The following is a 288,358-nucleotide window of genomic DNA, read 5'->3' on the forward strand; positions in this document are numbered from 1 at the left end:
GCATAATTTGTGTTTTAACATAACCTCTTCATTCCAGCGAGCAGAACAGTGGGAGCCTGGAAATTCAGTAGTGAGTGCAGTTACCCATCTACACATAATACTGCATGTCTACCCTGTTGGTCAAAAGGCAGACAACCCTCTTCAGAGTATTACAGGTATCAATGCCTTGAAAGAAACACACATCATTTGACTTAACTGGATCATAGTCACTGTTTTGAGAGTATGGAATTGAGTGATGGATACAGGTGACAGGTGAGCTAATCTTTCAATATGACCTTTCTGCCTTATTTCAGCTAGGCTTCTCCACCCCCGGAACCATCTACTGTATGGGATCCGGTCTCTATGTCGACAGTAACTAGGTCGACAATGTCTAGGTCGACCACTATTGGTCGACAGTAACTAGGTCGACAGGGTTTCTAGGTCGACAGGGTATCTAGGGCAACATGTTCTAGGTCAACAGGTCAAAAGGTCGACATGAGTTTTTCAAATTTTTTTTATTTTTTTGAACCTTTTCATACTTAACGATCCACGTGGACTACAATTGAACGAATCGAGCCATGCGAGGGGACACGGTGCACTAATTGGGTTTCCCGGTCACTCTACGAAGAAAATGACACCAAAGATGACCTTCGGCTTTTGCTGTATAAATGTACCCCTATGTCTTGTCTCCCAAATTTGATTATAGTGAGTACACAGATTATTTTAAAATAATTTCAACTACACCAACTGTGATATTAAATTGAATGAAAAAAACTAAATGTGATTATAAGAGAAATCAATTTTGAAGCATGGTTGGGTTGGCATACAGCTGAGGGGTACAAACTGTGGATTGGGGCCAAAACTGGGATTCCAGAATCTGTTATCGGGTCCATGACATCTGCAGATAGGGAACTGGCTCTTTTGAGGTCCAAGAAAGATGTAAAAAAAAAAAAAAAGGATGAGCACCAGGTTCAAGGAATAGTAAATGAAGTTCAGCCATACCTACTCTGCTTTTTGAGTGAATAGGAGTATTTTTAAACAGATAATTTCCCTCCTTTCGCAGCTACAAGAAGCATAATAAAAATATATTAGAATTACCAGTAGTGCAATATTTATGCAAATGAAAATTCTTACCATTTGTGCTTGCTCTGGGAAGTTTGCCATTGGCAATTTATCATTGTCAGTTTTAAACCGTTTACAGGCTAATGATTTTCTCATTGCCATGCGCAAGCATTGATGGTGTTTTTTTGAAATATGCATGTGGTGAAAGATGGACAGATATTTGTCATTTCTTTAATTTTTTCTTCCATTTAGTTAATTTTCTAGCTTCTGGACCTTTAGAAATTATACCTGAACCAATACACCTTACTGCAGACGTTCCCAAATGTGGTCCTCAAGTATATCCATGCTTGAGCACAGGTGACTTACTTGATACCTCAGACTTCTGTAATACCACAGGAAGGGACCGTTTAGGAAAGGTAACGGAGTGTCAGCAAAAAACACAGGTGTTGTTCAGCTGCGATCATATATGTAGGGAAACATGGTACCAGCAGACAAACGGTGGCAGTTGCTCAATCATTCCTGGAGATAATTATATATCAGGTGATAGAAAGGGGGAGGGGTCACAGACAAACAGCAGATAGAGAGGGGAGTGCTTTTCCCCCCTTGGTATCCCCCCAGCACACTAAAAAATTTCCTGTAACCATACCTGAACCTATCTGGTAATAGAAATTCCGAGAACTGGTCACACGTGTTTGCAAAGGCATGTTTAGCTGCTGAGCCACTTCACAGCTTCTCTGATATCAGCAGTCCTAACACTACATAATAGCAGTGCCCACATAGGGCCATGTGATTTGTCTACAGTAAGGCCTCATTATAAAGGCTATTACTAAAACACATCCAGACAGAGCGCTAACTTACCCGGGAGCCACCCCCAGGATCTCCCATTAGCACTACAAGGAACAGCATGCCTTCCAAATACTGCTCCCAATCAATACCTTTCTCACACATGCAGACAAACAGTGGCAGTTGCTCAATCATTCCTGGAGATAATTATATATCAGGTGCTAGAAAGGGGGAGGGGTCACAGACAAATAGCAGACAGAGAGGGGGTGCTTTCCCCTTCCCCTGGTATCAACCAGCACACTAAAAAATTACCCGTAACCATACCTTAACCTATCTGGTAATAGAAATACAGAGAATTGGTCACATGTGTTTGCAAAGACATGTTTAGCTGTTGAGCCACTTCATGGCTTCTCCGATATCAGCAGTCCTAACACTACATAATAGCAGTGCCCACATAGGGCCATGTGATTTGTCTACAGTAAGGCCTCATTATAAAGGCTATTACTAAAACACATCCAGACAGAGCGCTAACTTACCCGGGAGCCACCCCCAGGATCTCCCATTAGCACTACAAGGAACAGCATGCCTTCCAAATACTGCTCCCAATCAATACCTTTCTCACACATGCAGACAAACAGTGGCAGTTGCTCAATCATTCCTGGAGATAATTATATATCAGGTGCTAGAAAGGGGGAGGGGTCACAGACAAATAGCAGACAGAGAGGGGGTGCTTTCCCCTTCCCCTGGTATCAACCAGCACACTAAAAAATTACCCGTAACCATACCTTAACCTATCTGGTAATAGAAATACAGAGAATTGGTCACATGTGTTTGCAAAGACATGTTTAGCTGTTGAGCCACTTCATGGCTTCTCCGATATCAGCAGTCCTAACACTACATAATAGCAGTGCCCACATAGGGCCATGTGATTTGTCTACAGTAAGGCCTCATGATAAAGGCTATTACTAAAACACATCCAGACAGAGAGCTAACTTACCCGGGAGCCAACCCCAGAATCTCCCATTAGCACTACAAGGAACAGCATGCCTTCCAAATACTGCTCCCATTCAATGCCTTTCTCACACATGCAGACAAACAGTGGCAGTTGCTCAATCATTCCTGGAGATAATTATATATCAGGTGCTAGAAAGGGGGAGGGGTCACAGACAAACATCAGACAGAGAGGGGGTGCTTTTCCCCGCTGGTATCCCCCCACCACACTAAAAAATGTCCTGTAACCATACCTGAACTTATCTGGGAATAGAAATTCAGAGAATTGGTCACATGTGTTTGCAAAGACATGTTTAGCTGCTGAGCCACTTCACGGCTTCTCTGATATCAGCAGTCCTAACACTACATAATAGCAGTGCCCACATAGGGCCATGTGATTTGTCTACAGTAAGGCCTCATTATAAAGGCTATTACTAAAACACATCCAGACAGAGAGCTAACTTACCTGGGAGCCACTCCCAGGATCTCCCATTAGCACTACAGGGACTAGCATACCTCCCAAATACTGCTCCCAATCAATGCCTTTCTCACACATGCAGACAGTGGCAGTTGCTCAATCATTCCTGGAGATAATTATATATCAGGTGCTAGAAAGGGGGAGGGGTCACAGACAAACAGCAGACTGAGAGCAGGGGTGCTTTTTCCCCCCACATGATGTCAGTGTTGCTACTACTGCAGCCACTCACCAGTGCCATTTTCTCCCTGCAGAACGCTGAGACACGCTGACAGGGAGCGCTGACCCTCCACATAACTCCAGTTACTGCGGTACCAGGGTTTTATAGACAGGGGGGGGGAGTGTAGTTCAGGGGTGGGCAATTATTTCAGCTGGGGGGCCGCTTAACACTTCCAGTGGATATTCGAGGGCCACACACAAAGTATCTTGTATATACAATACAAGACAATTTTACACATTACAGTAGCAGAGTCCCCTTTTTACACATTACGGCAGCAGTCCCCCTTTTTACACATTACGGCAGCAGAGTCCCCCTTTTTACACATTACGGCAGCAGAGTCCCCCTTTTTACACATTACGGCAGCAAAGTCCCCCTTTTTTACACATTATGGCAACAGAGCCCCCCTTTTTTTTTTACACATTACGGTAGCAGAGTCCCCCTTTTTTATACATTACGGCAGCAGAGTCCCCCTTTTTTATACATTAGGCAAGCAGAGTCCGAGAGAGAGAGAGCGAGCAAGCAAGCAGTTCAAGGCTGGTGACATCCACAGCCACACTAATATAATGTACAAAATACCAATCATTTTTAACCAAAGCAACAATACATCACTTGTCCCCCACACACTCATGCCCATGACATGAGTGTGTGATTTTTCACCTTGCAGGATCCTGTTTCCCCGTAGAAGGAGGAGGTGGTGGCGCCAAGCTGCCTGAGGAGGAGGCAGCACTGATCAGTGAGCCGGGGAAGGGAGGCGGAGCATGTGCCCATGCAGCTGCATCGCCTCCCCGCTAATGTCACCTGTGGAGTGCGGACATCTGATGACCCAGCGAAGAGGGGGCAGACAATGAGTGCTGGCCACACCGATGTAATGCGGGGTAATGTATGTAGAGGTGTGCTCAGCAGACACAGAGCTGAGCGCACAGCTACATACACTGCCAGCGCATTCAAGCAAAGACAAGACAGTGCGGCCCCGCTGCTGCTGCCGCTGATGCAGAGGGCACATATCAACAATCCTGCCGTGGCTCCACCCCCAGCGCCGCCCAGCACCTGATGTCACAGAGGAAATACCAGTCAGCAGTCCCTGTGACGTGACCGGGTCTTTCCTCAGCGGCGCCGCGTCTCAGAGCTCTGTAGCGCAATGACAAGCGGCTCAGCCAGTCGGGCCGCTTGTCATTGTACACTGGTGGGGGACAGCGGGCCAGGCAGCACCGGTTCGCGGGCCGCATCCGGCCCGCGGGCCGCATGTTGCCCACCCCTGGTGTAGTTAGTACTATTTAACCTATTAAGGTTATTTAGTCTGTGCCGGGCTGTTATCATAATAACTGCTCAATGGGACGCTGTGTGGCTGGCTCCTTATACTCTGTGACTCTCTGAAGGTACTCTGGGGGAAACTGTGTCTGACATTTTCCTGTATGTGTGTGTGTATGTGTATATATCCACATTACCATGTCTAAGGACTCTGTATCTTGTGCTGCAGAGTGTGTATCTTTATGTACTAAGGACTGCAAAATGCTTTCCCAACCTATCGAATCTGAACCCCCATGGGTGGATTCTTTAAGGGGAATGATATCACAGATTTCATCAAGGATGTCACATAATGAGAAAGAAACGCAGTTTTTGAGAAAGTCTGTAGAGGGTTTGCGGCATTCAGCTTCTACTCCCTCAAATACCCCACCTACATAACCTAAAAAACATATACTTGCCCAAATAATGCAAGTTGACACTGATACCAACTCTGATACAGGGGACGGTGATGGGGATATGCAGGGGGGGTGACGCATCCCTTGCTAAGGGGGTGCAGTTGATGATTGAAGCCATTAGGGATGTTTTGCATATTACTGCGAAGGTTCCTGAGCCGGAAGAGGAATCTTATTTTACGGAAAATAAGAAATCCTCCCTCACCTTCCCTGCTTCTAAAGAGCTGAACTCTTTATTTGAAAAATCCTGGGAAAACCCAGAGAAAAAATTCCAGATCCCTAAAAGAATTCTCATTGCTATTCCTTTCCATGAAGAGGATAGAAAGAAATGGGAAAACCCACCTATAGTAGACGCTTCTGTATCTAGGTTGTCTAAAACGGTGGTTTTACCTGTCCCTGGTTCAACTGCCCTAAAGGACCGCAAGATTGGGACTACGCTCTAATCTCTATACACTGCTACAGGCGTGTCTTTAAGACCCACTATTGCTTGTGCGTGGATTTCTAAAGCCATAGTAAAGTGGTCAGGCACATTACTAGAGGACTTAGATACTATGGATAGGTGTGACATTGATTTGTTTTTGCGTCACATACAGGATTCTGCTGGGTTCATGGTGGAGGCCATGAAAGACCTTGGAATGCTGAATGCAAGGGCTACTTCCATGGCAGTCTCAGCACGCAGAGGACTCTGGCTATGCCAATGGACTGCGGATGCAGAATCTAAGAAAAGTGTGGAGAACCTACCCTTCACAGGTCAGGCTCTGTTTGGGGATGCATTGGATGCGTGGATTTCCACGGCAACTGCGGCTAAGTCAACCTTTCTCCCCTCAGCAGCTCCACCGACTAGGAAATCTTATCCTACGTCCACACTGCAGTCCTTTTGGACTGCAAAATTTAAAAAATCCAAATCCCCTTCCACCTTCTTTAGGGGTGGTCGGGGAAAATACAAAAAACCTGCACCAACAGGTTCTCAGGAACAGAATTCTGTTTCCTCAAAATCTTCAGCATGACGGTGGACCTCTCAGCCTGGAGATCGGGCAGGTGGGAGCAAGACTAAAAAAATTTCAGTCACATCTGGGCATCATCAGGCCTAGACCCCTGGGTGACAGACATTGTTACCCAGGGCTACAGTTTGGAGTTTCAGGAACTCCCACCTCACAGATTCTTCAAATCAGGCTTACCAGTTTCGCTGACAGAAAGTGCTATCCTACAGGAAGCCATTAAAAAATTGGTCTGAACAGATGTTATTGTCCCTCATCTACACCACAAGGGTTATTACTCAAACCTGTTTGTGGTACCGAAACCGGATGGTTCAGTAAGTCCGATTTTAAACCTAAAGTCATTGAACCCCTACTTAAGGGAATTCAAATTCAAGATGGAGTCTCTGAGAGTGGTGATCTCAGGTCTGGAGGAGGGGGAATTCCTAGTATCCCTCGATATCAAGGATGCATACCTTCTCATTCCGATCTGGCCGCCTCACCAGGCTTATCTCAGATTTGCGCTGCTAGATTGTCACTATCAGTTCCAGGCACTGCCTTTTGTTTTGGTCTCTCCACAGCACCTAGGGTGTTCACCAAGGTCATGGCGGAGATGATGCTACTCCTCCGCAGACAAGGAGTGAACATAATTCCATATCTGGATGATCTGCTGATAACAGCATCGTCCAGGGAGAGGTTGTTTCAGAGTATTGCTCTCTCCACTCGACTACTCCAGGATCATGGATGGATCCTGAACCTTCCAAAGTCAAATTTCGAGCCGACAAGGAGAATACCCTTCCTGGGGATGATACTCGACACGGGAGTGCAGAGTGCAACGGTGTTTCTACCGTTGGAGAAAGCGTTGGTGATTCATTCAATGGTTCGGGATGTCCTGAAGCCAACCCAGATTTCGGTTCATCAGTGCATTCACCTTCTGGGGAAGATGGTAGCCTCCGACGAGGCTCTTCAGTATGGAAGGTTCCATGCACGGTCATTCCAGCTAGATCTCCTAGACAAATGGTCGGGATCACACCTTCACATGCACCAGCGGATACGCCTGTCACCGAAAGCCAGAATTTCGCTCCTCTGGTGGCTAAAAATTTCTCACCTACTGGAAGGCCGCAGGCTCGGGATTCAGAATTGGATCCTTCTAACCACGGATGCAAGTCTCAGAGGTTAGGGAGCGGACACCCAAGGGGAAAAGTTCCAAGGAAGTGGTCAAGTCTGGAGTCCATACTTCCGATAAACATTCTGGAACTAAGGGCCATATACAATGGCCTTCTACAAGCGGCACATCTTCTGCAAGATCGGGCCATACAGGTCCAGTCGGACAATGTCACAGCTCGGTCTTACATAAACCATCAGGGCGGAACAAAAAGCAGAGCGGCAATGTCAGAGGTAACAAGAATTATCCTCTGGGCAGAAAAGCACACGCTGGCGCTATCAGCAATCTTCATTCCGGGAGTGGACAACTTGGGAGCGGACTACCTCAGAAGACATGATCTCCATCCAGGAGAATGGGGCCTCCACCCGGAGGTGTTCACAGAAGTGACAAGCTAATGGGGTGTTCCTCATGTAGACATGATGGCCTCTCGTCTCAACAAGAAGCTTCGGAGGTACTGTTCCAGGTCGAGAGACCCACAGGCAGTGGTGGTGGATGCACTGGTAACTCCATGGGTGTTCCAGTCGGTGTATGTGTTCCCTCCACTTCCACTCATCCCAAGGGTTCTCAAACTCATAAAAAGAACAAGAGTTCAGGTGATCCTCATTGCTCCGGACTGGCCAAGGAGGGCTTGGTACGCCGATCTTCTGGAATTACTCCTGGAGGATCCGTGGCCTCTTCCTCTTCGAGCGGACCTCCTGCAACAGGGGCTGTTCGCCTATCAAGACTTACTGCGGCTACGTTTGACGGCTTGGAGGTTGAACGCCTGACCTTAGCTCGGAAGGACATTCCGAAAAAGGAAATTCCTACCCTGATACAAGCTTGGAAGGGAGTTACGTCTAAACGTTACCATCGGATTTGGAAAAAGTATGTGTCTTGGTGTGACTCCAAGAAGTTTCCAGCGGTGGAGTTTCAACTGGGACGGTTTCTCCTCTTTCTGCAAGCAGGTATGAATGTGGGCCTACGCTTGGGCTCCATAAAAGTCCAGATTTCGGCCTTGTCCATTTTCTTCCAGAAACAATTGGCTGCCCTCCCTGAGGTTCAGACATTCTTGAAAGGGGTTCTGCACATCCAACCACCCTTTGTGCCTCCTACGGTACCTTGGGAATGTGGTGCCACAGTTCCTGCAATCGGATTGGTTCAAACCTTTGCAGGAGGTGGATGTCAAATTTCTTACTTGGAAGGCGGTCACATTGTTGGCATTGGCATCTGCTAGACGTGTGTCAGAATTGGGGGCATTGTCATGCAAGAGCCCCTAGTTGATTTTCCATGAAGATAGAGCTGTGCTCAGAACGCGTCAGCAATTTCTTCCGAAGGTTGCGTCAGCTTTTCATATCAACCAACCTATTGTGGTGCCGGTGGCTACTGACTCCTCAATTACCTCAAAGTCCTTGGATGTGGTAAGGGCTTTGAAAATTTATGTGCAAAGAACTTCTCGTCACAGGAAGTCAGATGCTTTATTTGTCCTTTATGATCCCAAGGTTGGGTGTCCTGCTTCTAAGCAAACTATTTCTCACTGGATCAGGTTCACTATCCAGCATGCTTATTCTACGGCAGGCTGCCATGTCCAATATCTGTTAAGGCATACTCTACTCGTAATGTGGGTTCTTCCTGGGAGGCTGCCCGGGGTGTCTCGGCTTTACAGCTTTGCCAAGCAGCTACTTGGTCTGGATTCTACAAGTTCGATACTTCGGCCTCCGAGGACCTAAAGTTTGGTCAAACTGTTCTGCAGGAACCTCAGCACTCTCCCTCCCATACTGGGAGCTTTGGTACATCCCCATGGTACTAAATGGACCCCAGCATACTCTAGGACGTAAGAGAAAATAGGATTTTAATTACCTACCGGTAAATCCTTTTCTTGTAGTCCGTAGAGAATTCTGGGTGCCCGCCCAGTGCTTCGTATTCCTGCATTGTTACTTTGTTCAGTATTGTTGTTTCAGCCGTTGCTGAATTGTTCCAGGTTGGTTAGCTTGGCTTTCCATTTTGTTATGTGTGAGCTGGTGGGAATCTCACCACTATCTGTATATTTCCTTCTCTCAAAGTATGTACGTCTCCTCGGGCACAGTTTCTAGAGTCTGGTAGGAGGTGCATATGTGATAGCCCACTAGTATTAGGTATGCAAGATCTGCAGTCACTGTGTATAGTACATCACCCTTACCTTGCCCCGGCTGGTCATGGGTTCAGGCACAGTTACCAGAGGGTCCCCTGAAGAATCAGGTCTTTAACTACAAGTACATTGTGGGTGTGGACTACAGATGTCGGTGCAGCGCATAAAGAATTGGGCGCCAGGCCATCTCAGATAAACAGCATAAAGTTTATTCAAACATCAAACGGATATTGCAGGGATAACTTGTGAACACTCCTCCAGCACAAAGCATAAGTTACAGTGGATCACACATCAGGGCACCTCCTCCAGCGCATCTACATGGCAAACAGCATTACGTACCAGGGCATTCTGTGACCAGTAGTGCTACACATCAGGTGACCGTCTCTCTCTCTCTTACTTAGCGAGGATTCTTTTCCTTGGGGGGCGCTTGCTCACGCCGCGTGGCTTTCCGAACCACTTCACCCAGATACCTCTCGAGATACTTTTCCATGGGGGCGCTTACTCACGCCGCGTGGCTTCCGACCACTTCACCCAGATACCTCTTGAGACTCACACCATTAGCACACTTTTCTCCTGGCATCACCCTTTTCACTGGATTCTGCATACTGCTGCTCTTACACTGCGATGTCTCCCTCTGTCATCAAGTGCTTTGCTGTGGCTGGCATCACTCCCCACCTAAACATGTGGGGAGCCCTCACTGGGGCTACATCTTTCTGGCTAAATCCACCTCACTGTCTGCTCACTCTCCTCACTGACTGTCCTCTCCTAGGCTGCTGCAGGACAACCTTTTTATAACCCTGCATTCCCAGGTACACATTCTATCTGGGATTTCCCGCTCTGTGTTTCCCGCTCTGAGTCTGCAAATGAGTGAGTCATGCCCTTTGCATTTTGCAGACTAATCTGTATAGCTATGAGCTGTGCTGTTAACTCCTTCTGTGCTGCAAGCCGTAGGCTGCTGGCACAGTGCTATGCAACTCCAGCAAACATTTTACTTTTATTAAAGTCATGCTGGCACCTGTAGTGCCACAGTTGATTTGGGCTGCAGTTTCAGGGTATCACATGCACCCCTGCTGAAATCTTGCGTGTCCTCACGCAACAGCAGTTTTCAACATAACATATAATGACAGTACATGTGACAAAAAAACAACAATCACATATTCAGGAAAACATGGCATGTCAAACATCACATTACATACAAATCACATATTCTGTTGCGGTTTTCAAACGAGTTACAGTCCAGAGTCACATGTGATAGTAAAATGTTCCAGACATCTTGTGGCAATTGCGCCAAACACAGAGAACCTGCCCTCGCCTGCCCTTGTCTCCCCCCACGTCTGGGTCAAAAGAGACAGGTGGCTCTCGTGGGCCCCTCCCATTAAACAAGTTTCTCCAACTTTAGGAAAATAGATATAGGGGACTACATTCCCCTTGCGATCCTTGGCTCTTTCGGACACTCAGAAATGGGCAAACACAGTGCCCCCAAGGGTGTTGCTCCGACCGGGTGCACTGCATAGTCCCGATGTCCTGTTACCTGAGTTCCACCTCCACAAATATTGCCCTTAGAGCCCCACGTTGGTAACCATGGTTGCTCGTATCCTGTTCGCGGACGCCAAATGTGATAGCCCACTAGTATTAGGTATGCAAGATCTGCAGTCACTGTGTATAGTACATCACCCTTACCTTGCCCCGGCTGGTCATGGGTTCAGGCACAGTTACCAGAGGGTCCCCTGAAGAATCGGGTCTTTAACTACAAGTACATTGTAGGTGTGGACTACAGGTGTCGGTGCAGCGCATAAAGAATTGGGTGCCAGGCCATCTCAGATAAACAGCATAAAGTTTATTTAAACATCAAACAGGGAGATTGCAGGGATAACTTGTGAACACTCCTCCAGCACAAAGCATAAGTTACAGTGGATCACACATCAGGGCACCTCCTCCAGCGCATCGCTTAGTCGCAGCGGCATATACATGGCAAACAGCATTACGTACCAGGGCATTCTGTGACCAGTAGTGCTACACATCAGGTGACCGTCTCTCTCTCTCTCTTACTTAGCGAGGATTCTTTTCCTTGGGGGGCGCTTACTCACGCCGCGTGGCTTTCCGAACCACTTCACCCAGATACCTCTCGAGATACTTTTCCATGGGGGCGCTTACTCACGCCGCGTGGCTTCCGACCACTTCACCCAGATACCTCTTGAGACTCACACCATTAGCACACTTTTCTCCTGGCATCACCCTTTTCACTGGATTCTGCATACTGCTGCTCTTACACTGCGATGTCTCCCTCTGTCATCAAGTGCTTTGCTGTGGCTGGCATCACTCCCCACCTAAACATGTGGGGAGCCCTCACTGGGGCTACATCTTTCTGGCTAAATCCACCTCACTGTCTGCTCACTCTCCTCACTGACTGTCCTCTCCTAGGCTGCTGCAGGACAACCTTTTTATAACCCTGCATTCCCAGGTACACATTCTATCTGGGATTTCCCGCTCTGTGTTTCCCGCTCTGAGTCTGCAAATGAGTGAGTCATGCCCTTTGCATTTTGCAGACTAATCTGTATAGCTATGAGCTGTGCTGTTAACTCCTTCTGTGCTGCAAGCCGTAGGCTGCTGGCACAGTGCTATGCAACTCCAGCAAACATTTTACTTTTATTAAAGTCATGCTGGCACCTGTAGTGCCACAGTTGATTTGGGCTGCAGTTTCAGGGTATCACATGCACCCCTGCTGAAATCTAGCGTGTCCTCACGCAACAGCAGTTTTCAACATAACATATAATGACAGTACATGTGACAAAAAAACAAAAATCACATATTCAGGAAAACATGGCATGTCAAACATCACATTACATACAAATCACATATTCTGTTGCGGTTTTCAAACGAGTTACAGTCCAGAGTCACATGTGATAGTAAAATGTTCCAGACATCTTGTGGCAATTGCGCCAAACACAGAGAACCTGCCCTCGCCTGCCCTTGTCTCCCCCCACGTCTGGGTCAAAAGAGACAGGTGGCTCTCGTGGGCCCCTCCCATTAAACAAGTTTCTCCAACTTTAGGAAAATAGATATAGGGGACTACATTCCCCTTGCGATCCTTGGCTCTTTCGGACACTCAGAAATGGGCAAACACAGTGCCCCCAAGGGTGTTGCTCCGACCGGGTGCACTGCATAGTCCCGATGTCCTGTTACATGAGTTCCACCTCCACAAATATTGCCCTTAGAGCCCCACGTTGGTAACCATGGTTGCTCGTATCCTGTTCGCGGACGCCAAATGTGATAGCCCACTAGTATTAGGTATGCAAGATCTGAAGTCACTGTGTATAGTACATCACCCTAACCTTGCCCCGGCTGGTCATGGGTTCAGGCACAGTTACCAGTGGGTCCCCTGAAGAATCAGGTCTTTAACTACAAGTACATTGTGGGTGTGGACTACAGGTGTCGGTGCAGCACATAAAGAATTGGGCGCCAGGCCATCTCAGATAAACAGCATAAAGTTTATTTAAACATCAAACAGGGAGATTGCAGGGATAACTTGTGAACACTCCTCCAGCACAAAGCATAAGTTACAGTGGATCACACATCAGGGCACCTCCTCCAGCGCATCGCTTAGTCGCAGCGGCATATACATGGCAAACAGCATTACGTACCAGGGCATTCTGTGACCAGTAGTGCTACACATCAGGTGACCGTCTCTCTCTCTCTTACTTAGCGAGGATTCTTTTCCTTGGGGGCGCTTAATCACGCCGCGTGGCTTTCCGAACCACTTCACCCAGATACCTCTCGAGATACTTTTCCATGGGGGCGCTTACTCACGCCGCGTGGCTTCCGACCACTTCACCCAGATACCTCTTGAGACTCACACCATTAGCACACTTTTCTCCTGGCATCACCCTTTTCACTGGATTCTGCATACTGCTGCTCTTACACTGCGATGTCTCCCTCTGTCATCAAGTGCTTTGCTGTGGCTGGCATCACTCCCCACCTAAACATGTGGGGAGCCCTCACTGGGGCTACATCTTTCTGGCTAAATCCACCTCACTGTCTGCTCACTCTCCTCACTGATTGTCCTCTCCTAGGCTGCTGCAGGACAACCTTTTTATAACCCTGCATTCCCAGGTACACATTCTATCTGGGATTTCCCGCTCTGTGTTTCCCGCTCTGTGTTTCCCGCTCTGAGTCTGCAAATGAGTGAGTCATGCCCTTTGCATTTTGCAGACTAATCTGTATAGCTATGAGCTGTGCTGTTAACTCCTTCTGTGCTGCAAGCCGTAGGCTGCTGGCACAGTGCTATGCAACTCCAGCAAACATTTTACTTTTATTAAAGTCATGCTGGCACCTGTAGTGCCACAGTTGATTTGGGCTGCAGTTTCAGGGTATCACACATAGAGGGAGAAGCCAGCCCACACTATTAAACTCTTAAAATGCCAGTGGCTCCCAAAGGACCTGTCTATACCCCGTGGTACTAAATGGACCCCAGAATCTACAGATTACGAGAAAAGGATTTACCGGTAGGTAATTAAAACCCTATTATTTGTTGGCACCATTGCTAATGCATTATTTAACTGAGAACACAGGAGACTCCAACACCGGTACAAAACTGTGCATTCCGCTACATTGAATCTTCCTCTCTCATCCTGATATTTGCTTGATGATGAACAAAGGCTATATCCAAAGTACCCACTTAGCTGTCAGATTTGCAGTAAAGTATAATATCTGAATAAGTGATACTGCATTTCAACAAAAAATAAGATTTTAAACCTACCGGTAAATCTTTTTCTCGTAGTCCGTAGAGGATGCTGGGGACTCTGTAAGGATCATGGGATAGACGGGCTCCGCAGGAGACATGGGCACTTTAAGAAAGACTTTAGGTCTGGGTGTGCACTGGCTCCACCCTCTATGCCCCTCCTCTAGACCTCAGTTAGAGAAACTGTGCCCAGAGGAGATGGACAGTACGAGGAAAGGATTTTTGTTAATCCAAGGGCAAGATTCATACCAGCCACACCAATCACACCGTATAACTTGTGTATCAAGTAAACAGTTAACAGCATGAAAAAATAACGTAGCATCAGTCCAACCTGATGGAACTATAACATAACCCTTATGTGAGCAAAACTATATACAAGTCTCGCAGAAGTAGTCCGCACTTGGGACGGGCGCCCAGCATCCTCTACGGACTACGAGAAAAAGATTTACCGGTAGGTTTAAAATCTTATTTTCTCTAACGTCCTAGAGGATGCTGGGGACTCCGTAAGGACCATGGGGATTATACCAAAGCTCCCAAACGGGCGGGAGAGTGCGGATGACTCTGCAGCACAGATTGAGCAAACAGGAGGTCCTTCTCAGCCAGGGTATCAAACTTATAGAACTTTGCAAAGGTGTTTGACCCCGACCAAGTAGCAGCTCGGCACAGCTGTAGTGCCGAGACCCCTAGGGCAGCCGCCCAAGACGAGCCCACCTTCCTAGTGGAATGGGCCTTAAGCGATTTTGGTAACGGCAATCCTGCCGTAGAATGCACCTGCTGAATCGTGTTACAGATCCAGCGAGCAATAGTCTGCTTTGAAGCAGGGCCGCCAACCTTGTTGGCTGCATACAGGACAAACAGTGCTTCTGTTTTTCTGATCCTAGCCGTTCTGGCCACGTAAATTTTCAAAGCCCTGACCACATCCAGGGACTCGGAATCCTCCAAGTCACGTGTAGCCACAGGCACGACAATAGGTTGGTCCATATGAAAGGATGAGACCACCTTAGGTAGGAATTGAGGACGGGTCCGCAATTCCGCTCTATCCTTATGGAAAACCAGACAGGGGCTTTAATGTGATAAAGTCGCCAATTCCAAAACTCGCCTAGCCGAAACCAAGGCTAACAACATGACCACCTTCCAAGTGAGATATTTCAACTCCACTGTTTTAAGTGGTTCAAACCAATGTGACTTAAGGAAACTTAACACCACGTTAAGGTCCCAAGGCGCCACTGGAGGTACAAAAGGAGGCTGAATATGCAGTACTCCCTTCACAAAAGTCTGTACTTCAGGTAAAGAGGCCAATTCCTTTTGAAAGAAAATGGATAAGGCCGAAATCTGAACTTAATGGAGCCTAATTTTAGGCCCAAATCCACTCCAGTTTGTAGGAAGTGAAGAAAACGGCCTAGATGGAATTCCTCAGTAGGAGCATTCCTGGCCTCACACCAAGAAACATATTTACGCCATATTCGGTGATAATGTTTAGATGTCACGTCCTTCCTAGCCTTTATCAGCGTAGGAATGACCTCATCCGGAATTCCTTTTTCCACTAGGATCCGGCGTTCAACCGCCATGCCGTCAAACGCAGCCGCGGTAAGTCTTGGAATAGACATGGCCCCTGTTGTAACAGGTCCTGTCGTAGAGGAAGAGGCCACGGATCTTCTGTGAGCATTTCCAGCAGATCTGGATACCAGGTCCTTCTTGGCCAATCTGGAACAATGAGAATTGTTCTCACTCATCTTTTTCTTATTATTCTCAATACCTTGGGTATGAGAGGAAGAGGAGGAAACACATAAACCGACTGGAACACCTACGGTGTCACCAGGGCGTCTACTGCTACCGCCTGAGGATCTTTTGATCTGGCGCAATACCTCTGTAGCTTTTTGTTGAGACGGGATGCCATCATGTCTATCTGGGGCAGTCCCCACTGACTTGCAATCTGTGCGAATACTTCCCGATGAAGTTGATAAAGCTGATTATCTTTACAGGAATGAAAGCTATACCTTAAACATACCTTAAATACACTTTAAACCTTTAGCCGCTGCGGCCGCTATACTTAATTCACACTTTACGCACCTTTTACGCTATTAGCGTACAGAGTCCCGTACAGTGTACGGACTTTGCGTACACACGCTGCGCTGACGGTACAAAGTACTCACAGCGCGTACACACCCAGAGATACACTTTAAACCTTCTACAGCAATTCAATGCAATAATAATACACTTTAAACCTTAGCAGGGCAATGAGCACACGACACCAATTGTGATTTTACCGCTGGGTTCCGACACCACAGTGGATTATTTCTGAAAGGGGGTTTACAATACAAATTATACACTACAATACAAGACAATATAACAGAATAATGGCTACAGTCAATGTACATACGTGATTGGAATCGCTTGCGCTACCCGGCCGGTCCCCGGTCATCTGATAGATAACTTTGTGAGTCTTGTGTGTGGCCAGGCTGCAGCAGGTTTTATTTATACAATTCTTCCAAAAGCAATACAATGGATACTGTAATCCCTTTGTCCATTGGACACAGGAATGCACTTTTACAGTACAGGAGAGGTCATAGGTTGATTTGAAAAGGTAGGCGATGTCTTTCTCAACTGCTCCTGTGGGTGGTCTCCTCTGGATTCCCGCCGCATACATAATATACAGTAAATACAGTTTATATCTATATTCTGCTTCTGCACATAACTATCCGCAGGAACATGCGATCTTCCGCAAACCAAAACCAGAATGTTACCCTTAAAATACCCTACAGCTGGATACCAAAAACCACCTTATAACCTTAGTCTGTCCCCTCTTATCCTTTAAAGGTGAATCCCCCCGTTTCTGAAACCATTTAAACTGTTGTTATTTTCTGGTGGGGTGCAGGGGGACTATGTGTACATTGTGCTTTATTTGGATTAAATATGTAATGTGTTTTGATGGCTCTCCATGCGTACACAAACTCTGCCGTAAATACCCACACCACACTCCGATGCGCAGGACCGCGGGAGCGACCATACACAAATTGCGGATATGTGCACGCACGGCAGAACAAGTGCACGCGCAGTGGGCATGTGTGTGCAGTTTGTACGTGATGTGTGTTCTGCAATATTTTTCGACTTTGACAGTCCACCCTTTGGCAGTCACCAATAACTGCCACTATCTAATCACTAAACAGAAAAATATCAATACAATATCTACAGACGATTGGATGGTCGGAGGAGAGTTGTAGGCGGGAAATGTATGACCTAGTGGGATAGTAAAAAGCATGTATGTATGAATCCATGTCTGAGGGGCATGTATCATCGTGCCGTATATGTTTTAGATAAGCTTCGAGGTATTGCGAAGTATACATTAAATCCTTCTTATCCCGTATTAAGGGTCTGTAAGTGGGCCGACAAACACTACCGAGCTCTTTTCGGCTTCTTGTTCCAACAAATGGGGTGCACATTTAGTTGATGATACATGGAGGGGGAACATATGTGAGTGCTAGTATATGTGGATATCACCTGTCGACTATGTGTGTCATTAACTGAAGGTTGTAGAGATGAAGATAAGACACATATCTAAAATACATTCACATAACATTTACATAAACATTCTTGGGTAGGGCTGATGTCTTTTCCGGATGGGTGTATCTGGGCAGTGGGGGAGACAAAGGAAAAACGGGTGAAAGAAACAGGCCATGGAATTCATTTGCAATCCTTTTCATAACACTGTCTCTATGGATGGGTCGTAAATTAAATCTGCTGCTATGACAATGCTCTCGCTCATTAAACTCATCAAATTTGTGCTGTGCTAGCGCCGCGTCAGAATTCGAACACACCTAAATATTAAGCCAATAATTATGACGACTCCCAGGATACAAAGGAGAAACTTACCTACACTCATAATAACATTTTGAGCCCACTCTCCTAATCCTGAGAACCAATTTCGTGGGTTCAAACATGAGACCCAGCCGGTCAGCTCATTACCCACAGCGGTCAGTGTAAGGTTGTGTCTCCTCCGGAACTCCCACTTCAATTGCAAGATATCATCCATCTTTTGATCGATAATCTCCGTGGGGTCGTCAGTGTTGTTTGTAATATACGTACAGCACTTCACATCATATTGAGTTGCCAAAGTGACACAGTACCCACCCGTCACGGCTGTGATATAATTAAGGACCATCCTGTGCTGGATCAATTCCGTCTTGTAAGCTTGTAACTCCCTTCCCGTATACCTGAAGGTGTCGTCATACATCTCAGTGATATTATCTATCAAGTTCGCTAGCGCATGGATATACCTATAATTTATAATTCCTATGGCAGTATGGGTGATGTCTAATGTGAGAAGGAATTGAATCCCGGTGGATTCGTGGATCAAATCAGAGGCTACGTGCTCTGTCCTCTCTATGAGGTGTCTCTTAACGATGTGTTCATAGTGAGTATGAGTATAAGGAGCCTGAGCACTGCAGTGAACATCTTTCATCTTATCATGGGTTATGGTCATGACCTCTGGCAACACTCTTCCAACATAACACAATACCTCTGAGCTCGGGGCAAGCCACTTGTTCGCCTTCCTCCCACATATGAAATAGGCATCATCGGGGAGAACATAGGGGACAGAATATGACATTACCATATTACATACTTTCCAAGTGAAAAACCCAATCCCTAGTTCTCCCATCTGCTCAGTACAAGTATCGGGCTGGATGATATGAGCACAGTACCCTGGTGATACTTCTCCAACCCACATGGTCTTGCTTCCTCGAGTATACCTATACCGAAAATACCTTCCACTGTTGGCTATTTGGCGTACAAGTTCAGAGTCTATGGGTATTCTATCAGCTCTGTGCGAAAAGACCATTGTCTGGTTATTCCATGTCACTTCCCAAATTCCCGGTTTTCGGTAATTGGAAATATTGAAACATAATAAGGATCTATCTACATGATACTGGTGGAGCTTCAAACTAGGGGGCCTAGAAATATTGAATTTCTTGTCCACCGGTCTCCCACCCCTTAATTCGAGTACCTCATCTATTGCTAAAGGGTACGGTACTAATCCTGACTTGCTCTGATCTTGAGGTACTTGTGAGCACACCCAGCATTCTGTCTGGTTTAAGACCTTACCCACTAGTGAGTGGTAATCACTCAATGGATGACGGTCCATGTTGATATTAAGGCTGGACTGACATCTCTGGATGCACCCATCCTCGACTATGTTCTCACAATTCCTACAAATGCAATTTTCCTCAGACAATAACCCTTCACAGTGCCTCCGAGCTCCCTGACTACCAGATCGCTTTCTGATACTCGCCTTTGCTCGAGTGATGTGTTGCTCTTGAGATTCTACAAATACATCCTCGTCATCAGAACCCATTCCAGATCCCTTCTCGACTTCTCTGGGACCCTCACCGAAACAGACTGTCCTGGTCAACAACAGGATTAACAGGAAAACCCGAAACGCAGTCTCTTGCGGTAGATCCATCTTGTTAAGGGAAGAGAAGGGAGACAAGAAGGGGGGGGAGAAAGAGAAGAAGAGAAGGAGGGTAGTGGGAGATGGAGAGAAAAAAAAGAAAAACTGGTGCGACAACCACCTCTGGTCTTGTTGTTCTACACGCTCAGGTGCCGTCTCAACAGTCCTGCTTCTCAACCTTCCCGGAACAGACACTCCAGTGATACGATGTTCTCTACACTCTACACTCTGCTCTTTGTCACGGGTTCTCTCCGGGACAGCGACCTTCTTACAGTGGGACGAGTGGACCCAAGTCTGTCTTTCGGCAACCTTTAATGCTGTCGTGCTTGTTAGCAAGACTTGGTACGGTCCTTCCCACCTGTCAATGAGGCAACCTGAGCGCAGAAAATTTAGAATCATTACATAATCCCCAGGTTCAATGTCATGACAATTACTGTTCGGTAGGTCAGGAATCACCAGCTTTCTATTTTGATTCCTCAGCTGCTGGCTCATCCTAACCAAATATTTTACAGTCACTTCGTTATTGCATTTCATATCATCCTGGGGGTCTATCATTACATGAGGTTGTCGGCCAAAAAGAATCTCAAAGGGTGATAGGTTAAGGGGGGACCTGGGAGTGGTTCTGATGCTGTACAATACTAGTGGCAAAGCTTCTGGCCACAACAATCCAGTCTCAGCCATCACTTTGCTCAGCTTGTTCTTAATAGTGCTGTTCATTCTCTCCACCTTCGCACTCGCCTGTGGTCGGTACGGAGTATGCAGCTTGCTATTAATTCCCATCAGTTTGCACATTACCTGAAAGACTTCACCTGTAAAATGGGTACCCCTATCGCTTTCAATTATTCTAGGGATACCATATCTACACACAAATTCCTGCACAATTTTCTTTGCAGTGAACGTAGCAGTATTTGTGGCAGCAGGGAACGCTTCTACCCAATTGGAAAATACATCAATACAGACTAACACATATTTTAAATTCCTACAGGGTGGTAACTGTATGAAATCAATTTGTATTACCTGAAAAGGGCCGTCTGTCGGAGGGATATGGGATGGCTCTGTTGGTATTGACTTTCCAATATTCTTCCTCAAGCAAGTAAGACATGTCATTGCTCTCTTACCCGCATGAGAAGAGAATCCTGGCGCACACCAGTAGGCTCTCACCAGCTTACACAAACCCTCATTACCCAGATGAGTCAGACCGTGTGCCGCCTCAGCTAAGCTTGGAAGATATGCTCTGGGGGCTACTGGCTTACCGTGTCCACCTGTCCAGAGTCCTGAGGACTCCTGGTCATACCCCTTTGACCTACATACCGCCTTTTCCTGGAGAGAACACAAATTTTGCATTTCAATTAATTTTTGTGTGTTGATTGTGTTGAATGTCATCAGTGATGTGATGTTCGTTTGTATGGGGGTGCTGGCTGCTGATTTAGCAGCTTTGTCTGCCCGGCTGTTACCAAGTGAAATTGGGTCTTGGTTGTAAGTGTGTGCTTTGCACTTGATAACAGCCACTCTGTCTGGTTCTTGTATCGCTGTTAGAAGCCTTTTTATGTGGGATGCATGCGCTACAGGTGTGCCAGCTGCCGTCATGAAATTTCTGAGGCACCATAGGGCCCCGAAATCATGCGCTACTCCAAAGGCATACCTAGAATCTGTGTATATATTGGCTGACTTACCCTTGGCCAATTCACACACTCTGGTTAGGGCGACCAGCTCAGCAACTTGTGCTGAGTGCGGTGGGCCCAGGGGTTCAGCTTCTATGATACCTCTGTCGTCTACAACTGCGTATCCAGTACACAAGTCTCCTGAGTCCGTCTGTCTGTGGCAACTACCGTCAGTGTAAAAGGTAAAGTCTACGCCTTCCAGTGGGTTGTCACTGATGTCAGGTCTCGCAGTGAAAGTCTGATTCAGGTATTCCATACAATCATGCGTATCAGTATCTGCACTAAATCCTCCTTCACCATCATTCTCATCCTCCACCCTTTGTGCCTGTCCAGGCATACTTGGCAGATAAGTTGCAGGATATAGTGTGTTGCATCTTTTGATGGTGATGTTTACAGGGGCCATCAGTGATAATTCCCACTTTGTAAACCGTGCCGATGAGACATGTCTGGTTTGGGCGGAGTTCAGTAAGGCTGATACTGCATGAGGTGTATGGATGGTCAGGTTGTGTCCTAACACCACGTCTTCGCTTTTACTTACTAGCAAAGCTATCGCTGCAACACTTCGCAAGCATGTGGGGAGAGACCACGCTACGGTGTCCAACTGTGCACTGTAGTAAGCTACCGGCCTGCTGGCATCACCATGTCTCTGGGTTAAAACTCCTGCTGCGCACCCTGCACTTTCTGTACCGTATAATTCAAAGGGCTTCCCATAATCTGGCATACCTAATGCAGGTGCCTGTGATAGGCACTGTTTGAGTCTCTCAAAGGCCAGTTCGGACTCATCTGTGTGCGAGATCCGATCTGGTTTGTTCGAGGAGACCATTTCTTGCAAAGGTAAATCCAGTATGGAGAATCCTGGGATCCAGTTTCGGCAGTACCCACACATTCCAAGGAAAGTGCGGATCTGTTGCTGGGTTTGTGGCAGAGTCATGTCGCGAATCACCTGTATTCTATCAGCGGTGAGATGTCTAAGTCCTTGAGTCAAGCAATGTCCCAAATATTTTACCCTGGTCTGGCACAGCTGTAACTTATCCTTTGAAACCTTGTGTCCCGTATGGGAAAGATGAAACAGAAGCTGTTTCGTGTCTTTCAAGGATGATTCGAGTGAATCAGAATATAGCAATAAGTCATCGACATACTGTATTAATACTGATCCGCTCTCAGGTTGAAAGGGTTGTAAACAGTCATACTTGGGCTGTCAATGAAACCTTGGGGGCGACGAGTCCAGGTGTACTGTACTCCCCTGTATGTAAATGCAAAGAGGTATTGGCTGTCAGGGTGCAGAGGGACAGAAAAGAAAGCAGAACAGAGGTCAATGACAGTGGAATTTGAATGAGGATGACAGCTGGATTGGGCACTACGGGGAATTGGCTCTCAACTATCTTGTTTATCCCCCTTAGATCCTGCACTAGCCTGTAACCCCTCCCCCCACTCTTTTTCACAGGGAAGATGGGACTATTCGCAATGCTGGACGTCCTGACTAGTATGCCCTGTTGTAGCAACCGCTCTATGACGGGGTACACTCCTAATTCTACCTCTGGCTTCATAGGATACTGAGGGATTTTTGGAGCTATCCTACCGTCTTTTACTTGCCCTACTACCGGAGCTACATTCGCCATCAATCCAGTGTCTTGTCCATCTTTGGTCCAAAGGGAACCCGGTATTTGTGAGATCATTTCCTCTACCTTTGATGGACACTTGTCTATAACGGCAGAATGCGACATTAGCCTTTGAGGGGTGTCTAATATATCTTGCACTTCCTGAACGTGATTCTCAGGTATATCCAAGAAGACACCCTCAGGAGTACAGTATATGACACACCGCATTTTACACAATAAATCTCTTCCAAGCAGGTTAGTCGGAGCTGCTGCAGCCAGCAAAAAAGAATGTTTGGTTTGCAAGGGCCCTATCGTAATCTCTGCAGGTCTACTCAAAGGGTAGTGTTGCACTATTCCTGTTACTCCCATTGCCGAAATTGTTTTACCCGTGGTTTTCATACCTACAGTTGAATTTAACACTGACCTGGCCGCCCCTGTGTCTACAAGAAAAGGTAATGGTACACCAGCTACATCAACCGTGACCTCAGGTCCACTACCAAGGCTAGCAATCAACTTCACTGGCTGCAGACTACAGGTGTGGCCCAACCCCTATTGTGTGGTGAGACCCTCCCGCAGCGCGTTGGCAGCTACGATATGTGGGGGAGGTAGCTAAGAATTTCCGGAGGTCTGCCCATCTCTCCTTGGGGGGTACCTCCTTGTTTCCCCTGCATGTGGCTCGTAACTTCTCCTATGTGGTCCCTGATCCAAATTATGTGAGTAGTAGTGTGGTTCGTATTCTCTGTCTAGGGTTCTATCTTGGCTATGCGCTCTACCCCTCCTACAGTCTTTGGCAAAATGCCCTTCCTTCCTACAGATGAAACATGTTCTAGGTCTGTCCCAAACAACAGGGGTCCGGGTTTTCGGCTGATGGGGTTTTGCCATAAGGGCCTGTATACTTACCGTCATCAGTTTTTCCCCCTGTGACTCCCTGTGTTTAATGATGTTCCTATCATGCTCGACAGCGGACTCTCTCAATGCAGCCACTGAGATACCTCTCCAGTTTGGTAGAGAGGTCTGTACCCTTGTTCTGAGTGCCTCCTTCAACCCGTCCATTAATACTGAAACAGCTACCTCCCTATGATGTGCATTGTCTCTAATGTCCTCGATCCCAGTGTATCTAGTCATTTCCTACAGTGCTCGATGGAAATATTCTGATGCCGTTTCACCTTCCTTTTGTCTTATGGAAAAGATTTTATTCCATTTGACAACAGTAGGGAAATATATTCCTAATTGCAGATTGATTTGTCGTACCTTCTCCTGAGTGTACTCATCAGTGATAGGTACTTCTTCATCTAAATTGCAATCAGTTATGGACTTCGCGGGGTCAATATTGGAGGGTAAACATAACCGTAGCACTGTTCGCCAATCTTTGTTTGTGGGTTCGGTGGTGTTACCTAACTCTTTAATGAACCTCTGGCATGCGACTAGATCCTTTCTGGGATCTGGAAATTCTGACATAATTGACCTCAATTCTGTCCGGGACCAGGAACAATGCATGGCAATGTTCCTGATGGGAGTGACTCCCTGAGCGTCAGTCTTCCCATTGGGGACTGCAATCACCCTGACAGGATTTAATTAAATTACATCATTCTGGTTTGATTCTACAATGTGGGGTGCTATGGTTTCTGCATAATGTACGGTACCGTACTTACCTGTGGACACGACCTCACTTATCCCTCCGCTAGGGGGCCTGACTACTGCTCTTGTTGGTTGGGCCGTGCCCACCTGAGTGTCTTGTATGGTGGCTGCTAGAGAGAGTGCCGATATCGTGCTGGGCTCATCTTCTTGTTCGCAGTCCTGGGGAAAATGTAAAACAGGGTACAACTGACAAGGGTTAGGGTTAGTACATTTTGCAATTACACTCTTATTCTGTACCAATGTATCATTGCCTGTAGCCATTTTCTCCCCAACAATATATGGTGGTGGTGGTGCCGTCGCCATTGTTTAACCGCTAGGTTTGGAACCTGCTGCGCGAGCTAATTCCTTTTGCATATCCCCCTCCTGTTGCCATAAATTTAAAGTCTGTATGTTTAATTCTTTGTTTCTTGGATTTTATCAGACATATCCTTAACCTTAAGTTCTGTAATACCTCTGGTTCAAAGCTGCCCACTCTAGGGAATGGTACCCTATCATTGTTGGTCATACATATCCACTCAATGCATAAACCTTCTGTGTGTGAACCATATTTTTCACACATGATAAACGTTGCTGAGCCTTTTGGCCACAATTCTGCCTGAACCCTGTCTAAACGCCTCTTACTTGAGCAACTGGCTCCCATATTTGTGGGTCTCTTCTAATACCTTTAAAAAAATTCCCACAAACACCAAAATACTCAATATAAGTAGACGGTGGAAGCATACCTGAGCGCCTTCCACTCGCTCGCGCCCACGCTGGCCAATACAACGATACGCTGTTGATAGCGGATCGCAATGTACCCAACTTAGGGCTCCTATCAGACCTTACACTGTGATTTCTTTCGGTGGAAGTTCTGTTTGGAATATTTTCGTGAGAGAGGCAGTGAAAATTTCCTTTTCGGTATCTTTCAACTGGAATTGTTTGTAGGGTGAAAAACAGAGAAATTAGATAACTATCCTTCACCCTTTCCAGTGAAGCCCACCAGGGAGATTTCCCGAAGTTATCAAAGAAAAACCCCTTTGTCTATACAATCACGTCTGCGTATGCTCTTCCACAGCAAATGTGACACAATAATATCACGTTGCGCTATGCAGAACAAACGGACATGTGATGCAATAGCACAGTCTATAGATACTAGTTATCTATATGCCCTACGATTGCTGTACACCTAGTAGACCACCTAGAGTTGTATGGGATACCACTCAGTCCACCAAGATCACCTAGTTAATAATGCAGGGTTGCGAACCTTACGCCACCGGGCCTCTACTAACCCAGTGTGTCCACCTAGACCACCTAGCAATCCACCTAGTCCACCTAGTTCTTGGGTTCAGTATCCACTCACTCCTGCACTCGCTCACTCAAATACACTTTATTTTTCTGTACAGAAAATTATCATTCAGACAAGCAGCTTTACTCCCAGGGGCAATACAGTAAATAAGGGTTTTATACTAAACTTTGGAAACTGGGCAATCTTGTGTTATTGTAGCGTGGCTACTATCCCACCTTTAAACTAAACGAACTATCGTGTGGTTTTATTATGCGCACACAACGCTACGCAAGCTTGCGTAATTACGCAACCGTGCGTACCTTTATGCCACGTGTGCGGCCTTGCGCTACGTGCACGTTTTGTGTACGCTGTCCTCACGTTCCATACCACGTGTACCAATGTGCGGACGCAATAAAACAACTCACACAATTTCTAAAAATGTTAGCAATATTAACTATAATCGTTCACTTAACACGCCACACAGTTTCTTTTCTGTATAAACCTTTATAACTAGGCCAGACTGCGTTTGTGTTTTAGACTTCCTTCCTTAATATTTATATTATGAATCTAGTAATCTAAATGTTATGGCAACAATGTGGGAGAGTATGCACAGAGTATGGGTGTACGCTTTTGTTGTGTACGCATTTGGCGCCAAAAATAAATTCACAGATTTTAAATAGAGATGAGCGCCTGAAATTTTTCGGGTTTTGTGTTTTGGTTTTGGGTTCGGTTCCGCGGCCGTGTTTTGGGTTCGAACGCGTTTTGGCAAAACCTCACTGAATTTTTTTTGTCGGATTCGGGTGTGTTTTGGATTCGGGTGTTTTTTTCAAAAAACACTAAAAAACAGCTTAAATCATAGAATTTGGGGGTCATTTTGATCCCAAAGTATTATTAACCTCAAAAACCATAATTTACACTCATTTTCAGTCTATTCTGAATACCTCACACCTCACAATATTATTTTTAGTCCTAAAATTTGCACCGAGGTCGCTGTGTGAGTAAGATAAGCGACCCTAGTGGCCGACACAAACACCGGGCCCATCTAGGAGTGTCACTGCAGTGTCACGCAGGATGTCCCTTCCAAAAAACCCTCCCCAAACAGCACATGACGCAAAGAAAAAAAGAGGCGCAATGAGGTAGCTGTGTGAGTAAGATTAGCGACCCTAGTGGCCGACACAAACACCGGGCCCATCTAGGAGTGGCACTGCAGTGTCACGCAGGATGGCCCTTCCAAAAAACCCTCCCCAAACAGCACATGACGCAAAGAAAAAAAGAGGCGCAATGAGGTAGCTGACTGTGTGAGTAAGATTAGCGACCCTAGTGGCCGACACAAACACCGGGCCCATCTAGGAGTGGCACTGCAGTGTCACGCAGGATGTCCCTTCCAAAAAACCCTCCCCAAACAGCACATGACGCAAAGAAAAAAAGAAGCGCAATGAGGTAGCTGTGTGAGTAAGATTAGCGACCCTAGTGGCCGACACAAACACCGGGCCCATCTAGGAGTGGCACTGCAGTGTCACGCAGGATGTCCCTTCCAAAAAACCCTCCCCAAACAGCACATGACGCAAAGAAAAAAAGAGGCGCAATGAGGTAGCTGACTGTGTGAGTAAGATTAGCGACCCTAGTGGCCGACACAAACACCGGGCCCATCTAGGAGTGGCACTGCAGTGTCACGCAGGATGTCCCTTCCAAAAAACCCTCCCCAATCAGCACATGATGCAAAGAAAAAGAAAAGAAAAAAGAGGTGCAAGATGGAATTGTCCTTGGGCCCTCCCACCCACCCTTATGTTGTATAAACAAAACAGGACATGCACACTTTAACCAACCCATCATTTCAGTGACAGGGTCTGCCACACGACTGTGACTGATATGACGGGTTGGTTTGGACCCCCCCCAAAAAAGAAGCAATTAATCTCTCCTTGCACAAACTGGCTCTACAGAGGCAAGATGTCCACCTCATCTTCACCCTCCGATATATCACCGTGTACATCCCCCTCCTCACAGATTATCAATTCGTCCCCACTGGAATCCACCATCTCAGCTCCCTGTGTACTTTGTGGAGGCAATTGCTGCTGGTCAATGTCTCCGCGGAGGAATTGATTATAATTCATTTTAATGAACATCATCTTCTCCACATTTTCTGGATGTAACCTCGTACGCCGATTGCTGACAAGGTGAGCGGCGGCACTAAACACTCTTTCGGAGTACACACTTGTGGGAGGGCAACTTAGGTAGAATAAAGCCAGTTTGTGCAAGGGCCTCCAAATTGCCTCTTTTTCCTGCCAGTATAAGTACGGACTGTGTGACGTGCCTACTTGGATGCGGTCACTCATATAATCCTCCACCATTCTATCAATGTTGAGAGAATCATATGCAGTGACAGTAGACGACATGTCCGTAATCGTTGTCAGGTCCTTCAGTCCGGACCAGATGTCAGCATCAGCAGTCGCTCCAGACTGCCCTGCATCACCGCCAGCGGGTGGGCTCGGAATTCTGAGCCTTTTCCTCGCACCCCCAGTTGCGGGAGAATGTGAAGGAGGAGATGTTGACAGGTCGCGTTCCGCTTGACTTGACAATTTTGTCACCAGCAGGTCTTTCAACCCCAGCAGACCTGTGTCTGCCGGAAAGAGAGATCCAAGGTAGGCTTTAAATCTAGGATCGAGCACGGTGGCCAAAATGTAGTGCTCTGATTTCAACAGATTGACCACCCGTGAATCCTTGTTAAGCGAATTAAGGGCTGCATCCACAAGTCCCACATGCCTAGCGGAATCGCTCCCTTTTAGCTCCTTCTTCAATGCCTCCAGCTTCTTCTGCAAAAGCCTGATGAGGGGAATGACCTGACTCAGGCTGGCAGTGTCTGAACTGACTTCACGTGTGGCAAGTTCAAAGGGCATCAGAACCTTGCACAACGTTGAAATCATTCTCCACTGCGCCTGAGACAGGTGCATTCCACCTACTATATCGTGCTCAATTGTATAGGCTTGAATGGCCTTTTGCTGCTCCTCCAACCTCTGAAGCATATAGAGGGTTGAATTCCACCTCGTTAACACTTCTTGCTTCAGATGATGGCAGGGCAGGATCAGTAGTTTTTGGTGGTGCTCCAGTCTTCTGTACGTGGTGCCTGTACGCCGAAAGTGTCCCGCAATTCTTCTGGCCACCGACAGCATCTCTTGCACGCCCCTGTCGTTTTTAAAAAAATTCTGCACCACCAAATTCAAGGTATGTGCAAAACATGGGACGTGCTGGAATTTGCCCATATTTAATGCACACACAATATTGCTGGCGTTGTCCGATGCCACAAATCCACAGGAGAGTCCAATTGGGGTAAGCCATTCCGCGATGATCTTCCTCAGTTGCCGTAAGAGGTTTTCAGCTGTGTGCGTATTCTGGAAACCGGTGATACAAAGCGTAGCCTGCCTAGGAAAGAGTTGGCGTTTGCGAGATGCTGCTACTGGTGCCGCCGCTGCTGTTCTTGCGGCGGGAGTCCATACATCTACCCAGTGGGCTGTCACAGTCATATAGTCCTGACCCTGCCCTGCTCCACTTGTCCACATGTCCGTGGTTAAGTGGACATTGGGTACAGCTGCATTTTTTAGGACACTGGTGACTCTTTTTCTGAGGTCTGTGTACATTTTCGGTATCGCCTGCCTAGAGAAATGGAACCTAGATGGTATTTGGTACCGGGGACACAGTACCTCCAACAAGTCTCTAGTTGGCTCTGCAGTAATGATGGATACCGGAACCACGTTTCTCACCACCCAGGATGCCAAGGCCTCAGTTATCCGCTTTGCAGTAGGATGACTGCTGTGATATTTCATCTTCCTCGCAAAGGACTGTTGAACAGTCAATTGCTTACTGGAAGTAGTACAAGTGGGCTTACGACTTCCCCTCTGGGATGACCATCGACTCCCAGCGGCAACAACAGCAGCGCCAGCAGCAGTAGGCGTTACACGCAAGGATGCATCGGAGGAATCCCAGGCAGGAGAGGACTCGTCAGAATTGCCAGTGACATGGCCTGCAGGACTATTGGCATTCCTGGGGAAGGAGGAAATTGACACTGAGGGAGTTGGTGGGGTGGTTTGCGTGAGCTTGGTTACAAGAGGAAGGGATTTACTGGTCAGTGGACTGCTTCCGCTGTCACCCAAAGTTTTTGAACTTGTCACTGACTTATTATGAATGCGCTGCAGGTGACGTATAAGGGAGGATGTTCCGAGGTGGTTAACGTCCTTGCCCCTACTTATTACAGCTTGACAAAGGGAACACACGGCTTGACACCTGTTGTCCGCATTTCTGGTGAAATACCTCCACACCGAAGAGCTGATTTTTTTGGTATTTTCACCTGGCATGTCAACGGCCATATTCCTCCCACGGACAACAGGTGTCTCCCCGGGTGCCTGACTTAAACAAACCACCTCACCATCAGAATCCTCCTGGTCAATTTCCTCCCCAGCGCCAGCAACACCCATATCCTCATCCTGGTGTACTTCAACACTGAAATCTTCAATCTGACTATCAGGAACTGGACTGCGGGTGCTCCTTCCAGCACTTGCAGGGGGCGTGCAAATGGTGGAAGGCGCATGCTCTTCACGTCCAGTGTTGGGAAGGTCAGGCATCGCAACCGACACAATTGGACTCTCCTTGTGGATTTGGGATTTCGAAGAATGCACAGTTCTTTGCTGTGCTGCTTTTGCCAGCTTGAGTCTTTTCATTTTTCTAGCGAGAGGCTGAGTGCTTCCATCCTCATGTGAAGCTGAACCACTAGCCATGAACATAGGCCAGGGCCTCAGCCGTTCCTTGCCACTCCGTGTGGTAAATGGCATATTGGCAAGTTTACGCTTCTCCTCCGACAATTTTATTTTAGGTTTTGGAGTCCTTTTTTTACTGATATTTGGTGTTTTGGATTTGACATGCTCTGTACTATGACATTGGGCATCGGCCTTGGCAGACGACGTTGCTGGCATTTCATCGTCTCGGCCATGACTAGTGGCAGCAGCTTCAGCACGAGGTGGAAGTGGATCTTGATCTTTCCCTAATTTTGGAACCTCAACATTTTTGTTCTCCATATTTTAATAGGCACAACTAAAAGGCACCTCAGGTAAACAATGGAGATGGATGGATTGGATACTAGTATACAATTATGGACGGGCTGCCGAGTGCCGACACAGAGGTAGCCACAGCCGTGAACTACCGCACTGTACTGTGTCTGCTGCTAATATATAGACTGGTTGATAAAGAGATAGTATACTCGTAACTAGTATGTATGTATAAAGAAAGAAAAAAAAACCACGGTTAGGTGGTATATACAATTATGGACGGGCTGCCGAGTGCCGACACAGAGGTAGCCACAGCCGTGAACTACCGCACTGTACTGTGTCTGCTGCTAATATATAGACTGGTTGATAAAGAGATAGTATACTCGTAACTAGTATGTATGTATAAAGAAAGAAAAAAAAACCACGGTTAGGTGGTATATACAATTATGGACGGGCTGCCGAGTGCCGACACAGAGGTAGCCACAGCCGTGAACTACCGCACTGTACTGTGTCTGCTGCTAATATAGACTGGTTGATAAAGAGATAGTATACTCGTAACTAGTATGTATGTATAAAGAAAGAAAAAAAAACCACGGTTAGGTGGTATATACAATTATGGACGGGCTGCCGAGTGCCGACACAGAGGTAGCCACAGCCGTGAACTACCGCACTGTACTGTGTCTGCTGCTAATATATAGACTGGTTGATAAAGAGATAGTATACTCGTAACTAGTATGTATGTATAAAGAAAGAAAAAAAAACCACGGTTAGGTGGTATATACAATTATGGACGGGCTGCCGAGTGCCGACACAGAGGTAGCCACAGCCGTGAACTACCGCACTGTACTGTGTCTGCTGCTAATATATAGACTGGTTGATAAAGAGATAGTATACTCGTAACTAGTATGTATGTATAAAGAAAGAAAAAAAAACCACGGTTAGGTGGTATATACAATTATGGACGGGCTGCCGAGTGCCGACACAGAGGTAGCCACAGCCGTGAACTACCGCACTGTACTGTGTCTGCTGCTAATATAGACTGGTTGATAAAGAGATAGTATACTCGTAACTAGTATGTATGTATAAAGAAAGAAAAAAAAACCACGGTTAGGTGGTATATACAATTATGGACGGGCTGCCGAGTGCCGACACAGAGGTAGCCACAGCCGTGAACTACCGCACTGTACTGTGTCTGCTGCTAATATATAGACTGGTTGATAAAGAGATAGTATACTCGTAACTAGTATGTATGTATAAAGAAAGAAAAAAAAACCACGGTTAGGTGGTATATACAATTATGGACGGGCTGCCGAGTGCCGACACAGAGGTAGCCACAGCCGTGAACTACCGCACTGTACTGTGTCTGCTGCTAATATAGACTGGTTGATAAAGAGATAGTATACTCGTAACTAGTATGTATGTATAAAGAAAGAAAAAAAAACCACGGTTAGGTGGTATATACAATTATGGACGGGCTGCCGAGTGCCGACACAGAGGTAGCCACAGCCGTGAACTACCGCACTGTACTGTGTCTGCTGCTAATATAGACTGGTTGATAAAGAGATAGTATACTCGTAACTAGTATGTATGTATAAAGAAAGAAAAAAAAACCACGGTTAGGTGGTATATACAATTATGGACGGGCTGCCGAGTGCCGACACAGAGGTAGCCACAGCCGTGAACTACCGCACTGTACTGTGTCTGCTGCTAATATATAGACTGGTTGATAAAGAGATAGTATACTCGTAACTAGTATGTATGTATAAAGAAAGAAAAAAAAACCACGGTTAGGTGGTATATACAATTATGGACGGGCTGCCGAGTGCCGACACAGAGGTAGCCACAGCCGTGAACTACCGCACTGTACTGTGTCTGCTGCTAATATAGACTGGTTGATAAAGAGATAGTATACTCGTAACTAGTATGTATGTATAAAGAAAGAAAAAAAAACCACGGTTAGGTGGTATATACAATTATGGACGGGCTGCCGAGTGCCGACACAGAGGTAGCCACAGCCGTGAACTACCGCACTGTACTGTGTCTGCTGCTAATATATAGACTGGTTGATAAAGAGATAGTATACTACTAATATTATATATACTGGTGGTCAGGTCACTGGTCACTAGTCACACTGGCAGTGGCACTCCTGCAGCAAAAGTGTGCACTGTTTAATTTTAATATAATATTATGTACTCCTGGCTCCTGCTTTAACCTATAACTGGCACTGCAGTAGTGCTCCCCAGTCTCCCCCACAATTATAAGCTGTGTGAGCTGAGCAGTCAGACAGATATATAATATATATAGATGATGCAGCACACTGGCCTGAGCCTGAGCAGTGCACACAGATATGGTATGTGACTGACTGAGTCACTGTGTGTATCGCTTTTTTCAGGCAGAGAACGGATATATTAAATAAACTGCACTGTGTGTCTGGTGGTCACTCACTATATAATATATTATGTACTCCTGGCTCCTGCTATAACCTATAACTGGCACTGCAGTAGTGCTCCCCAGTCTCCCCCACAATTATAAGCTGTGTGAGCTGAGCAGTCAGACAGATATATATAATATTATATATAGATAATAGATGATGCAGCACACTGGCCTGAGCCTGAGCAGTGCACACAGATATGGTATGTGACTGAGTCACTGTGTGCTGTGTATCGCTTTTTTCAGGCAGAGAACGGATTATAAATAAAACTGGTGGTCACTGGTCACTATCAGCAAAACTCTGCACTGTACTGAGTACTCCTAATGCTCCCCAAAATTAGTAAATCAAGTGTCTCTCTAATCTATTCTAAACGGAGAGGACGCCAGCCACGTCCTCTCCCTATCAATCTCAATGCACGTGTGAAAATGGCGGCGACGCGCGGCTCCTTATATAGAATCCGAGTCTCGCGATAGAATCCGAGCCTCGCGAGAATCCGACAGCGTCATGATGACGTTCGGGCGCGCTCGGGTTAACCGAGCAAGGCGGGAAGATCCGAGTCGCTCGGACCCGTGAAAAAAAACATGAAGTTCTGGCGGGTTCGGATTCAGAGAAACCGAACCCGCTCATCTCTAATTTTAAATAGCTTTTTTCCTGCTTACCTTACGAGTTCTACCAGCATCCCTACAAACCATACAGAGCAGACACCATCTAATCAGCAATTAAGTAGGGTTTTCAGTGCATCCACCGACCAAGAAAAGGTTACGTAGGATCCCTGTCCACCCTTATGCTGATAGATTAAGTCTGCTTGTGACCTGTTAAGCAGTAAAAATGTGGAAAACCAGAGAGCCCCCAATTGATAAAGCTGATTATCTTTACAGGAATGAAAGCTATACCTTAAACATACCTTAAATACACTTTAAACCTTTAGCCGCTGCAGCCGCTATACTTAATTCACACTCTACGCACCTTTTACGCTATTAGCGTACAGAGTCCCGTACAGTGTACGGACTTTGCGTACACACGCCGCGCTGATGGTACAAAGTACTCACAGCGCGTACACACCCAGAGATACACTTTAAACCTTCTACAGCAATGCAATGCAATAACAGTACACTTTAAACCTTAGCAGGGCAATGAGGACACAACACCAATTGTGATTAACCGCTGGGTTCCGACACCACAGTGGATTATTTCTGAAAGGGGGTTTACAATACAAATTATACACTACAATACAAGACAATATAACAGAATAATGGCTACAGTCAATGTACATACGTGATTGGAATCGCTTGCGCTACCCGGCCGGTCCCCGGTCATCTGATAGATAACTTTGTGAGTCTTGTGTGTGGCCAGGCTGCAGCGGGCTTTATTTATACAATTCTTCCAAAAGCAATACAATGGATACTGTAATCCCTTTGTCCATTGGACACAGGAATGCACTTTTACAGTACAGGAGAGGTCATAGGTTGATTTGAAAAGGTAGGCGATGTCTTTCTCAACTGCTCTTGTGGGTGGTCTCCTCTGGATTCCCGCCGCATACATAATATACAGTAAATACAGTTTATATCTATATTCTGCTTCTGCACATAACTATCCACAGGAACATGCGATCTTCTGCAGACCAACACCGGAATGTTACCCTTAAAATACCCTACAGCTGGATACCAAACACCACCTTATAACCTTAGTCTGTCCATTCTTATCCTGTAAAGGTGAATCCCCCCGTTTCTGAAACCATTTAAACTGTTGTTATTTTCTGGTGTGGTGCAGGGGGACTATGTGTACATTGTGCACTATTTGGATTAAATATGTAATGTGTTTTGATGGCTCTCCATGCGTACACAAACTCTGCCGTAAATACCCACACCACACGCTGATGCGCAGGACCGCGGGAGCGACCATACGTAAATTGCGGATATGTGCACGCATGGCAGAACAAGTGCACGCGCAGTGGGCATGTGTGTGCAGTTTGTACGTGATGTGTGTTCTGCAATATTTTTCGACTTTGACAAAGTCCCCACTCCCCTGGATGCAGGTCGTGTCTGCTGAGGAAGTCTGCTTCCCAGTTGTCCACTCCCGGAATGAACACAGCTGACAGTGTGCTTACATGATTTTCCGCCCAGCGAAGAATCTTGGTGACTTCCGCCATTGTCACCCTGCTCCTTGTGCCGCCTTGGCGGTTTACATGAGCCACTGCGGTGATGTTGTCTGACTGGATCAGAACTGGTTGGTTCGCGAAGTAAGTTCTCCGCCTGACATAGGGCGTTGTATATGGCCCTCAGTTCCAGGATGTTGATGTGAAGACAAGTCTCTTGACTTGTCCAGAGTCCTTGGAAGTTTCTTCCCCTTGTGACTGCTCCCCACCCTCTGAGGCTCGCATCCGTGGTCACCAGGATCCAATCCTGAATGCCGAACCTGCGTCCTTCCAAAAGGTGAGCACTCTGCAGCTACCACAGGAGAGATACCCTTGCCCTGGGGGACAGGGTGATCTGCTGATGAATTTGTAGATGTGATCCGGACCACTTGTCCAATAGGTCCCATTGGAAAGTCCTTGCATGGAACCTGCCGAAGGGAATGGCCTCGTATGTTGTCACCATTTTTCCCAGGACTTGAGTGCAATGATGCACAGACACTTGGTTTGGCTTCAATAGGTTCTTGACTAGAATCATGAGTTCCTGAGCCTTTTCTATCGGGAGAAAAACCTTTTTCTGGTCTGTGTCCAGAACCATGCCCAAGAAGCTCAGACGAGTCGTAGAAACCAGCTGCGACTTCGGGATATTGAGAATCCAGCCGTGTTGCTGTAACACCTTCACTGAAAGTGACACACTATTCAGTAACTTCTCTCGTGATCTCGCTTTTATGAGGAGATCGTCCAAGTACGGGATAATTGTGACACCCTTCTTGCACAGGAGCACCATCATTTCCGCCATTACCTTTGTGAAAATCCTCGGGGCCGTGGAAAGCCCAAACGGCAACGTCTGAAATTGGTAATGACAATCCTGTACCGCAAATCTCAGGTACGCCTGATTAGGTGGATATATGGGAACATGAAGGTATGCATCCTTTATGTCCACGGATACCATAAAATCCCCCCCTTCCAGGCTGGCGATGACCGCTCTGAGCGATTCCATTTTGAACTTGAACCGTTTTAAGTATAGGTTCAGGGATTTTAAATTCAATATGGGTCTGACCGAACCGTCCGGTTTCGGAACTACAAACAGGGTGGAGTAGTATCCCTTCCCTCTCAGAAGTAGGGGAACTTCGACCACCACTTGTTGAAGACACAATTTGTGAATAGCATTTAACACTATCTCCCTTTCCAGGGGAGAAGTCGGTAGAGCCGATTTGAAAAACCGGCGAGGAGGCACCTCTTCGAATTCCAGCTTGTATCCCTGAGAAACAATTTCTATTGCCCAGGGATCCACCTGTGAGTGAACCCAGATGTGGCTGAAAAGTCGAAGACGTGCCCCCACTGGGGCGGACTCCCCCAGCGGAGCCCCACCGTCATGCGGTGGATTTTGCAGAGGCCGGGGAGGATTTCTGTTCCTGGGAACTAGCTGTGCTGTGCAGCTTTTTACCTCTGCCCTTACCTCTGGCAAGATAGGACGATCCACGCACTCTTTTGCTTTTATTTGAACAAAAGGACTGCATTTGATAATGTGGCGCTTTCTTAGGTTGTGAGGGAACATAAGGCAAAAAATTCGATTTACCTGCCGTAGCTGTGGAGACCAGATCCGAGAGACCTTCCCCAAACAATTCCTCCCCCTTGTAAGGTAAAACCTCCATATGTCTTTTTGAGTCGGCATCACCTGTCCACTGCCGGGTCCAGAGGACTCGTCTAGCAGAGATTGACATAGCGTTTATTCTGGAACCCAGTAAACTAATGTCTCTTTGAGCATCCCTCATATATAAGACAGCATCCTTTATATGGCCTAGGGTCAATAAAATGGTATCCTTATCTAGGGTTTCAATCTCCGCCGATAAGGAATCTGTCCATGCTGCAACCGCGCTACAAACCCAGGCCGACGCAATTGCCGGTATGAGTAATGTACCAGAATGTGTGTAAATGGATTTCAAGGTAATCTCCTGCTTGCGGTCTGCAGGATCCTTGAGGGTAGCCGTATCTTGTGATGGCAGCGCTATCTTTTTTGACAAGCGTGTCAACGCTTTGTCCACCTTAGGGGATGATTCCCACCGTACCCTGTCCGTTGGCAGGAAAGGATACGCCATAAGAATCCTTTTGGGAATCTGCAGTTTTTTGTCTGGAGATTCCCAAGCTTTTTCACATAATTCGTTCAACTCATGTGAGGAGGGAAAGGTTACCTCGGGCTTTTTTCCCTTATACATGTGTACCCTCGTGTCAGGGACAGGGGGCTCCTCTGTGATATGCAACACTTCTTTTATTGCAATAATCATATATCGAATACATTTAGCCACTTTCGGCTGTAACTATACATCATCGTAGTCGACACTGGAGTCCGAATCCGTGTCTGTATCAGTGTCTGCTATTTGGGATAGTGGGCGCTTCTGAGACCCTGAAGGTCCCGGCGACATAGGGACAGACATGGGTTCACTCCCTGACTGTTCCTTAGCCTCAGCTTTGTCTAATCTCTTGTGCAATAAGTTCACACTAGCACTTAAAACATTCCACATATCCACCCAGTCAGGTGTCGGCACCGCCGACGGAGACCTCACATTCATACGCTCCCCCTCCTCTCTAGGTGAGCCTTCTACCTCAGACATGTCGACACACGCGTACCGACACACCACACACACAGGGAACCTCTTATCTGAAGACAGTTTCCCCACCAGGCCCTTTGGAGAGACAGAGAGAGAGTATGCCAGCACACACCCCAGCGCTGTATGACCCAGGACAAAAACACAGTAATATTATGTTTACCCAGATAGCGCTGTTTACATATACAATATGCGCCAATTTTGTGTCCCCCCCTCCTCTTTAAAACCCTCTGTCTACCGTGGTATAAGCAGGGGAGAGTCCGGGGAGCTTCCTCTCAGCGGTGCTGTGGAGAAAAAATGGCGCTGTGAGTGCTGAGGGAGAAGCCCCGCCCCCTCGGCGGCGGGCTTCTGTCCCGCTGAAAATCTAAAAATTTGGCGGGGGCTCTTATATATGTACAGTGCCCAGCTGTACATATACTTATTTTTGCCAAAAGAGGTCTATATGCTGCCCAGGGCGCCCCCCCTGCGCCCTGCACCCTTACAGTGACTGCCATGTGTGCAGCACTGTGCGTTACCTCAGTGAAGATCATGAAGTCTTCTGCCGCCTCTGAAGTCTTCTTTTCTTCTCATACTCACCCGGCTTCTATCTTCCGGCTCTGCGAGGGGGACGGCGGCGCGGCTCTGGGACGGACGGCGAGGGTGAGACCTGCGTACCAATCCCTCTGGAGCTAATGGTGTCCAGTAGCCTAAGAAGCAGTGCCTTGAAACTCACAGAAGTAGGTCTGCTTCTCTCCCCTCAGTCCCTCGATGCAGGGAGTCTGTTGCCAGCAGGCTCCCTGAAAATAAAAAACCTAACAAATATACTTTCTGTCAGGAAGCTCAGGAGAGCTCCCTGAAGTGCACCCATCTCCTCTGGGCACAGTATCAAACTGAGGTCTAGAGGAGGGGCATAGAGGGAGGAGCCAGTGCACACCCAGACCTAAAGTCTTTCTTAAAGTGCCCATGTCTCCTGCGGAGCCCATCTATCCCATGGTCCTTACGGAGTCCCCAGCATCCTCTAGGACGTTAGAGAAAATGTATTTACTACAGACAAGTTTTGTGTACACAGGGCCGGCTCTAGACCTTGTGGCGCACAGGGCGAAAGTTTCCTTTAGCGCCTGCTGCAGCCGGGGTGCGGGTGGTTGGCGGGCGCCTCCGAGGTGACTGCGGCCGCGCCCTCAGGCCAAAGCGCTACGGGTGCAGACCCGGCTTGCCCGCGCCTAGAATTGCTTCTTTGTGTATAATACAGTATATTACACCATCTGCGTGATTTACTATTTTGACTAAGAATATTTATTTGTTTATTTCCTACTATTTACTGTTGATGTGACACTGGTCAAACAGCTGAGCATGGAAACCCAGTCACTGTAGATGGTCATACAGAGCTCTTCCATCTAGCTTACAAAGCATTGTGCCTTTGTAAGGTTCCGGTTATGTAACAGTAACTTTTTTGGATATTAGCTTCCCTTCCGTTCTGTTAACTGTAGCATGAAATTCCAAATTCTACAAGTTAATTTACCATTTAATTTGCCAAATCCCATCCAAATAAAACCTGATACATTTAGAATACATTTCAAACATGAGAATTTATGACATTTGTATGAATTTCAGGTTCGGGCAAATCAATTCACATTTCTAGTGATAGGATTAGTTGATGCTATAAAAGGAGGAGCAAGAATGGTATGCAGATGCAAACAGTTTTTACTGCACATGGTATTTGATTTTAATCTTAACCCTTTAACTATTAAGAGCAAGTTGGACTCGTCCTGCAGACTTACCCCATGACGGTGAACCCCTCTCACCTCTCAACCTAAACAGTGCAAAGACTTTCAGGTAGAAATATAATACTTACTGATGACTTAACAGTGTTTTTAACATAGTAACATAGTAACATAGTAACTAAGGTTGAAAAGACAATTGTCCATCGAGTTCAACCTATTTGTGGTCTCCTATGCAGTCTTATTATAGGACTAGTTATTTTTATGTTAGTTCTAGTTATATTAACTATAATGCGTGCCTACGCACCATAACCCTGAATATCTTAATCCAATAGGAATTTATCTAACCCATTCTTAAAGGTGTTGACTGAGTCCGCAGTTACTACTCTCTGAGGCAGGGAATTCCAAACACGTATTGTCCTTACTGTGAAAAAACCTTTGGGCCTCAATGTGCAGAATCTCCTCTCCTCTAACCTAAGCAAGTGACCACGTGTCCTCTGTGCTGATCTTATAGAAAACAGGTCCCTCCCGAGCTCTGTGTATTGACCCCTTATATATTTGTAGATGTTGATTATGTTCCCTCTTAGTCTCCTCTTTTCCAATGTAAACATGCCTAGTCTTGCAAGCCTTTCCTCGTATTCCAGCGTCTCCATGCCCTTGATTAGTTTGGTCGCCCGCCTCCGAACCTTTTCTAGCTCCAGGATATCCTTTTTGTAATATGGTGCCTAAAATTGCACACAGTATTCAAGATGTGGCCTCACTAGTGATTTATATAATGGGAGTATAATACTCTCGTCCCTTGCATCAATTCCCCATTTTATGCATGCTAATATCTTATTAGCCTTCTTTGCTGCACTCCTACTTTGGGTACTGCTGCTTAATTTGTTATATATGTGAACCCCTAAGTCTTTTTTCCAGTACAGAATCCCCTAGTATTACTCCATTTAGTATGTAGGTGTAATTTTTGGTCTTGCCCCCACAGTGCATTACCTTACACTTGTCTGTTTTGAATCTCATTCTCCATTTTGCTGCCCATGCTTCCAGTTTAGTTAAGTCGTTCTGAAGAGACTCAGCATCACCCTCCGTATTTATAACCTAACACAATTTGGTATCGTCTACAAAAATTTACACCATGCTCTCTAGACCTACTGTTAGGTCGTTGATGAAAATGTTGAACAAAAGTGGTAAAAGTACAGACCCTTGTGGCACACCACTTAGTACTTTAGTCCAATTTGAAAATGATCCATTGACCACAACGCGCTGCTCCCTATTATCTAACCAATTACTGACCCAAGTGCATATTGTGCTCCCTAGCCCTATTTCTTGTAGCTTATAGATAAGATGCATGTGTGGTACAGTGTCGAAAGCTTTGGCAAAGTCTAAAAAGATTACATCCACCTCCTTACCCTGATCAAGGTTCGCACTTACTGTTTCATAAAAGCCAAGTAAGTTGGTTTGACATGATCTGTCCTTCACAAATCCATGTTGGTTCCTTTTAATTACCTTATTTGCTTCAAGGAACTTTTGAATACTGTCCCTTAGAATACCTTTCAATACTTTCCCCACTAAAGATGTAAGACTAACTGGTCTATAATTACCTGGTTCAGCTTTTCTCCCCTTTTTGAATATCGGCACTACCTCCGCTATACGCGTCTTTGGGAACCATACCCGATTTAACCGAATCCATGAAGATCAAAAATAGAGGTCTTGCTAGTTCAGCGTGCAACTCCATAAGAACTCTCAGGTGAATTCCATCTGGACCAGGTAACTTATTAATCTTTAACTTTTTTAATCAGTCACAGACTATCTCCTCACATAAATAAGCATTTAGCAGTGGGACATTATCTTTGTTGAGATTTTGTGTTAGACCCAGCATTTGGTCCCCTCTGGTAAATACTGTTGAAAAAATCTTGTTTAGTTTGTTTGCTATGTCATTATCATTTTTTATTAAGACTCCTCTCTTGTCCTTTAAAGGGCCTATACTCTCCTTCTTTAGTCTCTTGCTGTTGATGTACTTAAAACATTTTTGGGGATTCGCTTTGCTTTCCTTTGCTACTAATTTTTCAGTTTCTACTTTAGCCACTCTTATTCCTTTTTTGCATATTTTGTTACAGTCCTTATAGTGATGGAATGACTCCGCATCCCCCTCAGATTTGTATTTTTTAAATGCTCGTCTTTTTTTGTCCATTAATTCCTTTATATTTTTGTTAAACCACATTGGTTTGGGATTTATTCCTCTTTTTGCTGCTGGTGGGACTAAATTTACGAGTATTATTAATTAGCAGTGATTTTAATACATCCCATTTCTCTGTAGTATTTTTTCCTTGAAACAGAATTTCCCATTCAATGTCCCTTAATGCTTCCTTCATCATGTCAAAGTTGGCTTTGCTAAAGTTTAGAGTCCTAGTTGAGCCAGTATAGGTCGGCTTATGAAAACTGATATTGAATGTGACCATATTGTGGTCGCTGTTACCTATGGGCTCTCCTACTTCAATATTTGATACCAAATATCAGAGGAACCACTTGCATTATCACATGGGCACACAATGGCACCACCCACAGCATCAATGGGACTAGGGAAAGAGAGTCACAGGTGCCTGGCCTTGTGGCCCGTCCCCATCTCTCTGTATGCCAGAGCTGTTCGGCCAGGCTTTGAGGCTGGACTGGGCTATCAGGCCATCAGTGAATTTGGCTTTTGCCAGAAGTACCAGATGCTCAATTGGGCTCTGGAGTCCAGGGATGGAAAAATCATCCCTTTTAAAAAGTGGTACCCACATGTACCACACTCACTTGTGATCACAAATAATATAACCATTACACTGCAGAAGATAAATAACCTAAGGATGGGCAGAGGCTCTTTCAAAGTCTTGATCTCCCTATTCATGTCTCCTACAGAAATAGGTTTATTTTTGTTTGTGTGGGTATTCAACCAATTGAGGGGCTCAATCTTTTTTATTGCTATCAAGTAACTTCTGCCATCTAGCGTCTACTCCACTAACATCCAACATAGTGGCATGTGCCTATTTCTCACCAGCAGCATAATACAAATCCCTGGTATTAGATTTAAGGACATATCTAGTTGAATAGGGGCCCATGCTACTTGTGGCATATGTCTCTTTTTCACTGAGCTATTCACTATTGTAAAGACCAATAGATTAAGCTGGCGCAATATAAATAAATGTTAATAATATTGTACATAAAATTTCCAAACCTTAATGTTCAGAATATTACAAATCTAAAAAGTGCCAAATATAGATCTACACTGTCGTGATAATAACCTCAGCAGCAAAGTACCTAATAGTAAAAGTAAGACTCCATAGATCATGTCCCCTAGCAATAATAAAAATAAATCACTACAGGAAACTATTACTTAACATTGCGCTACCATATAGACTTCCTCTAGTCCAAGTCACCAGGTCTCAGCTGGCAACACACTCTGCAATATGTATGCAATGTTTGCAGTCAGCAGGCATGATATTTCTGGTTGTGGCTCCAAAATGGTGGCAATACCTGATAATAAAATTACAGTAAATTGATCAGCTCATTATTCAGAATAGAGGTTATGCTGGACATACACAATATCGGCACAGTCAGCCGATGATCATCTGATTGGGCCAATAATTGAACAGTGTATTGCCGTGACCGATCAGTAATTATCGATTTGTATGATATACAGTACAGCACAGGTTCTCAAACTCAGTCCTCAGGAAGGAACCCACACAGTGCATGTTTTGCAGGTAACCCAGCAGGTGCACAGGTGTATTAATTACTCACTGACACATTTTAAAAGGTCCACAGGTGGAGCTAATTATTTCACTTGTGATTCTGTGAGGAGACCTGCAAAACATGCACTGTGTGGGGTAATGAGGACCGCGTTTGAGAACCACTGCAGTAGAGTATATGATAATTGGTTAGACGCATCTGGCAATGTATGTGTTGCCCCGTGCCGACCGCCTGACATTTCGTCTGTTCTTTCAGAGGAGAGGAACAGGGAAATGTTTCCTCCCCGGAGGACGAATACAGATACTGTATGTGGCTATGGATGTAGTATGGTTTGCCGGCGGTCGGGGTCCCAGCGACCAGCATACCGGCACCGGAATCCCGACCACTGGCATATCGACAGCTGGTGCAAATGAGCCCCCTGCGGGCTTGCTGTGCTCACCATGCTGCGGGTACGGTGGCGCGCTAAGCGCGCCACGCTATCTATTCTCCCTCCAGAGGGGTCGTGGACCCCCAAGAGGGAGAAAAGATGTAGGTATAGTATGCCAGCGGTCGGGATTCTGGCGCCGGTATGGTGGTCACCGGGAGGCCGGCCGCCGGCAACCTGAAGACCACCCTGTGGCTATACACTGTGAAATACCTCACAGTGTATAATGGGTTTCAGCTTGTCAGATTAGGGGCGGGATGTTCTAAAGGGAAAATGCAGCCCAAACCCCTTTTTCGGACTTTGGCTCTCATTCAGCTATAGGTGGTCATTCCGAGTTGTTCGCTCGTTGCCGTTTTTCGCAACGCAGCGATTAGGTGGAAAATGCGCATGCGCATGGTACGCAGCGTGCATGCGCTAAGTTATTTAACACAAAACTTTGTAGATTTGCTGGTGTTCCTGCAACGCTTTTTAGTCGCATGGCTGATCGGTGAGTGATTGACAGGAAAGAGGCGTTTCTGGGAGGTAACTGAGCATTTTCCGGGAGTGTGCTAAAAAATGCAGGCGTGTCAGGGAAAAACGCGGGAGTGTCTGGAGAAATGGGGAAGTGGCTGGCCGAACGCAGGACGTGTTTGTGACGTCAAACCAGGAACTAAACGGACTGAGGTGATCGCAATCTAGGAGTAGGTCTGGAGCTACTCAGAAACTAAGTAATTGTGAAACATGCAATATCACAAGAGAGCGCTAGATACTAGTGATGAGCGGGTTCGGTTTCTCGGAAACCGAACTCCCCCGAACTTCACCCTTTTTACATGGGTCCGAGCCATACTCGGATTCTCCCGTATGGCTCGGTTAACCCGAGCGCGCCCGAACGTCATCATCCCGCTGTCGGATTCTCGCGAGATTCGGATTCTATATAAGCAGCCGCGCGTCGCCGCCATTTTCACTCGTCCATTGGAAATGTTAGGGAGAGGACGTGGCTGGCGTCCTCTCCGTTATTGTTGAACTTGATTGTGCACTATTGCTTAATTGTGGGGAGGGCTGGGGAGCAGCTGTATAATATAGGAGGAGTACAGTGCAGAGTTTTGCTGTTCAGTGACCACCAGTTATCCGTTCTCTGCCTGAAAAACACGCTCCATATCTGTGCTCAGTGTGCTGCATGTATCTGTGCTCACACTGCTTAATTGTAGGGACTGGGGAGCAGCTGTATTATATAGCAGGAGTACAGTGCAGAGTTTTGCTGACAGTGACCACCAGTATACGTTGTCTGCCTGAAAAACACTCCATATCTGTGCTCAGTGTGCTGCTTTATTGTGGGGACTGGGGACCACCAGTATAATATTACATAGGAGGAGTACAGTGCAGAGTTTTGCTGACCAGTGACCACCAGTATATAATATATAGCATTACGGTACAGTAGGCCACTGCTGTACCTACCTCTGTGTCGTCATTAAGTATACTATCCATCTAGATTCTATACCTGTGGTGCATTTTAGTTTTGCAGTTTGCTGACACAGTGACCACCAGTATACTATATATAGCAGTACGGTACGGAAGGCCACTGCTGTACCTACCTCTGTGTCGTCATTAAGTATACTATCCATCTACATTCTATACCTGTGGTGCATTTTAGTTTTGCAGTTTGCTGACACAGTGACCACCAGTATACTATATATGGCAGTACGGTACGGAAGGCCACTGCTGTACCTACCTCTGTGTCGTCATTAAGTATACTATCCATCTATATTCTATACCTGTGGTGCATTTTAGCTTTGCAGTTTGCTGACACAGTGACCACCAGTATACTATATATAGCAGTACGGTACGGAAGGCCACTGCTGTACCTACCTCTGTGTAGTCATTAAGTATACTATCCATCTACATTCTATACCTGTGGTGCATTTTAGTTTTTCAGTTTGCTGACACAGTGACCACCAGTATACTATATATAGCAGTACAGAAGGCCACTGCTGTACCTACCTCTGTGTCGTCATTAAGTATACTATCCATCTACATTCTATACCTGTGGTGCATTTTAGTTTTGCAGTTTGCTGACACAGTGACCACCAGTATACTATATATAGCAGTACGGAAGGCCACTGCTGTACCTACCTCTGTGTCGTCATTAAGTATACTATCATCTACATTCTATACCTGTGGTGCATTTTAGTTTTGCAGTTTGCTGACACAGTGACCACCAGTATACTATATAGCAGTACGGTACGGAAGGCCACTGCTGTACCTACCTCTGTATCGTCATTAAGTATACTATCCATCTACATTCTATACCTGTGGTGCATTTTAGTTTTGCAGTTTGCTGACACAGTGACCACCAGTATACTATATATAGCAGTACGGTACGGAAGGCCACTGCTGTACCTACCTCTGTGTCGTCATTAAGTATACTATCCATCTACATTCTATACCTGTGGTGCATTTTAATTTTGCAGATTGCTGACAGTGACCACCAGTATATATAGCAGTACGGTACGGAAGGCCACTGCTCTACCTACCTCTGTGTCGTCAAGTATACTATCCATCCATACCTGTGGTGCATTTCAGTTGTGCGCAGTATATATAGTAGTAGGCCATTGCTATTGATAGTTACTGGCATATAATTCCACACATTAAAAAATGGAGAACAAAAATGTGGAGGTTAAAATAGGGAAAGATCAAGATCCACTTCCACCTCGTGCTGAAGCTGCTGCCACTAGTCATGGCCGAGACGATGAAATGCCATCAACGTCGTCTGCCAAGGCCAATGCCCAATGTCATAGTAGAGAGCATGTAAAATCCAAAAAACAAAAGTTCAGTAAAATGACCCAAAAATCAAAATTAAAAGCGTCTGAGGAGAAGCATATACTTGCCAATATGCCATTTACGACACGGAGTGGCAAGGAACGGCTGAGGCCCTGGCCTATGTTCATGGCTAGTGGTTCAGCTTCACATGAGGATGGAAGCACTCATCCTCTCGCTAGAAAAATGAAAAGACTTAAGCTGGCAAAAGCACAGCAAAGAACTGTGCGTTCTTCTAAATCACAAATACCCAAGGAGAGTCCAATTGTGTCGGTTGCGATGCCTGACCTTCCCAACACTGGACGGGAAGAGCTTGCGCCTTCCACCATTTGCACGCCCCCTGCAAGTGCTGGAATGAGCACCTGCAGTCCAGTTCCTGATAGTCAAATTGAAGATGTCACTGTTGAAGTACACCAGGATGAGGATATGGGTGTTGCTGGCGCTGGGGAGGAAATTGACAAGGAGGATTCTGATGGTGAGGTGGTTTGTTTAAGTCAGGCACCCGGGGAGACACCTGTTGTCCGTGGGACGAATATGGCCATTAACATGCCTGGTCAAAATGCCAAAAAAATCAGTTCTTCGGTGTGGAATTATTTCAACACAAATGCGGACAACAGGTGTCAAGCCATGTGTTGCCTTTGTCAAGCTGTAATAAGTAGGGGTAAGGACGTTAACCACCTCGGAACATCCTCCCTTATACGTCACCTGCAGCGCATTCACCATAAGTCAGTGACAAGTTCAAAAACTTTGGGTGACAGCGGAAGCAGTCCACTGACCACTAAATCCCTTCCTCTTGTAACCAAGCTCCTACAAACCACACCACCAACTCCCTCAGTGTCAATTTCCTCCTTACCCAGGAAAGCCAATAGTCCTGCAGGCCATGTCACTGGCAAGTCTGACGAGTCCTCTCCTGCCTGGGATTCCTCCGATGCATCCTTGAGTGTAACGCCTACTGCTGCTGGCGCTGCTGTTGTAGCTGCTGGGAGTCGATCGTCATCCCAGAGAGGAAGTCGGAAGACCACTTGTACTACTTCCAGTAAGCAATTGACTGTCCAACAGTCCTTTGCGAGGAAGATGAAATATCACAGCAGTCATCCTGCTGCAAAGCAGATAACTCAGGCCTTGGCAGCCTGGGCGGTTAGAAACGTGGTTCCGGTATCCACCGTTAATTCAGAGGCAACTAGAGACTTGATTGAGGTACTGTGTCCCCGGTACCAAATACCATCTAGGTTCCATTTCTCTAGGCAGGCGATACCGAAAATGTACACAGACCTCAGAAAAAGAGTCACCAGTGTCCTAAAAAATGCAGTTGTACCCAATGTCCACTTAACCACGGACATGTGGACAAGTGCAGCAGGGCAGAATCAGGACTATATGACTGTGACAGCCCACTGGGTAGATGTATTGCCTCCCGCAGCAAGAACAGCAGCGGCGGCACCAGTAGCAGCATCTCGCAAACGCCAACTCGTTCCTAGGCAGGCTACACTTTGTCACTAAACAAATCCCCTCTTGCGCTATAAATAATATGGTATGGCTCAAATGTTCAAAATAAAAACAAATTAATAATTTCATATAATCTATATTTTTTATTATTTAGTGAAAAATAGACATATGTATCTATATATATATATATACTCTCAAATAAACTATTAGACCGGTCAATAAAATCACTAACAATATCTTTGCATATCTAAAGGAGGTGGATCTAGGTAAACTCTGTGCACAGAGAATAAAAAATTTTTATCAAAAAATGTAAAAAACTCAGTCCATATGTTGAAATAAAAAACAAATTGCCAACTGTGATTTGCACCCTTGCTGTGTATTGAATTTCCTCTATAAGCTGCCACTCGTTATAAGGAAATGTTATTGTGCAGAAATGATCGCTCCACACTGGAGCCTTACGTGTGATGGGCCAGGTGTTTGTGTCGGCCACTTGTGTCGCTTAGCTTAGTTACACAGCGACCTTGGTGCACCTCTTTTTTTCTTTGCATCATGTGTTGTTTGGGGACAATTTTTTTGAAGTGCCATCCTGCCTGACACTTCAGTGCCACTCCTAGATGGGCCAGGTGTTTGTGTCGGCCACTTGTGTCGCTTAGCTTAGTCACACAGCGACCTTGGTGCGCCTCTTTTTTTCTTTGCATCATGTGCTGTTTGGGGACAATTTTTTTGAAGTGCCATCCTGCCTGACACTGCAGTGCCACTCCTAGATGGGCCAGGTGTTTGTGTCGGCCACTTGTGTCGCTTAGCTTAGCCATCCAGCGACCTCGGTGCAAATTTTAGGACTAAAAATAATATTGTGAGGTGTGAGTTGTTCAGAATAGACTGGAAATGAGTGGAAATTATGGTTATTGAGGTTAATAAAACTATGGGATCAAAATGACCCCCAAATTCTATGATTTAAGCTGTTTTTTAGGGTTTTTTGTAAAAAACAACCGACTCCAAAACACACCCGAATCCGACAAAAAATTTTCGGTGAGGTTTTGCCAAAACGCGTCCGAATCCAAAACACGGCCGCGGAACCGAATCCAAAACCAAAACACAAAACCCGAAAAATGTCCGGTGCACATCACTACTAGATACTGATCATTACTATATAAACATTTTATTCAATCACATAAAATAAAAGCATAAAAAATTTAATGCATATTTTCATAAAAGAATTATTCTCACTGCTGATATTATTTACACGCTGCCATATACTGTATCCCAATTGTATATTGCACAGATGTCCACATCCAAAAGTGGCGGTGTTCTATTGAGTTCACCGGGGAGGGAGGGCGCCATTCGTAGTTGCAGAATTCAGGCAGTTTCTGATGAAACCGTGGTTTGATTTTCACGGAGAAACATGTTAAGGACATTTCACGCTGCTGTTTTTCCCTGAGATCTACACAAGCATAGCACCACAGTCCGGACTCCAGCACACGGCAAACTGCCTGAATTCTGTAGCTACGAACGGCGCCCTCCCTCCCCGGTGAACTGAATAGAACACCGCCGCTCCCACCAACCACAACGGATTCCGCATGCTGACAGCCAGCCTCACATGAGACTCTAAGGAATAAGTGGTGAGCACAAAATTATTTGGCGGTCGGGGGAGGTAGTAGCATAGCGCCCATCGTTTATACAGCTGAACATTCACCATCTAGTGAACACCATTCACATTCCCTAAAACAAATTGGGACTTTATAATTTGCTTTGTAGCGAACCAGCCACACTGGTCTTTTGGATGTGGACATCTGTGCAATATACAATTGGGATACAGTATATGGCAGCGTGTAAATAATATCAGCAGTGAGAATAATTCTTTTATGAAAATATGCATTGCATTTGTTATGCTTTTATTTTATGTGATTGAATAAAATGTTTATATAGTAATGATCAGTATCTAGCGCTCTCTTGTGATATTGCATGTTTCATAATTACTTTGTATCTATTTGAGTATCGCAGAATACTCATGTGGGAGCAGCTATAAGTATATAGATATCAGTATATCAATTCTATTATATAAATTGGGTGACCAACAGCTATATTTTGTGCCTTATATCAGAGCGCCTGATTTGATAATTTTAGGAGTCATAATTATCAAGCACTATACTACTCAGAAACTGCATGAAAATTTTTAGTAGCAGTTCTGCTACTCTTTCGGTCGCACTTCTGCTAAGCTAAGATACACTCCCAGAGGGCGGCAACCTAGCGATTGCAATGCTGCTAAAAGCAGCTAGCAAGCAAACAACTCGGAATGACCACCATAGTTACAGTTTGGCTATTTTAGCAAAACTGCAACTGGCTGTGATCACATGCTTGGTTCTACATAGCACAGGGCAAGGCCGGCCAGCATGCAAATACCCGGCAGCAATCTGATCTGTGGATGCCCCCCTGCCTCTGCAGTCAGGCTGCGAAGGCAGTCGCAGGGCGGCCATTTTCCGGGTCTCAGCGTCTGCATGTGAAGTCACGCGGCTGGCCCAAACATGCCCCCGTTTTTTTTGCCACACCCGCCCATCACCGCGCCACTTCTCCCACAACGCCGGGTCACTGTCAATCAGGCAGAGGCGTTCATATAACTGAGATGCGATTGCATCTCTCCGCACAGAGGCAGAACTCTGGGAGGCAACGGAGTCAGCTGCCTCCGGGCTCCTGCTTTGAAGGGGGGCACCTCTCCTCCTGTTACATGTGTTCAGTGACATTAATCAATTAAGTTAAATGACAGCAGCCGGTATCTCTTCCGTAGCCGACTTCCCCACTAGTCACTACACCTAAGGGGCCCTACTCACTTGGCGATTCGCCGCCGAGGTGCCCGACGGCCGATACGGCCGACGAGCAACCCGGCGGCGGGGGGGCAGTGACGGGGGGAGTGAAGTTTCTTCACTCCCCCCGTCACGCGGCTGCATTGAAGTGCAGGCAAATATGGACGAGATCGTCCATATTGGCCTGCATGCACAGCCGACGGGAGACCAGCGATGAACGAGCGCGGGGACGCGCATCGTTCATCGCTTATGTCTCCACACTGAAAGATATGAACGAGTTCTCGTTCATTTATGAACGAGATCGTTCATATCTTTCAGAATATCGCCAAGTGTGTAGGGCCTATAACAAATCACACCCTCTTTATTATAGATACACTGGAAGCAGATACCTTACTGATGAAGCTATTTGGTATAAAGGAAGCATGAGAATTCTAACTGTATGAAGTTATTTCTCAGACAATTACAAATAACTTCATATACTGTAGTTAGAATTCTCATACTTCCTATGCAAGAGCAGATATCTCCATCAGTAAGGTGCATGTTTCCAGTGTAATAGGTTGTAGGTTCTAATCCTGGATATGACACTTGCAAATTAATTGTCAGAGAAATAATCAGCATTGTGAGTGACTGAGCAGATCTATGTAGTGTGTGGCTGGACCCCTACATAGATCTGCCTAGTTGCAACGATTTTGTAGTAGCTTCATATAGGGGGTCATTCCGAGTTGTTCGCTCGCAAGCTGCTTTTAGCAGCTTTGCACACACTAAGCCGCCGCCTACTGGGAGTGAATCTTAGCTTATCAAAATTGCGAACGAAAGATTAGCAGAATTGCGAATAGACACTTCTTAGCAGTTTCTGAGTAGCTCCAGACTTACTCGGCATCTGCGATCAGTTCAGTCAGTTTCGTTCCTGGTTTGACGTCACAAACACACCCAGCGTTCGCTCAGACACTCCTCCGTTTCTCCAGCCACTCCCGCGTTTTTCCCAGAAACGGTAGCGTTTTTTCACACACTCCCATAAAATGGCCAGTTTCCGCCCAGAAACACCACTTCCTGTCAATCACACTACGATCACCAGAACGAAGAAAAAACCTCGTAATGCCGTGAGTAAATTCCTAACTGCATAGCAAATTTACTTGGCGCAGTCGCACTGCGGACATTGCGCATGCGCATTAGCGACTAATCGCTCCGTTGCGAGAAAAAAAATAACGAGCGAACATCTCGGAATGACCCCCATAGTTAGAATCTGCAGGCTTGCTATGCAGGAGCAAATATGTGTATGTATATATATATATATATATATATATATATATATATATATATGGTATCCGTTCAGATGGTCGACCATGTTATGGTAAACAGTCATTAGGTCGACCACTATTGGTCGACATTGACATGGTCGACACATGAAAATGGTCGACACGTGAAAGGTCGACACATGAAAAGGTCGACATGAGTTTTTAAACTTTTTTTTCTTTTGGGGAACTTTTCCATACTTTCCGATCCACGTGGACTACGATTGGAACGGTAATCTGTGCCGAGCGAAGCGGTAGCGGAGCGAAGGCACCATGCGAGGGGATGCGGTGCACTAATTGGGGTTCCCAGTCACTTTACGCAAAAAACGGCACCAAAAAAAGTTAAAAAACTCATGTCGACCTTTTCATATGTCGACCTTTCATGTGTCGACCATTTTCATGTGTCAACCATGTGTCCATGTCGACCATGTCAATGTCGACCAATAGTGGTCGACATAATGACTGTCGACCATAACATGGTCGACCATTCATACCGGAACCATATATATATATGGGGGGCACCAATATTTTTCTTGCCTCCGGGCAACTTTGGACAAACTTACGCCACTGTCTCCGCACATGCATGCGCAGATCGGGTCCTGCACGTGTGCATTGCGTGGTTGAGCGGGAAGATGTGATCTCATCTCAGTAGCAACTGCTACTGAATACCCCTCTTTGCATGTATTTTCCATATGTACTAAGTCCTGGACACCGGGGCTTCAGTGGGTACCATTTAAGATTAGAAATGAGTAATAAAAAGAATATCACTCGTTATTAAATATGTCCCTAAGTGTGAAGTCAGCAGTGCTAGCCCAATATGAAATGAGTCTGATCATTAGAACATCAGAACAACAGAGATGTCAGTAAACAGGCAACTGCCGAATGTATTAGCATGAAGCAAACAAAAATGTGGCGTTCTCTGTAAAGGCGCTTATACTGTACCTTCCCCCCAGAAAACAAATATTTACAAATACTTTAACTGGTCCCAACATTAATATTCAAGCAAGTTTGCTGTTAAATCAGTTACATCACTTACACTTATCAGTTATCAGCTATATAAGATAGTTCCCTTAGAACATAAGCTCTCATGAGCAGGGCCCTCTTCCCTCATGTGCTTATCCTTTCTTTAATAATCTTCAACTGCACCAAATCCAGCAGTCTTCTGCCACCTGATACTTATTCCAGTGTCATCTGCTGATGTAACTATGTTTATTTACCCTGTACTTGTCCTATACTGTCATCAACTGTTTGATAAATTGTTTATGTACTCTGTAATTGGGCACTGAGGAACCCTTGTGGCGCCATATAAATAAAGGATAATAATAATAATAATAATAATAATAATAATAATAATAGTATATAGCACATTAAATTTGCAGCCCAAAAGATGTTTTACATATCTATCTATCTATCTATCTATCTATCTATCTATCTATCTATCTATCTATCTATCTATCTATCTATCTAATCCAGTATACAGTACCTCCATATATTCAGATATATAGCAGAAATCCTGCTGCCAAAGCAAAATTACCTATGATATAAAAATAAGATGAATGTATACCTTCCATAAATACATAAATGTAAATACAGATCATGTGTTACTGCAAGTTGTATTTCTTTTAAAAGTCAGTGCAAGGGTTAATTCCTTTCTTTTTCTACTCCACCCCTCATTCCCTCCCTTAGCAATAATCCCAGCATCGATAAAATGTATTTCCCCACATGCCGAGAGATATCCTATCAGTGGGAGGCACTGGCAGCAGGCAGCTCCCTCTCCGCTCACCTGGTCCACAATGGAGGGGCGTGAAACTGCCGGAGATGATATATAACCAGTGGGATGAGGGCAGGTGCACGGCATTTACCAGCTGCATACCACACAAGATGCTGAGAGCGGGCATAATTGCCATGTACCTTGCCGCAGCAGGTGAGTCCCTGCCTGTCACTTCCAGGCTGTAATCTCACACTACACCACATTCCCACTGCGTTACGGTCAGTGTAAGCGCTACTGATCGCAAAAAGTGCATTTTACAGGTAGCCTTGTAGTATTATCCAGTGAGATTTGTACTTTATACTGTAGTAGTTCTTCTCATTGCTGATTACCGTCTACTACATTGTCCTAGGACGTATTTTTGTTACTTATCTAGGACTATGATTGCTAGCTATAAAGAAATATACTTAAATATACTAGTTTCCGATTGTCAGTTCTTGTGGAAGACCCATCTTTTCTGATCGCTTTGTGTGTGGGCTGTAATTTTGTTCTGCTGTTCTAGCATGCTGTCAGTCACCATTATATTGTCATTACCAATCATATATAATCTCATGACACTGCTGCCAAATAAAAGTTGCAGAGCTGGAAGAAAGAGTACCGCAGACAGCTACTGTAGGTACAGTCACTGGCAGTGATGGGGAACCTTTGGCACTGTTGTTGAACTACACATAACAGCATGTCCTGCTACAGTTTTGCTATTTGTCCATGTTAAAACTGTAGCAGGGCATGCTGGGATGTGTAGTTCAACAACAGCTGGAGTGCCAAAGGTTCCCCATCACTGGTAGGGTTTCTGAGGTCAGATCGCGGCTCCCATCGGTTGCACTGGGTATAATTGTTGCACAGCAGAGAATCAGACGCAGTGCTCCCTACCTGTGACTCCCTGTAGAAGAGCTCACACTCACTTGCATGTCACTCACATATTAGCATGCTGTGCTGCACATATATGGGGTATTTCTCAGGAATCCCTTACATAAGACTTGCTGTCGTGTCTGTGCTGGAAGATTATCAGCAAGTTGTTTACCTGAGATTATCTACTGCGAGCTATAACCAGTTTCCGATGATACAGTGATAAGCTGCTGTAAGGGACAATATTCCACTTTTTAGCTTTTTTTTAATTACTCATTAGTCTACCTGAGAACATTGTTACACAATGACTCCCAGCTCTGCCGCGCACCGGTGCAGCTCAGTGACCCAGCTAATACCTGTATGAAAGATTATGATGTCATGTCTGTGGAGTGGTGCACTTCAGGTGTTAGGTAACCTTATTTTTAAATCCATTATGTGTCAGGTCTCTGGAATGCAAAGCATACACTGGTCTGGCAGATGAACAGCCCTGCCAGGCGCTGGCTGGGGAAATGCAGATCAACAGCAAGGGACAAAGGCCCTTACAATACCTGTTTGCTAATATGTAATATGCTGCTAGCGCTAACGTTTATTATATACTTGAGTGTAATCTCTTCTGCACAAGTTGAAGAACTGTTTGGTTTTGCAACTTATGTAAATAGGAAGATCAGCTACCTACTTACTGTCGACCAATAGTGGTCGACCTAGACAGTGTCGACCTACTTACTGCCGACCCGGATCCCCAGCTGTATACCACCGCATAAGGAGCCATGTCAGCCTTATCAGGTGTTGTAACTTAATTGCCAGTTGTCCCTGATTCACTGTACTTGGTTTTCAGTTTCACATGGCTATCAGGATTAGGTATAGACAGCTAGAACTGTTCCTGCACTTAGCACCCACAATGATACAAACAGTCACAGCTCATTTAACATAATAATGTGGTATAGTAGTTTATGATGGTTGTAAACACTCTCTTTACAAGAGATCATTTATTGACTCGACAAGTCCACAATGAAGAGAAGCAGATTTTTTGGGAGTTTTGTAGTATAAACCTGTTCACAGGCTTGTCTGAAGCTCTGTGTCTGGTTACATTGGTGTGAGGTCTCCGGCCATTCAGAACAAATGCACCTCTCCGCAAAGCAAGTGGCTGTGCCTCCGATGTGTCATTATATTTGCCATAGATTATATGCAGTATTTATTCTGGCAAAGCTATCAAGTACACCACCCCTTTATACTGTACATCTCAAATCTCATATCAAAGTGATCAGCTCTCGTCCTCTTATATAAACCACCCGGTGGTGGGCATTATGCAAGCGTGCAGCAGTATGATCTGTGTTACCCTATGGATCCAGTGCACATTGCACAGAATAACCAGTGTATGACCCTATGGCTCCAGTGATAAATATGTTATTTGGATTATTATAATAATTTTTATAGCCAAAACTCTGGAGTATGACAGGTGAGGCTCTGCCTTACATGTCCGCCCATCACTGCTACCCATACCATTGCACCATCACAACTATCTGAATCTCTCAGTCACACGTGCTCCAATTGTTTCCACTCTTGTACCCTCTTCCAATTAGAATGTAAGCTCTCTCATTTAGAATGTAAGCCCTCTCATGACAGCATTTGTGTCCACAATGTATGTATGTCCTGTTTGCCTCACAGTCCAGTGCTAATAATAATAATATTTAGTTATATAGCATGCGTAGAACTCCTGTCCAGTATAATGTTGCTGGAAATTGTAGTCCCATGTTCTCAGCTACAGTGTGCAGTATTAACAGACAATTTGATATGTAAAGTCAGAATATTTCTGTCAGTTACATGAATTATTAATAAATAACCGCATGTTGTGAGATAACTGCATTAATCCATAAACATTTATTCATATCAACAGCTACAACTGTTATCCCACTAGTTTACGTATTGCATGTTTTCACCAACTCTTAAGGTACCCTCACACTACAACGGTTTTAGGGAACATGGAATGATTTGGACGCATCTTAACAATAAATTGTTCAGAAAAGTACATATTGTCCAGTGTTCCTGAACGATCTGATCCGCTGCTCGTTTTCTTCTGATCTTCCATCCTGCAGGGAAGATATGAAGGGTGGGGGGGTGGGGGGTGGGGGGGGGGGGGGGAATTATGTAACAAAATCAACCTGGTTTTGCCATGTAAATGATTGCCACTTTTAAAAAAGTAGGAGAAATCTCCCAAAATCTCTCTCACACCTTATTAAATTCCCCCGTAGGTGTCATATCGAATTATTTTTGCACATCAAATGTATCTAATGATTCATTGTCATTCTAGTGTGCGGGCACCTTTAGATTGTAAGCTCTTTTGAGGATCATCTTTACCTTCTACTTTATGTCATTGGATGTTATTTCTTTTTCTCACAATCCTGTAAATATGGGGTGCTCTGTTCTATGCTGGCATTTTATAAATAAAACTATATTAACCAAGCAAGCCATTATGAGTAACAATTGAATATTATTTATATGAAATTGAAACATATTTATGGAGGAGAAATAACTACAGATCTCTTTATTTTTACCTAGTTACCAGCACCTTGTCTTTCCCTGATATCTCATCTACTATACCACCAAACAGTCACACACGGATTAAGAGATGTTCCTGCAATAACTGGATGGACAAGGAGTGTATATATTTTTGTCATCTGGATATTATTTGGATAAATACAGGAAGGTGAGTATGGCTGACTACTGTAGACAATGAGGATAGTGTAGACGTTATACCCTGGTTCAATGGGACAATAAGGCTATATTCACATGGGTCCTAAAGCATGACAAATAAAGAAAAGAAGCCTGGTAGAAAAACCTTGGTTATCTAGGTATTCTTTTCTTTTTATAAAGAGAGAATCCCTGAAATAGTCCTTTCTTCTTATAGGGTTACCTGCACTATATACAGTATGTCTACAGCTCATAACTTGCAAAATATGTCAGCCATTATAAATATAGTATTTTTCTTATTCAAAGCCCAAAAATGATAACTAATGGTAATTTTGTTGATGATAAATGATCTACTGTAGTAGAAATAATATGGATGTGTCATGGGGAAAATAAAACAATGTACAAGATATATCATGGGAAGATAGGATCAGTTTTAAATTAAAATACTCTTATCAAATGAGAGGCTGAATTGATTGGTTAATGATAATTACATTAGCTGAGAGGAACAAGAGTTTTATTGGCCAAGGGCTCGTTAGTTTGCATTGTTAAGTCACATACTGTATACAGTCTTCTCCATTAAATTATCCAACTTTTTAGCCTGACTTGTGAGAGGATTTACTTTTAAGCCACATGGTGTTTTCCTGATAAATCTGCTTTACATGAGTGGAAGTCTTTCATATTCTAAAGCATTTTTTATTTGACCAATCTTTATTTACAGTCAAACCCTGCCTTATGGACTAGGGAGCCCAAGAAGGCGTCGGCGAAGAGCAACTGCACGGTGTCGGTGTGCTGACATAAAGGACAGGAACTGTGTCAGCTTCTGCCACCAGAATGAGGCACAGTAAGTACGAGGATTCTGTTATATCTGTATTTGTGACCTCAGTACTTCGTATTGTAGTGTACTAGAACCTTGTGAATAGACTCTGAAGGTGCAAATCAACAGTAACCTTCCTCTTATTTCATTTATACCAGACAGCTAAATGCTAATTTCTGGTTGCTATAGTTTTAGTGTAGTATTGCACATTTGAGCAGCATTACTAATTAAAATTTTCTGTGTATTTATATATAAGTATGAAGATAATATGAGAACTAATTAAACAGCTTTTTCTAATTGATGCTTAAGTCCCTTCTATTTGTATTGCTGTGCCATTATGCTGTTAGACAATGGTCAGTGGGTGGTCTTCAGTATGCCGACTGTCGGGATCCCGGCGCACAGTATACCAGCGCCGGAATCCCGACAGCCGACATACCAACACTTTTTCTTCCTTGTGGGGGTCCACGACCCCCCTGGAGGGAGAATAAAATAGCGTGCCCGCAGCGTGGCGAGCGCAGCGAGCCCGCAAGAAGCTCATTTGCGCTCGCCACGCTGTCGGTATGCCGGCGGTTGGGCTCCCGGCGCCGGTATGCTGGTCGCTGGGAGCCCGGCCGCCGGCATACCATACTACACCCTGGTCAGCTGCTCTTCCTAATCAATAACACAGATAAACCTTAAGTGCTAGAGCTCACAATATACATAGGTGGAAATAGTTAATCAATAACACAGATAAACCTTAAGTGCTAGAGCTCACAATATACATAGGTGGAAATAGTTAATGGTCTGCCCCCCCCCCCCCCCCCACACACTCCTTCAATTTAATTTGTTTGGTGTTCCTTTTGAGAAAAAAAAAATTCTGCTTCAGTTAATTATTTTATTGCTTGTAATTCCATGTACGGGATGGATATTGCACAGTGAGTGTATTATCAGCCTTCTGTTAACTTAGCAAAATGTAGAGGTAAACCAGAGGAAGGGAACGCAATTCTTTGTTCTCTTCGGGCGATTTTGAAACTGCTTTTTAATTTCACTTATACCCCTATTACACCAAGTTTTTGACCTGGGTTATTGCCGGGTCTACCCAGGTTACCGAGTGGTGTAAAAGGGTCCTTGAAAAATAACCCAGGTCGAGTGACCAGGGAACTGGACCCTGGTAGCTACCAGGGTTGGACCCAGGTAATGATGCAGTGTAAACAGCTCGACCCAGGTTATCAGACCCGGGTTATGCTTAAAAGCTGCTGATTGGCTTTGTATGCAGAGGTCCGCCTTAAGGGAGGGTGTGTGAGTGACATGTAGGGCAGACCCGGGTTCAGTGTAATACCCCTTTCACACTGCCAATGCCGGATCCCACCCAGGAATTGGAAACTGGTCCTTCCTGGGTGGGATCCGGCATTGGACCCTAACAGGATTCTAACCATCCAGGCACTATGCCGGGCCGGTTGCCATAGCAGCGGGAGGGTGGAGCCGGCATCTCCATGCCACCTCTCCCTATCTAGTGAACGGGTCCCGGGTTGTATCAACCTGGGAACCCGTTTATGCTGCCACTGACCTGGTATTCATCCCGGGAATAACACTGCTTTATTCCCGGGTTGAATTACCATGTCAGGCAACCCAGGATTTCGACCATGTCCCTTTCACACCACACACTGACCGATACCGTGTTATTTGTGCGTTGTGAAAGGGGTATAAATGAGTCTGACCCTGGAATAATCCGGGTCCAATGTGCAGTGTAAACAGGGTCTGACTCTGGTCTGACCCAGGTTGGAACTGTGCCTGGAAATTAGGGTCGAACCTGGGTTCTTGGTGTAACAGTGGTATACGGATACACCACAATTTTTCAAAACCTCACACATCACCATCCTATTTTTTCACCTGTTAAACTTAAGAATAGAAACCATCAAATTTATCAATCAGCAGTTTTACAAACTGCTGAAATGTGGTGGTTCTGATAGGTGAGATAGGCCAAACAGCATAATTTATCATCTGGCCAAACGGCAGATGAGGAGGCTCAATACGTTTATTAGGAATAATGATATTTGTTAATATATTAAATTAGACATTTTAATTGTTTGCAAATGGGGGCCAAAATGATTCACAACTGACAATTGAAACATTTATTTTATTATGATGTTGGTATCCTTTTTATTGGCTCAAAAAATAGTTTCCACTGTCATAAATACATTTTATGGCTCCAAATAATTAATATTTCCAATTTAATAAATATTATTGTTGTTTGTCAAAATAATTAAACATTAATTTGGACCCTTAATATAGTCATTAAATAATGATGCCCTCTTAAGATAATTCTTAATGGTTTTTTTACCTCTTATTCAATACATAATAATTGTACTCATAATTAAACTGGCGAGACCTGCTGTACTTCCGGCACACAAAACAAGAGAAGCTGTATTGCATAGTTGCTCCATGCAACTGCTCAACTGCTCAGTGTTTGAAAGTGGGATAGAAAAGACTGTCTAAAACTGAGCCACCCATATATAATAATTAAGTAAAAAAGAGACTTTTCTTGAACCACTTAGAAACAAAAATGTTATAATAAATCACTGAACCTATTAATGCACAGTATATTTATTTGCTGCAAATAGTAAACAAGCACACTTAACATATTAATTTATATTTCCCATTACATTATTTTGAATGAGTTATTTTGCTTACTTAGTATAATAATTTTGCACTGTAGTTATTATACCATGATCCCAAGCAGGATGTAGTTATGTGACCGGCGGTCAGGAGACCAGCGGTCACAATACCGCCACCTACATCCTGACCCCTGCAAATACCGACAGTCGGCATGCCAACTACAAGGGACTACTCCCACTCATGGGTGTCCACGGCGCCCATAGAGTAGGAATAGAACCTGTGGTGAGCGCAGATCACCACCGCCCCGCAAGGGGCTACGTTGCTCGGCTTCATTGCTGACCGCCGGGATCCCAGCTGCCGGGAACGCCTACCCAACCTTCCCAAGCATATATGAACATTGAACAGTGACCTGTAGTAACATGGATTTAACTGGGAGAGAATCTGTAGGATCTCCTGCTACTTCAACTTCAACTACACCACCTCACAGCCATCTCCTTGTGGTTAGTAACGTCATACAGCCATGATCCTATTCCTGAAGTGATCACCAGATATATAGTGTCGGCACCATATTTCAAAAGAAGTGTATATAAATATGCAGCAGACAGCCAGTGCAGCTTTTTCCGGAGGCACCGGACCCACAGGCATCTGTACATGGGTCCCCTCCTTCCTTAAAACATCCCTGAAAGAATGTGACCTCTGTCCAGGGCTAGCTTATACAAGTGTGTATATATAGGAACTGTAATGGCAGATGCACATTCTGCTTTAATATAAATGAAACAAGTATTCTCTGTTAAGGTAACGCACCATTTAATGATTACAGTATGTTATACTGGGTTTCCATCACAGAAATGGATTTATAACAACAGAATAGCCACATTCAGCCAAGCAGTATGCCATAGAGTATACCTTTTTATGCTCCAATGTATTTTACCACAGTATCTTTTAAACCTATCTTTAGCCATTCTGAGGATTACATGTGCATTTTATAGAACCAGCAGTGCTCCAGGAGATAGTATATAGCTCATTCCCATGCATGTAATGAGAAATGGTATTGGCTATGGAACATACACCATGGTATTTTAAGTCTGCTGTACTTACAGTAGGCAGTATTATTTGTATCTTTCCATCACTAGTAACTAGACAATTGTTTTACAACTTCAGCCCCAAACATGTTCCTTTATGAAGAAGCACTGTTTGCTTTTACCCTGATTTCTCATAGCATATTTGTTTAAAAGTATATTTAAGTTTTCCTTCCGCTCACTTTAACAGTAAGCATAAACTGCATACCTTAGTAGTGCTTATATCATAGACAAAGGTAGGACAAAAGTCTCAAATAGCAAAGCTTAGCATATCAGTTAGAGTGGCAGTGATATTACAGGGAATTGTCCTGTGTGTGAAGCCAGCAATTTTTGAGTCCCTACAGAACTTTCCCTTTTCCTAGGAGACTTCAAAATGTTCCCTCTCCCTTCTTTTTCCTGAGCGAATACCACTGACCAACTTGTTGTACAATAACTCATTCTACTACATAGAGGAACAGGCAAAGACTGCCAGTTTCAGCATAAATGGAAGTTTTATTATAGGACAACGGAGCAAAAAAATGTAGGGGGAAACTAAATAAGTAGAAAATTTGTATGAGTGCAGATTTTTAGGCATTTATGCTACTCCATTAAAAACTTCATGACCACATACTTGTCCTTTGCTAATACAGCATAAGCCTGAGTGGCGTCGGTGAAAAGTGACCAACAATGCCAGCTTTCTTGTATTGCTCCAATAAAACACGTGTAATAAACCAATAAAAAATAGATGTGTTTAACCTTATCATTATAGTGATAGAGAAATGTGTAACCAGTCCCATACAATCTTTTTACAGTATTACATAAGCAAAAGTGTGCTGTAACCATGAGATAGCAGACAGGGGAAGCAAAGCTCGTGTCCTATCTCTAACATATCCACTAAGAAAGGGAGCAAGTAAAGTACATTTTTCTGTATCTATTCTATAGGAGCATTGCTGATCAGAAACCAAGAGCAGCGGAGGAAATGTTACCACTGAACTACGTCCTAAACCTGAAGAAGTCTCAAGTCCACCTTTTGCATGTTCTCCGGTAAGATGCACAAGGTGTAATTACTAATACCCTGCAATAAAGCGGAACTATGTCCAATATGTAATAAATTGTATGCTTATAAGCAGGGCCTTCTTACCTCTTTGTCTCTTATTACCCTAATTGTAAAGCTCAATGAATTATACTGGAGCTATATAAATAAATGTTAAAAATAATGAAAATAAATAATGTATATTGCATACAAACTGCTTAATTACTGCTGTCTCCGGGCCATGTTTCTGCATATTTGCATTAAAGACCTAAAAACGGATTTTTTTTTATTGCTGCGTATTGCACCAATTAGTTTTTGAGGAAACATATAATCTTCCTGTCGCCAGGACATAGGCTACAATAAGAGCCCATACTGGCGAAAACTAAATAATAAAGCAAAGGCTTACAGCAACTCTTAACTTCAGGGTTTGGACTGATGCACAATTGTGTGGCCTTCTGGTCTTGCATGGACATTGTGAAAGAGTTGCAATGGCATTGCAGTCATCTGCTCCATTGAGGTAAGCAGTCTGATGCTATCTAAAGATTGCTAATATTGGAAAGCTCAGCGTAACAGCCAATCTGAAACTTCCATGTCAAACCTTTATTAGAAAGAGAAGAGCAAGCTAGTGACCGGTTGATGTGACTCAGTGCAAACTTTGGCAATAATGACAAGTTAGAAAAGGAGCCCTTATGTCTATACTTTCTGTGCCCTCATATTTACCGTCATCTACACAAACCCATTAATATACTTTAAATCACCATGAGAAATGTAGTGATACATTTACATTGCATGTAAATCATTATTACATTACTTAGCACCCTCTAGAGGGAGTAGAGTTTAAGGTATTACATAAGCCATATTTTTTTCTTTAGCAACAAGCACATTATGGGTACACTTTTTTTTGACAAACATAATAGAGGTAATGTAGATGCATCGACTGCAAAGGAAAGTGACTGACTCCTTCTGTTTACTTTTGTGGCCTCACCTCAAACTTAACTTTTACCTTCTATACCTCCCCCAGTTTATAGGCACTGGAAGGGTAGAGCGCCACAAATTGCTCTATAAAAATTGCAGAGATAAGAGGTATAAACAAATGTGAAATTGAATTCCTTTAGAGTGGATTTCAAGGACTTCAGTATTGCCGAGAAGAACTGAGCAGTCTTGCACTATGCCTGTACAAGAAGGGCACTCTGTTATTGCTTGGCTGCTAAAGATGTCCAGAATAATATCCGATATCCTGACTAAAGGTTAGCAACGTAACAGAGGATATGAAAGATAGCACTATTATTGTGAGCAATTAAATAATATTTATAACTACTTAAGACGCAAGCAGGGTTAACTCTATACCCTTCTTATGCCCACATTTATCAAGCGATAAAGGGGGTCATTCCGAGTTGATCGGTTGCTAGCTGTTTTTAGCAGCAGTGCAAACGCTAAGCCGCCGCCCTCTGGGAGTGTATCTTTGCTTAGCAGAAGTGCGAAGGAAAGGATCGCAGAGCGGCTACAAAAAAATATTGTGCCGTTTCTGAGTAGCTTCAGACCTACTCAGCGCTTGCGATCACTTCAGACCATTCAGTTCCGGATTTGACGTCACAAACACACCCTGCGTTCGGCCAGCCATGCCTGCGTTTTTCCTGGCACGCCTGCGGTTTTTCAAACACTCCCTGAAAACGGTCAGTTGACACCCAGAAACGCCCACTTCATGTCAATCACTCTGCGGTCAGCAGTGCGACTGAAAAGCTTCGCTAGACCTTGTGTGAAAATACATTGGCCATTGTGAAAGTACGTCTCACGTGCGCACTGCGCTGCATACGCAGAAGTGCCAGTTTTTTCCTTAATCGCAGCGCAGCGAACATTTTCAGCTAGCGATCAACTCGGAATGACCCCCAAAGTACCAACCAGTCAGTTCCTAACTGCCATGTTACAAGCTAGGTTTGAAAATTGAACGTTATGAACTGATTGGTTGGAACTTTATCACTGTGCAATTTATCACTTTCCAAGGCTTGATAAATCTGGGCCTACAAACTGGTTTACAAAATATAGAGGGATTTGTGATGATCACCTGTGTTAATACTTTCTTCTTCCACAGAGATATTGCCACAAACAGGGGAATCATGTATGCCAGAAAACTCTTCCCATCCACTTCCTCTAAACTGCCCTCAGACTCTGTATGGAAGAGAAAAAGATAAGAAGCTGCAAAACATTGAGCTACAGTAGAAGGAGAGATGATGGAAAGAGTGAGGTCTTGCAAAGCTTATGGAGCTTTTCGATGCATCTGGTAAAACCTGTACTATACCGGGAATCTTGGTGTAGAAGACCAACTAAGGCTGTTCAGCCATTTGGGAAGAGCAAAGGAACAGTTTTCTATGATACTAGAGAACATTAAGCCTCCAAATAATGATGTACTAGACTAAGGAAATACAGTACCAGCATCTACTGAGTGTGGAGGAGCGATGACTGACATATATGTCAGCATGTGGAATTTAGACTCTTATTTTATGCTTCTGTTTTCATGAGGCGCACAAACAAACTGCATTCAGCTCCTGGTGGAGTAGAAAGTATTTGATTACTGTTGATCAAGTGGCATCATAAATTGGGTTGACGAGGGAGGACTTTATAAGGAGATGCATGCAGTTGTCAAAAAGTGATATAAAGGTAATGCAGATGGACAAGAATAAGAAAAATAGCACTGCCATCTCTGTATATTGGGTATGATGAACTGTGCCTTACAAAATACCCTGCCTTACATACAGTATATACAGCTTAGGTTGGGGTATGTAAGGGTTTATAAACTCTATTCTTATTATTTCATTTCAAAATTTAGGGACTTGGTTCAGGGCTTTGTGAATCCCTATTTTAGGTGTAAATGAACTGTGATGACTGCTGTGTGGGTGTGGCCAGTGCCATGTACATCCCCTACACTATCAGCCCCAATGACACCCTAAATGTGTAAAAGTAGAAAAATTGTATCATTTTGTGAGGAAAACAGAAATACAATTTTAATACTTATGATTTATTGCCGACTGTGTGGCCAGCTAGGTGGCCGGTCATCAACAGTGGGCGCTAAGTGTTTTCACAGATACATTTATTTAGCACAATAGGTTGAATGGATGACACAATATAAAAAAAGAGAATAATGCATACAATAAAACTCTTTGTCTGTCTGTTATTACCCAGTCTTGTTTTATTACTGTTTGTTCCCAATTGTAAAGCATTATGGAAGGGTAGTGAACAGTTGGAATAGCCTACCATCTCAGGTGGTAGAAACCAATACAGGGGGGTGAACAAGTGGTATGGTAGTAGACAAGTGGAATATCCTCCCATCAGAGGTGGTAGAGGCTAAGATAGTAGAGCAATTTAAACATGGTTGGGACGGACATAAGGATATCTTTCAAAGAAATAAGGATCAAATAAGGTTTGAGGTAACAATATGGTTAAAAAAGGAGCAGACTAGATGGGCCAAGTGGTTCTTATCTGCTGTCAAAATCTGTGTTTCTATGGAATATGCTATCGCTATATGAGTAACTGTTAATAATATTATCAACAGATTATGCATTTCTTCAGGGATTTATACTATATTGTTAACAAATATGTAGCTAAAACATGTACAGCAAAATTATAATAATACCCGTGGACCACGGCTATGTTTACTTCTTACAGACTTTTGGTTTTCTTAACAGAGGGAAAGTTAAGCTTTACCTCTAACGCAGTGTAACTTTTATAAATCAAACTATCAGCTTTTGGGGCCAGAGGGCATTTCCCGCTACACACCCTTCTAAGGCTATGACACCTGATGTACTGTAGGAGTGTTGATAAGATATCTCACCTGACGTATATGAAGTGACATCTCCGCCTGATAATTTATGAAATAGCAATTATTATCAGCATATAAAGGTATCTGATGTATATTGTATTTATTGATGACCATACTTTCATGTATGTATAGACGTGTGGAGATTGAGTTATTTAATTTATGATTGAATTATTCATTATATGTACTTAAGACATCAATTATATTCAGTAATAAACATACTGTATACATATTTTCCTGTGTTCGGTACCTGTCACTCTTCTTGCGCAGTACTGGTTGACTGATTGCAACATAATACTGGAGAAGGGCAATAGACTGTCTTTCCTCTGAAACAAAACTTTTATATCTGGTGCTCAAAGACCCTGGACAGGCAGAAGGCAAGCCAGAGGTCAACTGAAGATAGTAATTGGAATAACAGTGGAGAGACTAATTAATAACAGACCAAACTGGAGTAGGACTGGTAGATAGACAGTAGTAGTTGGGCTATGCTGGGTCAAAGGCAATAATGGTTAACTATGTTGGGTCATGGCTGGTGGCAGACATTGAACAGGAACATGTTGGTCAGTTCTGGAGAAGATGAAGAAATCCAAGATCATAATAACTGAATCAGCAAAAAGTAATCAAGCTTCAGATTAGCAGTGAAGAGGCAAGGCAGCTATTTAAACCTACCAGGACCAATAGCTATCATCTGAGAAGTTGCCAATCCATAATAATTACCCCCTCTCCCTTCACATTCACATGATGCATGAACAAATAGTTGAAATAAGGTTGATCAACACATTTAAGTTTTATTTTCTCTTCAAAGAACATTGGAACAAATCTTTTGATGAATAATTGATCTTAATTTGGGACTTTATTTTACTTTCCATCAATTGCAAAGTAGAGCTGTGCGCAGGGCCATTTTTGCTGGATTTGGTTCTAATTCGTCGGCCAGATTTGGATTTGCCAAATCGCTGTGACTGGCTTTGGATTTGGATTTTTTTCTAAAATTAACAAAAAATAGCTAAAATCACTTAATTTGAGCCTTTTTTTGTCCCTAGAGTATTAATGACCTCAATGACATTCATTTCCAGTCATTTCACAACAAATTTGACCACCTTACAGTGTTAGGCGCGGCGGTCTTCGGCCGTGCCCTGACTGAGCAGCGGTCACGGCCGCCGCGCCTCTCTCCTTCCCTGTCCCCCGCACGGCGCCTAGCAACGCCATGACGCCGTGCGCACGATAGCCGCCAGGTCCCTGGCAACGCAGGACGCCGTGCGTGCAGCGCCGCCGGGTGCATAGCAACGGGGACGCCACAGGTGAACCACGTTCCCCATTGCTAAGAATAGTTAATTAGGTTGCTCGTGCAGCAGGGCAGCTGCACGGCAACTAGTAATTAGGGTCTGGGGGCTGGTCCTGCTGGCCCTCCTGTTATTGGCCAGCAGGGCCTTTTTATGTGAGCCAGCACACTGCAGCCCCGCCGGTGATAGCTTCTTGTATGCTGTTCCTGCCTTGCAGAACTCTGTTCCTGTCAGCCGTGTTTGGTGGATCTTGCTCCCTGCCCTTTGGTACTTTGGAGGTCCGAAGCCGGTCCTGGGAATCCTTCTAGTCCTTGCGAACCTGTTTGTCATCTGGGGTTCTCGCCCGGTTTCGTGAGTAGCGGCTTCTGCCGCGTGTTGCGGCCTATGCCGCTTAGTGTTGGCTTTACTGTGAATTGGTGCATTTGCGGAGGTTTACGCTTTCACTGTCCTCCCCGGAACTCGGCGGTGCCGTGTAGGGGAGTGGACAGTGGTTTCTTTGTAGTTCTTTTCCTTTGGCGGCGTGCCGCACATACGTTTAGTTTTTAGGTAGTTTATAGCCCCTAGCGTGGTTGTTTCAGTTTGAGGTCCCCTTGTTGTTACCCTGTCTCAGTTCACACCTTGTCTCTCTTTAAGACCTGAGGGGGCATCGGAGTTGGGCAGACCTAATCCGCCCTTCAAACGCGGCTGCCATGGGCCCAAGAAACCATAGTCGTTCAGGCGTGAATTGATAACACGGGTAAGACAACGGAGGTAAGGTGCTAGGGGCTATTTCCTTCCCATTTCCCAATCCCAGCATTCCGTCTTGGTGCTCAGGACTCACTACATAAGGTCTCCCTTGTCCTGAGCATCAGGATCGTAACATTATCACCGGCCCACAAAAAAAAGAAAAGAAAAAAAAGGGGGTTTCATTTTTTCCGTTGTATTGGTGGGCCTAGAAATTCGTCCTCATGAATCCGGCAGGTGTAGGGCCAAACCCCAGTCAGCTTTTGGTTAACCAAATACAGGAATTAACTCAGATGGTTCAGGACCTTACTCTTCGGGTGAGATCACAGGAAGATCTTTTGCGAGCCTCCCCGAGTATGGTTCCAGAACCAAAGATGCATTTACCTGACCGTTTTTCGGGTAACCGAAAAGATTTTTTTAATTTTAAGGAAGCTTGTAAGCTTTATTTTCGTTTAAGGCCCCGTTCCTCTGGTACTGAGTCTCAGCGGGTCGGGATTGTGATGTCTCTACTTCAGGGTGATCCACAGACCTGGGCGTTTGGGCTAAGAGCGGATGATGCTGCTTTGTTATCAGTAGACGCCTTTTTTTAAATCCTTAGGCCTCTTATATGACGACCCAGATAGAGAAGCATCAGCTGAGAGTCACCTACGTGCCCTTAAGCAAGGCAAAAATCCAGCAGAGGTGTATTGTACCGAATTTCGCCGTTCGTCGAACGACTGTGGCTGGAATGACCCGGCCCTGCGCAGTCAGTTTCGCCTCGGTCTGTCGGAAGTGATTAAAGACAGTCTCCTTCAGTACCCCGCTCCTGAGACTCTAGACAAACACATGGAGCTCGCTATTAAAATTGATCGTCGTCTCCGAGAGCGGAGGGCTGAAAGAGGAACAACTTTTAGACCTAATCCATGTGTATATACTTTTCCTGAGGACGTCGAGGAGCCCATGCAAATGGGTCTCTCCCGGCTGTCCCCAGAGGAAAGAACCAGCAGGTTAAGTTCTGGTCTTTGTTTGTATTGTGGTGGTAAGGGACATATCGCACGTAACTGCCCGAACAAGCCGGGAAACGCTCTGACCAAGTGAATTGTGAGGGGGTTCACTTGGGTCTGCAGTTAATCTCCTCTAATAATTCTCTATTAGTTACGGTAAAGATTTCCTTTGGCAGCCTCAGTTCGTTGGTGTCGGCCTTCGTCGACAGTGGAGCTGCAGGAAATTTTATGGATTTAACTTGGGCTAAGGCTTTAGGCGTTCCACTGATACCCTTAGATAGACGTATCACCATGCACGGCTTGGATGGGGGTCCGCTTTCCAATGGGGTTTTTACTCACCGCACACCTCCAGTGTTGCTGACAGTGGGGGCCCTACATTCAGAAGAAATAGACTTTTACCTTACACATTGTCCGGCAGTTCCAGTAGTTTTGGGTCACCCCTGGCTTGCCTTTCATAATCCCATCATAGATTGGCGGTCTGGGGAGATTTCCCAATGGGGTCCTTTTTGTGTTAAGGAGTGTATTTCCCATCCTGTCCGGGTTGCGGCACTTACCCCAGAACTTATTCCTCTGGAATATCAGGATTTTGCTGATGTGTTCTCCAAGGGAAATGCGGACGTTCTGCCTCCCCATCGGTCCTATGACTGTGCTAAAGATTGAGTTCCCGGGGCCACTTTACCTAAAGGGAGATTATATGCCCTCTCTGGGCCAGAAACCACGGCTATGGATAATTATATCCAGGAAAGCCTGAAAAAAGGCTTCATTAGGCCTTCGAAATCTCCTTTGAGTGCAGGATTCTTTTTTGTTGAGAAAAAAGATGGGTCGCTCAGACCATGTATTGATTTTCGGGCTCTGAATAAAATTTCTGTTAAAAACACCTACCCTTTGCCTTTGATTTCAGTACTTTTTGATCAGTTACGCTCTGCCGTTATCTTCTCAAAAATCGATCTTAGAGGAGCTTACAATCTCATCCGAATAAGATCTGGGGATGAGTGGAAGACGGCTTTCAGCACACAGTCGGGTCATTATGAATACCTGGTGATGCCCTTTGGGCTGTCAAATGCTCCTGCGGTATTTCAAGACCTCATCAATGATGTTCTTCGTGACTTTCTTGGAAAGTTCGTTGTCGTTTATTTAGACGACATTTTGATTTATTCTGAGTCTATGGAACAACATATTCGCCCCTAGTTATGCCAACCATTTCATGGCCCATTGGGAAGAAAAAACAGTCTTTGGTGACCATGAATTTGGGGCGAACCTGGTGCTATGGAAACGTTATATAGATGATATCCTCTTCATTTGGAAAGGGGACCCAACCCTGTTGGATGTCTTCTGCGACTTTCTGAATACTAACGACCGAAACATAAAGCTCACATACCAGAAGAGCACTGAATCTGTCAATTTCCTTGACTTATCCATATTTATAGAAGAAGGCGTGATACACACTAAAACATATACTAAGCCAACGGATTGTAACTCATTCATCCCCATAAATAGCAATCACCATCCCAACTGGTTATCATCAGTACCTGGAAGCCAGTTTCATAGGATAAGAAAAAACTGCTCTAAGCTACAGGACTATCATAATCAGGGCACTTTAATGAAAAAACAATTCCAGAGAAAGGGATATGGAACCAAACTACTGGATGTGCCATATGAAAAATACCAGCAAGCTGATAGGGAACTGATGATACAACCCACCACATCTACGGAAGACCAAAGACGGCAAGGTGATTCAAATACTGTTACTTTTATCACCAAATATTGCAGCCAATATAAGGGGCTGGAACATATCGTAAGAAAAAATTGGGGACTACTACTTCAGGATCCCATACTCAAACAATATATATCGGATAAACCAAGATTTATATACCGAAAGGCTGACAATTTACGCAAACATCTTGTAAAAAGTGCACTAGAGATCCCCAAGAGAACCACCACCATTAAGAACAAAGGCTTCTATAGGTGCGGCCAGTGTCAAATGTGCCGCAACTGTAAAAGCAACACATCCACCATAACCAGCTATACATCCACCAGCAATCAGAAAAAATACGACATTAAAGAATTCATCACGTGCGACAGCAAAAATGTTGTATATTTAGTACAATGCAAATGCAATAAACAATACGTAGGAAGAACAACCAGGAAATTGAAGGAAAGAATGAGCGAGCACCTCAGGAACATAAAGAAAGGTCTCCCCACTCATGGAATTTCGGCCCACTTCAAAGAGAAACATGATTGCAAACCATCAGAGATAACACTCTTCTGCGGCATTCAGGCTGTGGCAGGAAATTGGAGAAAAGGAAATACTGAAGAAAGACTTGCCCAAACTGAAATGCGGAGCATCTTCAATCTAGGTACCTTGAAACCCAAAGGCCTCAATTTGGAATTTGAAACCAAATGGTTCCTTTAAGGGCACCGGACCAGTTGCCTACCCTCACATAGTATTTAAATCCCTCAACCGGAGGCGTGGCCTAGCTGGCATCAGGGAAGGTCGGGGTTTTTGTGCAGCTCAAGCTAGTTAACCAAAAAAAACCCATTACCGACCCAAATCTAAGAGCCCACCTGCAGGAACACCAACCCCTCACCCTGCTGCACTACCCCACACCCGGAGGTTGAAGCTGCGGAATCGGGGGGGCCCTGCGTTGCCCCCTGCGGATTGCGGCCTACCTCCGTCTCAGAAGCCGGGGCCTCGATTTTAAAACAGACCCGTCGACGCATTGGAGCCGGTACGACGGCTCTACAAACTCCCTCTTCCACCTGAGGGGCACCCCCTGACACCTGGCAGCCTGCCCATCGAGCGCTGGCCAGCGCGGGAGACAGAGAAACAGGCGGCCGGCGGGAGGTGAAGGCTGGGCCGCGTGTGGCTGGCAGCCGGCGGCCATCTTGTGGTTGGCGCCGCCCGAACCCTGCGCCGGGCCTCACTAATACCTGGCTCCACTGAGCGCTCACCTTCTGGCCCCCGCCTCACATGTCCACTCATATGCAGGATTTCCCCCCTCACCGATGAAAATTGACGGCTGGGTGACCTCCGGAGGGACCAGGCCACACCAACAAGCGGCGGCCATCTTACGACTGGCACAGCAACTTCTGACAAGCGGCGGCCATCTTGCGATTGGCACAGTCCACACTTCATGGCTGGAAATAGCCATGACCACAGCTCCCTCTTGTGGCGACTTCTAAATTAGACAACCTGCAGCCACTATACAGCTAATCCCATCATTTTACCTATTCTCATATCTCCTATTTGGTGGCTGGAGAGGAACCATTATATCACGCCTTACAACAACAGATGTGATACTTTATCGGCCCGATCGTCACCTGCCGCACCCGGGAATTACAGACTCATAGCGGTGGATGCCTGGCTCCCGCTACCTTACCCCGAACCTTTTGACATATACATCACGTCGCTGAGGTACCCAGCGGTGCCACGCTCTGACGCCTCTGCAACGTTGCTGCCGGCAACCCTGATCCGTAACGTCCTGACATGCCTGCTATCTTCATAGCAATGTAACTTTCTAGTACCCTCCCAACGCTGATGTGACCATCATTAAACCACTCGCTGTGCCCTACATTGCTTCTACTCTACATATTTAATTCTAGCGACCTCTTATGGAAAAGTTCCTGGTATCCACCCCAATGTCCTCGACTGGTCCTATTTCAGGCACACGCGAAGACACGTCCCGCAGAAATTCATCTGACTCCGATTGCTCCACCACCCGATCTCGATCCCAAAGAAAACGTACTGGCGCTTCAACTACCAAACAGCCTAAAATGAAACCCACTGACATCGCTGCGGTTCTTGGACCTCTGCTAGACGAGAAACTGGCGGGCATCAAAGAAGCCATCGATTCCACCTTAGCCCAGCTGACTCATCACAGTAACCGTTTAGATGAAGTCGAGCAGAGGGTCTCAACATTGGAAGACGATCTACAAGCCGCACAGTCTACCATAAAGACCCAAACCACAGAAATCAAAGGCCTCACGGAAAAACTCGATGATTTGGAGAATCGGAGCCGTCGAAACAACCTGCGGGTGGTGGGCATCCCGGAATCGGTGAGAGGCCACGCACTACTGGACCTTCTATCCAACTGGCTACCCGACAAATTAGGTATGGATCTTCAGGGCTCACCATTAGCCATTGAAAGGGCACACAGGATTGGCCCCGAACGCAGAGAATCCGCGGGACGCCCTAGACCTGTTATCCTACGGATTTTAAACTACGCGGATAAAGCTAAGCTCTTGGACCACTACCGGCAATCAGCGAACCTCCTTTATAAGGGAGAAAGGCTGCTTATATTCCAGGACTTCTCCACCCATGTCGCCAACAAGCGCAGAGAGTTCGCTCCGATATGCAAGCGACTGTTTGAAGAAAACGTCAAGTTCTCATTGTTATACCCTGCCCGCCTCCGGGTCTTGGTCAATGGAAAACCGTGCTTTTTTGACGATCCGATGGCGGCAAAGACCCATTTGGCACACCCTGACGCTTGACTGTCCACCCTTACTTATAGCTTGCCTATCTTCACAACTGCTTTCATCTACAGGTCACACAGTGTTCGGGATATGATCAAGGCATGCTACTCATGCATGCTGGAGGCTTAGCCTCCCATTGTTCTCTATTTGTTAGTTTGATATTTTTGTATGTTTATGTGTCTGTTTGTTTTGCCTGCTGGGATAATGTGTCTCGATCCTCCATAGGTTGGCCCCTCCTTGCTCACTGGGACGGGGGGGGGCACCGTCTTACCTGTACAATTTTGATATTCTATTCTCCATCTACGGGGGTAGGATAGCATGGCTAACCACACTGTTTCCCAGACCTCAACCCCGGTGACAACCCCACTTTTAGACTTTAATATAGTTTCCTGGAATGTGGAGGGTCTAAATAGCCCCATTAAGCGCAAGAAGGTAGTTGCTCATCTCTCTCGCTTGTCCCCTCAAGTAGTGTTCCTGCAAGAAACGCACTGGGAGCATAACTCCCCTGTGTCATTGAGAGCCCCTTGGATCGGAGAATGCGTGTCTGCTCCTTACACCAATAAAACCAGAGGTGTGGCCATCCTTTTTCATAAGAATCTTCAATTCTCTATTCTTAAAAAGTATGTCGACCCTGAGGGCAGATTTATATTTTTAGATGTATTAATCGACAATGTGATATATACCTTTCTAAACGTGTATGCACCTACTGGATCTAACAATCTCTTTTTTGCAGATATTCTTCAAAGAGTTTTATCCTGGGGTAGCCAGAACTTAATCCTAGGGGGAGACTTCAACACGGTAGTCGATCCATCCATGGACAGGTCGGGGGTAAGTACCAAAAAACCCGGACCCTCCTCTACTCTACTCTCCTCGTTTTGTTCTCAACTCACCTTATTAGACCCCTGGCGTCTACATAACCCCCTTCAACGAGATTATTCTTTCTATTCCCACCCACATTCTACTCACTCTCGCATTGACTATCTATTTCTATCCAAACACCTCTTTTCTAAAGTTACCCACACCTCAATTAAAGACATCATTATTTCGGACCACGCCCCCATTACCTTGTCCCTACACCTGTCCCTACCTCAAAACATATCTAAATGTTGGAGATTCCCAGCATATCTCACACACTCAGAGGACTTCTTATTACATCTTAAACACACCTGGCAGAATTATACTACTGACAACCTAGATCAAGAATCTAACACTCCACTTTTTTGGGGAGCCTCTAAAGCAGTCCTCCGTGGCCATATCATCTCCTACGTCAATTCTAAGCGCAAGAAATTTAATATAAAATTACAGGAACTCAGCGCGGCTCTCACACTTGCATATCGCACATATAAACAAAACGATAGCCCTACCCACAAGGAGGCGTACCTCATGGCAAAACAAATCTATGATACTTTTCTCACCGAGCAGGCCCAGATCAGCTATGACTACGGCAGGAACAGGTTTCATAGGTGGGGGAATAAATCCGGTAAGCTCCTGGCCAACCTGGTTAGGGGACCCCGAAACAAAACATGGGTTGACTCGTTGCACAGCTCTGGAAGTGTTCTTTCTGATCCCACTGACATCTGCTCGGCTTTCATGCGCTTCTATAAGTCTCTATATACTGCCGACGTTGATAATGCAACTGATGGTCAATCATTCCTAGATGAGGCGCAGTTACCGAAGCTGGAATTAGAGGAGAGGGAATCGTTGGATGCCCCCATAACTGAGGAGGAGGTGCGGGCCACCATTAAGTCCCTCCCTAATGGAAAAAGCCCTGGCCCTGATGGCTTCAGCGCTGAATTTTACAAGGTGCTAGAGGCCGACATACTCCCCATATTAACACGATTATATAACCATATACTAACAACAGGGGAGACTCCCCTTCGTTTCAATGAAGCCAAACTCATAGTGCTAGCAAAACCTGGTAAAGACCCTACTCAGGTTGGGTCATACCGCCCCATCTCACTCCTCAATCAGGATTTTAAAATCTTGACTAAAATCATAGCTAACAGGTTGCAAGTATACTTACCCCATCTCATTTCACCTGCACAGATGGGATTCGTCAAAGGTAGACAATCCACACGGGGAGTGCGGGCGGCCCTAACTGCAATATCCTACACCCGCCTTAACCAGGCCAAAAATAACATCATTATAAATTTAGACGCAGAGAAGGCATTTGATAAAATTGCCTGGCCTCACTTATCCCGAGTGCTCGCCCACCAGGGGTTTGGCACAGTGTTTTGCAACCTAGTGCAAACCTTATATACCAACCCAGTGGCGCAGGTCTTAGTCAATAATGTGACATCTTCATTTTTCACGTTAGAAAGAGGCACTAGGCAAGGATGCCCCCTGTCCCCCCTCCTTTTTGACCTGGCACTGGAACCCCTTATACGCCATATCCTGTCACACAAGAACTATAAGGGCATTGCTGTGGGAACACAGGAATTAAGGGCGGTGGCATTCGCAGATGATCTCCTCCTTTTTATGTCAGACCCTCACCATACAATCCCGCAACTAATTGCCATGACTGATCGCTTCTCCTCTTTTGCAGGGTTTACCATCAATTATAGTAAGTCAGAAGCGTTGGCCATATATGGACAGGCGAAACTGGGTTGGGGAACCACCTTTCCCTTTAAATGGGCGAACACACATATTACCTTTCTAGGCGTTGCACTCCCTGCTCAACCATGCCACCTATATAGGCTCAATATCACTCCAGTCCTGCATAGGATTAGAACCGAACTTGGCCTCTGGCAATCCCTCCCCCTTAATATGCTAGGAAGATGTAACTTATTTAAGATGGCCAGTTTCCCAAAGCTCCTCTATGTTCTACAGATGACCCCCCTATTGTTATCTAAATCAGACCTATCCTCTTTGAACGCTTCTATCTCCAAATACATCTGGGCTGGTAAACGCCCGAGGATTAGCATGAAAAAATTAACCCAGACGGTACCTAGAGGGGGAATCAATCTACCTGATATTAAACAATACAACCTTGCGTGCCTCTTACGCATTGCTATGGATTGGCTTGGAAATAATAATTATTACACAGATTCTAGACTAGATTCTCAACTATGTGCTCCCTTATCCCTCAGTTATCTTTTACATGCCAAGCCCTCCAAATTGGCCTTACATATCACCACTAATTTACTACTATTCCCCATAATGCAGGCGTGGAAAATGGCAAGGAAATCTCTCAAACTCCAATATCTATACTCACTTTCACTGCCCCTTATCGGCAACTTAGAGTTTCAGGAGGGGGGAGCTTTACAACCTTTTACTACCTGGCACTCTCTTGGCGTTCGCAACCTGCGCAACCTGCTTAACCCCTCCCGCGCCCCGCTGTCTTTCGTGGAGGCGCGAGAGAAATACGGCCTACTTCCTCACCACGAGTTTGCCTATTTCCAAGCAACACACTATCTTAAAACTGTACTATCTAAACTGACAGGGATCGACTTTCTTAACTCTCTGGACACACTAATCCAGTCGACCTGCTACTCCATATCAATCATTTATTCACGTATCCGTCTTGAACTTATCCCAGATGCGGACCTTCCGGAGCTGTCCCAATGGTCCTCCCACATCTCAACGGCCACCCCTGAATCCCTCTTAAATCACTTTCAGTTGACCTTGAAGCTTATTCCTGCAAGTTCTTACCAAGAAATGGCCTATAAAATGCTCCATAGGGCATACATTTCCCCTAAACGCCGATCACTGATGGGCATCTCAGAGGATAGTAAATGCACTAAATGCCTAATGGAGGGGGCCGACCTCTTCCATTGCTTCTGGGAATGCGCTCTGGTGTCACAGTTTTGGCATGAGGTACATCACTATGGAACTATATCCTTGGGCATATCCTTTAGCTGCACCACTTCCTGGGCACTGTTCGGATGTCTAACCGATCAACCTGACATCCCCAAGGCTATCAAAAAACTGCTTATGATATTATCAGCAGCTGGCAGGAAGGCAATCCTGCAACAATGGATTCATAATATACCTCCTAATATTTCGATGGTGACCTCTAGACTATTTTTTCTATTCACCATGGACTGGCTGGAGACCTCTATCCATAAGGAGAGGCTCACCCCTGCTTTGTTCCAATGTTGGAACCCTTACATTTTGACACTCCCCCTACATACTAAACAAGCCATAGACAAATGCTTTCAATCCACCTCATGGTACCTCCTCCACGCTATAGACCACCCTAACCCCTTAAATATCTGACTTATCCTTTCTCTCCTTCTCTGGACCCTTCTCCACTCCCTTCTATTTTCAACCATATACCGGGCTGCTTGGAAATATAGACCCCCGATTTGGGAAAATTGTGCTGTGGATGGATCGACGACCCGTGTCCCATAGTAGGCATTACATGTTGGGTTATTTTTCTTTATGTTTTAGGTATTTTATATAAGTTTAGGGATTTTCTGGATACCCTGTTTTACTAGTGGAGAATCGGTGTTTGATACATTTTGTTCCATCTATAATCTTCTCCGCTCTTGTGATTAAAGCACACCATAAATTCCCTGATACCATTAGTTCTACACATGTTCCCTTTCTTGGAAGGGTATAAAAGTTATTATAAGAAGAAAAGTTTGAAAATATGTTTGGATCTCTACCTGAGATTATATGAGACTGAATAATATGTGACTCCTTATCTCCTGCTAGGAGGACTTTGCATGATGTATTTTATGTTATACACTGTTAACTATATACTATATTTCATGTCTCGAAATGCTGCTTACTTATCCTGTACGATGTGAGATTGCAATAAAAATAATTTGAAAAAAAAAAAATCCCTCAACCGATTCATCTTTAAACCCCTTTTTGTACCAACCATACTACCAGTGAACAGATCTATTCCATCTCCACTCTTGAACTGTATTAAGACACCATATTTACTGTTTTACAGCCCCATGGCTGTCATCATATATTTGTCTATATACATTTCTACGCTAGTCTTGGCCACTGTTATTTTCGTTTATTCAATTGCATATAATGGCATATAATTTATTACCTATGAATGTTTACATTGCCCGATACCTTTTATAGAAGGAGACACATCTGCATTTGATGAATCTCCTTATATATTTCGTTTTATTTGTGTATTTCTTAAACCATTTTGAATACCCGATTTTTATTATTGCCCCATGACCATAGCTCCTTGCATGGGCCTTAACGCAACATAATTAACTTTGTTGTGCTCCTCCCTTAAGGTAGAACGCACGCGATACCCCCGTTACTTCAGGGACCGCGTGCGTTCCATTCTAAACATTTGACACGCATCAACCTCTTCCTGCACCGGAAGTGTACGTCTCCTTTTCGGGTGGAACGCATGACCGTCACTTCCGGTATATGCGTTCCACCGCCGTAATCAGCGGCGCAGCGAACCCGGACGATGAGCAACTCTTTCAGCAACACTTAGTTGCTCACAAATGCTGCCCCCTCCTGTCTCCATTCTATTTATGGTTTTAAGAAAGAAAAAACATTACCACTGGGAATCCTTACACTCGCGCCACTTCCGGAACCATATGCGTTCCAAATACCGGAAGTGACGCGACGAGCTCTCCTAAACATGAGTTTTACTGTGCTTATTACATTCGTTTCTGTGTTAATCACATTTTATTACTTATATTGTTTTTCCACTATCTTCCTAAAACCCTATTGTATTATTTTGATCTGTATATTACAATCTACTGTTACATTTTGTAATTGGTAACCACATCCCCATCACATGACTTCCTGTTAGGGGGTAGAAATAGTGGCACCAGTGCCCTCATTACACACCTTGAAAAAGACTTCTCCAGTCGAAACGCGTTGGTGTGAGGGCCAGAACTACCAGGGACTGATTGGGACGGTACCCACTAAGGTGAGAACAATCCAGACTTCAACATCTTTTTATTCACCCGTGCATACCCCCCTCTCTTACCTGGAGTCCATTGGCAGTTTTTATGTTATTTTAGAAGTTTTTTGTACAATAAATTATTTTATGTGTCACCCCATGACACCATGCTTCATTTCTCTTCATGTATAATACGAGGGGAACGGACTTTGGAATAAGGAGCATCTGGAACCAGTAGGACCACTCTAAAGATACCCTTATATACAAGTTCCCGCATTGTACAGTGTGAGTTGGGTACGCCCACCATTCCTCTCATCTATTTTATCTGCATGAGTGTTACCGTGTATGACAACATATCGATCTAAAGATACCTTTATGTGTGTTTCACCCTCCCATATGGATGTGAGTACGGTACGCACTCCCCCATTATAAGTCATAGAGGAGTGAATTACCTTTCAACATTTATTCACTACACTTTAAGACTTACTACACTGTCAATTGTCCTATCTCCTTTCTTACTCCCGAGGATAAGAACTATAAAGGATCCTGTCTGGAGGAGGAGAAAACCATAAGAAAACCAAAGATACCTTTACGTAAGGGTACATCACGTCTTTCACGTGAGTACTGGTACGCAATCAGCAGCTACCACCTTTTTTAAAGATCCCCAATAAGATACTCCCTTTACTTGTAATACGCTTATTACACTATCAGCGGCTATCTCTGTCTCTTTGTCTCCAACCATTGAGGATAAGAACTATCTTGATACCCTGGACGGAAGTACAGGAGAAAATCCGGAGAACGAATATTTGAGACACCTCTAATGAGAAACACACCACGGTCCCATGCGACCGAGGAGATAAATCTATTCAAGATTCAACTTGGAGAATTAGAAATAAGGACACACAAAGAAAGGTTTAATACGTTTAACGACACCACGTGATATATTAATTAGAACAACTTTGAAAACTATCTATTTATTAGATACTGTGCACTGTTAACCTCATCTCTATAAGTATTGTAATTCTTGACGAGCGCAGACGTGATCTCTCATTTTTTCTGTATATTACCCATGTGCGTCTGGTTCTTCAAAAACTACGGGAGAATCATTTATACGCAAAACTAGAGAAATGTGATTTTCACATCACGGAAGTGTCCTTCTTGGGGTATATTATTTCTCCCCAGGGATTTTTCATGGAACCGAAAAAACTCCAGGCCATCCTTAATTGGGCGCAACCCACAAATTTAAAAGCAATTCAGCGCTTTTTAGGGTTTGCAAACTATTATAGGCGGTTCATTCATACCTTTTCTGATTTGGTCGCTCCTATAGTAGCATTGACTAAAAAAGGAGCGGACCCTTCCAATTGGTCGCCTGCAGCCGAGTCTGCCTTTCGGGCCTTAAAGCAGGCCTTTGTCTCGGCTCCTGTTCTCAGGCACCCTAACCCGGAGCTCCCCTTTATAGTCGAGGTAGATGCCTCAGAGGTTGGAGTGGGGGCTATCCTATCTCAGGAAGATCCGGAGTCTCAGGAATTACACCCTTGTGCCTTCATGTCCAGGAAATTCTCCTCCGCAGAATCCAACTATGACGTTGGTAATCGAGAATTGCTGGCAGTTAAATGGGCTTTCGAGGAGTGGAGGCATTGGCTGGAGGGAGCTAGGCATACTATTACAGTGTTTACTGACCATAATAACCTGCAATATATTGAGTCAGCTAAACGGCTTAATGCTCGGCAGGCACGTTGGGCATTGTTTTTTACTCGTTTCAGGTTTATTATCACTTTCAGGCCCGGTTCCAAAAATACTAAAGCTGATGCCCTGTCACGTTGTTTTCTTCCGGTTCACAATAACCAACCTGCTACTACCCCCATAGTTCCATCATCTGTCATCCGGGCAGGCCTCACACAGGATTTATTTACTCAGTTAGTCCAGCTTCAACAGCAGGCTCCTAAACCGACTCCTGCTGATCGTCTCTTTGTCCCTGAATTTCTGAGACGCACTGTTTTAGCTGAGTTTCATGACAACAAAGTCTCTGGTCATCCAGGTATCACTAAGACCTTGGAGTTAGTGTCTCGCTCGGTGTGGTGGCCTAGTCTTTCTAAAGATGTAAGGGAATTTGTCCATTCCTGTCAGGTTTGTGCACGGCATAAGGTTCCTCGTTCATTGCCGATCGGGCAACTCGTACCTTTAGCCGTTCCTCTCAGGCCATGGTCACATATATCCATGGATTTCGTGGTGGACCTTCCTCTTTCAGCCGGATTTCGAGTCATTTGGGTGGTAGTAGATCGTTTTAGTAAGATGGCTCATTTCATTGCTCTTCCCTGATTACCCTCTGCTCAAGGGTTGGCAGTCTTGTTTCTCGGTCATGTGTTCAGGCTCCATGGGTTGCCCAGGGATATTGTCTCTGATCGGGGTCCGCAATTCATTGCTCGTTTCTGGAAACGTTTTTGTGCCTCATTAAATATGAAACTCTCTTTAACATCTGGGTACCATCCACAATCTAACGGACAAACCGAACGAGTTAACCAGTCATTAAAACAGTATTTACGGTTGTATTCGGCCAAACTCCAGAATGATTGGTCTGAATTTCTTCCGTTAGCCGAATTTGCTTGTAATAACTCTTGTCATTCTTCCACCAAGGAGTCCCCATTCTTTTCAGTCTTTGGCTTTCATCCTAGAGCCAACTCTTTTTTTCCTCATTCTCCAGTCTCCTCGTTGACCTTAACCTCTCATCTCAGAACAATTTGGAGAAAGGTGCACCTTGCCTTGAGAAAAGCTGCCTTCCGAGAAAAGAAATTTTCTGATAGGCTCCGACGTCCTTGCACTTTTAAGGTGGGAGATAAGGTATGGTTGTCAACTCGCAACATCAAGCTCCGACAACCTTCGGCTAGACTGGGACCCAAATTTATTGGACCATTCCTTATCATTAAGAAGGTCAACCCAGTTGCTTTTCGGCTACGCTTGCCAAGAGCTCTCAAAATTGGCAATACTTTTCACTGTTCTCTTTTGAAACAGTATTTTTCTTCCAGGAGATTTCCTCGGAGGACTTCCCAGGGTAGATCTCCGGTGGATGTTCAGGGGCAACAAGAGTTCTTGGTGGAGAAAGTTTTAGATTCTAAGCTTTCTCGGGGTCGGCTCTATTTTTTGGTCCACTGGAAAGGTTATGGCCCTGAAGAAAGATCTTGGGTGTTGGATAAAGATTTACATGCTCCCAAGCTGAAGAGGATTTTCTTTCAGGAGTTTCCTCAGAAACCTGGCTCTAGGGGTTCTTTAACCCCTCCTCAAGGGGGGGGGTACTGTTAGGCGCGGCGGTCTTCGGCCGTGCCCTGACTGAGCAGCGGTCACGGCCGCCGCGCCTCTCTCCTTCCCTGTCCCCCGCACGGCGCCTAGCAACACCAGGACGCCGTGCGCACGATAGCCGCCGGGTCCCTGGCAACGCAGGACGCCGTGCGTGCAGGGCCGCCGGGTGCTTAGCAACAGGGACGCCACAGGTGAACCGCGTTCCCCATTGCTAAGAATAGTTAATTAGGTTGCTCGTGCAGCAGGGCAGCTGCACGGCAACTAGTAATTAGGGTCTGAGGGCTGGTCCTGCTGGCTCTCCTGTTATTGGCCAGCAGGGCCTTTTTATGTGAGCCAGTACACTGCAGCCCCGCCGGTGATAGCTTCTTGTATGCTGTTCCTGCCTTGCAGAACTCTGTTCCTGTCAGCCGTGTTTGGTGGATCTTGCTCCCTGCCCTCTGGTACTTTGGAGGTCCGAAGCCGGTCCTGGGAATCCTTCTAGTCCTTGCGAACCTGTTTGTCAGCTGGGGTTCTCGCCCGATTTCGTGAGTAGCGGCTTCTGCCGCGTGTTGCGGCCTATGCCGCTTAGTGTTGGCTTTACTGTGAATTGGTGCATTTGCGGAGGTTTCCGCTTTCACTGTCCTCCCCGGAACTCGGCGGTGCCGTGTAGGGGAGTGGACAGTGGTTTATTTGTAGTTCTTTTCCTTTGGCGGCGTGCCGCACATACGTTTAGTTTTTAGGTAGTTTATAGCCCCTAGCGTGGTTGTTTCAGTTAGAGGTCCCCTTGTTATTACCCTGTCTCAGTTCACGCCTTGTCTCTCTTTAAGACCTGAGGGGGCATCGGAGTTGGGCAGACCTAATCCACCCTTCAAACGCGGCTGCCATGGGCCCAAGAAACCATAGTCGTTCAGGCGTGAATTGATAACACGGGTAAGACAACGGAGGTAGGGTGCTAGGGGCTATTTCCTTCCCATTTCCCAATCCCAGCATTCCGTCTTGGTGCTCAGGACTCACTACATAAGATCTCCCCTGTCCTGAGCATCAGGATCGTAACATACAGCTCACAATGTTGTTTTCATCTACTTTAGTCCAAAGTCTACAGTGAGCTGGCTGGTTTACTAAGAGACAGATCAGCGGCACAAACAAACTCTGCTCTGTGTACAGGCACCTCCATTCCCCTGCGGCGGTCCTTCATTAACAGTCTGAGAACGGCCATTATAAGGTGCATTTCAATAGCTAAAACAAAACAACCAAATGGAGATAGGGCGCAAAATTGGGTCGTTGTTCTAATGCTGCTGCTCTAAAAAACAGGATAACGAGTCCTGTTATACCACAACAGAAAAATATATATACAAAGGAGCAGCGCTAATGTATGCACAATCAGATAGTGATGGATAGGAAAAAAGGTGGGTTTATTAAAACAATTGATAAAACATGTTAAAATTCAAAGATATCACCGACATGTGCTGTTATGTTGATAAGTGTCCGTTCCTTTGGAAATTACTGGACTGCGAGTGTAAATGGTTTCTATAATACGGACAAATGGCACATCCACGGATGGAGAGTTCACATACACATTGCTGGAGGCAGGGTCCCTTAAGGAATTTCCATAAGGAGGAAGTTAACCTGGGTCCTGAGTCCTCAACAGAATGCGGAGCCTTGTAAGTGGGTTGTTTATGGAAAGGGGTGCCAAATTGACAAGTCCATTCACCAAGCAAGGTGTAAATAGCAGGACCTGCAGCGAAATGCGTCAGGTGTTGCTGCACCATCACTGACTGTCTGCTGTTTATTTTGTGCCCGGACCAACTGGACTACAAAAGCTGCCATTTACACCTTGCTTGGTGAATGGACTTGTAAATTTGGCACCCCTTTCCACAAACAACCCACTTACAAGGCTCCGCATTCTGTTGAGGACTCGGGACCCAGGTTAACTTCCTCCATATGGAAATTCCTTAAGGGACTCTGCCTCCAGCGGTGCGTATGTGAACTCTCCATCCGTGGATGTGCCATTTGTCCGTATTATAGAAACCATTTCCACTCGCAGTCCAGTAATTTCCAAAGGAACGGACACTTATCAACATGACAGCACATGTCGGTGATATCTTTGAATTTTAACATGTTTTATCAATTGTTTTAATAAAACCACCTTTTTTCCTATCCATCACTATCTGATTATGCATACATTAGCACTGCTCCTTTGCATATATGCATTTCAATAGCTGCAAGGGGGAAGCATGAAAAGGGGCGGAGCCTCACGGTGGTGCTTTTTTTCTCTGAGTAGAAACAGAGGAATAACTGTATGTTAACTTTAGCAGTTCATTCACATCTGTCCCTCTCCTTGCACAGGCTGAGCACAGAGTTCCACAATATTACAGATTACACTGTATGGCTGTGTACTACACATCTACAGAGAAGAACTGCAAGAGATCCATACTGCTTCTGCAGTTGCAGTTACCTTCCCATTTCCTACCAACAGTGTTACCCCATCAAGGTCGTGAGTACGCTGGGGTGTTGGGTTAGTTGGTTGAGAGACAGGTGAATTAAGGGTGGGTTGTGTTACTCCCCTCCTGCTCCCTTATCATTATCTGGTCTTCTAAGCTATTTTCATATTCTTCACTGAAGTGACTGCTTTTACCTGTATGGGTGTCTGCAACATGACTGGCAGGTCAAGCACAAAAGCTTCTCAGAAGCTATTTTCATGTTTACAGTGCAAACAAAGTTTAATTTTACAGATTCTCACAGTAGTTCCACGTTGTGTGAACAATGTAACACAGACGTGGCAGATAAGGCTGATGACACTACTGATACTCCAGCCTGGGCATCGGCACTGGCTGGGTCTGTTGCAGCTTTATCGGCAGAGTTGGCTAAATCTCGTAAAATGGAGCCAACCTGGGCCAAGAAATTAACAAACGCAATGGAGGGTCTTGTGACCGCCATAGGTTCTTCTAACAGACCCACCCATGATCCTTCTCCATCTTCTTCCCAAAGACAGAAACAACCTCTTCCGGCTGTTCTCCAGTCTGATGAATCAGACAATGAACAATTACAGGAAGAAGTGTAGGAGGGTGAATGGGAATAACTTCCGTTTGAGCCGATACAGGATACCGACGACATTGGACAGGGAGTAGAGGGTCTGATCCTAGCGGTTAAACGGGTCCTTAATTTTCCTGAGGAACCTATACCTGAAGCCAAGGAGTTCCAGTTGTTGGGAGAACAACATGTTACTCTAGTGTTCTACCCATTTTCTCCACAGCTTCATGATCACCTGGCTACTGTATGAAAACATCCAGACAAATGGTTCCAAATGCCAAAGAAGTTACTTTCCCACTATCCATTCCAGCCTACTATGACAAGTAAGTGTGAAACTCCTCCACCTGTGGATGCGTCGGTGTCACGTTTATCAAAGAAGACCACGCTTCCGATACCAGGGGCTATGTCTCTCAAGGATGCTTCGGACCATAGAATTGAGTCCACTTTAAAGTCCATATACATGGCGGCAGGAGCCTAGCTTAGGCCTACTCTGGTAAGTGCATGGGTCAATTCTGCCATTGTCAAATGGGCAGAAGAATTGAGTATTGGCTTGGACTCCAGGGTATCTAGAGCAGAGCTTAAGATTACCGCGGAGCACATACGTGAATCGGCCAATTACTTGGCATCTGCCATTAAGGACACAAGTCTCATTAGTTCCAGAATTTCTGCGTTGGCGGTTTCAGCTCGCAGAGCTCTCTGGCTAAGATCTTGGCATTCGGCTACTGAATCCAAGAAGGTGGCTGAAGCCATCCCTTTTATAGGTGAAACTTTATTTGGACCAGAATTAGACAGATGGATTTCTCAATCCACAGGAGGGAAATACACGTTTTTGGCATCTGCACCTCCACCGGCCAGACCACCCTATGCGGGTACGTCCTTTCAACCCTTTCATCCTCAACAGTCCTTTTGCGGCAGAGGCAGAAGATCTTTCTCTCAGACAAGAGGAGGCAGAGGCAGAGGTCGTGCTCAGACAGCAGTACGTCGTCCAGAAGCCAAGACAACTGAGAAACAGGTGGCATGACGGTCTTCCAACCCACCTGGGAGCTCCACAGGTGGGTGCTCGGCTCCTGGCTTTTCGTCAGGTTTGGGAATAAACACCTTCAGATCCTTGGATTCCCTGTTTGATCTCGTCGAGTTTAAAAATAGATTTTGCATCTTCTCCCCTGCATCGATTCTTTACAACTGGTCTCCCTCTGTCCCCAGACAGAGCCATTGTGTTACAAGAAGCTATTAGACATCTTCTTGTATCACAGGTGTTGGTGCCTGTCCCATTGAATCAAAGGAGTCAGGGTTTCTACTCAAATCTTTTCGTGGTCCCCAAACCGAACCAATCTGTCAGGCCGATCCTGAATCTGAAGTCACTAAACGAGTACCTCTCAATTTATCGATTCAAGATGGAGTCCATTCAATCGGTCATAGCGAACTTAGAACCAGCGGAGTTTCTACTCTCTATGGATATAAAGGATGCGTACCTGCACATTCCAATTTGGAAACCGCATCAGGCTTACCTACGCTTTGCCATTTTAAAGGAACATTATCAATTTCAGGCCCCCAGAAATTTCACCAAGGTCATGTCGGTGATGGTTGCACACCTCAGATCGTTGCGCATTACCATTATCCCTTATCTGGACGATTTGTTAATCAAAGCACCACTGGAAACGACACTTTTAGAGCAAGCACATTTAACGTATCAGACTCTTATTCAATACGGCTAGATTATCAATTTTGATAAGTCACAACTGATACCATCGCAGCATTTTCGATTTCTAGGTCTGATTCTCAACACAAAGCAACAGAAGGTGTTTCTTCCAGTCGACAAAGTGCAGGACATTCGGCAGATGGTCCAGTTAGTCCTAAAGCCAAAATGGGTTTCCTTGCACCTCTGTATCCATCTGTTAGGGAAGATGGTAGCAGCTTTCGAGACTCTACAGCTAGGTCGTTGCCACTCAAGAGTGTTTCAATTGAACCTTCTATCACAGTGGTCGGGTTCCCATCTGCAACTGCACCGACAGGTCCACCTATCTCCCCAGATGCGGATGTCACTTCTCTGGTGGCTCCACCTGAACAGTCTTCTGGCGGGATGCTGTTTCAGGATTTGGAACTGGATTGTCCTGACGACTGACGCAAGTCTCAGAGGTTGGGGTGAAGTGGTGTTGGATTCTCACTTTCAGGGACGGTGGTCGACACAGGAAAGCCAGTTGCCAATAAACGCTCTGGAACAAAGAGCAATTTTCAATGCGCTGAGGGAGGCATCTCACCTTCTCCGGTTCCATCCTGTTCGAGTTCAATCCAACAATGCAACAGCGGTGGCATACATCAACAGGCAGGGCAGAACTTGCAGTCGCTTGGCAATGTGAGAGGTCTCTCTGATACCTCAGTGGTCAGAGAGAAATCAGGTGATTCTGCCTGCGGTCTTTATCCCGGGAGTAGAAAATTGGCAGGCAGACTACCTCAGTCACCAAGATATTCACCCAGGGGAGAGGGCTCTTCATCAGGAGGTGTTTCAGGCCCTAATACACAAATGGGGTTGTCCGCAGATCGATCTCATGGCATCAAGATTAAATCACAAGTTGCCAAAATACATGTCAAGAACAAGGGATCCAACAGCAGAGGCGGTGGATGCTCTCACAACTCCCTGGAATTACAATCTAGTATATCTGTTTCCACCTATTCCACTCCTGCCTCGGGTCTTAAAGAGTATAAAGCGAGAGTCGGCCGCGGTGATTCTCATAGCGTCAAATTGGCCTTGAAGAAGTTGGTTCTCGGACCTTCAGCTTCTTCTACTGGACAAACCTTGGACTCTACCTCTTCGACCAGATCTTCTACAGCAAGGTCCGTTTCTACATCCCAATTTGACACAGCTGCGTTTGACGGGGTGGCGGTTGAGACCACTATCCTAAAAGATAAGGGGATTCCTGACTCAGTCATCCTTACTATGTTGAGAGCTACGAAGCCGGTGACATCGGCTCACTATCACTGTATCTGGCGTTCCTATGTGGTTTGGTGTCAGGGTCATCAAATTCCTTCAAATTCCTTCTAAGTCCTTTCGTCTCTCCAGATTACTACTGTTTCTGCAAGAGGGTTTAAATGCAGGTTTGCGGGTAGGGTCTCTAAAAGTTCAAATTTCTGCGCTCTCAATCTTTTTCTGAAGAAGGTTGGCCACAATTCCGGAAATACAGACTTTTCTTCAGGGTGCGCTTCAACTTCAGCCTCCAATTGTCCCGCCTACAGCTCCATGGGATTTAAATTTTGTGTTGTCCTTTCTTCAATCTTCTACATTTGAACTATTAGAGGACGCCGACTTCAGACTTCTTACTTGGAAAATGGTCCTTTTGTTGGCTCTAGCCTCGGCGAGTTTCGGATTTAGGGGCTCTTTCGTATAAACCGACATATCTGATCTTCCACAATGACAAAATGGAACTTCGTACTCAACCGTCTTTTCTTCCAAAGGTGGTATCTGCGTTTCATATAAATCAACCGATTGTTGTACCTGCCTTTCGGGATACATCCGGAAGTTCATCTACTCTGGACGTAGTTAGAGCGTTATGTATCTATGTCGACAGGACGGCTTCGATGAGGAAATCGGACACATTGTTTGTCTTGTATGATGCTAGCCAAAGAGAATATCCGGCCTACAAGCAGACTCTAGCTCGTTGGATTCATCTAACCATTCTACAAGCTTATGTCAGTAAGTGGCTGCAGCCTCCAGCTTCTCTTAGAGCGCATTCCACTAGGTCGGTGAGTACATCCTGGGCAGCACGCCGAGGTGCTTCCACATCGCAACATTGCCGGGCAGCCATTTGGTTGTCGGCAAGCACTTTTATTAAGTTCTATTGATACATTCGTGGCTTCGGCCTCCAATTTCGGTAAGTTGGTACTGCAGGTACCTCAGAGCTCTCCCGCACAGGGAGGAAACTTTGGGACATCCCCAGCGTAAGCTTCAGTGTCCCCTAGTGGAATGTAAGAGAAAATAGGATTTTGGTACCTACCGGTAAATCTGTTTCTCTGATTCCACAGGGGACACTGGACGCCCACCTCAGCTCAGGTTACCTGCTTTTGTGTATAGTGTTTGGGTTTGACCTGTTAGTTATGTTCTGTGTGTATGTTCTCTATCTTTTGTATCTCCTCTGTTTCATCTCCTCTTGCCTACATTTTCCAAACTGGGGAATGGTGGGTAGTAGAGGGGGAGGAGCCTTACACATTTTTTACTTAGATGTGCCAGTTCCCACTAGCTAACCCCTCAATACACCAGCGTAAGCTCCAGTGTTCCCTGTGGAATCAGAGAAATGGATTTACCGGTAGGTACTAAAATCATGTTTTTGAGAAATATTAAAAAAATTAAAAAACCTCAGACAATTAATAAAAATAGCAACCAATACCCTTTGAAAGCACGATACACTATATTAGTTTGCACTATCCAGCAGTTAATAAGGTTAGTATAGATATAATCCTTCCATGCTGATATTATCATTTTTCTTTCATGGTGTTAGTCATGTCGCTCATATTAGAGGAACAGATAAAGTGCAGGCTTTAATAGCAAAAAACTAAGTCCACCTTTCGAATTGGAAGGAATAGTCCTCCTACCTCCCTTTAGAGCAAATATAAGGGGGCTATACATACATGCAGGGCCGTAACTACGTGTGTACCAAGTGGGCTTGGCACACAGCGCAGTTGCCCTGAGGGCGCACGGCCAGCGGCATGTAATGAGTCAAATTGACTCATTACATGCCGCCTCTGAAGTCCGCGCCGTGCGCCGCCATACACGCACGCAGGGGGGTTTCCGAGTACCTGGAAACCCCCCTGCCTGCCGATCCATCAGCGCAGCAAAAGGTGGGTACACACTATTAGATATATCTGCAGATCAATTGATCTGCAGATATATCTATGTACGGATCGGGCAGTGTGCTGTGCATACACACAGCCCGATCCGTCGGGGGACTGACGTCATGAACTGGGCGGGCCCAGTTCACCTGTCAATCACCGCCGGCCGCCGCAGCATGTGTACGGGCGGTCGGACGACCGCCCCGTACACACACAACGACGCGCCAATATATCGTTAGATATATTGGCTGTCGGCTGTGCTGCGCAGCCGACGCGATACGTCTGTGAACGACGGAGTTCACAGACGTATCGCCCGTACACACTGGCCGACGGTCCCGCGATGTATCGGCCGTTCAAGAGAACGGCCGATACATCGACCAGTGTGTACGGGCCTTAACCGATGTGTCTGTGTTTTGTAATACTCTCCTCGGGCTCTCTGTAACGCTGCAGCAGCATCCGTCCTTATAGAGGACGGATGCTGCTGATTGAACAGTAGGGGGAGCCGGAGAGCACAGCTCCTCTCAGGCAGTCTCCATGTGGCTTTGTGACGGAGAGCTGGTCGGGTGAGGCAGTGACTGTCTCTCTACTGACTGCAACATCTAGAAGGTGTGTCTCGCATGTGGGTGCCAGCAGAGGTGGGTTTGGGGAGCGGTGTATTTATAAATGACAGTGGCTGGGTCAGCACTTACTCTACAGGTGTGTGGCGGACTTGGGGGGGGGGGGGGGGGGGGGGCGTTTTTAATGATGGTGACCTGTTTGCTTTACTTGCTGTAAAAAATGATGCTGGCTGTGTTTTATTTTAATGTGAAAGAGGTGTATGTTTGTGTCCTATCTATCTAGCTATCTGTTTGTGTTTGTGACATACATGTGTTCTATAGAGTATGGTGTGTGTGTGTGTGTGTGTGTGTGTGTGTGTAGCCATGAGTGTGTGTTTGTGACATACATGTGTGCTATAGATATAGCTTTGTGTGTGTTTGGATATACATGTGTGCTATACAGTATAATATATATATATATATATATATATACACACACTGTGCGTGTTTGTATGTGTGTGTATATATATATATATATATGTGTGTGTGTTTGTGACATACAGTACATGTGTACAGTAGCTGTGTTTGTATGTACAGTATTTGTATATATATATATATATATATATATATATATATATAATATATATATGCGGCACACCTCAATACTTAAAACATGCAGTTGAACAAACAAAAAAAGTGGTACCCTCCAGTTCAGGCTGTACTGATGTGTACAGCATAATACAATGTCAATATGCAGCGGCACTCGAAATAAATAGACCAGGCAGGTTTTAGTTAACTAACGTTTCAATGCTCAGACAGCGGCATTTTCGTCAGGGTGCAAAACCTTGCACCCTGACGAAAATGCCGCTGTCTGAGCATTGAAACGTTGGTTAACTAAAACCTGCCTGGTCTATTTATTTCGAGTGCCGCTGCATATGGACCACACACACACACACACACACACACACACACACACACACACACACACACACACACGAGTGCCAACATTAAACATTACTGTGTGTGTGAAAATATATATATATATGTGTGTGTGTGTGTGTGTGTATGCATATTGTGTGTATATATATATATATATATATATATATATATATAAAATTTGTTATGGAAACCCCCCCGGATAAATCCTGCGTTTGCCCCTGGCCGCAGCCGCGCTGGAGGAGAGAGAAGCGCCAGAGGCAGCTGAGAAGGAGGAGGAGGGAGGGGGACTGGAGCAGCAGCAGCGCTATTTCATTGGTAGTAAGCGCCGCTGCAGCAGCCCCCTCTCCTTCCGTATAGGCTGCCCAGCGCTGCTGTGGATGCTGGGATGCGGTTCCTCCATCCCAGCATCCACAGCAGCGCCAGGCAACCAATACGGAAGGAGAGGGGCATGCTGCAGCGGCGCTTACTACCAATGACATAGCGCTGCTGCGGCTCCAGTCCCCCTCCCTCCTCCTCCTTGTCCGATGCCTGCACACTGCACAGAGGGAGATGCCAGCACGAGGAGCCTGTCAGCGGGGAGAAGGTAAGTATATTCCTCTCTCTCTCTCTCTCTCTGGGGGACACCGTCTACCATAATGTGTAAAAAGGGGTCCTGGCTGCCGCAATGTGTAAAAAGGGGGCCTGTCTGCCGCAATGTGTAAAAAGGGGGTCTGGCTGCCGCAATGTGTAAAAAGGGGTCCTGGCTGCCGCAATGTGTAAAAAGGGGTCCTGCCTGCCGCAATGTGTAAAAAGGGGGCCTGGCTGCCGCAATGTGTAAAAAGGGGGCCTGGCTGCCGCAATGTGTAAAAAGGGGGACTGGCTGCCGCAATGTGTAAAAGGGGGCCTGGCTGCCGCAATGTGTAAAAAGGGGGACTGGCTGCCGCAATGTGTAAAAAGGGGTCCTGTCTGCCGCAATGTGTAAAAAGAGGGCCTGGCTGCCGCAATGTGTAAAAAGGGGGCCTGGCTGCCGCAATGTGTAAAAAGGGGGCCTGGCTGCCGCAATGTGTAAAAAGGGGGACTGGCTGCCGCAATGTGTAAAAAGGGGGCCTGGCTGCTGCAATGTGTAAAAAGTGGGACTGGCTGCCGCAATGTGTAAAAAGGGGGACTGTCTGCTGTAATGTGTAAAAAGGGGGACGCTGTCTGCTGTAATGTATAAAAGGGGCTCTACCTGGTGTAGTGGTGCTACTGTGCAGCGTAATGTCAATAATGGAGACTACTGTGCACCGTAGTATGAATTGCTATTATTTTGTGGCCACGCCCCTTCCCCATGAAGCCACGCCCCTATATATTTTTCGCGCACCTGCGGCACGCACTGCCCCTATCTTGCATGGCGGGGGGGGCGCCAATGCCGTTTCTTGCACACAGCGCTAAAATGCCTAGGTACGGCACTGCATACATGGAGCCCTGGTTGGATTTTCGTAGATTCCCTCTAAAGCAAGGTGACCAGTGGTTAGATGGATAGAGATAGTTGGAATCCCTTCTTAGAGTAGAAAAGCCTTTATGCTCACTGGAACGTCCCACCGACGATGCCCAGCATTTAGGATATAAATAAAGTTCTCAGCATAGGATTTTGGAGTGGTACTGAACCACGTGTGATGCGATTCCCCACCTTTCCACTCAGGACAATCAGCGGCTTCCTCAGACGTATAATAAAAAGGACAAGCACACTTTAACAAACCAAGCCCTCCAGCAACAGGGACTACAGCTTTTGTGGCTGAAGTGCTTAAGCTATTGTACCAATCGGGTTAACGCAACAGCTCTACAGTGGCCAGATATCATCGTCATTGCCATCCTCACCCTCATCAGTGTGTACATCCTCCTCACACAATATTAATTCATCCCCACTGGAATCCATTACATTAGAGAAGTCTCTGTACTTTGATGTAATGGCCGGGAAAGGTCTTCCTTGTGGAATTTCAAGTTCATTTTGATGAACATCATCTTTTCCTCATTTTCACAAAGTAGCCTCCTTCGCCGATCGCTGATAAGGTTCCCGGCTGTGCTGAACACTCTCTCTGAGTACATACTGGAGGGTGGGCAGCTTAAGAATTGCGAAGCCAGTTTGTACAAGGCCTCCAAATGGCCTTTTTATCCTTCCAGTACTCGAAGTAACTTTGTGACATGCCTATTTTTCTGATGTCATGAAAATAATCCTCCACCATTCTTTGGATGGTGACCGTATTAGATGGAGTTACGGTAGAGGTGTCACAAATGCTGGGCAATTCATTTAGAACTGACCAGATGTCAAGATGTTGTGTTGACTTATCTGCATCATCACTAGGTCTTTTGGGAAAGGTATGTTGTTTTCTGGTTGCTGCTGAAGAACTGAAGGAGACGTTGTAGTGCCACGTGTCACTTGAGCTGCCAACTTGCTCACCGGGAACTCTTTGCATCTCTAAAGATCTGGGTCAGTTGGAGAGAAAGACACAGCATACTACCTTAACCTAGGATCAAGTAGAGTTGCCAAAATGTGTGATCCGATTTCAAGATATTGGCAATCCTTGGATCCTGGTGAAGCAAATGAAGGACTTGATCTACAAGTCTGGCATACTTTGTGGATTTGCTTTGTTTTATCTACTCCTTCAATTTCTCCAACTGATTTTCCAAAAGCCTACTTAGGAGAATCACCTGCCTCAAGCTAGCAGTGTCAGCACTGACTTCACAGGTGCTACTTGAAAGGGTTTGAGCACCTTGCACAAGACAGAAAGTACTCTCCACTGCGCTGGGCTAAGGTACATTCCCCCTTCATGGCTTGTTGTATAGCTATGGATGGCTTTTTGCTGTTCCTTCATCCCTGTAGCATATAAAGGGTAAAGTTCCACCTTGTTACCACCTCTTGCTTCAGTTGATGACAGGTCAAATTAAACTGTTCTTGCAGGTTCTGCAATCTCCTGCATACTGTTGCTGAATGCCGAAAATGTCCCGAAATCTTTTGGGCCACAGACAGCATCTCCTGCATGCCCCTGTCATTAAAAAAAAACTCCTGTACCACCAAGTTAATTGTGTGAGCAAAACAGGGGATGTGTTAGAATTCACCCAGCTGTAATGCTTTCATGGTATTTGTGGCATTATCAGAAACCACAAATCCTGAGGAGAGTCCAAGTGGGGTAAGCCATGTTGCTATGACATCCCTCATTTTTTCTAAGAGGTTGTCAGCAGTATGCCTCTTGGTGAAGCCGATGATACACAGAGCAGCCTGCCTCTGAATGAGCTGGTGTTTGTTAGATAATGTTTCTGCTGCTGCTGAAGGCGATTCACCCACCCAGTGGGCTGTCAGTCATATAATCTATAGTTTGCCCACTACCGCTTGTCCACATATCAGTGGTTAAGTGGACAGTGGTTATAATAAAATTGTGTATGGCAATAATTAGATTATTTTTTTTAACGTCCTGGTACAGCCGAGGAATGGCTTTTCGGGTAAAATGGAACCAAGATGGAATTTGGTACCTGGGACACAGGACCTCAATTAACTGTATAAAACCCACTGCATTAATAGTGGATATTGGACGCAGATCTAATACTAGCATAGTAGTCATGGTGTCAGTGATCCGCTGTGCGACTGGGTGAGAACTGTCATACTTGCTCCCCCTTGCAAAGGATTGTTTAACAGTCAATTGTTTTGTGGAACAACTACTAGCAGTCTTCTTCGTCCACTTCTGGGATGAAGTACCACCCCCAGCAGCAGCAGGTCTAGCTCTCAAGGATTTTTCTGAGGAATCCTGGAAAGAAGAGGAGTCAAGTAGCATTGACAATGTCACAACTGAGGGCCTGAGCTGACGGGAGGCAGCCTCAGTTGTAGGGGCTGAGATGTAACGGAACCTGGGAGATTGTATCAGACCCCTAGACATGTAAGTAACATGTAGAATAACTGCCCGAAGGCGTGACCACGGCAACCAGGATAAAAGTCAATGATGTTTATTATGACAAACTCCGTAACACAGCAGCAGTAAAGGAAACATAAAAGTCAACAGAGGATAAATACAATTCCTGGGTACTACAGGGTGGCAAGGGCCACAGGCACTGGTAGGGTGAGACAGTTCTTATAATCTTCTAGTTGGAAAGTCCTTACCAGACCTGACTGTAGCAATGGAGAGAACCCAGGATCGTACCAGCTGGTGTTCCAGGAAAGGCTGGGTTGCTGAAGATAAAACGGCTGCTGTGGATACTGGCTGGAACCAGACTGTTGTTGGTACGGAGTGGATACTGGCTGGAACCAGTTAAATAATAAACGAACTTGAGAGCGATGAAATAATAATGAAGTTTGGAGTTTGAGAGCGGTGAAATAATAATACCGGTGGAGAGTGGTAAACTGCAGAAAGGACACCGGCCCTTTAAGAGAAGCTGTACACTGCTGGAAGCTGGGCTGGAAGCAGGTGATTGATGAAGTTTGGAGTTTGAGAGCGGTGAAATAATAATACCGGTGGAGAGTGGTAAACTGCAGAAAGGACACCGGCCCTTTAAGAGAAGCTGTACACTGCTGGAAGCTGGGCTGGAAGCAGGTGATTGATGAAGTTTGGAGTTTGAGAGCGGTGAAATAATAATACTGGTGGAGAGTGGTAAACTGCAGAAAGGACACCGGCCCTTTAAGAGAAGCTGTACACTGCTGGAAGCTGGGCTGGAAGCAGGTGATTGTTGTAACTGGAAACAGGTGAGTCCAGAATGGATCGGAGAGTCAGGCTACACCGCAGATGGAATGCTGGTGCGGGTCTCTATAGCAGAAGTCTGGAGACAGGAGCTGGAACCTGGAAGACAACCACAGGAGAGAGACAAACTGGAACTAGGTTAGACAACCAAAGCACTGACGCCTTCCTTGCTCAGGTACAGCTTACTTATACCTGCAGCAAGGAAGGGGTTGGCTAGGCAATTATGCAAATCAACAATACAGACAGCAGATTGGTGGAAATGATCAGATGACAAAATCCAAGATGGCTGCGCCCATGCAGACACTTGGAGGGAAGTTTGGTTTGTAATCCATGTGAGAATTGAAACAGTAATGGCGACGCCGGCCACAGGAGACAGGAGACGCCAGACTGACAAGCGCACATTTAACCACGCGGGCACAGCGGAGGCCGCGGCTGATGAAATCACCGCTCTGACATTCTGCATGTGGAAACTCAGGAACAGCGGAATCCGGTCCTGGAACGCTGAGCCAGCCTTAGGAGGCATCTGAAGGGTAAGTAATGGCGTCCAGATACCCGGATCGTGACAGCACCCCCCCCTTTAGGAGTGGCCCCAGGACACTTCTTAGGCTTTAAAGGAAACTTTGCGTGGAAATTTCGGACCAAGGCAGGAGCATGGACGTCTGAGGCATTGGTCCAAGAGCGTTCTTCAGGACCATAGCCCTTCCAGTCAATGAGGTATTGTAACTGACCGTAACGGAAACGTGAGTCCAAAATCTTGGCCACCTCGTACTCGACTCCCCGTTGAGTCTGAACTTTGGGAGCTGGAGGAAGTGCGGAATGAAACCGATTCAGGATCAGCGGTTTCAACAAAGAAACATGAAATGTCCTGGGTATTTTCAAGAAGGATGGTAACTGTAACCTGTAGGCAACAGGATTGATGACTTGTTCAATCTTGAAGGGTCCGATGTAGCGAGGTGCAAATTTCATGCTGGGAACTCTCAATCTCAAATTCTTCGTGGACAGCCACACACGATCACCCACCTTGAGAGCAGGAACCGCTCTACGCTTCCTATCGGCAAACTTCTTATACCTGAATGAGGCTTTAAGCAGGGCTGCGAGGACATTCCTCCAGTTATTTGAAAACTGACGCAAGGTGACATCCACTGCTGGAACAGAAGTTGCGGGAAGCGGTTGGAATTCTGGGACTTTAGGGTGGAATCCATAATTAATGAAGAATGGTGTAGAAGAAGATGAGGAATGGTATTGATTGTTGTGGCTGAACTCGGCCCAAGGAAGGAGTTGAACCCAGTCATCTTCAGAGGAAGACACATATATACGGAGGAAGGCCTCCAAGTCCTGATTCACCCTCTCGGTTTGACCATTGGTCTGAGGATGGTAAGCCGTGGAAAACTTTAACTTGACTTGGAGGGCTTGACACAAACTTCGCCAAAATTTGGCTACAAATTGTACTCCACGATCCGAGATGATCTCTTCAGGAAGACCGTGAAGTCGGAAGATCTCTTGTATAAACACTTGAGCCAACTTGGAAGCTGACGGAAGACCGGTGAGAGGGATGAAATGTGCCATCTTGGTGAACCGGTCAACTACCACCCAGATGATATTAAACTTGTTGCAGATAGGTAGATCGGAAACAAAGTCCATCGACAAATGGGTCCAAGGTCGACGGGGAACAGATAATGGAACCAGTTGCCCCGCAGGCGACTGGCGGGAGACTTTGTGTTGGGCACACTTTGGGCAGGAGGCAATAAATTCCATAACGTCCTTCTTCAGAGTTGGCCACCAGTAGGACCTAGAAATAAATTCAAGGGTTTTCTGAATGCCTGTATGTCCAGCAAAACGGGAAGCATGGGCCCAATGCATGAGCTTCTTCCTTAGAACTGGCTTAACAAAACTTTTCCCTGGTGGAGGCGTAGAGTCCATCCCTACCGTGGAGAATGCCAACGGATTAATAATAGGATGCTTGTCTGCAGACTCGGACTCATTTTCTTGCTCCCATGAGCGGGAAAGGGCATCGGCCTTACGATTCTGAGAACCCGGACAGAACTGGAGTTTAAAGTCAAACCTAGAGAAGAAAAGTGCCCATCTGGCCTGACGAGGATTCAGACATTGTGCGCCTTTGAGATATAAAAGATTTTTGTGGTCGGTAAGTATGGTGATTGAGTGGGAAGTTCCCTCCAACAGGTATCTCCACTCCTCCAGAGCGAGCTTGATGGCTAGCAACTCCTGATCGCCAATGGCATAGTTGCGCTCAGCTGGGGAGAACTTCCGGGAGAAGAAACTGCAAGGATGTAGATGTCCATCTTTGGCCCTCTGGGATAACACTGCTCCTACTCCAACGGAGGAGGCATCTACCTCTAAGATAAAAGGAGAGTCGGTGTCGGGCTGTTTCAGAACTGGTGCAGAGATGAACCGTTGCTTCAGAAGGTGAAAGGCCTGTGTAGCTTCCTCGGACCACTTGGACGGATTAGCACCTTTCTTGGTTAATGCAGTGATAGGCGCCACAATGGTGGAAAAGTCTCGTATAAATTTTCTATAATAATTGGCGAACCCTAAGAACCTCTGGACCCCTTTGAGGCTTAAGGGTATAGGCCAATTCTGGATTGCTTGGAGTTTCTCAGGATCCATCTCTAGTCCGGAACCGGACACAATGTAACCTAGAAACGGAATGGTTTTAACTTCAAACACACACTTCTCCAATTTACAATAGAGGTGATTGACACGGAGACGGGAAAGAACCTCTTTTACCCAGAAACGATGATCTTCGAGAGTATTAGCAAAGATGAGGATGTCGTCTAGATAAACCACGACATGGCGGTACAAGATGTCCCTGAAAATCTCATTCACGAAGTGCTGGAAGACTGCTGGAGCGTTGCTCAATCCGAAGGGCATGACGAGGTACTCATAATGTCCGTCACGGGTGTTAAAGGCGGTCTTCCACTCGTCACCCTCACGGATTCGGATGAGATTGTAGGCACCCCTCAAGTCCAGCTTTGTGAAAATAGTTGCACCACTAACTCTATCAAAGAGCTCGGTAATCAGGGGTAAAGGGTATCGGTTCTTGACGGTAATATCGTTCAGACCTCTGTAGTCGATGCACGGACGCAGACCACCGTCTTTCTTCTTAACGAAGAAGAAACCTGCGCCGGCTGGAGAAGAAGATGGTCGGATGAAACCCTTCGCCAGGTTCTCTTTGATGTACTCTTCCATGGAGTGTGTCTCAGGCAGAGACAACGGATAAGTTCGGCCTCGCGGTGGAACCTTCCCTGGAATGAGGTCGATTGGGCAGTCCCATTCTCTATGAGGAGGAAGGATATCAGCAGAGGCTTTACTGAACACGTCCGTGAAGTCTTGATATGGAGGAGGCGGAACATCAGATGACCTGGGGAAGGAAGAACAAACAGGAAGAACTTTGGCTAAACAAGTCTCAGCACAGGAGGGACCCCATGCCAGTATTTGCGTAGTCGTCCAGTCAATTGATGGGTTGTGGAGACGGAGCCATGGAAGGCCTAAAACCACTGGATGTGTGGCTCTTGGAATCACTAAAAAAGAAATATACTCAGAATGAAGAACTCCCACTCTCAGACGAACTGGAAGAGTCCTTAAGGAAATGACTGCGTCAAAAATCTTGCTGCCATCCACGGCAGTCAAAGAGATGGACGAGGACAGTCTCTCGGTGGGTAGGGACCACCGTTTAACATAAGCTTCGGTTATGAAATTCCCAGCTGCTCCGGAACCAAGGAGGGCAATGACGTTCCTGTAACGTTGAGCAGTTTGGAGCGACACTGGGAGGTTACAGTCATGAGGAGATGGAGAGGAGATCATTACTCCTAGCCGGCCCTCTCCTTGGCGAGCTAGGATCTGGAGTTTCCCGGACGTTTGGGACAGGCATTGATAGTGTGCGACGGAGCTGCACAGTAGAGACAGAGAGACTCAGAGAGACGTCTTCGGCGCTCAGCGGGAGATAGACGGGAACGACTAATTTGCATAGGCTCATCCTTGGATGGAGATGGTTGACGAGGAGGAGGAGCAGAAGATTTAGGAGTAGATGATCTTCCTCGCTCGGTTGCTCTCTCTCTGAAACGTAGATCAACCTTCGTGCAAAGAGAAATTAGCTCATCCAACTTAGAGGGCAAGTCTCTGGTAGCTAACTCATCCTTGATGCGTTCTGATAAGCCATGCCAGAATGCAGCATACAGGGCCTCGTAGTTCCATGCCAGTTCGGATGCCAGGATTTTAAACTGTATAAGATACTGTCCCACAGTACGTGTTCCCTGGCGTAAACGGAGAATCTCAGATGAAGCAGATGTTATCCGGCCTGGCTCGTCGAAGATGCGCCTGAATGTAGCTACAAAGTCAGTATAGGAGGATAGCAGGGGATCAGACTTCTCCCATAAAGGTGATGCCCAGTCAAGGGCTGAGCCACTGAGAAGGGAGATGATATAGGCAATTTTGGTACGGTCACTGAAGAAATTGCCAGGTAGAAGCTCAAAGTGGATTTCACATTGATTGAGAAATCCCCTGCAGAACCTTGGAGATCCATCAAATTTTGCTGGCGTTGGAAGATGAAGATGTGGACTGGAAATGGGTAAGGTGGGTGGGGTTACAGCTGGTGTCACTGTAGTGGACGCACCGGACGTGCCAGGTCCACGGAGGGTCGTTTGAATCCCATCCAGCCGTGTAGAGAGATCCTGGAGACAGCGGATGATGTGGCCCTGTGCAGCCTCCTGATGTTCAAGTCGGGCTGCCAGTTCTTGCATCGGCCTGGCCGCTTGATCCTGGTCTCCGGCTGGATTCATTAGGTCAGTGCTTACTGTCACAACTGAGGGCCTGAGCTGACGGGAGGCAGCCTCAGTTGTAGGGGCTGAGATGTAACGGAACCTGGGAGATTGTATCAGACCCCTAGACATGTAAGTAACATGTAGAATAACTGCCCGAAGGCGTGACCACGGCAACCAGGATAAAAGTCAATGATGTTTATTATGACAAACTCCGTAACACAGCAGCAGTAAAGGAAACATAAAAGTCAACAGAGGATAAATACAATTCCTGGGTACTACAGGGTGGCAAGGGCCACAGGCACTGGTAGGGTGAGACAGTTCTTATAATCTTCTAGTTGGAAAGTCCTTACCAGACCTGACTGTAGCAATGGAGAGAACCCAGGATCGTACCAGCTGGTGTTCCAGGAAAGGCTGGGTTGCTGAAGATAAAACGGCTGCTGTGGATACTGGCTGGAACCAGACTGTTGTTGGTACGGAGTGGATACTGGCTGGAACCAGTTAAATAATAAACGAACTTGAGAGCGATGAAATAATAATGAAGTTTGGAGTTTGAGAGCGGTGAAATAATAATACCGGTGGAGAGTGGTAAACTGCAGAAAGGACACCGGCCCTTTAAGAGAAGCTGTACACTGCTGGAAGCTGGGCTGGAAGCAGGTGATTGATGAAGTTTGGAGTTTGAGAGCGGTGAAATAATAATACCGGTGGAGAGTGGTAAACTGCAGAAAGGACACCGGCCCTTTAAGAGAAGCTGTACACTGCTGGAAGCTGGGCTGGAAGCAGGTGATTGATGAAGTTTGGAGTTTGAGAGCGGTGAAATAATAATACCGGTGGAGAGTGGTAAACTGCAGAAAGGACACCGGCCCTTTAAGAGAAGCTGTACACTGCTGGAAGCTGGGCTGGAAGCAGGTGATTGTTGTAACTGGAAACAGGTGAGTCCAGAATGGATCGGAGAGTCAGGCTACACCGCAGATGGAATGCTGGTGCGGGTCTCTATAGCAGAAGTCTGGAGACAGGAGCTGGAACCTGGAAGACAACCACAGGAGAGAGACAAACTGGAACTAGGTTAGACAACCAAAGCACTGACGCCTTCCTTGCTCAGGTACAGCTTACTTATACCTGCAGCAAGGAAGGGGTTGGCTAGGCAATTATGCAAATCAACAATACAGACAGCAGATTGGTGGAAATGATCAGATGACAAAATCCAAGATGGCTGCGCCCATGCAGACACTTGGAGGGAAGTTTGGTTTGTAATCCATGTGAGAATTGAAACAGTAATGGCGACGCCGGCCACAGGAGACAGGAGACGCCAGACTGACAAGCGCACATTTAACCACGCGGGCACAGCGGAGGCCGCGGCTGATGAAATCACCGCTCTGACATTCTGCATGTGGAAACTCAGGAACAGCGGAATCCGGTCCTGGAACGCTGAGCCAGCCTTAGGAGGCATCTGAAGGGTAAGTAATGGCGTCCAGATACCCGGATCGTGACAGACAAATTGGTTGCAGGACTATTTCTGATCATTAATGAGGATATTGAGGATAAAGGTGTTGGTGGTGGAGATTGCAGGTGCTGGTATCTAGTAGAGAGAAGGGATCTAGCTGATGCTGGACTGCTTGCTGTTATTTTTTTAGCACCAGTTGTGGATAATATAAAATACTTCTCGTGGATTTGCTGAAAATTATATAAATAGGGTGGAGGTTCCTAAAGGCGTAACATCCCTACCTCTACCTACTGTGGTTCCACAAAGGCTACAGAAGGCTTGACAAAGGTTGTCAGGATTTGTGTAAAAATAATTCCACACATTAGAGCTGGATTTGTTGGTTCTATGACCAGGCATGACAATGGTCTTATCATGGCCAGGAGATGCTTCCACTGGTGCCTGACTTACACACACAACATCCTCATTCTCATTAATGACAGCGTCAGCTACACAAATATCCCCCTCATCCTCTTGCAATTGCATGGTGGCATCCTCAATTTCTATGTCATCAGCAAAACTTATGTTGCTCATCTCCACATATACAGAGGGAGCAGAAATGGAAGGCGGCTTCTCTGAAGTTAGGCTCACACATAGGACTCATGGACACACTTAGACTCTCCTCAGGGATTTGTGAAATATCTGTTTCTGAACGCACAGTTGGTTTTATTGCTTTAGTGGTTTTGATTTTTTTTACACCTCTTCTAGACTCAGGGCAAAAATGTCTTGCTTATTCATGAGAGGCAGATGAAGATGCCTCACTGACAGTTGCAGAATCACCACTCAGAAATAAAGGCCAAGGCCTGAGTCTTTCATTGCCACTGCATGTGGTGAATAGCATGTTGTCAATTTTATGTTTTTCTGCAGGAACAAACTTTCTCTTTATTAGAGCCTGAGGTGTTTTTTTCTTTACCAATGTAAACCCTCTATGCCCTTGAGCATCAGCATTAGTAGATGATGTTAAAGGACTAATATCAGCATCTTGACTGGTGGCAGCAGCTGGAGCGCTAGTATTTGGTTCTTTAAACCATGGTGTACTGGGGTGCAGGGCATAGTACAAACAAGTTAAATACAACAATTTTTATTTTGCTATTTTTAAACTAGCAACTTGGACCAACCTGCGTGGAGTCAGACCACTTTTATACACACGTACTGGGGTGCAGTGTGCAGTACAAACAATTTAAATACAACAATTTGTATTTTTATTTTTTTAAACTAGCAGCTTGGCCCATACTGTATGGAGTCAGACCGCTTTTACACACATGCACTGGGGTACAGTATGGTGTACTGAGGTACAGTGCGCAGTACAAACAATTTAAATACAAAACTTTTATTTTTTTAACAAAAATATGGAGTTACACTATGAACACAGAGGGTGGGGCCTGCGTAGTTGCTGCAGTACCACTGTGATGGATTTAGGGGACTGGACACAGTAACAGCACCACAGCGCCTTAGATGAACAGTGATAGCACCACAACGGGTGTGGTATTGAAAGTCGACAGTAACTAGGTCAACAATGTCTAGGTCGACCACTATTGGTCGACAGTAACTAGGTCGACAGGGTGTCTAGGTCAACAGGGTCTTTAGGTCGACATGTTCTAGGTCGATAGGTCAAAAGTCGACATGAGTTTTTAATGTTATTTTGGTGTCATTTTCTTCGTAGAGTGACCGGGAACCCCAATTAGTGCACCGCGTCCCCTCGCATGGCGAGCGAAGCTCGCCATGCTCCGGGCATGGTACCTTCGCTCCGCTGCCGCTTCGCTCGGCACAGATTACCGTTCCAATCGTAGTCCACGTGGATCATTAAGTATGAAAAGGTTCAAAAAAAGAAAAAAAATTGTGAAAAACTCATGTCGACCTTTTGACCTGTCGACCTAGAACATGTCGACCTAAAGACCCTGTCGACCTAGTTACTGTCGACCGATAGTGGTCGACCTAGACATTGTCGACCTAGTTACTGTCGACTTTCAATCCGGATCCCCACCACAACCACCTAGCAGAACACAATAACTGACAGTCCCTTAGATGGACACAATGACTGACAGCCCCTTAGATAGACACACTTAGATGTACACTACACACTGACTGACAGCTCCTTAGATGTACCCTTTGACAGCCCCTTAGATGTACCCTTTGACAGCCCCTTAGATGTACTCTCTGACAGTCGCTTAGATGTACACTACAAACTCACTGACAGCCCCTTAGATGTACACTCTGACAGCCCCTTAGATGTACACTCTGACAGTCCCTTAGATGGACACTCTGATAGTCCGTTAGATGTACACTACACACTAACTGACAGCCACTTAGATGTACACTACACACTGACTGACAGCCCCTTAGATGGACACTACACACTGACTGACAGCCCCTTAGATGTACACAAGCTACAGCCCCTTAGATGTACACTACACAGTACACACTGACTGACAGCCCCTTAGATGTACTCAAGTGACAGCCCTTTTGATGGACGCTCTGACTGACAGCCCTGGTTACTTAGATGGACTCTCTTACTGACAGCCCAACAACGCAGAGCACAGCGCAGCACAGGAGCATGCAGTGAAATGGCACCGATTACCGTCCGCGGCGCCTTATATACACTCCAAGTCCCGCAAGAATCTGATGAAGTACGATGAAGTTCAGCCTCGCTCTGACATTCCAAGCCTGGCGGGAAGTCCCAGAGCCAGGCTCGGATGCGGCTCAGATCATCCTGTTCGGAGCGGTCCGGATTCAAGGTAATCCGGACCGCTCATCTCTACTGCAATGAAGGACTATTGTTTGGTGTTGCAATATGTTATAATATGTTTCAATACTTTGTTCAAATACCATGTCCCAATCAACAATCACTTAGCCTATTTCTTTGTTTTTATCTTATGTTTAACTGGGTAGGTGAAACAACCTAGGTGAGAGCTGCTCCAGTTGTTGTGCAGGAAACACCTTACATTTGGCTTTAATGCAAATATCTAATTCGCCACTTATGTGACATCAAGTCAGACATGGTCAAGAGGTTCAGTTGTTGTTCAGACCAAACACTGGAAAGGGGAAGAAATGTAATCTACAATAAATGGCTTTGACTGTGGAATGATTGTTGGTACAAAAGATAAAACAAAGTGGTTATAGACTCACCAAAACTGAACACTTAAAAACTGGAAAAACATCACCTGGTCTGATGAATCCCTACATTCAGAGATTAGGTCCAGTCTTTGGCCTGAATAGCATTAATCTATGAATCCATCCTGCTTTGTGTCAGTGGTTCCGGCTATTGGTGGTGAAATGGTGTGTGGAATGTTGGTACCTCAATACAAATCGAGCATTGTCTGTATGCTACCGTTAAAGTATTTGCTATTCATGTGCATCTCATTTTGGCTGTAGTTTACCCATCTTCTAATGGCTAATTCCAGCAAGATAATGTCACAAAGCACATCATGTGAAGCTGGTTCCCCCAACCTGGCAGTGATTTCAAGGTAGTCCAATGACCTCTAGAGTCACCAGGTCTCAATCAAATAAAGCACCTTTGGGATGTGGTGGATCGGGAGATTTGCAGAATGAAGGCGCAGCTAACAGACCTTGCTTGTAAATGCTGTCATGTCAATATGATTAATGACATGTCACTAAAAACATGTAATTAACCATTCGAGCTGTTCTGGGATTAAAAGGCCATTCTACAGTACTTAGTAGAAAGCAGGTTTACCTAATAAAATGTCCCCTGAATGTATGTTTTTGGAACACACCTCATCAAAATATACCGATAGAAAAGTTATGGTTCTAATAGTAATCTAAAATCCACATGAAATTAAATCTTGGATTATTATTATTTTTTATTTACATAGTGCTGTCATAGAGTAATGCACAGCTCGGTATGGATGGGATAGATGTGATTTATCACTATGTTTTTCAAGCATCAGCGGTCAGTAGTTGATCTTGGCTAGTTATGTCCTCATGTAGGACATTTCAGAAAACATACTGTTGGAGGAGTGTAAAGCGGTTCTCTATGCCTTGAGGATCCACTATCTTCCACCATAGGGCCTGATTCAGACATATACACAATGCTGATATTCACACAGCTGAGTGATTAGCGGCTGACTGCGCATGGGTCATGGTCATAGAAAGATAACATAGAAAGATAGAATTTGACGGCAGATAAGAACCACTTGGCCCATCTAGTCTGCCCCTTTTTCATCCTTTAGGTAATCATAACCCTTTTTGAAGCTTAGTTCTTTGTAAGGATAAAACACGGTCACACTGCGAACGTACTAAGGTACGTTAGTGATGCCGCTCACAGTGAAGAATTCTTCACAAAGTAATTGAGAGAGAGATTACGGCGATTGGCAGCAAAAATGTTGGCGTGTTGTGACCGTTTTAGGGGAGTATCTCCGCCTATATGTCATACAGAGAAAACATGGTGCCTGCGTCTCAATTCCAGCGGTCATTCTGTGTGACTGACCATAAGGGTAATCAGATGGTCGATTACACAGGTCAACATGGTTTTTTGAATAGTGGCTCTAGTGCAGTATTAAATTCTGAATTCAAATATGCGATTAGAATGTTTTTATCAGGCATAGTGTGTTTGTGCCAGTTACTTTTCTTTTTTCATATTTTAGTGTTCTTTATGGCCTGTCATACACACACAGACATTAGTAAACAATGGCCTAAACATGAATCTCTTGTTCCTGGGTAGAAAAATGTGTTAAATACCCCTTTAGTGAATCCTAAAAAAAGTGTATTTGCCTCTACTGCATATTAAACTAGGACTGATGAAACAAATTGTAAACGCAATTGATAAAAACTCTGCTGCATTTATGCATTTGAAATATGAATTTCCAAAAGTAAGGGATGCAAAACTAAAAGAAGACATTTTATAGAGCCACAAATAAGGTCAGTAATGATTGATAAAAATCCACTGGAAAAAGAAGACTGGTTGTCATTTAAAAAGATCTGTTCTTGTTTTTTGGAAATCACAAAGCAGAAAACTATCATGATATAAGGCGGGATGTACTAATGATTACCGCCACGGTTTTTCCCATTTACCGCAGAGGCTATGTAACGTAGAGAGATATGTTCTAAACCTCGGGCACTGAGATGCCCTTCAGTTCTTACCATACTGCTGGGTGTCCGAGCTGGGCGGGGGGACAGCCAGCAGCAGCCGGAGCAGCATGCCGGAACACAGCAGCTGAGGGTGCGGGCTGTACATACCTGAGGCAGCTGGATACAACAATGCTGAGAGCCTCCGGAGCCCACACCCTCGGAGCTGTAGTACTCCGGCAGAGGACACTCATCCCTCGAACCCTGTATCGCGAAAGCGGAAGCTGCAGCCACTTGTTGCTGGTCAGCTGCTGCTGCTGGCTGTCCCCCCACCCGGCTCGGCCACCCAGCAGTACGGTGAGAAGGGCATATCAGTGCCCGAGGTTTAATACATATCTCTCTGCGTTAAATAGCCTCTACGGTAAATGGGAAAAACCGTAGCGGTAATCATTAGTACATCCCGCCCATAGTGAGTGATCTAGTGAATTTATACAAAGCTATGGGATGCAACGTCTTTAATACCTCACTTCTTGGACTCCCACCTAGGGGTATAGTAAGCTGCGGGTTTATAGAAGTAGAGATCAGATTCTACTTATCATTCATCTAGCTCCTTCTAGAAGATAATAGATAGAATCTGATTGGTTGCTAAGGGCAACATCTCCACTTCTATAAACCTGTACCTTAGTAAATATACCCCCAAGACTTCTTCCCAGAAAATCTTGGGACTGTCAGTGATGAGCATGGTGAGCATTTCAATCAGCAGATTTATATGATAGAAAAAGAGGTACCAAGGCAAATGGAGTTCCAGTACGCTGGCTGACTAGTGCTGGACCATGAAGAGACCTCCCAAAGGCAAAATATGGCCAAAAATCATCATCTACAACTTTTTAGGTCAGACAGAATGAGGACTTCCAGAACTACTATTTTAATAAAACTTTAAATATATGTTAAAAAAAAAAACCCTGCCCGATGGAATAAATCTGAATGTATATTCAAAGTCAGCACGAAAAATACATTTAGATTCAGTCTGTTCAGTTCTCACTGGTCTACAAAAGTTTATTTTTGTAGACCAGTGTTATTGAAGGATCTGCATCTACTTTGCACGTTGGTACGCAGATGCTAAGATTAGTGTACATCTCTGAATCAGGCCATAATTCATTCCTTCCAGAACACAGTGCTTACTCCTGTCTGTACTACTTAGGGCCTAATTCAGACCTGATCGCAGCAGCAAATTTGTTAGCTAATGGGCAAAACCATGTGCAATGCAGGTGGGGCAGATATAACATGTGCAGAGAGAGTTAGATTTGGGTGGGTTACATTGTTTCTGTGCAGCGTAAATACTGGCTGATTTATTTTTACACTGCAATTTAGATTTCAGTTTGAACACACCACACCCAAATCTATCTCTCTCTGCACATGTTATATCTGCCCCACCTGCAGTGCACATGGTTTTGCCCATTAACTAACAAATTTGCTTCTGTGATCAGGTCTGAATTAGGCCCTTAGTATCCACTTGTAGCAACTTGTGCTGAAATAATTAATTGAGGTTAAAGGTGTTTTAACATCAATTGCTAAATTCAGCACTTTCCCAGCAGAGTGTAAGCTGGGATGGATGAAATACTTTTACATATTTATTTAGTGATATCTGACTTGTCGCATACCTCAGCCTTTCCTATGCATGGAACAAATCCAAGATATTTTATTGGTCCCATTTGCAGTTCTCCTTCAGTCTGCTCCACAGGAGGTCCTTCAGTGTATCAACCCCCTGCAGTGTAGAGTAATAACTCCTGCTGAGTCATAAGCCAACAACATCACAAGCTCAGGTAAACTACAGGTATTTCATAAATCACCTTATGCATCATTTTATTAAGTTGTGTGATGCTTCACCACCAAGTAACTATTTTTTGGAATACCTTTACTCATAATTTACTTCACTGGCTCTTTTCCATGTTGGGATTTTTAGTTTTTCAGCTCACTAAAACTAGAGATGTGCACCGGAAATTTTTCGGGTTTTGTGTTTTGGTATTGGGTTCGGTTCCGTGGCCGTGTTTTGGGTTCGAACGCGTTTTGGCAAAACCTCACCGAATTTTTTTTGTCGGATTCGGGTGTGTTTTGGATTCGGGTGTTTTTTTCAAAAAACCCTAAAAAACAGCTTAAATCATAGAATTTGGGGGTCATTTTGATCCCAAAGTATTATTAACCTCAATAACCATAATTTCCACTCATTTTCAGTCTATTCTGAACACCTCACACCTCACAATATTATTTTTAGTCCTAAAATTTGCACCGAGGTCGCTGGATGACTAAGCTCAGCGACCCAAGTGGCCGACACAAACACCTGACCCATCTAGGAGTGGCACTGCAGTGTCACGCAGGATGGCCCTTCCAAAAAACACTCCCCAAACAGCACATGACGCAAAGAAAAAAAGAGGCGCAATGAGGTAGCTGTGTGACTAAGCTCAGCGACCCTAGTGGCCGACACAAACACCTGGCCCATCTAGGAGTGGCACTGCAGTGTCACGCAGGATGGCCCTTCCAAAAAACACTCCCCAAACAGCACATGACGCAAAGAAAAAAAGAGGCGCAATGAGGTAGCTGTGTGAGTAAGCTAAGCGACCCTAGTGGCCGACACAAACACCTGGCCCATCTAGGAGTGGCACTGCAGTGTCAGGCCGGATGGCCCTTCCAAAAAATACTCCCCAAACAGCACATGACGCAAAGAAGAAAAAAAAGAGGCGCAATGAGGTAGCTGTGTGACTAAGATAAGTGACCCTAGTGGCCGACACAAACACCTGGCCCATCTAGGAATGGCACTGCAGTGTCACGCAGGATGGCCCTTCCAAAAAACACTCCCCAAACAGCACATGACGCAAAGAAAAATTAAAGAAAAAAGAGGTGCAAGATGGAATTGTCCTTGGGCCCTCCCACCCACCCTTATGTTGTATAAACAGGACATGCACACTTTAACCAACCCATCATTTCAGTGACAGGGTCTGCCACACGACTGTGACTGAAATGACGGGTTGGTTTGGACCCCCACCAAAAAAGAAGCAATTAATCTCTCCTTGCACAAACTGGCTCTACAGAGGCAAGATGTCCACCTCATCATCATCCTCCGATTCATCACCGTGTACATCCCCCTCCTCACAGATTATCAATTCGTCCCCACTGGAATCCACCATCACAGCTCCCTGTGTACTTTGTGGAGGCAATTGCTGCTGGTGAATGTCTCCATGGAGGAATTGATTATAATTCATTTTAATGAATATCATCTTCTCCACATTTTCTGGAAGTAACCTCGTACGCCGATTGCTGACAAGGTGAGCGGCGGCACTAAACACTCTTTCGGAGTACACACTTGTGGGAGGGCAACTTAGGTAGAATAAAGCCAGTTTGTGCAAGGGCCTCCAAATTGCCTCTTTCTCTAACGTCCTAGTGGATGCTGGGGACTCCGTCAGGACCATGGGGAATAGCGGCTCCGCAGGAGACAGGGCACAAAAGCAAGCTTTTAGGATCACATGGTGTGTACTGGCTCCTCCCCCCATGACCCTCCTCCAAGCCTCAGTTAGGTTTTTGTGCCCGTCCGAGCAGGGTGCAATCTAGGTGGCTCTCCTAAAGAGCTGCTTAGAAAAAGTTTTTAGGTTTTTTATTTTCAGTGAGTCCTGCTGGCAACAGGCTCACTGCATCGAGGGACTTAGGGGAGAGATTTTCAACTCACCTGCGTGCAGGATGGATTGGAGTCTTAGGCTACTGGACATAGCTCCAGAGGGAGTCGGAACACAGGTCACCCTGGGGTTCGTCCCGGAGCCGCGCCGCCGATCCCCCTTACAGATGCTGAAGATCGAGGGTCCGGAAACAGGCGGCAGAAGGCTCTTCAGTCTTCATGAAGGTAGCGCACAGCACTGCAGCTGTGCGCCATTGTTGCTACACACTTCACACTGAACGGTCACGGAGGGTGCAGGGCGCTGCTGGGGGCGCCCTGGGCAGCAATATTTAATACCTTTTATGGCAAAGGAATACATCACATATAGCCATTGAGGCTATATGTATGTATTTAACCCAGGCCAGATATCTCAAAACCCGGGAGAAAAGCCCGCCGAAAAGGGGGCGGGGCTTATTCTCCTCAGCACACAGCGCCATTTTCCTGCTCAGCTCCGCTGTGAGGAAGGCTCCCAGGACTCTCCCCTGCACTGCACTACAGAAACAGGGTAACAAAGAGAAGGGGGGCATATTTTGGCGATATTTATATATTTTAAAGCGCATATAACAGAAACAACACCTTTTAGGGTTGTTTATATACATTTTATAGCGCTTTTTGGTGTGTGCTGGCAAACTCTCCCTCTGTCTCCCCAAAGGGCTAGTGGGGTCCTGTCTTCGATAAGAGCATTCCCTGTGTGTCTGCTGTGTGTCGGTACGTGTGTGTCGACATGTATGAGGACGATGTTGGTATGGAGGCGGAGCAATTGCCGGTAATGGTGATGTCACCCCCTAGGGAGTCGACACCGGAATGGATGGCCTTAATTATGGAATTACGTGATAATGTTAGTACATTACAAAAGTCAGTTGACGAAATGAGACGGCCGGAAAACCAGTTGGTACCTGCTCAGGCGTCTCAGACACCGTCAGGGGCTGTAAAACGTCCCTTACCTCAGTCAGTCGACACAGGTACCGACACAGATGAATCTAGTGTCGACGGTGAAGAAACAAACGTATTTTCCAATAGGGCCACACGTTATATGATCACGGCAATGAAGGAGGCTTTGCAGATCTCTGATACTGCAGGTACCTCAAAAAGGGGTATTATGTGGGGGGTGAAAAAACTACCTGTAGCTTTTCCAGAATCAGAGGAATTGAATGACGTGTGTGATGAAGCGTGGGTTAACCCCGATAGAAAACTGCTAATTTCAAAGAAGTTATTGGCATTATACCCTTTCCCACCAGAGGTTAGGGCGCGCTGGGAAACACCCCCTAGGGTGGATAAAGCGCTCACACGTTTATCAAAACAAGTGGCGTTGCCGTCTCCTGATACGGCCGCCCTCAAGGATCCAGCAGATAGGAGGCTGGAAACTACACTGAAGAGTATTTACACACATACTGGTGTTATACTCCGACCAGCAATAGCCTCAGCCTGGATGTGCAGTGCTGGGGTAGTGTGGTTGGATTCCCTGACTGAAAATATTGATACCCTGGATAGGGACAGTATTTTATTGACTTTAGAGCAATTAAAGGATGCGTTTCTTTATATGCGAGATGCTCAGAGGGATATTTGCACTCTGGCATCGAGAGTAAATGCGATGTCCATATCTGCCAGAAGAAGTTTATGGACGCGACAGTGGTCAGGTGATGCGGATTCCAAAAGGCATATGGAAGTATTGCCATATAAAGGAGAGGAATTATTTGGGGTCGGTCTATCGGATCTGGTGGCCACGGCAACTGCCGGCAAATCCACTTTTTTACCTCAGACCCCCTCCCAACAGAAAAAGACACCGTCTTTTCAGCCGCAGTCCTTTCGCTCCTATAAAAACAAGCGGGCAAAAGGACAGTCTTATCTGCCCCGAGGCAGAGGAAAGGGTAAGAGAGGGCAGCAAGCAGCCCCTGCCCAGGAACAGAAGCCCGCCCCGGGTTCTACAAAGCCATCAGCATGACGCTGGGGCTTTACTAGCGGACTCAGGAGCGGTGGGGGGTCGACTAAAGATTTTCAGCAATCAGTGGGCTCGCTCACAGGTGGACCCGTGGATCCTGCAGATAGTATCTCAGGGTTACATGTTGGAATTCGAAAGGTCTCCCCCTCGCCGGTTCCTAAAGTCTGCTTTACCAACGTCTCCCTTAGAAAGGGCGACGGTATTGGAAGCCATTCACAAGCTGTATTCTCAGCAGGTGATAATCAAGGTACCCCTCCTACAACAGGGAAAGGGGTATTATTCCACACTATTTGTGGTACCGAAGCCGGACGGTTCGGTAAGACCTATTCTAAATCTGAAATCCTTGAACCTGTACATACAGAAATTCAAGTTCAAGATGGAGTCACTAAGAGCAGTGATAGCGAATCTGGAAGAAGGGGACTTCATGGTGTCCCTGGACATAAAAGATGCTTATCTGCATGTCCCAATTTACCCCTCACACCAAGGGTATCTCAGGTTCGTGATACAAGACTGTCATTATCAGTTTCAAACGCTGCCGTTTGGTTTGTCCACGGCACCTCGGGTCTTTACCAAGGTAATGACCGAAATGATGGTTCTTCTACGAAGAAAAGGCGTATTAATTATCCCTTACTTGGACGATCTCCTGATAAGGGCAAGGTCCAGAGAACAGCTGGAAGTCGGGGTAGCACTAACCCAAGTAGTGCTTCAACAACACGGGTGGATTCTGAATCTTCCAAAATCTCAATTGACACCGACAACACGTCTGCTGTTCCTGGGAATGATTCTGGACACTGTTCAGAAAAAGGTGTTTCTCCCGGAGGAGAAAGCAAGGGAGTTATCCGAACTTGTCAGGAACCTCCTAAAACCAGGAAATGTGTCAGTACATCAATGCACAAGAGTCCTGGGAAAGATGGTGGCTTCTTACGAAGCAATTCCATTCGGCAGATTCCACGCACGAATATTTCAGTGGGATCTGCTGGACAAATGGTCCGGATCGCATCTGCACATGCATCAGCGGATAACACTGTCACCAAGAACAAGGTTGTCTCTCCTGTGGTGGTTGCAGAGTGCCCATCTGTTAGAGGGCCGCAGGTTCGGCATACAGGACTGGGTCCTGGTGACTACGGATGCCAGCCTACGAGGCTGGGGAGCAGTCACACAGGGAAGAAACTTCCAGGGTGTATGGTCAAACCTGGAGACGTCTCTTCACATAAATATACTGGAGCTAAGAGCGATCTACAATGCTCTAAGCCTGGCGAAACCGCTGCTTCAGGGTCAGCCGGTGTTGATCCAGTCGGACAACATCACGGCAGTCGCCCACGTAAACAGACAAGGCGGCACGAGAAGCAGAAGAGCAATGACAGAAGCTGCAAGGATTCTTCGCTGGGCGGAAAATCATGTCATAGCACTGTCAGCAGTGTTCATCCCGGGAGTGGACAACTGGGAAGCAGACTTCCTCAGCAGACACGAGCTTCACCCGGGAGAGTGGGGACTTCATCCGGAAGTTTTCCACATGATTGTGAACCATTGGGAAAAACCAAAGGTGGACATGATGGCGTCTCGCCTCAACAAAAAACTGGACAGATATTGCGCCAGGTCAAGAGACCCTCAGGCAATAGCTGTGGACGCTCTGGTAACACCGTGGGTGTACCAGTCAGTGTATGTGTTCCCTCCTCTGCCTCTCATACCAAAGGTACTGAGAATTATACGGAAAAGGGGAGTAAGAACAATACTAGTGGCTCCGGATTGGCCAAGAAGAACTTGGTACCCGGAACTTCAAGAGATGCTCACGGAAGATCCGTGGCCTCTACCTCTAAGAAGGGATCTGCTTCAGCAGGGACCTTGTATGTTCCAAGACTTACCGCGACTGCGTTTGACGGCATGGCGGTTGAACGCCGGATTCTAAAAGAAAAGGGCATTCCAGAGGAAGTTATTCCTACCTTGATTAAAGCTAGGAAGGAAGTGACTGCACAACATTATCACCGCATTTGGAGAAAATATGTTGCGTGGTGTGAAGCCAAGAAGGCCCCAACGGAAGAATTTCAATTGGGTCGATTCCTACATTTCCTGCAGGCAGGATTGTCTATGGGCCTAAAATTGGGGTCTATTAAAGTTCAAATTTCGGCCTTATCAATCTTCTTCCAGAAAGAATTGGCTTCAGTGCCTGAAGTACAAACTTTTGTCAAGGGTGTACTACATATACAGCCCCCAATTGTGCCTCCAGTGGCACCGTGGGATCTAAACGTAGTTTTGGATTTTCTCAAATCTCATTGGTTTGAGCCTCTCAAATCGGTAGATTTGAAGTATCTTACATGGAAAGTAACCATGCTACTGGCCCTGGCTTCAGCCAGGAGAGTTTCAGAGTTGGCGGCTTTATCGTACAAAAGCCCATATCTGATTTTCCATTCGGACAGGGCAGAACTGCGGACACGTCCTCATTTTCTCCCTAAGGTGGTTTCGGCTTTTCACTTGAACCAGCCTATTGTGGTGCCTGCGGCTACTAGCGACTTGGAGGACTCCAAGTTACTGGACGTTGTCAGAGCATTGAAAATATATATTTCAAGGACAGCTGGAGTCAGAAAATCTGACTCGTTGTTTATCTTGTATGCACCCAACAAGATGGGTGCTCCTGCGTCTAAGCAGACGATTGCTCGTTGGATCTGTAGCACAATCCAACTTGCACATTCTGTGGCAGGCCTGCCACAGCCTAAAACTGTTAAAGCCCACTCCACAAGGAAGGTGGGCTCATCTTGGGCGGCTGCCCGAGGGGTCTCGGCATTACAACTTTGCCGAGCAGCTACGTGGTCAGGGGAGAACACGTTTGTAAAATTTTACAAATTTGATACTCTGGCTAAAGAGGACTTGGAGTTCTCTCATTCGGTGCTGCAGAGTCATCCGCACTCTCCCGCCCGTTTGGGAGCTTTGGTATAATCCCCATGGTCCTGACGGAGTCCCCAGCATCCACTAGGACGTTAGAGAAAATAAGAATTTACTTACCGATAATTCTATTTCTCATAGTCCGTAGTGGATGCTGGGCGCCCATCCCAAGTGCGGATTGTCTGCAAATACTTGTACATAGTTATTGTTACAAAAATCGGGTTATTATTGTTGTGAGCCATCTTTTTTTAGAGGCTACTTCTTTGTTATCATACTGTTAACTGGGTTCAGATCACAAGTTGTACGGTGTGATTGGTGTGGCTGGTATGAGTCTTACCCGGGATTCAAGATCCTTCCTTATTGTGTACGCTCGTCCGGGCACAGTACCTAACTGAGGCTTGGAGGAGGGTCATGGGGGGAGGAGCCAGTACACACCATGTGATCCTAAAAGCTTGCTTTTGTGCCCTGTCTCCTGCGGAGCCGCTATTCCCCATGGTCCTGACGGAGTCCCCAGCATCCACTACGGACTATGAGAAATAGAATTATCGGTAAGTAAATTCTTATTTTTTCCTGCCAGTATACGTACGGACTGTCTGACGTGCCTACTTGGATGCGGTCACTCATATAATCCTCCACCATTCTTTCAATGGTGAGAGAATCATGTGCAGTGACAGTAGACGACATGTCCGTAATCGTTGTCAGGTCCGTCAGTCCGGACCAGATGTCAGCATCAGCAGTCGCTCCAGACTGCCCTGCATCACCGCCAGCGGGTGGGCACGGAATTCTGAGCCTTTTCCTCGCACCCCCAGTTGCGGGAGAATGTGAAGGAGGAGATGTTGACAGGTCGCGTTCCGCTTGACTTGACAATTTTCTCACCAGCAGTTCTTTGAATCCCTGCAGACTTGTGTCTGCCGGAAAGAGAGATACAACGTAGGTTTTAAATCTAGGATCGAGCACGGTGGCCAAAATGTAGTGCTCTGATTTCAACAGATTGACCACCCGTGAATCCTTGTTAAGCGAATTAAGGGCTCCATCCACAAGTCCCACATGCCTAGCGGAATCGCTCAGTGTTAGCTCCTCCTTCAATGTCTCCAGCTTCTTCTGCAAAAGCCTGATGAGGGGAATGACCTGACTCAGGCTGGCAGTGTCTGAACTGACTTCACGTGTGGCAAGTTCAAAAGGTTGCAGAACCTTGCACAACGTTGAAATCATTCTCCACTGCGCTTGATACAGGTGCATTCCACCTCCTATATCGTGGTCAGTTGTATAGGCTTGAATGGCCTTTTGCTGCTCCTCCAACCTCTGAAGCATATAGAGGGTTGAATTCCACCTCGTTACCACTTCTTGCTTCAGATGATGGCAGGGCAGGTTCAGGCGTTTTTGGTGTTGCTCCAGTCTTCTGTACGTGGTGCCTGTACGCCGAAAGTGTCCCGCAATTCTTCTGGCCACCGACAGCATCTCTTGTACGCCCCTCTCGTTTTTTAAATAATTCTGCACCACCAAATTCAAGGTATGTGCAAAACATGGGACGTGCTGAAATTTGCCCATATTTAATGCACACACAATATTGCTGGCGTTGTCCGATGCCACAAATCCACAGGAGAGTCCAATTGGGGTAAGCCATTCTGCGATGATCTTCCTCAGTTGCCGTAAGAGGTTTTTAGCTGTGTGCGTATTCTGGAAAGCGGTGATACAAAGCGTAGCCTGCCTAGGAAAGAGTTGGCGTTTGCGAGATGCTGGTGCCGCCGCTGCTGTTCTTGCGGCGGGAGTCAATACATCTACCCAGTGGGCTGTCACAGTCATATAGTCCTGAGTCTGCCCTGCTCCACTTGTCCACATGTCCGTGGTTAAGTGGACATTGGGTACAACTGCATTTTTTAGGACACTGGTGAGTCTTTTTCTGAGGTCTGTGTACATTTTCGGCATCGCCTGCCTAGAGAAATGGAACCTAGATGGTATTTGGTACCGGGGACACAGTACCTCAATCAAGTCTATAGTTGGCTCTGCAGTAATGATGGATACCGGAACCACGTTTCTCACCGCCCAGGATGCCAAGGCCTCAGTTATCCGCTTTGCAGCAGGATGACTGCTGTGATATTTCATCTTCCTCGCAAAGGACTGTTGGACAGTCAATTGCTTGGTGGAAGTAGTAAAAGTGGTCTTACGACTTCCCCTCTGGGATGACCATCGACTCCCAGCAGCAACAACAGCAGCGCCAGCAGCAGTAGGCGTTACACTCAAGGATGCATCGGAGGAATCCTAGGCAGGAGAGTACTCGTCAGAATTGCCAGTGACATGGCCTGCAGGACTATTGGCATTCCTGGGGAAGGAGGAAATTGACACTGAGGGAGTTGGTGGGGTGGTTTGCGTGAGCTTGGTTACAAGAGGAAGGGATTTACTGGTCAGTGGACTGCTTCCGCTGTCGCCCAAAGTTTTTGAACTTGTCACTGACTTATGATGAATGCGCTGCAGGTGACGTATAAGGGAGGATGTTTATTATTTATTTATTTATTTATTAACAGTTTCTTATATAGCGCAGCATATTCCGTTGCGCTTTACAATTAGAACAACAGTAATAGAACAAAACTGGGTAAAAACAGACAGACAGAGGTAGGAAGGCCCTGCTCGCAAGCTTACAATCTATAGGGAAATAGGCATAGATACACAAGGATTGATGCTAACTATTGCATAATGGTCCACCAGATTGCTAGGTTCTAATGGGTTGTATGATGATACCCCACAAAGTTATCCAAGTGTCAGGAGGGTGTGAGACTAAAGAAAGACAAGATATGTGATGTTATGAATATTCTACAGAGGATGTAATTAGATAGGTAAGCACTGAAGGTTATGTGGGTGGGTCTGGAATTTGATAGGCTTGTCTGAAGAGATGAGTTTTCAGGGAACATTTAAAGGTTTGGAGACTAGAGGCGAGTCTTACTGTGCGTGGGAGGGCATTCCACAGAGTGGGTGAAGCCCGGATAAAGTCCTGAAATTTTGAGTGTGAACAAGTAATGCGTGTGGATGAGAGACGTAGATCTTGTGCAGAGCGGAGAGGTCGGGTAGGGAGATATTTTGAGATGAGTGAAGAGATGTATGTTGGTGCAGTTTGGTTAATAGCCTTGTATGTGAGTAAAAGTATTTTATATTTAATACGGTAGAATACCGGTAACCAATGGAGGGACTGACAGAGCGGATCTGCAGACGATGAACGTCTGGCAAGGAAGATTAGCCTTGCAGCTGCATTCAAAATGGATTGTAGTGGTGAGAGCCTATGTTTGGGAAGACCGGTCAGGAGACTATTACAATAATCAATGCGGGAGATAATGAGAGCATGGATTAGAGTTTTTGCTGTGTCTTGTGTAAGATAAGGGCGTATTTTGGATATGTTTCTTAGATGTATGTAACATGATCTTGAGACAGATTGAATGTGGGTAACAAAGGACAGTTCAGAGTCAAGAATGACACCTAGGCAGCGAGCTTGTGGGGTAGGGGTGATTGCAGAGTTCTCAACAGTGATAGAGATATTAGGTTGGAAACTACTATTGGCCGTTGGAAATATAATTAATTCTGTTTTGGAAATATTAAGTTTGAGGTGGCGAGATGTCATCCAAGATGAAATGGCAGAAAGGCATTCCGAGGTGGTTAACGTCCTTACCCCTACTTATTACAGCTTGACAAAGGCAACACACGGCTTGACACCTGTTGTCCGCATTTCTGTTGAAATACTTCCACACCGAAGAGCTGATTTTTTTGGTATTTTCACCAGGCATGTCAATGGCCATATTCCTCCCACGGACAACAGGTGTCTCCCCGGGTGCCTGACTTAAACAAACCACCTCACCATCAGAATCCTCCTTGTCAATTTCCTCCCCAGCGCCAGCAACACCCATATCCTCCTCATCCTGGTGTACTTCAACACTGACATCTTCAATCTGACTATCAGGAACTGGACTGCGGGTGCTCCTTCCAGCACTTGCAGGGGGCGTGCAAATGGTGGAAGGCGCATGCTCTTCACGTCCAGTGTTGGGAAGGTCAGGCATCGCAACCGACACAATTGGACTCTCCTTGTGGATTTGTGATTTCGAAGAACGCACAGTTCTTTGCTGTGCTTTTGCCAGCTTAAGTCTTTTCATTTTTCTAGCGAGAGGCTGAGTGCTTCCATCCTCATGTGAAGCTGAACCACTAGCCATGAACATAGGCCAGGGCCTCAGCCGTTCCTTGCCACTCCGTGTGGTAAATGGCATATTGGCAAGTTTACGCTTCTCCTCCGACGATTTTATTTTAGATTTTTGAGTCCTTTTTTTACTGATATTTTGTGTTTTGGATTTTACATGCTCTGTACTATGACATTGGGCATCGGCCTTGGCAAACGACATTGATGGAATTTCATCGTCTCGGCCATGACTAGTGGCAGCAGCTTCAGCACGAGGTGGAAGTGGATCTTGATCTTTCCCTATTTTTGGAACCTCAACATTTTTGTTCTCCATATTTTAATAGGCACAACTAAAAGGCACCTCAGGTAAACAATGGAGATGGATGGATACTAGTATACTTATGGATGACGAGTGACTGACGACACAGAGGTAGCTACAGCCGTGGACTACCGTACTGCGTCTGCTAGTATAGAGATGATAATGATATAAAAAATATATATATATCACTACTGCAGGTATATATAATATAATGACGGACCTGCTGGACACTGTCAGCAGACTCCTAAACTACTAGTATGAAGAAGATAGAAAAAAAAACCCCACCACAGGTAGGTATACAATTATGGACGAGCACTGACGACACAGAGGTAGCCACAGCCGTGGACTACCGTACTGCGTCTGCTAGTATAGAGATGATAATGATATAAAAAAAAAATATATATATATATATCACTACTGCAGGTATATATAATATAATGACGGACCTGCTGGACACTGTCAGCAGACTCCTAAACTACTAGTATGAAGAAGATAGAAAAAAACCCCCCACCACAGGTAGGTATACAATTATGGACGAGCACTGACGACACAGAGGTAGCTACAGCCGTGGACTACCGTACTGCGTCTGCTAGTATAGAGATGATAATGATATAAAAAATATATATATATCACTACTGCAGGTATATATAATATAATGACGGACCTGCTGGACACTGTCAGCAGACTCCTAAACTACTAGTATGAAGAAGATAGAAAAAAAAACCCCACCACAGGTAGGTATACAATTATGGACGAGCACTGACGACACAGAGGTAGCTACAGCCGTGGACTACCGTACTGCGTCTGCTAGTATAGAGATGATAATGATATAAAAAATATATATATATCACTACTGCAGGTATATATAATATAATGACGGACCTGCTGGACACTGTCAGCAGACTCCTAAACTACTAGTATGAAGAAGATAGAAAAAAAAAAACCACCACAGGTAGGTATACAATTATGGACGAGCACTGACGACACAGAGGTAGCTACAGCCGTGGACTACCGTACTGCGTCTGCTAGTATAGAGATGATAATGATATAAAAAATATATATATATCACTACTGCAGGTATATATAATATAATGACGGACCTGCTGGACACTGTCAGCAGACTCCTAAACTACTAGTATGAAGAAGATAGAAAAAAAACCCCCACCACAGGTAGGTATACAATTATGGACGAGCACTGACGACACAGAGGTAGCTACAGCCGTGGACTACCGTACTGCGTCTGCTAGTATAGAGATGATAATGATATAAAAAATATATATATATCACTACTGCAGGTATATATAATATAATGACGGACCTGCTGGACACTGTCAGCAGACTCCTAAACTACTAGTATGAAGAAGATAGAAAAAAAAACCCCACCACAGGTAGGTATACAATTATGGACGAGCACTGACGACACAGAGGTAGCCACAGCCGTGGACTACCGTACGGCGTCTGCTAATATAGAGATGATAAAGATGATAGAGATGAACAAAAAAAATATAACACTACTGCAGGTAAATATTTATATAATATAATGAATGACGGACCTGCTGGACACTGTCAGCAGAATGCGTTTATAGAATAAAAAAAAAACACCACAGGAGTGTTTAACTTTTTCAGGCAGACAATATACTGGTGGTCACTGGTCAGTCACACTGGCAGCAAAAGTGTGCACTGTACTCCTGCTATAACTGCACCCCAGTCTCCCCCACAATTTAGCTGTGTGAGCAGTGAGCACTCAGCACAGTCAGATATACATAGATATATCATGCAGCACACTGAGGCTGAGCACAGATATGGTATGGAGCGTTTTTTTCAGGCAGAGAACGGATTAAAAAAAACTAGCAAAACTCTGCACTGACTGTACTCCTCCTAACGGCTCTCCCCAATCCTCCCCACAATAAGCTAAGCAGCAATCAGATCAACTAACTACTAACAGTAACTATAAACGGAGAGGACGCCAGCCACGTCCTCTCCCTATCAATCTCAATGCACGTGTGAAAATGGCGGCGACGCGCGGCTCCTTATATAGAATCCGAGTCTCGCGATAGAATTCGAGCTTCGCGAGAATCCGACAGCGGGATGATGACGTTCGGGCGCGCTCGGGTTAGCCGAGCAAGGCGGGAAGATCCGAGTCTGCCTCGGACCCGTGTAAAAAGGCTGAAGTTCGGGGGGGGGTTCGGATTCCGAGGAACCGAACCCGCTCATCTCTAACTAAAACCAAACTGGAAAGCAGTGTGTTTTATACTCTCTAATCCACTGTAGCCCAAATGGTGGCTTGTAGGCATCAACCAGCCTTAGGTCGCCACCATAGGGTCAGCAGCAAAAGGTTAACAGGGTCAAAGGTCAACAGTAAAAAGGTCAACAGGGTCAAAGTGTCAACATGAGAAAGGTTGACACTTTTTTTAGTCTTTTTTCAAGTATTTGCAACGTTTGCTGCATTTTACTATCCATGTCACAAACTATTACTTATAGCCCCAAGCGTGGCGAGCGAAGGAAGCATGCAAGGGGGCTCATTTCAACAAATTTGGGTGAACTATATTTAAAAACACAAAATAACACAAAAAGTCAACTTCTTTCATGTCGACCTTTTGACTCTGTCGACCTTTTGACTGTCGACCTTGTAAGTGTCTAACTAACAGACCACACTCACAAGTAGTGGTAACTTGCTGCTTGTCACTGCTGACACTTTTATAATCTTTACTTTTATAATATTTACGTGTACTGCTGGAAAAATCAGGGCCGTCTTTTCGTATGGGCTTCGTATAGCCCAAGGGTCCCAGGAGTATAAGGGCCCTTGGCTGATAGCTGAGGGTCTCCTCTTTTCAGGGGTACCAGATTTTTTTAAATCGGCATTGGGGAACCGGAGATATCCGACTTGAAAACAGTGGTCCCCATCCAAGCCTGTTAATTGCTCTTCCCAGGCGGATATCTCGAGTTCTGTCGGACTTAAAGTTTTTCAAAGGGTATATTCCAAAAGCTGGGACTCTCCCCTTTTGGTGGACACTGGCAGCTTGTGTCTACTATGCCCAGAACCAGAGATATTAACCTTCAAGCAGCTGGTCCCTGCTCCAGCTCCACATGCCTAATATACAGTTTTAGATTTTCGTTGGTGAATTGCTCTGGCTCCTGAACTCTGATCCCCAAGACCCCAGGACCTCCTGAAAGGTGAGACTCTCTAGTTTTTTTTATCCCATTCAAAGCTAAGAAATATATTTTCAGGAACTTGCCATATCTGCAGTCAAGCAATCTGCCCCCCACCGGAAAATTATAAATATAAAGCCCACTCCACTATCCACCCCTCAACTACGTATTAAACACCCCCTGGAAGTCATGTACCAGGGACCCTTCATTCAGCCCAATGCCCCTTCTACAGTTTAGCCGCATCTGTGCAGTAAAGGAGTAATTAGCAGAGATTACTGCTCCAGGTTCTACATGCTGAGCGGAAGACAGAACACCCCCTACCGCCCGCGCAGTGACGTGTGCTGGGGTGAGGCAGGTGAGGCAGAGCCTTTCCTGTCATACTAATGTTTGTGCCAGAGTTTTAACGGTATAAAGTATATGAAAAATACAAAGAATATGCTTGTAATATCTTCTTTGCATCATTCTAATAATTTTTATAGTCAAAACTCTGGAGTAAAAAGTCTATGGCAGGTGAGGCAGTGCCTCACCTGCTTATCTTCTCCGCTCATCTCTGATCAAAACTCACCAAATTTCCAGGAGTTTATACTGCTGCACCTGTGTATAATGCCCAGATATACGTTTTGGCTGATATATTGCATAAAAATCTGGATCTGGTGCTAGCCAGTGCCTCCTGAGCTATTTAGCTCACCGCACGTCCTGTGACCCACGGGACATCAAAGCTGCCGCTGATAGCACCCCCCCACCCTTACCGGTGGAGGATGGGTTGGGGGCCCAGTACATTGCTGTGCCCAGGGGCCTACACTGCTGTTAAGACGGCCCTGGGAAAAAATACTGGATATTCCTGCTATTGTTGGTTTGTTAATAGACATTACTACTGGCACAGTGTGTTATGTGACATCATTGTTGTCTCTGACTATTACTGGGCTGTGTGGCTACTTTTAGCATATTATAGGGACTTGCTCTACTATTAATAAGCATTACTTTTACCCTGGACATATTGCCACACATTACTATTAGTTCATAACATCTGGCTGCCCCTAGCGCCCCCTAGTGAGAATAGATATTCTATGCTTGCAGCTCACAGTCAGGGCCAGCTTGAAAGCTGTTGAAACGGGCAGCTGCACATCATAGGGGTGCAGTGTGCCTCCTCCATCCGCCAGCAGCTTAATCACCTTTGGCCCGGGCAGTTTCGACTTTCGACTCAGACGTGACCCATAATCGGCGATGCAGTTATATCACACAGCCACATAGTGCACACTGAGCATTGAGAAAAGGGACTCATGGGAGATACAACTATTTTAGGCAGCCAGTGCCTCCCTGATGGAACTTATGTTCCTCCCCTTGGTTCCCCACATTGAAGGGATGATAGTTCCATCACCCAGCAGCAGCCGGGAACCCCTAACACCCCTCACCCATAGCAATCCACATTTTGGTACCCTGTGCCAGCAAGAGCATTGGCGCCCCCACACCCCATATTTGAAATAGGGACATTGGGAGCCGAGGGTGCATGGCCCCCAAAAAGGGGCGTGTTCTTGCTGGGAATGGGCATGCTCCTCACAATAGTATCCCCAATTCAAATTATGCCACACAGTAGTGCAACCTTATTCACATTATATAACGTGATAGTGTCCCTCATTCACATCATATCACACAATAGTATCCTTCATTCACATCATATCACACAATAGTGTCCATTAATCACATTATGCCTCACAGTAGTACCCCTTATTCACATTACACAATACCGTATTGCTTCTTATACACATTACAGTACACCGTACTGCACCTTATTCACATTACACCACAAAGTAGTGCCCTGTTATACACATTTTGCCACACAGTAGTGCACATTACACACATGATGCCACACAGTAATAGCGCCATTTATATACATAATGCCACACAGTAATGCCCCTTACACATTATGCACATATTAGTAATGCCCTCATACACATTATGGCACACAGTAATGTCCCTTACACATTATGCTGCACATTAGTAATACCCATATACACATAGTGCCACACAGTAATAATACTTAAACATATGCCACACATTATTACAACCCATCCCCCCCTCCCCCGCATCTCCGCACAGCACTCACCTGGCCTGAACTCTGCAGATATCGAAGCCGCAGTCAGCTGCAGGGAGTCAGTCAGTGTAGGCTCAGCCTGCTAAGCTACGCAAAGGCCCATGGGAGGAATAGCTGCTGCAGATGGGCATATGCAGCAACCCTCCTCCAGGAGTTTTTGTTATTGCCGCTGTTGCCCCTACTGTCTCTGCTCCCCACTCTTGTGCTCCCACTGCTGTCAGCTCAGCTGTATGACTTGCTACCCGACTGGAGCTGAGAGCCCCAATCGTTTTAGGCAGCCAGAGCCACAAGCACCATACACCTGTCACTTGCCCTGCAAATCGCTACTGCCCACTCTCAAGCTAAGCAGGCACTAAGCTTGGAAGGCATGCCCCTAGGCATTCCAAATGCCATAGCTATTTGCCTAGTTTGCCTATGCCTAGGGCTGGCTGTGAGCAGTGTCAGGGGCACAGCATTGCGACATCAGTATGCGATCCCGCCGACGGGATGACTCGGTCAGAATACAGACGCCGGCATCCCGACAGTGTAAATCCTGATAGTGGAGAGGTAAGATTGTTCCCCCCTGTTCCCTACCACCTAACCCTCCCTTTCCGCAGAGTGACCCTAACATCCTCCCAAGGATGCCTAACCCTAACTCCTCCCCCGTCCTCACAACCTAACTCTTACTCCCTCTGCAGCCTAAACCTAAACCCCCCCCCCGAGCCTGCCTCTGTACCCCTCCGTGTGAAGCCTAACGCAAGGGCAATGTGTGTTTTTTTGGTACCTTGCTATTAAAGCAACTTATCTTGCTGTTAAAGGGACTCCCTGGGGTTGCCTCTTATTGGTCTTTTGTAATACAGGTAATCATCTCTGTTTGTGCTACCTAGCTAAAGTTATACTTTGGGGCAAAGATTTTCCAGGAGTGCAAAGATGAAAAAATTTATTGCTAAAATTAAATTTCGATGTCAGCTTGGCGTAAACCACCAATTCAAGACTTCAGATATACTTAGTATTTGGTATTTAGTATTTGGTTAAATACAAATGTAAATGCTACTGTACAATCCCAAATGTTACAGTTTTGCTAGGAAGATGTTATTGAAACATACAGTCACATTATTATGACCACCAACTAATAGAGTAACTACCGTGTGCAGCACGGACAGCAGCTCAACGGGCTGGACTGTTGTTTTAGACACATCTGGTAGTCCCCAGATTCATTTTGATGGTGAGCTGTTTCACTGTAGCATGTCGTTCGGCCCTCACCCACTTTCGTAGCCGACGTTCACCTCTCAAATCAGTGGCACGTGGTGATGTGCTGTTTCTACGTCAGTTATTCACAATAATGCCATTCGTCCAGTCACGATACACCTTCACCACAGCAGCATGTGAACAAATCACAGACTGCATTGTTTCAGAATACCTGCCACCCCTTTCTGGAACTCTGATAAAGCGCCCCTTTTACCCTTAACAGCAATAAGTGATATGTGTGCAGACGGCTTATCGCACACCTTATATACCCACCAAGCCAGCACATGACATACTTCATGGGATACGCGCTGCCGATGTCAATTGTTGGAGGTGGTCATAATAGGGGCCATCAGGGACCCCTGATGAGAGCCTTAATTACGTCTGAAACAGATGCCGCGGGTGGACATTATACATCTCTATGTTGGATTAAAAGTTTCTTCTTTTTTCTTCATTACAACATTGAGTTGCCAATCGTTCGTGTCTTTCTGTTTTTCACAGACTGGGTGACTGTATTATATTATTCTTTATCTATTTATCTTTTCCCCTTTTTTCCATTCATGCAATATTTTTTTTTTTCTATTTTAAGTTTTACAGTGGCGTCACAACGAGGTTGCGGCCCGCACTTGGGTGTCACCCAACAATGGGTGACACCAAAATGCCGACTCCTCATCAGTGATAGGAGCCAGGTGCTGCACTGTGAGATTACGTGCAGCATCCGGCTCCTGTTACTGTGTAGGAGCAAACACTGAAGTCACACTGGTCTCCAATGGCAGACCACATCCCCGGGACCCCCGGTGTAATGAAACAGTGTTTCGGCCTGCGAAGCCACGGCCACTTTTTGTCGGTGCACAGCTGTGCAAGAGGTATTCTTCTACACCGGGTGTCACCATCAATAGTAATGCTTCTGAATTTTACTTCTTATTTTTACTATTCATTTGTTTATTTTTCATACTTTACTTCCTCTCCTTTTCCCCCATACTTGATAATACCAAAAATCCTATCATTCACTTTTGCTTTTCCAAACACATGATCTGTGAAATAAATCCAGATGTGTAACACTCTGGGGTTGGCGGGTTTGTCTAAGTCAGTGGTCTCCAACCTTAATTGGGGTGTGAGCTACTTTCGGAAAATAAATCCTCTGAAGAAGCTACCCCCTCCCCCCAATGCGCGTGTGTTCCTGCGAAAGTGGGTGTGACCTCACAAAAGTGGGTGTGGCCTCACAACTACAAGAAATGACCCCCCCGCATAGTGCCAGATACACAAATAATGCCCCTCAGCAGTGCCAGATATACAAATAATGCCTCTCAGCAGTGCCAGATACACAAATAATGCCCCCAGCAGTGCCAGATACACAAATAATGCCCCCCAGCAGTGCCAGATACAATGCCCCCACCAGTGCCAGATACAATTCCCCTCGCAGTGCCATTTAAAATGCTCCCCGCAGTGCCAGATAAAATATTCCCCTGCAGTGTCTGATACAGTGCCCCACACAGTGCTAACACTTGCTGGCTTCTTCTACTGCCGCCGGTGCTGCTCCTCCTGTATAAGGGACGGAAGAGGAGGAGAGCGCAGCGCGCGCCTCTCCTGTGAAGTCCGGAGAGCGGCTGCGGTGAGGGTGACAGAGTCTCCGGCGGCAGCGGGCGTTTAAAATATGGTGCCAGTAAGTAAGCCAATCAAAACTCGCGGTCCGGCAGCCAATCAGGTGCCGCCACTGCCGGTCCATGAACGCTGATTAGCTGACGGCCGGCACCATATTAAAAATGAAGGGAGGAGGAGTGCCAGTGACCGCCCAAGCCCGTGCGCTCTGTGAGCCACCGAAAATACTACAGCGAGCTACCGGTAGCTCGCGAGCTATGGGTTGGAGATCACTGGTCTAAGTGGTTGAGAGAGGTATCACAGGTGGTGGGTGGCTATGTGACAGACCTTTCCCCACAAAATGTTTCTCCCCATACCTTGTTCTATGGTACCTTGCTCAGAGAGGTAGGATAGACTGATATGAAACAGGAATGAGTCAGCAATTCCAACAGGATGTCTTTTTATTGAGCTTCAATGAACTCTGGATTGAGGATGATGATTGGGTAATTGGCACAAAATAATAAATAATCACAAGAATCATTAAAAAATGCAAAACACAATCAATTGAATCACAGATATTGGCATATTATAATGACAATCTATTATGTGGTAATGAGAAGAGCAATGAAAAACACACTTTTCAATAACAATTACTACATTTCTAACTTTTCCTAGCCAAGGTATGATGCTCTTCACTCGCAAATAACGTTAGAGCTCTTTTAGAATTCTGTGGTACCACTGCGTTGCAAGGGGGGAAATGGCACACAGATGTATAAGTAAGCCTGAGTTGTAATAATATCAATGTATCTCAGTCTTATTTCAAAAGAAGATGTAGCTAATGAAGGGATGGTAGTGTCTCTGACAAATATAGCTTACTTGGTAATAAGGGTTTCTTTGGCAATTAAACTCAGTCTCTGTCTTTATAAAGTAACTTGCTTTCACTTACAGCAATAACTCAGTCTCTTTTTTCCGAACAGTGCTTTAAACATGAGGTATGTGCCTTTGCTAATTTCCAACAAGGTCTGACTGGTGAGGTGTGGCGTTATGCTGTCTGCACCCTCTGTACTCCCCAGCATGTGACATACTGGGGTTGAGTGTTTGTTTCGCTTGTGGTTCATGTCAAAATCAGTCTCAGTGTACTCACTCAGGACTCTGCATTAGAGGTGTTCACGATTTGGACCTGTGTCAGCAGTTTCTCCCTGTAGAAGATGGCCGCGGCGTCCGCACCTTTCACTAGGTCTGGTGGTGTCTGTCTCACACTCGCTCACCCAGCTCTCTGCTCCGGGTAGCACCCTGCTGCTTCTGCTCTGCAGCGCTGTTCTCAACCCCCAGGGTGACCATGCGGTTTGCATCCATTACTCATCTCCCGCTCTGCTCCTCACTCAGCGTGTCCAGCACATCTTAAAACTTCTCATTGACTCCTCCTTCTTCCCACAATGCTCCTCTGCTCCCAGACTACTTTGTTCTATACAGAGGAGAATTCAGGGGTCAGGCTGCCCCTAGACACAACATTACTGGCCGCCCCCCCAAAAAAAATAATAATAATAATAATAATAATAATAATAATAATAAGTGTTCATTTTGTGCCCCCTCCCATAGTATAAAATACTGTATGTGCCTCCCTATAGTTTCCAATATAATTTGCCTACCCCTCCCTGTAGTACTATAAAGTATAATGGGTCTCCCCCCTCCCCATAGTATAGCATATAATGTGCCCCTACCCTATAGAATATAATGTTCCACCCTCCCTATAGTACAGAATATAATGTGCCCCCCCTACAGAATAGAATATAATGTTCCACCTCCCTATACAATAGAATACAATGTGCCACCTCCCTATGCAATAGAATATAATGTGCCCCTTCCCTATAGAATAGATAATGTGCCCCCTTCCCTAAAGAATATAATATAATGTGCCCCCTTCTCTATAGAATATAATATAATGTGCCCCCTATAGAATAGAATATGCCCCTGTAGAATTGAATATAATATGCCCCCTATAGAATAGAATGTGCACCCCCTCCCTATAGAATTAGATTAGAATCTATACATAACTTACTACAAGATATCACTTCTCATGGTATAGGTGCACACAACACTCCAGGTTTCAGTGTCACAGGCCGCTCAGCCACCATGCAGCCTCCTACTTCCCGATGCCAGCATGTCTCAGCCTGGAGAGGAGCAGAGTGGGGAGGTGGCGGTCGAGGAGCCCGGACTGCGGACAGGTATGACTGTCTGAGGCCAATACTGCCAGTCAGCAACGGTTTCATCAGAAACTGTTGATTTTGAGTAACGGAGAGACGCGTAAAGGAACCGCCACGCTGTCTGCACCTTCACCTGCACGCCAACTGACAAGGCTCCACAGTCGGAGTTTCCCAACAAGTGTCACCTGCTACAGCCTCCCAGATGAGAGCTGCGCCCTCCCTCCCTACCTCTTTCCCCGTGAACTGATCTGACACTGCCGCTCCCACACATATTCACGGACCCAGCACGCTACTTGCCGGTCTCGCTGAGACCCCATGGACCCAGTGGTGAGCTAAAAATCTTCTGGCGGTTGGGGAGGTGGTAGCATAGCGCATGCTCTGCAGGTCGAGCTGAGTAGAACAGCTTCTAAACATACATTTGTTTACATCTAAACTCTCTGAAACTGTTGGGATCCCGACCATTTGTTGCTAACAATTAAATGAACTTAATTTTCACTGTGGACTGCAATATTGCTGCGCAAGTTGGTAACTACGTGCTATAGTGCGCTATTACTCAGCAGTGTTTAACATTGTTTTCATACATATTGTATTTTATTTTTTATATTTAAATCATATACTGTATAATAAATTGTCTGTGACAAATATATTTCCAAATAAGCGCTCCCTTGTGATACTTTTTATATCATTGTTTCTTTTGATCTTACTACAGAAGATTTATCGATTCATTTTCTTTAATTATAGCCACAATTGTGAGTCTCACCAAGAAAGGTGCGGATCCTTCTCATTGGTCACCACAGGCTGTAAAGGCCTTTGAGGACCTTAAAAAAGCATTTATCTCTGCTCCTGTTCTCCGGTATCCCAATCCAGATCTGTCTTTCATTGTAGAAGTGGATGCCTCCGAAGTAGGCGTTGGAACTATTCTGTCACAAGAGGATCCAGTCAGTCATAAGCTCCACCCCTGTGCCTTTTTCTTTCGGAAATTTTACCCTGCTGAAGTCAACTATGATGTAGGAAATCGAGAGCTCCTAGCAGTCAAATGTGCTTTGGAAGAATGGAGGCACTGGCTGGAGGAAGCAAGGCATGCAGTAACTGTTTTCACAGACCACAAAAATCTAGTCTATGTTGAATCTGCTAAAAGATTGAACTCTCGGCAAGCCAGATTGGCAATGTTCTTTGCTAGGTTCAATTTTGTAATTACCTATAGGCCCGCCTCTCAAACATAAAAGCTGACGCTTTATCCCAAAATGTTCTGTCTAGTCATGAAGTCTATAAGTGTCCGGATCTGATTCTTACCCCACGGATGTATTCTTGCTGGCCTAACCATGAATCTTGCCCCTCAAGTCCAGTCAGCACAGACGCAGGCCCCATCTGAGACTCCTTCAGGATTCCTGTTCGTTCCAGAGAAACTCAGATCAGCTGTGTTATCTGAGTTCCATGATAACAAGACTTCAGGACATCCAGGGGTTAATAAGACTTTACACCTTCTCTCACGCTCTGTATGGTGGCCAACTATCAAGGTAGATGTTCAAGAGTTTGTTAGGGCTTTGTCATGTCTGTGCCAAGAACAAGTCTCCTCATGTTCTTCCTTCTGACAATTACTTCCTCTGTCTGTATCTTCCAAGCCATGGACCCATTTGTCAATGGATTTTATTGTGGACCTGCCAAGATCTTCCAAATGCTCGGTAATCTGGTTAGTAGTTGACCATTTCAGTAAAATGGCCAATTTCATTACCTTGTCTAAACTGCCTAATGCTAAGGATCTTGCTTCATTGTTCATTCAACACATATTTCATATTCACAAGCCATAGTCTCAGATAGAGGCTCTCAATTCATAGCCCATTTCTGGAGGTCTTTCTGTGCAGAACTGGGGATCAATATCAGTCTCTCGTCAGGATATCATCCACAGTCCAATGGTCCGACAGAACGAGTTAATCAATCATTGGAGCAATATCTCCAATGCTATATCTCTAAATACCAGGATGATTGGGTCGACCATCTACCCTTTGAGGAATTTGCGTATAATAATTCTGAACATTCTTTAACTTCCATGTCTCCTTTCTTTTGTGTTTCCGGTATTCCTCATAAGTTTAACACTTTCACTCCATCACAATAGCCTAGTTCTTCTTTTTCCCTTGTGTCTCGTCTCAGGAGGATTTGAAGGGGTGTACATCAAGCCATGGAGGATGCGGCAGCCCGGTCTAAGAGATTTGCTGACAGATTTTGGAAACCTTGTGCTTTCAAAGTAGGAGTCATGGGTGGTCATTCCGAGTTGTTCGCTCGTTGCCGATTTTCTCTATATTGCGATTAGTCGCTTACTGCGCATGAGCAATGTTCGCAGAGCGCATGCGCTTAGTTATTTTACTCAAAAGTTAGGTATTTTACTCACGGCATTACGAGGTTTTTTCTTCGTTCTGCTGATCGTAGTGTGATTGACAGGAAGTGGGTGTTTCTGGGCGGAAACTCGCCGTTTTATGGGAGTGTGTGAAAAAACGCTGCCGTTTCTGCTAAAAACGCAGGAATGGCTGGAGAAACGGGGGAGTGTCTGGGCGAACGCTGGGTGTGTTTGTGACGTCAAACCAGGAACGACAAGCACTGAACTGATCGCAGTGGAAGAGTAAGTCTCGAGCTACTCAGGAACTGCAAAGAAAAATCTTTTTGCAATATTGCGAATACTTCGTTCGCAATTCTGCTAAGCTAAGGTTCACTCCCAGAGGGCGGCGGCTTAGCATGTGCACTGCTGCGAAAAGCGGCTAGCGAGCAAACAACTCGGAATGAGGGCCATGGTGTGGTTATCTGCACAAAATATCAAGCTCCACCAGACATCTCAGAAACTAGGCCCCGTCACTTTGGACCATTTCAAATCATCCAGAAAATCAATCCTGTTGCTTTCCGTCTGCAATTGCCAAGATCTTTGAGAATCAATAACACTTTCCATTGTTCTCTATTTCAACCAGCATTTGTCTCTAAGAAATTTAAAGTAAGAGGTTTCAGGAGACCTTCTCCAGTCATGATTCGAGGACATCAAAAGTTTGTTGTTGAAAGAATCCTGGACAAGTTTGTGAGGGGTCAAGTACATTATTTAATTTATTGGAAAGGCTACGGTCCTGAGGAGAGAGCCAGAGTGCCTGGCAAGTTCCTCCATGCTCCTGAATTGAAGAAAGGATTCTTTAAGAAATTTCCCCAGAAACCTGGATCTAGGGGTTTCCAAACTCCTCTTCAAGGGGGGTTACTGTTAGCACCGGGAGGTGCGCTTCCTGACCATTACCTAGGAGCCGGGACACTGCAGCTCCCGTTGAGCCCTGCCCGGGGCCTAGCAACAGGCGGATGCCGGGTGCAAGGTCTCTTGGTCCCCACCTGGCGCCTAGCAACAGGCTTATGCTGGGTGCTGGGGGCCGCTGCACTCCTTGGCAATGGTGATGCCGGAAGCAGTGGGTGTTCCCCGTTGCTTAAGCTCTATAGTATGTGCAGCAGGGCAGCTGCACTTAGTTATTAATCAGGGCTGTGATTGGGTGTAACCCATTTATATTCTCACTCTGTGCACTCCCAAAATGCTGGTGATAGTTCTTAGTTCTTGCTTTGTGAGAACCTGTCAGCTCGTGTGAAAACCAGTCAGCTCATGTGAGAACCTGTCAGCCTGTATCAAACCTGGGATAATGAGACCTTGCCTGATAGATTTCTGATCTGATCCAGCTTGCCGTGAACTCAGGTTTTTGTGTGGAGTCTCTGCATTTCTTTATTGTATACATCCTGTGCATTGTTGCATGTAATTCCAGTCTAGTTGTTTATAACACCTTTGGGCAATGTTGCTTTCACAATACTTATTTAGTTGCTTATTACATCTTATGCATTGTTGCATTCACAATCATTTGTATAGTCATTGTCAATGCTTTCAACACTGAGGGGGTCATTCAGAGTTGATCACAGCAGCAAATTTGTTAGCAGTTGGGCAATGCTGGTGTGTCAGATATAACATTTGCAGAGAGAGTTAGATTTGGGTGGGTTATTTTGTTTCTGTGCAGGGTAAATACTGGCTGCTTTATTTTTACACTGCAATTTAGATTTCAGTTTGAGCACACCCCACCCAAATCTAACTCTCTCTGCACATGTTATATCTGCCCCCCGTGCAGTGCACATGGTTTTGCCCAACTGCTAACAAATTTGCTGCTGCGATCAACTCTGAATTACCCCGTCAGTGCATTGTTATTAGAGATGTGCACCGAAAATTTTTCGGGTTTTGTGTTTTGGTTTTGTGTTCGGTTCCGTGGCCGTGTTTTGGGTTCGAACGCGTTTTGGCAAAACCTCACCGAATTTTTTTTGTCGGATTCGGGTGTGTTTTGGATTCGGGTGTTTTTTTCAAAAAACCCTAAAAAACAGCTTAAATCATAGAATTTGGGGGTCATTTTGATCCCAAAGTATTATTAACCTCAATAACCATAATTTCCACTCATTTTCAGTCTATTCTGAACACCTCACACCTCACAATATTATTTTTAGTCCTAAAATTTGCACCGAGGTCGCTGGATGACTAAGCTCAGCGACCCAAGTGGCCGACACAAACACCTGGCCCATCTAGGAGTGGCACTGCAGTGTCACGCAGGATGGCCCTTCCAAAAAACACTCCCCAAACAGCACATGACGCAAAGAAAAAAAGAGGCGCAATGAGGTAGCTGTGTGACTAAGCTCAGCGACCCTAGTGGCCGACACAAACACCTGGCCCATCTAGAAGTGGCACTGCAGTGTCACGCAGGATGGCCCTTCCAAAAAATACTCCCCAAACAGCACATGACGCAAAGAAGAAAAAAAAGAGGCGCAATGAGGTAGCTGTGTGACTAAGATAAGTGACCCTAGTGGCCGACACAAACACCTGGCCCATCTAGGAGTGGCACTGCAGTGTCACGCAGGATGGCCCTTCCAAAAAACACTCCCCAAACAGCACACGACGCAAAGAAAAATGAAAGAAAAAAGAGGTGCAAGATGGAATTGTCCTTGGGCCCTCCCACCCACCCTTATGTTGTATAAACAGGACATGCACACTTTAACCAACCCATCATTTCAGTGACAGGGTCTGCCACACGACTGTGACTGAAATGACGGGTTGGTTTGGACCCCCACCAAAAAAGAAGCAATTAATCTCTCCTTGCACAAACTGGCTCTACAGAGGCAAGATGTCCACCTCATCATCATCCTCCGATTCATCACCGTGTACATCCCCCTCCTCACAGATTATCAATTCGTCCCCACTGGAATCCACCATCACAGCTCCCTGTGTACTTTGTGGAGGCAATTGCTGCTGGTGAATGTCTCCATGGAGGAATTGATTATAATTCATTTTAATGAACATCATCTCCACATTTTCTGGAAGTAACCTCGTACGCCGATTGCTGACAAGGTGAGCGGCGGCACTAAACACTCTTTCGGAGTACACACTTGTGGGAGGGCAACTTAGGTAGAATAAAGCCAGTTTGTGCAAGGGCCTCCAAATTGCCTCTTTTTCCTGCCAGTATACGTACGGACTGTCTGACGTGCCTACTTGGATGCGGTCACTCATATAATCCTCCACCATTCTTTCAATGGTGAGAGAATCATATGCAGTGACAGTAGACGACATGTCCGTAATCGTTGTCAGGTCCTTCAGTCCGGACCAGATGTCAGCATCAGCAGTCGCTCCAGACTGCCCTGCATCACCGCCAGCGGGTGGGCTCGGAATTCTGAGCCTTTTCCTCGCACCCCCAGTTGCGGGAGAATGTGAAGGAGGAGATGTTGACAGGTCGCGTTCCGCTTGACTTGACAATTTTCTCACCAGCAGTTCTTTGAACCCCTGCAGACTTGTGTCTGCCGGAAAGAGAGATACAACGTAGGTTTTAAATCTAGGATCGAGCACGGTGGCCAAAATGTAGTGCTCTGATTTCAACAGATTGACCACCCGTGAATCCTTGTTAAGCGAATTAAGGGCTCCATCCACAAGTCCCACATGCCTAGCGGAATCGCTCAGTGTTAGCTCCTCCTTCAATGTCTCCAGCTTCTTCTGCAAAAGCCTGATGAGGGGAATGACCTGACTCAGGCTGGCAGTGTCTGAACTGACTTCACGTGTGGCAAGTTCAAAAGGTTGCAGAACCTTGCACAACGTTGAAATCATTCTCCACTGTGCTTGAGACAGGTGCATTCCACCTCCTATATCGTGGTCAGTTGTATAGGCTTGAATGGCCTTTTGCTGCTCCTCCAACCTCTGAAGCATATAGAGGGTTGAATTCCACCTCGTTACCACTTCTTGCTTCAGATGATGGCAGGGCAGGTTCAGGCGTTTTTGGTGTTGCTCCAGTCTTTTGTACGTGGTGCCTGTACGCCGAAAGTGTCCCGCAATTCTTCTGGCCACCGACAGCATCTCTTGCACGCCCCTCTCGTTTTTTAAATAATTCTGCACCACCAAATTCAAGGTATGTGCAAAACATGGGACGTGCTGGAATTTGCCCATATTTAATGCACACACAATATTGCTGGCGTTGTCCGATGCCACAAATCCACAGGAGAGCCATTCTGCGATGATCTTCCTCAGTTGCCGTAAGAGGTTTTTAGCTGTGTGCGTATTCTGGAAAGCGGTGATACAAAGCGTAGCCTGCCTAGGAAAGAGTTGGCGTTTGCGAGATGCTGCTACTGGTGCCGCCGCTGCTGTTCTTGCGGCGGGAGTCAATACATCTACCCAGTGGGCTGTCACAGTCATATAGTCCTGAGTCTGCCCTGCTCCACTTGTCCACATGTCCGTGGTTAAGTGGACATTGGGTACAACTGCATTTTTTAGGACACTGGTGAGTCTTTTTCTGAGGTCTGTGTACATTTTCGGTATCGCCTGCCTAGAGAAATGGAACCTAGATGGTATTTGGTACCGGGGACACAGTACCTCAATCAAGTCTATAGTTGGCTCTGCAGTAATGATAGATACCGGAACCACGTTTCTCACCGCCCAGGATGCCAAGGCCTCAGTTATCCGCTTTGCAGCAGGATGACTGCTGTGATATTTCATCTTCCTCGCAAAGGACTGTTGGACAGTCAATTGCTTGGTGGAAGTAGTAAAAGTGGTCTTACGACTTCCCCTCTGGGATGACCATCGACTCCCAGCAGCAACAACAGCAGCGCCAGCAGCTGTAGGCGTTACACTCAAGGATGCATCGGAGGAATCCCAGGCAGGAGAGGACTCGTCAGAATTGCCAGTGACATGGCCTGCAGGACTATTGGCATTCCTGGGGAAGGAGGAAATTGACACTGAGGGAGTTGGTGGGGTGGTTTGCGTGAGCTTGGTTACAAGAGGAAGGGATTTACTGGTCAGTGGACTGCTTCCGCTGTCGCCCAAAGTTTTTGAACTTGTCACTGACTTATGATGAATGCGCTGCAGGTGACGTATAAGGGAGGATGTTCCGAGGTGGTTAACGTCCTTACCCCTACTTATTACAGCTTGACAAAGGCAACACACAGCTTGACACCTGTTGTCCGCATTTCTGTTGAAATACTTCCACACCAAAGAGCTGATTTTTTTGGTATTTTCACCAGGCATGTCAATGGCCATATTCCTCCCACGGACAACAGGTGTCTCCCCGGGTGCCTGACTTAAACAAACCACCTCACCATCAGAATCCTCCTTGTCAATTTCCTCCCCAGCGCCAGCAACACCCATATCCTCCTCATCCTGGTGTACTTCAACACTGACATCTTCAATCTGACTATCAGGAACTGGACTGCGGGTGCTCCTTCCAGCACTTGCAGGGGGCGTGCAAATGGTGGAAGGCGCATGCTCTTCACGTCCAGTGTTGGGAAGGTCAGGCATCGCAACCGACACAATTGGACTCTCCTTGTGGATTTGTGATTTCGAAGAACGCACAGTTCTTTGCTGTGCTTTTGCCAGCTTAAGTCTTTTCATTTTTCTAGCGAGAGGCTGAGTGCTTCCATCCTCATGTGAAGCTGAACCACTAGCCATGAACATAGGCCAGGGCCTCAGCCGTTCCTTGCCACTCCGTGTGGTAAATGGCATATTGGCAAGTTTACGCTTCTCCTCCGACGATTTTATTTTAGATTTTTGAGTCCTTTTTTTACTGATATTTTGTGTTTTGGATTTTACATGCTCTGTACTATGACATTGGGCATCGGCCTTGGCAGACGACGTTGATGGAATTTCATCGTCTCGGCCATGACTAGTGGCAGCAGCTTCAGCACGAGGTGGAAGTGGATCTTGATCTTTCCCTATTTTTGGAACCTCAACATTTTTGTTCTCCATATTTTAATAGGCACAACTAAAAGGCACCTCAGGTAAACAATGGAGATGGATGGATACTAGTATACTTATGGATGACGAGTGACTGACGACACAGAGGTAGCTACAGCCGTGGACTACCGTACTGCGTCTGCTAGTATAGAGATGATAATGATATAAAAATATATATATATCACTACTGCAGGTATATATAATATAATGACGGACCTGCTGGACACTGTCAGCAGACTCCTAAACTACTAGTATGAAGAAGATAGAAAAAAAAACCCCACCACAGGTAGGTATACAATTATGGACGAGCACTGACGACACAGAGGTAGCCACAGCCGTGGACTACCGTACTGCGTCTGCTAGTATAGAGATGATAATGATATAAAAATATATATATATCATTACTGCAGGTATATATAATATAATGACGGACTTGCTGGACACTGTCAGCAGACTCCTAAACTACTAGTATGAAGAAGATAGAAAAAAAAACCCCACCACAGGTAGGTATACAATTATGGACGAGCACTGATGACACAGAGGTAGCTACAGCCGTGGACTACCGTACTGCGTCTGCTAGTATAGAGATGATAATGATATAAAAAATATATATATATCACTACTGCAGGTATATATAATATAATGACGGACCTGCTGGACACTGTCAGCAGACTCCTAAACTACTAGTATGAAGAAGATAGAAAAAAAAACCCCACCACAGGTAAGTATACAATTATGGACGAGCACTGACGACACAGAGGTAGCCACAGTCGTGGACTACCGTACTGCGTCTGCTAGTATAGAGATGATAATGATATAAAAAATATATATATATCACTACTGCAGGTATATATAATATAATGACGGACCTTCTGGACACTGTCAGCAGACTCCTAAACTACTAGTATGAAGAAGATAGAAAAAAAACCCCCACCACAGGTAGGTATACAATTATGGATGAGCACTGACGACACAGAGGTAGCTACAGCCGTGGACTACCGTACTGCGTCTGCTAGTATAGAGATGATAATGATATAAAAAATATATATATATCACTACTGCAGGTATATATAATATAATGACGGACCTGCTGGACACTGTCAGCAGACTCCTAAACTACTAGTATGAAGAAGATAGAAAAAAAAACCCCACCACAGGTAGGTATACAATTATGGACGAGCACTGACGACACAGAGGTAGCTACAGCCGTGGACTACCGTACTGCGTCTGCTAGTATAGAGATGATAATGATATAAAAAATATATATATATCACTACTGCAGGTATATATAATATAATGACGGACCTGCTGGACACTGTCAGCAGACTCCTAAACTACTAGTATGAAGAAGATAGAAAAAAAAACCCCACCACAGGTAGGTATACAATTATGGACGAGCACTGACGACACAGAGGTAGCCACAGCCGTGGACTACCGTACTGCGTCTGCTAATATAGAGATGATAAAGATGATAGAGATGAACAAAAAAAATATAACACTACTGCAGGTAAATATTTTTATAATATAATGAATGACGGACCTGCTGGACACTGTCAGCAGAATGCGTTTATAGAATAAAAAAAAAAAAACACCACAGGAGTGTTTAACTTTTTCAGGCAGACAATATACTGGTGGTCACTGGTCAGTCAGACAATATACTGGTGGTCACTGGTCAGTCACACTGGCAGCAAAAGTGTGCACTGTACTCCTGCTATAACTGCACCCCAGTCTCCCCCACAATTCAGCTGTGTGAGCAGTGAGCACTCAGCACAGTCAGATATACATAGATGATATTATCATGCAGCACACTGAGGCTGAGCACAGATATGGTATGTGACTGTGTATCGTTTTTTTTCAGGCAGAGAACGGATTATATTAAATAATAAATAAAACTGGTGGTAGTCAGTCACTAGTAACTAACTATCAGCAAAACTCTGCACTCTGAGTACTCCTAATGCTCCCCAAAATTACTAAGTAATCAACTCAAGTGTCTCTATCTATTCTAACGGAGAGGACGCCAGCCACGTCCTCTCCCTATCAATCTCAATGCACGTGTGAAAATGGCGGCGACGCGCGGCTCCTTATATAGAATCCGAGTCTCGTGATAGAATACGAGCCTCGCGAGAATCCGACAGCGGGATGATGATGTTCGGGCGCGCTCGGGTTAGCCGAGCAAGGCGGGAAGATCCGAGTCTGCCTCGGACCCGTGTAAAAAGGCTAAAGTTCGGGGGGGTTCGGATTCCGAGGAACCGAACCCGCTCATCTCTAATTGTTATACGTACATTTTGTTTATGTTAAGAACACACTCCTCAGTCTGTGCCTTAGCATAGTAGTAAGGTTGTGACAGGTGATCGTCTCACCGTACTGCATTTACCCCTGCCCAGCCTCCGATAGTCGCCTTGTATACACATAAAACCTGGGGGCATCTGAGTACGGGGAGGACCTAATTCACCCTGGAAAGGCGGCTGCTATAGGCGAAGTCTTTGGTTGCAGGAGACTAAAAGACTGCTGGGCAGTGGGTCATTGCGTGAGCGTCACAAGGCACCACCTATAAACCAATGGAACTCAGTGTAATCCTAACACCCTCTCCCAGTAAATTGTGCTGTATGTAGACCATAAACTACAATGGCTACAGGAAACAGGGAAAGCACAGCATATGTCTTTGTTATCAGCTGCAGAACCCCTGTTATTCTTTTCTGGGGATACTTACATTTTAAGAGTATTCTGATTTTTTGGCTGACTTCCCACAAAATGTGTATAATAACTATGCCCCAAAAACATATCTGTAACATGTGAGTGACTTTATGTAGAAGACAAAGAAACAGGATCCTCTCAAAGCTCCCACCCTGGCTGAGGCTGTGCATGTAAGTAATGAGGCTTTACAGGATAAATTTTCAGCTGAAGCTGGTAGGAAATTTTGGGAGGTCAGGGGATGCAACGAAGGAAAGGGGTGCAATGACAAAGGGGATCAAGTGGGGAAGAAGTGAGTAGCATATGAACTGCGGGGTGAAAAGGGCACAGGGCTGGTCCTAAAGGAGGGGCCAGCCCACAGTAATTAGCTGCACACTGTAGGAGTTGGAGCTGAGTGCTGGGGAGAGTAGGGTCCTGGAGGCAAGCAGAGGCGGGCAGTGGGGAGGGAGGAGGGAGAGCAACCAGAAATGGTATTATGTCCATCCTGACACTGTCCTTATTAACAGTAGATGGAAGCCACACTGCGACCCGTGACCCAGTACTTTGACTGGTGCCTCTCAAATATTTTGAAGAAGGCAAGTCACCCCCTTGACCAATCCATCATTTTAGCCCCACCCCCAATCACATCATTTTAGCCCCGCCCCCAAGCAGGCCTAATGATGTGTTAGCCCGGCCCCACCCCCCAAAGTGGCCAACTGTGTCCCCTCCCTGAGCTACTCTCAGAGAGGAGAGGCCAAAAGGTGGCAAGTAATTATATACAGTATTTGGGCATACATCCCATCATGACGGAAATCATAAATTAAAAGGAAAATCCAGGAACAGAATATTTTGTTCCTCCTGGGATGGGTTATTTGGGAGGTATGATTTGGAACATATAAACTCTTTAAGGATGAAATGCTGAATGGTGAACAAAAGTGTTAAACTAGCATCAGTGACCTTTAAAAACATTTGCACATCCCAAGATGTAGAGCGGGTTGGAAACCTAATCACATTTCTGCCCCAAACTGCTATCATTTATTGTTAGCCAGAAGTTAATGAGCATTCCTTAGACATATCTGTGATATGGGGAGTTAAAATAAAAATAAAAAAATATCATATCTATTTAAAAACAAAAAAAATAAAAATAAAAGTAAGGTAAAAAATAAAAATCCAAAGTTTAATTGCATTGTCCATGCAAACATATACAAGTGTCTTGCAAGCATCTATAAACAAAGAATAGATAAAACTGACACATTCTTCCAGTTTGTATTCAAACACATTAAATTAGCTCATATTGACACTTAATATATTAAAAAGAATATGTAGTCCATACTGTGCTTGCCAAAGGCAATGTCAGACATATTTTAGGGATAGGTAATATTTCAATGCATTTGTCCCACCATCTGAGGCATCCCAACTAAATGTTTTAAAACTCAAGACAAGTGTTTCCTCCTAAATGATGTACAACAGAATCTGATGTTGAGAACAAACCATGACCAGCTCAACATTCCACAGAACTATCCATCTCTGATCAGCCTGAGACTCCTATGTGATACTAGCCTGAGGTGGGGTAGACAGAGGCTATAGCACATCAACTGTTGGTTGCTAGTAAACAACACTGAAATTAAGTCAGCATTTATGGATAAAGAGAGCTTTAGGCCCGTAACTCCACCTTGAGTTCCTCCAACAAGCACATACTTTGGTCTTGCTCTTACATGCTACATATTCTGAGACTTTTTTAATACAGTCACCTCCCAGTTCCAAATAACTCATGATAAGATTTGCTTGCAAATACCATGTCCTGTCTAGCAAGAATAAGAAAAATATGGTACATTCCTTGTTATATTTTAACTGTGATTGGATTGTGTAGGCAAATTAAATTAATTAAAATGTCTGGAACTCATCCAATAATACTATTTATTTAAAATTATAATATGGGCATTCATTAAAGGGCTGATTTCATATTTAGCAAATTTTTGCACGCTGAATGTATGCAGAAAAATGTAGTTGGAAATTGCAGTCTAATATAAGGATGACATGGCTCATAAAGTGGCTACTAGCTGACTTCCCCATTGCTCTTCCTCTCACGCAGAATCACAGCAACAGTCTAGTACTGGATTAACAATGGGCTGACAGAGCTACAGCTGCAGGCCACCTCTCACAAGTAGGGCCACAATTAAATTGGTTATATGGCTCTCCAGGAACTGGTTCTGTTGGCTGACCCCTCCCTAGGGACTATAAGCCTTACTACACGTGCCATCCTGGCCTGATCTGTCCCCACTCCTGCTCCCTGCAAGGCTCAATTAAAATTGTGTCATGCAACTATAGAGGAAAAGGAAATGAATAGAGGGAGTAGAAGAAACAATAATATAAGAAATTGTATTATATGGTGTCACAAGGAAGTTGTTTGTATTGTTTGGTGTTTACTAGGATGTTCTCTGTATTGTATACTGGATGTAGGAGCTCTGTATTGTATGGGGAACACTATAATTCTATCTGTATTGTATGGTGAGTACTAGGATATCTATGTTGTATATTATTCCATATAATACTTTCTGTACTGTATGGCGGTCACTGTGATGCTCTCTGTACTATATGGCGGTCACTGTGATGCTCTCTTTATGGTTTAACTATCATTAGTATATTGCTAATTTAAATTCAAAACAGTTAAACACCTGTATTATCTTACTTGCAATACACCCCTGTAATTTTATCCTTGAGTATGCAATGGTCAGTCTCCTGTCTATGCTATTTACCATTTTATATTTGAGTTAACAAAATAAATAAGTCACACCCATTAATTGTCCTTTCTATCATCCCATACCCAGTAATTTTACCTCAAATCACTTGACCCAGTAATCGTCCCTCCTATTAATCCAAACCAAGTATTTATACCCCATATCAACCCAGACCTGGTAATTATACCACATTTCAACTCAGATTCAGTAAATATACCTCATATCACCAAGACCAAATAATTATCTCTTGTAGAACCCCAGACCAGGCGATTATAACTCATATCACCCCAAGCTTTGTAGTCAGAGGTGAAACTAGGTAGGTGTATTGGGTGGGGGTCACTCCCGGTTGTCGCCCTATCACCTCCACAGGAGCCAGGTGTTGCACTCGAACATTCCATGCAACACTCGGCTTCTATAACATTGAAGGAGCTGGCAGTGCAGCCAGTCAATCTCCATGGGCAGCCGAGCATCTCCCAGATCCCCAGAGAGATGAAAACAAGAGTCGGGCCATGAGACCACACCCTTTCCCGTGAGGCCATGCCCCCTTTATTTCCAGCATGCGCAGGGGGAACTTAAGCTGCACCAGGTGTCATAGGGGTAGGGCATAGGGACACCCCCGTTAGTAGTCAGCACTTACATAATCTCTGGAATGTTAATCACCCCCATATCATCACAGATCCAGTAATTTCTCCTCATATCACCCTAGACCCAGTAATTTGTATCATATCAGAGCTGCACGTCTATTAATGGTAACCGACCTGTGACTTTATGCAAATGCTGTAAATCTGTGTACCCCACCACTTTCACCAACATGTCTGCAGCGCTCCTATAACACACCCATTAAATGGCTCATCTCTTTGCATGCACTAAGATACCTCCCTGTCATTGCCCAGGAATGCCCACTACTTTTTCAGTACACTTCCCCATGTGCACTGAAATCACAGCTGTGACTGTGTATGGACACGATTGGGCCCCTTGATTTAGATGCATGCTCAGTAGCGAAAACAAATTGCTCCTCTACTTCCAACAGCGGAAGTGCATACACCTTTGAATCAGGCCATCGGAGTCTGAGGTAAAAGTCAACGCTGCTCCGTTCAAGTAATAGAAATAAAGTGGTTGTTTCCTGCTGGCAGTGATTATCATTTAAACTGTTATTTATGCTGAAAATATAAAAAGTTTCTATCTGGTGAGATGAAATAAATAATAAGGGAAATACTTTTTTCCTACCTCAGAGTCTGAGGTACAAATCCAAAAGACACGTCTCCCTCCAGAGACCATTCTGGGATGTGTGTTCCGGCATTAATGTATCATTCCCTGAAATTACCCAAGAACAGCAAAACATGAAGGGCAAAGGTGAATGTGGAGAAAACTTCACACAAGGATACTTGTTCAGGCTAAAGTGCATCCTTCCCTTTCGTCCAAAGAAGGCAATGCACTAGTGTCCATACAAAATACATTTCTTCTGCCCATAGCGGGCAAATTTGCAAAAAGCTGGCGCTATTAGGAGGACAACTATTTGCAAAGCCGACTATTAGGACACCCATTGAAGGCAGCAGGACATAATGCTCTATTTATCTCACTTGAAGATGTTTGTCGACTTCAGTGGATTGTGAGTCAGAAGAGATCACTAGGTCCTCAGACTCTTGGCATGTATAGTGACATACGGATGGCCAGGGTGGCAGCAAATGATATACCTTGGAAGCTAAGTCAGAGGTATGCAGTGTACAAATTGGCCCAGCTGATCTACAGAGCAACCCTAGTCAAATGTGGCACCCCGGAAAATGGTGTGTGTGCCCCTTTAAATTTACTTACAGGTCTGCAGCAACAAAGGAGAAGCGCTGGGACAGCAACAGTTAAGTAAGGACCCTGGTCTGATCACATGGTCTGGATGCTGATGGCTGATTGAGCAAGGAAACTGGGGAACAGCGGAGCCTTGTGGTGGGAAGAAGAAGGAGGAGACAGCTGAAGTAACTGAAGGTGCTGGATGCATGCTGAGCGAGGAACAGAGGAGCAGCTGAGAACAGGTGTTAGCCGTAGGGTCACGCTGGGTGGTGAGAGCAGCGCTGCAGAGTAGAAGCAGCGGGGTGTATCAGGAAGCCAAATGCTGGGTTAGCAAGTGTGAGATGTTGCAGCCAGAGACTGGACACCACCAGGCCTAGTAAAAAGGTGCAGACACCGGGGCCATCTTGTAACAGTGAGAAACTTTTGAAAACTGGTCCAGCAAGTGAATACCTCCGTACTAAGGGTCTGAGTGAGTACACTGAAACTGATTGACCTAAGCCACGGGCAGACCTGACACCCAGCTTAAGTATTCATTGTCACCCGTGGTGCAGTGCTAAAAGGGCGCGGACAGCATAGCATCATATACACAAGCTATTCTCTGTCAAGGGACCAGTAAAGACAACCATTCCTCTTGTGTTAACACTGTTGGGACACAAAGGACTAAGTTATTGTGCAAGCGCAAGTTAGATATTTAACCTGGAAAGGACTGAGTTATTGTGCAAGTATTACACCTACGTTTCTCCGGACACTCCCTGGAAACGGTCAGTTGACACCCACAAACGGCCTCTTCCTGTCAATCTTCTTGCGATCACCTGTGCGATCGCTTTCTTCATTCATTCTGTCGCTGTCCGTCATGCGCAGTTCTGACCTGATCGCAGCGCTGCAAAAAAAGCTAGCGTGCGATCAGGTCTGAATGTCCCCCTTTATTCCATGTTCCCCTATACTGCAGGCAATCACAGTACCAGTTGAGATTTGCATTTCTGAAAGATTGGGGAGTATTCACTCAGAACCAGGCAATGAAAGGCAGATGGTCCGCAATAGAGCAGTAGACTCATATCATTCTACACATATTAAGGCCAGCCATGTTAGTCCTCAGAGCTTTTGTTCCCAGTCACCTTCAGAAATTTGTAATTCAAATTTATCTAGATAACAACTGCAGTTTCTTACTTGAACAGGGTGACAGGCTATTGTTCCCTGTCCTTGTGCACATAAACCCTAGATATTAGGGAATAGGCTATTTACAGAAGGGAACATTCTGGGAGAACTAAATGAACTGGGCAATTCTCCATCAACAATAACTGACTTACCAATGTGGCCTTAAATGAATCAGTTATTCAGGGGTTCCTAGAACATATCTTTTAGCAACACCTTTCTAAAGCTTCAGTTATGTCCAGAATGTAGAAACAATGAGCATTCAAGAGAGACATAGGGGTATATTTACTAAAAGTTGATTTTGGTCGGTTTGGTCAATATTTGATAAATTTTTGGATATTTTTGTGTTTAAGGGTCTAAATCACACATTTACCAACAGATGATATTTTACATTGTTTAAAAAAAATTAAACAAAAAATCAACTGTTAGTAAATGAGTGATTTAAACCCTGAAACGCAAAATCGATCAAAAATCAACCCATCATTGACCAAAAATCGATCAACAGCTACCAAAATCGACTTTAAGTAAATATACCCCATAATATTTTTCCCATTGTTAGACCTTATACTCCCATACTGTATGCTCTTCTACCACCTGCTCTTTTGCTGAAGATGAGGCACAAAATGAAAGCAAGCTAAGTATCCCAGTTAATCCTAGTGTATTTTCTTTGGAAACCTAAAGTATGGTTCTCTATAATTATCCAATTGTGCTAAAGGTCCAAAATTATCTTGGGACTCTCCAAAAACAGCATCCAGGGAATTATAGATCTCCTGGGAAAGTTGCTGCAGTGCATGTAGACAATTACATTATTGGGCTACTAACATACACTTCTTCTACAGTAGTCCTTATCAATGTCTCATTGAGGCCATGCAAGGTCCAGATATTCTGCCATGATTACATAATTTAGTGCAGACTTTTGTACTGATAGTACAGCTAAATTAGCTTCTCTCCTTCATGTGGCATTGGACTTCAAGCTAATAATCCACCGTGTTCTAATACTTGGAATATAGAACCTGTTATATCCTTCCTAGCTGACTTGGTTACAAGTTCAAAGAGTGTCCTTTTATTAGGAAATTTACTTGCTTTAGCCTTGGTGGCATGGGGTGCCAAGCTAGCTACAAAATATCTTTCTTTGAAAATCATATACAGTAGTTGAGTTTGGTCCATACTTGCCGACATCCAGGCTGCTCTCTACAGGAGAGAGCAGCCAGGTCGGCTCAGCATGGGGGGTGGGGCAGGGCTATCATGGCTAGAGGGGGCGGGCGGAGGTGGAAAGGGGGCATGGTTACCGTGGTTGCGTCATTGAAGCCACGCCCCCGCTTTGTAATGCCGATATTACCGGCATTATACTGCAGGGGGCGTGGCTATGATGACACGATTCAGCAAGAATCGAGTCATGGACTGCCCGGACCGCCCCCTTTACTTACTAAGTGGTCAGCCGGGCAGGGTGGACATTGAAAATCGGGAGACTTGCCTGCTCTTCCGGAGGGCTGGGAGGGACACCCGATTTTTGGTAGCCTCCTGGCCATTCCAGGAGAGTAGTCAAGTATGATTTGGTCTAATCAAAGATGGGATAAATTCAAGGCTTTGTTTGGTAACATGCTTACCTTATACTTGAAACCAATTTTGGACTGGAGAAAGCAAGGCTCACCAGGCAAATGCAATGGAAAGGACCTGCTGAAAGGGCAATGCCACCCTTTAGGTAGGTGTGATCATCAACTGGAGGGGTGTTGCCAGATAATTTAGCAAAAAAAAAATATATATGAATGGAGGCCAGTTTATTGCAGACAGATCTAATACGCACAAGAATGGGGAAGATGAAAGTGGTGAGATGGGGTAAGATTAATTGCAACCAAAAAAAGGAGCAGGGTTAGTAGGAGCAGTGGCGGATCCAATGGGAGGGCAATCAGAGCCTCTTTTCCCGGCAGAGAAATGCCTGTGGGGCAGACCCAGTAGGCAGCAGCAGGAGTAATGGAACCATTGGAGGAAGATTTATTGGTGAGAGGTAGATTGTGGCAAGAATAGGTGGATGAAGGGTTGTAGCTAAGGGTGGCAGAACATATCATAAGAAATGTGGTAATTTATGGGATTAAGGTAGATGCTGGTGGAGAATGGATTGGTTAGAAGTAGAGATGTGTGGGTTCGGATTTACTCATGTCAATTCCAAAATTAAAGCAAGTTTGGATTTATCCAGATTTTTCTTATTGGCTATCCAACACATCCTAGAGCCAATAAGATGCTGTTTTGTGATTCTGCACATCAGGGCCGCTTCTAGACCTTGTGGCGCCCAGGGCGAAAGTTTCTTGTGGCGCCCTTCCCCCCCCAGGTAAAATACAGTTGGTGCACGCCGAGGGTGCGCGCCCCAAAACAGGGGCGTGGCTTCTTCATAGGGAAGGGGCGTGGCTTCTTCATAGAGAAGGGGTGTGCCCACAGTTATCCTCCTGTACTTGTGCCCCGCTGTAGCTGTACCCCCAAGCAGCTGTGCCCCAAGTTAATTTTCCCACAGTAGCTGTTCCCCCTATAGCAGTGCCCCCTTTAGTAGTACCCCCTGTAGTTGTGCCCCTTGTAGCTGTGCCCCCAGTAGCAGTGCCCCCTATAGTAGTGCCCCCAGTAGCTGTGCCCCTTGTAGCTGTGCCCCCAGTTGATTTGCCCCCAGTAGCTGTTCCCCCTGTAGCAGTGCCCCAGGATGTGCCCCCTGTAGATCTGCCCCCAGTAGCTGTGCCCCTTGTAGCTGTGCCCCCTGTAGTAGTGCCCCCAGTAGTAGTGCCCCCTGTAGTAGCGCCACTTTGAAACCCTAAAAAAAACAACACAATACTTACCAGCCTCGCTCCTGCTTCCGGACCGCTGCTGCCGCTGCTGCTGCTGTATCCGGGCGCCGGCTCCTCTCTACGGGAGAGACGTCATGACAACATTCCCTGCATCCCTAACATAATTATACTTACGTCACAGTTATGTCCCCAAACTATAATACAAAACAGCTATTTAATTCAACAAGCTGTGTCAGCTAGTGTGGTACCCCTGGTCTGCTGTGAAACTACAAATGCCAATGTGTCTCTGGGCTGCCAGTTGCTGAGACATGCATCCCACAGCCCTATGGTCCCCCTCCTTGTTGACACCCAAGAGGCAAGGCCAATATTCCCCCAGGGACTTCAGGGGTTAACCACCTTTTAGTTGCCCTTTTTACTGTGAACAGCATGAGTCTGCAGCGAGCTCTGAACAGAGGAGGCCTTCAGGACCCAGAGCTGACTGCAGGGAAAGAGCACATGTGAGTAGCCTGTAGGAACAGGTAGTGGGGGTGGTGGGTGAAAGAGCGAGACTGCACGTGGAGCATGCTGAGAGAAAAAGGATCTGGGAGAGTGCTAAGGGCAGAGTCAGCAGTGTGCTGAGTGGGAGAGCAGGTGTGTTGCAGCAGTGTACAGAGTGAGGTGGGGTGGACCGTGAGGAGGCCTGTTCGGCTCCAGACCAGCAGCAGCTGTAGTGTACCTGGCCACCAGCAGGTGCACTACACCGCCCACAGCGCTAGCCCTGGCACCGTCTTGATGGTTTGGGCAGGGTCGCGGAGGATAAGGCGGCAGCAGCAGGGGAGCCCTTGCACAAGACAGAACAGTTACCCTCAGTGATCTTAACCACACTAACCCGCAGCACAAAAGTGTGAAGAACAGAGAAGAGTGGGAGCAGCAGCTGCAGAGGTATCCCTGCTGTAGAGAAAGTCATTGAAAAGGTCTCAGCATTCGGGTGCCTTTTGATCCAGGACAGTATGAGTATGTTTTGCCCTTAACACTCATAATGAACACTACCCCAGACCACGACCACCCATATACCCTGAGGTCTAGTGACAGGCAAAATTGTCCAACACACAGAACATTTGCCCTAAGGGTTAATGCCCCAAACAAGAATCAGGGAGAAGGAAGTCTTATGTCAGTAGGTCTCCCAGGGGTATGCTGACCCCTACGTCTCAGTGACATTTCAGCTACACCAAGTCAATATAACAGGAAGTGTGGAGAAAGCGAGTGGTCGGTTCCCATACAATCAGTCAGCAGGGCCTACACAAAGGAGTAAGTAAGTAGTGTGGCAGCGATACAGGCAGAGCCGGCACTAACCGCTCAGCAAGGGGATGCAGAGCAGGCAGGTGCCAGGCTGGAGAGGCGCTCTCCCTGCTCTGCATCCCTGCTTCTATACACGACTGTTGCTGCCAGCTGCCGCTGCGCCTATCACACAGGCAGCGACACCGGCAGCAGTGCGGCATACACACACTGCTACTGCGGTTGGCTGCCAGGAAGCCCCCAGAATCCTCATCAGCACACTACAGGAAACATCCTCTTGTGGCTGCCGTGCGCACACACAGGAGCCAGATACGCGGCATCCCGAGCGGGCAGTTTTGTTCCGATTGCCACGCAGCAGATCAGGTCACTGGGCAGAGGGAGGAACTGTGGGCAACCCCCCAGAAGTCTCACGGTACCTGACTGTTACTGCTCCTTTCTGTGGCTTCTGTGTCCTCCAACATGCACCATAATATGAGGCAATAGCAGCGGAATCATTTGGATTCAGGGAGGTAAGGACACAACAAGGGACTCAATGGTAGTCATGAGGGGTGCGGTCCCTGGCCCTCTTCTTACTGTGTCACCTCCCCCCCTTCCTCTCTGTGTTCTGTTCCAGCCTTGTGTCTTTCTTGCCCCCCCTGTGTTCTGTCAAAGTCACCCCCCTATGTCCTGTCACTGTGTCACCCCCGTGTCCTGTCACTGTCACCCCCGTGTCCTGTCACTGTGTCACCCCCCCGTGTCCTGTTACTGTGTCACCCTCCCGTGTCCATTTCACTGTCACCCCAGTGTCCCGTCACTGTGTCACCCCAGTGTCCCATCACTGTGTCACCCCAGTGTCCCGTCACTGTGTCACCCCAGTGTCCTGTCACTGTGTCACCCCAGTGTCCCGTCACTGTGTCACCCCAGAGTCCCGTCACTGTCACCCCCCTGGTGTCTTGTCACTCTGTCACCCCCCAGTGTCTTGTCACTCTGTCACCCCCCTGTGTTCTGTCACTCTGTCGCCCCCCCCCCTGTGTCCTGTTGTTATGTCAATCCCCCCATGTCCTGTCACGGTGTCACCCCCTGGTGTACTGTCACTGTGTCTCCCCCATGTCCTGTCACTGTGTCACTCCCACGTGTCCTGTCACTGTGTCACCCCCCTGTCCTGTCACTGTGTCACCCACCCGTGTCCCGTCACTGTGTCAGCCCAATGTCCGTCACTGTGTCACACCAGTGTCCCGTCACTGTGTCACCCCAGTGTCCCGTCACTGTGTCACCCCAGTGTCCCGTAACTCTGTTACCCCCATGTCTTGTCACTGTGTCACAACCCCCCCTCTGTGTTTTGTCCCAGCTAGTGCCCCCCCCCCCCCTCCCATCTTCTGTCCCAGAATAATAACATGAATAAGGGCAATGAATAACATTATTAAGGGGCACTATCGTGTGGCATAACGTGAAGGAGGGGCACTATCATGTGGTGTAACGTGAGTTAGGGACACTACTGTTTGGTGTAATGTGACTAAGGGGCCCTACTGTGTGGCATAATTTGAATTGGTGGTACTCATGTGTGGCCACGCCCCTCCCTTGTGAGACCGCACCCCTTTTTGTGTTGTGAAGTATGGGAGGGAAGGCGCAAATTTATAGTTTGCAGGGGGATGCCGAACACCGTAGCACCGGCCCTGGGTACAGGTCTCACATTGGGAAAACTGAAGAAATAGCACCATCTAGTGCGTGTATTCAGATATTCAGCTCCAATTGCTTTGTGTAACGTAAACCAGTGGAGTATATTTAATTCTTTCTTGTTTAGCTACTAAAACAGTTAATATTCCTCCTATTGCACAGCAAGGATTATTTCACCACTACCTCGGCAAGGAATTCCTTTGTTGTTCACAGAACTGTGAGCCTAATTCAGATCCAATCGCTGCAGTGGCAGCGATCACGACCGATGCCCTTTCTGGAGTGCCAATGGCATTAGAGTGGTAGTACCAATGGCATTAGAATGCCATTGGTGTTGGTCACGGGCGTGTCCGGGCCATTACGGGGGCGGGCTGATGTGACCCAGAATGCGGTGGGGGAGGGGGCAGGGCCTGACATGCAGGGCGGAGTAGCACTGTGCTGGACATCCCCCCCCCCGTATGTGCAGAGAAACTGATTGTAGATATGCTAAATTTTGAACATCTACGATCACGTCTGAATCACCCGCTAAGCATAACAGTCAAACGTGGGTTTTATATATATATATATATATATATATATATATATATTTCTCTAACGTCCTAGTGGATGCTGGGGACTCCGTCAGGACCATGGGGAATAGCGGCTCCGCAGGAGACAGGGCACAAAAGCAAGCTTTTAGGATCACATGGTGTGTACTGGCTCCTCCCCCCATGACCCCCCTCCAAGCCTCAGTTAGGTTTTTGTGCCCGGCCGAGAAGGGTGCAATCTAGGTGGCTCTCTTAAAGAGTTACTTAGAAAAAGTTTTTAGGTTCTTTATTTTCAGTGAGTCCTGCTGGCAACAGGCTCACTGCATCGAGGGACTTAGGGGAGAGATTTTCAACTCACCTGCGTGCAGGATGGATTGGATTCTTAGGCTACTGGACATAGCTCCAGAGGGAGTCGGAACACAGGGCTCGCCCTGGGGTTCGTCCCGGAGCCGCGCCGCCGACCCCCCTTGCAGACGCTGAAGATGAAGAGGTCCGGAACCAGGCGGCAGAAGACTCTCAGTCTTCATCAGGTAGCGCACAGCACTGCAGCTGTGCGCCATTGTTGTCAGCACACTTCACACAGCGGTCACGGAGGGTGCAGGGCGCTGGGGGGGGGGCGCCCTGGGCAGCAATGTATAATACCTGTATGGCGAAAAATACATCACATATAGCCCTTGAGGCTATATGGATGTATTTAACCCCTGCCAGATATCTAAAACTCCGGAGAAGAAGCCCGCCGAAAAGGGGGCGGGGCCTATTCTCCTCAGCACACAGCGCCATTTTCCCTCACAGAAAGGCTGGTGGGAAGGCTCCCATGCTCTCCCCTGCACTGCACTACAGAAACAGGGTTAAAACAGAGAGGGGGGGCACTGATTTGGCGATATGTATATATATTAAAATGCTATAAGGGAAGAACACTTATATAAAGGTTGTCCCTGGATAATTATAGCGTTTTGGTGTGTGCTGGCAAACTCTCCCTCTGTCTCCCCAAAGGGCTAGTGGGTCCTGTCCTCTATCAGAGCATTCCCTATGTGTGTGCTGTATGTCGGTACGTGTGTGTCGACATGTATGAGGAAAATATTGGTGAGGAGGCGGAGCAAATTGCCTGTAATGGTGATGTCACTCTCTAGGGAGTCGACACCGGAATGGATGGCTTATTTATGGAAATTACGTGACAATGTCAACACGCTGCAAGCCGGTTGACGACATGAGAGGGCCGGCGAACAAATTAGTATCTGTCCAGGCGTCTCAAACACCGTCAGGGGCTGTAAAATGCCCATTTACCTCAGTCGGTCGACACAGACCCAGACACGGACACTGATTTCAGTGTCGACGGTGAAGAAACAAACGTATTTTCTTTTAGGGCCACACGTTAAGGGCAATGAAGGAGGTGTTACATATTTCTGATACTCCAAGTACCACAAAAAAGGGTATTATGTGTGAGGTAAAAAAAAAAAAAACTACCTGTAGTTTTTCCTGAATCAGATAAATTAAATGAAGTGTGTGATGATGCGTGGGTTTCCCCCGATAGAAAATTATTGGCGGTATACCCTTTCCCGCCAGAAGTTAAGGCGCGGTGGGAAACACCCCTCAGGGTGGATAAGGCGCTCACACGCTTATCAGAACAAGTGGCGGTACCATCTACGGATAGGGCCGTACTTAAGGAGCCAGCTGATAGGAGGCTGAAAAATATCCTAAAAAGTATACACACACATGCTGGTGTTATACTGCGACCAGCGATCGCCTCAGCCTGGATGTGCAGAGCTGAGGTGGCTTGGTCGGATTCCCTGACTAAAAATATTGATACCTTTGACAGGGACAGTATTTTATTGACTATAGAGCATTTAAAGGATGCATTTCTATATATGCGAGATGCGCAGAGGGATATTTGCACTCTGGCATCAAGAGTAAATGCGATGTCCATATCTGCAAGAAGATGTTTATGGACACGACAGTGGTCAGGTGATGCAGATTCCAAACGGCACAAAGATGTATTGCCGTATAAAGGGGAGGAGTTATTTGGGGTCGGTCCATGGGACCTGGTGGCCAGGGCAACTGCTGGAAAATCCACCGTTTTTTACCCTAAGTCACATCTCTGCAGAAAAAGACACCGTCTTTTCAGCCTCAGTCCTTTCGTCCCTATAAGAGTCATATCTGCCCAGGGATAGAGGAAAGGGAAGAAGACTGCAGCAGGCAGCCCATTCCCAGGAACAGAAGCCCTCCACCGCTTCTACCAAGTTCTCAGCATGACGCTGGGACCGTACAGGACCCCTGGATCCTACAAGTAGTATCCAAGGGGTACAGATTGGAATGTCGAGAGGTTTCCCCCCTCGCAGGTTCCTGTAGTCTGCTGTACCAATGTCTCCCTCCGACAGGGAGGCAGTATTGAAAACAATTCACAAGCTGTATTCCCAGCAGGTGATAATAAATTTACCCCTCCGACAACAAGGAAAGGGGTATTACTCCACACTATATGGTGGTACTGAAGGCTAGGTGAGACCTATTCTAAATCTGAAAAATTTGAACACTTACAAGGGTTCAAATCCAGATGGAGTCACTCAGAGCAGTGATAGCAAAGAACAAGGGGACTATATGGTGTCCCGGGACATCAGGGATGCTTACCTCCATGTCCCAAAATTTGCCTTTTCTCACCAAGGGTACCTCAGGTTCGTGGTACAGAACTGTCACTATCAGTTTCAAGACGATGCCGTTGGATTGTCCAAGGCACCCCGGGTCCTTACCAAGGTAATGACCGAAAGGAGGATTCGTCTTCAAAGAAAATGGACGACCTCCTGATAAGAACAAGGTCCAGAGAACAGTTGGAGGTCGGAGTAGCACTATCTCAAGTAGTTCTACGACAGCACGGGTGGATTCTAAATATTCCAAAACCGCAGTTGTTCCGACGACACGTCTGCTGGTCCTAGGGATGATTCTGGACACAGTCCAGAAAAAGGTGTTTCTCCCAGAGGAGAAAGCCAGGGAGTTATCCGAGCTAATCGGGATCCTCCTAAAACCAGGAAAAGTGTCAGTGCATCATTGCACAAGAGTCCTGGTAAAAATGGTGGCTTATTACGAAGCGCTTCCATTCGGCAGATTTCACGCAAGAACTCTTCAGTGGGATCTGCTGGACAAATGGTCCGGATCGCATCTTCAGATGCATCAGCGGATAACCCTATATCCAAGGACAAGGGTGTCTCTCCTGTGGTGATTACAGAGTGCTCATCTTCTAGAGGGCCGCAGATTCGGCATTCAGGATTGGATGCTCGTGACCACGGAGGCCAGCCTGAGAGGCTGGGGAGCAGTCACACAAGGAGTGTGATCAAGTCTGGAGAATTCTCTCCACATAAATATACTGGAGCTAAGAGCAAATTTATAATGCTCTAAGCTTAGCAAGACCTCTGCTTCAAGGTCAGCCGGTATTGATCCAGTGGGATAACATCACGGCAGTCGCCCACGTAAACAGAAAGGGCGGCACAAGAAGCAGGAGGGCAGTGGCAAAACTGCAAGGATTTTTCGCTAGGCGGAAAATCATGTGATAGCACTGTCAGCAGTGTTCATTCCGGGAGTGGACGACTGGGAAGCAGACTTCCTCAGCAGGCACGACCTCCACCCGGGAGAGTGGGAACTTCATCGGGAAGTTTTCCGCATGATTGTGAACCGTTGGGAAAGACCAAAGGTGGACATGATGGCGTCCCGCCCGAACAAAAAAATGGGACAGGTATTGCGCCAGGTCACGAGACCTTCAGGCGATAGCTGTGGACGTCCTGGTAACACCGTGGGTGTAACAGTCGGTGTATGTGTTCCCTTCTCTGCTTCTCATAACCAAGGTATTGAGAATTATAAGACATAGAGGAGTAAGAACTATACTCGTGGCTCCGGATTGGCCAAGAGGGACTTGGTAACCGGAACTTCAAGAGATGCTCACAGAGGACTAATGGCCTCGGGAGCTAAGAAGGGATTTGCTTTCAGCAAGTACCATGTCTGTTCCAAGAGGAACCGTGGCATCGGCCTTTAAGAAAGGACCTGCTCCAGCAGGGACCTTGTCTGTTCCAAGACTTACCGCGACTGCGTTTGACGGCATGGCGGTTTGAACGCCGGATCCTAAGGGAAAAGGCATTCCGGAAGAGGTCATACCTATCCTGGTCAAAGCCAGGAAGGAGGTGACCGCACAACGTTATCACCACATGTGGTAAAAATATGTTGCGTGGGTGAGGCCAGGAAGGCCCCACGAAAAAATTTCAACTAGGTCGATTTCTGCACTTCCTGCAAACAGGAGTGTCTATGAGCCTCAAATTGGGGTCCATTAAGGTTCAAGTTTCGGCCCTATAGATTTTCTTCCAGAAAGAATTGGCTTCAGTTCCTGAAGTCCAGACGTTTGTCAAGGGAGTATTGCATATACAGCCCTTGTGTGCCTCCAGTGGCACCGTGGGATCTCAACGTAGTGTTGGGATTCCTCAAATCATATTGGTTTGAACCACTCAAATCTGTGGATTTGAAATATCTCACATGGAAAGTGACCATGCTGTTGGCCCTGGCCTCGGCCAGGCGATTGTCAAAATTGGCGGCTTTGTCTTACAAAAGCCCATATTTGATTTTCCATTCGGACAGGGCAGAACTGCGGACTCGTCCCCAGTTTCTTCCTAAGGTGGTGTCAGCGTTTCACCTGAAACAACCTATTGTGGTGCCTGCGGCTACTAGGGACTTGGAGGACTCCAAGTTGCTAGACGTTGTCAGGGCCCTGAAAATATATATATTTATATAATTCCAGGACGGCTGGAGTCAGAAAGTCTGACTTGCTGTTTATATTGTAGGCACCCAAAAAGCTGGGTGCTCCTGCTTCTAAGCAGACTATTGCTCGTTGGATTTGTAGTACAATTCAACTTGCACATTCTGTGGCAGGCCTGCCACAGCCAAAATCTGTAAATGCCCATTCCACAAGGAAGGTGGGCTCATCTTGGGCGGCTGCCCGAGGGGTCTCGGCTTTACAACTTTGCCGAGCAGCTACTTGGTCAGGGGAAAACACGTTTGCTAAATTCTACAAATTTGATACCCTGGCTGAGGAGGACCTGGAGTTCTCTCATTCGGTGCTGCAGAGTCATCCGCACTCTCCCGCCCGTTTGGGAGCTTTGGTATAATCCCCATGGTCCTGACGGAGTCCCCAGCATCCACTAGGACGTTAGAGAAAATAAGATTTTACTTACCGATAAATCTATTTCTCATAGTCCGTAGTGGATGCTGGGCGCCCATCCCAAGTGCGGATTGTCTGCATTACTTGTACATAGTTATTGTTACAAAAAAAAATCGGGTTATTATTGTTGTGAGCCATCTTTTTTAGAGGCTACTTCATTGTTATCATACTGTTAACTGGGTTCAAATCACAAGTTGTACGGTGTGATTGGTGTGGCTGGTATGAGTCTTACCCGGGATTCAAGATCCTTCCTTATTGTGTATGCTCGTCCGGGCACAGTACCTAACTGAGGCTTGGAGGGGTGTCATGGGGGGAGGAGCCAGTACACACCATGTGATCCTAAAAGCTTGCTTTTGTGCCCTGTCTCCTGCGGAGCCGCTATTCCCCATGGTCCTGACGGAGTCCCCAGCATCCACTACGGACTATGAGAAATAGATTTATCGGTAAGTAAAATCTTATTATATGTATGTATATGCATATATATCCCAATTCAATTACACTTGACTACACCATTGGGATCTCTTGCTAAACCTGGGCCCAGGCAAGACCAAGACAATTCCGTAATAATGTGTGTAATGTTTATAATGTTTGTAATTCTCGTAATGTTTAGATGTTATTGGATAGAAGAGAATAGAAACATTTGGTGGGTTATCTAGTGTATTGAATAAGCCTGACTTTAATTAGAAGTTACATTCAAGTGTGAAACGTATACATTGTTTTATCTGTGCACAATTGATTTACATTTATTTATCTCCATTGCGGGTAGAGTCCCTTCCCTTTTCTAATAGTTCAATAAAGCGACCTCCAGTTGAGGTCTTTAACCCGCATCATCGCAGACTCAGCCTGTGTTCCTAATACCTCTCCAAAGACCAGCAAAGATTCCTCTGCGGAGAGTGTTGTCATGACCACTGTGCCGAAGAACAAGAGCTTCTGCATTAACAACCGGTTAATACGTTTACATACAGTATATGCACCTGACCGTATGCAGCCGGGTATCACAGTAGCTACTGTATAGACATTGTGATCAAATAGGGACAAAGCCTATATTTTCTCTAAGAAGCCTAATTAAACATTTCCTCCTTAGTCCACTGACTGCTTACTCCAACTGCTTATCTTAATTTAATGCATTTACTACGCCATTCAGTGTACTGGGTGCTGTACAATGTATGTGCAGAACTGTGTCTGTGATGAAAGGTTGCAGTGCCCCCCTAAGCCGCAGCATGCATGATTGTCATGCAACACATCTTGGGTGGTGAAGTGGTGGCGACAGCCAGCATTTCAGGACGTCAACCCTGTTTTTTCGGTGTGTTGAAGCCAGTGGCTGGTTGCTTGGACACAGCTTCACAGGCTTCAGCAGGGTGAAATCCCCGGTCATCCTGAAGACTACTCAGATGGCCGATCTTCACATAGATCAGGGGTGGGGAACCTTTGGCCCTCCAGCTCTTGTTGAACTACACAAACCAGCATGCCTTGCTACAGTTTTGCTATTTGGCCATGCTAAAACTGTTGCAGGGCATGATGGGATGTGTAGTTCAACAACAGCTGGAGGGCCGAAGGTTCCCCATCCCTGACATAGATGATACACTGCTGTGTCCTGAATGCAGCAGCAGCAGATCAGAGAAGTCGGCAGTAAATTTAGTTGCACAAGATGTGTCCTGCAGCAAAAACATATTTTCCCTTACGTCCTAGAGGATACTGGGGTCCACATTAGTACCATGGGTTATAGACATGTCCACTAGGAGTCTTGGGCACTTTAAGAAATCAATAGTGTGCACTGGCTCCTCCCTTCATGCCTCTCCTACCAGGCTCAGTATAGAAAATGTGCCCGGAGGAGCTGGTCACGCTTGGGAAGCTCCTGAAGTGTTTTCTGAATTTATTTTCTATTTTATTGTTTTCAGGCTGATCTGGCTGGCACCAGACTTTAGATGCACTGTGTGACCGCTGTGAGGGGCTGCTGGAGCCACTACTATTACCCACAACTGGCACATATTACAGGGGTTTTAACCCACTGTATCTTTTATTATGCACCTCAGCCAGTATAAAAAGCAGGAAGACCGCGCGCCATTACGGGGGCGGGGCCTTCACTATGAGTGGATCCAGCGGCTCACCAGCACCATTTCCCTTCTGCAGCTTACACAGGCAGCCTGGCAGGGAAGCGCAGCTCCTCCACACGGACTCCAGAGCACCTCAGCGGTACTAGAGGGTCATAGCAAAGGGGGGGGGGGAGGGAGCAATAATTTGTTGTAGTAAGCCCTATTAAGGGTACTTAGTTTGTGACTCAGCTAAGTCTGTGTGGCTGGCTCCGATACTCTGTGTCTCCCTAGAAGGGCGCTGTGTGGGTTAACTGTAATTTTAACCTGTTCCTCACTGTGTGTGTTCTTTTACATTTATCATGTCAAAGGAGTTTGTATCATGCACAGCAGAGTGCTTTTCTCAATCTGGGGGATCCTTACAGTGTACTCAGGTTAGTACATATTATCAGGCTAGTGGATCTGAACCTGTATGGTTAGATTCATTAAAGGGGATGATTTCAAATATTTCAAACAAATTGTCCCAAAATGAAAAGGAGACGCAATATTTAAGACAATCTGTAGATGACCTGATGAAGAGAGATTCAGAGGTCATCCCAGCGTCTCAGACCCCTGCTATTTGTGCACAGAAGCGTAATCTAGCCCAAATCATGCAGGCTGATACCGTTGATGATATATCAGACCCAGAGGAGGAGGAGGTGGACTTAGTGGAGGGGATGCAGCTTTAGTACAGGGAATACAGGTCCTGATTGAAGCTATAAGAGATGTCTTGCACATTCCTGACAAAGTGTCAGAGGACGAGGAGGAATCCTTTTTTAATGTGAAAAAGAAATCCTCTGCTACTTTCCCTGCTTCTACGGAATTAAATTACCTCTTTGAAGCAACTTGGGTTAATCCTGACAGGAAGTTTTAGATTCCAAAAAGGTTAATTACATCCTTCCCATTTCCTCAGGACGATAGAAAAAAATTGAAAAACCCACCAATTGTTGATGCATCGGTTTCCAGGCTGTCACGTAAGATAGTATTACCTGTTCCTGGGGCAGCTTCATTGAAGGATGCTGCAGACCGCAAGATTGAGACCACTCTCAAATCTCTGTACACAGCAGCGGGAGTGGCACAAAGATCCACTATAGCTTGTGCATGGATCACTAGGCCATTGCAAAATGGTCTGCTAATCTAATTGACGGGTTAGATTCCTTGTCCAGGGGGGAGATTATTTTACTCCTACAGCATATACAGGATTCTGCTAACTTTATGGTGGAGGCCATAAAGGAGATTGGACCGCTCAATGCTTGCACTTCTGCCATGGCCGTGTCAGCATGCAGGGGCTTGTGGTTACGCCAGTGGACTACGGATGCGGATTCCAGGAAAGGCATAGAAAGCCTACCTTTCACAGGCGAAGCCCTGTTTGGAGATGAACTGGATACGTGGATATCCAAAGCTACGGCAGGTAAGTCTACATACCTTCCTTCCGCAGCACCCCCGACTAGAAAATCCTATTCTGCACCAACTTTGTAGTCTTTTCGGACAGCAAAGTTTAACGGTAAATCCAAAGGTTCTTCTACTGCCTATGGCAATAGAGGTAAGCCCAGAAAACCTGCAAATACAGGCTCACAAGATCAGACCTCAGGTTCTGCTTCCGCAAAACCTTCAGCATAACGGTGGACCCCAATGCCTTGTCAACAGGAAGGTGGAAACCCGGTTACAATATTTCAGTCACGTATGGACCACATCATGCCTGGATCCATGGGTAAAAGATCTTATCGTCCAGGGCTATAGACTGGAGTTTCAGGAACTCCCACCTCACAGATTCTTCAAATCAGGCTTGACAGCTTCACTGGAAGCAAGTATAACCTTACAAGCAGCAGTTCAAAAACTGGTACAGACTCGGGTCATTGTTTCAGTTCCACTTCAACTGCAAAACCAAGGTTTCTATTCCAACCTGTTTGTGGTACCAAAACTGGACAGTTTGGTGAGGGCCATTTTAAACCTCAAATCAATGAACCCGTATTTGCGGGTGTTCAAATTCAAGATGGAGTCGCTGAGAGCGGTGATCTCAGGTCTGGAGGAGGGAGAATTCCTAGTGTCTCTGGATATCAAGGATGCTTTCCTTCATATTCCGATTTGGCCGCCTCATCCGGCTTATCTAAGGTTTGTGTTGCAGGACTGTCACTACCAGTTTCAGGCCCTACCCTTTGGGCTCTCCACAGCACCGAGGGTGTTTACCAAAGTCATGGCCGGAGATGAGGTTTCTCCTTCGCAAGCAAGGAGTGAACAATAAACCATACCTGGATGATCTACTGATAAAAGTACCATCCAGGGAGAGGTTGTTACACAGCATATCCCTCTCCACACATCTACTCCAGGATCACGGGTGGATTCTGAACCTGCCAAAATCTCACCCAGAACCAACACAGAGGCTTCCGTTCCTGGGGATGATCCTGATATGGAGGTACAGAACAGGTATTCCTTCCTTTGGAAAATGCATTGGTGATTCAGTCAATGGTAAGGGACGTCCTAAGGCAAACCCGGATTTTGGTGCATCTGTGCATTCGCCTCCTGGGAAAGATGGTAGCCGACGGTTCGGGGTTCAAAATTGAATTCTGCTAACCACGGATGCAAGCCCCAGAGGGTGGGGGGAAGTCACCCAAGGGGAACACTTCCAAGTAAAAGTGGTCAAGTCAGGAAACCATTCTTCCGATCAACATTCTGGAACTAAGGGCCATATACAATGCCCTTCTGCAGGCATCTCAGCTTCTGCACAATCGAGTCATCCAGGTTCAGTCGGAAAATGTGACAGCGGTGATGTACATAAACTGACAGGGCAAAACAAAGAGCAGAGCAGCAATGTCAGAGGTGACAAGAATTCTCCTCTGGGCAGAGAGACACGCGGTGGTGCTGTCCACGATCTTCATTCTGGGCGTGGACATCTGGGAAGCAGACTTCCTCAGCAGACACGACCTTCACCCAGGGGAGTGGGGCCTTCACCCGGAGGTGTTCGGGTGCTTGACTCATCGGTGGGGGACTCCACAGATCGACATGATGGCCTCTCGTCTCAACAAGAAGCTCCAGCAGTAGTGCTCCAGGTCAAGAGACCCACAGGCAGTGGCGGTGGACACTCTGGTGACTCCGTGGGTCTATCAGATGGTATGTGTCTTTCCTCCACTTCAATTGATCCCAAGAATTCTCAAAAGAATAAAAAGGGAAAGGGTTCAAGCAATTCACATTGCTCCGGTTTTGCCATGAAGAGCTTGGTACGTAGATCTACTGGAACTGCTTCTGGAGGATCCGTGGCCTCTACCTCTTTGGGAGGATCTTCTGCAACAGGGGCCATTCGTCTCTCAGACTTACTGCGGCTACGTTTGATGGCATGGAGGTTGAGCATCATATTCTAGCCCGGAAAGGGATTACGGACAGGGTAATTCCTACCTTGATCCAAGCCAGAAAATGGGTAACGTCTAAACCACCATATTTGGATGAAATACGTCTCTTGGTGTGAAAACAGGAAATTTCCTGCGGTGGAATTCAGCTGGTCGTTTTCTGCTTTTTCTGCAGTCTGGGTTGGATGTGGGCCTACTCCTTGGATCAGTAAAAGTCCAGATTTAGGCCTTATCCATTTTCTTCCAGAAACAGTTTGGATTGCCTTCCTGAGGTTCAGACATTCTTGAAAGGGGTTCTGCACATCCAACTGCCTTTTGTGCCTCCAACGGCACCTTGGGATCTTAACCCGGTGTTGCAGTTTCTGCAATCAGATTGGTTTGAGCCTTTACAGGAGGTAGATGTAAAGTTTGTTACATGGAAGACTGTCACACTGTTGGCCTTGGCTTTGGTGAGGCGTGTTTCGGAATTGGGGGCCTTGTCTCACAAGAGCCCCTATTTGATTTTTCATGAAGATAGAGCTGAACTCAGAACTTGTCAGCAGTTTCTTCCAGAGGTGGTGTCTGCATTTCACATCAACCAGTCTATTGTGGTTCCGGTGCTTACTGAAACCTCTTTCACTTCAAAGTCCCTGGATGGAAATCTACATTATGTCAAACGGACAGCTCGTCACAGAAAATCCGACTCACTGTTTGTGCTTTATGATCCCAAGAAAATTGTGTGTCCTGCTTCAAAGCAGTCTATTGCTCGATGGATCACGCTTACTATCCGGCATGCTTACTCTACGGTAGGTTTGCCGGTTCCTAAATCTGTTTATGCCCACTCTACTTGGTCGGTGGGTTCTTCCTGGGTGGCTGCCCGGGGTGTCTCGGCCATACAGCTCTGCCGAGCGGCTACTTGGTCGGGTTCGAAACATGTTTGCTAAGTTCTACAAGTTCGATACTTTTTCCTCTGGGGACCTTCAGTTTGGTCAGTCAGTTCTGCAGGAACCTCAGCACTCTCCCACCCGGTTTGGTAGCTTTGGTACATCCCCATGGTACTAATGTGGACCCCAGTATCATCTAGGACGTAAGAGAAAATAGGATTTTAATTACCTACCGGTAAATCCTTTTCTCGTAGTCCGTAGAGGTACTATTAAAATCCGTAGAGGTAATTAAAATCCTATTTTAACACAGCCATATAGCACATATATTCTAGTAAACACAATGGCCCCCATTTATCAGGTCTTGGAGAGTGATAAATAGCACAGTGATAAAGTACCAACCAATCGGCTCCTAACTTCCATGTCACAGGCTGTGGTTGAAAAATGACAGTTAGGAGCTGATTGGCTGGTGCTTTATCACTGTGCTATTTATCACTCTTCAAGGCTTGATAAATTTGAGCAAATGTATTTGCAACAAAATTATATGTAAATCACATAATACTGGCACCTTTAGAAGTAATCGTGATAATACTATCATGAGTTTAGAGCAGTGGTTCCCAAACGTTTTGGAATCACGGCACCCTAGAGTATCAGAATCTTTTTCACGGCACCCTTAGGCCAATAGTTCCTTCTTGAGAAATTTTGAAAGAAATATTACATTAAGTAAATTGTGTTTATAAAATGTTATCCTTAGGTTCAATTTTGTGGTAAGGTAGTACAAGATTTGCTTCTGTTTGTCCATGTATTTTATGATTGACAGCCACCGGCACTGGTTTTGCCTATTACTTTGACCATAAACAATTTCAATCGGTCCCAGATCAGCAATCCAAAGCACCCCTGCAAGTGTCCTGAGGCACCCCAGGGTGCCACGGCACACAGTTTGATAACAACCGGTTTAGAGTATTTACTATTTAGGGTCTATTAATCAAGCCTATTCTTTAGAAATGTATCTGCATAAGTTTAGGTATTGTTGATATGTAGTCCTACAAAAGGCTTATAAACACTGCAGACCACAGTCCCTCCTATTATCAATGGGGACCAGTAGCAGATTTTACTAGGCGCTGCAGCACTTTAGGACTCAGTAAAATCTACCACTTCAGTGAGCTCAGCTGTGCCAGTTGCAGTCCGTGTCTGCACTGGTTTCACTGTGACTGGCAGTAACTTCCAATTGGAAGGACAGGCAGACCCATTGCATTGGGAGGTGTTTGCTCCATCTGGAACTTCCAGTCCGGAATTCAATTAGCAAAGAGCATGCTTCCAGTAGGAAGCCACTCCCTGCTTGATAATCAGCCCTAGCCAGCTTCTATGGGCTACACCCTATGCAGTCCAAAGAAGCCAGGGTTTTGCACATGCGCAGTCAAGCCATCGCTTGGGCAAATGCCACCTGCCAGATCCACTGTGCAGGTGCCATGGTCCGGATGTCTCCTTGCCTCTCCCTCCTCTCCTGTCAATGGTAGGGGCAGCTCCCCTACCCAAAACAAGTAGGGGCTGATGGGGACAACGGTTTACCCCCTGTGTACAAACTCCAAAAAGTATAGCCTGTCTATTGCTGCACTCTAGCAGCTCTTCCCTTTGGCGCAGAAAATTGATACAGAGCCATGGGCAGATTGGTACGCCGGGATGCCGGGCCATTTTGCTGGTGGGATGGAGCATCCGTCCTCTCCGTTACCCCCCCCCCCCCCTACGATGCCAGGCCGTTTAATCTTTTCTAATTACAGCTGCTGCCGTTGCACAGCCTGGACTCGCTGCAGCCGCAGCTCTAAAGCTGCTTGGTGCCACCCACTATGCAAATAACCCAGCCGCAGCCAGCGCAGTGAGAGGCCAGCCATCACACTATCCAAGCCGGCGGCTTCTCACTGCGGGTGGGTTATTTGCATAGTGGGCGGCAGCAGCTGTAATTAGAAAAGATGAAACGGCCTGGCGACGTGGGGGAAGGTGGGGGGAGCACAGCCACGGAGAGGACTACCCTGGCAGCAGCCTTCATGTGAGAGCACCCTCTTTATTCTTCTGTTTTCTTCTCTTCGCTTGAAGCTCTCCTTTCCTCACTGTCTACACTGGCCTGTCCTAAACAGGCTGCCTCCACAATCACATTCTCATCTCCACTCTTAACTCTGCTGCCCCCACCTCTTCTGTCCACCCTAAACACTTGCTCCAACACTCACACACTGACACACAGCCACCCAGCCCCTCACCAGCACCTCAAACACTGCCACCTGTACCCAGCACCACACACACAGTCCCCTGCACCCAGCCCCTCAAACACTGCCCCCTGTACCCAGCACCTCACGCACTGACCCCTGTACCCAGCCCCTCACCAGCACCTCAAACACTGCCCCCTGTACCAAGCACCACACACACTGACACACGCTGCTCCCTGTACCCAGCAACACACATACTGCCTACTGTACCCAGCACACACTGACGGACAGCCCAATGTACCCAGCACCACACACACTGCCCCCCTGTAACCAGCACCACACACTGACACACAACCCTGTTTACCCAGCACCCCACACTGATACGCAGCCCATGTACCCCGCACCTCACACACTGACTCCCAGCCCCTCACCAGCACCTTACACACTGCCCACCTGTACCCAGCACCACACGCACTGACACACACTGCCCCCTGTACCTAGCACCACAAACACTGACACACACTGCCCCCTGTACTCAGCACCACACACACTGACACCCAGCACCTCACACACTGCCCCCCTGTACCCAGCACCACACACATTGACACACCCTGCCCCCTGTACCCAGCACCACACACACTGACACACAGCCCTGTGTACCCGGCACCACACACACTGATATACAGCCCCGTGTACCCAGCACCACACACTGACACACAGACCGTGTACCCAGCACCTCACACACTTACACCCAGCCCCTCACCAGTACCTTACACACTGCCCCCCTGTACCCAGCACCACACGCACTGACACACACTGCCCCCTGTACCCAGCACCACACACACTGACACCCAGCCCCTAACCAGCACCTCACACACTGCCCCCCTGTCCCCAGCACCACACACACTGACACACACTGCCCCCTGTACCCAGCACCACACACTGACACACAGCCCCTTGCACCCAGCCCCTCACCAGCACCTCAAACACAGCCCCCTGTACCCAGCACCTCACACAATGACACACACTGCCCTCTGTACCCAGCACCACACAGACAGACACCCAGCCCCTCACTAGCACCTCACACTCTGGCCCCCTGTACCCAGCACCACAAGCACTGACACACACTGTCCCCTGCTGCCAGCACCACACACTGACACACAGCCCCTTGCACCCAGCCACTCACCAGCACCTCAAACACAGCCCCCTGTACCCAGCGCCTCACACTTACACACACTGCCCCCCTGTACACAGCATCTCACACACTGACACACACAGCTCCCTGCGCACACAGCACCTCACACACTGGCACACACAGCCCCCTGCACCCACATCACACACACTGACACATAGCTCCCTGTACACACAGCCCCTCACACACTGATACACAGGCCAACATAACTTCCTAGCATTCCTAGGCAGTTGTCTAATCAGACGCAGTTGTAACATAGTATAGGCATGGTATAGGAGTGACACGGGTGTGTTGCTGATAGTGGTTACGTATAGAAACTCTGAATTGCTCACACTGGAGGCCATATTCAGGCAGATGATCTGCACCTAGCATAGGGCTGGTGAAAGTGTCAGTGGTGTGACCGATGGTGGCATCTACTTTCGCAAAAAGCATGATTGCAGAGGGATGACAGCGGGTGTCTCAGTCCTTGTCATTTATACGCACGGATGTACACAACGGAGCTGCATTAGCAGAAAGTAGCAGACACAATTTTTGTAAAAGACCCAAGGAAGGCTGCAACTGCTTCCAACGGAATCAGACCCTATGAGGAGTGGGTTTCCTGCCCCGTGTGACAGACTCCACCCCCTCAACAGACTCCGCCTCTGATAGGGCTGCATCCAGAAATTTCCCGGGCTGGTTTTCCATCCCAAGGGGCCCCTGTACAGTGCAATGGGGTGGGTGCATTTTAGTTGATGATTCAAATACATGAAATCTTGGCTTGAATAGCTAATGTCTGCAGTTTCGACAATGAGACACATGATTCCTTATCAGTTATCAGTGTTATCAAACACTGATATTTATGACATGACTTATGGTAATTTCTCTAAAGCAATGAAAAACTCATCACTTCCTTAGAAACTTGTATTTGTTAATGCTGTCTGGGTCAGTGGCAGAACTACCGCCAGTGCAGGCAGTGCCTTGCACTGGGGCCAGCCACTGTCCAGGGGCCCAAAGCAGTGCGGCATGTAATGAGTCAAACTGAGTTGCACCGAGGAGCCTGACTGCCAGCGGAGAGAGTAAGTATAATTCTTTCTTTCTTTCTTTCTTTCTTTCTTTCTTTCTTTCTTTCTTTCTTTCTTTCTTTCTTTCTCTCTTGTCTGCCTTAATGTGTAAAAAGGGGGATGCTGTCTGCTGTAATGTGTAAAAAGGGGGACACTGTCTGCCGTAATGTGTAAAAAGGGGGACGCTGTCTGCCATAATGTGTAAAAAGGGGGACGCTGTCTGCCGTAAAGTGTAAAAAGTGGACGCTGTCTGCCGCGACATGTAAAAAGGGGGATGCTGTCTGCCGTAATGTGTTAAAAGGGGAACTCTGTCTGCCGTAATGTGTAAAAAAGGGACGCTGTCTGCCGTAATGTGTAAAAAGGGGGAAGCTGTCTGCAGTAATGTGTAAAAAGGGGGATGCTGTCTGCAGTAATGTGTAAAAAGGGGGACGCTGTCTGCCGTAATGTGTAAAAAGGGGAACTCTGTCTGCCGTAATGTGTAAAAAAGGGATGCTGTCTGCCGTAATGTGTAAAAAGGGGGAAGCTGTCTGCAGTAATGTGTAAAAAGGGGGATGCTGTCTGCAGTAATGTGTCTCTCCTGCCTGCACTGAGGGAGCTACCAGCACGAGGAGCCTGACTGCCAGCGGGGAGATGGTAAGTATCTCTCTCTCTCTCCCTCTCTCTCTTTCTTTCTCTATCCTTTCTGCCGCAATGTGTAAAAAGGGGGACGCTGTCTGCCGTAATGTGTAAAAAGGGGGACGCTGTCTGCTGTAATGTGTAAAAAGTGGACGCTGTCTGCCGTAACGTGTAAAAAGGGGGACGCTGTCTGCCGTAATGTGTAAAAAGGGGAACTCTGTCTGCCGTAATGTGTAAAAAAGGGATGCTGTCTGCCGTAATGTGTAAAAAGGGGGAAGCTGTCTGCAGTAATGTGTAAAAAGGGGGATGCTGTCTGCAGTAATGTGTAAAAAGGGGACGCTGTCTGCCGTTATGTGTAAAAAGGGGATGCTGTCTGCCGTAATGTGTAAAAAGGGGACGCTGTCTGCCGTAATGTGTAAAAAGGGGGCGCTGTCTGCCATAATGTGTAAAAAAGGGACTCTGTCTGCCGTAATGTGTAAAAAGGGGAATCTGTCCGCCGTAAGGTGTAAAAGGGGCTCTTCCTGGTTTAGTGGTGCTACTGTGCGGCGTAATTTGAATAATGGAGACTACTGTGCACCATTATATGAATTGGTATTATTTTGTGGCCACACCCATTCCCCACGAAGCCACGCCCCTATATTTTTTGCGCGCGTTTACGGCGAGCACTGCCCCTGTTTTACATGGAGGGGTGGGGCTCCAATGCCGTTTCTTGCACACAGTGCTAAAATGTCTAGTTATGGCACTGTTGCTAAGTATCCATTTCTCTGGCCCTGAGCAGATCCCCCTCACCAGATCCTCTCCAGCAGTGAGGGGGTGGACTTGGATGGGATGAGGGAGGGCCCAAAGCATTTTGTCGCACCTAGGCCCACCGCTCGCTAGTTCCGCCACTGGTCTGGATACTTATTAATTATACAGGCCACTACATCAAACATGGATACCTGGATTTGGTTGTTATTTTGAGCAACAAGTAATGATCTTATGTAGCCGAAGAGAATCCCACTTTTCTCTCCCCTTCCTACCACCACAATACATGCTCACTGCTGCTCACCACTTCACACCTTCTGAAGTGGCGAACAAGCATTCTGAGTGGTGGTGAGTTAAGTAAGTAGGTGGTTGTTAATGTGCGGCCCTGATCCTCGATAATTTTGGCATTATTTTCCATCATACTGGTATTACTTTTGAACTTGGAGCACCAGATTTGGAGTTTTACCTGACATAAAGTACTATGGTCTGTAAAACATTTGATACAATAAAACACCCTTAACCAAGAAAATCTAATGATTTTCTGACTGTACATATGTGCAGCAAAATATGTTTTTGGTGCCAAGTTTAAATAAATAAGCTGGTGTAATATTAAACAGTAAGCTGAACCAACCATGTCAATTTTGGGTACACTGTAAAATGAGTACGTGCAAATGTTCAGATATTTCAACCTGCAGTGAAACTGAGACCTAATAAAATGAAATGTCTGGTGACAAATTTTCTGGTGCCCTGAGATATGTATCATCTTAAACAAAAGGTCTCCTTTGTTACTATTAATAGCAACTGAAATGTTACACCTAGACACACGTGTGTGAATCTCCAAACATATTGCTTAATGGCATCTAAATATATCAAGTTGGCATATTAAGCTCATGGCTTGTCTGTACAAATCTAATGTTGGCAGCTTCCCATTTCCCACCTCGTCACAAGGGATTATTTTAGAGTAATATCGCCATTTAACTGTTTGCTAGCAGAGTAAAGAGGGGTGATTTCTGTTTGTTGTTGGGACCAGGGCCGGCTCCAGGCCTACTAGCACCCTGAGCGAGAAAATGTAAAAGCGCCCCCCCCCCCCCCCCCATGCGCGCGCCAAAGGCGCGCGCGCTTCCGGAAAAGTGGGTGTGGCCTCTGGAAAAGTGGGCGTGGTCTCATAACTTCATATCATCAAACTATAAACATATTTTCACACAATTAGCAGCCTTACACATAGCCACAGTAGTGTTCCTTACACACAATGTCTCCAGTATAGTGCCAGATACACGACATGCCCCGCAGCAGTGCTAGCTACACATGACATGCCCCGCAGCAGTGCCAGCTACACATGACATGCCCCGCAGCAGTGCCAGCTACACATGATAGTGTTCACTTTTTAGGGCATGGTGCTGATCACAGGGAGGGCACATTTTTAAGTTAGGAGGGCAAAATGATGTACATACTGCTTGTTGTTCCCATACCTATATGTCAAAGAATGGACAGTGCGCGCCGAAGGCGCGCAGCAAAAATTAAGGGGAGTTACTTCGTGGGGAAGGTACGTGGCCACATAATAGTGGCAATTTGCATTACACCACACAGTAGTGCAGCTAATACACACTGCACCAGGTAGAACCTCCTATACACTTTGCGCCAGGCACAGCACTGAGACACATTGCCTAGCCACAGACGCCTAGCGGGAACACTACATGACACGGCCCCCAGCAGTGCCAGCTACACGCGACAAGCCCCCCAGCAGTGCCAGCTACACGCGACAAGCCCCCCAGCAGTGCCAGCTACACGCGACAAGCCCCCCAGCAGTGCCAGCTACACGCGACAAGCCCCCCAGCAGTGCCAGCTACACGCGACAAGCACCCCAGCAGTGCCAGCTACACGCGACATGCCCCCCAGCAGTGCCAGCTACACGCGACATGCCCCCCAGCAGTGCCAGCTACACGCGACATGCCCCCCAGCAGTGCCAGCTACACGCGACATGCCCCCCAGCAGTGCCAGCTACACGCGACATGCCCCCCAGCAGTGCCAGCTACACGCGACATGCCCCCCAGCAGTGCCAGCTACACGCGACATGCCCCCCAGCAGTGCCAGCTACACGCGACATGCCCCCCAGCAGTGCCAGCTACACGCGACATGCCCCCCAGCAGTGCCAGCTACACGCGACATGCCCCCCAGCAGTGCCAGCTACACGCGACATGCCCCCCCAGCAGTGCCAGCTACACGCGACATGCCCCCCAGCAGTGCCAGCTACATAAATGGCCACAGAGTGCCAGATACATAAGTGCCCACACAGTGCCAGATATAAAAATGCCCACACAGTGCCAGATATGTCCCCACAGTGCCATATATAAAATTGTCCCCACAGTGCCATATATAAAATTGCCCCCACAGTGCCAGATATGCCCCCACAGGGCCAGATACATAAATGCCCCCAGTGCCAGATACATAAATGCCCACACATTGCCAGATGCATAAATGCCCCCAGTGCCAGATGCATTATTTCCCCCCACAGTGTCAGATACATTAATGCCCCCAGTGCCAGATATGCCCCCACAGTGCCAGATATGCCCCCACAGTGCCAGATATGCCCCAGTGCCAGATATGCCCCAGTGCCAGATATGCCCCCACAGTGCCAGATAAATAAATGCCCCCCACAGTGCCAGATAAATAAGTGCCCCCACAGTGCAGATATACCCCCACAGTGCCAGATACATAAATACCCCCACAGTGCCAGATACATACATGCCCCCACAGTGCCAGATACATACATGCCCCCACAGTGCCAGATACATACATGCCCCCACAGTGCAGATACATACATGCCCCCACAGCGCAGATATGCCCCCACAGTGCCAGAAATGCCCCCACAGTGCCAGATACATTAATGCCCCCTCACAGTGCACAGATAAATGCCCCCCCCGCACTGCCAGATAAATGAATGCCCCCCACAGTGCCAGATAAATGCCCCCACAGTGCCAGATACATAAATGCCCCCACAGTGCAAGATTCATAAATGCCCCCACAGTGCAGATATGACCCCACAGCGACAGATATGCCCCCACACTGTGCCAGTGCCCCCACAGTGCAGATATGCCCCCACACAGTGCCAGTGCCCCCACAGTGCAGATATGCCCCCACACAGTGCCAGTGCCCCCACAGTGCAGATATGCCCCCACACAGTGCCAATGCCCCCACATAGTGCCAATGCCCCCACAGTGCAAGATTCATAAATGCCCCCACAGTGCAGATATGACCCCACAGCGACAGATATGCCCCCACACTGTGCCAGTGCCCCCACAGTGCAGATATGCCCCCACACAGTGCCAGTGCCCCCACAGTGCAGATATGCCCCCACACAGTGCCAATGCCCCCACATAGTGCCAGTGCCCCCACACACAGTGCCAGTGCCCGGCCCCGACGATCCCAACATACCTGCGGCGACGCTGGGAGGGGACGTGCTGCTGTTGAGCCTGAGGGCCACCGACTGTTCCCGGCTGCTTGGTGCGCGCTGCGCGGCGTCTGACGTCAGACGCCGGCGCCGCGCAGCGCACAGTTTTGAAAGGCCGGGGACGGTGGGGAGAGCTGCCAGCAGTGTACAGGGCCGGCTCCAGGTAAGACTATGGCGGCGCCAGCGCGCGGCGCCCATTAAGGGTGGCGCCCCGCGCGGCCGCTCTAGTCGAACGTGCCTAGAGCCGGCCCTGGTTGGGACATATACTATTATAAAACTAAGTTTTTATTAATATAATGTATCTTTGAATTACAGCATCTTGAAAGAAACAGCAAATGTGTTTCTGACCCAGTTTAGCAGGGCAAAGTGCCTTTTAAAAACAGGTAACTACATTACCAAATGCTAGAAGTCTGAAGTCAATAGAGAAGTTTGTTTTGTATTTAAAAAAGCAGAATAACATAATTTAACAAAAGGCCACATATTTTGTATATGACCAAACATGTACAAAAGCAAAAGTCAACACACTGTTCAAGAAAGAATCACAGTTGGTCAAGAAAGTATAAATGAGAAGTACATAAGCAGGCTAGGAAAATAATTGCTGCTGCCAAGTTTAAGAACAAGAAATTAAACAACCAATATACAAATCCTCGGAGAAGGAAAGGGGGAAAGAAAGAAGAAAAGGAGGTGGAGGCCAAATGGGTCTTCAACAATTGGCAGCCATAGACAATGGAGAACACACAGAGATGGTTGAACATGGACACAGAATTCTTGCCCATAGAGATCAAAGGTTAAAAAAATTGAGAAATCTTGTGGGAGACGCCCATGAGGTGAGGAATTATTACATATATTACATAATCACACCAAACCTGGATACATATATTAGAGTTGTTATGTAGGTGGGCAGAGATCTTCTCCCTATGTGCCAAATGGCAGGTTTTATTTAGGTGTAAGCAGGATGGGGGTTCCAATGACTAGCAAGAAAGCATCTAGCAGCATTGAGACTATGTACAGAACATGTGTCAGCGTGCTTTCAACCCTTACGGTAGACAACCAAGGAGGCCAAGGGGAAGTGGAGATTGACACCTTGAGCACTAGGCAGGTGAGCACTTTGTTCCCAGAAAAGAGCACTAAGCCAAACTCTCCCATCAGTGCCTAAATATCAGAATTCTGAAATTTCTGACATTTCACATGGAGACATGTCACACGATGACATAGTGAACATGTTGACATTCTGATCATGTCAACATGGTGCCTGTCCCATGTCAACATTATGGTGTCGACATTATGACTGTAGATATGGTAATTATTGACCTTGTGCCTTTCATTCTATGATTAACTTTATAGATGTATTTACAATTAGTTTGTGTACTAATTCACTAAGCATCTGATTCTGAGTTAGATGCTGCAGCATCTGTCTGTGCTTCTTTTGATGGTATTGTTTCTTCCACTTTATGCAAATACCACTACAAGCCCTTCTCTGGTGTAAATCCATGCGTCTGCATGTGCAATGACTAAAATGCCTACTGTCAGTGTTTTTAAACACTGAAATACCACTTTGCGCTTTCTGAGACGCATCCATCAGGCCCACCAAGGAAATATGCACCGGTTCCATGCTAGATGCAGATTCTTCATCAGAGTAGGTCTATTTTTGTGCATATGAATAGCCCAGCACATTTCTGATAGAGAGCGTCTCAATTGTAATTGCACCTCAATACGTACACACCATGGGACACATGTGCTGTGCAACTTTTTAGCGACATAGGGTTCTATTTGCTAAGCAGTGATAAAAGTGGAGATGTGAGCCAGTGAAGAAGTTGCTCATGGCAACCAATCAGCATTGACGTAACATTTACAATTTGCATACTATAAAAGAATACAGAGCAGCTGATTGGTTGCCAGGGACAGCTTCTCCACTGGCTCACTTCTCCACTTTTATCACTGCTTAGTACATGTCCCCCTTAGTGGTCTATTTACTAAGCCTTGAAAAGTGATAAAGTGAAGAGAGATAAAGTACCAACCAATCAGCTCCTGTCATTTTCCAAACACAGTCTGCAACAAGGCAGTTAAGAGCTGATTGGCTGGTATTTTATCTCGCTCCACTTTTCTCACTCTTCAAGGTTTCATAAATAGACTCCTGAGACGAGTGTCAATTCATCAGCATTACGTGTGAGACAGTCAGGCCACAAGCATTATAAATGCACTAACAGATTGTTTTTGTAGCTTTGGTACATACTCAAAAAAATTACCCTTATCCTAGTTTACTGCTAAGACATGGTAGTTTTGAAAGGATCCTTTTAAGGAAAGTGCTATACATGTTTATATAGAGTTACATTTGTCCCATTGATTTCTGTACTCCACTGTTTATTCACAGGAGCAAAGCTCGGTTTGGACGCTGAAGGAGGCCTGATATACAGTACGTGTATGAGATTCTACCTGGTCAGTTACAATACAATACGGCAGATTCCTTTCTCAATACTCAGCATTGTTTCCCAGTAAGGATTGTGCATGCCTGTCACATTCAATAGTGAAAAGGTCATTGGTGACGCTATAGAATTGTCACCGAATCTGAGCTGGCACAGGATTTTGAACAAATGAGACTGAAAGATACGAATATGGATAGAGTTCTCATGTTGACATTAACCCTATCCAGAAAGTATAAATGTTAGAATGGATACAATTTCAGATTAAATTGTTTACAGAAGAGAAATACTGTATCTATTAATACTTAACAGCATTCATGTTCACTGGGGTGTAGGGGGAAGGGGGATTAGATTTCCTCTCAAATAAATAGATACAAATAGTAAAACTTCTATAAAAAAACAAAAACAAAATAGATACCAGTTCTTATTTCAAAATAAAATAAGGAAAAATATAGATTTGCTTCTCAAGTTATATAAAACAAAAAAGATTAACCAATAACTGGAAACAAGTTTATGTTTAATTTACACTGCTTTATTTTCTAGATCAGGAAAATCCATGCAGCTAGAAAATGCGCAATGGCATTATACCTACAGCTATTCCAAGTGTCCGTTTCACCTCTGTTCCAGCCGCAGGCATTGCATTGCCGGTTCGGGAAATCTGGAATTGTCAGATGGGGTGGAGGCACTGTTGAAACATAGTCCCGCATCAAATCAACTGTACTTTGATTTGCTGCTGGACTGCCACTCTCCTACCAGTGAAGTGGTTGAAGCAGGTAGCTGAGAATGCGATTTTCAGTGAATTGACTCTTTTTTGCTCCATTCCCATTGCTCAATGGCGTAAATCAATTACATGATTTGGGATCCAGGAGGAGAGATCTAAAACGAGATCAATTATGTGTGCACAGTTGTCGGAGAAACAGAAGTGGGGGTTGGGGAGGGTAGACAAGTGTTGAGTTAAATAGATCCTTAAAAATATTTATGATCTGTAATGCACAGCAATGATCAACAGTTCGGTGAATGTTTTGGTGTATTGCACTCTAAACAGTTTATAAAGAGTGAATGTCGAATTTTATATTCAGGGCTTGATTATGTGTTCCATATGTCCTAGGCCAGTGGTGCTCAACCTCAACCATCAGCTTTTCCTAACAGGTCATGTTTTGAGGATTACTGTCTATGGAAGAAGGTAAAATAATGAGTGACCCAGCAAATAGATTAACTCCAGAGGCAAACACAGTATTTGTAGAGGGAGGTTTCCAAGTGCTAGCTCCTATACAATACCAGGTATCATTCTAACCAGCCAACTAGTTGGATAGTTGGATATATATATATATATATATATCACCACCAAATGAATCAGAGGGCACTTAATTGCTTTCTAATAGTCCAGCAATCCATACAGATAGTCAATATGTCTCAGTAGAATTTTTTTTTTAATAAGAATATGCTGAATTCAACATTGATAGATCAGCAAACCCTTTTTCACATACACATAATATTGAACATAATTATATGTCAGCAGATAGTAACAGCGGGGTATTGCTCTTCACAACTCTCTCTCTCTCTCTCTCTCTCTCTCTATATATATATATATATATATATGTATGTATGTATGTATGTATATATATATAATATTTAGTTGTAAAGCCAACTTATGTAGTCAGGAAAAGATAAAAATACCATAACTGTTCATACACAGTACAACTAGTATGAGATAGAGCTAAGCTATCTAAGCACATACTCCCACAACATGTTAAACGTCTATCTCTTCTTGCTAGCAGCTGCTCTCTAGTCTGCCTGGTGCACTGATTTAGCACACAGATACACAAATACTGCAGACCTGAGTTTTTGTTTAAGGCTAAGACTTATTGCCAACAACATATTTCATTTAGTATCACTTTGATACTTACAATTATGTCTTATCACTTACCTGTCCAGTGTGGTTCAGTGGTGTCTCCATTCTCCATTACATCCTATGGTGTGCTACTGGCAGCCTAGCACTGATGGTGATAGGTTACTCACTAATGTACACATGTGATTTCTGTCTGAGAGTGGACCTGGCGGTAGTAGGGGGGCTGCTGCTACCCTTGCCTGCCCAGAGAGGAGGAGAGTAGACTGTCAGCCCATCAGCTGGGTACTGGCACCTGCGCAATCAAACCGACAGGTGCTGGGATCGGTGCATGCGCACCAGCGGTTACCAAACTGCATATGCATTACCATGGCTTCTATGGACTGCATCAGTTGCAGCCCATAGAAGCCGGATAGGGCTGGCAAGGCAGGGAATGGCTTACTACAGGAAGCCAGCTCTCTGCTAATCACAGCCCATACTGGCAGTCCCAGAGTGAGGAAACACTTTCCAATGGGACTGCCAGTAGTGTCTGTAACTGACAGCTAGAACTTCCAATAGGAACATCTGTCTTCACTGACACTGAGCTGGATGGTGGATTTTACTGGGGGGGGGGGGGGGGGGGGGGGGGGGCTGCAGGAATCCGCCACTGGGTGAGTGGATAAAGGTGCTAAGTTAGGCTTTGAACAAATTGAGATGTTTACATAAATTATTAGAACTATTATGAGAATTGGACATAGTACTTTTAGCCACAAAATATATCGGTAAATAGACTACCAACATTTAAAATAGCATTGTTAATTTGATCCCTAGGTCATAACACACCTTCACCTTCAAAATATTTTTCTGAAAATTGCTACACAACACCTTAATCCACTTGCCTCTTCAATTATTTCTTTCCCAGGCACGCTGTCGGAGCCTCCCACCAAGGGCGTAACTACCATACAGTACAGTAGGTGCAGGGAGTGCAGCTGCTTTGGGGCCCAGAGCGGAGAGGGTGCCATTTTTCCTGTTATATTTACATATGCTATGTACATTTTTCCCCATTGGGTGGTACATACTGTAGGGGCCCTTAAAAAACTTTTTTACCTCAGACCTGCTCCATCTCTCTCTCTCTCTCTCTCTCTCACACACACACACACACACACACACACACACACACACACACACACACACACACACACACACACACACTCTCTCTCTCTCTCTCTCTCTCTCTCCTCTCTCTATATTGTAATGTGGTATGAAATTAATTAGAAGGCATTATAATATTACATAATATGAACTGGGTGGAGGTACTATAGTGTGGCATAATATCATACCTCCCAACAGCTAGTCCCTGTGAATCATGACTGTTCCTTGGGGAAATGAGATGTGGCTTTGTGGGAATGCCGCAATTGTGAGCCACTTCCCTGTTTTTGCCACTATGGGGGCATGGCCAGCACTCTGTGAGCTTCTGCCCATGCCCCCAGCCGCTCTCTCATGGTGAATAGATGCAGGGCACATGCGCACTGCATCTATTGGAGCGAGTGAGAGAGGGTCTCCCAACTGCAGGTCCTATGCCATTAAGCTCTAATTTATGTGTCATTATAATCATTTATACATGTTTCCGTAGATCGTATGCACATTTGTCTAAAGCTTCAATGAATTATATTATTGGATATTTTTTTAAATGTCTTGATTATATCATTATTCACATGTAATATCAGACAATATACACCTATTTGGATGGCAATCACTATAACATTTCCAGAATTATCATAATCATTAATGTTTAAATGTCCCCAGTATGTAATTTCACTAGCTTACAGGGTGACATACCTCATGTTAGCCAAAGGTTTAGAGTTATATATCTCATACAGGAAGACCAGCCAAATAGCTGTCTGTACATTGCAAATTCTTCAATTACCCTCACTGTAGAAGAAAGATGAGGTAATGTAAATTGTAATTTATGCACCTTCAGTGACCAAACATTGCTGTCAAGAGGGCATTATGGGGTTGATGTATCAAGCAGTGAAAAGAGTGGCAATGTGGACCAGTGGAGAAGTTGCCAATAGGGGACGCAGTCAGTATACCTGCTGTTGGGATCCCGGCGTTCAGGAGACCAACGCTGGAATCCCGACAGGTGATGAAATACCGACGCCCAGAATCCCGACACTCGCATGGTATTCCCACTCGGTTGGTGGTTCCATGCCATCAACTTAGTGAGAATAGAACCCGCGAGGGGACTCTCTGCCTCACAGCCAGGATTCTGGCAGACGGGATGCTACTGTCGTTGTAGTGACAGCTGGCATCCCGTCTGCTGGGATATCATATGTATCCAGTCCATAGTATCTAATTAGCTTTGACTCAGCATTTATCAAATGCATTCTATAAAATTATATAAGATGATTTTGTTGCTATGGATACATTTTCCACTGGTCCACCTCTACACTTTTTTCACTCCTTGATACATGAACATCTATGTTACACATATGGTGGTCTGCTAAACAATATGCATGTCTTTGTACTGGGTCTACTGTATATAGATATCTATCATAACTTAAACCAGGTGTAGGCAATGTTTGGCACTACAGCTGCTGTGGAACTACACATCCCAGTTTGCCTTTCTACAGACTAGGATGCCCTAACAGCAAAACTATGGCAGGGCATACTGGGATGAGTAGTTCCACAACAGCTGAAGTGCCACACACTGCTTACCCTTTGCCAAGACTAAACTCACAAAATGTCCAGGGTGGCCCTTTCCCTACCTCTCCTGCACAATGATTAAACGTTCTTCCTATATCTTCTTAATGGTCAAAGAGCCATTGCCACATCTTGGTAATCATCTACAGTTAATACACAATTACAGCAGATAAACGTAACTGGATAATGATTAATCAGAATATGTCAAGCATTAGGAAGTTCTTCCTAGTTGCCCAGAGGCAAGTTGGAGTTTGGTGCCCCCCTTTAAAAAAAAAAATTGGAATACAAATATGGTGTGTATGAATGTGTGTGTATGTGTGTGTGTGTGTAATATTAATTATTAATTCATAATTTTTCGGGTTTTGTGTTTTGGTTTTGGATTCGGTTCCGCGGCCGTGTTTTGGATTCGGACGCATTTTGGCAAAACCTCCCTGAGAATTTTTTGTCGGATTCGGGTGTGTTTTGGATTCGGGTGTTTTTTTTTTCAAAACCCCCCCAAAAACTGCTTTTGATCCTATAGTTTTATTAAACCCAATAACCACAATTTCCACTCATTTCCAGTCTATTCTGAACACCTCACACCTCACAATACTATTTTTAGTCCTAAAATTTGCACCAAGGTCGCTGGATGACTAAGCTAAGCGACCCAAGAGGGTGGCACAAACACCTGGCCCATCTAGCAGTGGCACTGCAGTGTCAGAGAGGATGGCACTTAAAAAATTGGCCCCAAACAGCACATGATGCAAAGAAAAGAGAAAAAGAGGTGCACTGTGGTTGCTGGACGGCTAAGCTAACCGACACAAACACCTCAATATCACAGGAATTATTTGTTCTAATCAATGGTATTATTGGTCCAAATCACTGGAAGAAAATGACAAAATCACTGGAATTATTTGTTCTAATCAATGGTATTATTGGTCCAAATCACTGGAAGAAAATGACAAAATCACTGGAATTATTTGGCAAGATCACTGTAATTAATAATTATAAATCACTGATATTAATTGTTAAAATCTCGCTATCGCCTTCCTAGTGAAGTGGAATCTAGATGGGATTTTGTACCGGGGACACAATAACTTCATCAATTGTCTAAATCCCACTGCACTAATGGCGGAAAACGGGCACACGTCTAACAGCGCACTGATTATACTGAGAACTGATTATACTGATCACTGATGATACTACGGAGAACTGACACTGAGCAGCGAGAACAGCACTGGACTATTGTACTGTAGTATACTGGTCACCACAATGCAGCACTGACACTGAGCACAGATATTAAGCACTGATCATGATACTAGAAGTGACACAGAGCTGCAAGATAGAGCAATGGCCTACTGTACTGTACTACTATATACTGGTGGTCACCACAATGCAGCACACTGAGCACAGATATTACCAGGTGTTTCTCACACATAGCTCAGTACAGATTACAGGATGTATAATCACCAGGTGTATAACACACGTCGCACAGTACAGTATACAGTATGCAGCTCTGGAGGGATCAGTATTTGTCAGGAAGGCGAGGCCTGGTCCTGGCAGCAGAGTGACAGGCGGCCGTATAGTAGCAGCCAGCTCCAAATCTGGCAGTGTGTGGAGAGGGAGGGGGTGAGGGAAGGGAACGAGCACTGGAGTGTCTGAGCGGAGGGCTTGGAAGTTCAGGGGGAGTGAGGCGGGAGCTGCTCTTCCATAGCAGCGCACAGTGGTGGTGACGGAGTCTGACAAAGGAGAGAGGAGGAGGATTGGGGCAACTGGCCGCAGGGGAGCACTGTGCCACAGCCATCACCTGCACGGGGAGTGGAGGGAAACACATCCTATCTGCCCCAGATAAGTGACTTCTGATCAGAGCAATTGAGGGTCGGAGTTTTTCTGAAAGGTGGAAAGAAAGGGGTTCTTTTTCATGTAGACTGGAAGGACTACAACAAACTTGGAGTGACTACACTTTTCACCCTAGTTCGGCAGCCATGCTGCCCTTTAATACACAGATGAATGAAGACTCCATTTGGAAAGGCGGCCGCTCAGCGATCAAGAGCTGATGCAGCACATGCAGGTGTTTCTGCAAATATAGTTTGAAGAAAAGAACATCTCATAGGAAACATCGAAACAATATGGGACCAAGTAAACCAATCTCCCAGCCAAGGCGAAATATTGTAGGCTGTAGAATACAGCATGGGTGGAAAGAGGGCAGTGGGCCAATAACCCAGTGGAAATGAATAGTTCTGGATCAAGTACCAGTGAATCCCTCCCTCTATCTTATAAAGTATGATGGATTTGATTGTGTCTATGGACTTGAGCTTCACAAGGATGAAAGGGTGTCTGCTCTTGAAGTTCTACCAGACAGAGTTGCCTCATCCCGAATCAGCGATGCCCATTTGGCTGACACAATGATTGGTAAAGCAGTGGAGCATATGTTTGAAACAGAGGATGGTTCCAAGGATGAGTGGCGAGGGATGGTATTAGCACGAGCACCTATTATGAACACATGGTTTTATTATTATATAACCTATGAAAAGGACCCAGTCTTATATATGTATCAACTTTTAGATGACTATAAAGAAGGAGATCTTCGGATCATGCCAGACTCCAATGATTCCCCTCCAGCTGAAAGAGAACCAGGGGAGGTTGTGGACAGCCTGGTGGGCAAGCAAGTGGAATATGCCAAAGAAGATGGCTCAGAAAGGACTGACATGGTTATTCATCAAGTTGAAGCTAAACCATCTGTGTACTTCATTAAGTTTGATGACGATTTCCATATTTATGTCTACGATTTGGTGAAGACATCCTAAATGGGATTCTGTACTTTTTTTTTTTTGGCAAACGTAATCTAATGTAAACATTTGTAGAAAGTCGCTGCTTTCTGATTACAGAAATGCTCAGATATTCCTGCAAATCCACAATCCCTTCCCAGAGGAAAAATATATTGAGAAACCGTTGTTTTAGAACGTTTGTTCTCTTTCTCTTACAAAGGAACAAACCACTTTCCAAGAAGACTGACGTTTTTGGGATTATGGAGACATAATGTTTTTGAATATAAATCCTAAAGCAGGTGGTGTATTAGAGCAAAAGAGTGCAAGAGACCAGCCATGCAGTTTCTGAAATATTATGACAAAATGTTACTGTATTTCATAAGCACTCATTCCTAACTCTGCTGAGTACTGTTTGGTATACTGTATCTGGCTTCCATGAGGTAGTTGTCCATTATTTCAGCTTCCATTGACCTTTTTTAAAGCGGTAGAAGTTATCGATTCTTTTTTTTTTTCCTATTTTTAATTTTCTCCTGCATAGCCCAGTAAAATGTTGCAATGTTAAGTATTGACTTGTGCGTTCTGGGGGTCCACTTCTTCACCAAACCCAGCCAAATCTCATCCTAACCCTCTATTCCACGTTCTCTATATACCCCATCTGTGTCACCCATGTCTGTCTACCCCTCCCCTTTAGATTGTAAACTCTCACGAGCAGGGCCCTCTTCCCTCATGTGCTTATCCTTTGTCTTACTTTAATAATCTTCAACTGTACCACATCCAGCAGTCTTCTGCCACCTGATACTTATTCCAGTGTCATCTGCTGATGTAACTATGTTTATTTACCCTGTACTTGTCCTATACTGTCATCAACTGTAAGTTGCTGTTTTCCTGTTTGATTATTTATTTTATGTACTCTGTAATTGGGCACTGCGGAACCCTTGTGGTGCCATATAAATAAAGGATAATAATAATATAGGGTGTATAATCCCCAGGTGTATCTCACACATCGTTCAGTACAGTATATAGGGTGTATAATCCCCAGGTGTATCTCACACATCACACAGTACAGTATATAGGGTGTATAATAATCTCCAGGTGTATCTCACACATCGCTCAGTACAGATTACAGGATGTATAATCACCAGGTGTATAACACACGTCGCACAGTACAGTATATAGGGTGTATAATCCCCAGGTGTATCTCACACATCACACAGTACAGTATATAGGGTGTATAATCCCAAGGTGTATCTCACACATCGCTCAGTACAGTATACAGGGTGTATAATCACCAGGTGTATCACAAACGTTGCACAGTACAGTATACATACTGGTCACAACAATGCAGCAGATATTGAGCACTGATCAGGATACTAGACGTGACACAGAGCTGCAAGATACAGCAATGGGCTACTGTACTGTACTATATGTATACTGCTGGTCACCAAAATGCTGCACGGTCCTACTATATACTGCTCACAATAATGCAGCACAGAGATAGTATACTTGACACAGAGCTGCAAGATACAGCAATGCAGAGGCGTCATGAGGGGGGTACGGGGGGTGCGGCCCCCACCCAGGTGTCACCCTTCAATGGGGTGACACCAAAAAGAGCTGCACCCCCGCACCCCCATCCACAGATACGTCTGCGGCTGCACCCACACTTACTCCTCCCCAGCATCGCACCCCCGCCGACTTCTTCACCCGGGCAGCGGACTCATTCGTATACACACCGCCGGCCCACCTGTACACCGCCGCTGCGCCACCGGGGCCATACTACTGCCGCAATCGATGCCGGGTGCTGTACGTCACGAGTGACGTCATATGCACGCCGGCACCGCATGCCCTGCTGGGAGGGAGAATAGGAGTAGACTTTGCTGTGCAGCGTTACCAGAGGGAGCTGTGCTGCAGGGACTAAAGTGCGCACCTCATTGCCTTCTTCTCTGGCTGGCTGTGAGCTGTTTCAGCTGAGAGAGGGTGTGTATGTTTTGAGTAAGTTAACAACATGTATTATATATATATAATATATATATATATATATATATATATATACAAACAAATATAGAAAACCACAGCACTCGCCACCCCAGAAGCGGGGTGCAGTGTCTGCACTCACCACTCATAGGGTGGGGTGCATGCAGCCCATGGCCACCTACCCAAATACATACAAAATAGAGAATTCAGCACTCACCATAGCAAGCTCACTTGTCCTCACAACATCAATAAATAAATAAATAAATGATGGGGGTTTAGTTGGTGGATTGGCCAATGCACGGAAGCCTGCATACCGATTTTCAAGGTACCCCACCTTCATGCAGGTCCTACACTATCACAAAGCCTAAAGAATTAAAACCTGGCAACTGTATCACATATAATATAACTGCAAATATGCCCACTAGGTTTAATGTATGCCTGCCACATATCTAGTGGCTTTTAAAGGCATACTAGTCACCTGACACAGCCGATAAATTACTAAGAAGCAGCTGACACAGGTTTTGAACAATTAAGATTACACAGGGGTGCATGAAAATTCCTGTGACCATGGTTAATAAGAGTTAACCAAAGATTAACCCCAAAATATACAAACAAATATAGAAAACCACAGCACTCGCCACCCCAGAAGCGGGGTGCAGTGTCTGCACTCACCACTCATAGGGTGGGGAGCATGCAGCCCATGGCCACCTACCCAAATACATACAAAATAGAGAATTCAGCACTCACCATAGCAAGCTCACTTGTCCTCACAACATCAATAAATAAATAAATAAATTATAGGGGTTTAGTTGGTGGATTGGCCAATGCACGGAAGCCTGCATACCGATTTTCAAGGTACCCCACCTTCATGCAGGTCCTACACTATCACAAAGCCTAAAGAATTAAAACCTGGCAACTGTATCACATATAATATAACTGCAAATATGCCCACTAGGTTTAATGTATGCCTGCCACATATCTGGTGGCTTTTAAAGGCATACTAGTCACCTGACACAGCCGATAAATTACTAAGAAGCAGCTGACACAGGTTTTGAACAATTAAGATTACACAGGGGTGCATGAAAAGGCCTGTGACCATGGTTAATAAGAGTTAACCAAAGATTAACTCCAAAATATACAAACAAATATAGAAAACCACAGCACTCGCCACCCCAGAAGCGGGGTGCAGTGTCTGCACTCACCACTCATAGGGTGGGGAGCATGCAGCCCATGGCCACCTACCCAAATACATACAAAATAGAGAATTCAGCACTCACCATAGCAAGCTCACTTGTCCTCACAACATCAATAAATAAATAAATAAATGATGGGGGTTTAGTTGGTGGATTGGCCAATGCACGGAAGCCTGCATACCGATTTTCAAGGTACCCCTCCTTCATGCAGGTCCTACACTATCACAAAGCCTAAAGAATTAAAACCTGGCAACTGTATCACATATAATATAACTGCAAATATGCCCACTAGGTCTTATTAACCATGGTCACAGGCCTTTTCATGCACCCCTGTGTAATCTTAATTGTTCTAAACCTGTGTCAGCTGCTTCTTAGTAATTTATCGGCTGTGTCAGGTGACTAGTATGCCTTTAAAAGCCACTAGATATGTGGCAGGCATACATTAAATCTAGTGGGCATATTTGCAGTTATGTTATATGTGATACAGTTGCCAGGTTTTAATTCTTTAGGCTTTGTGATAGTGTAGGACCTGCATGAAGGTGGGGTACCTTGAAAATCGGTATGCAGGCTTCCGTGCATTGGCCAATCCACCAACTAAACCCCCATCATTTATTTATTTATTTATTGATGTTGTGAGGACAAGTGAGCTTGCTATGGTGAGTGCTGAATTCTCTATTTTGTATGTATTTGGGTAGGTGGCCATGGGCTGCATGCACCCCACCCTATGAGTGGTGAGTGCAGACACTGCACCCCGCTTCTGGGGTGGCGAGTGCTGTGGTTTTCTATATTTGTTTGTATATTTTGGGGTTAATCTTTGGTTAACTCTTATTAACCATGGTCACAGGCCTTTTCATGCACCCCTGTGTAATCTTAATTGTTCTAAACCTGTGTCAGCTGCTTCTTAGTAATTTATCGGCTGTGTCAGGTGACTAGTATGCCTTTAAAAGCCACTAGATATGTGGCAGGCATACATTAAACCTAGTGGGCATATTTGCAGTTATATTATATGTGATACAGTTGCCAGGTTTTAATTCTTTAGGCTTTGTGATAGTGTAGGACCTGCATGAAGGTGGGGTACCTTGAAAATCGGTATGCAGGCTTCCGTGCATTTGGCCAATCCACCAACTAAACCCCCATCATTTATTTATTTATTTATTGATGTTGTGAGGACAAGTGAGCTTGCTATGGTGAGTGCTGAATTCTCTATTTTGTATATATATATATATATATATATAGTCTGAATACCCCCGCCGCCGCATTGAGCTCTTGCCGCGCGGCCACTCCTGATTGTCTGCCGGTCCGCGAAATAGCAGCGCCGTGGTCATAGGAGCTGCATTGCCGCCGACTACAGCCTCCTCCTCCTTGTACCACCACCGCCCTCTGCCTCCTCCTATGCTACACCGGCACTGCCCTCAGTCCTTCTCTGCACCTCCGCCTCCTCCGCACCATGCCAATCACTGCCATCTCATTCACCGCCCGCAGACTACAGCATCCTCAGCACCGCCGCTGCTAAATAGGTAATCTTACCCTGCTGCCTTTCGCTCTCCCTAGTCCCTACTATGTGCCCTTGCTGTCCCTCTCTCTGTCACTCTCCCTGTCCCTGCTGTCACTTTCCCTGTCCCTCTCCCTGTCCCTATGTCCCTGCTGTCACTTTCCCTGTCCATCTGTCACTCTCCCTGTCCTTATGTCCCTGCTGTCACTCTCCCTGCCCCTGCGGTCACTTTCCCTGTCCCTCTGTCACTCTCCCGGTCCCTATGTCCCTGCTGTCACTCTCCCTGAATTTTTCTCATTCCATATGACATAATGTGAATTTCGGCTCATTCTGTGTGCTATAATGTGAATTTCAGCTCATACAGTGTGCTATAATGTGAATTTTGGCTCATTTTGTGTGTTATAGTGTGAAAACTAGTACAAAAACATAACTAAGGGTTCCGTGTGTTGTGATATTGAAGGGTGTCCATGGGGGGTGACACAATGAGTTACCACACCGGGTGACACCAACCCTAGTGACACCTCTGCAGCAATGGCCTACTGTACTGTACTATATGTATACTGCTGGTCACCAAAATGCTGCACTGTTCTACTATATACTGCTCACAATAATGCAGCACAGAGATAGTATACTTGACACAGAGCTGCAAGATACAGCAATGGCCTACTGTACTGTACTATATGTATACTGCTGGTCAACAAAATGCTGCATTGTCCTACTATTTACTGCTCAAAATAATGCAGCACAGAGATAGTATACTTGACACAGAGCTGCAAGATACAGCAATGGCCTACTGTACTGTACTATATGTATACTGCTGGTCACCAAAATGCTGCACTGTCCTACTATATACTGCTCACAATAATGCAGCACAGAGATAGTATACGTGACACAGAGCTGCAAGATACAGCAATGGCCTACTGTACTGTACTATATGTATACTGCTGGTCACCAAAATGCTGCACTGTCCTACTATATACTGCTCACAATAATGCAGCACAGAGATAGTATACTTGACACAGAGCTGCAAGATACAGCAATGGCCTACTGTACTGTACCCCAGTCCCCACAATGCAGCACACTGAGCACAGATATTTGCAGCACACTGAGCACAGATATGGAGCGTTTTCAGGCAGAGAACGTAGATATTTTCAGCACACTGAGCACAGATATTTGCAGCACACTGAGCACAGATATTTGCAGCACACTGAGCACAGATTACGGAGCGGCTTTTTATATAGAATACGACTCTTGCGAGAATCCGACAGCGGGATGATGACGTTCGGGCGCATTCGGGTTACCCGAGCAAGGGGAAGAGGACAGTGTCAAGAAGGTGATTAAATATTAGAGAGGCACACGCAATCAGGAACAACACACAGGCTTTCACCTCCAGTTCTATCTTGGTGTGGGACATAAAGGACTTTAACCAAGCAAATGTATAATTACCACATTACTGGACAAGCTGAAAAACAAGTGGCAAAGCTTCCAAATTTGTACCCCCTTCTCCATTTTCAGGGATTACGATAATCTCGGATTTAATGCTAGGATGCAAATAAACTGGTTTATACCACAGGATCTAGAATGGATATTTCCCCCTCCACGGAGTCTGGAGACTTATTTTGTGAAAATCTTTTTTTTCCATTTTTTAATTGCATTTTTATTTACATATTTTGTGGAAGATACCTTATTTTCATTTTTCACAGCTCCCAGTTACACGCATGTGAGTATACCTGTGTGTCTTGCAGCCCCTTAGATGTTGTAACAGCCCCTTGTGAGCCCCCACAGCAGCCCTGCATTGGGTAAATTGAGTCCAGGTGGGTTCGGTACAGTACTAAGCAGGACTGTGCTGTGAATTTTTTGTTATTCATCCCTGCCCTAGTGGAGCTTACCACTCTACAGTCCAAACTTATTTCATACTACAAGTAGGACTGTGAGAGGAAGCAATGCTAACCTCTGTGCCACCAGCATGCCTCAGCCTATCAAGCCAGACAGCTTCCTGGCTGTAAGCCACCATGAGACTCCATACTACGCCCTTATTCAGTAACTGTTTGTGCCTCACAGGAGCTCCTGGCCCATCTAGTGCTGCAGTGCAATGGAAAGCTGAGATTTCATTTTGCAATGCAAGATCAGTTCTAACACCGCAAAGTCTTGCAATAACCCTACGCAGCCCTTACATTGTACAATTATTAAGGAGAAAACATTTACAAAATAAAGGAAAAGAACCCTGTACAACAACTGCGCATTTTGTAAATAATCTCAAATAATCCCAAAATGTGGAACATTAATAAATTAAAATTAGGGTTGACTAATTGGAGCCATTAATTTGAGTCACTAATATGAAATAATTGAGAAGAACCTCTCTCTAATGCTGGTTACACAGTGCACACTAGAAGATATATCTACTAGAGATGAGCAGGTTCAGACAGACCACCCCTGGAATTATATGGCAGACATATAGACATAGGTGTCTTTGGAAAATCTAGTTTTCTCCGGCAGATGCCAGAGAAAATGAAGTAGGAGATGTTGCCATGTCACGATCCGCTGGATTATGATTCTGTCTCTTCTGACTGACTTTGGCCACAAATGTAGTCTCTCTCCATTTTGTACTCAGAGTTGTATGTTTATTGGAAAGCACTTTGTCAAACTTGGAATTTCCATTTCCACCTTTTGCGGCTATATGTTTTCACAAATCTGGTTGTGCTGTTGACTTGTTTCATATTCTGCTCTAGGCTTTAGTTTAAACCTAGGATCAAGTACAACAGCACCCCTGGGATTATATGGCAGTGCCTCTGGACTTATACAGCAGATAGGCAACACCCCTGGACTTATACAGCATATGCAGCACCCCTGGAGAATTACACAGCACAGCAGACAGGCAGCAGCGCCCCTGGACTTAAACGGCAGTGCAGGAGCACCCCTGGACTGATAGGGCAGAGGGACAGCACCTCATTACCGGTGTTAAACTTACACATCTAGTATTGTAAATCAATCTACAGTGAGTGGTATCTGATGGCTGCTCACCTGGAGTGGTGGCTGGCTGCTAGAACAAGGAGTCAATATCAAACAGAAAACAGTGGGAGCGCTATCATATAATACATTTTAATATCCAAATAAGTATCTAATTTGCATATAAAGTTATACTCAAAAAATAATTACAATCTTTGTGCAGTAAATATCTTACATAGATAACAAAATAAATAAATAAAAAAAGCACACAATGAGTCAAACAGGAAATGGAAAGATGTAAAAAATAAAAAGACAATATAAAATGCAGTAGGGGTTTAAAAATTTGTTAGTATTGAACATGCAGGGTCATTATTCATTGATATTTTTTTTTCTTCATAAAACTAGTACAGAAATCCTTTTTTTTTTTTTTTAGATACACATGATTTCCTAAATCATTTAGGTGGCCATGAATCTGTATATGATGAATACTTTTTGGCGACACTGGATCTTTCTAGCTTGTATACTAGCATTTCCCATAACAAGTGTAAGAAAGCTGTGAGATGCTCCATCTTTTCTTGTCCTCTGCATAAAATTCCCTAAGATGACCATTTGATGCTTCTGAGACACTATTCTACACGAAAAACAATAATTTATTTGATGGGGTCCATTCTGGTCCAAGGAATGCCAATCTATTTATGCTTCAATATGGGAACATTAATGCAGTATTTTGGAAGATCTGTTTTCTTTTTCTAAATTGATTTTTATTTATGTACCGCTACATTCTCAACTTGTTCAGGCTGTGGATTGGCAGTGAGGAGCATTTCCTGGCATACTTTACAAATAACATTGTTTAAACACTATGATTAAATGTACCCTCAGTTATAAATTATTTACTGTATCATTCAGTTTTTATCTCACAATCACACGGTGTGTCAGCTGTTTCCTACCACTTACTGCAGGAAAATCACTTATGGCTAAAAATTTTCACCTAATGCCCTCAAAAAAAGGTTTACGCTTCTCCCAGTTACTAAGGATGTTGACACTTTCCCAGCATTAACAAAAATGGCAACTTGTTTCCTGGAGGGTGCTTATGATTCCAAGGAGCAGTGCCGTAACCAGACATTTTAGCGCTGTGTGCAAGAAACGGCATTGGCGCCCCCCCTTAACGTAAACCGTCGGCAGTGCGCGGTGTAGGTGCGTGCAAAACATATAGGGGCGTGGCTTCACGGGAAAGGGGTGTGGCCACACAATAACACCAATATATACAATGGTGCACAGTAGTCTCCATTATTCAAATTACGCCGCACAGTAGCGCTACTACACCAGGTACTGCCCCTTTCTCTATCGTCCTAGTGGATGCTGGGGTTCCTGAAAGGACCATGGGGAATAGCGGCTCCGCAGGAGACAGGGCACAAAAGTAAAGCTTTCCGATCAGGTGGTGTGCACTGGCTCCTCCCCCTATGACCCTCCTCCAAGCCAGTTAGATTTTTGTTCCCGGCCGAGAAGGGTGCAATCTAGGTGGCTCTCCTAAAGAGCTGCTTAGAAAAGTTTAGCTTAGGTTTTTTATTTTACAGTGAGTCCTGCTGGCAACAGGATCACTGCAACGAGGGACTTAGGGGAGAAGAAGTGAACTCACCTGCGTGCAGGATGGATTGGCTTCTTGGCTACTGGACATCAGCTCCAGAGGGACGATCACAGGTACAGCCTGGATGGTCACCGGAGCCTTGCCGCCGGCCCCCTTGCAGATGCTGAAGTAAGAAGAGGTCCAGAATCGGCGGCAGAAGACTCCTCAGTCTTCTAAAGGTAGCGCACAGCACTGCAGCTGTGCGCCATTTTCCTCTCAGCACACTTCACACGGCAGTCACTGAGGGTGCAGGGCGCTGGGAGGGGGGCGCCCTGGGAGGCAAATGAATACCTATTTTGGCTAAAAATACCTCACATATAGCCTCCGGAGGCTATATGGAGATATTTAACCCCTGCCAGAATCCGTTAAGAGCGGGAGACGAGGCCGCCGAAAAAGGGGCGGGGCCTATCTCCTCAGCACACAGCGCCATTTTCCCTCACAGAAAGGCTGGAGGGAAGGCTCCCAGGCTCTCCCCTGCACTGCACTACAGAAACAGGGTTAAAACAGAGAGGGGGGGCACTAATTTGGCGTTAGAAATTTATAAAAAAGATGCTATAAGGGAAAACACTTATATAAGGTTGTCCCTATATAATTATAGCGTTTTTGGTGTGTGCTGGTAAACTCTCCCTCTGTCTCTCCAAAGGGCTAGTGGGTCCTGTCCTCTATCAGAGCATTCCCTGTGTGTGTGCTGTGTGTCGGTACGTGGGTGTCGACATGTATGAGGACGATGTTGGTGAGGAGGCGGAGCAATTGCCTGTAATGGTGATGTCACTCTCTAGGGAGTCGACACCGGAATGGATGGCTTATTTAGGGAATTACGTGATAATGTCAACACGCTGCAAGGTCGGTTGACGACATGAGACGGCCGACAAACAATTAGTACCGGTCCAGACGTCTCAATAACACCGTCAGGGGTTTTTAAAACGCCCGTTTACTTTAGTCGGTCGACAGACACAGACAGGGACACTGAATCCAGTGTCGACGGTGAATAAACAAACGTATTCCTTATTAGGGCCACACGTTAAAGGCAATGAAGGAGGTGTTACATATTTCTGATACTACAAGTACCACAAAAGAGGGTATTATGTGGGATGTGAAAAAACTACCGTAGTTTTTCCTGATTCAGATAAATTAAATAAAGTGTGTGATGATGCGTGGGTTCCCCCCGATAGAAAATTATGGGCGGTATACCCTTTCCCGCCAGAAGTTAGGGCGCGTTGGGAAACACCCCTTAGGGTGGATAAGGCGCTCACCCGCTTATCAAAACAAGTGGCGGTACCGTCTATAGATAGGGCCGTCCTCAAGGACCAGCTGACAGGAGGCTGGAAAATATCATAAAAAGTATATACACACATACTGGTGTTATACTGCGACCAGCGATCGCCTCAGCCTGGATGTGCAGAGCTGGGGTGGCTTGGTCGGATTCCCTGACTAAAAATATTGATACCCTTGACAGGGACAGTATTTTATTGACTATAGAGCATTTAAAGGATGCATTTCTATATATGCGAGATGCACAGAGGGATATTTGCACTCTGGCATCAAGAGTAAATGCGATGTCCATATCTGCCAGAAGATGTTATGGACACGACAATGGTCAGGTGATGCAGATTCCAAACGGCACAAAGGTGTATTGCCGTATAAAGGAAGAGGAGTTATTTGGGGTCGGTCCATCGGACCTGGTGGCCACGGCAACTGCTGGAAAATCCGCCGTTTTTACCCTAAGTCACATCTCTGCAGAAAAAGACACCGTCTTTTCAGCCTCAGTCCTTTCGTCCCTATAAGATCATATCTGCCCAGGGATAGAGGAAAGGGAAGAAGACTGCAGCAGGCAGCCCATTCCCAGGAACAGAAGCGTTCCACCGCTTCTGACAAGTTCTCAGCATGGCGCTGAGACCGTACAGGACCCCTGGATCCTACAAGTAGTATCCCAGGGGTACAGATTGGAATGTCGAGACGTTTCCCCTTCGCAGGCTCCTGAAGTCTGCTTTACCAAGGTCTCCCTCCGACAAGGAGGCAGTATGGGAAAAAATTCACAAGCTGTATTCCCAGCAGGTGATAATTAAATTACCCCTCCTACTACAAGAAAAGGGGTATTATTCCACACTATATTGTGGTACTGAAGCCAGAAGGCTAGGTGAGACTTATTCTAAAAAATTTTTTGAACACTTACAAAGGTTCAAATCAAGATGGAGTCACTCAGAGCAGTGATAACGAACCAGGAAGAAGGGGACTATATAGTGTCCCGGGACATCAGGGATGCTTACCTCTATGTCCCAAATTTGCCCTTCTCACTAAGGGTACCTCAGGTTCGTGGTGCAGAACTGTCACTATCAGTTTCAGACGCTGCCGTTTGGATTGTCCACGGCACCCCGGGTCTTTACCAAGGTAATGGCCGAAATGATGATTCTTCTTCGAAGAAAAGGCGTCTTAATTATCCCTTACTTGGACGATCTCCTGATAAGGGCATAGTCCAGGGAACAGTTGGAGGTCGGAGTAGCACTATCTCGGATACTGCTACAACAGCACGGGTGGATTCTAAATATTCCAAAATCGCAGCTGATCCCGACGACACGTCTGCTGTGCCTAGGGATGATTCTGGACACAGTCCAGAAAAAGGTGTTTCTCCCGGAAGAGAAAGCCAGGGAGTTATCCGAGCTAGTCAGGAACCTCCTAAAAACAGTGCATCATTGCACAAGGGTCCTGGTAAAAATGGTGGCTTCCTACGAAGCAATTCCATTCGGCAGATTTCACGCAAGAACTTTTCAGTGGGATCTGCTGGACAAATGGTCCGGATCGCATCTTCAGATGCATCAGCGGATAACCCTATATCCAAGGACAAGGGTGTCTCTCCTGTGGTGGTTATAGAGTGCTCATCTTCTAGAGGGCCGCAGATTCGGCATTCAGGATTGGATGCTGGTGACCACGGAGCCCAGCCCGAGAGGCTGGGGAGCAGTCACACATGGAAAAAATTTCCAGGGAGTGTGATCAAGTCTGGAGACTTTTCTCCACATAAATATACTGGAGCTAAGGGTAAATTTATAATGCTCTAAGCTTAGCAAGACCTCTGCTTCAAGGTCAGCCGGTATTGATCCAGTGGGAAAAACATCACGGCAGTCGCCCACGTAAACAGACAGGGCGACACAAGAAGCAGGAGGGCAATGGCAAAAACTGCAAGGACTTTTCGCTGGGCGGAAAATCATGTGATAGCACTGTCAGCAGTGTTTCATCCCGGGAATGGAAACTGGGAAGCAGACTTCCTCAGCAGGCACGACCTCCACCCGGGAGAGTGGAAACTTCATCGGGAAGTTTTTTCCACATGATTGTAAACCGTTGGGATAGACCAAAGGTGGACATGATGGCGTCCCGTCTGAACAAAAAACGGGACAGGTATTGCGCCAGGTCAAGAGACCCTCAGGCAATAGCTGTGGACGTTCTGGTAACACCGTGGGTGTACCAGTCGGTGTATGTGTTCCCTCCTCTGCTTCTCATACCTAAGGTGCTGAGAATTATAAGACGTAGAGGAGTAAGAACTATACTCATGGCTCCGGATTGGCCAAGAAGGACTTGGTACCCGGAACTTCAAGAGATGCTTACAGAGGTCTTATGGCCTCTGCCGCTAAGAAGGGACTTGCTTCAGCAAGTACCATGTCTGTTCCAAGACTTACCGCAGCTGCGTTTGTCGGCATGGCGGTGGAAAGCCGGATCCTAAGGGAAAAAGGCATTCCGGAAGAGGTCATTCCTACCCTGGTCAAAGCCAGAAAGGAGGTGACCGCACAACATTATCACCACATGTGGCGAAAATATGTTGCGTGGTGTGAGGCCAGGAAGGCCCCACAAAGAAATTTCAACTCGGTCGTTTCCTGCATTTCCTGCAAACAGGAGTGTCTATGGGCCTCAAATTGGGGTCCATTAAGGTTCAAATTTCGGCCCTGTCGATTTTCTTCCAGAAAGAATTGGCTTCAGTTCCTGAAGTCCAGAAGTTTGTCAAGGGAGTATTGCATATACAACCCCCTTTTGTGCCTCCAGTGGCACTGTGGGATCTCAACGTAGTTCTGGGATTCCTCAAATCACATTGGTTTAAAACCAGTCAAATCTGTGGATTTGAAGCATCTCACATGAAAAGTGACCATGCTCTTGGCCCTGGCCTGGACCAGGCGAGTGTCAAATTGGTGGTTTTTTCTCAAAAAAGCCCATATCTGTTTGTCCATTCGGACAGGGCAGAGCTGAGGACTCGTCCCCAGTTCTCTCCCTAAGGTGGTGTCAGTGTTTCACCTGAACCAGCTTATTGTGGTGCCTTGCACCTACTAGGGACTTGGAGGACTCCAAGTTGCTAGATGTTGTCAGGGCCCTGAAAATATGTTCCAGGACGGCTGGAGTCAGGAAAACTGACTTGCTGTTATCCTGTATGCACCCAACAAACTGGGTGCTCTGGCTTCTAAGCAGACTATTGCTAGTTGGATGTGTAATACAATTCAGCTTGCACATTCTGTGGCAGGCCTGCCACAGCCAAAATATGTAAATGCCCATTCCACAAGGAAGGTGGGCTCATCTTGGGCGGCTGCCCGAGGGGTCTCGGCTTCACAACTTTGCCGAGCAGCTACTTGGTCAGGGGCAAACACGTTTGCTAAATTCTACAAATTTGATACCCTGGCTAAGGAGGACCTGGAGTTCTCTCATTCGGTGCTGCAGAGTCATCCGCACTCTCCCGCCCGTTTGGGAGCTTTGGTATAATCCCCATGGTCCTTTCAGGAACCCCAGCATCCACTAGGACGATAGAGAAAATAAGAATTTACTTACCGATAATTCTATTTCTCGGAGTCCGTAGTGGATGCTGGGCGCCCATCCCAAGTGCGGATTATCTGCAATACTTGTACATAGTTACAAAAATCGGGTTATTATTGTTGTGAGCCATCTTTTCAGAGGCTCCGCTGTTATCATACTGTTAACTGGGTTTAGATCACAAGTTGTACGGTGTGATTGGTGTGGCTGGTATGAGTCTTACCCGGGATTCAAAATTCCTCCCTTATTGTGTACGCTCGTCCGGGCACAGTACCTAACTGGCTTGGAGGAGGGTCATAGGGGGAGGAGCCAGTGCACACCACCTGATCGGAAAGCTTTACTTTTGTGCCCTGTCTCCTGCGGAGCCGCTATTCCCCATGGTCCTTTCAGGAACCCCAGCATCCACTACGGACTCCGAGAAATAGAATTATCGGTAAGTAAATTCTTATTTTTTCACATTACGGCAGACAGATTCCCCTTTTTACACATTACGGCAGACAGCGTCCCCTTTTTTACACATTACGGCAGACAGCGTCCCCTTTTTTACACTTTACTGCAGACAGCGTCCCCCTTTTTTACACATTACAGCAGACAACGTCCCCTTTTTTACACAGTACGGCAGACAGCGTCCCCCTTTTTACACATTACGGCAAACAGCATCCCCCTTTTTACACATTACGGCAGATAGCGTCCCCCTTTTTACACATTACAGCAGAGAGCGTCCCCCTTTTTACACATTACGGCAGACAACGTCCCCCTTTTTACACATTGCGGCAGAAAGGATAGAGAAAGAAAGAGAGAGAGGGAGAGAGAGGGAGATACTTACCATCTCCCCGCTGGCAGTCAGGCTCCTCGTGCTGGCAGCTCCCTCGGTGCAGGCAGGAGAGAAGGAGGAGGAGGGAGGGGGACTGGAGCCGCAGCAGCGCTATGTAATTGGTAGTAGCGCCGCTGCAGCAGTCCCCTCTCCTTCTGTATAGGCTGCCCAGCACCACTGTGAATGCTGGGATGGAGGAACCGCATCCCAGCATTCACAGCAGCGCCGGGCAGCCAATACGGAAGGACAGGCGGCTGCTGCAGCGGCGCTACTACCAATTACATAGCGCTGCTGCGGCTCCAGTCTCCCTCCACCTCCTTCTCCGCTGCCCGGTGCTGCTCTCTCCTCTCCAGCGCGGCGCACGGCACACAGCAGAGGCGGCATGCAATAAGTCAATTTGACTCATTACATGCCGCTGCCCATTGTGCCCTCAGGGCAACTGCTCTGTGTGCCAGGCACACCTGGCACACACGTAGTTACGGCCCTGCCAAGGAGATCAAGCCGGCTATTCTTATTGTATGAATATGAAACGTGAGCAACTACTTCTACCTCAAGCTAAAGATGAGAAATCACAATTGATTATTTTTGTCAACCCATGCTCAGTTACTTCATTCTAATAAAGTATGGCAAGCAGTCTTGCCGCAATAGCACGTTACCTCAGACCCAACTTTGGGTGTTGAATTACTGTACTACTACTACTACTTCCACGTTTTGTTTTTTTAGAATTATTTCCTAATTGTAAAGAACTAACGGTACAAAAATGTAACTTTTCCCAAAAATTCTAGAACATGGCTAGCTTGTAAGAAGGGGGCACTCAGTTGTGAGCAGTGTCAGATCCAGAGGTTGGGCTGCAGCCCTGCCGCGTAGTTCAAAATTCAAATAGGAGATCCACACCAACTGCCAACAACTGTCATTCCAAAGTGACTCTCTGGCAGTTGGTGTGCCTCCCCTATCTGAATGTTGAACTGCGCTGCAGCCCCACCTCTGGAGCCGCCATTGATTGTGAGTGCTGTGTAAATTGCCAATTGCCAGTTTTTTTGCATCCAAAAATCAGAAAAGTATTCAACTTATTATGCTGTACATGCTTACAAGTAAAAGCATGTTTATGTAGAAAAAACATTGAAATGAGCAAAGAGTGAATTTCCTTGTTCTTGTATTAAAAAGCTGTTTCAATCTTGGAGCGCAATATCCCTCCTATTGCCAGACAGGGCTGCCACCAGGAATTGCATAGCCACAGGGAGACAGCGTCGTCCCTGCAGCATTTTTAATTTAGGAACCGGCTGCAGGCCAATCACAGCATCGCGATCTAGCGGCCAATCAGGAGTGGAGGGCCCCCATTTCTCTCTGGGCCTGGGTTTGCAGTCTCCTATTGATAGCGGCTCTGTTGCCAGACATGTTATTCAATTTAGCAACAAGATGCAGGATTTTCATGCTGACTTAACAGTTTCCTCTCGGTGAGGAGGTGAGAAGAACTAATTGTTGTTACAGAAAGAAGCTCATTGGACTAATCATCTTAATTATTTAGCTCCTGTGAGTCTCAATGAAGATTTTAAAAATACACTGTATGTGGTGACCTCATATTTTGTAAATTTTCAGAAATACTGACTCCATCTATTGGCCAAATTTATGCACAATACTGATGATGTTTAATAGATATTTGCAAGTTATATGTATTTCTCTTCCTATAAGATATTGTTGCACATTTCTAAGTGGGGATTTACATGTAATATACTGATCATATGCATTTTCTTAGTGCTTCTATCTTCTAGTATCTAGAGATTCTCATATGGATTTAAACATTATTGCATATCTGTGTTTGCATTTTCTGTGATATTTCTTTGGAACATATACTGAATTATCGTGGAATTTTCTGGCATCAGAATTTTCTGGCATCAATTCTGTTCTTGTTGATACAGCACATGGGTGTGTCCATGTCTTATATCCCTGTGGGCACCAGATTCATTTTTTTGTTTACATGTGTCCCTGTTGCCAAGATGCTAGCTTTTTCTGGCTTTGCTATTGCTGGAGTGTTTGATGGCAAAACTACTTCTGCATGCTTTTTAGTAACTGACAGGTGACTATGCACAGGATAGAGGCGCACTCCAAATTCACACAGCTTCTTTTTGTTTCTTAGCAACTGAAAAGCATTCATTGTCTTACAGGTTATTTTCAAGTATTTATTATTTGTAACATTACAGGTATACATAATGTTATTTTGGCCCAAATGTATTAAGCTTTAACAAGAGATAAAGTGGAGACGCATAAGGAGTGATAAATGACCAGCCAATCAGCTTCCTAACTGCCATGTCACAGGCTGTGTTTTAAAAATGACAGGAAGCTGATTGGCTGGTCATTTATCACTCTTTATCCGTCTCCAATTTATCTCTTGTTAAAGCTTAATACATTTGGCCCTTAGTTTGTATGTCTATATGTTGCAGCCTTTATTTATTAACATGTACTTATATAGTGCAAGCATATTCTATAGGGGTGTGGTATGCAAGGTCGACAGTAACTAGGTCAACCACTATTGGTCGACAGGGTCTCTAGGTCGACATGGTCTAGGTCGACAGGTCAAAAGGTCGACATGAGTTTTTTTTGGGTGTTGTTTTTTCCGTACAGTGACCAGGAACCCCAATTAGTGCACCGTGTCCCCTTGCATGGCTCGCTTCACTTGCCATGCTTTGGTTACTATTCCCAATCGTAGTCCGAGTGGATCGTTAAGTATGAAAAAGGTCAAAAAAAGAAAAAATAGAACATGTCAACCTAGAGACCCTGTCGACCTAGTTACTGTCGACCAATAGTGGTCGACCTAGTTACTGTCGACCTAGTTACTGTTGACCTAAAGACCGGATCCCATTTTGTAGCGCTTTATAATCGATACAGATACATGTGGAACATTGAAACAACCATACAGTTTTTTAATCATGTCATCATCATACAGGACGGACACAACCAACAATATTACATGCCCTGTTTTCACCCAATTCCAAATCTTCCGAAGCAAGCAAGCAAGGAAAATGTGGTAAATAAAACAGGCCACAGATGGGGATCACCTGTGAGTTTATAGAAATTGTACATTGTTTGAACCAAAAGAAAACAAAATTCTCAGTGAGGCATTTGCCAATTTAACCTATAAGAGGGAGAAATGTGTCCAGACCCAATACTTGGCAGTCAGATTAATTCCTAATCCTACAATCCTGATTATAGGGGTTATTCAGAGCTGTTAGCAAACCAAAAAAGTTAGCAATTGGGCAAAACCATGGCCCTCATTCCGAGTCGTTCGCTCGGTATTTTTCTTCGCATCGCAGCGTTTTTCTGCTTAGTACGCATGCGCAATGTTCGCACTGCGACTGCGCCAAGTAATTTTGCTATGAAGATAGTATTTTTACTCACGGCTTTTTCTTCGCTCCGGCGATCGTAGTGTGATTGACAGGAAATGGGTGTTACTGGGCGGAAACACGGCGTTTTATGGGCGTGTGGATAAAAACGCTACAGTTTCCGGAAAAAACGCGGGAGTGGCTGGAGAAACGGAGGAGTGTCTGGCCGAACGCTGGGTGTGTTTGTGACGTCAAACCAGGAACGACAAGCACTGAACTGATCGCAGATGCCGAGTAAGGTTGAAGCTACTCAGAAACTGCTAAGTAGTTTGTAATCGCAATATTGCGAATACATCGTTCGCAATTTTAAGAAGCTAAGATTCACTCCCAGTAGGCGGCGGCTTAGCGTGTGTAACTCTGCTAAAATCGCCTTGCGAGCGAACAACTCGGAATGAGGGCCCATGTGCACTGCAGGGGAGGCAGATATAACATGTGCAGAGATAGTTAGATTTGGGTGGGGTGTGTTCAATCTGAAATCTAAAATTCAGTGTAAAAATAAAGCAGCCAGTATTTACCCTGCACAGAAACAAAATAACGCACCCAAATCTAACTCTCTCAGCACATGTTATATCTGCCCCACCTGCAGTGCACACATAGGCGTGCGCAGCATATTTTATTAGGGGGTGCACCATTGGAGGGGCGTGTCTAGCACCGCCTTTTGGGCGTGTCTAGCACCATCTATTGACATCAAGGCAATATAAAATATCCACCCTTGTACCAATCCTAATAAAGCAGATACATTGTCAGATGTTGTGGTGTGCACCAAACAAACACCCCTGATGGCACTCACTGCAATTACACTGCTCCTCCTCAGCCTGGTCTGGCTCTCCCTCTCTTTCCCCTGCAAGCTGCAGCAGCTTACTTACAAGTCACTCACTGACACTGACAGTCGCAGACTAGTGCTGCTGCTGGAAAAACGAGTAACGTGTCAATGCTGCTGTCGACCGCCTGCCAGTATTGAACACTGGCTGCATGCTGCTCCTCATCAGTGGCTGGCGTTGTCATAGCATAGAAGGAGAGAGGTGGGCGTGTGACGGGTGGGTGTGTGAGCAGCATGACATCATCACGTCACATCACGCTGTTTTTGTACATGGAGGTGGAGCCGGGAGTTTGAAAGCCGGTGGCAGTGGCACCCTTGATTAACCCAGGAGTCCGGTCAGTAATACAGTCCTGACAGGGTGCAGCGCAGAGGGGACAGTAATCAGCCTGCTCGGCGATCGCTGCATCAGGCATGTGAGATCGGGGTGCCAGACATTAGGGGGTGCCTGTGCGCACCAGGCACCCCCCCTGCGCACACCTATGAGTGCACATGGTTTTGCCCAATTGCTAACTTTTTTGGTTTGCTAACAACTCGGAATAACCCCCGTAGTCCTGATTTGAGGGGACTATCCTGCTATCCCAATTATCTCGATTCTGTTCCGATTTGAGTATAGTTGGGAAGTATGGGCCTAATTCATAGTTGTACGCTAATGCAAATTTTGACTGAAGCTATGCAAAAATATGCCAATGAAACAGCCACTGTGATTTTTATTGAGGTGCCCTTAGAACAGTCGCAGCTTCCCGCAACTGCATACATGTTCACAGCATCAATGCAGATTTCAAAACAACGGTTAGCTGAGTGAGTCTATGGTCACTCAGACTGGCGGCTGCAAGTGAGACGCTGGAGACGTGTTTCCCATATACAGGATCGCAGTCGGCGGCAGAAACACTCTCTGAAAATTTCCTCGTCACACCACGTGTGCACATTGCGTCAGTGATGCATGTTGAGGCCACCGATAATCACTCAGTTGTTAAAACATCAGCATAGCATACAACTACGAATCAGGCCCTATGTCCCTTATTAGAGCAGCATTATAGTGGTGTTTATGGGGAGGAGTGGGGTGCTGCCTGGCACTTTGGAAGAGCTGGGCATATGCTGACGTGATGGTTGCAGGTGCAGATGGTTGCAGTTGCTTCTTCTGCTACTTAGGCAGTCTGAATTCTTCATGGTATTTAACAAGTTGCCTTAGATATTTCATAGAGATTCTGTTGACATGACAGTATCACTCAGTTGCTGTAGACTGTCAGTGGCACATTCATGCTGCAAACTTTCTATTCCACCACATGCCAAAAGTTTTTCATTGGATTGAGTTCTGGTGCCTGTGGAGTCCTTTGAAGGAGAGAGAATTGACTGCATAGGAAAGGAAAGAGTTAAACATCTGGTGAGGGGTGGACCTAGCTGTGAAGAAAGTACAGCCCTTTGTGAAGGGGAGGGTTCGTGATATATAAGTAAGGTGAGGCCATTTTAAATCTCTCTCTTGTGGGGATTTTGCCTGTGGGGTAAGTGCTGCAGCAGCAGACATTGTGTCCCACATTTTCAAGTGTGTTATATCAGTGTACCCCACTTTTGTTATTTCTCCTCTCCTGCCGGGTTATATTCCCTGACAGTATGTCCGCCCGCCCTCAGCGTTCTGCCCGGCTTCCGGCTCGATACCGCGGTTCGGGCGGTCGAGCTGGGCCGGGTGATGAGGTGGGTGGCCTGGGGGACGGGGCTCCGTCCCCCGGGGCCTCCACGAACGCGGGCGTAACGCAGCGGGCCTGGTCGGCCTCGCCGCTGGGGGCCGGGCCGGCCGTGCCGGCCAGGCGCGGGCGGAGTGGGGGACCGGAGGTGCTGGCAGGCCGTCCGGAGGCTGACGGGCATCGGCCCTCGCCTCCGGGAGCGGCAGAGTCCGGGGCGGTGTCGGGCGCCCGCGGGCGCGCGCATGCGCGCCGCGGGGGACGCTCGGGTGGCGGTGCAGGAGCGGCCCCGATCTCTCCCGAGTGACAGTGCCGGGCGGGGGGAGAGGGCTCGACGGAGGTCGGGTGGTCGCCGCACGGGGCCTGTCCTGGAACCTCGCGCGGCGGCTTTGTTGGTGACACCGGCCGGCGGATCATTGGCGGGAGGACGTGGGACGCGCGCACGAGGTGCGCGCGCGCCCACGAGGTGCGCGCTCGCCTCAGGCGGCGCCGGCCGCGCACGTGTGCGCGCAGCGGCGCCGCCAGCACCTCTGGCATTGCAATTAACTCCCCGGCTGCCGGATTCCGGCAGGGGGAGGGGGAGGAACAGGAGGGTGCAGCGTTTGTCTACTGGGGACAACGCTGAGCGGCAAAATCAGCAGAGGAGCGGGCAGGCAGATGCGGTCACGGCAGCAAGCGGTCGGGGGACGCGCGCACAGTATGCGCGCGAGCCCACCGCGGACCGCGCAGGGCGCGGGGGAACCCGCGCAGCTGCGCCGCGGGTTTCCCTGTCTCCCCATACCACTTCACCGGAGCCGGGATACAGCGGCTTTCGGGGGAGGAGGGGGGACAGGGAATGGATTAGCGTCACGCGCCGCTTCTCATTGCAGCGGGTCCTCCCCAGGATCAGGGAATATTTCTGATCCGCTCGGGGAGGAGGCGTTTTCGGAAGGGGAAAGTGAGTGGTCCGGCAGGGGGGCCTCCGCTTTCCCACCGAGGCGGACGGCGTTGGGTCCCCGGGTCACGTTTGACCGACGGCGGGCGCGGGATCGCGCCCAAGCGCGGGCCGGGGATTCTTCGGGGGCCGTTGACGAGCGTCGCGGCGGACAGGTTCCTCCCGGGGCGCTGGCGTCGGCCCTGGCCACAGTGGTGGAAGCGTTGGGGCCGTTGGCCGCAGTAGCCTCCCCGAGGGCGGCGGGGAATTCCGGCCAGCCTACGGGGACAGGCGGGTCTGGCAGGCGGAGGGCCTCAGCGGCGCAGCGGATGGCACGAGCCTGCCGGGAGCTTGGGGCGGCCGCGGCGGAGCTGGAGCTAGGGCCGGAGCAGGACGGGCAAGGGCGCGCAGCCGCAGCGCCCCACATGCGGGGGGCCCGGTGTGCGCCGCAAGCGCGGGCTGGGTCCTTCTCTGCTTTGTCTTTTACAGGGGAACACGAGGAAGTAGGGATGGCAGACTCCGTGGAGGACGATGTATGGGCTGAAGCGGATGAGGAAGCCAGGTCGGAGCGGTCGACGTCATCGGGTGAGTTGGTACAGTCGGTATCGGTTTCTCCCACGAGCTCGAGTTCGCGCAGCTCTTCGTCTTCCTCCTCTTCATCTTCTCTGTCGTCGCAGGCGTCCGAAGTGAGTAGCACTTCTAGGGCAAAAAAGAGGGCGGCGAAATTTGCCAGGCGGGCAGCAAAGCAGCAGAAGAGGCGTAAGCGGCGCAAGCGGATCAGCGAGGAAGCTCGTAGGGCCAAAAAGCGCAGCGATTTGCCAGGGGTCGTTCGCTGCGACTACACCGCAGTAATGCGGGGGCTGCGGGACAGCTGCCGCAAGAAGATCCAGAGGGGTGACTTCGTGGACGTGTTCGTGTTAACAAGGGCCATGAAGAAGGATTACAAGGCGGCGGCCGCAAAGACGGGCATGGGAGCTGAGGCCTTCAGGTCCTTCGATAATTGGCTGGCAGGTTTTTGGGTGTTTGCGGCGTGCTATTTGGAGGATAGGCCGGAAGAGCACATGAATGTCATCCGGTATCTGCATCTCGTACACGACATGCAGCGCACATCCTCGGGATCGGAGTGGCGTCGGTATGATCAGGAGTTTCGGGAGAAGCAGGACGGGTTGCGGGTCATGGACTTCGGATTTAAGGATGTGGAGGTCTGGCTCAAAGTAACCCGGGCCTCGCAACAGGAGGAGGAGCCCCAGAAACAGGGGGCGGGCGGGCGACGCGCAGGGGCATCAGCCCAGGGGTCCGGCGCGGACGGAGGATTTGTCAGGACAGGTGGATTGGCCGTTCGCGCGGGAGGGCGTTCTGCCACACGAGGAAAGTGTTTCGCGTTTAACAGCGGAACATGTTCCTTTGGCAAGCAGTGTCGTTTTCGACACTCCTGCCAGCAGTGTGGCGGAGCCCACCCAGCCTCCTCTTGTTTCAAAGGCGGGCGACAGGGGACTCGGGGTAAGCAAGCGTACCCCAGGCAGGCCGCGAGCGGGACCGCTCTGCAGAGCTCCAACGCCAATTAAGTTGGAAACGATGGGCCGGTGGTTAGACTTGTATCCGAATAGAGGGGATGCAAAATTTTTGTTTGACGGTTTTAAGTTTGGTTTTCGCTTGCCTGTTGCGAGTGAAGTGTCCGTGCGGGCGCAGAGGAACCTCCAATCTGCCAGAGCCTTGCCGGTAGTGCTACGGGAGAAAGTGGATAAGGAGGTCAGGTTGGGCAGGATGGAGGGACCGTTTAGGTCACCCCCGGTGGATGATTTGGTCATGTCTCCGGTTGGGGTGGTTCCGAAGAAGACTCCAGGCGCTTTTCGGCTCATTCAGCATCTGTCTTACCCGTTGGGGGCGTCGGTCAACGACGCAATACCGCCGGCTCATTGCTCGGTGGTGTATCAGTCATTTGACGAGGCGCTAGGGATGGTCCGCAGCTACGGGACCGGGGCCCTTATGGCTAAGATTGATGTTGAGTCAGCTTTTAGGTTATTGCCATTGCATCCGGACTCATTCCGTTTTATGGGTTTCCGGATTGGGGCGGAGTATTTCATCGACAAATGTTTGCCGATGGGATGTTCCGTTTCATGCTCATTTTTCGAGCGCTTTAGCACGTTTCTTCATTGGTGCGTGGAGTCTTCGTCAGGGGGTCACGGGGTTGCCCATTACCTCGATGATTTCCTGTGTGCGGGTCCGGCTAATGATCCAAGGTGCGGCGACTTGCTTTTTAGCATCCGAGCTCTCTTTTACCATTTCGGTGTTCCCGTGGCCGCGGACAAAACAGAGGGCCCGGCCTCCTGCTTGTCATTTTTGGGGATTGAAATTGACACGGTAGCGGGAGAGTGTCGCCTGCCCCGGGACAAGGTTTCGAAGCTCCGCGAGACCATTTGCCGGTTCGAAGGTTCGCGTAAAGTTACGCTGCGTCAGGCGCAGTCCTTGCTGGGCATGCTGAACTTTGCTTGTCGGGTAATACCGATGGGCAGGGTTTTCTGCCGGAAGCTTGAAAGGGCGACGGCGGGGTGTGCCAGGCCTCATCATTTCGTGCGTTTGTCCTCCGAAATAAAAAGGGATTTGGCCGTCTAGGCCTCGTTCCTGGAGGATTTCAACGGAGTGTGCATATGGCAAGCACCAGCGGTGGACAGCGAGCGGTTGCAGCTGTTCACCGACGCAGCAGGTGCCTCTGGATTCGGTTGCTTTCTGGAGGGATCTTGGTGCGCGGCATCCTGGCCGGCAAAATGGCATAGCGAGGGTCTAACAAAAGATCTGGTGCTTCTGGAGCTTTTTCCCATTATGGTAGCGTTGGAGGTCTGGGGTGATCGGCTGGCTAATCGCAGCATATTGTTTAGATGCGATAATCTGGGCGTGGTGCATGCGATTAATAACTAGAGGGCAAAATCGCTGGTGGTTCTGCGGGTGCTTGGGTAATTGCTTTTGACGTGCTTGCGTAGGAACCTATGGTTCCGGGCACAACACGTGCCCGGTTTGGAGAATGGAATTGCCGACGCTTTGTCGCGAGGACAGTGGGAGAGGTTTTGGTTGTTGGCGCCCGAGGCCGACGACCAAGGTTTTCATTGTCCCGGTTATGTTTGGCAGGTGATCGGGCCGGACTGGAGGGTCTAGCGTTGCGGTCAGTCGCGCCAGCCACGCTCAAGGCTTATGGACAAGCTTGGAGCGAATGGGAGGAGTTCGTCCAAGGTCGTCAGCAGAAAGGTAAGAGCAGGCATCGGCTGATGCTTTCTTTTATTTGGCAGCTATATGTTTCCGGTAGGTCCCGTGCGGTGGTATCCCGGTACTTGGCTGGAGTCTCGTTTTTCTGCAAGCTGCGGGGCGTCCCCGATGTGACGAAAAGCGAGGTTCTACGGAAGGCAATGAAAGGGTGGGCGCGAGTAGCGCCGACGCCTCCAGATGGGAGGTGGCCCATCGATGCGGCTTTGTTGCCGGCCGTCATCGCGGCGGTGGGACGAGTCGCGTCGTCCAGGTATGAGACGCTTTTGTTCAGTTTGGCGTTCTCAATGGCTTACCACGGGGCTTTTAGGGTATCGGAGTTGGTAGCGCCTTCCAAGAGAGCAGATTCGCGCATGCTGGTCGGAGACGTCGTAGTGGGTGAGAGGTCCTTGCTGTGCAGATTGCGGCGCTCTAAGACGGACCAAATGGGGAGAGGTCGCTGGGTCACTTTGGTTCCGGCGCAAGAGGAGAGCGTTTGCCCAGTAGGTCTGGCGGTGCAATATGTGGCGGTGCGGCCCGCTAAGAAGGGGTCATGGCTATTGCATTATGACGGGCTGCCGGTGACGAAATACCAGTTTCGTTGGATGATGAGTCGTTGTTTGACAGGCTTGGGCCTTCCACCCGCTGCGTTCGGTACCCATTCCTTTCGAATAGGCGCGGCGACGTCGGCTGCGGCAGCGGGTTTGTTCAGAACGGAAATCCAGGCGGTGGGGCGATGGAAGTCGTCAAGTTACAGACGATATATTCGCCCCGTGGCATGAGAAGGCGGATGGCGCATGGCGCTCTGTTTATTTGCGTTTGTATTATGTTGTTACAGTTCTGTAAGTTATGGTATTGTGCGTCTGTTGGTTTCCCCCCTTTTTTATCCTACTCAGGGATTAGCTACTCGTCGTTGCTGGCATGAGTCGGCAGCGGGGGTCTGGAGTTATTTTGCGATTTTTTGCCTGACTTGACGGACTGAATTCTAATCTACAATTCGGCTAATCTGTTCTAATCAGAGTCCCTCAGCAGGTCTTTACGCTTTCACCTCCAGCTGAGTTATTACATGTGTTTCCCATTTTATACCCCCCCTCCATCCCCCCCCCCCTTTTTAATTTCGTTTGAATTTATTTTGAACTTCCCCTTTGTGTGTCTATGTTCGCTTCAGATTGGCAAGGAAGCATGGTGCAGATCGGCTAGGCCGTGACTGCTGCAATAGCGAGATCTAAAAGTTTTTTCTTTTTGGCAGATCCTTCAGGTGAAAGCAATTAATGAAGCTTTAGTAATCAATTTTACCCCTCTTTTCCCCTTCAGGTTGGGTTGAAGACAATTTGGCTATTTGGGTGGTCGGCCACTCCTATGTGTACTGGGCGGCCAAGTTTGTGGCATCGGAGGGGGCTCAGGCGTTGCCTGGAGCACAGGGTGTTAGATGGCTTGGCTGGCGGGGGATGATGTGGAGCGAGCTGAAGAGTAGGCTAGTTAGCCAGGCCAGCAAGCATGGAGTCCCTAGGGTCTTGGTTGTCCATCTAGGTGGCAACGACCTGGGGAAGAGGACATCCCTGGATCTGCGGTGGGCCATGATACAACATCTGGCAAGTGTGGCCGCGGCATGGGCCAATTGTGTGTTGGTTTTTTCATTGATGGTGCCGAGGTTGAGTTGGAGGGGTGTGGCGGATGGTCGCCAGATTGATGAGGCCCGGAAAAAGGTGAACGGGGCAGTGGCGAAGTGGGTGCTGTCCCACGGAGGGAGGGTGGTTCGCCACCCTAGGATTCGGTTCAGAGACAGCCACCTTTTCCGGCCTGATGGAGTACATCTATCCAATGAGGGGATGATGTTTTTTCTGGAGGATCTGGGTTTCGTTTTGCAGGAGTTAGGGTAGGTTTATGGTGGCGGTGCGAAGACTTTGGGGATGAGTCTTTCGCTTTTGGCGGAAAAGAACGGCAGTTTTCTATTTGTATGGTAAACTGTAGTGTTTTACAGTTTAGTATTGGTTTAGGTGCACTCACCTCCATCGACTTATTGGCCGCTTGACCACCCGTCCGGGAAGGCAGCGGCAGGGCACCCAGGAGCGGTGGGTAGTCACTGTGGGGGTTGAGTTGTCACCTATTACCGGTGTGTGATGGTTGTATTAAAATTAGGATCGTTGCGAAGTTTTAGTAATTTAAGTTTAATTTAGGTTAATAGAGCCGTTCTTTTTGCTGCCACCATATGCCGGCTGGATCGGCATCTTAATAAAAATTTCTATTTACTGGTTTGCTATTGGTTAGGGACAAATAAATAGCTAGCAATTTTTCTGCCAAAATTCAAGTCTCCGTGTCTTTATTTCTGGTTGTGAAGGTAATGAAGGTTTACTTTAAAGAAGGGGGTCCACCAAATATCACTAGGATGTTTAGGAGAGAGAATTGACTGCACAGGAAAGGAAAGAGTTAAACATCTGGTGAGGGGTGGACCTAGCTGTGAAGAAAGTACAACCCTTTGTGAAGGGGAGGGTTCGTGATATATAAGTAAGGTGAGGCCATTTTAAATCTCTCTCTTGTGGGGATTTTGCCTTCCCACCCTCCCGCCCTTGTGGTCAGAGATTTTGGCACGTGGTGCCTTGGCGTTAAGTTGTTGGCTGGTTTTATCGTTGGCTATTTATTGGCGGAAAAGAACGTCAGTTTTCTATTTGTATGGTAAACTGTAGTGTTTTACAGTTTAGTATTGGTTTAGGTGCACTCACCTCCATCGACTTATTGGCCGCTTGACCACCCATCCGGGAAGGCAGCGGCAGGGCACCCAGGAGCGGTGGGTAGTCACTGTGGGGGTTGAGTTGTCACCTATTACCGGTGTGTGATGGTTGTATTAAAATTAGGATCGTTGCGAAGTTTTAGTAATTTAAGTTTAATTTAGGTTAATAGAGCCGTTCTTTTTGCTGCCACCATATGCCGGCTGGATCGGCATCTTAATAAAAATTTCTATTTACAGGTTTGCTATTGGTTAGGGACAAATAAATAGCTAGCAATTTTTCTGCCAAGATTCAAGTCTCCGTGTCTTTATTTCTGGTTGTGAAGGTAATGAAGGTTTACTTTAAAGAAGGGGGTCCACCAAATATCACTAGGATGTTTAGTGCACTGAACTAATTGTCAGATTTGTGGAACCAGCATGAGATGCCATGTGCTTTGTGGCATGGTGCCATTAGAAGATGCTAGTCTGTGCACATAAAGGGAAGCACATGGGGGTCACTCAGATCTGATCGATGGGCTGCTAATTCTGCTCTCCTGCGTCCAAATAGTCGCCACCCCCAGGAGGAGTGTATATTTGCCATGCAAGTGTGCGATCCTATGTGTATGCTAAGCTGCAAAAATTCAATTTGTGCAGTCTGTGCGCAGCCCAGGACTTACTCCTCCAGTGTGATAGATTCAGGATGATCGGGGCCGGAGCAGACATCACACACCCTCCCTGAAAACGATTGGACACGCCTGCGTTTTTTCGGACACTCCCTGTAAACGCTCAGTTGCCACTCAAAAACGGCCTCTTCCTGTCAATCACCTTGCGAACGACCATGCGATTGGATTTTTCGCACCATCCCGTCGCTGACCGGCGATGCCCTTTGTTGTTGTCCGACACGCGTGCGCATTGCGGTGCATAAGCATGCGCAGTTAGGGAGTAATCTGAATGACCCCCATGGTCAGCAACATTAGTCCCGTAAGCAAGAAGCATTTAAATGATGCTCAGTTGGTACACTATAAAGAGACCTTATGTCTTCCATAAATACATTCCCCATCCAAGTACATCCAAGTACATCACTACCATAAGACTGAAACTGAAAATATGATGGATTTGTGGATTTGTGTTTTTCACACCAAATTCATCTGACATGCAACAATTTACTGGTGTTGAATTGCCCAGTTATGGTGCTACTGTACACATCGTAGTCTCAGTTTTCCATTCTCAGCTAAAAATGAGTGGAACATGGTGTTGTCCACTGCTGCCCACAAGTTATGTGTGCATCCAGAGCATACATAATTTTAGCTATGCCCCCTCCATTCGGACCCACAATTCTCTGCATTATCTGGCTATCCTGCCTGCTTCTCTAGGAAGCGGACGGGAAGCAGGAGGCTATACTGCCTGCTTCTCTAGGAAGCAGACTGGAAGAAATAGGGATACAGCAGTGGCAATTAAAACACCAGTGTGCAAATGGTCCATGGCCCAAACACTGCCAAGTTTAATGTTTAGTAAATTACCGAGATGCCACTTAGAAAAAAACAACAAACTCAAATGGATTCGGGACCTTAGTAAATTTGCCTATATGGGTGTCGTGGACACCCAAGACTGGGAATAGCCCTTGGCTCCCTGACGGCATTCTGGTGGCTGGGATCCCGGCATTGTTATGCTAATCATCGGGATCCCGGCCGCAGGGGTCGTAACTACATCCCCTATCGTTGTCATAATTTGAGCCACTTGCCATGAGAAGGGAGGTTTCTTGGCAACTAGACCCCCCCCCCCCCCCCCCCCTGCATTTTTCTATGGTACAAAATGCAGCTGCCAGGCTATTAACCAACCAGCCACATTCCAGCCACATAACATCCATTCTCTACTCCTTTCTCTGGCTGCCTTTAAGATGGCGAATCATTTTCAAAGTTGGCTTACTGACTTTCAAAGCCCTGCAAGACTGGGGCCCCAGGTACCTGGAGCAGATTTTGATTCTTTCTGTCCCACTCACTTATTGCAATCTGTAGATGAAAGACAATTAACAGTACTTAGGGTCTAATTCACTTAGGCTTGCAATTGCAAACCATAGCAATGTAAATGCAGGAGGAGGTGCATACCACCTCCTCCCTGAATTTGTGATGCGATTGCATCTGAGATGACCATTACGACCATCCGTGAGTGATCCTAAGCTTTCTCAGCCTTGCTGTCGCAGGGCGGCTTGCAAAGCTAAGGAAACTGCATCTCACGACGCAGTTCTTGGCCTCACCACTCCTGCAAAATGGGGCCCCCATTTTCCCGAACACCTGCCGCCCACCCCCCGTCCCTCCCCACCTGCGCCTCTGCCTGTCAATCAGACAGAGGCGTTCGCATTCCTTGCTGAGATTGCAGAACCTATTCTGCACATGCACGGAATGGCAGGACACGACGGTCGGGGTAAATGCATCAGCGATCCTTACTAAATCACCCCCCATGGACTCTCCCTGAATCCATCTGGGGGTTGAGCTTTCAGCATTGTAGCTCCGACTCTATGGAACTCACTTCCCCCACTGCTTCTACTCTAGAATCCTTCAAAACTAGACTCAAGACTTACCTGTTTACTCAAGCATTTCACTAATGTCCATTATTAAGCTTATTTGCATTGTGCATTGTAAAGGCAAAAGTAAAGTGCTAAGGCCCTCATTCCGAGTTGTTCGCTCGCAAGCTGCTTTTAGCAGCTTTACACACGCTAAGCCGCCGCCGACTGGGAGTGAATCTTAGCTTCTTAAAATTGCGAACGAAAGATTCGCAATATTGCGAAAAACATCTCTGTGCAGTTTCGAGACTTACTCTGCCATTGCGATCAGTTCAGTGCTTGTCGTTCCTGGTTTGATGTCACAAACACACCCAGCGTTCGCCCAGACACTCCTCCGTTTCTCCAGCCACTCCCGCGTTTTTCCCAGAAACGGTAGCGTGTTTTCCCACACGCCCATAAAACGGCCAGTTTCCGCCCAGAAACACCCACTTCCTGTCAATCACATTACGACCACCAGAACGAAGAAAAAACCGTGAGTAAAATACCTAACTGCATAGCAAATTTACTTGGCGCAGTCGCAGTGCGGACATTGCGCATGCGCACTAAGCGGAAAATCGCTGCGATGCGAAAAAATTTACAGAGCGAACAACTCGGAATGAGGGCCTATATAAATAACATTATGATATATTATTAAAGCATACCATTATCTTGTGAATAGTAACCTTCTGTAAAATAAGGCTCTGTGATACCACACAACACCAGAGCAATATATTGGGCGGGATGTACTAATGTACATCGCCATCCATCGCCGCCCTGCGCCACGATGCTGATCGCATATGTACTAACATATGCGACCAGCATTGCGGAGGACAGCTCTTCCGATAAGAGCTGTCCTCTGCGATGCACAGCGGCAGCCTGACTTCCGGGATTCGGCCCCAGAAGTCAGTCTGCGCATGCGCGGGGCGACAGGGGGCGGCCGCAGGGCATGCTGGGAGGGATCCGATCGGATCCCTCACACAGCGCCGCGGAGAGAAGCCCATAGGCTTCTATGGACTATCGCCAGCTAAAGCTGGCGAACCCCGCCGCGGCGCTGACCTGTCGGACGGGGGTTAGTACATCAGGAAAATGCGGTAAACAGGAGGTTTACCGCATTTTCCGCTTAGTACATCCCGCCCATTGACTGAACACCAAGCATTATTTACCCTACTCGTCATCTGCATGTATACTAAACTGCGGATGACGAGTGGGACTCATAACCTGTTTTTATGGGCTTGCCAACCAGTCTGGATAAGTGATGGGAACATTGTGGCAGCTGCTGAATGTTCCAGGAAAAGTAATGAAAAAGGAGTGTTGGGAGGGACTTTAAGTCCCTTTGTTTCCTCACCGTGTAGATAAAAAATGCAGCATCCTTATTTGAAAGAGGCAAGTTTCTTCTTTCTTACTATATGCCCCCGTAGAATTGTATGCCTGGTGATCATTCTGATTACTCGCCATTCACCCGTGCAATACAGAAAACTGTTGTATGTAGTCCAGGAATGAGGGAAGATCTATCCCCAACTTTGCATTCATAAATTGAGGTTTACCGCAGTTTAAAGAGGGGAGTCCAATATTTCAAATGATACTTCCTCCTATTAGTAATTATCTGGTGGTTACTTTTTTTGCTTTTATTATTATTTGTAGTTTCTTTTTCCAGCACTGAGGTGTCTTGTACATAATGTAAGCTACTGTATGTTAGTACGTAATGATGTCACCTGTACTCTTGCCAGTTATACAAACAGTAATGCTAATTAATCTTGTATCCTCCCACTTCAACAAACAACACATTCTTTAGAGCTGAATCTCACAGGTCAGTCATTCCGTCACATTCACCTGATGACTTATGGGTAATGAGTTTGGTGGGAAGTCTTCTTTGGAAAAAGTGAGTTAATAAAAGGTATGAGTTTACAGAGTGAGCAACTGGTTCCACTAACAATTAAATATCAGTTGACTGTTATGGGATTAAAATAGAAAATTTCAAGCATCCATTAGACTTGTCAATATTTGTGCAGTGTCAAATAATACAGTACATATTCATTTTCAACACTACGTATGTAGTCATCTCTTTTTTTGTGATTGGATAAATTGTCTGATGTTGGTAAATGAAGCCAAAAACATCTCTAAAAATATATTGTATAATGTTATTTATAGCTGTGATTAACATAACTGTGCTGAGAGTGAGACACATATAAATGGTTAGCAACCATTAAAGCATTTGTTTACTTTACTCTTACTTGCATTATAAGATTGTCTAAAGCTAGCATCTGATTGGCAGCTAAAATGCACTACTTTACCATGTTATTATTAACCCCTTGACACATGGTTTGGAAGAAAGTCCTATTTGCAGTATGTTGAACAAATATAAAACTTACGTAGTAGACCACAGGTTCTTAAACTCGGTCCGCTGGACCCCAAACAGTTCATGTTTTCCAGGACTCCTCACAGAGGGGCAGATGTATTAACCTGGAGAAAGCATAAGGAAGTGATAATCCAGTGATAAGTGTAAGGTGATAAACGCTAGAGATGAGCGGGTTCGGTTCCTCGGAATCCGAACCCCCCGAACTTCAGCCTTTTTACACGGGTCCGAGGCAGACTCGGATCTTCCCGCCTTGCTCGGTTAACCCGAGCGCGCCAGAACGTCATCATCCCGCTGTCGGATTCTCGCGAGGCTCGTATTCTATCGCGAGACTCGGATTCTATATAAGGAGCCGCGCGTCGCCGCCATTTTCACACGTGCATTGAGATTGATAGGGAGAGGACGTGGCTGGCGTCCTCTCCGTTAGAATAGATAGAGACACTTGAGTTGATTTACTACTAACTTAGTAATTTAGGGGAGCATTAGGAGTACTCAGAGTGCAGAGTTTTGCTGATAGTTACTAGTGACCACCACCAGTTTTATTTATTATTTAATATAATCCGTTCTCTGCCTGAAAAAAAACGATACACAGTCACATACCATATCTGTGCTCAGCGTCAGTGTGCTGCATGATAATATCATCTATGTATATCTGACTGTGCTGAGTGCTCACTGCTCACACAGCTGAATTGTGGGGGAGACTGGGGTGCAGTTATAGCAGGAGTACAGTGCACACTTTTGCTGCCAGTGTGACTGACCAGTGACCACCAGTATATTGTCTGCCTGAAAAAGTTAAACACTCCTGTGGTGTGTTTTTTTTTTTTATTCTATAAACGCATTCTGCTGACTGTCCAGCAGGTCCGTCATTCATTATATTATATAAATATTTACCTGCAGTAGTGTTATATTTTTTTTGTTCATCTCTATCATCTTTATCATCTCTATATTAGCAGACGCAGTACGGTAGTCCACGGCTGTGGCTACCTCTGTGTCGTCAGTGCTCGTCCATAATTGTATACCTACCTGTGGTGGGGTTTTTTTTTCTATCTTCTTCATACTAGTAGTTTAGGAGTCTGCTGACAGTGTCCAGCAGGTCCGTCATTATATTATATATACCTGCAGTAGTGATATATATATATTTTTTATATCATTATCATCTCTATACTAGCAGACGCAGTACGGTAGTCCACGGCTGTAGCTACCTCTGTGTCGTCAGTGCTCGTCCATAATTGTATACCTACCTGTGGTGGGTTTTTTTTTCTATCTTCTTCATACTAGTAGTTTAGGAGTCTGCTGACAGTGTCCAGCAGGTCCGTCATTATATTATATATACCTGCAGTAGTGATATATATATATTTTTTATATCATTATCATCTCTATACTAGCAGACGCAGTACGGTAGTCCACGGCTGTAGCTACCTCTGTGTCGTCAGTGCTCGTCCATAATTGTATACCTGTGGTGGGTTTTTTTTTTCTATCTTCTTAATACTAGTAGTTTAGGAGTCTGCTGACAGTGTCCAGCAGGTCCGTCATTATATTATATATACCTGCAGTAGTGATATATATATATTTTTTATATCATTATCATCTCTATACTAGCAGACGCAGTACGGTAGTCCACGGCTGTAGCTACCTCTGTGTCGTCAGTGCTCGTCCATAATTGTATACCTACCTGTGGTGGGGTTTTTTTTTCTATCTTCTTCATACTAGTAGTTTAGGAGTCTGCTGACAGTGTCCAGCAGGTCCGTCATTATATTATATATACCTGCAGTAGTGATATATATATATTTTTTATATCATTATCATCTCTATACTAGCAGACGCAGTACGGTAGTCCACGGCTGTAGCTACCTCTGTGTCGTCAGTGCTCGTCCATAATTGTATACCTACCTGTGGTGGGTTTTTTTTTTCTATCTTCTTCATACTAGTAGTTTAGGAGTCTGCTGACAGTGTCCAGCAGGTCCGTCATTATATTATATATACCTGCAGTAGTGATATATATATATTTTTTATATCATTATCATCTCTATACTAGCAGATGCAGTACGGTAGTCCACGGCTGTAGCTACCTCTGTGTCGTCAGTGCTCGTCCATAATTGTATACCTACCTGTGGTGGGGTTTTTTTTTCTATCTTCTTCATACTAGTAGTTTAGGAGTCTGCTGACAGTGTCCAGCAGGTCCGTCATTATATTATATATACCTGCAGTAGTGATATATATATATTTTTTATATCATTATCATCTCTATACTAGCAGACGCAGTACGGTAGTCCACTGCTGTGGCTACCTCTGTGTCGTCAGTGCTCGTCCATAATTGTATACCTACCTGTGGTGGGGTTTTTTTTTCTATCTTCTTCATACTAGTAGTTTAGGAGTCTGCTGACAGTGTCCAGCAGGTCCGTCATTATATTATATATACCTGCAGTAGTGATATATATATATATTTTTTTATATCATTATCATCTCTATACTAGCAGACGCAGTACGGTAGTCCACGGCTGTAGCTACCTCTTTGTCGTCAGTGCTCGTCCATAATTGTATACCTACCTGTGGTGGTTTTTTTTTTTCTATCTTCATACTAGTAGTTTAGGAGTCTGCTGACAGTGTCCAGCAGGTCCGTCATTATATTATATATACCTGCAGTAGTGATATATATATATTTTTTATATCATTATCATCTCTATACTAGCAGACGCAGTACGGTAGTCCACGGCTGTAGCTACCTCTGTGTCGTCAGTGCTCGTCCATAATTGTATACCTACCTGTGGTGGGTTTTTTTTTTCTATCTTCTTCATACTAGTAGTTTAGGAGTCTGCTGACAGTGTCCAGCAGGTCCGTCATTATATTATATATACCTGCAGTAGTGAGATATATATATTTTTTATATCATTATCATCTCTATACTAGCAGACACAGTACGGTAGTCCACGGCTGTGGCTACCTCTGTGTCGTCAGTGCTCGTCCATAATTGTATACCTACCTGTGGTGGGGTTTTTTTTTCTATCTTCTTCATACTAGTAGTTTAGGAGTCTGCTGACAGTGTCCAGCAGGTCCGTCATTATATTATATATACCTGCAGTAGTGATATATATATATTTTTTATATCATTATCATCTCTATACTAGCAGACGCAGTACGGTAGTCCACGGCTGTAGCTACCTCTGTGTCGTCAGTGCTCGTCCATAATTGTATACCTACCTGTGGTGGGTTTTTTTTTTCTATCTTCTTCATACTAGTAGTTTAGGAGTCTGCTGACAGTGTCCAGCAGGTCCGTCATTATATTATATATACCTGCAGTAGTGATATATATATATTTTTTATATCATTATCATCTCTATACTAGCAGACGCAGTACGGTAGTCCACGGCTGTAGCTACCTCTGTGTCGTCAGTCACTCGTCATCCATAAGTATACTAGTATCCATCCATCTCCATTGTTTACCTGAGGTGCCTTTTAGTTGTGCCTATTAAAATATGGAGAACAAAAATGTTGAGGTTCCAAAAATAGGGAAAGATCAAGATCCACTTCCACCTCGTGCTGAAGCTGCTGCCACTAGTCATGGCCGAGACGATGAAATTCCATCAACGTCGTCTGCCAAGGCCGATGCCCAATGTCATAGTACAGAGCATGTAAAATCCAAAACACAAAATATCAGTAAAAAAAGGACTCAAAAATCTAAAATAAAATCGTCGGAGGAGAAGCGTAAACTTGCCAATATGCCATTTACCACACGGAGTGGCAAGGAACGGCTGAGGCCCTGGCCTATGTTCATGGCTAGTGGTTCAGCTTCACATGAGGATGGAAGCACTCAGCCTCTCGCTAGAAAAATGAAAAGACTTAAGCTGGCAAAAGCACAGCAAAGAACTGTGCGGTCTTCGAAATCACAAATCCACGAGGAGAGTCCAATTGTGTCGGTTGCGATGCCTGACCTTCCCAACACTGGATGTGAAGAGCATGCGCCTTCCACCATTTGCACGCCCCCTGCAAGTGCTGGAAGGAGCACCCGCAGTCCAGTTCCTGATAGTCAGATTGAAGATGTCAGTGTTGAAGTACACCAGGATGAGGAGGATATGGGTGTTGCTGGCGCTGGGGAGGAAATTGACAAGGAGGATTCTGATGGTGAGGTGGTTTGTTTAAGTCAGGCACCCGGGGAGACACCTGTTGTCCGTGGGAGGAATATGGCCATTGACATGCCTGGTGAAAATACCAAAAAAATCAGCTCTTCGGTGTGGAAGTATTTCAACAGAAATGCGGACAACAGGTGTCAAGCCGTGTGTTGCCTTTGTCAAGCTGTAATAAGTAGGGGTAAGGACGTTAACCACCTCGGAACATCCTCCCTTATACGTCACCTGCAGCGCATTCATCATAAGTCAGTGACAAGTTCAAAAACTTTGGGCGACAGCGGAAGCAGTCCACTGACCAGTAAATCCCTTCCTCTTGTAACCAAGCTCACGCAAACCACCCCACCTACTCCCTCAGTGTCAATTTCCTCCTTCCCCAGGAATGCCAATAGTCCTGCAGGCCATGTCACTGGCAATTCTGACGAGTCCTCTCCTGCCTGGGATTCCTCCGACGCATCCTTGAGTGTAACGCCTACTGCTGCTGGCGCTGCTGTTGTTGCTGCTGGGAGTCGATGGTCATCCCAGAGGGGAAGTCGTAAGACCACTTTCTCTATCGTCCTAAGTGGATGCTGGGGTTCCTGAAAGGACCATGGGCAATAGCGGCTCCGCAGGAGACAGGGCACAAAAGTAAAGCTTTTACAGGTCAGGTGGTGTGTACTGGCTCCTCCCCCTATGACCCTCCTCCAGACTCCAGTTAGATTTTTGTGCCCGGCCGAGAAGGGTGCAATTCTAGGTGGCTCTCATAAAGAGCTGCTTAGAGAGTTTAGCTTAGGTTTTTTTTTTATTTTACAGTGATTCCTGCTGGCAACAGGATCACTGCAACGAGGGACAGAGGGGAGAAGAAGTGAACTCACCTGCGTGCAGGATGGATTGGCTTCTTGGCTACTGGACATGAAGCTCCAGAGGGACGATCACAGGTACAGCCTGGATGGTCACCGGAGCCACGCCGCCGGCCCCCTCACAGATGCTGAAGCAAGAAGAGGTCCAGAATCGGCGGCTGAAGACTCCTGCAGTCTTCTTAAGGTAGCGCACAGCACTGCAGCTGTGCGCCATTTTCCTCTCAGCACACTTCACACGGCAGTCACTGAGGGTGCAGGGCGCTGGGAGGGGGGCGCCCTGGGAGGCAAATGAAAACCTGTAAAAAGGCTAAAAATACCTCACATATAGCCCCAGAGGCTATATGGAGATATTTACCCCTGCCTAAATGTACTAAATAGCGGGAGACGAGCCCGCCGGAAAAGGGGCGGGGCCTATCTCCTCAGCACACGGCGCCATTTTCTGTCACAGCTCCGCTGGTCAGGAAGGCTCCCAGGTCTCTCCCCTGCACTGCACTACAGAAACAGGGTATAACAGAGAGGGGGGGCAAAATAAATGGCAATATATCAATATAAAAGCAGCTATAAGGGAGCACTTAATCATAAGGCTATCCCTGTCATATATAGCGCTTTTTGGTGTGTGCTGGCAGACTCTCCCTCTGTCTCCCCAAAGGGCTAGTGGGTCCTGTCTTCGTATAGAGCATTCCCTGTGTGTCTGCTGTGTGTCGGTACGTGTGTGTCGACATGTATGAGGACGTTATTGGTGTGGAGGCGGAGCAATTGCCAAATATGAGGATGTCACCTCCTAGGGGGTCGACACCAGAATGGATACCTTTATTTGTGGAATTACGGGATAGCGTCAACTCGCTTAAGCAGTCGTTTGCCGACATGAGGCGGCCGGACACTCAATTAGTGCCTGTCCAGGCGCCTCAAACACCGTCAGGGGCTGTAAAACGCCCCTTGCCTCAGTCGGTCGACACAGACCCAGACACAGGCACTGATTCCGGTGGTGAAGGTGACGAATCAACCGTATTTTCCAGTAGGGCCACACGTTATATGATTTTGGCAATAAAGGAGATGTTACATTTAGCTGATACTACAGGTACCACTAAACAGGGTATTATGTGGGGTGTGAAAAAACTACCAGTAGTTTTTACCGAATCAGAAGAATTAAATGACGTGTGTGATGAAGCGTGGGGTGCCCCGATAAAAAACTGCTAATTTCAAAGAAGTTATTGGCTTTATACCCTTTCCCGCAAGAGGTTAGGGAGCGCTGGGAAACACCTCCTAGGGTGGACAAAGCGCTAACACGCTTATCAAAACAAGTGGCGTTACCCTCTCCTGAGACGGCCGCACTTAAAGATCCATCAGATAGGAGGATGGAAAATATCCAAAAAGGTATATACACACATGCAGGTGTTATACTACGACCAGCTATTGCGACTGCCTGGATGTGCAGTGCTGGGGTAGTTTGGTCAGAGTCCCTGATCGAAAATATTGATACCCTGGACGGGGACAATATTTTACTGTCGTTAGAACAAATAAAGGATGCATTTCTTTATATGCGTGATGCACAGAGAGATATCTGCACACTGGCATCACGGGTAAGTGCTATGTCCATTTCGGCCAGAAGAGCTTTATGGACACGACAGTGGACAGGCGATGCGTAGAGGAGTTATTTGGGGTCGGTCTATCGGATTTGGTGGCCACGGCTACGGCCGGGAAATCCACCTTTCTACCTCAAGTCACTCCCCAACAGAAAAAGGCACCGACTTTTCAACAGCAGCCTTTTCGTTCCTTTAAAAATAAGAGAGCAAAGGGCTATTCATATCTGCCACGAGGCAGAGGACGAGGGAAGAGACAGCAACAGGCAGCTCCTTCCCAGGAACAGAAGCCCTCCCCGGCTTCTACAAAAGCCTCAGCATGACGCTGGGGCTTCGCAAGCGGACTTGGGGGCGGTAGGCGGTCGTCTCAAAAATTACAGCGCGCAGTGGGCTCACTCGCAGGTAAATCCCTGGATCCTGCAGATAATATCTCAGGGGTACAGGTTGAAATTAGAGACAGAGCCACCTCGCCGTTTCCTGAAGTCGGCTTTACCAACGTCCCCCTCAGAAAGGGAGACGGTTTTGGAAGCCATTCACAAGCTGTATTCTCAGCAGGTGATAGTCAAGGTACCTCTTCTACAACAAGGGAAGGGGTATTATTCCACTCTTTTTGTGGTACCGAAGCCGGATGGCTCGGTAAGGCCTATTCTAAATCTGAAGTCCTTGAACCTGTACATAAAGAAGTTCAAGTTCAAGATGGAGTCACTCAGAGCAGTGATAGCGAACCTGGAAGAAGGGGACTTTATGGTATCCTTGGACATCAAGGATGCGTATCTCCACGTTCCAATTACCCCTCACACCAGGGGTACCTCAGGTTCGTTGTACAAAACTGTCACTATCAGTTTCAGACGCTGCCGTTTGGTTTGTCCACGGCACCTCGGGTCTTTACAAAGGTAATGGCCGAGATAATATTTCTTCTTCGAAGAAAAGGCGTATTAATTATCCCATACTTGGACGATCTCCTAATAAGGACAAGGTCCAGAGAACAGCTAGAGATGGGTTTAGCACTATCTCAAGAGGTGCTAAAGCAGCACGGATGGATTCTGAATATTCCAAAATCCCAATTAATGCCGACAACTCGTCTGCTGTTCCTGGGGATGATTCTGGACACAGTTCAGAAAAAGGTTTTTCTTCCCGAAGAAAAAGCCAAGGAGTTATCTGACCTGGTCAGGAACCTCCTAAAACCAGGAAAGGTGTCTGTACATCAATGCACAAGAGTCCTGGGAAAAAATGGTAGCTTCTTACGAAGCAATCCCTTTCGGCAGATTCCATGCAAAGGGATCTGTTGGACAAATGGTCAGGGTCGCATCTTCAGATGCACCTGCGGATAACCCTGTCGCTGAGGACAAGGGTATCCCTTCTGTGGTGGTTGCAGGAGGCTCATCTATTGGAGGGCCGCAGATTCGGCCTGCAGGATTGGATCCTGGTGACCACGGATGCCAGCCTGAGAGGCTGGGGAGCAGTCACACAGGGAAGAAATTTCCAGGGAGTGTGGTCGAGCCTGAAAAAGTCTCTTCACATAAGCATTCTGGAACTAAGAGCAATCTACAATGCTCTAAGCCAGGCGGAACCTCTGCTTCAAGGAAGACCGGTGTTGATCCAGTCGGACAACATCACGGCAGTCGCCCATGTAAACAGACAGGGCGGCACAAGAAACAGAATGGCAGAAGCTGCCAGGATCCTTCGCTGGGCGGAGAATCACGTGATAGCACTGTCAGCAGTATTCATCCCGGGCGTGGACAACTGGGAAGCAGACTTCCTCAGCAGACACGACCTTCACCCGGGAGAGTGGGTACTTCATCCAGAAGTTTTCCACATGCTATTAAACCGTTGGGTAAAACCAATGGTGGACATGATGGCGTCTCGCCTCAACAAGACACTGGACAGTTATTGCGCCAGGTCAAGAGATCCGCAGGCAATAGCTGTGGACGCGTTGGTAACACCTTGGGTGTACCAGTCCGTATATGTGTTTCCTCCTCTGCCTCTCATACCAAAGGTATTGAGGATTATACGGCAAAGAGGAGTAAGACTAGTGGCTCCGGATTGGCCAAGAAGGACTTGGTACCCGGAACTTCAAGAGATGGTCACGGGCGATCCGTGGCCTCTACTTCTGAGAAGGGACCTGCTTCAGCAGGGTCCTTGTCTTTTTCAAGACTTACCGCGGCTGCGTTTGACGGCATGGCGTTTGAATGCCAGATCCTAAAAGGAAAAGGCATTCCAGAAGAAGTCATTCCTACCTTGATAAAGGCAAGGAAGGAAGTCACCGCGAAGCATTATCGCCGTATTTGGCGAAAATATGTTGCGTGGTGCGAGCAGCGGAGTGCTCCGATGGAGGAATTTCAACTGGGTCGTTTTCCTACATTTCCTGCAATCAGGATTGTCTATGGGTCTCAAATTGGGATCTATTAAGGTTCAAATTTCGGCCCTATCAATATTCTTCCAAAAAGAATTGGCCTCAGTCCCTGAGGTCCAGATTTTTATCAAAGGAGTACTGCATATACAGCCTCCTGTGGTGCCTAAGGTGGCACCGTGGGATCTAAATGTAGTTTTAGATTTCCTCAAATCCAATTGGTTTGAACCACTAAAGAATGTGGATTTGAAATATCTCACATGGAAAGTGACTATGTTACTGGCCCTGGCTTCGGCCGGGAGAGTATCTGAACTGGCGGCTTTGTTTTATAAAAGCCCTTATTTAATTTTCCATTCGACATAGGGCAGAGCTGCGGACGCGTCCGCATTTTCTCCCTAAGGTGGTATCAGGGTTTCACCTGAACCAGCCTATTGTAGTGCCTGCGGCTACAGACGACTTGAAGGACTCCAAGTTGTTGGACGTTGTCAGAGCCTTAAAAATATACATTTAAAGGACGGCTGGAGTCAGAAAATCTGACTCGCTGTTTATACTGTATGCACCCAACAAGTTGGGTGCACCTGCTTCTAAGCAGTCGATTGCTCGTTGGATTTGTAACAAAATTCAACTTGTACATTCTGTGGCAGGCCTGCCACAGCCTAAATCTGTTAAGGCCCATTCCGCAAGGAAGGTGGGCTCATCTTGGGCGGCTGCCCGAGGGGTCTCGGCATTACAACTCTGCCGAGCAGCTACGTGGTCAGGGGAGAACACGTTTGTAAATTTTTACAAATTTGATACCCTGGCAAAGGAGGACCTGGAGTTCTCTCATTCGGTGCTGCAGAGTCATCCGCACTCTCCCGCCCGTTTGGGAGCTTTGGTATAATCCCCATGGTCCTTTCAGGAACCCCAGCATCCACTTAGGACGATAGAGAAAATAAGAATTTACTTACCGATAATTCTATTTCTCGGAGTCCGTAGTGGATGCTGGGCGCCCATCCCAAGTGCGGATTATCTGCAATACTTGTACATAGTTATTGTTAACTAATTCGGGTTATTGTTTAGGAAGCCATCTTTCAGAGGCTCCTCTGTTATCATACTGTTAACTGGGTTTAGATCACAAGTTGTACGGTGTGATTGGTGTGGCTGGTATGAGTCTTACCCGGGATTCAAAATCCTCCCTTATTGTGTACGCTCGTCCGGGCACAGTACCTAACTGGAGTCTGGAGGAGGGTCATAGGGGGAGGAGCCAGTACACACCACCTGACCTGTAAAAGCTTTACTTTTGTGCCCTGTCTCCTGCGGAGCCGCTATTCCCCATGGTCCTTTCAGGAACCCCAGCATCCACTACGGACTCCGAGAAATAGAATTATCGGTAAGTAAATTCTTATTTTTACTACTTCCACCAAGCAATTGACTGTCCAACAGTCCTTTGCGAGGAAGATGAAATTTCACAGCAGTCATCCTGCTGCAAAGCGGATAACTGAGGCCTTGGCATCCTGGGCGGTGAGAAACGTGGTTCCGGTATCCATCATTACTGCAGAGCCAACTATAGACTTGTTTGAGGTACTGTGTCCCCGGTACCAAATACCATCTAGGTTCCATTTCTCTAGGCAGGCGATACCGAAAATGTACACAGACCTCAGAAAAAGACTCACCAGTGTCCTAAAAAATGCAGTTGTACCCAATGTCCACTTAACCACGGACATGTGGACAAGTGGAGCAGGGCAGACTCAGGACTATATGACTGTGACAGCCCACTGGGTAGATGTATTGACTCTCGCCGCAAGAACAGCAGCGGCGGCACCAGTAGCAGCATCTCGCAAACGCCAACTCTTTCCTAGGCAGGCTACGCTTTGTATCACCGCTTTCCAGAATATGCACACAGCTGAAAACCTCTTACGGCAACTGAGGAAGATCATCGCAGAATGGCTTACCCCAATTGGACTCTCCTGTGGATTTGTGGCATCGGACAACGCCAGCAATATTGTGTGTGCATTAAATCTGGGCAAATTCCAGCACGTCCCATGTTTTGCACATACCTTGAATTTGGTGGTGCAGAATTATTTAAAAAACGACAGGGGCGTGCAAGAGATGCTGTCGGTGGCCAGAAGAATTGCGGGACACTTTCGGCGTACAGGCACCACGTACAAAAGACTGGAGCAACACCAAAAACGCCTGAACCTGCCCTGCCATCATCTGAAGCAAGAAGTGGTAACGAGGTGGAATTCAGCCCTCTATATGCTTCAGAGGTTGGAGGAGCAGCAAAAGGCCATTCAAGCCTATACAACTGACCACGATATAGGAGGTGGAATGCACCTGTCTCAAGCGCAGTGGAGAATGATTTCAACGTTGTGCAAGGTTCTGCAACCTTTTGAACTTGCCACACGTGAAGTCAGTTCAGACACTGCCAGCCTGAGTCAGGTCATTCCCCTCATCAGGCTTTTGCAGAAGAAGCTGGAGACATTGAAGGAGGAGCTAACACTGAGCGATTCCGCTAGGCATGTGGGACTTGTGGATGGAGCCCTTAATTCGCTTAACAAGGATTCACGGGTGGTCAATCTGTTGAAATCAGAGCACTACATTTTGGCCACCGTGCTCGATCCTAGATTTAAAACCTACGTTGTATCTCTCTTTCCGGCAGACACAAGTCTGCAGGGGTTCAAAGAACTGCTGGTGAGAAAATTGTCAAGTCAAGCGGAACGCGACCTGTCAACATCTCCTCCTTCACATTCTCCCGCAACTGGGGGTGCGAGGAAAAGGCTCAGAATTCCGAGCCCACCCGCTGGCGGTGATGCAGGGCAGTCTGGAGCGACTGCTGATGCTGACATCTGGTCCGGACTGAAGGACCTGCCAACGATTACGGACATGTCGTCTACTGTCACTGCATATGATTCTCTCACCATTGAAAGAATGGTGGAGGATTATATGAGTGACCGCATCCAAGTAGGCACGTCAGACAGTCCGTACGTATACTGGCAGGAAAAAGAGGCAATTTGGAGGCCCTTGCACAAACTGGCTTTATTCTACCTAAGTTGCCCTCCCACAAGTGTGTACTCCGAAAGAGTGTTTAGTGCCGCCGCTCACCTTGTCAGCAATCGGCGTACGAGGTTACTTCCAGAAAATGTGGAGAAGATGATGTTCATTAAAATGAATTATAATCAATTCCTCCATGGAGACATTCACCAGCAGCAATTGCCTCCACAAAGTACACAGGGAGCTGTGATGGTGGATTCCAGTGGGGACGAATTGATAATCTGTGAGGAGGGGGATGTACACGGTGATGAATCGGAGGATGATGATGAGGTGAACATCTTGCCTCTGTAGAGCCAGTTTGTGCAAGGAGAGATTAATTGCTTCTTTTTTGGTGGGGGTCCAAACCAACCCGTCATTTCAGTCACAGTCGTGTGGCAGACCCTGTCACTGAAATGATGGGTTGGTTAAAGTGTGCATGTCCTGTTTATACAACATAAGGGTGGGTGGGAGGGCCCAAGGACAATTCCATCTTGCACCTCTTTTTTCTTTCATTTTTCTTTGCGTCATGTGCTGTTTGGGGAGTGTTTTTTGGAAGGGCCATCCTGCGTGACACTGCAGTGCCACTCCTAGATGGGCCAGGTGTTTGTGTCGGCCACTAGGGTCGCTTATCTTAGTCACACAGCTACCTCATTGCGCCTCTTTTTTTTCTTCTTTGCGTCATGTGCTGTTTGGGGAGTATTTTTTGGAAGGGCCATCCTGCGTGACACTGCAGTGCCACTCCTAGATGGGCCAGGTGTTTGTGTCGGCCACTAGGGTCACTTATCTTAGTCACACAGCTACCTCATTGCGCCTCTTTTTTTTCTTCTTTGCGTCATGTGCTGTTTGGGGAGTATTTTTTGGAAGGGCCATCCGGCCTGACACTGCAGTGCCACTCCTAGATGGGCCAGGTGTTTGTGTCGGCCACTAGGGTCGCTTAGCTTACTCACACAGCTACCTCATTGCGCCTCTTTTTTTCTTTGCGTCATGTGCTGTTTGGGGAGTGTTTTTTGGAAGGGCCATCCTGCGTGACACTGCAGTGCCACTCCTAGATGGGCCAGGTGTTTGTGTCGGCCACTTGGGTCGCTGAGCTTAGTCACACAGCTACCTCATTGCGCCTCTTTTTTTCTTTGCGTCATGTGCTGTTTGGGGAGTGTTTTTTGGAAGGGCCATCCTGCGTGACACTGCAGTGCCACTCCTAGATGGGCCAGGTGCTTGTGTCGGCCACTTGGGTCGCTGAGCTTACTCACACAGCTACCTCATTGCGCCTCTTTTTTTCTTTGCGTCATGTGCTGTTTGGGGGGTGTTTTTTGGAAGGGCCATCCTGCGTGACACTGCAGTGCCACTCCTAGATGGGCCAGGTGTTTGTGTCGGCCACTAGGGTCACTTATCTTAGTCACACAGCTACCTCATTGCGCCTCTTTTTTTTCTTCTTTGCGTCATGTGCTGTTTGGGGAGTATTTTTTGGAAGGGCCATCCGGCCTGACACTGCAGTGCCACTCCTAGATGGGCCAGGTGTTTGTGTCGGCCACTAGGGTCGCTTAGCTTACTCACACAGCTACCTCATTGCGCCTCTTTTTTTCTTTGCGTCATGTGCTGTTTGGGGAGTGTTTTTTGGAAGGGCCATCCTGCGTGACACTGCAGTGCCACTCCTAGATGGGCCAGGTGTTTGTGTCGGCCACTTGGGTCGCTGAGCTTAGTCACACAGCTACCTCATTGCGCCTCTTTTTTTCTTTGCGTCATGTGCTGTTTGGGGAGTGTTTTTTGGAAGGGCCATCCTGCGTGACACTGCAGTGCCACTCCTAGATGGGCCAGGTGCTTGTGTCGGCCACTTGGGTCGCTGAGCTTACTCACACAGCTACCTCATTGCGCCTCTTTTTTTCTTTGCGTCATGTGCTGTTTGGGGGGTGTTTTTTGGAAGGGCCATCCTGCGTGACACTGCAGTGCCACTCCTAGATGGGCCAGGTGTTTGTGTCGGCCACTTGGGTCGCTGAGCTTAGTCATCCAGCGACCTCGGTGCAAATTTTAGGACTAAAAATAATATTGTGAGGTGTTTAGAATAGACTGAAAATGAGTGGAAATTATGGTTATTGAGGTTAATAATACTTTGGGATCAAAATGACCCCCAAATTCTATGATTTAAGCTGTTTTTTAGGGTTTTTTGAAAAAAACACCCGAATCCAAAACACACCCGAATCCGACAAAAAAAATTCGGTGAGGTTTTGCCAAAATGCGTTCGAACCCAAAACACGGCCACGGAACTGAACCCAAAACCAAAACACAAAACCCAAAAATTTCCGGTGCACATCCCTAATAAACGCACCAGCCAATCAGCTCCAAAATGTAAATTAACAGTTAGGAGCTGATTGGCTGGTGTGTTTATCACCTTGCACTTATCACTGGTTTATCACTTCCTTATGCTGTCTCCAGGTTAATACATCTGCCCCAGTATCACTAATTAGCTCCACCTGTGGATGTTTTAAAATGTGTTAGTGAGTAATGAATACACCTGTGCACCTGCTGGGTGACCCGCAAAACGTGAGCTGTGCTGTGTCCTGAGGACTGAGTTTGAGGACTGAGTTTGAGAACTACTGTAGTAGACCAATGGCAAACTTTACATTGTACAGTATATAATGTAGTTTCATCAATAACAAGCAATGGAACACACACAGAATGCAACCCCATGGTGCAGAATTATACAACTGCACAAATTACTATGGGGCCTATTTATTAAACCAAATTTGCCGGAAAACCACCAAAAACTTTGTTTTTAGTGGGATTACTGCAAAATATAAGTATTTCCAGCAATCATAGAGGGACCACAGCAGATATCTCTGATATCTGCTGCGGTCCCTGCATTTCTGACTGCAAAGCAGCCTCCATAGTTTTCTAGCATTTGGAGCTTGGCCCAGCCGCTCACGGCAACTGAAGATGGCATAAGGTCATAGTAGCCTATGGCAGGGGAGTAGCCAGAACTTTGTGGGCCCCATAGCAACATACTGAAAGGGCCCCTGTCCAAATGCTTCTAGAAAACCTCCCCTCCACAGCAATTGTTAATTTTATGCCCCATAATATTGCCCTCATTCATTTTCTAAACCATAGTAGGGCCTTAGGTCACGTTATGTCACATTGTAGGCCTGCCAGTACACATTATGCAACAAAGTACCCCCAATTCACATCATAACATACAGTGTCCCTAGTTCATATTATGCCACATTACAGTGCCACCAGTTCATATTAAGCCATACTATAGTACCTCCACTTCATATTTGGCACATAACAGTGCCCCAGTTCATATTATTTAACATTATAATGCCCTGCAGTTCATTTTATACTACATTACAATATATCCAGGGTACACCAAGATATATTGTAGACCCCAAGGCAAAAGTATGAAAAGGCACCTATGTATCACACAATATTGAAAAATGTATATAATATAACACATGTAACTTTGCAGTAAAGGTGGGCTCCTCTCAGCTATGGGCCCCATAGCAGCTGCACTCCCTGCACCTATAGTAGCTACACCCTTGGCCTATGGGTTACTGCAGCAAAGTTTATTTTAGAGAGGGCTCTTCTGGATCCTCCATGACACATGTGCAGGCTGACGGGCATGCGTGACCAATATAATTGATTGATCCGAATGACGAAGCAGAGTGATAGCATAAGTTATCACGCTGCTTCCAGCTCTTCATGGAGACAGGCTCTTATCAGAGACCATGTTCCTGCAAGAGCAGATTGCTAAACTCACATAAAAAATTATTTTCACGTTGACAGTTTAGGAGAAATAATTTTATCACATCCGCATTTTTAACGTGGATTGTGATAACTAGTGCCTTACTGTAACTCCTTGTAACTGCACAGTTACATTCTTTCCCCCAATGAAGAGTTACCTTCCTCCTCTCGGGTCTGCAATAATAGATCGACAGTATTAGACAGTCAATAGCAGGGGTTAAAGTGGGCTGGAACGGGGTGGAACTGCGTTCCGTCAGTTGTATTGGGAGGCGGAACTAGTTCCGCCACCTCCAGGCCACTTTACCCGGCGATGTGATTCTAGGTGCAGCGCTGCCTGACTGACTAGACCGTCCCCGTCTCTCACTGTGCACTGCGCCGTGCCACCCACATTAATAGATCGGGAGGGTGGCCAGCACTACCTTATAGCACGCCTCTGCAAGTCCCCCTCCAATAGCGCTGGCCACGGCGGTGGGATTTAGATGATGCAGTGTCTCTCCTGCCTTGTAAAAGCACAAGAGGACAGGAGACCCATGCTGACGCTGTTAGTGGCTCTCAATGGCAGGGGCAAGCAACGAGAGGCCTGGCACAAGGAGAAAGAGGTAGGAAAGGGGGTGGCGGGAGAGGGAGGGAGGGATGTTGTGCACTGTGTCATGGATTAAATGTACGGGGGGCTGTATGCGGGATTACATGTATTGAGGAGGGGGGATCTGTGTCAGAGATTATATGTGCTGGGGAGGGTAAACTGTGTTAGGGATTATTTGCTGGGGAGGGAGAAACAGTGTCAGGGATAAAATGTGCCGGGAGGGGGGAGCTGTGAGTGGGATTATATGTTTTATTGTTATTTATTATTATGGGATTATTATATTTGGTGGGGAGGGGGGGGGGGGGAATTTGCTGTGTCATGAATAAAATGTGCTGGGGTGGAGAGCTGTGTGTGTGCGATAAAATGTGTCAGGGAGGAATAGTTGTGTGAGGGATGTGTCGGGGAAGAGCTGTGTGAGGTATAAAATGTGTTAGGTGGGCAGAACTGTGTCTGGGATAAAATGTGTGAGGGATAAACTGTCAGGAGGACGACCTGTGTGAAGGATAAACTGACACATTTTCCTGGCCTTTTAGAGCATCCGCTTCAATCCCGGGATTGAGGGGTTTTTTTCAATCCCAAATCCTGGTATTAGATTGGCTTCCCTAGTGCAGCCCCTATAGTTGTAGGGTTGGTTCTAAATCGGAGTGGGGTAAGGGACCTTTGACGTCACCAGGGGGTGGAGCCACACCACCAGGGGGAGGAGCCACACCCGAACAGGGTACCCGCAAAGTACCCTCGCGGACTTGCTTCACTCGCCACCGGGTTACTAAAGGTAATAGTTGGTAGCGTGGATAGTAGAAGAACTATCCCGTTGGCCTAGCACCTCCCCCTGGTGATGTGGCTCCTCCCCCTGATGTCATATGTCCCTTAGGCCACTTGGATCTAACATCTACCATAGTTGTAGTAGTCCCTAAAGGTTCCCCAGGGAGGGTCTCAGATTAACATGGTTCATCCAAAGCAAAGGAAGCAGGGACAACATTTCTGTAGAAATTCCTGTAACAGGGATTAGTGATTCAAAAGGACAGTTAGTCACATTAGACCAGTGGTCGCCAACCTTAATTGGGGTGTGAGCTACTTCCGGAAAATAAAACCTCTGATGGAGCTACCCCCTCCCCCCAATGCGCGTGCGTTCCTGCGGAAGTGGGTGTGGTCTCACAAAGTGGGTGTGGTCTCACAACTACAAGTAATGCCCCCCCGCGTAGTGCCAGATACACAAATAATGCCCCTCAGCAGTGCCAGATACACAAATAATGCCCATCAGCAGTGTCAGATATTCAAATAATGCCTCCCAGCCGTGCCAGATACACCAATAATGCCGCCCTGCAGTGTCCGATACAGTGCCCCACACAGTGTTAACCCTTGCTGGCTTCTTCTATTGCCACCAGTGCTGCTCCTCCTGTATGAGGGACGGAAGGGGAGGCGCGTGCAGCGCGTCTCTCCTGTGAAGTCCGGAGAGCGGCTGCGGTGAGGGTGACAGTCTCTGGCGGCGGCGGGCATTTAAAATATGGTGCCAGCAAGTGAGCCAATCAAAACTCGCAGTCCGGCAGCCAGTCATGTGCCGCCATTGCCGGTCCATGAGCTCTGATTGGCTGATGGCCGGCACCATATTAAAAATGAAGGGAGAAAGAGTGCCAGTGACTGCCCAAGCCTGTGCGCTCTGTGAGCTTCCAAAAATACTACGGCGAGCTACGGGTTGGAGCTCACTGCATTAGACTGTCACTGGCACTGCTGCGGCTCCAGTCTCCCTCCCTCCTTCTTCTCCTCTGCCCAGGATCTGACAGCACCGAGGAGGCTGACTGCCAGCGGGAAGAGATGGTATCTATCTATCTATCTATCTATCTATCTATCTATCTCTCTCTATCTATTCCGTCTGCTGCAATGTATAAAAAGGGGGACTGGCTGCCGTAATGTGTAAAAAGGGGGGCGCTGTCTGCCGTAATGTGTAAAAAGGGGATGCTGTCTGCCGTAATGTGTAAAAAGGGGGACGCTGTCTGCCGTAATGTGTAAAAAGGGGACGCTGTCTGCCATAATGTGTAACAAGAGGAACGCTGTCTGCCGTAATGTGTAAAAAGGGGACGCTGTCTGCCATAATGTGTAACAAGAGGAACGCTGTCTGCCGTAATGTGTAAAAAGGGGACTCTGTCTGCCGTAATGTGTAAAAAGGGGACGCTGTCTGCAGTAATGTGTAAAAAGGGGGACGCTGTCTGCTGTAATGTGTAAAAAGGGGATGCTGTCTGCCGTAATGTGTAAAAAGGGGACGCTGTCTGCCATACTGTGTAAAAAGGGGACGCTGTCTGCCGTAATGTGTAAAAAGGGGGACTGGCTGCCGTACTGTGTAAAAAGGGGACACTGTCTGCCGTAATGTGTAAAAAGGGGACGCTGTCTGCCGTAATGTGTAAAAAGGGGACTCTGTCTGCTGTAATTTGTAAAAAGGGGACTCTGTCTCTGCCGTAATGTGTAAAAAGGGGAATCTGTCTGCTGTAATGTGTAAAAGAAAGGGGGACGCTCTCTGCCGTAATGTGTAAAAAGGGGGACGCTGTCTGCCATAATGTGTAAAAAGGGGATGCTGTCTGCCGTAATGTGTAAAAAGGGGGACGCTGTCTGCCGTAATGTGTAAAAAGGGGGACGCTGTCTGCCATAATGTGTAAAAAGGGGGACGCTGTCTGCCGTAATGTGTAAAAATGGGGACAGTGTCTGCCGTATTGTGTAAAAAGGGGGACTATCTGCCGTAATGTGTAAAAGGGGCTCTACATGGTGTAGTGGCGCTACTGTGCAGCGTAATTTGAATAATGGAGACTACTGTGCACCGTAGTAAGAATTGGTATTATTTTGTGGCAACGCCCCTTCCCCATGAAGCCACGCCCCTATATATTTTTTGCGCGCCTACGCCGCGCACTGCCCCTATCTTGCATGGGGGGGTGCCAATGCCGTTTCTTGCACACAGCGCTAAAATGCCTAGTTACGGCACTCGATAGATTATGGAGGTAATGGTGGTTCTGGAATATGATAAACTGCCTGAGTTCTCAAGGAACGATTAAAGGTTTGGAGACCTGAAGAAAGTCTTGTGCATGGGAGGGCATTGCACAGAGTGGGTGCTGCACGAAAAAAGTCCTGTAACTGCGACTGGGAGCAGGTAATGCGTGTGTGGGATACACAGATCTTGTGTATAACGGAAGGGTGAGCTGGGAGATATTGTAAGATAACAGAAGAGATGTATGTTGGTGTAGTTCTGTTAATGGAATTGTGTCAGTAGAAGTATTTTATATGGCAATCGGTAAACTACAGGCAGACAATGGAGGGACTGACAGAGTGGAGCAGCAGAAAATTTATGTTTTGCAATGTGAGCAAGAAGGTGAGGGGCTAAGGGCATGGCTTCTGCCAACTGGGCAATAAGGGGAGGGGCTAGTGATATGGCACCCACAATGGCAGAGGGGCTGGGAGGGTGAGTTCCACCACCTCCCTAGGCCCACTTTAAGCACTGGTCAATAGGTCAACACCAGATGTTTAGCAGTCAATAAATCAACAGTGTCAAAAGGTCAACAGTTACCGGTAAGTTGTCGACATAGACTTACAGTGCATCCGGAAAGTATTCACAGTGCTTCACTTTTTCCACATTTTGTTATATTACAGCCTTAATCAAAAATGGAATAAATTAATTTTTCCTCTCAAAATTCTACACATAATACCCCATAATGACACGTGCAAAAAGTTTTTTTTATATTTTTGCAAATTTATTAAAAATAAAAAACGAATAAATCACATGTACATAAGTATTCACATCTTTTGCCATGCACCAGGGTCATCCTGTTTCTTCTGATCATCCTTGAGATGTTCCTACAGCTTAATTGGAGTCCACCTGTGGTAAATTCAGTTGATTAGACGTGATTTGGGAAGGCACACACCTGTCTATATAAGGTCCCACACTTGACAGTGCATGTCTGAGCACAAAGCAAGCATGAAGTCAAAGGAATTGTCTGTAGACCTCCAAGACATGATTGTCTCAAGGCACAAATCTGGGGAAGGGTCCCAATGAGCACAGTGGCCTCCATAATCCGTAAATGGAAGAAGTTTGGAGCCACCAGGACTCTTCCTAGAGCTGGGCGGCTGTCTATACTGAGCGATCGGGGGAGAAGGGCCCTCTTCAGGGAGGTGACCAAGAACCCAATGGTCACTCTGTAAGAGCTATAGCATTCCTCTGTGGGGAGATGAGAACCTTCCAGAAGGACAGCCATCTCTGCAGCAATCCACCAAACAGGCTTCTATGGTAGAGTGGACAGAAGGAAGCCACTCCTTAGTAAAAAGCACATGGCAGCCCGCCTGGACTTTGCCAAAATGCACCTGAAGGACTCTCAGACTATGAGAAACAAAATGGTCTGATGAGACAAAGATTGAACTCTTTGGCGTGATGTTTGGTGGAAACCAGGCACCACTCATCACCAGGCCAATACCATCCCTACAGTGAAGCATGATGGTGGCAGTATCATGCTGTGGGGATGTTTTTCAGTGGCAGGAACTGGGAGACTAGTCAGGATAGAGGGAAAGATGAATGCAGCAATGTACAGAGACATCCTGGATGAAAACCTGCTCCAGAGCGCTCTTGACCTCAGACTGGGGAGATGGTTCATCTTTCAGCAGAATAATGACCCTAAGCACACAGCCAAGATATCAAAGGAGTGGCTTCAGGATAACTCTGTGAATGTCCTTGAGTGGCCCAGCCAGAGCCCAGACTTGAATCCGATTGAACATCTCTGGAGAGATCTGAAAATGGCTGTGCACTGACGCTTCCCATCCAAACTGATGGAGCTTGAGAGGTGCTGCAAAGAGGAATGGGCAAAACATGCCAAAGATAGGTGTGCCAAGCTTGTGGCATCATATTCAAAAAGACTTAAGGCTGTAATTGCTGCCAAAGGTGTAACTACAAAGTATTTAGCAAAGGCTGTGAATACCTATGTACATGTGATTTATTTTTTATTTTTAATAAATTTGCAAAAATCTAAAAATATTTTTTTTTTTCACATTGTCATTATAAGGGTATTGTGTGTAGAATTTTGAGGGGAAAAATTAATTTATTCCATTTTGGAATAAGGCTGTAACATAAAATGTGGAAAAAGTGAAGCGCTGTGAATACTTTCCAGATGCACTGTAGTTTGACAAGGTTAAAAGGTTGACAGGACTAAAATGTGGTCGACACAGAAAAGGTTGATGTATGTTTTTTTTGTTATTTTAACCCTAAACTAACCCTAAATTTACCCCTAGTGTCTAACCCTACCTCTCTTCATGTTGCTTAACCCTAACGCTCCCCCAAGTGCCTAACACTAACCCTAACAAGCATATAAACCATGTCTTAACCTTTTCTGTATTGAACATTTTCATGTCAACCTTATAGCCCTCTTGAACTTTTGACCCAGTCAATCTACAATCTAAGCCTAAACCCATGTCGACCATTTAACTGTCGACCTTTTGACCCTGTCGACCGATTGACTGTTGACAATCTGGTGTTGACCTATTGGCTGTCTATTTACTGTCTATCTTCCTTCCAGATGCCCCTCCTCTCATCTCTTCCTCACAGGGGTGCATGCTCTCCCATTCTGTCCAGACCTTGATGACTATATTTAAGTCCATGCAGTTACTGTTTGTGTCTCCCCGATTACAGTTGCACATAGTGCTATGAGTCATTCTATGACCGGAAACATGGTCATAGCTGTGAATAGTCTCAAAACTTTCACACTGTAGTTAATATACAGGAGAGGTTTCCAGACACCAATTGTGCAATTTGTGATAGTGGCAACCTTCTCTGTCCAGTGGCGTAACTAGGGGTCCGCAGCCACTGCGAGCGCTTGGAGGCGCGCAGGGCTGCGGGGCGCCCTAGCTGCCGCCACCGATTCTGTTTTGTGAAGGAGGGATACGGAGGGCACAGCGCGCACCTCTCCTGTGTGTGTCTCCTGGGTCTCCGGTGGCAGCGGCGTGTCTGTTTAATGAAGTGCCCGTTTGTGAGCCAATCAGAGCTCACGAACGGGCACTTCTTTAAACAGACACGCAGCTGCCGCCGGAGACCCAGTAGGGACACACAGGAGAGGCGCGCTTTGTGCCCTCCGTATCCCTCCTTCACAAAACAGAATCGGTGGCGGCAGCTAGGGCGAGCAACGAGCATGACACCCAGTGCATGAAACCCCTGGCAACGAATATTACCACCTGTCAACAAGCTTGAAACTCAGCACATGATACCTCTGGCAACAAGCATAATACCTACCACATGACACCCCTGGCAACGAGCATGACACCCTGAGCATGAAAACCCCTGGCACCGTGCATGGAACAAAGAGCATGAAACCCCTGGCAACGAGCAGGTAATTTAAAAGTAATTAGAAGCCTTACTGTGGGACTTAATGTGTAATGGGCATTGCGGAGTGTGGCATAATGTATCACGGACATTGCGGTGTGTGTCATAATGTGTCACAGCCATTACGGTGTGTGGCATTGTGGTATGTGGTACAATGTCTCAGGGGGGATTGCAGTGTGTGGCATAATGTATAACGGGCATTGCGGTGTGTGGCATAGGGTATAACGGTCATTGCGGTATGTGTCACAGGTATTACGGTGTGTGGTATACTATATAACGGGCATTGTGGTATAATGTCTCAGGGTCATTGCAGTGTGTGGCAAAATGTATCACAGACATTGCGATGTGTGTCATAATGTGTCACAGGCATTATGGTGTGTGGCATAATGTGTCGGGGGCATTATGGTGTGTGGCATATTGTGTCATGGGCCTTATTGTGTGTGACATAATGTCTAAGGGCCATTGCAGTATGTGGCATAATGTATACTGGGCATTACTATATGGAAGAAAAATGACAAATAATTTAAGGGGCATGAATCAGGATTCTTTTTATTCCTGTGGTGGCCAACGTCTGGGCGTGCAGTTTGCTTTACTGGGGTATAAGGTAGCCTTTTCCTGCAATGCCACGCTCTTTATGCAAAGCCACGCCCATTTCAGCAAGGCCACTGCCCTTCCTTGCGGCGCGCGCCTACGATGCGCGCAGAATCACCACTTTACTAGTGACAATTATGGGGGGGGGGGAATTTTTGGCTTGTGGGAGAAAAATTTCTAGTTACGCCACTGTCTCTGTCACATATAAAGTTGTTCTTGGTATGCCCTCAGTGAAAACTGATCTGCTCAACATTGCTGGTCACTAGATTATTAAATAATCCTGAATAAATTATTATGAGGAATACCTGTCTTGCCATTTTATTCAAGTATTTACTCTTCTTTTAAATAGTCACAGTAGTACTTTCCATTGGGTGGTATGCCAACTTGTCCACACTTGTGGACGTTCCAGTTTGTCTGCTTACACCTGGCATATAGATGGAATGTATGGTCCAAATCCCAAAACAAACAGCAGAGCTTCATTTCTGGCACCTAGTACTGTACTACCTGTAATATTATGTCCCACTGCCGTGTCCTTGGCTTTTCTATCTTTTGTTTTTGTTATGGATTCTGCTGATGCCATGTTCACAGGGCCAGCCCAGTCGAGTTTTTGTTTGTAAATGACATCACTTAAATGTCCCCAGCATTCCTTGGCAGTGACTTATGTAAAGAGAGCTGCTGGAAGCCATAGATGGATAAAACAGCATGAATAAACATGACGTATAGGAGTACTGTATGTTTGCTAAAGAGTGATGTAGTCTTGTTAGCAAAGGGAATAATAGCACATATGACCTTTGTGCTGTGGTGGGCAACAGACCCTGTAACTATTTCTAGCTGTACGTATTTATGTTTCCTGGTTATACATTCTTTCTAGGTATCTCACATTAGATCGCCAGTGCTGCAGCACCACCACATTATTTAATGATGAGCTAACGTAGACTCAGCATTAAGGCCCGTATTCACGGGCAGATCTAGGGAGAGATGTGTGCTGAGCGAACCGCAGCCATTTAAATCTGGACATATACTGAATAGGGGTTGGTATGAAATGCCAGCAGTCGGGATGCTGGTGGTCACATGACCGACCACGGCATCCTGACAGTGAGAATCCCGACACTGGATAGGGGTAAGTATTTTACCCCTCTATCATCCATTACTCTAACCCTAACCCTCTGGGGTGTGTCAGCTAAGGCTGACCTTCTGGGGGTGTTAGCTAGGACTAACCCTTCAGGGGTGTTAGCTAGGGCTTCCCTCCTGGGGGGGGGGGGGGGGGGGAATTTTAGCTACAGCTAGACCCCACCCCCGCAAGTGTCTAGCAATAAAACCAACCTTGATACTCCCTTTCGGGATGTCGTCTGTCAGTGTCCCGGCTCCGGTCTCCTGAGGGGTGTCAGGATTGTGTCGGTGAAACACATCCCACTGAATACACATTCTACATGAGTCTTTTGCAGTTACTATATATAGATGTTTGCATAGTATTAAAGGAAATTGAATCTTCCAACTGAATCATAAAATAATTGCCATGACTGGGAGTTTTCACAAAGCATATCTGCTCAGGAGAACTTTCAAGGATTAAACATGATATTTGCATACCCTATTCAGTCATCTACAGATGTAGCCACCTTTATCTTGAGTTGCTGAGGCGTTTGTCCCGATCGAGCATACGCAGCGTACTGGGGCGTAGGGAGGCGCGCCTAGTCACAGAGAGGCTATCTAATCGCACGGAGACAGACGTTTGGCGTTACCTTTATGTGTAATACCTGCGATCATCCACCAGATGTCGCTTTTTACAATCAGCACTGCGCATGCGTGTGGGCTCCCGTAAAATACAATACTGAAATACTGTATACTGTATAGTAAGGACTACTTTACTAGTGCGTCTCGTTACGCTGAATCCCGCAGACAAAGCAACATAAACCCAGTAGTGTACACTGACGCAAATGGACATGTTAGAAGTTCATTATTGCCTAATGATATTAGGAATATTGGCCCTCATTCCGAGTTGTTCGCTCGGTATTTTTCATCGCATCGCAGTGAAATTCCGCTTAGTGCGCATGCGCAATATTCGCACTGCGACTGCGCCAAGTATCTTTGCTATGAAGATAGTATTTTTACTCACGGCTTTTTCATCGCTCCGGCGATCGTAATGTGATTGACAGGAAATGGGTGTTACTGGGCGGAAACAGGCCGTTTTATGGGCGTGTGGCTGAAAACGCTACCGTTTCCGGAAAAAACGCAGGAGTGGCCGGAGAAACGGGGGAGTGGTTGGGCGAACGCTGGGTGTGTTTGTGACGTCAAACCAGGAACGACAAGCACTGAACTGATCGCACAGGCAGAGTAAGTCTGGAGCTACTCTAAAACTGCTAAGTAGTTTGTGATCGCAATATTGCGAATACATCGGTCGCAATTTTAAGATGCTAAGATACACTCCCAGTAGGCGGCGGCTTAGCGTGTGTAACTCTGCTAAATTCGCCTTGCGACCGATCAACTCGGAATGAGGGCCATTGTACAGTATGTTAGCATCCTAATCCCGTAGCCACTATGGCTTAATCAAAACTAATGGATTTATTCATCTGTCTGTGGCGAAGTGGTGAAGTGTTCCGCTTCCTATACTCAGAGTCCCGTGTTCGATTCCTAAAGTACTGTACAGTACGAACGCATGTTAGTTTTTTCCAGACACTTTATAGTTTTTTTTATTCACATAAACCAGGGCAAAGCTGCAGGAGCGGATGTACTGTTAAGGTTCTATGCACCATACGGTACACATACAATTCTGTAGCAGGGCAGACTCAATCGAAATGGCTACCGCCTGTGACTCCTTGCCCCATGGAGGCCCTCAGCTATGGAGCGAGTGACGACATAGATTTTGCGGACAGCGGGGCAGTGCTGAAGGTGCGGTGCTGAAGGTGCTCACAATCCCCTCGCTAACACACAAGGGCATCAAAGGCTACGGAGCAATGCTGAAGGAGCGTCACAAACCCCTCGCTAAAATACATAGAGGCGATAGGGATAAGCGATGTCTATGCACATTACGGTACACCGGACTCGATCGCATAGCACACTGTCAAAATGGCCGTCGCCCCTGAACCCCCACCACGTGGCAGGCAGCGCTCGGAGATCGAGTGAGAGATAGCAGAAGTCTTGAAGGCTACGGGGCAATACTGAAGGAGCGTCACAATCCCCTCACTAAAATACACAGGGGCGATAGGGATAAGCGAGGTCTACTGTATGTACATTACGGTACACTGGACTCGATCGCATAGCACACTGTCAAAATGGCCGTCACCCCTGAACCCCCAGCACGTGGCAGGCAGCGCTCGGAGATCGAGTGAGAGATAGCAGAAGTCTTGAAGGCTACGGGGCAATGCTGAAGGAGCGTCACAATCCCCTCGCTAAAATAACAGTACACAGAGGCAATGAGGTCCCGTAGAATGATCAAATAATAAATGCTGTTTAATGTACAGTATACAGACCCAAGACAAGGAGCTTAAGCAACAGTGTGGTTCATGAAAGTCAGGGATGTGGTACAGTACAGTACTGTAAGTCAGCGGCCAAGTCCCCTAGCCATTAAGGCTTAATATCACTGCTTACAGTATATTTAGACATAAGCTTGTGTACAGTATCTGTCATGAGGTGTTTTTTTCACTGACACTATTATTTTTTTCTATTGTAATATACAGAGGCGGCAAACTAGCCAAACGGGAATAATCAGCTTCTGCTGAATAAAATGAGATGCTACAGTACATGCCTATATTCTGTGTGTGACTGCGGCTCTATGAAATGAAATCTGAAAATGTAAATATGAAATGCATTACTAATGTGCGGCATTATGTGTATAAGGTGTAATGTGAATAAGGGGCAATACTGTTAGGAGTAATGTGGTACTATCATATGATGTAACGAGAATAAGAGACACTACTGCATGATATAATGTGAATAAAGTTGCAGTACTGTGTTGTGTCATTTCATCTTGGGGTATTATTGTGTTACCATACCCCTTCCCAGCAAGAACATGCACTGTTTTGGGCTGGCACTAAATGTGCACATTGTTCTTATTTAAATTATAGGGGGTAGGAGCTCCAAAATGGGTGATGGTGCTGGGAAAGGGGTGCAGGGTTAGAGGCGGAACTAGCATCTGTGCAAGAGGGCATCAGCCAAAATCTAGCCTAGGGCATCATGTTGGTCAGGTATGGCTCTGAAAATACTGTATACTGTACTCTTACTGTACTTTGCATTCAATAGAGATGCAGTTTGCACACAGGTTTTCCATGAATCATTGGCAATGCTGCAGGAGTGTCTCATTAGGCAATCTAAAATATACCACCACTATGGGTGGGGATACAGTAGGTAAGTTCTGTCACCATAAGCTGTCTGCTGTGTATAGCAGATTTCCATCTGGGATGCATTTGTGTGTTTGTAATAAGAAAAAAACATTTTACTGTACATTTAGTGGATACAGTATTTCTCCCCCATAACGGCACATCATACTGTACAGTTACCCCCATGTACTGTACCATACCATACTGTATAATGGAATATTTATTGGAAAAGCATCAATATTAATGTAAAAAAAAGTATTTATTACAACATCCGATTGCATGTACTGTACTGATCAAAATGTACAGTACTCTTATTCAGGACTTATAAAACAGAAAATAACTGTTCATACACATCAATAACATTACTACTGTATAATATTCTACATTAGTTTATGCAATAATCAGACAAAGGCAAGTTTATAAACATTTTTAATAATGCACCAACTTAACATTTTAAACAGAAAATACAGTACAGAACTACATATTTGTGGCTTGACCATTTCTTTCGACTATAACAGGTAATACTTTATACAGGTGATTTATATAATTATTACAATGCTCAGGTGTGAGTACTTCTAGCCAAAATTTCTTTATCCCATCCAACAGCTGCTGTTTTGTTGTTGGCTTCGCAACACTCCTAATGTACCTCTTCAATTGAGCCCACACTAATTCTATTGGATTCGTGTCTGGTGATCTATAAAAAAAAAAGAGTATAGAAAAAAAGTTAGTCAATTAATGACATTAAATAGAGAAAATTAAACATACAGTATTGTACTGTTTATTAAACCAAAAATACATTTACAGTACTAGAGTGCTATCCAAAATTTTACTTGTACACTGTTGAAAGAATACTCACTCTGGTGGTGTGCGTTCCCAATTCATACCTTTCTCTTCCATAAATTTGGCTGAGGCGGAGTGTTTAGGATCATTGTCTTGGAATATCCTATGGTGAGTTGGGTAATATTTATTCACAAATGGCACCATACATCCCTCTACTATTGTTTTTTGGAAAAATTTCTTATCCATGATCCCTATAGAAATAAAAAAAAAATTGTTCATTAATAAGCAACTCATTTTATTGTGCAGTTACATGTACTGTACAGTACAGCATGTATTTTTACAGAACACAGGCACAGAATAAAGTATGGCTCGGTTAACCCAAGCGCGCCCGAACGTCATCATCCCGCTGTCGGATTCTCGCGAGATTCGGATTCTATATAAGGTGCCGCGTGTCGCCGCCATTTTCACTCGTGCATTGGAAATGTTAGGGAGAGGACGTGGCTGGCGTCCTCTCCATTTATTAATGTTGATGCAAATATTTGTGCTTATTGCTTAATTGTGGGGACTGGGGAGCAGCTGTATTATATAGGAGGAGTACAGTGCAGAGTTTTGCTGATCAGTGACCACCAGTTTTATCCATTCTCTGCCTAAAAAACGCTCAATATCTGTGCTCAGTGTGCTGCATATATCTGTGCTCACACTGCTTAATTGTGGGGACTGGGGAGCAGCTGTATTATATAGGAGGAGTACAGTGCAGAGTTTTGCTGATCAGTGACCACCAGTTTTATCCATTCTCTGCCTGAAAAACGCTCAATATCTGTGCTCAGTGTGCTGCATATATCTGTGCTCACACTGCTTTATTGTGGGGACTGGGGACCAGCAGTATTATATAGGAGGAGTATAGTGCAGAGTTTTGCTGACAGTGACCACCAGTATATATAGCAGTATGGTACGGAAGGCCACTGCTCTACCTACCTCTGTGTCGTCAAGTATACTATCCATCTAGATTCTATACCTGTGGTGCATTTTAGTTTTGCAGTTTGCTGACAGTGACCACCAGTATATATAGCAGTACGGTACGGAAGGCCACTGCTCTACCTACCTCTGTGTCGTCAAGTTTACTATCCATCTAGATTCTACACCTGTGGTGCATTTTAGTTTTGCAGTTTGCTGACTGTGACCACCAGTATATATAGCAGTACGGTACGGAAGGCCACTGCTCTACCTACCTCTGTGTCGTCAAGTATACTGTCCATCTAGATTCTATACCTGTGGTGCATTTTAGTTTTGCAGTTTGCTGACAGTGACCACCAGTATATATATATAGCAGTACGGTACGGAAGGCCACTGCTCTACCTACCTCTGTGTCGTCAAGTATACTATCCATCCATACCTGTGGTGCATTTCAGTTTGGCGCAGTATATATAGTAGTAGGCCATTGCTATTGATACTGGCATATAATTCCACACATTAAAAAATGGAGAACAAAAATGTGGAGGGTAAAATAGGGAAAGATCAAGATCCACTTCCACCTCGTGCTGAAGCTGCTGCCACTAGTCATGGCCGAGACGATGAAATGCCATCAACGTCGTCTGCCAAGGCCGATGCCCAATGTCATAGTAGAGAGCATGTAAAATCCAAAAAACAAAAGTTCAGTAAAATGACCCAAAAATCAAAATTAAAAGCGTCTGAGGAGAAGCGTAAACTTGCCAATATGCCATTTACGACACGGAGTGGCAAGGAACGGCTAAGGCCCTGGCCTATGTTCATGGCTAGTGGTTCAGCTTCACATGAGGATGGAAGCACTCATCCTCTTGCTAGAAAACTGCAGTGCCACTCCTAGATGGGCCAGCTGTTTGTGTCGGCCACTTGTGTCGCTTAGCTTAGTCACACAGCGACCTTGGTGCGCCTCTTTTTTTCTTTGCATCATGTGCTGTTTGGGGACTATTTTTTTGAAGTGCCATCCTGCCTGACACTGCAGTGCCACTCCTAGATGGGCCAGGTGTTTGTGTCGGCCACTTGTGTCGCTTAGCTTAGCCATCCAGCGACCTCGTTGCAAATTTTAGGACTAAAAATGATATTGTGAGGTGTGAGGTGTTCAGAATAGACTGAAAATTAGTGTAAATTATGGTTATTGAGGTTAATAATACTATGGGATCAAAATGACCCCCAAATTCTATGATTTAAGCTGTTTTTGAGGGGTTTTTGTAAAAAAAACACCCGAATCCAAAACACACCCGAATCCGCGAAAAAATTTTCAGGGAGGTTTTGGCAAAACGCGTCCGAATCCAAAACACGGCCGCGGAACCGAATCCAAAACCAAAACACAAAACCCGAAAAAATTTCGGTGCACATCACTACACTATATACAGAGTAATATATATATATATAATAAATGGGGGGAAATGGGTACTGGCGACAAGTGTGGCTAAAAACAATGTTTTTATATGCTTTAAGAAAGGCCAAAAATTTTTTATAAAATTATAAAACTAAGTTTTTAATATAAACGAGAGTAAAAAGTTTCAAAAAATAATAAAACTGTTTTTACTCTAGTTTATATTTTTTGAAACAATTTTTACTCTCGTTTATATTAAAAACTTACTTTTATAATTTTATAACATTTTTTTGGCCTTTCTTAAAGCATATAAAAACATTGTTTTTAGCCACACTTGTCGCCGGTACCCCTATCCCCCCATTTATTATACCTTTTAACAATACAATATCGGTGTTGTATTTTTAGGGTTGGGCTGACACCATTTTACAAGGTTACGTGGGCTTTTAGCTTTTTTATTGCTTTTTTATTGAAATTTTACAATCTGTTTATACAGTTTTACTGAGATTTTCACCTCACAAGTGGCGCTATACTATCTTTTTTGCACAATATATATATATATATATATATATATACTGTATATACACACGCATACATACACACATACACAGTATACAGTATGTAATCATCACAATAAGCTGTATATAGTATAAAGTACACACTCTGTAAAATGATTAATGGCATTGTTACTGTATATCACTTATCAAGGGATTATTAACAGTGAATAAGTGTGCATTTACTGTATGGTTTGTACTGCTTTCAGTATTTTACCTTGTTGCGCCAAAGGTCCATCCCATTTTCCGTCGCATCCTTCTGACGCTGGTGGCCGATATGTCCAGGTCAAAATTGGAATGGAGAATTTGTTTTATTTGCAAAGCAGTACGCTCATCATCTTCACGAGTTAGTTCCTCCACAATTTGTTGCACTCTCCTACAGTACAATACAGTATGAAAAATATGAATTAATGAACAGCACAATCACAGTTAGATGAAGTTTTTTTTTCCAAAAAATTGTCTATTGTATACAGCAAGTCATTTAAACATTACAGTACTGAACAGTATGTACCATGTGCATTTTGAAGGAAATACAAATCTGGGCGTTGTTCTCTCGAAAGCATGATAGCGCACCGTTTCTAAAGTGACTATAATGCCACTTTCCTTGAGCCATGCATGGATCTCTTTGATGGTTTTATTTTCTTTTTTCATGTTGGCGATTATCTTGCTCATAGTTTTGTTGATAGTTACTGGCATGTTGTCCAACTGTAATTCCTGTATGGAGAAAAAACATTTGTGAATACACTGTACTGTAGTCTAAAATTTACACATCTGAAAATTTGTAAGAGTTTTATGATAAAAGTTAATACTGTACATGTTTACTATATAGTACCTGATGTTCAAATTTTAGTACTGTATACTGTACAGTACTGAAAATACCACATCAGTGTTATGGACTGCAATTAGTTTCCTGTATAAAACAGATACAGTTAATAACCCTCCTTGGAAGTGCATGGGCCCTGTGAGACTTACAGTAGTGTACAGCATAAGGGGCGACTGACATGATGTACAAGCATTACATACAGTACATGTCAGTACTGTATGTAAATTCTTCAATTATTGCCTACCAACAATGCTGCTTACTGTATATTAAATACTGTAGGCCTAGAAATGTGCATCTCAATATGGTAGTTAAAAAACACAGGGGCCTATGGGGATAAGCGAGTTCTATACACATTAAAAATGGCCGCCGACCGTGAACCCCCAGCACGTGGCAGCGCTCGGATATGGAGTGAGAGATGGCATACGTTTTACCGGCCAAGGGGCAATGCTGAAGGAGCGTCACAATCCCCTAGCTAAAATACACAGGGATAAGCGAGGTCTATGCACATTATGTTACACCGAGCTCGATCGCATAGCAACCTGACAAATAGGCCGCCGACCGTGAACCCCCAGCACGTGGCAGCGCTCGGATATGGAGTGAGAGATGGCATACGTTTTACAGGCCAAGGGGCAATGCTGAAGGAGCGGCACAACCCCCTAGCTAAAACACACAGGGATAATGAGGTCTATGCACATTACGTTACACCGAGCTCGATCGCATAGCAACATGACAAAATGGCCGCCGACCATGAACCCCCAGCACGTGGCAGCGCTCGGATATGGAGTGAGAGATGGCATATGTTTTGCAGGCCAAGGGGCAATGCTGAAGGAGCGTCACAAGCCCCTAGCTAAAATACACAGGGACATTACAGTAAGGATATTCATGTAAGTATATAAATAATTGTAAACAGTAAATGAAAGAATTACCGATCAAATACTGTATGAAGAAACTGAGTCAATGAGCTGGAACAAGTGAGGCTAGCAGAAGTTTTCAACTGCAGAAACAGAGAGCAAATTATCAGGAGATTTCTCAAAGGTCGGAGACGATCCACACAGCAAGTCTGATTACGAGGAAACAGCTTTGCCAAGTGGGTAGCAGGCAGTGACTGAGACGCTCTTTTATTCAGATTCAAACAAAGGGAATTCTTCCCGCTGAAAGTATGCTCTGTGATTGGTGCCAGTATAGGCGCATTTATCCTTACACCAATCACAAAGCATGCTTTCAGTGGGAAGAATTCCCTTTGTTTGAATCTGAATAAAAGAGCATCTCAGTCACTGCACCGTAATATGCTTAGACCTCGCTCATCCCTATCGCCCCTGTGTATGTTAGTTAGGGGATTGTGATGCTCCTTCAGCATTGCCCCGTAGCCTGCAAAACTTATGCCATCTCTCACTCCATATCCGAGCGCTGCCTGCCACGTGGTGGGGGCTCACGGTCGGCGGCCATTTTGTCAGTTTAATTTGCTACGCGATCGTGTCCAGTGTACCGTAATATGCTTAGACCTCGCTCATCCCTATCGCCCCTGTGTATGTTAGTTAGGGGATTGCGACGCTCCTGCAGCCTGCAAAACTTATGAATGTGCCTCCCAAAATGACTCTCAAAGACGGTCTGCATGCTCTGGTTCTTGGACTGCTACAGTATTTTAATGTGCAGTACTGTATGATTGCTATCACTTGTGGTGAAACACCTATCTTATCAAATAAAGTAACTACTGTACAGTATAGTTGTTCGCACAGGTGATGGCAATCATACTGTACATTTAAACTGAAGTCCGTAACAGAGCATTCTGTCCCTCCTGCAGAGGATCATGTTGGGAGGCACAGGGAAAAAAGTATAATACTGTATCTGCACTTTACGGTTGTGCACTTTATTTGAAAATGTTAAGTTGTTTGCTATTTTTATCATATTGTGCTTTACATGTTTTCTTATTGTGGTTTTTATATTTTTAGACAAAAGACAAAGAATGCAGACTACCAGATTTTATGGGAGTGCCAAAACCCGCCCATCAGTGGCACAGAAACTTACTGCATTAGTCCCACAAAAGAAGAAGAAAACTGCCAAGGTGGCTCAGAAAGAAAATGTGCTGAAACCACAAAAAAATGCCAAGGCAAAGAATAATAGTTTAGGGCAGATATGTGGTTTTCCAAATGATGTCATTGTTCCATCTCTTGCAGATCACGGTGTTCAGCCAATGAATCTGGAAATACCGGTGCTAGAGGACGTGACAAACACGCTGCATCAGGAAGCTTCTTTTTTGGACCATGTAGCCACCCCTGGACAAGAAGACATGGCACATTCACCACGAAGAAGGTTGGATTTCACAGATGTGAACACCAAAGTGCAGGACTGCCAGTGTACCTGTGCTGTTTTAGTAAAGGAGCTACTCAGCAAGGTGACCAATATGGAGGCAGAACTTGGTAGACAGGTAAGTAACCTTGGGGGACAGGTCAATCAGCTGCAGACAGATGTGGCTAGCCTTAAAGAAGGCATAAAGGAACAGATGGTAGAAGCCATGAAGAAAGTCATCGAACAAACAAGGGAAGAATGGCAAGTTGGAGTTGGCCGCACCATAATGACAACACACCACCAAGCAGTTCAAGTCAGCGGCCTGGACGAAGTCAGCGGCCTGGACGAAATCTGCGGCCTGGACGAAGTCAGCGGCCTGGATGAAATCTGCGGCCTGGACGAAGTCAGCGGCATGGACGACCGCAGAGGCCTAGACGAAATCAGCAGTCTGGACGACCGCAGCGGCCTGGACGACCGCAGCGGCCTGGACGACCGCAGCGGCCTGGACGACCGCAGAGGCCTGGACGACCGCAGAGGCCTGGACGACCGGACTGGACGACCGCAGAGGACTGGACGACCACAGAGGATTGGACGACCGCAGAGGCCTGGACGACCGCAGAGGACTGGACGACCGGACTGGACGACCGCAGAGGACTGGACGACCGCAGAGGATTGGACGACCGCAGAGGCCTGGATTCAAGTGTGCTGTTGCCAGGAACACCAATGATGACCAGCACACCTGCTCACAGGCCACTTCTCAATACATTCGGAGGCGCTATGACCGATATTCCCCTGGCTGTCATCTCCACTGCCCTGGACGACCATCTGTACAGAGCTTCAAATGGACATATTCAAAAATATGCACATTCTCTGTTCCAGTACCATGTACAATACGACAAATACTTGACGTGGGCCAATCGTGTGAACTTTGATGGTGCCAAGGGCAAATTTCCGCTGCCCAAAAATCTGGTACATGACATCATGGCTAGGTGTGAACGCCGCGTGAGGATTGGTGCTCCAGAAAAGAGGAAGATAAGGGATACCATAAACGCTGTGCTGAGAATGAAGAGGAAAATGCCTTGGAAGATCAACTTTGATGAAACCAGATCATTACCTAACGATCCTCCTAGCTTCAGCACATCAGCTTGACACAGCTGGAGCGAAACAAATTGTGGCACTGTACCTGTATGACCTGTAAATTTTCTGGGACTGCATGCACTCTGCTGAATCCACTTGGAGCACCACAGTTACTCAAAGGGGAGTGCATGAACTTGGCTCACCACATTCCTGATGGGAGTGTCTGGCCCTGGTAATGTAAGGGCCTGGTACAAGTTGCCCCTTTTATTCCCCTGGCACCAGTTGATTTTTTTTGGTGCTGCTGTATCTATCCAGTAGCAGCAGAGTCCATTGTGCTGTGTCCATCTGGGGCCTTGTGCTGTGTTTCCATCCAGGGGCTGCTGTTGTCCGTCCTCTGTTCTGGTGTCCGTATGCGACCGTGTTAAAAATCAAAAGACAAAAACTAAAAATAATACAAAAAAGCAAAACCTAAAAATAATTACAAAAAAAAAAATGATAATGTACGATACACTGCACAATACGCTGCAGGTACACTGCACGACACACTGCAATTACACCACACGATGCACTGCACGACACTGCATATGCACTGCACTATGTGATACAGTACACTGCACAATACGACAAACTGCACATTACACTGTACAATACGCTGCAGGTACACTGCACGACACACTGCAATTACACCACACAATGCACTGCACGACACTGCATACTGTATGCACTGCGTGATACGACAAACTGCACATTACACTGCACATTTCCCTGCAAAATATGATACAGTGTACACTGCACAAAAAACTGCAATTACCACATGTGTATACAGTACACTGCACGATGTGATTCACTATGCATTACACTCACTGCACAATACCATATACTGAATGTACACTGCATGACACACTGCAATTACGCAGTACGATACACTGTGATACACTGCATATACTGTACACTGCATGATACACTGCACAATCGTAGACCACGTGGATTGTAAAGAACTATATATACAAGTTAAAAATAATAATAATTGTTTTTGTAAAACTCATGTCGATCTTTTTCCATGTCAACTTAACTGCCATGTCAACCTACAGTATACTGTAACTGGTGTCAACCAATTTCAAAATCCACACCATCTAGGTCGACACCAATTGGTTGACACCAGATATAGGTTGACATGGTGTGTCGACCTAGATGGTGTCGCTTTTGACATGGATAGTAAATGTAAAAAAAATTGGGAAAGTGTAAAAAAAAACAAATTGACCTTTTGACCCGGGTTAATGTTTAGGCCTTGTATAACCATTTGTTTACCACAGATACAGTGCTGTATAGACCGGATACCTGCTGCTACAGCAGCCCGTGCTATAATGTACTGTACCTGTAACTACAGTAACTTAAAGTACAGTAATCTACAGTAATGTACTGTACTTACAATCCCTTATGGCCTGCAGGTGCCTTGGAGTCCTCCGGACGAGGTCACTCCACCTCCTCTACAGTGACCTCACGGATCTCCTCCGGTTGTATGTCCAGAGGATCTTCCTGCTGGCCCTCCTGTAAGCCCTCACCTTCTCCTCGTTGCTGGCGAGACTTCTGTCCCGCCAGCGAACGAGGAGACGGAGCTCTCCGAGCGCATAAGGACGAACCCTTACAGCAGCCATGACACCGTCCTTATGCGCAATGAGCGTCTCAGACGTCGTGCGTCTCAGACGTCTTGCGTTCCAGGCATTCAACGTTGTTACTGTGTGACAGTTTCCCTTAGTTTTGAATATACCCTTTCTTTGACCACAGTATTTTCCACTGTCTTGCCCTACGCCCTTCCCTCCTGGGAGCCTGCACAGGTCCTATGCAATACACAAATACCGAAGGTCTACAGTACTGTTTTGCTCAGTTAGTTACGTCAGAATACACTCATTTCTACTCATTACCGCTGTGTAGTTGCATTTAGCGTAAAGAATCGCTCCTGCAGATCTACTCTGATTTATGTGAAACTTGTGTGCACCCTTCCATTGACTGTCTTACAATGAAAATAAAATAATACAGCTCCTGTGCAATACACAAACGCCGAAGATCTACAGTACTGTTTTGCGTCAGAATACACTAATTTCTACTCATTGCCACTGTGTAGTTGCATTTTGCGTAAAGAATCGCTCCTGCAGAGTCTTGAACCCTGGACCCCCAGCATGGGAGGTGGGAGCCTTCATCGCTAGCACATGACCCCTCATGAGAGATTCCCAATTTCATGTGTAAAAGTACAGCAAACAGCGCCTGGCCCCCTCCCCATTGGTGTTGGTTTATGCCTTAGGGGACTCGGACGCTCGCATTTGTAAAGCACGGTATTTTCCACCGCCTCCTGCTAGCCCATCGCCTTTCCCCCCTGGGAGCCTGCACAGATCATGCAGTGGACAGGGTGGCAATTCAGGTCCTGTGCAATACACAAACGCAGAAGATCTACAGTACTGTTTTGCTTACTCAGAATACACTAATTTCTACTCATTACCGCTGTGTAGATGCATTTAGCGTAAAGAATCGCTCCTGCAGATCTACTATGATTTACAGCATGTGAAACTTGTGTGCATCCTTCCATTGGATGTATTAGAGAGAAAAAAAAATATTAAAGTGAATGTCACGGGAACACATTAAAAAAAAAGGTTGGCACTTCCTTCCCATTGGTGTTGGTTTATGCCGTAGGGGACTCGGACGCTCATATAATTGCATTTCAAAGGCACGGTATTTTCCATCGTCTCCCCCCACCCCCATCACCCTTCCCCCCTGGGAGCCTGCACAGATCATGCAGTAAACAGGGAGTGAATTCAGGTCCTGTGCAATACACAAACGCCGAAGATCTACAGTACTGTTTTGCTCAAGTCGTTGCATCAGAATACACTCATTTCTACTCATTGCCGCTGTGTAGTTGCATTTAGCGTAAAGAATCGCTCCTGCAGATGTACTCTGATTTATATGTAACTTGTGTGCACCTTTCCATTGACTGTCTTACAATGAAAATAATATAATACAGTATATTATTACAATAAAAAAATAAAAAAAGAAGGCACATCAGGTCTCGAACCCTGGACCCCCAGCGTGGGAGGTGGGAGCCTTCATCGCTAGCCCACGACGCCTCATGAGAGATTCCCAATTTCATGTGTAAAAGTACAGCAAACAGCGCCCGGCCCCCTCCCCATTGGTGTTGGTTTATGCCTTAGGGGACTCGGACGCTCGCATTTGTAAAGCACGGTATTTTCCACCGCCTCCCGCTAGCCCATCGCCCTTCCCCCCTGGGAGCCTGCACAGATCATGCAGTGGACAGGGAGGGAATTCAGGTCCTGTGCAATACACAAACGCCGAAGATCTACAGTACTGTTTTGCTCACTTTCAGTCAATTTTGACCACCTCACAGCTCACAATATTGTTTTCATCAATATTTGTCAAAGGCTGCAGCAGACTGGCTGGCTACTAAATGACAGAGCAGTGGCACAAGCACACGGCAGTTTATAGCACATCTATGAAACATTTTCACAGCATACTGGTGTACAGTGCACAGAACAGTACAAACAATAAATCTAAATATATTTTTTCTTTTTTGAACTCACAGCTCAGTTCAAACTGTGTTTGAACCGAGCTGCGTAACAGCGCTTTGAACAAAGGGCATTAGGGTAAAAGCACACCAAGCAGTGCAAACAATATAACTTAACTATATTTATTTATTCTATTTTTTTATATAGGAATTTTTTTGGGGGGTTTTGTTTGTTTTTTAACTTGCAGCTCGGTTCAAACTGCATGGGTCACAGGGCTCATTGATGCAAGTGAACAAAAGCACTAGGGTAAAGCACACCAAACAGTACAATTTACAGCAGAATATAGCACAGCATTCAGCAGTGTGCAGTGTGTCGCCTATGTAGTCACTAACTATACAGAGCACAGCCACTTGTAAGTCTGGACACAGCACAGCCAATGCAGCAGCATGCAGTGTGCCCCTTGTACATAATCAGTATACAGAACACAGCCACTTGTCAGTTTGGACACAGCACATCATTACAACAGAGTACAGTACAGCATACAGCATCGTGTGTTAGTGTGTATTGGTGCTAAGTCCCGGATGACATGCCTTGTATAAAATCCAAGTCCCATGAGAATCTGACGCTGGCAGGATTACGTTAGGCCTCGACTTGAGATCTGAGCCTGGCGGCAACACCCGAGCAGTAGCATGGGTGTACTTGGATCCCTGATATTTGGAGTGGCCCAGACTCCTTGAAATCTGGACCGCTCATCTCTACTTGGTACGCATACCCTTCATTATCCAACTTAAAATACTGAAGAGTTTTCAAGTGAAAAAATCCTCCCCTTGCGGGGCCAGGGCCTCAATCACGAAAATGCATATAGAAAATGCATTGGTCTGTTTGTGTGTCTGTCTGTCTGTCTGTCTGTCTGGTCTGTCTGGTCTGTCTGTGAGGTCATGCTGTGATAATGGTAACAGCTACCTATACCAGGACTTTGCTGCTACTGCCCTGTCTAATATTCCTCCAAAACCCTTGCAACACACAGCTAACCAGCTAACCAGCCATACACGATATCAGCGGAAAAGCTATTCACATAAGGTTAGAGATTGGACAAAAGAAAAGGGCAGCTTAGTGCAATGCGACTGGGGGCAGACTTGGAGCGGGATTAATAGGAGTCTGAGGAAAATAGAAATTATTAACAGCTACATATACCCTTCATTATCCAACTGCCTAGGTGTCATTATTGACTCTGAACTGTCCTTTGTTCCCCACATTCAATCTGTCTCAAAATCATTGGGCCTAATTCAGACGTGACAGCAACATTTTTCTCAAATGGGCAAAGCCATGTGCAGTGCAGGTGGGGCAGATATAACATGTGCAGAGAGAGTTAGATTTGGGTGGGATGTGTTCAAACTGAAATCTAAATTGCAGTGTAAAAATAAAGCTATCCAGTATTTACACTGCACAGAAACAATATAACCCGCCAAAATCTAACTCTCCCTGCACATGTTATATCTGCCAAACCCCCCCCCCCCCCCTTTCTGCAGGGCACATGGTTTTGCCCATTACAGAAAGATTTTGCTTTTGTGATTAGGTCTGAATTAGGCCCATGTTACAAACATCTAAAAAACATATCCAAAATACAACCATATCTTACACAAGGCATAGCAAAAACTAAAATCCATTCACTCATTATCTCCCGCATTGATAATTGCAATACTTTACTGACTGGTCTTCCCAAAAATAGGCTCTTATAACTACAATCTATTTTGAATGCAGCTGCAATGCTGATTTTCCCTGCTAGAAGTTCATTGTCTGCAGATCCGCTCTGTCAGCCCCTTCATTGATTAATATACAGTAAAATACTTTTACTTACATACAAGGCTATTAACCAAACTACATCAACTTACATCTCTTCATTCATCTCAAAATATATCTTAACCCGATCTCTCCACTCTGCACAAGATCTGCGCCTCTCATCCACACGCATTACTTGCTCCCACTCAAAAGTACAGGACTTTATCCAGGCGGTGCCCACTCTGTGGAATGCCCTCCCACACACAATAAGATACACCTCCAGTCTCCAAACCTTCAAATGTTCCCTGAAGATTCACCTCTTCAGAAAGTCTTATCAAATTCCAGGCCCACCCACATAACCTTCAATGTCTCTCTATCTAATGACATTCCCTCTGTACAGTCCACACATAACCTCACATATTTTATCTTTCTTCACTTTCACATCCTCCTGACCCTTGGCCAACATTGCTGGGTGACCATATCATACAGCCCATTAAGAACCTTTGCGTTGGGGTGGACCATTATGCAATAGGTAGCATCTATCCTTGTGTATCAATGACTATTTCCCTATACAGCGTAAGCTTGTGAGCAGGGGCTTCCTACCTCTATGCCTCTCTGTTTTTACCCAGTTTTGTTCTAATACTGTTGTTCTAATTGTATAGCGCAACGGAATAAGCTGCGCTTTATAAGAAACTGTTAATAAATAAATAAAACTAAATGCTCCACTAGATCACCATAATTGACCACTACAGTAGTAACCATTCAGCACATGTAATACCCTGGAACTGCAAGGGTTAAAACACTGCATGGGCTTGCAAGCACAAAGTTTGTCATGTAGCAGCAGCATGGTTTTTGCAGCCCAGAAGCCTGGCGTGTGAGCTGGAAAGATGTAGCGTCAGTGAGAGCTCTTCACATGTGTATGTGGAGAGAGCAGCCAGACACAGCAAGGCACCTGACAGAGGGAGAGACCGCAGTGTGAGAGTAGCAGTACTCAGCATCCAGTGAAAGGGTGATGCCAGGAGAAGAGTGTGTTACAGGTGTGAGTCTCAGGAGAGTATGTATCTGGGTGAGTGGTCGGAAGCCACGCGGCATGATTAGAAGCCCCCCATGGACAAGAGTCCTCGTTATGACAGAGAGAGATGGTAACCTGGTATGTGTAGCACTACTGGTCACAGAATTCCCTGGTACGTATTGCTGTTCGCCATATTCATGCCGCTGCAATTAAGTGATGCACTGGAGTAGGTGCCCTGATGTATAATCGAATGTAACCATTAAGCTTTGTGTTGGAGGAGTGTTAAGAAGTTATCCCTGCTATATCCCTGCTTTATGTTAAATAAACTTTATGCTGTTTTATGAGATGGCCTGGCGCCCTATTCTTTCTGCGCTGCACCGACACCTGTAGTCCACTCCCACAATGCAACTGTAATTAAACACCTGATTATTCAGGGGACCCTCTGGTATCTGTGCCTGAACCCATGACCACCCGGGGCAGAGTAAGTGTGATGCACTATACACAGTGACTGCAGTTTTTGCATACCTAGTACCATCGGGGTTTTACATAGAGATGAGCGGGTTCGGTTTCTCTGAATCCGAACCCGCCAGAACTTCATGTTTTTTTTCACGAGTCCGAGCGACTCGGATCTTCCCGCCTTGCTCGGTTAACCCGAGCGCGCCCGAACGTCATCATGACGCTGTCGGATTCTCGCGAGGCTCGGATTCTATCGCGAGACTCGGATTCTATATAAGGAGCCGCGCGTCGCCGCCATTTTCACACGTGCATTGAGATTGATAGGGAGAGGACGTGGCTGGCGTCCTCTCCGTTTAGACACTTGATTTACTAATTTTGGGGAGCATTAGGAGTACTCAGTAGTGTACAGTGCAGAGTTTTGCTGATAGTGACCAGTGACCACCACTTTTATTTATAATCCGTTCTCTGCCTGAAAAAAGCGATACACAGCACACAGTGACTCAGTCACATACATACCATATCTGTGTGCACTGCTCAGGCTCAGGCCAGTGTGCTGCATCATCTATATATATTATATATCTGTCTGACTGCTCAGCTCACACAGCTTATAATTGTGGGGGAGACTGGGGAGCACTACTGCAGTGCCAGTTATAGGTTATAGCAGGAGCCAGGAGTACATAATATTATATTAAAATTAAACAGTGCACACTTTTGCTGCAGGAGTGCCACTGCCAGTGTGACTAGTGACCAGTGACCTGACCACCAGTATATAATATTAGTAGTATACTATCTCTTTATCAACCAGTCTATATTAGCAGCAGACACAGTACAGTGCGGTAGTTCACGGCTGTGGCTACCTCTGTGTCGGCACTCGGCAGCCCGTCCATAATTGTATATACCAGTGACCTAACCGTGGTTTTTTTTTCTTTCTTTATACATACATACTAGTTACGAGTATACTATCTCTTTATCAACCAGTCTATATATTAGCAGCAGACACAGTACAGTGCGGTAGTTCACGGCTGTGGCTACCTCTGTGTCGGCACTCGGCAGCCCGTCCATAATTGTATATACCAGTGACCTAACCGTGGTTTTTTTTTCTTTCTTTATACATACATACTAGTTACGAGTATACTATCTCTTTATCAACCAGTCTATATATTAGCAGCAGACACAGTACAGTGCGGTAGTTCACGGCTGTGGCTACCTCTGTGTCGGCACTCGGCAGCCCGTCCATAATTGTATATACCAGTGACCTAACCGTGGTTTTTTTTTCTTTCTTTATACATACATACTAGTTACGAGTATACTATCTCTTTATCAACCAGTCTATATATTAGCAGCAGACACAGTACAGTGCGGTAGTTCACGGCTGTGGTTACCTCTGTGTCGGCACTCGGCAGCCCGTCCATAATTGTATATACCACCTAACCGTGGTTTTTTTTTCTTTCTTTATACATACATACTAGTTACGAGTATACTATCTCTTTATCAACCAGTCTATATATTAGCAGCAGACACAGTACAGTGCGGTAGTTCACGGCTGTGGCTACCTCTGTGTCGGCACTCCGCAGCCCGTCCATAATTGTATATACCAGTGACCTAACCGTGTTTTTTTTTTCTTTCTTTATACATACATACTAGTTACGAGTATACTATCTCTTTATCAACCAGTCTATATATTAGCAGCAGACACAGTACAGTGCGGTAGTTCACGGCTGTGGCTACCTCTGTGTCGGCACTCGGCAGCCCGTCCATAATTGTATATACCAGTGACCTAACCGTGGTTTTTTTTTCTTTCTTTATACATACATACTAGTTACGAGTATACTATCTCTTTATCAACCAGTCTATATATTAGCAGCAGACACAGTACAGTGCGGTAGTTCACGGCTGTGGCTACCTCTGTGTCGGCACTCGGCAGCCCGTCCATAATTGTATATACCAGTGACCTAACCGTGGTTTTTTTTTCTTTCTTTATACATACATACTAGTTACGAGTATACTATCTCTTTATCAACCAGTCTATATATTAGCAGCAGACACAGTACAGTGCGGTAGTTCACGGCTGTGGCTACCTCTGTGTCGGCACTCGGCAGCCCGTCCATAATTGTATATACCAGTGACCTAACCGTGGTTTTTTTTTCTTTCTTTATACATACATACTAGTTACGAGTATACTATCTCTTTATCAACCAGTCTATATATTAGCAGCAGACACAGTACAGTGCGGTAGTTCACGGCTGTGGCTACCTCTGTGTCGGCACTCGGCAGCCCGTCCATAATTGTATATACCAGTGACCTAACCGTGGTTTTTTTTTCTTTCTTTATACATACATACTAGTTACGAGTATACTATCTCTTTATCAACCAGTCTATATATTAGCAGCAGACACAGTACAGTGCGGTAGTTCACGGCTGTGGCTACCTCTGTGTCGGCACTCGGCAGCCCGTCCATAATTGTATATACCACCTAACCGTGGTTTTTTTTTCTTTCTTTATACATACATACTAGTTACGAGTATACTATCTCTTTATCAACCAGTCTATATATTAGCAGCAGACACAGTACAGTGCGGTAGTTCACGGCTGTGGCTACCTCTGTGTCGGCACTCGGCAGCCCGTCCATAATTGTATATACCAGTGACCTAACCGTGGTTTTTTTTTCTTTCTTTATACATACATACTAGTTACGAGTATACTATCTCTTTATCAACCAGTCTATATATTAGCAGCAGACACAGTACAGTGCGGTAGTTCACGGCTGTGGCTACCTCTGTGTCGGCACTCGGCAGCCCGTCCATAATTGTATATACCACCTAACCGTGGTTTTTTTTTCTTTCTTTATACATACATACTAGTTACGAGTATACTATCTCTTTATCAACCAGTCTATATATTAGCAGCAGACACAGTACAGTGCGGTAGTTCACGGCTGTGGCTACCTCTGTGTCGGCACTCGGCAGCCCGTCCATAATTGTATATACCAGTGACCTAACCGTGTTTTTTTTTTCTTTCTTTATACATACATACTAGTTACGAGTATACTATCTCTTTATCAACCAGTCTATATATTAGCAGCAGACACAGTACAGTGCGGTAGTTCACGGCTGTGGCTACCTCTGTGTCGGCACTCGGCAGCCCGTCCATAATTGTATATACCACCTAACCGTGGTTTTTTTTTCTTTCTTTATACATACATACTAGTTACGAGTATACTATCTCTTTATCAACCAGTCTATATATTAGCAGCAGACACAGTACAGTGCGGTAGTTCACGGCTGTGGCTACCTCTGTGTCGGCACTCGGCAGCCCGTCCATAATTGTATATACCACCTAACCGTGGTTTTTTTTTCTTTCTTTATACATACATACTAGTTACGAGTATACTATCTCTTTATCAACCAGTCTATATATTAGCAGCAGACACAGTACAGTGCGGTAGTTCACGGCTGTGGCTACCTCTGTGTCGGCACTCGGCAGCCCGTCCATAATTGTATATACCAGTGACCTAACCGTGGTTTTTTTTTCTTTCTTTATACATACATACTAGTTACGAGTATACTATCTCTTTATCAACCAGTCTATATATTAGCAGCAGACACAGTACAGTGCGGTAGTTCACGGCTGTGGCTACCTCTGTGTCGGCACTCGGCAGCCCGTCCATAATTGTATATACCACCTAACCGTGTTTTTTTTTTCTTTCTTTATACATACATACTAGTTACGAGTATACTATCTCTTTATCAACCAGTCTATATATTAGCAGCAGACACAGTACAGTGCGGTAGTTCACGGCTGTGGCTACCACTGTGTCGGCACTCGGCAGCCCGTCCATAATTGTATACTAGTATCCAATCCATCCATCTCCATTGTTTACCTGAGGTGCCTTTTAGTTGTGCCTATTAAAATATGGAGAACAAAAATGTTGAGGTTCCAAAATTAGGGAAAGATCAAGATCCACTTCCACCTCGTGCTGAAGCTGCTGCCACTAGTCATGGCCGAGACGATGAAATGCCAGCAACGTCGTCTGCCAAGGCCGATGCCCAATGGCATAGTACAGAGCATGTCAAAACCAAAACACCAAATATCAGTAAAAAAAGGACTCCAAAACCTAAAATAAAATTGTCGGAGGAGAAGCGTAAACTTGCCAATATGCCATTTACCACACGGAGTGGCAAGGAACGGCTGAGGCCCTGGCCTATGTTCATGGCTAGTGGTTCAGCTTCACATGAGGATGGAAGCACTCAGCCTCTCGCTAGAAAACTGAAAAGACTCAAGCTGGCAAAAGCACCGCAAAGAACTGTGCGTTCTTTGAAATCCCAAATCCACAAGGAGAGTCCAATTGTGTCGGTTGCGATGCCTGACCTTCCCAACACTGGACGTGAAGAGCATGCGCCTTCCACCATTTGCACGCCCCCTGCAAGTGCTGGAAGGAGCACCCGCAGTCCAGTTCCTGATAGTCAGATTGAAGATGTCAGTGTTGAAGTACACCAGGATGAGGAGGATATGGGTGTTGCTGGCGCTGGGGAGGAAATTGACCAGGAGGATTCTGATGGTGAGGTGGTTTGTTTAAGTCAGGCACCCGGGGAGACACCTGTTGTCCGTGGGAGGAATATGGCCGTTGACATGCCAGGTGAAAATACCAAAAAAATCAGCTCTTCGGTGTGGAGGTATTTCACCAGAAATGCGGACAACAGGTGTCAAGCCGTGTGTTCCCTTTGTCAAGCTGTAATAAGTAGGGGTAAGGACGTTAACCACCTCGGAACATCCTCCCTTATACGTCACCTGCAGCGCATTCATAATAAGTCAGTGACAAGTTCAAAAACTTTGGGTGACAGCGGAAGCAGTCCACTGACCAGTAAATCCCTTCCTCTTGTAACCAAGCTCACGCAAACCACCCCACCAACTCCCTCAGTGTCAATTTCCTCCTTCCCCAGGAATGCCAATAGTCCTGCAGGCCATGTCACTGGCAAGTCTGACGAGTCCTCTCCTGCCTGGGATTCCTCCGATGCATCCTTGCGTGTAACGCCTACTGCTGCTGGCGCTGCTGTTGTTGCCGCTGGGAGTCGATGGTCATCCCAGAGGGGAAGTCGTAAGCCCACTTGTACTACTTCCAGTAAGCAATTGACTGTTCAACAGTCCTTTGCGAGGAAGATGAAATATCACAGCAGTCATCCTACTGCAAAGCGGATAACTGAGTCCTTGACAACTATGTTGGTGTTAGACGTGCGTCCGGTATCCGCCGTTAGTTCACAGGGAACTAGACAATTTATTGAGGCAGTGTGCCCCCGTTACCAAATACCATCTAGGTTCCACTTCTCTAGGCAGGCGATACCGAGAATGTACACGGACGTCAGAAAAAGACTCACCAGTCTCCTAAAAAATGCAGTTGTACCCAATGTCCACTTAACCACGGACATGTGGACAAGTGGAGCAGGGCAGGGTCAGGACTATATGACTGTGACAGCCCACTGGGTAGATGTATGGACTCCCGCCGCAAGAACAGCAGCGGCGGCACCAGTAGCAGCATCTCGCAAACGCCAACTCTTTCCTAGGCAGGCTACGCTTTGTATCACCGCTTTCCAGAATACGCACACAGCTGAAAACCTCTTACGGCAACTGAGGAAGATCATCGCGGAATGGCTTACCCCAATTGGACTCTCCTGTGGATTTGTGGCATCGGACAACGCCAGCAATATTGTGTGTGCATTAAATATGGGCAAATTCCAGCACGTCCCATGTTTTGCACATACCTTGAATTTGGTGGTGCAGAATTTTTTTAAAAACGACAGGGGCGTGCAAGAGATGCTGTCGGTGGCCAGAAAAATTGCGGGACACTTTCGGCGTACAGGCACCACGTACAGAAGACTGGAGCACCACCAAAAACTACTGAACCTGCCCTGCCATCATCTGAAGCAAGAAGTGGTAACGAGGTGGAATTCAACCCTCTATATGCTTCAGAGGTTGGAGGAGCAGCAAAAGGCCATTCAAGCCTATACAATTGAGCACGATATAGGAGATGGAATGCACCTGTCTCAAGTGCAGTGGAGAATGATTTCAACGTTGTGCAAGGTTCTGATGCCCTTTGAACTTGCCACACGTGAAGTCAGTTCAGACACTGCCAGCCTGAGTCAGGTCATTCCCCTCATCAGGCTTTTGCAGAAGAAGCTGGAGGCATTGAAGAAGGAGCTAAAAGGGAGCGATTCCGCTAGGCATGTGGGACTTGTGGATGCAGCCCTTAATTCGCTTAACAAGGATTCACGGGTGGTCAATCTGTTGAAATCAGAGCACTACATTTTGGCCACCGTGCTCGATCCTAGATTTAAAGCCTACCTTGGATCTCTCTTTCCGGCAGACACAGGTCTGCTGGGGTTGAAAGACCTGCTGGTGACAAAATTGTCAAGTCAAGCGGAACGCGACCTGTCAACATCTCCTCCTTCACATTCTCCCGCAACTGGGGGTGCGAGGAAAAGGCTCAGAATTCCGAGCCCACCCGCTGGCGGTGATGCAGGGCAGTCTGGAGCGACTGCTGATGCTGACATCTGGTCCGGACTGAAGGACCTGACAACGATTACGGACATGTCGTCTACTGTCACTGCATATGATTCTCTCAACATTGATAGAATGGTGGAGGATTATATGAGTGACCGCATCCAAGTAGGCACGTCACACAGTCCGTACTTATACTGGCAGGAAAAAGAGGCAATTTGGAGGCCCTTGCACAAACTGGCTTTATTCTACCTAAGTTGCCCTCCCACAAGTGTGTACTCCGAAAGAGTGTTTAGTGCCGCCGCTCACCTTGTCAGCAATCGGCGTACGAGGTTACATCCAGAAAATGTGGAGAAGATGATGTTCATTAAAATGAATTATAATCAATTCCTCCGCGGAGACATTGACCAGCAGCAATTGCCTCCACAAAGTACACAGGGAGCTGAGATGGTGGATTCCAGTGGGGACGAATTGATAATCTGTGAGGAGGGGGATGTACACGGTGATATATCGGAGGGTGAAGATGAGGTGGACATCTTGCCTCTGTAGAGCCAGTTTGTGCAAGGAGAGATTAATTGCTTCTTTTTTGGGGGGGGTCCAAACCAACCCGTCATATCAGTCACAGTCGTGTGGCAGACCCTGTCACTGAAATGATGGGTTGGTTAAAGTGTGCATGTCCTGTTTTGTTTATACAACATAAGGGTGGGTGGGAGGGCCCAAGGATAATTCCATCTTGCACCTCTTTTTTCTTTTCTTTTTCTTTGCATCATGTGCTGATTGGGGAGGGTTTTTTGGAAGGGACATCCTGCGTGACACTGCAGTGCCACTCCTAGATGGGCCCGGTGTTTGTGTCGGCCACTAGGGTCGCTAATCTTACTCACACAGCTACCTCATTGCGCCTCTTTTTTTCTTTGCGTCATGTGCTGTTTGGGGAGGGTTTTTTGGAAGGGACATCCTGCGTGACACTGCAGTGCCACTCCTAGATGTGCCCGGTGTTTGTGTCGGCCACTAGGGTCGCTAATCTTACTCACACAGCTACCTCATTGCGCCTCTTTTTTTCTTTGCGTCATGTGCTGTTTGGGGAGGGTTTTTTGGAAGGGACATCCTGCGTGACACTGCAGTGCCACTCCTAGATGGGCCCGGTGTTTGTGTCGGCCACTAGGGTCGCTAATCTTACTCACACAGTCAGCTACCTCATTGCGCCTCTTTTTTTCTTTGCGTCATGTGCTGTTTGGGGAGGGTTTTTTGGAAGGGCCATCCTGCGTGACACTGCAGTGCCACTCCTAGATGGGCCCGGTGTTTGTGTCGGCCACTAGGGTCGCTAATCTTACTCACACAGCTACCTCATTGCGCCTCTTTTTTTCTTTGCGTCATGTGCTGTTTGGGGAGGGTTTTTTGGAAGGGACATCCTGCGTGACACTGCAGTGCCACTCCTAGATGGGCCCGGTGTTTGTGTCGGCCACTAGGGTCGCTTATCTTACTCACACAGCGACCTCGGTGCAAATTTTAGGACTAAAAATAATATTGTGAGGTGTGAGGTATTCAGAATAGACTGAAAATGAGTGTAAATTATGGTTTTTGAGGTTAATAATACTTTGGGATCAAAATGACCCCCAAATTCTATGATTTAAGCTGTTTTTTAGTGTTTTTGGAAAAAAACACCCGAATCCAAAACACACCCGAATCCGACAAAAATAATTCGGTGAGGTTTTGCCAAAACGCGTTCGAACCCAAAACACGGCCGCGGAACCGAACCCAAAACCAAAACACAAAACCCGAAAAATTTCAGGCGCTCATCTCTAGTTTTACACACAGAGTAGACACAACATCCCTTCTCTTTAAGCTGCAACCTGTAACTTTCAATTTAATATATAGAAATCCTGACCACTGGTATCCCGACAGCCGACAAATTGATTACTTCCCACTCTGCTATACTGGCAGTGCTGTATCCAAAGACTCACAAGTGGCTGTGCTGTATTGTGATTGTGTATAGTGGCACACTGTTGTGTGATGCGTTATACTCTGCTTTACTGGCTGTGCTGCATGCAGATTTCACACGAGTGGTTGTGCTGTATATTGACTGTGTATAGGGGGCACACTACATGCTGATGTGTGCTGCGCTATACTCTGCTATACTGATTGTGTTGTGTCCAGAGTCTCACAAGTGGCTGTGTTGTATAGGGACTGTGTATGGAGCACACTGCTCACTGTTGTGTGCTGCTCTACACTCTGCTATACTGGCTGAGCTGTGTCCAGAGTCTCACAATTGGCTGTGCTGTATAGTGACTGTGTACAGGGGGTACACTGCTGTGTGCTGCACTATACTCTGCTATACTGGCTATGCTGTGTCCAGAGTCTAGTGACTGTATAGTGACTGTATAGGGGGCACAGCTGTATGCTGCGCTATACACTGCTGTAAATTGTACTCTTTGGTGCACTTTGCCCTAGCTTGTTTTGTTCAGGTGCATCTATAAGCCCTGTGATCTACACAGTGCAAGCCGAGGTGCAAGTTCAAAAACAGAAAATAAATAAATATATAATACACATATATATATATACAAACAGAAAACCCAGCACTCACCAAAGTAAGCTCACTTATCCTCAACAATTCAATAAATAAATGATGGGGGTTTAGTTAGTGGGTTGGCCAATGCACGGAAGCCTGCAAACCGATCACCAAGGTAGCCCACCTTCAAGCAGGTCCTACACTATTACAGAGTCTTGAATTGTTGAGGATAAGTGAGCTTACTTTGGTGAGTGCAGGGTTTTCTGTTTGTATGTATTAGAGCGATGTGGTCATGGGCTACATGCACCCCACCCTGTGAGTGGTAAGTGCAGCTGTGTACCCCTCTTCTGGGTTGGCGAGTGCTGTGTTATGTGAACCCCACCCTTTGAGTGGTTAGTGCATTGCTGTACCCCGCTTCTGGGGTGGCGAGTGCTGTGGTTTTCTATTTGTGTATATATATATATATATATATATATATATATATATATATATACTGCTAAAAAAATAAAGGGAACACTAAAATAACACATCCTAGATCTGAATGAATTAAATATTCTTATTAAATACTTTGTTCTTTACATAGTTGAATATGCTGACAACAAAATCACACAAAAATTATCAATGGAAATCACATTTATTAACCCATGGAGGTCTGGATTTGGAGTCACCCTCAAAATGAAAATGGAAAAACACACTACAGGCTGATCCAACTTTGATGTAATGTCCTTAAAACAAGTAAAAATGAGGCTCAGTAGTGTGTGTGGCCTCCACGTGCCTGTATGACCTCCCTACAACCCACACAAGTGGCTCAGGTAGTGCAGCTCATCCAGGATGGCACATCAATGCGAGCTGTGGCAAGAAGGTTTGCTGTGTCTGTCAGCGTAGTGTCCAGAGCATGGAGGTGCTACCAGGAGACAGGCCAGTACATCAGGAGACGTGGAGGAGGCCGCAGGAGAGCAACAACCCAGTAGCAGGACCGCTACCTCCACCTTTGTGCAAGGAGGAACAGGAGGAGCACTGCCAGAGCCCTGCAAAATTACTAGAGATGAGCGGGTTCGGTTTCTCTGAATCCGAACCCGCCCGAACTTCATGTTTTTTTTCACGGGTCCGAGCGACTCGGATCTTCCCGCCTTGCTCGGTTAACCCGAGCGCGCCCGAACGTCATCATGACGCTGTCGGATTCTCGCGAGGCTCGGATTCTATCGCGAGACTCGGATTCTATATAAGGAGCCGCGCGTCGCCGCCATTTTCACACGTGCATTGAGATTGATAGGGAGAGGACGTGGCTGGCGTCCTCTCCATTTAGATTAGGGTTGAGAGAGAGAGAGAGAGATTGACCTGAGGCTGTGATACTGTAGAAGAGAGTGCAGAGTTTAGTGACTGACGACCACAGTGACCACCAGACAGTGCAGTTGTTTGTTTTATTTAATATATCCGTTCTCTGCCTGAAAAAAACGATACACACAGTGACTCAGTCACATACCATATCTGTGTGCACTGCTCAGCCCAGTGTGCTGCATCAATGTATATATATATCTGACTGTGCTCAGCTCACACAGCTTATAATTGTGGGGGAGACTGGGGAGCACTGCAGTGCCAGTTATAGGTTATAGCAGGAGCCAGGAGTACATAATATTATATTAAAATTAAACAGTGCACACTTTTGCTGCAGGAGTGCCACTGCCAGTGTGACTAGTGACCAGTGACCTGACCACCAGTATATATAATATTAGTAGTATACTATCTCTTTATCAACCAGTCTATATTAGCAGCAGACACAGTACAGTGCGGTAGTTCACGGCTGTGGCTACCTCTGTGTCGGCACTCGGCAGCCCGTCCATAATTGTATATACCACCTAACCGTGGTTTTTTTTTCTTTCTTTATACATACATACTAGTTACGAGTATACTATCTCTTTATCAACCAGTCTATATATTAGCAGCAGACACAGTACAGTGCGGTAGTTCACGGCTGTGGCTACCTCTGTGTCGGCACTCGGCAGCCCGTCCATAATTGTATATACCACCTAACCGTGGTTTTTTCTCTATCGTCCTAGTGGATGCTGGGGTTCCTGAAAGGACCATGGGGAATAGCGGCTCCGCAGGAGACAGGGCACAAACAGTAAAGCTTTAGGATCAGGTGGTGTGCACTGGCTCCTCCCCCTATGACCCTCCTCCAAGCCTCAGTTAGATTTTTGTGCCCGGCCGAGAAGGGTGCAATCTAGGTGGCTCTCCTAAAGAGCTGCTTAGAAAAGTTTAGCTTAGGTTTTTTATTTTACAGTGAGTCCTGCTGGCAACAGGATCACTGCAACGAGGGACTTAGGGGAGAAGAAGTGAACTCACCTGCGTGCAGGATGGATTGGCTTCTTGGCTACTGGACATTAGCTCCAGAGGGACGATCACAGGTACAGCCTGGATGGTCACCGGAGCCTCGCCGCCGGCCCCCTTGCAGATGCTGAAACGAGAAGAGGTCCAGAATCGGCGGCAGAAGACTCCTCAGTCTTCTTAAGGTAGCGCACAGCACTGCAGCTGTGCGCCATTTTCCTCTCAGCACACTTCACACGGCAGTCACTGAGGGTGCAGGGCGCTGGGAGGGGGGCGCCCTGGGAGGCAAATGAAAACCTTTTTTTGGCTAAAAATACCTCACATATAGCCTCCGGGGGCTATATGGAGATATTTAACCCCTGCCAGAATCCGTTAAGAGCGGGAGACGAGGCCGCCGAAAAAGGGGCGGGGCCTATCTCCTCAGCACACAGCGCCATTTTCCCTCACAGAAAGGCTGGAGGGAAGGCTCCCAGGCTCTCCCCTGCACTGCACTACAGAAACAGGGTTAAAACAGAGAGGGGGGTCACTAATTTGGCGTTAGAAATATATATGTAGCACCCAGCGCTTATGACAGGCAGCAAATGTGAAATTGGACACCGGCCATTTTGTGTTTAAAGACTACATCTCCCAGACAGCCTTGGGTTTCAGAGGATATACAGAGAGACACGCAGAGGCTGTCAGGGGGTGGAGAAACAGGGCATGGGGAGGGGGGAGTGGAGAATGGAATGCTTTTGTCCAGAGGAGTGGAGGAGGAGATGGCCGAGGAGGAAGAAGGAACCATGTCTGGGATATTGCTAAGATGCAGCTGACAATGACTGGAGAATACTGGGGAAGAAGTCCACGTGACTGTACAGAAAGAGCCCTACGGAGAGGGAGAACCCCAGTCTGATGAAGTTAAGTGGCCTACAGAGGATAATGCATTTCAAACCTTCCTTTTTGATCCCTGGAGAGGACAGTTTGCAGAGGGACACACTTTGGAGGAATGTGAGATAAGTAACAGTTTACAGTGTTATGTTTCTTGGTAAAGACTGATAAGTAGGAGCTAACAAAGTGTGTGATTTCACCAAGAATCAGTTTGTGGAACTACAAGTACCAGCGTTGCTGAAAGTGCCAATTGGAACCTGTTAAAGTACCTTTTCAGTCAAGCTATAGCATGCAGAAGATATGGAACTCTGAAATAACAGTGCACTATAGTGGGGGATGTATTGTCTAATGCTGTGTGTGGTATGTGTGAAAATCCTTGTGATAGTGATGTTTTAAGTTGCCATTACCCAGTTAGTGATTGCAAAGGCCAGGGTGTTATCTGCATACAAAAGGGAAGTGCAGGAAGGGACAGACAGACAGGAGAAAGCAGATCCATGTGTTATGTTCATTTTTCTTATTACTGCATTATACACCCTTTAGATATGTGTGTGCATTACTGACCAACATGTTCCTATGCCTTTAGTATATGTCCTCTTTTATTGATCTACTATAGTCCCTTGTATATAAATGCATAAAAGCAATTGCTATTCCAGACCATTTAATAAATGTGCCAGGGTGGCTTCTGCAACATATCCGTGTGATATATTCCTGTAGTGGGGTCGGTCTAAGCACGTGGTGGGCAGAGGGTTTCCCGAGTCTCCCTCTGGTGTTTCCAAAATTGAGCACTTCCCAGAAGAGCACGTCACGTCAAGATTCGGGTGGAGGCACTAATACCAAAAGAAGTATAAGGTGAGAAGCATTGCAAAGCGGGAAGAGTTTAAATACACACCATTACCCAGAAAGCCCAGGTAAAGGGGTGTTACAGTGGAGTGCACTGCTGAGATTCGTACAGCTAACTCAGAATTTGCTTACCAGGTGGGCGCCATGGCTAGTTTGAAGCCAGAAGAAGTATATGGTTGGTGTGAACAACTATCCAAAGATTCAGAATGCTGTTTTGTTTTGTGCGGTGAACTGCAGGAAGTTCCAGATGAGGAGGTTACCAAGATGATTGCAGATCGGACAGGGATGCAGAGGCCAAATGTACTGGGCAGGCGGGATGATGCTGTGCTGCTAGAGAGCAATGCTGTGTTGGAGAGAGGATTGATCCCTGCTGTCTTTTCCTATGAGGGAAGCAAACGTTGGAGCGTAGTGTTGCCTCTTAAGCCAAGTGAGGGGATGAGAGTTGGCCAAGAATCCAGTCCTACTGAAGAGAGGGCAAGGAGCCCTATTGTACAGTCCCCTGACATTCGAAGACAAGATGATTCACCTCTGGGCCTAGATGGAGCCTCTAACACACAGAGTCAATTATTTTTGGTCGCTATGAATAAACTCGTGGAGCAACTGGGAAGAAACCAGTATGATGGTGGATATAGGAGATTGAGACCTTTCTCAGGTGTCCAACCTGTTCCAACTGGAGAAGATGCCTATGAGGTGTGGAAAGACACTGCAATCCAGTACATGGAAGAGTGGCACTGTCCTGAGGCTGCAAAGAGACAACGGATAGTGGAGAGTTTACGTGGTCCAGCGATGGAGATTGTGCAGGCCACTCGTCGGAGTGACCCTAATGCTACTGCACGGAACTATCTAGCGGCTCTGGAAAGAGAGTTTGGAACATCAGAAGATGCCACTGACCTCCTTTACAAGTTAAGAAACACCTGTCAAGAGCCGGGGGAGAGATTGTCCAAATATCTATACCGCCTGGACAAGCTAATTTACCGCATTGTGGAAAAAGGGGGAATGACCCTCAGTGAAGTAGATGGGAGTCGCATGCAACAGTTACTAAGAGGAGCACTGTCTTTAGACCCAGTTGCATTGAAGCTCCGGGGAGACTCTACTAGAAACCCAGCTCCTTCTTTCAACCAGCTAATCGATGAAGTCAAACAAGAGGAAGCTATAATCGAAGCTAGAGATGGTGTGGCAAAAAAGATAAAGACTGTTAGCCTAAAGCAGGAAACCAGTGCAAAAGAGGTGGAGTTGCTAAAGATCCTTCAAGTGCAGAAGGAACAGATAGACCGTCTGTTAGCCCTTCAGACAGCTAGGGAGGCCCCAAGGCCTTCGCATCCATCATCTCCAATACAACTAGAGAGTCGAGGTGACCCCAGAAGATGTTTTGAGTGCGGTCGGCCTGGACATATAGCTAGACAGTGTCCAGCCAGATGGAATCAGAGGTCATCATATAAGCAATCCCCACAACCTGAACAGCCTTCGGGAAACGAGAAAGGGGGACCAGAAGACCCCACCCTGGCCCCCTAAAGAAAGTTAGTACCAATGCTGTGGGGAACTCACCTGCTACCTGGAATATATTGCCACCTGGCCTAGTCGGTCCAGCGCCTCATGTGACTGCCTTATTGAATGGACAGAAGTGTACGGCTCTACTGGATAGTGGTTCCCAGGTGTCCATTGTGTTTGAGAAGTGGTTTCGTGAGAATCTGTCGGATGTCAAGGTACATCCATTGTCTGGGCTGACCATCTGGGGCCTCAGTGAACAGAGCTATCCATATCTCGGATACATCACAGTGGACCTCAAGTTCCCAAAAGAAGTAGCTGGGATTGAAAAAGAAGTGCAAGTAGTCGCCCTTGTGTGTCCCGATCCAGAAGAAGAGGATAGAGATGTGCAAGTTATCATAGGAACCAATGCCCATTTGTTCAATACACTAGCCCAATGGTGCAGAGAGGAGGGTGGAAAGGAATACTACCAGACGCTCACCATCCATCCTGTATGCCTGGCTGCCTATCGAAAAAAGGAGGCAGAAGAAGCTCAGAAAAAGAGTGTGTTGGTTGCAGACAGTTTCCAACCATGCTTTGAAGGTACAGATGCCATGAAAGCCGATCTAGACAGATTAATCAAAGAAATGTTAGAGAGGAGAGATGTTTTCTCCCTAGGAGATTGGGACCTAGGTCTGGCTAAAGGGGTCCAACATAAGATTCGTCTTACTGATGAAAAACCCTTTCGAGAAAGGTCACGAAGATTGGCCCCTGCGGATTTGTATGATGTAAGAAGTCATCTGAAAGGTCTACTGGAGAATGATGTCATTGAAAAATCAGAAAGTCCCTATGCCTCTCCAATAGTGGTGGCTCGTAAGAAGAATGGTGATATCCGGATGTGTGTGGACTATAGAACTCTTAATAAGCGAACAGTGCCTGACCAGTTCACAGTGCCTAAAGTTGATGAGGCACTTGACTGTCTGCAAGGAAGCAAATGGTTCTCTGTGTTAGATCTCAGGAGTGGGTACTACCAGATTCTGATGAGTCCGGAAGATGCTGAGAAGACAGCCTTCATCTGCCCTGAAGGGTTCTTTCAGTTCAAGAGAATGCCACAGGGGGTAAAAGGTGCCCCAGCCACCTTTCAGAGGTGCATGGATGAGACAGTGGGAGACATGAATTTTCGTGAAGTAATCGTGTATCTGGATGACTTGATCGTTTTTGGGAGGAGTCTACAAGAACATAACGAGAGATTGCTCAAAGTACTTGACCGACTGAAGAGTAAAGGGCTAAAGCTATCTTTAGAAAAGTGTCGACTATGCCAGAAGCAAGTCAAGTATGTTGGGCACATTGTCAGCAGGGAAGGGATCTCCACTGACCCAGCCAAAGTAGAAGCTGTGGCAGAGTGGCCACAGCCCACACAATTAAAGGAACTGAGGTCTTTTCTGGGGTTCTGTGGGTATTACAGAAGATTTGTTCCAGGATATTCTAAATTAGCCAAGCCTTTGACAGAATTAACCAAAGGGTACCCACCAGTGAAGGGGCGGATGACCCAGCAAGAAAATAAACACTTTCTCCGTGTTAATGACCTATTTGGGGAAAGATGGACAGAAGAGTGTGAAACTGCATTCAAGAAGTTGAAGGAGGGCCTTACCCAGTCTCCAGTGCTCGCCTATGCAAACCCTGACCTTCCATACATTCTTCATGTAGATGCATCTTTTGATGGACTCGGAGGAGTACTTTACCAAGAACAAGAAGGCCAGATGAGGCCTGTGCACTATGTAAGCCGAGGCCTATCACCCAGTGAAAAGAATTACCCTGTGCACAAGCTGGAATTCTTGGCATTAAAATGGGCCATTGTCGACCGTCTGCATGATTATTTGTATGGTGCTACATTTGAAGTCCATACTGACAACAATCCATTGACATACATCCAGACTACAGCAAAGTTGGATGCCACAGGACATCGATGGCTGGCAGCTTTGGCTGTGTATGACTTCACCCTGAAGTACCGACCTGGCAAAGGAAACATTGATGCTGATGCTTTGTCCAGGTTGGCTGGAAGACATGCTGAATCACCTGAAGAAGAGTGGGTTGAAGTGCCTGCTCCAGAAGTAAGAGGTATGTGCCATGAAGGAAGAGTGGTGGTGCCGCCTGTGAGAGAATGTGTCACTGCATTGGGAGTTTCAGAAGCGGCACTGCCCAAACATTATTGCTGGCTGAGTCAGTTTGAACTGGGTGATCTGCAGAGGATCAGTAGGAAACAGCTGAAAGGTGATCAGCTAGAAGATCTGTCCCTAGGAGCGGTCTATTGGATGATAAAGAACAATGAGAGGTTGGGGTCAAAGGCCCTTAAAACAGAAGAAGCCATTTTACTGCACAGGCAAAGAGAATTTCTGATGGTCAGAGGAGGCCTCCTTTATAGGGAATCTACCCGCAGAGATGGTAGAGTAAGAAGACAGTTGGTTCTGCCAAAGAAACATCGTGATTCTGTACTGAATGCCCTACATGACCAACATGGGCACTTAGGTGTTGAGAAAACAAGCGGGTTGATTGCTGATCGGTTCTATTGGCCAAGGATGGAGGCTGATATTGAAAAATATTGCAGAAATTGTGGGACTTGCATTCTGCGTAAAACACTGCCCGAAAGAGCTGCACCATTGAAAAACATTTCGAGTGATGGGCCACTAGAGCTGGTGTGTATTGATTTCCTTTCTGTAGAGCCAGATGAAAGCAACACAGCACATATTCTGGTCGTGACAGATCATTTCACTCGGTATGCCCAGGCCTACCCAGCCAAAGATCAAAGAGCCACAACTGTTGCCAAGATTCTATGGGAGAAATTCTTTGTGCACTATGGACTTCCTGCCCGGATCCATTCTGATCAAGGAAGAGATTTTGAGAGTCGGCTGATAAAAGAGATCTGTGAATTGTGCGGGATACAGAAGTCGAGGACGACACCATTCCATCCACAAGGGGACCCACAGCCAGAGAGATTCAATCGAACCCTTCTCAACATGATGGGCACTTTGGGCACTGCCAGGAAGGCACACTGGAGTAGGCACATCAGTCAGTTAGTACATGCATATAACTGCACAAAAAATGAGTCAACTGGATACTCACCATACCTGCTTATGTTTGGAAGAGAAGCCCGACTGCCTGTAGACATTTGTTTTGGAATAATGGAGGTTTCCCACTCGGGGGAGACACATTTACAGTATGTGCAGAGACTGCGAGAAGAACTGAGACATGCTCACAAGTTGGCTCAAGAAGCTTCTACTAAGTCTGGTTTGAGAAACAAGACTCGATATGACAGTCGAGTGAAAGAGAATGTACTGGGGATAGGAGACAGAGTACTGCTCCGTTACCTGGGAATACCTGGAAAGCATAAATTGGCAAATCGATGGAGAGAAGAACCCTATGAAGTGGTGGACAAAATGTCTGGGGCACCTGTTTACCGTGTAAGGCCTGAAGGACAAACAGGGCCCATAAAGACTTATCACCGTCAACACCTATTACCGATTGGCAGAGATGTGAGGTTCAAGACCAAGCAAGCTGTTGAGACCACCGAGAGGGTGCCCTGGAGGAAGCCAGGAAGACTGAGGTCTACAAGGAGAGAGGAAACTCGAGATTATAAAGAGACAGACTGCAGTGAGGATGAATGGGGGTATGATCCTCCCACTATGGAAAATGAGACTGTCATTCAAAGTCATGAAGTCACTAGACCCCACAGGTCTACTGAGAGAGCTACAGGAGAGCCAAGAGAAGAACAGGTGTGCAGGTTGGAAGAGGTCGTACCTGAAGTAACGGTGGAAGTTAGAGAACCTGAGGGACAGGCTCAGGACCAACCAGAAGAGAGAGATGTTGGGGGAGAGGCTGAGCAACCAGAAAGGGTGTCAGAGGGAGATGAGGGAGCCCTTCCAGCTATTAGCCGACCCAGACGCACCACTAGGGCCCCTATGTTATTTACTTATGATGAGTTAGGAAGGGCCACTGAAGTACCCAGGGTGGTTCACCCTCACTGGGTCTACCCTTGGCCTTATTTGGGGCCCACCCCTGTCATCGTAGGAGCTTGTCAGGGTATGTGTGGATGTGTAAACAGACAGAATGGTTTAACACATATTCCTTTTCAGGGTGTGGAACAGGCTCATCACTTTGTCAGCGGATCGCCAGTCCCACAGGGGGAGTATGTAGCACCCAGCGCTTATGACAGGCAGCAAATGTGAAATTGGACACCGGCCATTTTGTGTTTAAAGACTACATCTCCCAGACAGCCTTGGGTTTCAGAGGATATACAGAGAGACACGCAGAGGCTGTCAGGGGGTGGAGAAACAGGGCATGGGGAGGGGGGAGTGGAGAATGGAATGCTTTTGTCCAGAGGAGTGGAGGAGGAGATGGCCGAGGAGGAAGAAGGAACCATGTCTGGGATATTGCTAAGATGCAGCTGACAATGACTGGAGAATACTGGGGAAGAAGTCCACGTGACTGTACAGAAAGAGCCCTACGGAGAGGGAGAACCCCAGTCTGATGAAGTTAAGTGGCCTACAGAGGATAATGCATTTCAAACCTTCCTTTTTGATCCCTGGAGAGGACAGTTTGCAGAGGGACACACTTTGGAGGAATGTGAGATAAGTAACAGTTTACAGTGTTATGTTTCTTGGTAAAGACTGATAAGTAGGAGCTAACAAAGTGTGTGATTTCACCAAGAATCAGTTTGTGGAACTACAAGTACCAGCGTTGCTGAAAGTGCCAATTGGAACCTGTTAAAGTACCTTTTCAGTCAAGCTATAGCATGCAGAAGATATGGAACTCTGAAATAACAGTGCACTATAGTGGGGGATGTATTGTCTAATGCTGTGTGTGGTATGTGTGAAAATCCTTGTGATAGTGATGTTTTAAGTTGCCATTACCCAGTTAGTGATTGCAAAGGCCAGGGTGTTATCTGCATACAAAAGGGAAGTGCAGGAAGGGACAGACAGACAGGAGAAAGCAGATCCATGTGTTATGTTCATTTTTCTTATTACTGCATTATACACCCTTTAGATATGTGTGTGCATTACTGACCAACATGTTCCTATGCCTTTAGTATATGTCCTCTTTTATTGATCTACTATAGTCCCTTGTATATAAATGCATAAAAGCAATTGCTATTCCAGACCATTTAATAAATGTGCCAGGGTGGCTTCTGCAACATATCCGTGTGATATATTCCTGTAGTGGGGTCGGTCTAAGCACGTGGTGGGCAGAGGGTTTCCCGAGTCTCCCTCTGGTGTTTCCAAAATTGAGCACTTCCCAGAAGAGCACGTCACGTCAAGATTCGGGTGGAGGCACTAATACCAAAAGAAGTATAAGGTGAGAAGCATTGCAAAGCGGGAAGAGTTTAAATACACACCATTACCCAGAAAGCCCAGGTAAAGGGGTGTTACATATAAAAAAGATGCTATAAGGGAAAACACTTATATAAGGTTGTCCCTATATAATTATAGCGTTTTTGGTGTGTGCTGGCAAACTCTCCCTCTGTCTCTCCAAAGGGCTAGTAGGTCCTGTCCTCTATCAGAGCATTCCCTGTGTGTGTGCTGTGTGTCGGTACGTGTGTGTCGACATGTATGAGGACGATGTTGGTGAGGAGGCGGAGCAATTGCCTGTAATGGTGATGTCACTCTCTAGGGAGTCGACACCGGAATGGATGGCTTATTTAGGGAATTACGTGATAATGTCAACACGCGCCAAGGTCGGTTGACGACATGAGACGGCCGACAAACAATTAGTACCGGTCCAGACGTCTCAAAAACACTGTCAGGGGTTTTAAAACGCCCGTTTACTTTAGTCGGTCGACACAGACACAGACAGGGACACTGAATCCAGTGTCGACGGTGAATAAACAAACGTATTCCTTATTAGGGCCACACGTTAAGGGCAATGAAGGAGGTGTTACATATTTCTGATACTACAAGTACCACAAAAGAGGGTATTATGTGGGATGTGAAAAAACTACCGTAGTTTTTCCTGAATCAGATAAATTAAATGAAGTGTGTGATGATGCGTGGGTTCCCCCCGATAGAAAATATGGGCGGTATACCCTTTCCCGCCAGAAGTTAGGGCGCGTTGGGAAACACCCCTTAGGGTGGATAAGGCGCTCACACGCTTATCAGAACAAGTGGCGGTACCGTCTATAGATAGGGCCGTCCTCAAGGAGCCAGCTGACAGGAGGCTGGAAAAATATCATAAAAAGTATATACACACATACTGGTGTTATACTGCGACCAGCGATCGCCTCAGCCTGGATGTGCAGAGCTGGGGTGGCTTGGTCGGATTCCCTGACTAAAAATATTGATACCCTTGACAGGGACAGTATTTTATTGACTATAGAGCATTTAAAGGATGTATTTCTATATATGCGAGATGCACAGAGGGATATTTGCACTCTGGCATCAAGAGTAAGTGCGATGTCCATATCTGCCAGAAGATGTTTATGGACACGACAGTGGTCAGGTGATGCAGATTCCAAACGGCACAAAGGTGTATTGCCGTATAAAGGAAGAGGAGTTATTTGGGGTCGGTCCATCGGACCTGGTGGCCACGGCAACTGCTGGAAAATCCACCGTTTTTACCCTAAGTCACATCTCTGCAGAAAAAGACACCGTCTTTTCAGCTTCAGTCCTTTCGTCCCTATAAGAGTCATATCTGCCCAGGGATAGAGGAAAGGGAAGAAGACTGCAGCAGGCAGCCCATTCCCAGGAACAGAAGCGTTCCACCGCTTCTGACAAGCTCTCAGCATGACGCTGAGACCGTACAGGACCCCTGGATCCTACAAGTAGTATCCCAGGGGTACAGTTTGGAATGTCGAGACGTTTCCCCTGCGCAGGCTCCTGAAGTCTGCTTTACCAAGGTCTCCCTCCGACAAGGAGGCAGTATGGGAAAAAATTCACGAGCTGTATTCCCAGCAGGTGATAATTAAATTACCCCTCCTACAACAAGAAAAGGGGGTATTATTCCACACTATATTGTGGTACTGAAGCCAGAAGGCTAGGTGAGACCTATTCTAAATCTAAAAAAATTTGAACACTTACAAAGGTTCAAATCAAGATGGAGTCACTCAGAGCAGTGATAACGAACCGGGAAGAAGGGGACTATCTGGTGTCCCGAGACATCAGGGATGCTTACCTCCATGTCCCAAATTTGCCCTTATCACTAAGGGTACCTCAGGTTCGTGGTACAGGACTGTCACTATCAGTTTCAGACGCTGCCGTTTGGATTGTCTACGGCACCCCGGGTCTTTACCAAGGTAATGGCCGAAATGATGGTTCTTCTTCGAAGAAAAGGCGTCTTAATTATCCCTTACTTGGACGATCTCCTGATAAGGGCAAAGTCCAGGGAACAGTTGGAGGTCGGAGTAGCACTATCTCGGATACTGTTACAACAGCAGGGGTGGATTCTAAATATTCCAAAATCGCAGCTGATCCCGACAACAAGTCTCCTGTGCTTAGGGATGATTCTGGACACAGTTCAGAAAAAGGTGTTTCTCCCGGAAGAGAAAGCCAGGGAGTTATCCGAGCTAGTCAGGAACCTCCTAAAATCAGTGCATCATTGCACAAGGGCCATGGTAAAAAAATGGTGACTTCCTTCGAAGCAATTCCAGTCGGCAGATTTCATGCAAGAACCTTTCAGTGGGATCTGCTGGACAAATGGTCCGGATCGCATCTTCAGATGCATCAGCGGATAACCCTATATCCAAGGACAAGGGTGTCTCTCCTGTGGTGGTTACAGAGTGCTCATCTTCTAGAGGGCCGCAGATTCGGCATTCAGTTTTGGATGTTGGTGACCACGGAGGCCAGCCCGAGAGGCTGGGGAGCAGTCACACAAGGAAAAAATTTCCAGGGAGTGTGATCAAGTCTGGAGATTTTTCTCCACATAAATATAGCTAAGGGTAAATTTATAATGCTCTAAGCTTAGCAAGACCTCTGCTTCAAGGTCAGCCGGTATTGATCCAGTGGGATAAAACATCACGGCAGTCGCCCACGTAAATAGACAGGGCGGCACAAGAAGCAGGAGGGCAGTGGCAAAAACTGCAAGGACTTTTCGCTGGGCGGAAAATCATGTGATAGCACTGTCAGCAGTGTTTCATTCCGGGAATGGAAACTGGGAAGCAGACTTCCTCAGTAGGCACGACCTCCACCCGGCAGAGTGGGAACTTCAGGGGGAAGTTTTCCACATAATTGTAAACCGTTGGGAATTACCAAAGGTGGACATGATGGCGTCCCGTCTGAACAAAAAACGGGACAGGTATTGCGCCAGGTTAAGAGACCCTCAGGCAATAGCTGTGGACGTTCTGGTAACACCGTGGGTGTACCAGTCGGGTATGTGTTCCATCCTCTGCTTTTCATACCTAAGGTACTGAGAATTATAAGACGTAGAGGAGTAAGAACTATACTCATGGCTCCGGATTGGCCAAGAAGGACTTGGTACCCGGAACTTCAAGAGATGCTCACAGAGGACTTATGGCCTCTGCCGCTAAGAAGGGACTTGTTTCAGCAAGTACCATGTCTGTTCCAAGACTTACCGCAGCTGCGTTTGACGGCATGGCGGTGGAACGCCGGATCCTAAGGGAAAAGGCATTCAGGAAGAGGTCATTCCTACCCTGGTCAAAGCCAGAAAGGAGGTGACCGCACAACATTATCACCACATGTGGCGAAAATATGTTGCGTGGTGTGAGGCCAGGAAGGCCCCACGAAGAAATTTCAACTCGGTCGAATCCTGCATTTCTTGCAAACAGGAGTGTCTATGGGCCTCAAATTGGGGTCCATTAAGGTTCAAATTTCGGCCCTGTCGATTTTTCTTCCAGAAAGAATTGGCTTCAGTTCCTGAAGTCCAGAAGTTTGTCAAGGGAGTATTGCATATACAACCCCCTTTTGTGCCTCCAGTGGCACTGTGGGATCTCAACGTAGTTCTGGGATTCCTCAAAACACATTGGTTTAAAACCAGTCAAATCTGTGGATTTGAAGCATCTCACATGAAAAGTGAACATGCTCTTGGACCTGGCCTGGACCAGGCGAGTGTCAAATTGGTGGTTTTTTTCTCAAAAAAGCCCATATCTGTTTGTCCATTCGGACAGGGCAGAGCTGCGGACTCGTCCCCAGTTCTCTCCCTAAGGTGGTGTCAGTGTTTCACCTGAACCAGCTTATTGTGGTGTCTTGCGCCTACTAGGGACTTGGAGGACTCCAAGTTGCTAGATGTGGTCAGGGCCCTGGAAAATATAGGTTCCAGGACGGCTGGAGTCTGGAAAACTGACTTGCTGTTATCCTGTATGCACCCAACAAACTGGGTGCTCTTGCTTTTAAGCAGACTTTTGCTAGTTGGATGTGTAATACAATTCAGCTTGCACATTCTGTGGCAGGCCTGCCACAGCCAAAATATGTAAATGCCCATTCCACAAGGAAGGTGGGCTCATCTTGGGCGGCTGCCCGAGGGGTCTCGGCTTTACAACTTTGCCGAGCGGCTATTTAGTCAGGGGCAAACACGTTTGTAAAATCCTACAAATTTGATACCCTGGCTAAGGAGGACCTGGAGTTCTCTCATTCGGTGCTGCAGAGTCATCCGCACTCTCCCGCCCGTTTGGGAGCTTTGGTATAATCCCCATGGTCCTTTCAGGAACCCCAGCATCCACTAGGACGATAGAGAAAATAAGAATTTACTTACCGATAATTCTATTTCTCGGAGTCCGTAGTGGATGCTGGGCGCCCATCCCAAGTGCGGATTATCTGCATTACTTGTACATAGTTACAAAAATCGGGTTATTATTGTTGTGAGCCATCTTTTCAGAGGCTCCGCTGTTATCATACTGTTAACTGGGTTCAGATCACAGGTTGTACAGTGTGATTGGTGTGGCTGGTATGAGTCTTACCCGGGATTCATAAATCCTTCCTTATTGTGTACGCTCGTCCGGGCACAGTACCTAACTGAGGCTTGGAGGAGGGTCATAGGGGGAGGAGCCAGTGCACACCACCTGATCCTAAAGCTTTACTTTTTGTGCCCTGTCTCCTGCGGAGCCGCTATTCCCCATGGTCCTTTCAGGAACCCCAGCATCCACTACGGACTCCGAGAAATAGAATTATCGGTAAGTAAATTCTTATTTTTTTCTTTCTTTATACATACATACTAGTTACGAGTATACTATCTCTTTATCAACCAGTCTATATATTAGCAGCAGACACAGTACAGTGCGGTAGTTCACGGCTGTGGCTACCTCTGTGTCGGCACTCGGCAGCCCGTCCATAATTGTATATACCACCTAACCGTGGTTTTTTTTTCTTTCTTTATACATACATACTAGTTACGAGTATACTATCTCTTTATCAACCAGTCTATATATTAGCAGCAGACACAGTACAGTGCGGTAGTTCACGGCTGTGGCTACCTCTGTGTCGGCACTCGGCAGCCCGTCCATAATTGTATATACCACCTAACCGTGGTTTTTTTTTCTTTCTTTATACATACATACTAGTTACGAGTATACTATCTCTTTATCAACCAGTCTATATATTAGCAGCAGACACAGTACAGTGCGGTAGTTCACGGCTGTGGCTACCTCTGTGTCGGCACTCGGCAGCCCGTCCATAATTGTATATACCACCTAACCGTGGTTTTTTTTTCTTTCTTTATACATACATACTAGTTACGAGTATACTATCTCTTTATCAACCAGTCTATATATTAGCAGCAGACACAGTACAGTGCGGTAGTTCACGGCTGTGGCTACCTCTGTGTCGGCACTCGGCAGCCCGTCCATAATTGTATATACCACCTAACCGTGTTTTTTTTTCTTTCTTTATAGTCATACTAGTTACGAGTATACTATCTCTTTATCAACCAGTCTATATTAGCAGCAGACACAGTACAGTGCGGTAGTTCACGGCTGTGGCTACCTCTGTGTCGGCACTCGGCAGCCCGTCCATAATTGTATATACCACCTAACCGTGGTTTTTTTTTCTTTCTTTATACATACATACTAGTTACGAGTATACTATCTCTTTATCAACCAGTCTATATTAGCAGCAGACACAGTACAGTGCGGTAGTTCACGGCTGTGGCTACCTCTGTGTCGGCACTCGGCAGCCCGTCCATAATTGTATATACCACCTAACCGTGGTTTTTTTTTCTTTCTTTATACATACATACTAGTTACGAGTATACTATCTCTTTATCAACCAGTCTATATATTAGCAGCAGACACAGTACAGTGCGGTAGTTCACGGCTGTGGCTACCTCTGTGTCGGCACTCGGCAGCCCGTCCATAATTGTATATACCACCTAACCGTGGTTTTTTTTTCTTTCTTTATACATACATACTAGTTACGAGTATACTATCTCTTTATCAACCAGTCTATATATTAGCAGCAGACACAGTACAGTGCGGTAGTTCACGGCTGTGGCTACCTCTGTGTCGGCACTCGGCAGGCAGTCCGTCCATAATTGTATACCACCTAACCGTGGTTTTTTTTTCTTTCTTCTTTATACATACATAGTTACATAGACATCTCTTTATCAACCAGTCTATATTAGCAGCAGACACAGTACAGTACGGTAGTTCACGGCTGTGGCTACCTCTGTGTCTGCACTCGGCAGGCAGTCCATAATTGTATACTAGTATCCATCTCCATTGTTTACCTGAGGTGCCTTTTAGTTGTGCCTATTAAAATATGGAGAACAAAAATGTTGAGGTTCCAAAATTAGGGAAAGATCAAGATCCACTTCCACCTCGTGCTGAAGCTGCTGCCACTAGTCATGGCCGAGACGATGAAATGCCAGCAACGTCGTCTGCCAAGGCCGATGCCCAATGTCATAGTACAGAGCATGTCAAATCCAAAACACCAAATATCAGAAAAAAAAGGACTCCAAAACCTAAAATAAAATTGTCGGAGGAGAAGCGTAAACTTGCCAATATGCCATTTACGACACGGAGTGGCAAGGAACGGCTGAGGCCCTGGCCTATGTTCATGGCTAGTGGTTCAGCTTCACATGAGGATGGAAGCACTCAGCCTCTCGCTAGAAAAATGAAAAGACTCAAGCTGGCAAAAGCAGCACAGCAAAGAACTGTGCATTCTTCGAAATCCCAAATCCACAAGGAGAGTCCAATTGTGTCGGTTGCGATGCCTGACCTTCCCAACACTGGACGTGAAGAGCATGCGCCTTCCACCATTTGCACGCCCCCTGCAAGTGCTGGAAGGAGCACCCGCAGTCCAGTTCCTGATAGTCAGATTGAAGATGTCAGTGTTGAAGTACACCAGGATGAGGAGGATATGGGTGTTGCTGGTGCTGGGGAGGAAATTGACCAGGAGGATTCTGATGGTGAGGTGGTTTGTTTAAGTCAGGCACCCGGGGAGACACCTGTTGTCCGTGGGAGGAATATGGCCGTTGACATGCCAGGTGAAAATACCAAAAAAATCAGCTCTTCGGTGTGGAGGTATTTCACCAGAAATGCGGACAACAGGTGTCAAGCCGTGTGTTCCCTTTGTCAAGCTGTAATAAGTAGGGGTAAGGACGTTAACCACCTCGGAACATCCTCCCTTATACGTCACCTGCAGCGCATTCATAATAAGTCAGTGACAAGTTCAAAAACTTTGGGTGACAGCGGAAGCAGTCCACTGACCAGTAAATCCCTTCCTCTTGTAACCAAGCTCACGCAAACCACCCCACCAACTCCCTCAGTGTCAATTTCCTCCTTCCCCAGGAATGCCAATAGTCCTGCAGGCCATGTCACTGGCAATTCTGACGAGTCCTCTCCTGCCTGGGATTCCTCCGATGCATCCTTGCGTGTAACGCCTACTGCTGCTGGCGCTGCTGTTGTTGCCGCTGGGAGTCGATGGTCATCCCAGAGGGTAAGTCGTAAGCCCACTTGTACTACTTCCAGTAAGCAATTGACTGTTCAACAGTCCTTTGCGAGGAAGATGAAATATCACAGCAGTCATCCTACTGCAAAGCGGATAACTGAGTCCTTGACAAGTATGTTGGTGTTAGACGTGCGTCCGGTATCCGCCGTTAGTTCACAGGGAACTAGACAATTTATTGAGGCAGTGTGCCCCCGTTACCAAATACCATCTAGGTTCCACTTCTCTAGGCAGGCGATACCGAGAATGTACACGGACGTCAGAAAAAGACTCACCAGTGTCCTAAAAAATGCAGTTGTACCCAATGTCCACTTAACCACGGACATGTGGACAAGTGGAGCAGGGCAGGGTCAGGACTATATGACTGTGACAGCCCACTGGGTAGATGTATGGACTCCCGCCGCAAGAACAGCAGCGGCGGCACCAGTAGCAGCATCTCGCAAACGCCAACTCTTTCCTAGGCAGGCTACGCTTTGTATCACCGCTTTCCAGAATACGCACACAGCTGAAAACCTCTTACGGCAACTGAGGAAGATCATCGCGGAATGGCTTACCCCAATTGGACTCTCCTGTGGATTTGTGGCATCGGACAACGCCAGCAATATTGTGTGTGCATTAAATATGGGCAAATTCCAGCACGTCCCATGTTTTGCACATACCTTGAATTTGGTGGTGCAGAATTTTTTAAAAAACGACAGGGGCGTGCAAGAGATGCTGTCGGTGGCCAGAAGAATTGCGGGACACTTTCGGCGTACAGGCACCACGTACAGAAGACTGGAGCACCACCAAAAACTACTGAACCTGCCCTGCCATCATCTGAAGCAAGAAGTGGTAACGAGGTGGAATTCAACCCTCTATATGCTTCAGAGGTTGGAGGAGCAGCAAAAGGCCATTCAAGCCTATACAATTGAGCACGATATAGTAGGTGGAATGCACCTGTCTCAAGCGCAGTGGAGAATGATTTCAACGTTGTGCAAGGTTCTGATGCCCTTTGAACTTGCCACACGTGAAGTCAGTTCAGACACTGCCAGCCTGAGTCAGGTCATTCCCCTCATCAGGCTTTTGCAGAAGAAGCTGGAGACATTGAAGGAGGAGCTAACACGGAGCGATTCCGCTAGGCATGTGGGACTTGTGGATGGAGCCCTTAATTCGCTTAACAAGGATTCACGGGTGGTCAATCTGTTGAAATCAGAGCACTACATTTTGGCCACCGTGCTCGATCCTAGATTTAAAGCCTACCTTGGATCTCTCTTTCCGGCAGACACAAGTCTGCTGGGGTTGAAAGACCTGCTGGTGACAAAATTGTCAAGTCAAGCGGAACGCGACCTGTCAACATCTCCTCCTTCACATTCTCCCGCAACTGGGGGTGCGAGGAAAAGGCTCAGAATTCCGAGCCCACCCGCTGGCGG

General features: G+C 46.2%; 1 protein-coding gene, 1 long non-coding RNA gene and 1 pseudogene across 3 annotated transcripts; 2 read left to right on the forward strand and 1 right to left on the reverse strand.

The window, feature by feature from the left end:
* Positions 1-53,918: 53,918 nt before the first annotated feature.
* On the forward strand, positions 53,919-66,956 carry LOC135037999 (endothelin-2-like). The gene is made up of 5 exons (XM_063954617.1): positions 53,919-54,089; positions 57,336-57,483; positions 58,186-58,308; positions 62,877-62,978; positions 65,057-66,956. The coding sequence occupies exons 1-5, from the start codon at positions 53,984-53,986 to the stop codon at positions 65,154-65,156; spliced, it is 579 nt and encodes a 192-aa protein (XP_063810687.1). The 5' UTR covers positions 53,919-53,983; the 3' UTR covers positions 65,157-66,956.
* LOC135038085 (uncharacterized) lies at positions 56,647-179,982 on the reverse strand. Of its 2 annotated transcripts, none has more exons than XR_010232511.1 (3): positions 179,723-179,982; positions 65,030-65,133; positions 56,647-56,866 (listed from the first exon to the last, which is right to left on the reverse strand). It is a non-coding gene; the product is annotated as an uncharacterized LOC135038085 (long non-coding RNA). The 2 variants fall into 2 exon arrangements; XR_010232513.1 differs by lacking the exon at positions 179,723-179,982 and adding an exon at positions 108,800-108,895.
* Positions 179,983-184,312: 4,330 nt separating this feature from the next.
* On the forward strand, positions 184,313-185,227 carry LOC135051000 (spindlin-Z-like; annotated as a pseudogene).
* The last annotated feature ends 103,131 nt before the right edge of the window (positions 185,228-288,358 follow it).

This window comes from Pseudophryne corroboree, chromosome 2 (genome assembly GCF_028390025.1).
Source record: "Pseudophryne corroboree isolate aPseCor3 chromosome 2, aPseCor3.hap2, whole genome shotgun sequence".
NCBI lineage: Eukaryota > Metazoa > Chordata > Amphibia > Anura > Myobatrachidae > Pseudophryne > Pseudophryne corroboree.

Coding starts and splice junctions, on each gene's coding strand:
- LOC135037999 (XM_063954617.1), top strand. CDS start 53,984: ATGATATATAACCAGTGGGATGAGGGCAGGTGCACGGCATTTACCAGC. Junction 57,484..58,185: donor ATTTGGATAAATACAGGAAG/GTGAGTATGGCT, acceptor CTTTATTTACAG/TCAAACCCTGCCTTATGGAC. Junction 58,309..62,876: donor TGCCACCAGAATGAGGCACA/GTAAGTACGAGG, acceptor TCTATTCTATAG/GAGCATTGCTGATCAGAAAC.